This window comes from Prionailurus viverrinus, chromosome F2 (assembly GCF_022837055.1).
Source record: "Prionailurus viverrinus isolate Anna chromosome F2, UM_Priviv_1.0, whole genome shotgun sequence".
NCBI lineage: Eukaryota > Metazoa > Chordata > Mammalia > Carnivora > Felidae > Prionailurus > Prionailurus viverrinus.
This window is the reverse complement of record NC_062578.1, coordinates 68,963,196-69,251,553: the sequence shown is the minus strand read 5'-3', so window position 1 is coordinate 69,251,553 and position 288,358 is coordinate 68,963,196. Positions and strand designations below refer to the sequence as shown.

General features: G+C 40.3%; 5 long non-coding RNA genes and 1 pseudogene across 8 annotated transcripts; 3 read left to right on the top strand and 3 right to left on the bottom strand.

Annotated features, from left to right (window-relative positions):
* The first annotated feature begins 60,516 nt into the window (after nt 1–60,516).
* LOC125156573 (uncharacterized) lies at nt 60,517–196,816 on the top strand. Its single transcript, XR_007148675.1, has 3 exons — nt 60,517–60,626; nt 106,137–106,248; nt 196,683–196,816. It is a non-coding gene; the product is annotated as an uncharacterized LOC125156573 (long non-coding RNA).
* A 9,657-nt stretch (nt 196,817–206,473) lies between these two features.
* On the top strand, nt 206,474–208,946 carry LOC125156461 (uncharacterized). The gene is made up of 3 exons (XR_007148618.1): nt 206,474–206,568; nt 208,416–208,612; nt 208,770–208,946. It is a non-coding gene; the product is annotated as an uncharacterized LOC125156461 (long non-coding RNA).
* A 4,999-nt stretch (nt 208,947–213,945) lies between these two features.
* LOC125156540 (uncharacterized) lies at nt 213,946–226,403 on the bottom strand. Of its 4 annotated transcripts, XR_007148658.1 has the most exons (6): nt 223,620–226,403; nt 223,059–223,183; nt 217,654–217,726; nt 216,006–216,140; nt 214,558–214,726; nt 213,946–214,430 (listed from the first exon to the last, which is right to left on the bottom strand). It is a non-coding gene; the product is annotated as an uncharacterized LOC125156540 (long non-coding RNA). The 4 variants fall into 4 exon arrangements; XR_007148655.1 differs by having other exon boundaries at nt 213,946–214,726; XR_007148656.1 differs by having other exon boundaries at nt 213,946–214,726; nt 223,627–226,403.
* A 116-nt stretch (nt 226,404–226,519) lies between these two features.
* LOC125156539 (uncharacterized) lies at nt 226,520–234,834 on the top strand. Its single transcript, XR_007148654.1, has 3 exons — nt 226,520–226,771; nt 228,497–228,629; nt 230,310–234,834. It is a non-coding gene; the product is annotated as an uncharacterized LOC125156539 (long non-coding RNA).
* A 3,026-nt stretch (nt 234,835–237,860) lies between these two features.
* On the bottom strand, nt 237,861–241,604 carry LOC125156541 (uncharacterized). The gene is made up of 3 exons (XR_007148659.1): nt 241,525–241,604; nt 240,679–240,837; nt 237,861–238,097 (listed from the first exon to the last, which is right to left on the bottom strand). It is a non-coding gene; the product is annotated as an uncharacterized LOC125156541 (long non-coding RNA).
* A 41,852-nt stretch (nt 241,605–283,456) lies between these two features.
* Nucleotides 283,457–283,557, bottom strand: LOC125156821 (uncharacterized; annotated as a pseudogene).
* Between the last annotated feature and the right edge of the window lie 4,801 nt (nt 283,558–288,358).

Genomic DNA, 288,358 nt, shown 5'->3' with positions numbered 1-288,358 from the left:
GTCTACATAAAATGTCAGTTTCTAGCCACAAATTGCAACACACAAAGAAACAAAAGAGAAATAAACACACACACATACACACACATATAAATGTTTATTTTGAGAGAGAGAGAATGTACACGCAAGTGTGCACACAGACTCGCATGCATGCACAAGCAGGAGAAAGAGAATTCCAAGCAGTCTCTACACTGTCAGCACAGAACCTGTGGGGCTTGCTCTCATAAACTATGAGATCACGACCTGAGCTGAAATCAGGAGTCAAATGCTTGACCTACTCAGCCATGCAGGTGCCCCTATAAACATATATTTTTTTAAGAAACAAGTCAATCAACAGATCTATATAGAATTAGATATATACATGGATGTTGAAAATGTTAGAGGAAAATCTGTGTCACCTTTGGCTTATTAATGAGTTTTTAGATGAAATACCAAGTGTGCAACTCATAAATGAAAAAAAAAAGGATAAATTAAGCTGTAAAAATTGAAAACTTTTGCTCTGTGAAAGACAATGTTAAGAGAATGAAAAGACAAGTCATGGATTGGGAGAAAATATTTTCAAATTGCATAGCTGATAAAGACATGGAACCAGAAGAAAGGACTCTTAAAATTCAACAATAAGAAGACAGTCAACCCAGCAAAAAATGAGTAAAGATACATTTCTCAAAGAAGATACTGAATAGCAAATGAGCAAATGAAGAGACAGTATGGTTAGTCATTAGAAAATGGAAATCAAAACCACAATGAGATACCACCACCAAAACATACCTGTTAGAATGTCTGGAAGGAAAGAATTGATGATGCCAGATCCTGGCAAGAAGGAAGAACAAAATGAAAAATGGCACAGCCACTTGAGAAAACAATCTGTCATACATTTATCATGTGCTTATCCTGTGATCCAATAATCTTACTTTTAGGTATTTACACAAGTGAATTGAAAAGTTATGAGGATGCAGTATCTCGTAGGCAAATGTTCGTAGCAGCTTTATTATCACCAGGAACTAGATACAATCAAAATGTTCTTCAACAGGTGGATGGATAAAATGTGGATAAAAAGTTTTATATTTAAATAAACTAAATATATTTTGGATATAATTTTGAAAACATTTCTTTCAATGTGGCACATCTGTAGATAGTGTTTCAGTGTAATTCCGGTATTTTTTTTTTTTTTCCATTTTCAATTGTTGGTGCTGTCCATATACAGCCAGAATGACAATGTCTAAGATCTCCTTGGGTCTCAAGTATGTCATGGCTATCAGATTAGTGGGGCATATATGCATAGTGATAAGACCCCTATTAACTATAACATAGTTATTAAGAGAACAGATTTTGAAGTCAGATAGCACTGGGGTTAACTTGTGGCTTTGTCATTTGCTTGCTATGTAACTTTAGGCAAATTATTTAACATTTTATAGTGTGTTTCTTTTGTAACATGTCTTTAACAAAATCACCCTCATAGTAGTTGGTTCTCAAATTGGCTCCCTTAGGTGGGGAGCAAGGACAGACAGAAGAAAATGGCAGGCTACTTCCGATTGGTAGATGGCAGGTTTAATAAGTGGGGGAATGTTTACATCTAAGGCTTGTCTTGGGCGGCTGCAAGATAAATAGATGTCTGCATCTGCCTGGATAGAATCTGAACAGTTATATAGGGACCTGAACTCGTTCAGCCGTGTATGCTTCCAGGGTGGTCTCAAGGACACATTGCTCTCTCAAGCTTGCATCCTTGAAAATGTCTCCCACTATGGAAATGGTGGACAGAACATACATCCCAAGGACAAAGGAGGGAATGGAAGCCTCCAGTTGCCCAGGTCCAGCTTGGGGGGTCAATTGGCAGTCATGTCCTCTAGATGACCTCCTTCAACAATAATATATTGTAAGGGTTAAATGAGATAACATGCGAAAAGTGAGTAGGTCCCAAATCCACCTGTGGTGAGTGAGCAGTGAATGGAAGTTATAGTAGCCATTCAGACTGGCTGGTGCTTGGGCTCCAAATCCCTAAGGAGACCCCTCACTCTGGTGAACCTCAGAAGATCCCCCATGACTACAATGATACACTTTGCCTAGGTGAGAGACAAGACTAACTTGCTTCCACTATACCTCACTCTCCCTGGGATGCACTTTCATTCGTATTTGCTTTTATAATATGTGGCATGGGAAGGTCTTGTCTAGAGGGCACAGAACAAGCAAAAATAAAAACAAAAATGGAGTAAGCACCCACGTCAAACCACAGCAGACATAATGTTCAAAATGAATAATCAAATCACAGAATCAGATGTTACCACTGTCACAACTATGGTAAGATGATGATTTCCTTATTCAATGTAATTTCCAAGTAAAATATATAGTGTCCCAAAGCACAGTAATTTACACTCTGGGGTCACATTAGAGTTACTAGTCATAAACTATGGCAAGCAAATAATGTTTTCTGAGGATTGTTGTAGTGCAGAGGTCAATAAACATTTCGGTGAAGGGTTGGATAGTAAACAGCTTTGGCAGTACGTGCCATGTAGTTTCCAATGCAATTACTCCGCTCAGATTGTAACATGAAAACAGTCATAGGTAATGTGTAAGCAAAGGAATGTGCCTATGTTCCAATAAATCTTTATTTATAAAAACAGGAGGAGGACTGGATTTTGGCTTGTGGGCTATAGTTTACTGCCTCCTGGTGCAAAGATCGAAGGTAAACAAGAAAATCCGTGTGGATTTAGGTTCTCTACAACTATTGTCAATCCTCGCCAATTGTCTAGCAAATTTAAAGCTCAATCAGGAGAATTTTCCCATTGAGACATTCATCATGACACTCTGTGTTTCATAGGTTAGGTACGGAATCCTATGTCTCTTGGCAAGTGGCATTTGAAACACTAATTCACTATCTAAAGTGGGAAAATCCATGGGTTTGCAGAGCGACACGTATCTTCTCTGGTTCTTTTCCAAAAACTCTTTTCTCCTCCCCAATTTTTATTCCTAATTCAAAGTGCAATATGCTAATTTCTCTTTTCATTTTCCCTTGACCTCTCCATTTCAGGCACCTCAATGTTAAGTTGAGGACAGTTTCTGCCTTGGGACACAGCCTCACTCTCTTGTTCTGTCAGATAGTCAAGAGATCTGGATGACAGGACGTGCGTGTATCACACTTTATGCAGTGGGGGGGGGGCGGGTGAAGCACTGAGCTGCTATCTACTTTTATATCAGGCAACTTAGTTCATATCATCACCTCAATGGGGACTGAAAGAAAGAATCTGAAGCCTGCACCATTCTTCTATTTTAATATGGTATTCCCATGAAACACAGGGCAAAGGAAGTTGAGTGGGGAGGAACTTAGTTGAAACAAAATACCTGGATCACACAAGTAAAAGCAAAACAGAGAAGAAGAAAAACAAGATGGTGAATGGCAGTGTGGGAAACAGTCTCTGAAAATGACCCCAAGCAATTCCTCCTCTTACTTGTTCAAGTGTATCAAACGGTGGAGTCTAATTGTCCTCCCCTTAAATCTGAACTGGTCTTCGTGAATTGTTGAACAATAGAACTCAGCAGAAGTGATGTATTCGTCCTCTTGAGACTAGATTATAAGGACCTTTGCAGCCTTTTCCTGGATTTCTCAGAACATTGGCTCTTGGGATGCTCTCTCCTGGGTACCTGAGACCGTACATAGTGGTCCTGACCACTCTATGGGAGAGAGGCCACATGGGAGACACCGAGTGACCAGATCTGTGAGTGAGCCATCTTTCACATCCAGACCACTCAAGTGTGCACAGGTAATGTAAATGCCTGATAATTAGCTTTCTTTGATTGCAATGTAAGCACCTGACATTAAGCTTTTGCCTACTGAGGCATCCATTTCAAAGACATGCATCTCTAACAAACACATCACCAGTTACACAACTAGATGAAGAACAATGCTGTTCCACCCATGAAGTTCCTCCTTTAGAAAGCCCTGGGTGACCTAGACAACCGATCACTTGAATGACCCTGTTTCCCCTCCCATGCTTTAACTCCTGCTCTTAGGTTTTAAATTCACCAATAAAGAGTGAATCTGTGATACCCTAGTCACCCTACCTGCAACCCCAGTAAAGGCAGAACCCAGGTCTGTGCTCTCTCTGGGTCTACCTTCAACCACGCTGTATGGCCGGGGTGAGCTGTGTATCCTTCAGGACTCATGAGTAATAAACCTTATTTTTTTCAAAATTCCCTGACGGTTGTTGCTGAGATGTGTCCTGAAATCATAAAAAGAACCACATGAGCTGGTCCATTCACAACACTGGCTCTTCCACTTGTCAGGGAAATGTCTGTGGGGCTCATCACAAGTCGTAGGGCCCAGTTGAGTCCCATGCATTCCTAGCTGAAAGCATCACTGTCTAGACTGAGAGGCACATGTACACACAGGGTACCACTCTCAGCCACTATCTGTTGCAGTTACACCAGACATCCAAGTAAGAACCACCTGGCTAAACCCCAGTCAACCCACAGAACTATGAAAGATAATAGGAAATGTTGTAAGCCACTAAATTTGGAGATGGCTTATTATGCAGCATACAGCTTAGTATGATAACTGAGGTAGCCAGAAAAAGTAATTAAATCCCCTGTTCTGAGAAACATAGGCAATTGATTGACATGTGTGCCTCACATGGAGAGGACACTAGGAGCATCTAAACTTACCAGGGGGGGTTGGCTTTTTAGAAGATGAACAGTGAACATTTGACAAGACAAATAACCAGAAATGTGAAACCACGCTAGTCAAATACTGCCAGCGGGGAGCAGAGATGACAGTTTGAGATGAAAGTTTTATCTGGCTTCTTTCTTGAATCAGTTCCTGCAGTGATGCCCTGGGAATCTGGGAGGCTGTGCTTGGAAACACGTTTACCCCAGGGTCACTATGTCTATGGAAGTTCCCTTCTTTTGCGTGTGCCCTAAACTAAATGTCTCAAGTTGAACAATAGACTTTCAGGCATAAGAGGAAGTCCTCTCAGAGAACAAAACCTACTATAAAACAGCTAATAATGACTCCTGTGGGTCCTATAAGTCTAGGTTGCAGATCACACAGGACTGTTATGCAGCGGGGGTATGGAAGGTGGAAACAGACTCTGAAAAGTTGTTTAGTAGATTCAATGCTGATAGAGAAAGTGTAGCCTCTAGCAAGCTGGGTGTGGGAAGTCAAGTACCTTCTTTATTCATTCTCTTTCTCCTTCCTGTGTTCAGATCCTTGGTCCTTCTTTCTATTGTTCTCTTAATGAGTTTTGTTGTTGTTTGTAGGCTTTATAAGATTTACTTAAGCCATTTATGTACTTAAGATAGGCATTATTCGCTCTCATATTTAATGGTAAATCCTTTTTACTATCTCTTCAATCGGCTGTATTATAGGGACATATTGAAGCATATCATTTTAAGAGTTAATCTTTTTTGTTCTTATACATTTTTCTTTTGCTTTTAAAAAGTTCTCCCCGATGCTATAGGTTAGAATAGATATTCTTTTTTCTTTTTTTGAGATTACAAAATATTTAAGTGAAAATCATTTTATCATATTAATATTGCTGCTTTTGACAAAGCTAAAGCAAAATTTTCCATAATAAATAAATGATCAATTGGGTATATCCATTTGTCTTAAGCTTAATTGAACATGTTATTTAAAAACAACTAAAAGAATGCATTTGGCAGAAGACATGTTGATTTTATGACTTCATGTAAATCCACATGAAATGAGAAAATGTCCTAATGATCTATTTATTTCTTGTTCTTACTGGTTTGGGAGTTCTTCAGAAGTTGCTAAATTTGTGCAGTATTGTCTTTTGCAAAGCTTGTAGCATCCAGATGCTAATTCTGCAGAATGTTAATTTATATTGTATGATAAAAGGGTTTTGTGGTAAAACACACTTGGGAAATACTGCTTTGAACAAAACTGAATTGTTTTTTTACTCAAGGACTTCTCAGAGTATTTAATGTATATTGTGAATTTCTAAGAGTGTGCTGTAACATAATGAGCAGCATGACTGAGCTTACTCTTGCTGCTAAGTCTGACAGAACTCAAGTTCAATGGAACATACTTTGGGTAATGCTGATGTGTTGAAAACAAATCCTGAACTGAGTGTTAGGAAATCCTGAATAAGGCTCCTAGCCAATGCAAAGCAGGTTCCTCATCTGTATAATAAGCTCTGAACTTACATAATAATTAGAAATCTATAAAGTTGTCTCCAAAAGTTCTGTCTAGGTGTAGATCCATTGTCTCAGTGTGGCCCAACGAATTCTCAGCAGTCTATCAGCACCTGCTGTCAGTGAGGTCCCTTCTAAAATGGAAAATGTTGAAGGAATATTATGTGACCTCTAAGATCTTGTCTACCTTTGACATCCTTGGTCCAAAGCGCAACACTTTGGATTTTATTACAGAAATTACTTACAGTATCTGGCCTATATAATGCTATTTGACTCTGGAATTTTGTCTATGACACATCTGGGAAGTTTGAATAAACGAGGAAACATGTGTAGGGTCTTTTATATGGAGGATCATCATACTTTGTGGTTTGTCCCAAACATTTCTCCCTTTTATACTTAGTGCCCTGACAATCATTCATGGCATCCCCTTTCATTTCAAAGGCTAAATGATTTAAATGGTAACTTATTTGCTCACTCTGTCTGTACTCCAAGTTTAACCATTCCCTGGCTCCTGACGATTTTTAAAAAAGGTAACAGTTATTGTTCTTGTTGTTGTTTTAATGCCAACCAAGTGTAGGTACCATTCTAGTGGGATGTTTTATGTACTGTTTTATTTAATTCTCACAAAACTCTATGAAATTGGCACTAATATTGTCTCCGTTTATAGATGGAGAAGCTGTCATGTAACTTATTTAGTGAGTGATGGAGATGTGAACTCCAAAAAATCTGATTTTAGAGTTTCTATCTTAAATATGTACTACAGTATTCATTCCAGCCTCTAATACCAACTATTATAGCTCTAAAACATATGGCCTACTCCATCCCTTTGCTCAAACTTTTTCTCTGTAAAACATCCCACCCCTCCTTTCCTCCTTTGTAAATCCTTGTTATTCTGTAAATGTTTGCTTATAATGGCCTTCACCACATAGCCTTCTGTTTATCCTCTAGCTCATAATGACATGTAATTCATTGGGATTTTTCTGGCAGTTTTTGACTCTGCCCTCATTTCGACATATATTCAGATATCTCCTTTGAGGGTCATAAATGATTCAGTGATGGTGCGTCTATTTCCAATCCAAATGAAAGTCTTTGCAGAACTGGGGCCACAACAGGATCCGTGCTTGCCCAAGTGCCCGCTAAGGTATAATGTCACCACACTGAACACCACCTTGACCCTCTTTTCCCACAGGGAAGGAAAATTGCAAAAGAAAGAAAGAAAGAAAGAAAGAGAAAGAGAAAGAGAGAGAGAGAGAGAGAGAGAAAGAAAGAAAGAAAGAAAGAAAGAAAGAAAGAAAGAAAGAAAGAAACCCACAGCTCCAAAATGCCTATGTGTTATTGGCTATTATTGGTTCAACATGAGTGGTATTTTAAGAGTCAGAATTATTTAGGTTTGACTTTGTTCTTCGGTGACATTGGACAGTCATTTTCTTTAAGTCCTGTTTCTTCATCTGTAGATGATTATCTTTCTGATAGCCTATGCCCCACCCGGCTTAAAGGATTTCATGTGGATCTAAAGAGATAACTTGTGAAGAAGCGCCTTATAAGTTGTAATATGCTATTCAAATATACGGGGTTGATTATTTACAATGATAAAGTATCTTGAATCTACAGGCATTTCTTTCTGATTTGGGAGAAGACAAATTTGTAAGCAACAATTTTTTGAAATCGTAATCCAGTTGGAAATCTGATATTGTGTAGTTAGTTCTAATGAACATCTAGGAAAGGCAGGATCTAGGAAAGCCATAAATAATAAGCAGTTTTCAGGGCAGCCCCAAGCAAGTTATAGGAAGTACTTAGTGCTAGGAGCAGATGCCTGCCTCTCCCATTAAAATGCAAGTAAGCTTTCTAGAGAAGTTGATTTGTTTTAGGCTGTTTGTCAGCAGGCAACAAAATCTTCTGCATTGTAGAAACAGGTGAACAAGGTTTCCAGGGGTTACTAAGATCTTTGCCTGTTCAGATGTCTTTCTATTACACACCATTTGATGTTTTCATCCACTCGGCTCACCTATTTCCCATGACGAGCTCCTAACCTGTCCCAGGCGGGTTGCTGAGCTACAATCCAATAACACTTGGAGCCAGGAAATTAATCTTCTGATGTTCCTACTTCAACCTTCTTTTATTGCACCTTACGTTTGCCTTATATTTTCCCTCACCTCCCCCGATTCCATATATATATTTCCTTCAATATCCTCCCATCCTAGGGAAGGCTGTAGGGCAAAAGAGGTGAGTGTATCAGGGCTTGAAACGTTGTGTCAGGGCTAGTTGGCAAAAGAACCCAGAAGAACTGGCTGCAGAGTGGATGGTCTTTCTTCTCTCCTGCCTCCTTAGTGGCTTGTGATAAGGACAACAGATAAACTTGATGTACTAAGCAAATTATAGGTCAAATTGGCCATTACCCTCTAAGGGCACTACTGTTGCCTCTGTTTCATGTTTCCCTGCCTAGTGGAAGCTTTCCCCAAAGAGACCATTTCTGAGTCTCTTTGAACTCTGTTGGGAAGATTATTTTTCATCCTGGTAACTCATCTTAATTTTTTTTTCCCGCAAGGCAATTTGTACTGCAGACCTAGCCTGACATTTCTCTCCTTCTTGTATCTGGTTTTATATACAAAATAAAATAAGAGTTCCCATTACTCAGAGTGGGAAAGAGATAGAAACTCACATTTGTTGAACCCTCATAATTTACTAGGCAATGTTCTCTGTGCTTGCATTTAAAAAAAAAAAAGAAAGAAAGTCATTTATTCTGACAATCACCACTACCGAAATATCCATTTCTATACCTATATGACAGTAATATTAAATTATTAAAGACACAGACACAGATACACAGTTATACAAAATATGCACATAGCTTCATGAGCTACAGTAGGATTCTTTGTGTGTGTGTGTGTGTGTGCACTTTGAAATTAGTAGGCTTATCACAAGTGTGTTCTTGCATAGTTATCTCTTGCAATTCTTACATCAACTCAGTGAAACAGATATTATTATCCCTGCTTTTAGAACAAGATAACCAATTCTCAGAGGTCCAAAAGAGATGTAGGGTTTGAACCTAGGTGTGTCCTGGCACAAATACCCTCTTTTTTGTGATGTCAGCTGAAACTGACTTCTGGCTTCTTAAGCTTTCTGATTCAAAGAGAACCAGAAACGTATTTTTATTATAAACCATTCTTGATAATGGTGTTTCTAAAAAGAAACAGTTGTTTGGTAGGTAATGAATTCTCTTTGATTTAAAAAAGATTAAATTCTACTTTGAGATAATTACAGATTCATATGCAATTGTAAGAAATAACACAGAGATATGGTGTACTCCTTACCCATTTTTCCTTAATGGTAACAGCTTTCAAAACTACAGTTGACCCTTGAAGAACGTGGGGGTTAGGGGTACTGACGCCTAGCACAGTCAAAAATCCACCTGTAAATTTTGACTTCCCCAAAACTTAACTACTAATAGCCTACTGTTAACCAGAGCCTTATCATAACATAAACAGTCAATTAACACATAATTGGATAGTACATGTATTATATGCTGTATTCTTACAATAAAGTCAGCTGGAGAGAATTATTAAGAACATCATAAAAAAGAGAAAATACAGTTGCATTATCACACTATTATTCAAAATAAAGTCGCCTGTAAGTGGACCTGTGTGGTTCAAACCCGGGTGCTATTCAAGGGTCAACTGTGTGATAAAACATCAAGCCAGGAGATCGACACTGATGCAGTCAAGATAGAGAATATTTCATCATCATAAGCATCCTTAATGTTTCCCTTTTACAGTCACATTCATTTCTCTCCAGCCACCCCCACCCCCGACTTAACAACTAGCAACCACTAATCTGTTCTCCATTTCTATAATTTTGTCATTTCAAGAGTGTTGTATAAATGGAATCAGACGGTATGTAAACTTAGTGGATTGGTTTTTTTACACTCAGCATAATTCTCTGGAGATTCATCCAGGTTTTTGCATATATCAATAGTTTGTTGCTTTTTATTGCTCAATGGTATTCCATGGTATGGATATCCTACAGATGGTCCAACCATGCATATATTGATGGACATCTGGGTTGTTTCTAATTTTTAGCTGTTTTGAATAAAACTGCTGTGAACATTTACATACAGGTTCCTTTCTTTCTTTCTTTCTTTCTTTCTTTTTTTCTTTCTTTCTTTTTTTCTTTCTTTCTTTCTTTCTTTCTTTCTTTCTTTCTTTCTTCTTCTTCTTCTTTTTTTTTTTTTGTACGTGTGTGCTTTTCTCTTTGGGATAAATGTAACTGCAGGATCACATGGTAGTTGCATATTTAGTTTTTAAGAAACTGTCAAATTGTTTTCCAGAGTAGCTGTACCATGCCACATTCCCATAGCAATGTATGAGTGATTCAGTTTTTCTGCATCCTCCCCAGCATTTAGGGCTGTCAGTACTTTTTTTTTTTTTTTTATTTAGTCATTTTGATTGATATGTAGTCATACTCATTGTGATTTTAATGTTAATTTTCCTAATGACTAATGATATTGAACATGTTTTCATGTACTTATTTTCCATCTGTACTGTCTATCTTATCCATTAAAATGTCTCTTTATGTCTTTTGCTGATATTTTAATTGGATGATTTTTTTTTCTGTTGAGTTTCGGTATATTCTTGACATTATTCCTTTGTCTGTTATGTGGTTTGCAAATATTTTCTCCTGTTCCAGAGCTTACCTTTTTATCCTCTTAATAATATCTTTTGCAGAGTAAAAGTTTTTAATTTTCATGAAGTTTTTATTTCTTAATTTTTCATTTAGTAATTTTTCGTTATGTTTTTGTTGCCAAGTCTAAGAACTCTTTGCCTACCCTTAGGCAAAGATTCTGTAGCTTTGCCTGCATTGAATTTCTTTTGCCCCTTTGTCAAAAGTCAGTTAGATTTGTCTGTGTGGGTCTGTGTCCATTTCTGTCTGGGTTTATTCTGCTCCACTGATTTAAAAAAAATTTTTTTTAACGTTTATTTATTTTTGAGACAGAGAGAGACAGAGCATGAATGGGGGAGGGGCAGAGAGAGAGGGAGACACAGAATCGGAAACAGCCTCCAGGCTCTGAGCCGTCAGCCCAGAGCCCGACGCGGGGCTCGAACTCACGGACCGCGAGATCGTGACCTGAGCTGAAGTCGGAGGCTTAACTGACTGAGCCACCCAGGCGCCCCTCTGCTCCACTGATTTATACGTCCGTCCCTCCACCGATACCATAGTCTTGATGGTAAACAGGTAGACAGTCTCTCCTGGCTTTTTTTTCCAAAAATGTTTTAGTTATTCTGGCTTCTTTGCTTTTTCATATATGTTTTTCTCTCATAATATTTCTGTTATCATACTTTTCTGATTTTCTTCTTTTCTCCTCCAAAAAACAATTACATTTTTTTTCTTTTCTATGAATATTCACTAATAACCTATTAATCAAGACATATTTTCTTTTCCTTATTCTTGGCCAATTTTGTTTTCTCAACTCTGTATTATAGATGCTTCCATCAATCTTTATTTTTGGCAATAAAGTGTCTAAAACTGAACTCATTGTTCTCCATTCAGGACATTGTATATTTGGGATCTGGGGAGGATATTGTATTTCACTAACTTGAACTATGTCATTAAATACATTTTAATCACCATGCTATGAACTGTGGGCTCTAAAAGATGTTTACTATACTATATAACATATAGTCTATATAGTATAGATATATTTATATATGATTCTTCTTGAAGATACTTCATTTACAAAGCTATTATTTTTTTAAGTTTATTTTTGGAGAGATAGAGAGCAATTGGGGGAGGGTCAGAGAGAGGAGATAGAATCCCAAGCAGGCTGTCAGTGCAGAGCCTGAGGCAGGCTCAAACCCACGAACTGCGAGATCATGACCTGAGCTGAAGTCAAGAGTTGGATGCTTAACCAACTGAGCCACCCAGGCATCCCTACAAAGGTATTATTTTCAGTTCAAATGTGATCAGTATGATTTCATCCTGTTTTTGTCTTTGAATTGGTTGTTGAGTCATTTATATGGACAGAGACTACGCAGAAGAACATAAAACTTAGGAAACAGACATCAACAAACTGTAAGGCAAGAAAGTTTAACTAAACATTTATGAGAAGGAACTAAAAGACACTCTGGAACCATAATTTATAGGCTTTATGATAAAAATAATTCTCAGGGCGCCTGGGTGGCGCAGTCGGTTAAGCGTCCGACTTCAGCCAGGTCACGATCTCGCGGTCCGTGAGTTCGAGCCCCGCGTCGGGCTCTGGGCTGATGGCTCAGAGCCTGGAGCCTGTTTCCGATTCTGTGTCTCCCTCTCTCTCTGCCCCTCCCCCGTTCATGCTCTGTCTCTTTCTGTCCCAAAAATAAATTAACGTTGAAAAAAAAAATTTAAAAAAAAATAATTCTCTTCAACTTCTAGATTCTACCTTTGGTAGTCCTAAATTAGAAGAGTATAAACTGAAGCTAGTGAATAGGTAAATATGACCGAAAGTGTAGTGAACAAAAAGTACATGGAATGTGACAATCAGTGATTTCAGCTCACTGGGATAGTCTTTCCTTCTGACAGTTTAGTTAGATGCTGTCTATGTCATTAGTTTGCTCCAATGAACTTGGCTTTGGCTATTGGACTTCATGGACCAATTGTTTCTGGTGGATCTCCAGAGAAATTTAGTTTAAAGTCTCTGCTTGTTGCAAATATTACAATTCTGAAATCCTATCCATGTGTTCAGAGTTTTTGGCTGATAATGAGAGTGATGTTTCAGAGTAAGGAGCAAAGCCATGTACAATTCACAAGCACCTGTCACTGAAGGTTTGCTCCATCCCTGTTTGGATAGGTTCTTAAGCCACATGTAAGAACACAGAGTTTAGCAGCTTGTTGTGGTGGTGGTTTGTTTTTTATCCACAGTGAGTGATATGACTTTTGATAATAGAATGCTTTATCCCATTCAGCAAATAAACATTGGTATGAAACATATATTCATAATGGCATGAAGCTGCAACAGGAGGCAGTGTATAAAATCTTTTAAAGAATTTTTTTAATGTTTATTTTTGAGAGAGGGTGAGAGACAGATCATGGGGGGGGGAGGGGCAGAGAGAGGGAGACACAGAATCCAAAGCAAGCTCCAGGCTCTGAGCTGTCAGCAAGAGGCCGGATGTGGGGCTAGAACTCACAAACCACGAGATCATGACCTGAGCCGAAGTCGATCACTTAACCGACTGAGCCACCCAGGTGCCCCGGTGTATAAAATCTTTCAGATCATGGTTCCATTCCATATCTACCTTTACAGTTCTTATATATACAGGTATATCATGGATGGCCCACATCTTCTAGAAAATTCTCCCTGTCAGTGTTTTATATTGTGGACCCTTTTCCTCTACTGTGATGCATCTCCTGGGAGATTTTGGCAAGGGTCCATTTGAGCTTTTGATTAGTGTTAGAAAGCAGCCATCTTGGCTCTGCTAGAATAATTCTTATGAATCTTAAAACCCATTTGCTTCTAGTATTTATTTTAGAACTTGGTTCAAACTTTGTGTCTCTACTGGAATCCTTTAACTTTTCCATGGAATTGCCTTTGTATTTAAGAGATTTACATGTAAGGACTGTGTTTAGGGAATCATATTAGCATGCTGATATGCTAAAACATTTTATGTAACTTTGATGGTATCTCTTTTACTGTAATCCTCCACCTTTAGGATAGCAATTTTTCATTTTATGTAACTTTAATGTTTTCTATTTTACTATGAGTCTCCACCTTGAGAATAGCAATTCTGTGGGGAGGAAAGAAACTTCTTAGTTTGAACATTATCCTAACCCAGAAAAAACTATTTCAAAATTATATTGGCTATCAGAGAATATATTTACCCTTTTACTTTTAACAATTTGATGTGTTTTACAAAGGACCATTGTTCAGTTATTTGAATCAATTTGATTTCCAGTAAGGGATTAGATTTTACAAGAGACTGAAGTAATTACTACATATCCAACTTGCTATTATCCTTTTTCATGTTTTAAGTTTATTTATCCATTTTGAGAGAGAGAGCATGTGCACATGACTGGGGGAGGGGCAGAGAGAGAGGGAGAGAGAGAGAGAGAGAGAGAATGAGAGAGAATCCCAAGAAAGCTGTGAACTGTCAGCACGGAGCCCTATGTGGGGCTCAAACTCATGAGCTGTGAGATCATGACCTGAGCTGAAACCAAGACTCGCATGCTCAACCAACTGAGCCACCCAGGTGCCCTTATTCTTCCTTATTTTTAAGACAAGACTTGATAACAAAAATATATTAAGTTAAGACTTAAGGGAATGTCCAAAACACCTGTTCTGGACATAGATACTTCTTGAATCATGGAAACACAATCAAGAAATTTTTTTTTGTTAAGTAAATGTAGAAGAATTTTTAGATTGAGAGACAATTAACAATATTTCATAATTAGGTAGTTGTCTAGCAAAAAAATGTTGGTTGTTATTAGTTAGGAATAGAGATTATGTTGCATGTGGTATCATCAGATTTAAAGATGATACTGGTATGAAATCTGAAGATACTTTGAATAGTTTAGCTTAGTCTGAAATTGTTGAGGCAAAGAAGAACCTTGACTCTTGGGTCAAGGCATAACTGTGGATCTTTGAAGTATAACATGTGATTGAGTTAAAAGCTCTAGAATATGGCCTACCATATTAATAAATACAAAAAAGAATTTTATGGTGATCTGACAAAAGTTGATCTGAATTCTTATGTACTCTGGACTAATTATTCTATCTCAGTACACGAGGTTTTTGCCCATAAGAATTCTGGAATTATAGCTAATTATTTATTTCTTTAATCAAATGTAAAATAGAGATATTAATCATACCCAAGATATTTTTCTGAGACTTCTAATGATAAATATTCTATAATACATTTCATCTGGAAGTGCTATCTATAAGGTAAATTCTACCTATTAAACTGAGGTGTGTTTTGATTCCTAGCTTTTTTACCTTCTCACAAGTTTTTGGAAATGTTTGGTTACATGGTGAAGACACTGTAAATTGAGACTTGCCCCCCAACATTTTTTTTCTGATAAAGTCCCCTAATTCAGGTCTGAGCTTATATATGAAAAAAGAAGATGAGCTTCTCTTTTCTTAAATTGTTGTGTCTACCCAAAATTCTATTTGGGAATTTTAAAGACTATTTTTTTAAACACTGCTATTGATTTGCCTTTATTTGGCTTACAATTTTTATTCCTTATGCAATCTAATTCTAAGAGAAAGCCCTCTGGAATTGCTTTCGTGTAGCATTTATTTATTTATTTATTTATTTATTTATTTATTTATTCGTTCATTCATTCATTCATTCATTCATTTAATGCCTTGTCAGGGCCTTTTTATTTTATTTTGTTTTTTATTTTTTTTATTTTAACTTGTCTTATTTTTTATTTTTTTTAAATTTACATCCAAATTAGTTACCATATAATGCAACAATGATTTCAGGAGTAGATTCCTTAGGGCCCCTTACCCATTTAGCCCATCTGCCCTCCCACAACCCCTCCAGTAACCCTCAGTTTGTTCTCCATATTTGTGAGTCTCTTCTGTTTTGTCCCCCCTCCCTGTTTTTATATTATTTTTGTTTCCCTTCCCTTATGTTCATCTGTTTTGTCTCTTAAAGTCCTCATATGAGTGAAGTCATATGATTTTTGTCTTTCTCTGACTAATTTCACTTAGCATAATACCTTCCAGTTCCAGTTCCATCCATGTAGTTGCAAATGTCAAGATTTCATTCTTTTTGATTGCTGAGTAATACTTCATTATATATATATATTGTATATACATTATATATATGTATATACATTATATATACATTATATATATATATAATATATAATATATATATATATACCACATCCTTTTTATCCACTCATTGGTCGATGGACATTTGGGCTCTTTCCATAGTTTGGCTATTGTTGATAGTGCTGCTATAAACATGGGGGTGCATGTGTCCCTTCAAAACAGCACACCTGTCCCTTGGATAAATGCCTAGTAGTGCAATTTCTGGGTCGTAGGGTAGCTCTATTTTCAATTTTTTGAGGAACCTGCATACTGTTTTCCAGAGTGACTGCACCAGCTTGCATTCCCAAGGGCCTTTTTAAAAATAAGCATAACAGGGCTATTTAAATTCTCTCCTGGTTTTTCCGTCTTTGGTACTTTACCAATTTTTCCTGTCTAAAGAGCTAACAATTTAGTGAACAAACCAGGATAGCTATGAGCATCCAGGAAAAAAGCTATCTAGTAAAATCCTGAATTCTATTGCAAATTCTGGTCAAACTTCTAGGTGTAGGAGAAATTTTAATTGTAGCCCCCAACTTTTCCCTAGACCGGGACTTACATTCAGCTTTTATATATTGCTTTCTGAGGTAGGAATAAGAAGACATTGTGGGCAATGTGATTGTTTCTTTCCTGAGAACACGTCTGCTCCCAAAGGGGAGCAGAGATAGAAGGTCAGAAGAAAGAGCAGGAGGCAATGGAAGGTAAGGTATGATAGATAAGGAGAGATGCAAAAAGCGTACATTTCAAAAGATTAACAGGAGTGAGCAAGGGGGCCTCTGTCAGAGATTTTCTTGAAGTCAGCATTTTGTTTATTTGAAGTCAGCATGCAAGCCGAAAAAACTGACTATTGAATGATTGATTTTCTTGCTTCCTATTTTTTTCCTGAAGCTCTTCTAAATTTTGACATGTAAAAAGTTCCACATAATAGCTATTATTATTCAAAATAAAAATAATTTTTCCATTCACCAAGATAAGCACAAAAATTAATGTGGCGAGAGCAGCTGTTCTCCCAAGAGCGGGTTATAGCTTTGTGACAGATAGACTCACGACAAACAAGGAAAGGCCACCACGATTGGCCAAGAATGTGTATTTATGAATAATTTTGGGTTCCCTAACCATACAGAGGCTAGGAATGGGCTGTGTGATCAAAATACAAGTGTGTAACTTGGAATATGAAATAAACAAAATGATCTATTTTCATGAACTGGCAAGATGGATTGGAGACTGATCAAGCCTATGTCTTTGTTACTTAGGGAGCACACTCTTATATGTGCAACGGAAAGATGAGTCAGGACAAAAGAAGCCCAGCCATCTGCTCACAAAACACACACACACTATGCATATATAACAACATTATATTAAGGGACAAACCAAATAAAATGCAAAGTAACCAGTGAAGAATAAGCACATTAATAGAAAAAAAAATTTACCAAATGGTGTAGTTTCAAATCAAAAGGTCTCCAAATTAAACTCAAAATGTATTATGTGAGGGATGCCTGGGTGGCTCTGTTGGTTAAGCGTCTGGCTTCAGGTCAGGACATGATCTCATAGTTCATGAGTTTGAGCCCCACATCAGGGTCTGAGCTGCTTTGTACCCTCAATTCCCTCTCTTTCTGCCCCTCTCCAGCTTGCGCTTGCTCTCTCTCTCTCTCAAAAATAAATAAACATTAAAAAAAAATTATAGGAACAAAGATATCCAGCCACCAACCAGTTAAAATTCACATTGTCACTCCATCCAAGGTTTTGAGGTATGCAGAGAGGCAGGGAAATGGCTCCTAATGAGGAGACAGATCAATTGTCTGAAAATGACCGAGAACTGAGCCAGATGTTAGAATTACCAGAGGACATTAAAGCATGTATTATAACTATATTCCGTCAGATGAAAACATTAAGTAGATAAATTAAAAATATTTTAAAAATGTATTATTTAAAACATACCTTGGATAGGGGCGCTTGTGTGGCTCAGTCGTTTAAGCGTTTGACTTTGGCTCAGGTCATGATCTTGCGGATCATGAGTTCCAGCCCCATGTCAGGCTCTGTCTGTGCTGACATCTCAGAGCCTGGAGCCTGCTTCAACTCTGTGTCTCCCTCTCTCTCTGCCCCTCCTGCGCTCACACTCTGCCTCTGTCTCTGTCTCTCTCTCTCTCTCTCAAAAATAATTAAACATTAAAAAAAAATTTTTTTAATAAAACATATCTTGGGTAAATTCCTAGTAGCACTATTGCTGAATCATATTTTTAATTTTTTGAGGAACCAGTTTGCATTCCCACCAACAGTGCAAGAGAGTTCCCATTTTTCCACATCCTTGCCAGCATCTGTAGTTTCCTGAGTTGTTAATTTTAGCCACTCTGACAGGTGTGAGGTGGTATCTCAGTGTGGTTTTGATTTGTGTTCCCATGATGATGAACAATGTTGAGCATCTTTTCATGTGTCTGTTGACCTTCTGTATGTCTTCTTTGGAAAAGTGTCTATCCATATCTTCTGCCCATTTCTTCACTGGATTATTTGTTTTTCAGGTGTTGAGTTGGTAAATTCTTTATAGATTTTGGATACTAACCCTTTATACAATATGTCATTTGCAAATATCTTCTCCCATTCTGTCTGTTGCCTTTTAGTTTTGTTGATTGCTTCCTTTTCTGTGCAGAAGTTTTTTATCTTGATGAGGTCCCAATAGTTCATTTTTGCTTTTATTTTCCTTGCCTTCAGAGACGTGTCAAGTAAGAAGTTGCCATAGCTGAGGTCAAAGAGGTTGTTGTCCGTTTTCTCCTCTAGGGTTTTAATGGTTTCCTGTCTCACATTTAGGTCTTTCATCCATTTTGAGTTTATTTTTGTGTATGGTGTAAGAAAGTGGTCCAGGTTCATTCTTCTGCATGTTGCTGTCCAGTTCTCCCAGCACCATTTGCTAAAGACACTGTCTTTTTTCCATTGGATATTCTTTCCTGCTTTGTCAAAGGTTAGTTGGCCATATGTTTGTAGGTCCAATTCTGGGTTCTCTATTCTATACCATTGGTCTATGTGTCTGTTCTTGTGCCAATACCATACTGTCTTGATTACAGCTTTGTAGTAGAGGCTAATGTCCGAGATTGTGATGCCTCCTGTTTTGGTTTTCTTTTTCAACATTACTTTGGCTATTCAGGGTCTTTTGTGGTTTCATACAAATTTTAGGATTGTTTGTTCTAGCTCTGAGAAGAATGCCAGTGCAATTTTGATTGGGACTGCACTGGATGTGTACATTGTTTTGGATACCAGAGTGCTGATTCATAGGGGCACATGTACCTCAATGTTTATAACAATGCTATCAAAGATAGCCAAATTATGGAAAGAGCCCAAATGTCTATTAACTGATGAATGGATAAAGAAGATGTGGTTTATATATACAATGGAATATTAGTTGACAATGAGAAAGAATGAAATCTTGCCATGTGCAACAACGTGGCTAGAACTGGAGGGTATTATGCTGAGTGAAATAAGTCAGTCAGAGAAAGACAGATGCCATTCATTTTCACTTATATGTGGAATTTGAGAAACTTAACAGAAGACTGTGGGGGAAGGGAAGGGGAAAACATAGTTTCAGAGAGGGATGCAAACCATAAGAGACTCTTAAATACAGAGAAAAAAACTGAGGGTTGATGGGGGTGTGGGGGGGGGGAGGGGAAATTGGGTGATGGGCATTGAGGAGGGCACTTGTTGGTAAGAACACTTGGTATTGTATGTAAGTGATGAATCATGGGAATCTACTCCCGAAACCAAGAGCACACTGTATACACTGCATGTTAGCTAACTTGACAATAAATTATATTTAGAAAAAAATTAATAAATAAAACCTACCTTGTTTTCTGCAAACCCTAAGATAACCAAATGAGGTCATTTATGAGAGCCCAATGTAACAATTTACAGTTCAATTACTGTTGAGGTGCCAATGGAATTTTGGCACAACAAAACCAAAGAATGTTTCTGTTGATCCACTCGTCTGTGAAATGCTTACAGTAATCTTGATGGTACCTCCAGAATTGCCTACAGACAATCTTACCACTCAATATCTGAAACAAAAATTCAAAGCTCAATTTATTGCTTATTTAAGTAAGGAGAGCTACGCTCATCAAGTATGATCTCTTCAAGGAAAGCAGACTTATGACCTTAATGGTGTTTTGGGAAGAATATGGGCATTCAGCAGAATTGAGTAAATTAGAATCAGTTGTAAAACCATGACTATTTAGATGAGATTGGTGTTGAATGCATGTACATAGGAAGTTTGTGTGCCCACTTGATTGACTTTTTGAAGTAAAGAGCTATTCCTGGCTAGTTGGTTTTAGGAAGCTTGTTCGTTGAAGTGAATCACTGACTGATTAAGTGGGTATAAAACGAGTTGTAGTGATTGCTTTTACCATGACTGTAGAACTGTAATTGATTAATTAAGCAAGTATAAAATCTGTTTGATGACTACTTTTTACCATGGCTACTGAATATTCAGGCTTTTCCCAAAATTACTCAAATTACTATTTTTAAAATTTTTAAGGTTAGAGAATAGTTATAAATAACAGGCAGTTAGGATAAGAAGCAGTCAGTCAAGGAGCACTCACGATGACCAAAACCTGGAGTCTAAGACCACACTACTGAGTGGTCCATTCCCACTATTGAGGCCTCACCTGTACAGGTTATGATTCAGTCAGACCAGTGTGGAGCCTGGATATTTCTGTTATTTTAAGGTTTCCCATGTGATTATGGTGGAAATCCTAATTCTCTGGGTGTAAAAGAGATACTGTTAAGGTAATCTAGTCCCACACTGCTGTTTCATAGGTGAGATCAGAGGGATCACGAAAATTGTCTAATCTAGCTAGTTATTGACTCAAACGAGACTAAAAACCTAACTCCTCACTTCATGTCTTGTGACCTTAATGTTGGTTTCTGAATGCAACTGTGGATGGTCAAACCTAGAGTTTGGTCAGAATAGCTCTAAGACTTTTAGGGTTTGATTTCTGATTATGCTTCTGGATTGTTTTAATCAAAGTGTTCCTTGAGGATAAGAACTTTTGTTTATTTATTTATTTTTGTATAGCTCATTTCTTAATGCCTGGAATAGTGATTAGCACATAGTGAATATATATTCTGAATGAATAAAAGAATAAATGAATTAATGAATTACTAGTCTTCCAATTGTATGACTAAGGCTTCCAGGCCCCGGTCCTCTCCTTTTTGCCCCTCACTGTCCTCGTCTCTCACATGAAAATGTAATAGTGCTTGACCTTGAGGATCTTTCCAAATCTGATATTCTAATTAAGATGGAATCTGTGAAGTGTTTTGTGTGGTGTGTTTTGGGAACAATCAGAATGGGAAGCTTCTGGAACAGAGGAAAAAGTTGTATCAAACTTAGGAAGTCAAAATAAAATGCATTAAAGTAGATAGTTAAAGTTATAAAATTATAATCCACCGTTGGGCAAGGTAGGCAGTCTGAGGAATAATAAATATGAGGGCTTGTAAAACTTTTAACTTTATATTGAGATATTGAAAATAAAAAGATACACTGCTGAAAGTTATGGTGAATGTGGCCTGACTGGTAATACAGCCCTTGTCCATCAGATAGAGAGGAAGGACACTTCACTGTTGCCAAGTCGTGTACCCTTAGGAGTGCAGTGAATCAAGAGCACGTCAAGAGTCCCCTCCAAGCATAGACAGGTCCCAACAAAGATGAGCCAGGGCAGACATTATGCCTGGTTACCTAGGTAACAGAGTCCCTTGCTGTTATATTATAACAAGAAAAGCCATGGCCAAATGAAGAAAACAATAATCAAGGGGACAAGAGATGTGATTTGGATAAAATCTCCCTGTGAAGAAGGTTCGAGGAATTATTCGGAAGAGGTTTGTGCTGCAAAAGATCACAACTGGAGCAAAACTGAGTTTGGATTACAGGATAACACTGAATTGCACGTTCAAGAACATCTAATATGAACTATCCCAAGCCTTTTTCCTGCTGGTGTGGTCATTGACATTGCCAGTAAATTGAGTTCATTAAGCCGGGTTGTCTCACCTGGTCTATCTGCCAACAGCATTCCGTATAATTCTCGAAATCTCTCTCAACTCTGTTCTCCAAGGGATTGCAGTGAATGTGTGCAATGATACTCATTTGCCATTCTTGTCCTCCCCGCCCAAAGGTTGGGGACTGCTTGTTATGGACAGTCTCTTAATTTGTGGCGAAATAGATTGAAGGGAAGAAGGGGAAGAATCTCAGCCATTCTCAAAGTGATAGCCTTGTGAACAAGGCTTCAGCCTCTAGAAATAATCTCCCTTTCATCTCTGCATTTTGGCCTTTCTTGGATCAGGAATAGATGGTCAGTTTAAGGAGATGGGCTGTATACATGACCTCTGAAGAAATGAGAGTCAAAGCGGATGCTGTCCAAACAGTGGTTATCTGGCTTGCCAAGAAACAAAGCAGGTCTCACACCAACATCCTAGATTTTTGATAGAGTGGCTGGGAGCCTACAATAAAGGTAGAGCTGGGTTCCAGTCTCACCATTGCTGCTTGCTAACTAGGTCACATTAAGCAAATTTCTTAAACATTTCAAACCGTGATTTCTTCATCGGTAAAGCAAGAGTACTAGTATTCACGCTAAAGATTCTTACAAACAATTAAAATCGTTATAAACAAATAAGTGAATTGATATACAAAAAAAAAAAGAAAGGTTAGCACAACGTTTAACACATATTAAGTAGTTATTTTTTTTTTTAATTTTTTTTTCAACGTTTATTTATTTTTGGGACAGAGAGAGACAGAGCATGAACAGGGGAGGGGCAGAGAGAGAGGGAGACACAGAATCGGAAACAGGCTCCAGGCTCTGAGCCATCAGCCCAGAGCCTGACGCGGGGCTCGAACTCATGGACCGTGAGATCGTGACCTGGCTGAAGTCGGACGCTTAACCGACTGCGCCACCCAGGCGCCCCTTAAGTAGTTATTAAATGTCAGTTGTCACTGTTATTCTTGGTTGGTCCATTTCCATAATAACTTAGGTTTTGTGACAATTTCCTTTTCTGTTATCCTGCAGTTTATTGAATACCATACCGAATAAATACTGAATACCATACTGAAAAAAAATCCATTAACAAAAGGAATATTTCTTTAATTGTTTTTATTCTCCACTCCTCATCAACCTCTGGCCATCCTCTACACAACTGAGCTTCAGAAACTACCACTTTGCCACCTCACAATCCGTGTCCCTGTGGGTGACATCCCCTAATACATATTACTCTCCAGGCATTCGGGTGATTGTATTTTACTCATGTACTCTCTGTCCATGTTCAGCCAAATACCTGATTAAATGTTGCCCTAACAAAGAGAGGCCTGCCAGACTGACCCATACGTCTGAAATATGTTCCTCTCCAACCAAGGTGCCTTCTAGGTCCTGACTCTTTTTGATTTGCTTCATAGCACTTGTCCTTACTAAAATTATATGTTTGTTTCCTGGTTTATTGCTTGTTTCCACCAAAATATAAATGAGGACAAGGTCTTTATTTAAGTCTTGCTCACTGCTGTGTATCCAGAACCTAGAATCTCGTCTAGCACATAGTAGACATGTATATACACACACACATATATGTGCACACACATGATGGATGGATAAAGTGACAAGTGAATTGTCATAGGTTTATTCCAATGTGTCTCTATTTTTATTTTTTAAGTGACTATTTTTTATTTTAAAAAAGAGAGAGAGAGAGAGAGAGAGAGAGAGAGAGAGAGAGAGAGAGAGAAAGTGCACACACGACTGGGGGAGAAGGGCAGAGCAAGAGAGAGAGAATCTTAAGCATGCTCCACACTCAGCTCAGAGCCTGATGCAGGGCTCGATCCCATGACCCTGGGATCATGACCTGAGTCAGACACTCAACTGACTGAGCCTCCCAAGCACCCCTCATCCCAATTTTTTTTTTCAACATTTATTTATTTTTGGGACAGAGAGAGACAGAGCATGAACGGGGGAGGGGCAGAGGGAGAGGGAGACACAGAATCGGAAACAGGCTCCAGGCTCTGAGCCATCAGCCCAGAGCCTGACGCGGGGCTCGAACTCACGGACCGCGAGATCGTGACCTGGCTGAAGTCAGACGCTTAACCGACTGCGCCACCTAGGCGCCCCTCCATCATCCCAATTTTAAAATTCAATTTCAACTACTATAAACAGTGCTATAATGAACAGTCCTATAAAAGCTGCCTCATGTACTAGGCAGACATTTTTTTCAGAGAAAACACTTAGGAATGAAACTGCTAGGTCATAGGTTATGTACATCTTCAACTCTGTTAGATATTGTCAAATTGTTCTCCAACATAGTTGTATCTGTTTATACCCCCACTTGTGTGTAACAGTTTTTATTTATTCTTATTTTGTCAACATCTTGTATTATGGAATTTAAAAATTTGCCAGCCTAATGGTGTTTGTGTGTGTGTGTGTGTGTGTGTATGAAATGATGTATCATTATTACTTTAAATGTGTGCTTTCACAATTATTACTGAAGCTAAGAGATCACCCTAAATTCTCAAGTGTGCTGTGCAATGATTTATAGCATTACCACAGTGGTATCCAAGGGGCTGAAAATTTTTTTTTTTCTTTCTCTACCCAGAGCCAGGATTTTTAATGAAATGCTTAATCCTCACTTTCAGCTGAATTTTTATTTGCAATCTCTGTCCTCTGCCTGTTATACTGGGAAAAATTGAACAAGCACTGGGCCCTTTTGAATTATCCGTCTAGCAGTCCTTGGCTTGGGCAAGGCACTTAGCTTCTCTGGAAGTGAGATGAACCCACACTTCAGTCCTCCCTCCCCTGCAGGATTGGTCTGAGAATTAACGGAGATAACTGATGTAACGTCTAACGAGCTATGTGAATCTTCTTATTATTACACTTCTTCTGCTAGCCATGATGAGGCTCCTCTGGGAGAGCCCTCCTCCCTGCGGAGAAGCACATGCAGCCTCTTTTAAGGGTTCAGTGTGGGATTCAAGCTGATCTTGCCCTATGACTTTTTTTTTTCTTAGCCGGTGAATGGTTCAACTATACACAGCCTATAAAGCCAGTGGGAGTAGGGGCGCCTGGGTGGCGCAGTCGGTTAAGCGTCCGACTTCAGCCAGGTCACGATCTCGTGGTCTGTGAGTTCGAGCCCCGCGTCGGGCTCTGGGCTGATGGCTCGGAGCCTGGAGCCTGTTTCCGATTCTGTGTCTCCCTCTCTCTCTGCCCCTCCCCCGTTCATGCTCTGTCTCTCTCTGTCCCCAAAATAAATAAACGTTGAAAAAAAAAATTTAAAAAAATAAAAAAATAAAAAAATAAAGCCAGTGGGAGTTCTATTCAATAAGGAATTTCCTCCTCCAATAATGAACACTCCGCTGGTACCTTTGGGTCTGCCCTTCCCATATTAAAAGAAAGCTTATGATTTTGGGTTCCCATGTGATAGTGCCTACCTCCCAGGATTTCCCAAGGTGCTGGGACAAAGAACCCTCAGTTAGGTCCCCTGGCTCAGTGAAGGGCCAGTTTTAAGTAAGATTTGCACATGATGGAAGTTTGTCTTTATGTTTTAGAGCCTCTCTTCCCTTTTCCAAACGCAAGGGTACTACGCTGTCTACTGCATTCATACACACACCCATGCACACAGACATTTGCACGCATACATACATGTCCCAATTGTGTTAAATTAAACTTCTCTGGACTCCTTCATTCTGCTGGAGCTCCTGGGGATTTTCATTTCTGCAGGGATCAAAGCTTTAATCTTTATAGATTAAGTCCTAGGAATTACAAGTCCCAGTTTAAAAAAAAATATTTATTTATTTTGAGATAGAGCATGAGCAGGGGAAGGGCAGAGAGAGAGGGAGGGAGAGAGAGAATCCCAAGCAGGCTCCACAGTGTCAGTGCAAAGCCCGATGCGGGGCTCGATCTCATGAGCCATGAGATCTCGACCTAAGCCAAAATCAAGAGTGGGCCACTTAGCCAACTGAGCCACCCAGGCACCCCATGAGTCTCAGTTTGTACATGGAGGACATCACTGGGCCACAAGAGGGCCTAGACCAGGAGGGACCTTGCTCAGATATAGCAGGTGAGGGTCTGACTGAGGGGAAGGCATAGTCAAAGTACACTCTCAGGGGGGAGGCAGTTCGAATGAAATGCTAATTTCTGGGGCGCCTGGGTGGCTTATCCGGTTAAGCGTCCGACCTTGGCTCAGGTTATGAGCCCGCGGACCCTGAGTTCCAGCCCCGCATCGGGCTCCGTGCAGACAGCTCAGCACCTGGAGCCTGCTTGGGATTCTCTCTCTCTCTCTCTCTCTCTCTCTCTCTCTCTCTCTCTCCCTCTCCCCCCCCCCCCCCCCCGCCACTCAACTCTGTCTCTCTCTGTCTCAAAAATAAACACTAAAAAAAAATTAACAAAAATGAAGTTTTAGTTTCATCAGCATGAAACAGGGTGTTTGGGGAGGTTGGAGTTGAATTTGTAGTCATGCATACTCTGAAGTGGAAAGCAATTTGAATGAATGAAGTATTTTTTTCTTCTTCTTCTTTAAAGAGATGTTTGGAGGAAAAAAAAAAACTGTGCTACTGAGCCAACTTTATGAAAAGGGACCATTGCAACCTATGTAGTTAGTGGGCCAGGAGGGGGTTCCTGATGTGTTCCCACTGCCTTTCTCTGACAGAAGGGCCCTGTGATACAAAGCAAGAAAATGCCTCACAGTGGTATTTCCTTTCTCGAAAAATTTCTTAAAAGCCTCTAGTGCACGAGCCCTGTGTTCCCATGTCCTGCAATGTCCACCACCATGTAAACTAACCAGTGTTGTACTGAGAGCCTCATATATTCTGTTCCATTTAGTCATCTGCATTACTCTGTGAGGAAGATATGAATATGCCTGCCATGTTAAGGACCGAACTGATGTTCGGAAAAATTAAGTGACTGTATCCAGGCTTCACAGCTAGAGAATGACTGGTGTAATGATTGATTTTATGTGTCAACCTGGCCGAGCCATGGTACCTAGATATTTGGTCAAACATTACTCTGGCTGTTTTATGAGGGTGTTTTTGGATGAGATTGGCATTTCAGTTGGTGGACTTTAGGTAAAATAGATTATTCTCTGTCACTTGGGTGGGCCTTATCTAATCAGTTGAAGATTTGAATGGAAAAAGCAGTGGTCTCTACTGAGCAAGAGGGAATTCTGCCAGCAGAAGGCCTTTGGCCTCGAACTTTAACATCAACTCTTTCCTGGGTCTTTCGCCTGCAGGCCTGCTGTACACATTTTGGACTCACCAGACTTCATAATTGGATGAGCCAATTTCTTGAAATTAAACCCTCTCTTCATATATATACGTATTTTATTAGTTTGATTTCTCTGGAGAATCCTAATATGAGTAGTCTAGGATTACCGTGTAGCTCTCTTGGTATCTCTCTCTTTCCACTACACCTCGTTGCCTTCCAAGTCCACTGTTAGGCAACAACTGTACGTAGTCCTCGACTGGTCACAATGGAGAAGGATAGCTTTAAAATGAGGTTTATTGTGCAATCAGTTGTGCAAGGTTGTGCAAGGTTTTAGGTTTCCCTGCAATCACGCTCACTAGTGAATGAAGAAATGTGGAGTGCACAGGGCTAGAGTATGGACACTGGGATTTTAGCCTAAATCCAATACTTACTTGCTCTGTGAGCTTGAGGAAGCTGCCTCACCATTTCTGAGCCCTCAGTTTCTTCATTTGAAAAAATGGAGATGATGCTTCTATCTTGAAAGTTGATGAGTCTTTTCATTCTCTATCACTGGACAACAAATCACTCCAAAACTTAGTGCCTTAAAGAGACCAAAATAATTTTCATTCCCAATTCTGCAATTTGGGGAGGGATTAGTTGGATATGGCTTTTTTTCTGCTCCACATGGAACATCTTAGGCTGAAAGCCCCAGGATGGCTTATTCACTCCCATGCCTGCTGGTTGCTGGGATAGTTGGTGAGGCATCTCTATTTTTCTTCACTTAATCTTTCCACAGGACTAGCTGCGTTCCCTTCACAGTATGGCAGTATGTTATATTTTGCCTGACTTAAAGTGAAATAAGCTTCCGGGCTCTTAAAACCTAGGACAGGACTTGGTACAGCATCCCTTCTATCTCATTCTATTGGTCAAGGTCTGTCACACAGTTTAGCACAGAGCCAATGGGAGGAGAAGACACAGGGGCTTAAATAGCTTGATGTGTGTCCCATCGGGAACTGCAAAAGTAACAGTCTGTCACAATGAAAACCAAATAAAAGGACAGACTTACAGGGTGCAACTCAGGACCAGGCATAAAGAAGGCAGAATTGATTCACATAAAAATAATGCTTATTTTCCTGGTTCTTTGCTCTTTACAAAAAATAAGCACAGACATTTGTTTGAGCCTCAAGTTGCCTCTGTGGACCAGGAAGAAAAGAGAGGGAATTATCTTTATTCTATTAAAGCAAGGTTCAGGGTGAATAAGTAACTTACACAATGTTACACAATTGTGGTAATGGAGGTAGGGGGTCAATGTCAGACAGCTATGTGCTCGCAAACCAACTCACCAAAAAAGAAAAAAAAAGGAAGTGGAGGAGGAGGAAGCGGAGAGGAAGGAGAAGGAGAAGGTGAAGAAAAAAGGAAGAAGAAGAAGGAAGAGGAGGAGGAGAGGAAGAAGGGGAAGGAGGAGGAGGAGGAGGAGGAGGAGAAGGAGGAGGAGGAGGAGGAGGAGGAAGAAGAAGACAAAAAGAAGAAGAAGAAAAGAAAAGAGAAGGAGGAGGAGGAGGAAGTGAAGGAGGAGGAGGAGGAGAAAGAGGTGGAGAAACAGGAGGCAAGTTGTAGCATTTCATGATTTCTGTTGTGTAAATACTCCCAACATAGCTGATTCTAACCCAACTTGGGAAGAGAGGCACATAATCAGGCCTGTGAGCCAGTGATTCCAGCTCTAACACATCACTGAGATGGGGGAAACAAACTGGTTGCTCAGAAAGTCAAGGTTCTGAAGTCAAAGCCTACGAGAAAAGACGTATTTATGAAATTTCAGTGACCCTAAAGCAACCAGCCCTGAGACTCCAAATGGTAAACATTGAGACTCATCTTGTATTCTATATGAAGCATGATATGTCCCCATATAAAATAAGAAAAAAACACAAACAAATAGATAAAATGAAATATGCAATTTGTCTTTGATACCCTCTCACCTTCTTTTGGCGTCCCCACCAAAAAGTACACTCCTGAAATGTCTCTGTGTGCTGATGTGACACCATGCCTAAACCTGTAGAGTTCAGGTCTTACCACTCCTCCTCCAGATGAAATGCTCATAAAGGAATTTAATCATTGGTAATGGCTTAATCTATTAAGATTCCAGAGTATTAGGCAGACCCAAGTTTATTGATGACTCTCTCTAAAACGCATTTGTAAGTCATTTGTAAGTCAGTTGTTTGGAACTTAGTGCACATTATCCCATATAAATTACAATATAAACAGTCCTTCCACAAAAGTGTATTTTACTAAGATCAATGAACCCTTACAGATTTGCCCTAAAAGGTAGAAAATGATAACTGCTGTAAAAATCAATACGTTGAATAGACAACCAAATTGAATGAGATATTTTGAAATGATTTCTTTTTTGTTGTTGTTTCTACAGGTATATTAGGTTTAATGAGAGGAGATTAGGAGTGTCACTGGATGTTGTTGTGAAGATGGAAGATTTCTTGACATCAGTAGTTTTATGGACGGATGGTCTTAGTATTGCTTTTCACCAGTTTCAATTCAGTGTATTTTTAATGCTATGGTTCATGCATCCTAATCATACCTAGTGTTGTGTTTGGGGAAATCACAAGTGAAACAAAGAATTTTGAGATGGAAACAGAAGGAGATATTATCCCGATGAACTGGTTCTTGAGTGTGGTCTGTATGTCACTAGTCCCGCAGGTTGCTCCATGATCAATTAAGTTTGGGAAACTGAACACTAGGTCCCTTTGGGTAGTCACATTGCATATTAACCTAGCAGTCATTTAAGAATAAAGGGGGACGTCTCAATAAACTTTCAACCTGTAATTTCTTAAACTTTTTAGACAACAGATTCCTTTGCTTAAAAAAATATTCATTGACAGCCAACAAAACTGGTAAATTCTAGGGCAGTGTTTTTCCAGCTGTAGGTCATGATCCAATAGTGGATCATGAAATCATCCGAGTGGGCTGTGTCAGCATCAAAGAAGAGACTAGAATAAAAATTTTTGGAATGCATTGCCAAGTATGTATTGTTCCATATGAAAATGTGAAGTACACTTTGTTGTAGGAAGTTGTGCATATCTGCATGTGTATTAGGTCACAGTGAAAAATGTATTTCTTGTTGGAGTTGAAAACTGTTTTTTAGCACATACTTTGGGGAAACCTTTCTTACAAAATCGAAAAATTAGAACAAAGGATGTCACTTTATTCATTGTTATTTTTACTGGGATATTAGATCGATAGAACACAACATATTTAAGATATATGTGAGTCATAAAGCATAACAATAAAATGAACACCCACTATTTCAAGATACAATTTAAAACATTACTGACACTATTTTATCTATCTAAGGCCACCCACCTCCTCTTTTATTCCATTTGCGGCCTCTCTATGAGAGGTAACCATCATCCTGAAGTTTGCATTGAATCCTCTAGCCTTTTTCCCCCATAAAATTTTTATCAAATATTTAACTATTCCTATATTTAGTTTTGTTTATTTTGTGCATTAAAAAAGTATTGTACTAAATATAGCCTTCTGAGGGGGTTTCTGGGGTTTTGTTGTTGTTGTTGTTGTTTGTTTTTTTGTTTTTTTTTACTTAATATTCTGTTTCTCAGGGTGCCTGGGTAGCTCAGTTGGTTAAGCCTCTGACTCTTGATTTCAGCTTGGGTCATAATCTCACGGTTCATGATATGGAGCCCTGTATGAGGCTCTGTGCTGACAGCAGAGAGTCTGCTTGGGATTCTCTCTTTCCCTCTCTGTCTTCCTCTCTCCAGGGCTCTCTCCCTCTCTCTCTCAAAGTAAATGAACTTAAAAAATATTCTGTTTCTCAAATTCATCTATGTTTGTTCATGTAGCTGTGACATGTTTACCCACTGTGGTATTTTCTTTATTGCAAACATTTCAGAAATTGTCTCCTGGGGAAGATATAAGCATTTCTCTGAGCTATATAACAGGAATTTCTCTGTGCTTTATCTCTAGAATTGGAATTTTTGGATCATAAAATATTATAATTTTCAACTTTACAATAAATATGAACTTGTTTTTATGAAAGATTTTTATTAATATACATTCTCATTAGTATCTCAATTGTTCCACATCATCAACATTTCCTGTTATCAGACTTGTTAATTTTTGCCAATCTATTGGACAAAGAATATTATTGTTAATTATCATTAACAATTAATACTAATGAATTTCCATTTCTATTATTACTATAAAACAATAGAATATAAGTATTGTTTCATGTATTTATTTTCTGTGAACTTGTATTTTCTGAATTGCATTGTTATGCCTGCCTTTTTCTACTCGGTTGTTTCTCAGTGTTTTGAGACCTTTTTTATACATAATGGTTACCAACCATTTGTTGAACATATGAGATTTAATACTTCATCCCGTCTCTTCCCTTTCTTTGTAGTTCATTTGTTGAGCGGAAATTCTTAATTTTAATATGGACACACTTACCAATTCTTTTTGGATTGTCCCTCTCATGTCTTTTGTAAAAAAAACTTATTCCTATCCTGAAGAACATAAAGTATCCTCTTACATTTTTTCCTAAAAATTTTGAAAGTTTTGTTTCTAAATTTAATCAATCTGGGGTTAAGTTTTGTTTGTAGTGTGAGGTAGTGCTCCAATTTGGTTTTATTTGCCTAAGAAAAATCTTTTTCTTGGCACTATTATTAAATTGTCCCTCCTGTGCCCCAGGATTTACAGTTACACTTCTATCATATATAAGTTTGCATATATATATGGACCTGTGTATCAGTCAGGATTAGGGTGACCGTAGAAGTCATGCTATATTTTGGACACAATCATACTGAAAAGTAATTGTTGTTTACTTTCAATTAAAATTCAACCGGATGTTCTCTATTTTTCTTTAATATGCTATTTTTATTAACTATGGCAACCCTCATCAGAATTTACTCAGAAAAAAAAAAAAGGGAGAAATCACTTGAAACTGAAACCATATTAGTATTTCCCAACAGTGTTAAAGTGGTCGCTTTTTATCAAGGGGTGGACATATTTACTTTGTGAGGAGAATTTTTTAAGATACAGATTCCAGAGGAGCTCTACCTCAGATCCATTGAAATAAAATCTCTGAAGAGAGGCCATAGGCACCTTAGGTCTTTAAAGGCAGTTCTTTAACTGGAATCTCATGTGTCCTTCTTGTTAAGAACCACTATCTCAGGGGCATATCAAGAAATCCTTCAAAATGAGTTTTACTTTAGTTAACTCAAGCTAACAAGTTTTGTGTGTGAAATAAATTGATCCCTGAGTGACATGTTTGAGATAGGATTTAAGTGCATGGAACAATCAGTGAAAAATGATGACTTGGTCCATATTCTGGTGTTAGATTCTATAGTGCCTGGTCTAAAAAGAGAAGACCATCATGCGCTTAAATTCGTCAAGAATTATATATTTCTGGAAAATGTATGGTTTGAGCTGACCCTTGAAGGACATCAAAGATTAAAGCTTTCATTTTCTAATTAAATCAGATAGGAAAAGGATTGAACCTAAGCCAAGGAGAGCCCCAATCACAGTAATTTTCAACTTTTAGCCTAACAAAGGGTCACAGAAGTACTGGGAAATCTAGAAAGTTTAGGATTGGCCTCCCAATCCTAGAGTTTTCACGATCTAGAACTAGAGATTCAAATTTAGGAATGTGTATGGGAACGAGGACAGGCATGGCAGGTGGGGATTAAATAGTATGAAGAATAAAGAGATAACAAAATCAATAATTTCTGTGATCATCATTTTCTCATCTACCAATAATGAATGTGAAATTATTACTGTTCTACCAGGTAGAAAGCAAGCAGGACAGGGGTGCCTGGGTGGCTCAGTCAGTTGAGTGTCCGACTTCCACTCAGGTCACGATCTCGTGGTTTGTGAGTTCGAGCCCCACGTTGGGCTCTGTGCTGACAGCTCAGAGCCTGGAGCCTGTTTCAGATTCTGTGTCTCCCTCTCTCTCTGCCCCTCCCCCGCTCATGCTCTGTCTCTCAAAAATAAACATTAAAAACAATTAATAAAAAAAGAAAGCAAACAGGACTCAAGCAGATATCCTATTCCCAAAGTACTATGAGAAAAGAAGTCTTTAGTCTGGACCACATGTGACTTCTCATATCTTACATTTCCAGCCTGAACATGGGCAGAAGAACAAATACCTTGTTCATTAGAGTCCTTCCTTTCTGAAGCCCATGAGGTTCACTTTATGTTTGTTCTGCCCATTTTGATGGCTCTGTTCCCAATGCCATGCTTAATAAAAATCGCTAGGACCTGACTGAACAAATAATCCTAAGCTCTTAGGTATAATTACATGATGCTGTAAGCAGAATCCCTTATCCTAAACCAACAAAAGTTTAGATTCTCTGCCTTTCCTAGACTTTAGCCATTGTTGCTTCTACCCATCTTTTCTCTACCTCATGTGTGATATATGGTTGTTAGAAGAAAGTTTAAAGCATGACTGGTAAGTTCTGGTTAATTTGCATTTTTGAAAAGAAAAGCAAATGTAATTATATTTAAAAACATACAAGTAGAGGTTAGTTTGTTTTTTAATGTGTACTTATTTCTGTAAAAGAGAGAGAGAGCCAGAGCGTGATGGGGGGGAGGGGGCAGAGAGAAAGGGAGATATAGAATCTGAAGCAGGCTCCACGCTCTGACTTGTCTGCACAGAGCATGATGCTGGGCTCAAACTCAGGAACCATGAGCTGAAGTTGAAAGCTTAATCAACTGAGCCACCCAGGTGCCCCCCACAAATAGAGTTTTTAAGAGAAGGACTTGGTGAAGGCAGAAGGGAAGAGGGAGCTTAAAAATGAAGGTCCAGCTGATTCCATCTTTGCTATAATTATGACCGATAGAAAGCTTCATGAATGGAAACTATGAGAGAAAAATAATGCATAGATGGTTTAAGATTGTTTTAAGGATAAAGCATTAAATTGCAGTGTAGTTATCAAAAAGACCAGAGCCTATCTCTGGATATGGGGTCATAAAACTCAAAACAAAAATAAATTGCACAAAAAAATATCTATTTGCACATAAAATTGAAATAAATATTCCTCAGGGTTTGTTCCAAATTGCACTTGTTTAAACTGTAATTAGAGAGAAGACTAGCCAATGTGCAGATAATACTAACAATACTGGTGAGATGATTAGCCATTGGGGTATCCAGCCAAAGATTGCTCTTCTGATAATTAGCTTCAGGATAAAAAGTCTAATATTTGCCAAGACAAATATATGTTGATGAAGATCCCCATATGGGCTGGCAGATATGTGCTTAGGATATAAAAGAAATTAGGAACTAAAGAACTAGGCTGTGAATTGGGAGATTTGGGTGACATTTTCAAGCATATTACTCATTCTGATGGTCAGTTCTTGACACTTTCAACATACTTGGGGCAGCCACAAAGGTGCATGCTTGGATCTTCATCCCAGAAGACTTTGCCATTTTATTACAAGACGTGCAGTTATTTGACATCCTCTAGCTGTTAGTGCCTTTAAGATCTGCCTCAGCTTTCAAGTAAAGGACTGGATATTCTCGGGCAGTTTCCATCAAGGACTGAGCATGGCAGGGGTATTTGGTCCAGGCCATTTCTGCCCAACATACGGTGCCTCCAATAGGCAGATTCTGCTCCAAAGCTCTCCATTGAGATGGCAAAGTCTGCTTCTGGTATGTACTTCAGGCTGAAGTTCTCACTCACTAACTATGGTCTTTAACGTATTAAAAACTCATCATTAAACACAAGGCAGTCCAGATTTTTTCCCTGTGCTCTATATTGTATACATTTTATATATTTTTTGAAGCGTTGTATTTTTGAATTTTACATGTTGGCCTATGATTCATTTTGAGTTAGTTTTTTTGTGAAAAATGTAAGATCAGTGTCCAGATTTTTTATATATGGATTTACAATTGTTCAGCACTATTTGCTAAAAAGACTATTGTTTCCCCATTGAAATGCCTTTGCTCCTTTGTCAGAGACCGGTTGACTATAATTGTGTGGGTGTATTTATGGGTTCTCTATTCTCTTCCATTGAGCTATTTGTCTGTTCTTTCATCAATACCACTGTTCTGATTCCTGTAGCTCTGTGGTAAGTCCTGAGGTTGAGTAGTGTCAGTCCTCCCACCTTATTCTTCTCCAATAGTGTGTTGGTTATTGAGATTTATACTTTCCATATAAGCTTTAGAATTATTTTATCAATATCCAGAAAGTAACTTGATGCAATTTTTATTGGAATTTCATTGAATCAAGTTGGGAAGAATTAAATCTTAATCATAATGAGTCTTCCTATCCACAACCATGGAATATTTCTCAATTTATTTAGGTCTTTTTGATGTTTTTTATTAGTGTTCTTTACATATGTCTTGTACATGTTTTGTCAATTTCATACCAAAACATTTAATTTGGGGGGGGGGGTGCTGGTATAAATGATGTTGTGTTTTTAATTTCAAATTCCAGTTGTTCATTGCTAGTATGTAGAAAGCCAATTGGTTTTGTGAATTAGTCTTGTATTCTGCAGCTTTGCTATCATCACTTAATAGTTCCATCAGATTTTTTGGTCAGTTCTTTCAGATTTTCAATATAGATGATTATAGTATACCATCTACAAACAAAGACAGTTTTATTTCTTCCTTTCCAATCCATTTACCTTTTGTTTCCTTTTCTTTCCTAACTGCATTAGTAGGACTTCCAATGCAATGTTGAATAGGAGTGGTAAGAGGGGACATTCTTGCTTTGTTCCTGATCTTACTTGGAAAGTATCTAGTTTCTCACCATTAATTATTATGTTAGCTATAGGCTTTTAGTACATTAAGTGTTCTTTGTCAAGTTGAGGAAGTTCCCCTCTATCCCTAATTGCTGAAAGGTTTTTTTTTTAATGATTATAGGTGTTATATTTGGTCATATACTTTTTCTCCATCTGTTCATATGATCATATGACTTTTCTTCTATAGCCTGTTGATGTGATAAGTTTCAGTAACTGATTTTCAAATACTGAACCAGCCTTGCATACCTGGAATAAATCTCATTTGGTCAGGGTGTATGATTATTTTTACACACTGTAGAATTTGACTTGCTAGTATTTTGCATCGATACTCATGAAATATATTATCTGTAGTTTTTCTTGTTTTTAATATCTTTATCTGAGTTTGGTATTAGAATAATGGTGGCCTCATAGATGAGTTAGAAAATGTTCGCTTTGATTCTATTATCTGGAAAAGTCATATTGAATTAGCATAATTTCTACCTTAAATATTTGGTATAACTCACCAGTGAAACTGCAAACATGATTCTGTTTGGGAAAGTTATTAATTATTATTAATTCAATTTTTAAAAAGTTATTAAGGTTTGGTTTGTGGTCCAAAATGTGATCTGTCTTGATGAATGTTACATTTGAACTTGAGAAGAATGTATATTCTGCTCTTGAACTATCCCTAAAGTAAAAGCTAGTTGAGACCCAGCCTAGCAAAACAGGTGTTAAGAGCATCAAATTTATCTCTAAGTTACTTAATAGCCAGTCAGAAGAATGCCCAAAAATCTTTAGAGCAAGACAACAAAATCAAAACTTCAAAAATGTAAATTCACTCGTTTATAATGTTTCCTATCATGGATCTTCATAATGTATTGTTTGTCCTATTTTATTTTTTTAATTTTTTTTTATTTTTTTTACTGTTTATTTATTTTTGGGACAGAGAGAGACAGAGCATGAACGAGGGAGGGGCAGAGAGAGAGGGAGACACAGAATCAGAAGCAGGCTCCAGGCTCTGCGCCATCAGCCCAGAGCCCGACGTGGGCCTTGAACTCCCGCTCCGCGCGATCGTGACCTGAGCGGAAGTCGGAGGCTTAACCGACTGAGCCACCCAGGCGCCCCAAGTTTGTCCTATTTTAATGGAAATTTTTTTGTTTTCTGTTTTTTTTAATTATTTAATTTTTTTTTTTTCCTGAACATGGCTAATGTGAACATCCTTGTACCTGTCTGGAGTATACATGTAAAATGATCTCTAGCATAAATGCCTAAACGTGAAATTACTGGTTCTAGGGGTATGTATTTTTTTTTTTTTTTTTACTTTTTGAGATAAGGTCAAATTATTTTCCAAAGTGGTTTTGCCAGTGTACATTTCCACCAACAGTGTGTATAGTGTATTTGTTCTTCCCCATCCTTATCAAAACTTGTTAGAATCAGAATTTTTACTTTCCAATTTAACAGGTCTCTCTTCTTTTGAAATTTCTTCTTTCACTAACGTCTTCTACCTTCTACTGTTATTATCTTCTTTTGCAATAATTTCTCTATCTTTATATTTCCTCTAGATTATTACATTTTAAGAATAGGTCCCATGTTAGGCCTAGAAAAAAATGTGGATATATTTTTGTCTCCCTTTTATTGAAATTTTACTCTGTACCAAACATTGTTCTAAGCATAATGCATGCATTTATTATTTTATTTAATTATTAATATAACACAGCCTTTTGAAATAGATGCTATTAGATTTACTATTATTGTCCTTACTTCATAGATTTAAAAAACAGTAACTTAAAGATATAAGATATTTTCCTAAGGCCACACAAGGTCATTGGCACATAACATATAGTTTGTAACTACAGTGCCAGTGACAAAACTGGATGGGAAGCCAGTTTTGATTTGTTTCAAAACCTTTGCCCTTTAGTATAGACTTCACTACTTGTCGAAAAATGCTTTAAAAAAAACTAGATGCCATTTTTAAATTCTTTACTAATACAATCCTTCTAATGTTTGGATTTCATGGTTCTGAAAGTTGGTTTTATTAAGAATTCTGACCACTAACCACCCACATTCACTGAGATCCGAATGCTCACATCACTTTTTTTTTTTTTTTTTTTTAAACGGGACATTCATAGTTTTCTACATTTGGGCAAGGCTATTTGGCCATTTACAAAAGAGCCATACTCTAGAGATGGTCCTGTAACTATAGATGCATATATTTTTATTGCCCTGATTTTAAATTCAGACTTCTTTATATCCTCCCAAGCCCTAGTAGAAGTTGCTGTGAAGTTACACCTCCACACAGAAGTTCCTAAAAAGAGGCACTGGCAGAGAAGACGATTAAAATTCTAGGTTCCAATAACCTATCACACAAAATCAGGGTGGATATGGTACACATTCATCATTTTTAATTTATAAAAAGTACAAGCTCCCCCAATATGTTTTTGTGAAGTGTGCCGGTTAGGAATTCCCAATGGGTGAAGTATGCTGTCTAAATGAAAGCCATTACTAGAATCCTCTTTGTTGTTTTGGGAAAGCTTATTTATGTGCCAAAATTCAATATTCTATCTTCTCTTATCAACTGTTGGCATGGGATTTTAAATGTAAATTACCTTGTAATATAAATGTTTATATTTGTCAAGCTGAGAAGAATAAGTTGTTAAGACAGTATGCTAAGGTGTTTGTGCATAAATGACACCAGCTTTGTATTCACATGCAGCTATCAGCTTGGATTAATGTAGTTACATTTAGGCTCAGTGAAGGCAGATGGATTTTTCAACACACTTATGGTTTTGATGGAGAACAAAACAATCTTAACAGAAGACTAAAATAAAAGTTCAGAATTTCACCTGGGGTTTTTAATAGGCATAGTAAACAACACAATGTAGAAACACAACTGCATTCCCTTTGAATTTGCTTTAAAACTAGAGCAGCAAGTGGTTGCTATAATGATCTTTTTCTCTGGTATACAAATAAGTAAAAGATGCTACATTTTGTTTCCAAGCATGACAATTTTCCCTGATAACGACAATCTGCTCTATTGGATATCTCCATAAGGTCAGTACGTAGTACAGTAACAGATTCATTTGCGAGAACTGTGGGAATTGAATGCAACTTCAAACTTTCATCATTACAGTAATTTGGCAAGTATATTTTCTAGCATTCAACTTCACAGAGATTATCTCTCTATGTCTTCTAGCAATTTCCCAGAGATTGGATTTGAGATTACCAACAGGGGCAAGGATAGTTTTAGGTCACAACTCCTGCATTGGTTGTATTATTCCCAAGTTTACATATAGAAATGGAAAGAAAGGCTGATTTGTTGCTTCGATGGTTGTCAGTTTATTTAGAAATAGATTATTGTGAGGTCATTGCTGGGCAACATGTACTAAAATGTATCATTGCCAAAAAACAAAACAAAACAAAATAATAAAATAAAATAAAATTTATCATTGTCCATGAACCTCCTTTGATGAGTTTACAGTTCTTGGGGGAAAAAAATGCTACACTGTCTTCTGTATTATCTGCGGCAGTGATTTTCGGATGTTACTATGCATTCTAATTGTGTGAGGAGCTTAAAACACAGCCTATTTCGCATCCCAACTTCAGAAATCCTAATTCAACTGCTCTGAGATAGAGTCCAGGTACCTGCACTTTAAAGAGCACATCCCCTTTTGGACCATACCGTGGGACCCAGTCTGTGCTCTTTGTTAACAAGGCTATAACAGGCTCTTCCTGTTTCCCAGTCTCTGTTAAAGTCTTTTCCCTAGCTGGAGAAAGGAACTATCACTCTCTTTCTCTTACAACCTAAAGGCATTTCTCTAAAGGTGGTTAAGGGACCACCTGCACTAATCTCTTATGTATAGAAGGTTTCTTATATGTAAGGTCCTTACTAAATTGTATATTCTGGAGCCCCATTACAGACCTACTAAATGAGATACATTTGGATGGTGAGCCTCAGAATCTTCCTTTGAACTCACCTGTTTTCCCCCCCCACTCAGCTTTACTTCCAGGAATATTTTTTTTTTCCTTTTTAAAAGGAGCATTTTGAAGATAGCTCTGTTTTGATTTTGTGTTTTAGGCATTGTTGCTACAAACCACACTGATCCATTTAATACTTTAAGGCGGCCATCCCAATAAAATTAATCTTGAGAACTTGGATAAATTTGCTAAAATAATACCAAATCCTCAATTTTCTTCCCTTACCTTTGCTTTTTATTTCTTGATTATTTTCTGGATATATTTGATGTTTAGCCTCCTTTCTCTTTCCTCTCTGACTCTGTGAACAACACTCCATGTTTAGAATCTGGAGTAAATAAGAATTTCCAAGGCAGGAAAAACAAAACAAATGTAGGGGGAAAAAATCTTATTTTAGACATGTTGACTAGAGTATAATCCTATTAGATTGGGATCCTGATAGCTGTAGAGACCTAGCAAGAAAGGAAAAAACATCAGCCCAAAATAAAAGTCATGTAGAGTGGCCACTATACAGGAAAAGTTAAACAGAACATCACTGCAGAAGATGTTTTTATTTTTTATTTTTAATTTTTAAAAATTACTAATTTGAGAGAAGGAGAGAATCTTAAGCAAGTTCCACACTTAATGTGAAGCCCAATGTGGGACTCAATCCCACAACGCTGGGATCAAGACCTGAACCAAAATCAAGAGTTGAATGCTCAACTGAGCCAATTAGGCACCCCAGAAATTGTTTTAAGGTTGATAAATCAAAAATCTCATACCTGAAACAGATCTCAGCTCTCAGAACAATCTCAGAATTGAACAGATCTCTAAGGCATGATAAGCTGCTTTAGGAAACGAAATCATTTCCCCTTTGCCTCACTACCTGTTGTCTCTTTGGCCCTGAGTTTTGAGAAAAGTCCTTATGGTGGGTTTGGTAGTGTGATGCTCCCCACCCATTCCTCAGTCTTTCTGGGGTGTCCAGAAATGGATACTGAAAAACCCAAACCTGTATTTTCTAGATTCTTTTGTAACAAAGGTATGGATGTGATCTAGGCTCAGTCACCTGGTGGATTTGTGAAAGATTCAGAAAGCAGAAGTGAAGTGGAATGCTATGGCTTCCTTCTGAAGTATCCACCAGCAGTGTGAACATGGAGATTTTGGGGTCACCGGTAGATTATCAGTGAGTATCCCACGTCCAAATACTAGCTTTGTGAGGGTGTTCACAAAGTGCAGATCCTTTAGACAAGGTGTGGCTTTGGAGCCACCAGTTCTGATGGCATTGGCAGCTCTTGGGAAAGTAAAGTGTGGGATCTGGAGGAGCATCTGAAGTGACTGCTTCTCGATGGTAGATCACGGAGGGGCCAGTGATTAACACAGATATGCCCCAAATCCCTGTCGGTTTCCTTACCAGGTCTATTCTCTGGTATTTTCCCCAAAGTCGTTACAGTTCTACCCTAGAACCTACTCCACCAGACTTTCCAATGATTCTGTACAAACTTGCCCCTGTTGAAATGTTTAAGATAACTGAATTATGCTTGTTATTGGCCTCCAGTGAATAATTCTGGACTTTTTCTTATAGACAATAAGGGACAAATAAAGACATGACATAAGTAAATGTGTATATTATAAATACCCATGAAACAATTTCTTAAATCAGGGAATACTGGCTGAGCACTTACCTCACTGTGGTCAACAGTGAGATCTATTGAGGAGCTAGAAAAATAATCTGATTAGTCAAAAGCCTGAACACAATTTTGAGATGATATCTAGTCTGTAAAAATTTTCCAGGCAGAAAATCATAAAATTCATTACATTTCTCCCCAAAATGTGTGCCACAAGTTGTTATTGTTGCTCTTAATACACACAACATGAATATGTGTTTAAACAAAGTCAAGTTTACATTGCAAGATTTCTTAAATCTTTGAATAGCTACTATGTGTGGGCTCTCCAAGAAGGAAAGTTAATAGGCAGCTTTTCCAAAGGAGTCTTGTCTTTGGTTTTCCTTTTTTTTCTTTGTAGTCCTGTTGGTATCTGGAGGCACTGGGGACACAAGGTCTAGTAAGTGATTGGAACATTTCTTCTCTGAACATTGTATGTTTTAGATTCATTACTATTTTTGTATGTTCCTATAGTTCCTTCATTTTCACTGGCATTTAATATTTTATTTGATGAGTATCTTCAGTTTATTCACATGTTCTCCTGTAGGTAGACATTTAGATTGGCTTTTTTTTTTCCTGCTAAGACTGTTTTCAGGCTTGTGTTCTGGTACCATGGGCATACTCCCTAGATTATACAATTGACAGTGGGTTGCTGGGTTGTAGAGAGAGAACATCATGACCAGCTCTACTAGGGAATATGAAGTGATTTTCCAAGTAGTTCTACCAAATTATATTTTCAAAAGCAATGGGTGAGAGTGTCCATTTCTCCATATCCTCAATACTTGTTATTACTAGATATTTTTAGTTTTCCTTTCAGGTAGGAGTAGCTTTAATGTTTTAATGTAACTTTAATGTTCATTTACCAATTATGAATGCTACAGTGAGAAAAATAGCACTTTCTTTTTTTCATTTAAAATTTTAAATGTGTATTTATTTATTTTGAGAGAGATAGAGAGCGGGGGGGGGGGGCGGGCAGAGAGAGAGGGAGAGAGAAAATCCCAAGCAGGCTCCACGCTGTCAACATGGAGCCCAATGTGGGGCTTGAACCCACAAACTGTGAGATCATGACCTGAGCTGAAATCAACAGTCAGACGCTTAACTGACTGAGTCATCCAGGCACCCCCAAAATGGCACATTCTTGTACGCACCCAGTAAATATTTCCTGAGCTAAAAACTGGGAGGACAGCCTTGAACAAGAAAGAAAAGACCCCTGTTTTGATGGAATAAACAAACAAACAAAACAAGCAAACAAAGAAGTGATGATGTGTGCTGTGATACCTGTAAGGTGGGGGTGGGGGTGGGGGTGATGGGATAGAGAGAAAAGGGGAGTCTACTTTTGGTTAGGTGGACAGGAAGGTCTCTCTCACAAAATGACTTTTAGTAAAATAGGTAGGAAATTGGGGTTGATGGTATTCAGGGTAACTATAGATTATCATCCAGGGCACGTTTGAGAGGACAAAATGCCAAGACAATGGGTGTAGACTGGGACTTCCCAGGACAAATAATTCTGCATGGTCACCTAACAATCCTAATTTTACTTGTATCCACTTTTCCTCTCCTGGGCTCAGGGAACCCCATGAAAGCTGAGCCTTGGCCTTTTTTCATTCCCCACTTCAGCCAGCAAAGTGGCAAAAAACCATTCCAGATGGGGTGGCGACAAGCTACAAGATGATGGAGACCCCATAATTCTTGGACCTCGAGTAAGTAGATCAGCAGAGCCCCCTTAAAGTCCTACTGGAAACAGAATAAGTGAGAGATAAACTTTTGGTTGCTGTGTGTTAAGACGTTAGTAACTGGGATTTATGGGGCACTGGGTGGCTTAGTCAGTTGAGCATCCAACTCTTGATTCTTGGCTCAGGTCATGATCCCAGGGTCCTGGGATCAAGCCCCGTGTTGGGCTCCGCACTAAGTGTGGAGCCTGCTTAAGATTCGGTCTCTCTTCTCTTTCTTTCTCTGTCCCTCTTCCCCACTTGTATGCTCTCTCTCCCTAGAAAAAATATAATAATAATAATAATAATAATAATTCATTTATTAATGACTATCAAGTATCATGTGGAGCATAGTAATGGCAATAATAGTGAAAGTTCACATACTTAAACTCATGCTAGTCATATGGTATTTAACCTACATTACCTCATTTTATCTTCATGACAACTCTATGAGGTAGGTAAAATCATTACTCTATAGATTAAGATTTGCCATAAGATACAAGTTGAAATTGCAGAGGCACAAAGAGGTAAAGAAATGTTGCTTTCCCTATTTTTTTTGTACAGAGGAAAGAGAACAAAAGAGTGCTCACGAACACGGGCATACACATGAAGATACACATAGCTGGGGACAAACATTGTCTGCTGACGTTTACAAGTCATTTGCTACTGTTTAGATCACATGACCTCTCTGAATCTCAATTTCCACTTCAGCAAAAATGGAGAGAGTAAGCGTATGCAGCCTGTAAAATTAGTGTGAATATCAAATGAGATAACTGAGTTCTTTCCATGTCGGGCACATAGAAAGCTAATAACAAGTAGTAGTGTTTATGATTTTTGTCATCATCAACATTGTAATCACAAGTGGTCATACCACATCTGGAGCTTTGTGTTCAGTGACCACATTTTACCTTGGACGTTTGCAAATGAGAGTGCCATGGGGACTATATCATTGTGTGACATGAGTGAGAAAAGTTAGTGTGGAGAACTTAAGTTTCAGAAAATTATCTTCTAGTATTTGAGAGGCAATCACAAGAGGAAATATTGGGTGTGTTATGTAATTCCAGAACAATGGCCATGGAGAGGAGTTTCAGGGAGAACTTACTAATAGGCCAAGTTATTAAAAATTCAGTGGGTTGCCTTGTGAGTCTGTGAGATTGCCCAGTGCTTGATGACTCAAAAGCAGGTCATGTCCTTGTAAAAGTGAATCTTACGTGGAGGTAGAGGTTAGACTAAATGGACTGTACAAGTAATATGAGTCTTCAAGGAAGAGCCTCTTCGGTGCACAAATGGTGAAGACTCCAAACAATTTATATAGACAAGCAGTCATCTGTTCGAAAAGAATTCCAGAGTACTGGCGTCTATGTTCTTTTTTGTGCAAATAGAAATTCAGGGCCATTTGGGGGGATTTTTCTGAGAACAAAAATGCAGGAGAGACTGAGTTCTAGTCCATGCACTATGAGGTGTGGATTGCAGATTCCTTTTTTTAATATGTATTTATTTTTGAGACAGAGAGAGAGAGAGCGAGAGCGAGCATGAGTGGGGGGAGGGCAGAGAGAGAAGGAGATAGAGGATCTGAAGTGGCCTCTGCATGGAGAACCGAAAGCTCGATGTGGGGCTTGAACTCATGAACCATGAGATCGTGACCTGAGCTGAAGTTGGATGCTCAACCAACTGAGCCACCCAGATGTCCCTGCAAATTACGTTTATCGATGTGTTTTTTATTTCATTTTAACTGTATCTCTCAGTAATGTATTCTAAGCTTCACTGAGGCAATGCCTGTGCCTGTCTTATTTACTTCTCCACTCACAGCATCCAGCAGAATACATGATGCACACAATAAATATTTGCTGAATGAGTAAACAAGTGAATGGCAGTAGAATGGACAGGATTTGGTGAGCTTTTAGATGGGAGATGAATCCAAAGGAGGAAAAGCCAAAGATGGTCCCCAGGTCCTGAGCTTAGGTAACTGGTTACATGATAGAACCACCTGAATTGGAAATGTAGGAAGAATAGATATTTGGGGTTGTTTGAGGATGACAATGAGTTAAACTGTTGATATGTTGTATGTGAGGTACTTGTGGGACATCCAGATGGAGACCTCTAAGTAGGCAGTTTTATGTGTGCATGAGGAACTGTGCCTAGGGACATGTCCAGCAGTCACCAGTGTCTGTGGTGCAGGTGGAACCTTGGTGATAGATGCCATCTCACAAAGACCATACCATGGACAGATATAGGGTAAAGGCTGAACAAAGCAATTGGAAAAGGAAGACAACCTCTTGAAAGAAATCCAGAAAAAATGCAGCAGAAAGGCAGTAATAAACAAACAAACAAACCAGAAGTGAAATCAGAAACATCACAGTATGAGAGATTTTTATATCTAGACAAAGTCTAAGAAATTGAGGCAAGGCTCCATATATTCTATCACCACAACAGCAAACCCATTTAATTGCCAAGAACTTAGAGTCAAAATTGATATCTTCAGAATACATACCTGAAACTTGACCTCACACCTTTGCTTAACTAATTCCAGAGGTAAGGAACTCAGTATCTCAGAAGGCAAATCATGGGTAACCCTGATAAAATGTTCTGATAAACAGAAAGTTTAATAAAAGTTGAGTAATTAACTCCAGTTTTTATTTAGACTTCTATATATAAAGTCTAAACAGTAATTTATTAAATGATGCCGCATCCAAGCAGAAGAAATATAGGGAACACATCCCCTATTCAAAGCAAATGTTCCACCAGGGAAAACTTCCAAATTGTAGGATTCTGACTTAATAAAGGGCTGAGATCAGACCATCCATAGTGAGTTAAACCTATCCCAAGAGAGTTAAAGGAATATAAATGCATTTATAAGAAAAAGAAAGAAGCAGCAGTAGGGGCTGAGGAGATAGGCTACTAAATGAAATTAATGATGACTTTAAACTGGATTCTCTCCTGAATTTATTTTAGCATCTGTCTTGAACAAAGGAAAATAAAAGAGCGATCTGGATAATTGGAAAATAATAAAGATATATTTTAAAAAGTCAGTGGCAATAATAACCTTATGTATACTTAAACATACACAACTTTGGAGTTTTGTAGTCCTATAGAACGAATGAACTGAGGAGTAGACAGAGTATACAACTTCTAATAGTTGAGGGTTGCTGGAAAGTTGGCTGTTCACATAATATTTCTCCCATAACCTCTCTTAATGTCTGAAATTTTATAATTTCAGACTGTGCTATTTAGTACTGTAGCCCAATCCATATGTGGCTATTTAGATTTGAATTTAAAATAATTCATATTAAAATAAAAGTAAAAATTCAGTTTCTCAATTGTACCAGCCACACGCTGTAAGTGCTCATTAGTGACATGTAGCCAGTGGCTACTGTACAGGATGTGCAGATAGAAAGCATTTCCGTCATCTTAGAAAGGTCTGTTGGATACTTCTGGCTAAAATGGAGTCCTTTGTGTTGGAGATTTCTAGAGATTTTCAACTCAAAGGCAAATTGTGTTAAGTCATGGAAATAAATTAACACCTAGTAGAGATCAGCATGTGAGATTGCTTTGAAGTCACAGGGATGGAGTGGTACTGAACCAGGCATCTATTACATGATGAACATGAACATCGACTTAGGTTTATTCCTCGAAAGTAAGCACTCAGGAATGTTGGAAATCAAACTGTGGGCTACCAAAATCCGCACTCCAAAATCCAACTGTGTGCTGCCTTCCCACTCCTGTGTAAGAAGAATGTAGAACTTTTGAGTGGAAGAGTCAAGTCTCTTGGCAGGTGGCATAGTTTGGAACAGAATAAAAGAGGCTATGCTCTGCGAAGGGCTGGAAGTGTTAACTTAAATGTCAAGAGAGTAAGGTAGAAAATAATAAGATGCTGAGTTTCTCAAGATCCACATATAAGTGAAAACATATGGTATCTGTCTTTTTCTGCCTGACTTATTTCTCTTAGCATAATACCCTCCAGTTCTATCCATGTTGCTGCAAATGGCCAGATTTCATTCTTTCTCATTGCCAAGTAGTATTCCACTATATATATAAACCACATCTTCTTTATCCATTCATCAGTTGATGGACATTTAGGCTTTTTCCATAGTTTGGCTATTGTTGACCGAAGACCATGGGGGTGGGGAAGGGGAAAAAAAGTTACAGAGAGGGAGGCAGGCAAACCATAAGAGACTCTTAAGGACTTAGAACAAACTGAGGGTGGATGGGGGGTGGGAGAGAGGGAAACTGGGTGATGGGCATGGAGGAGGGCACTTGTTGGGATGAGCACTGGGTGTTGTATGGAAGTCAATTTGACAATAAATTATATTTAAAAAAGAAAATAATAAGTTGCATAAGTATATGATGAAAAGGAAGGAAAAAACAAAAACAAAACACCAAAGATCAAATTGACTCCGGCCGCAATTCTGTTTTGTCTAAGAACTCACGAAATAACCTTCCAGGATATTGTGACAAGTGCTTGGGGCCATGTATAAGCTGCAGTTTTGCATTCTAGTAGCTTTGAATCTTGGACATACAGCGCTGCCCATTCTTGGTCATGGACTGGAGCATCCATGATGAGCTGATATTACTTCCCCAGTAGCAGCAAAGATAAAAACCAGTTAGGGCTTGGGTCCATTAAAAGAGATCATTTGTGTACAAAATGGGGGACAACATATAGAAGCAGAGCTTGGGTCTTGAGCAAGTTCAAGGTCAAAAGCAAGTAAAAGAAAAGGACACGGTGAGTAGAGGTAATTCCCCTTTTACAGAGCTGTGAGAAGGTAACAAAATTGTCATTAACATTGTAGGAAAACAGTGTCAAATTTATACACCTTTTCCGAGCATGAGTTTCTGCACTCTACATGGGGACGATTTTCTGTAAACACTTAGCATTCACCAAGAAAATACTCACTTTTCTGCAGGTCATAATTCATGAGAAACAGAACAGAATTATTATGAAAATGCCCCAGCTTATCCCTGTCTGTGTCCATTAAAGGAGAATTCTGGATGAGCTCGTAAAATAGTTATCCCTCCTTGCTTTCCAAGTTGCCAAGTGCTTGACAACTTCACAATCTCATACTCTGGACACTGAATGCAGAACCCCGACAAAATGGGAAGGGAGAGAAGGACCGTGGCAAAGGCACCTGGCTGGGAAGATGTACAATTAGAGGGGGCTCTGACATATGAGGTGTGGGAGTAGCTGTGACGTGTGATAGAACTGAATGGAAGAAAAAAGAGAAATAAACAGTTTCTATCCCGTTCACAAAATTTGGGGGAAATATTGACTGACCTAATTTGTTGCTGTTGAATATGTTCTTGTGACCCTGGCACTTCCCTGGGATGAAGAGGTAGGCAGCCCAGATTTTTGCAGCATTACATCAGGCACTGTCACTACAGTCAGTCATTCGCCCCCAGCCAAAATCTCTTTCTTAGATACTTCTATTTTCTCTTCAGCAGCATTTTGCTTCAGCTTTCTTTTTTATGAAGAAAAACAAAGCCATGATATCATGAGTATGTTAAATGGTTAATTAGGCTTACTAACTTGTTAAATGGCTATAACACAAGTTTTAAGATCTTGTCTCAGCAAAATTATGAATGATTTTGAGTTTTGTGTCGTCGAAGTCACTGGTGCGTTGATAAAACACTTGGTTAAGCCAATGACAGTCAGGGCTATGTTGTGTTAACAACCACATCACAGGGCCTTTACAAGGTTTCAGTGAGCTAGAGTAAGTACAGTGCAAGCTGTAAATTGCCTATACAGGTGTAGGTTTTATGGTTAAATACAACATAATTGCAACTTCCCCTTGATGAACAAATCAGCAAATATGTGTTGAGTATCTAAATTAGCATATTTGTCATAAAAATAAATGATGTATTAACTGGCTAACTGTGCATAGCTCTGTTCTTGCTGCTTAGCAAAGGTTCCTTCTGGCTTACCTTTCTGTATGAATCATACGTTTGTATAAATTACTTGCATGTGAGAATAGTGGGTATTATGAAAATAACGTGGCCTTTACATCCAGACTTTTACTCATTTGTATATGCATTCATCTAGCAACTATTTATTGAGACTACAGAGTCTTTTTCATTGAACAAATGCTTTTGAGATCCCAGGAGTGCAAGGAAGGGGTGATATGAAGAAATGATTGAGCTGAGATATGAAAAGCAGCAATAATTAGGGGCACAAGAGGGAATTTTTTTCCACGCAGAGAGAACACCATGTGCAATGGACCTGCAACAAACCCAAGGATAAAAGGCAGTGAATATACTATAGTTCACTGGGCTGTGCCAAGGTGGAGAGAGAGAGATACAACCCATCTATTCAGTGTCATGCAGACCACACTAATAACTGGGAACTCACTGAAATAAGGAAACTACTTGGTCAGATTGACTGTTGCTGCAGAAAAGAGAGCGGATGAAAGTCCATCACTTCAATGGCAGATAAGGTAATCCCAGGAAGATAAGAGTGTAACTGGTTAGAGGAAGGTAACCTATAACCTAGGGCAGTAGGGTAGTAGGTTACCTACTAGTAGACTAGTAGACATTCTAATAGACGTTCCTGGATATGAAGTACACCTTGATCTTCCATATCTTAGCAGAGACATCAAGACTGTTACATCTTTAAGGCTTCGTTTCTTCATTTTAAAACTGGAATAATAGGAACTTGAAGATTTGTGGAGTTAAATGAATGAATATATGTAAAAACACATTGTCAATTCCAAAGTGGTATGTAACCTCAATCACATTGCTCACTAGCCCTGTTCACTCTAGAACTGCATTTTTCAGGCTAGTATTGAAAGACAGAAAATTGAAAGAAAACTAACATAAGCTCTGAACACAGCTCCGTGGCCTCACAGTATCTGGTTCCTGTTTCCCGTCTCTCCTATCCTCTACGTCTCGTCTTTGAGCTCTCTCCACTCCAGCCACATTGGCCTCCTTGAACACACAGGCACCTCTCCTCAAACATTCTTCTCTCTGTAAAGTCTAAGGTGCTCCATAGCACCAGTAATCCCAGCCAATTCCTCATACGTGGCTCAACATTGTCTTTTTTTTTCTTTCACAGCACTCATCATTTTTTATGCATACAATATAATTTACATATGTCCTATGTTTATTTTCTGTCTCTTCCTATAAGAATATAAGCTCCATGAGAGGAGGGAAACCTGAGGGGTTTTTTTCACTGATGCATCAGGCAGAACAATGGTTGGCCCACAGAAGACATTCAACAAATATTTCTTAAGTAGATTTGATGGGAATGCACTTCAAATGCTATGTGTCCTGGAATCAATAAGGAAATATCTCTGCTCTTTTGCCTTTCAATGATATCCATCAAACTTGTCATTGCCAATAAATGTTGAAATGAGACTTTATAAAGAAGGGATAATGGATATGATTAAGGAAAGAAATTCTAATTTTCAACGTGTCTGTGGACAAAATAACCTGGAAGTTAACATAAACCAAATATCATTTCAGAAATTAGTGAGCAATTGAATAAGTAATAAAAGAAAATGTTCAGAAACTAATGAAATAATTGGTAATGGATGCTGAGGGACTATGAAAAAAAAATTATGCTCCATGAATCTGATTTCCCTTTGAAGGACTTGTTAAATGAGCCTATGGGAAGTTTCAATAATTGGTTGAGAAAGTCTTGGCACATTCTAACTGCACTATCTCTGTGTGACTTCATTCCTCACAATATATGCATCTCAGATCATAGGGCACACGCACAGAGATGCCTTTCCCGACCATCTGGCGAAAATTAACTTCTCATATTGCTACCCTATCACTCTAAGACCCTTACCCAACTTTACCTGTCTTCACAGCACCTACCACCACTTGAAATATGTTACTTTGTATTTGTTTATTCATTGTTTGTCTCCTTTAGTGAAGGATAAGCTCTATCAAGTTGAGAACTTTGTCTGTCTTGTTCTCTGTTATATCTCCACCCCCTCAGTAGGAACTGACACATAGCAAGTGCTTGATAAAATATAAGGTAAATGAATAAATAAGCATTTTTCTCTTTTTTGTGTGCAGAGAGGGGGAGAAAGAGGGGGCAGATGGTGGTGCCCCTCTGTTGTCCCTTCCAACAAAGTCAAACTTAGTTCTTTCATCATTCTACTTAACAACAATTCACTGATGTGTGTGCACAGGTTGAGGATAATGAGATACAGTTTCAGCTTTCAGGAAGCTTGTAACTTAGTGAGGAAGAAATGCACAGTTAATAACAGCAGGTCTAGATGGGCCAAAGAAACGCTAAAGATTGTGGGAGCAACAGAACAGGACCATTTCCTATTGAAGTGGGAAGGCTGCATGGGGAAACCAAAGCATCGAGGATTAGTTGTTGTCATGTTCTTTAACTTCCACTGCCTCTCCCTAAATTGTATCCTACTTATTTGTTCATCCACCAAAGCACTGTTGCTCCGTCTCATTCTCAAAGCAGTGGCCTCGGCATTTCCTTTATTAAAGCACCCATATTCCTCACCTTACCAAGTTAACATTCATTTCACATGAACCTTCCTTTGAAAGCCCACTGTAATGAATTCCTCCTTACTCCTTACTCTAACTATAATTGTTTAATTAAGTGGTATTTACTATAGGTAGTACATACAGGCTCTGCACTTTGAATCTAAGCTGAATTGCCTAGGGAGGTAGAGATACAAGGAATCGTAATGCAAGGCAGAATTAAGACTTATAATAAAGCACTGTGGGAACAGAAGAAAAAGAATGACCTATTTTCCAAGGAAGCAACACTGAAGAAGCCAAGATTTGAAGAATGAATAAGTTTTCACCTGGACAAGAAGGGAGATATGGGCAGAGGGAACAATAAGGAACAGAGATATGAAAATGTATCGCCAAGTGTGAGTAGTTTAGTGAGCTGATCTGTAGTGTAGAGTGCTAGAAGATTGGATTAGAGCTATATTTTGGAGTTTGATTAGGAAAACCTTTGGATGTCTTGCTAAGAAGTTTAAACTTTGTGCTACAGGCACATGGGAAATATATTTAAGAGGCGAACGTGATATAATCAATTCTGGTTTGGGACAAATAACTCTGCAGGAGAGGAGCAGAGTAGGGAGAGATTAGAAGCACATTCATCACCCCAGGGATGGCAACTTTTACAACATTTTTAAACGATTGTCCAAAATGCTCTGATGTAAAAATCAAAAAGCTATTTTAAGGAGTGGAATTTTAGATGACTGTAATCTTTAGGTTGGTTTCCTTAACCTCTTTTAAGGCTAGCATTATTTCTCTTCTGCTATCATTTTGAAAGATTGTTTTTAACACTTTTAAGTTTGTTAAAATATTTGCCAGTTATGTCCAACATTGAATTTTATGCTTGCTGGGCTCTAAATTCCTGGAATTATTACAGTAATAAGGATGCAATGGTATAAGAAAAAGAAGGAAAGAACATAATACTGTTTGAAAGTTTCCTACGTGCCAAGTGTTTTTTTTTAATACTCTTTCTTTTATTTTCCATGAAGTCCCTGTGAAGAAAACATTATTTTTAACTTATAGTTATGGAAATTGGAGCAGAGATTAAGGAAATTGCCTAATATCCCACAGCCTCTGAAGAGACAGACTTGGAGTTCTGGTCCATATTGAGCTAACTCCAAAGCCCACTTCTTTCCATTTGCCATTTCTGTTAAATAAGCATGAATTGAAGACCTACTATGTATCCTTCGTAGACACTAGACCTTGAGAATATACCACAAGTAAGCTGGTTATTCTTAATTTTCAAAATCCCCACCCAAAATAATCAGTTTGCCACCCTTTAACTATACCCTGTGCCTCAGGACGCTGACTTCACAAGGTTACAGGTTTTGTGGATCTCTGGTTACTGAGAGTCCATGGTAGGACTTTAGAGAGAGCAAGACAGTCTATCTCCCGCAACTACTCGCTCTCTGCTTTGCTGTGGTTTTCCTGCCTCTGGCTATGTTTCTCTGCAGTCAGAGGTCCTGTTAGGAAGCCTTCTTCTGAGGTTTTGTTTTCTTGCCAAGTTCTGATCACACCATTCCTTCCTCTTGCCTCTTCAGTCCCAGAGGTGGCATCAGCTCCTCACTGCTGTAAGTCCTAAGGTGCTTCCCTGTTCCTTCCAGTTCCTCTCACTTTGCTCAGAACTCAGTAGACCCTTCATTAAATGCTCTCCAGTAAACCCTTGCACAATGCTGTTGCTTTCATTCTGGGGCCCTAATGGATTTAATAACCTCCCACTAGACTATAAACTGCATGAGAGCAGGGACCATGGCTGCCTTGTTTATGGATTCATTCTCAGATAACTAGTTCTTTTTAAAAATATTTATTTATTTGAGAGAGAGAGAGAGAGAGTGAGCATGCATGCACGAGACAGAAAGGGAGGGGCAGAGAGAGAGGGAGACAGAGGATCTGAAGCAGGCTGTGTGCTCACAGCAGAGAACCTGATGTGGGGCTTGAACTCATGAACTGCGAGATCATGACCTGAGCTGAAGTTGGCTGCTTAACCTACTGAGCCACCCAGGCGCCCCAAGGATAATTAGTTCTTGAAAGACTGCAGGTGCACAGAGCCTGACAAGCTGATAAAAATGTGTCTTATTGTTGGGGTGTCTGGGGGGCTCAGTTGGTTAAGCATCTGAATTGGTTTCAGCTCAGGTCATGATCTCATGGGTCATGAGTTCAATCCCCGCATTGGGCTCTGGGCTGACAGTGCAGAGCCTGCTTGAGATTCTTTCTCTTAGTCTCTCTGCCCCTCCCCTGCTCGTGCTATCTCTCTCAAAATAAATAAACAAACTTAAAAAAATATGTCTTATTGTGGAAATTTTCATGTTCAGATATATACTATTTGCCTACCTTGCACCCATCTCTAGGGTTTTTCCAATGTGTTTTGTCCAGCTGTATTTATCCCCGGATTTATGCTTGCAACATCTATTCACGGGCCATTTGACATTCCAATGTAGAGTAAAATTCTACTTATTTGGGGTGGTTGGGAAAGGGATATTCTGATTAAATAAATGTCAAGAACCCCGTTGTGACAGAATACTTGCAAACTAGTTCACTGTTTGCCAGTTTATCCCAGTTTCAACTGGGACGTGTCCTTCAAACTTTCTGACACTCTCTTTTTGTGTTTGTATAGACAGAATAATATAATACTAATATATAATCATTTCCATTTATTCTTGTGGAAATGGGAAGGTTCTTCTTTCCCTTCAGGGAACTCAGGTAATCTCCCCCTGCGAGCCCCAGGCTTACAAATATACCAAGTTTCTTTGAGCCAGCATGCCTCCCACACCAAATGCATGTTCTTAAGTATTTGTCAGCTTCCACTCTCCAAGATGAGAAGTCCCAGCCATATGTTCTGAGCTGTTAGGCCTTGACTGAGCAGTATAAACAGATGGGCCCCCAGGAAAGATGCCGAGACACTGGCAGAACCAGCTCCTGGAGCTTGGGGGCTCTCTTTGAGAAATGAGAATTTTCTGGATGATAGTAACAGTGGTGGCAGAAAGGATGGTGCTGAGAAGAACCAGCCTTGTTAAAAATTGGCTCTCGCCCATGTACAAGCTGTGCAGCAGCCTGCATCCTACAAGGCAGCCTTGAAACCTAAATCTTCATGGAAAGGAGTTGTGAACATTTGGGATGATAAGCATTCGTGGCAGTAGAAGGAAGCTTTGTCAAGTCTAGTCTATTAGTTTTAACACATATATGTATTTTAAAGTAGGACTTATTTATAAAAATACATATTATAGGGAAGTCCAATATAAAGAAAGTAATGTCTTTATCATGTCTTTGACTTTGGAAAATTACTAGAGGACATTATTGTAGAAGATTTTACTACTGGCTAATTGTCAAACAGAAAGAATCTGGAAGGACGTGGCCCTCAATCGATAATAATAACAATAACAGTTGATATTTATGAATACTTTACCGTATGTCCAGTAATGTTCTAACCTATGGGTGCATAAACTACAACTGCAGGCCAAATCTGGCCCACCATCTGGTTTTGGACACAAAGTTTTATTGGAGCACAGCCACACGCGTTTATTGACATATTGTCTAGGGCTGCTTCCCTTGCCGCAAGAGCAGGGTTGAGTAGCTGGGACAGAGACCGTATGGCCTGCAAATCTGAGAATATTTACTATCTGGCCCTTTGCAGAGAGTTTGCTAACCCCAAGGACCTAAGCTCCTCACATAATTTTTTTTTAATTTTTTTATTCTTTCTTTCTTTTTTTTTTTTTTTTGAGAGACAGAGAGAGAGAGAGAGAGAGAGAAGGGGAGGGGCAAAGACACACACACACGCACACACACACACAGAATCTGAAGCAGGCTCCAGGCTCTGAGCTGTCAGCACAGAGCCCGACGTGGGGCTTGAACTCACCAACTGTGAGATCGTGACATGAGCTGCTTAACCAACTGAGCCACCCGGGTGCCTTGCCCCTCACACATTTTACCTTCTTTGTTTCTTTCTTTCTTTCTTTCTTTCTTTCTTTCTTTCTTTCTTTCTTTCTTTCTTCCATGGACTTAAGAAGCATGTAATATTTTCATCTTCATCTTGTAGATGAGAAAACTGAGACACAAAAGAGCTCATTAGCCTAAAATCTTACAGCTGGTAAGGGATTCTGTCTCCTGAGAGTGTGTAGGTAGCACCTATGTAGTCCACTCTTTCTTCGGGTTTATTTTGCCTATTATAATAATCCACACTGAGTCAAGGAATTTGGAGAATTGGACATGTTCTTCTATTCTATTCTATTCTATTCTATTCTATTCTATTCTATTCTATTCCATTCCATTCCATTCCATCCCATTCCATTCCATCCTATCCTATCCTATCCTATCCTATCCAGATTGCCAGCTCCTAGGGGAGCATGGAGAGACTTTAGCTTTAACTGGCATGGCCCAGATGTTCCCCTCACTGAGTCCCTCCTCCTTACAACTCCTCCTTTGCCATGCCCCTGACTCCTAAACGCCTCTTCTCCTATCCTACCCTTCTCCCGGATGTTCCGCCATACCTGTCCTCTTAGACTCACGAATCTTTTCTTGAGACGGTTTGGGTTGCAAATAGGTGGAGAAGAAAGGTGAAGAGAATATTCCTTTGCGAGAGTCAAACCAACTGTAAGACAATCTGGACCCTAACAGGCTCCCCTCCCCCATGCTCTTTGGTGTTATTAAGCTAAATGGGTTTCCATTTCTTTTCTGTGCTTTGAATTGTAGTATAAAAGGCTTCCTTCCTATTTCCTAATTTACTATATGCCTGGCCGACAAAGGAAGTGGGAAAGTTTTAGGACCCAGGTAGGAGGTCAGGGTAGAGAAACTCCTTATCCTGTAACTATGTAAAATCAATAAATGTACAACCGTTCCTTTAAAATTTTGGGTGAAGGCAGAGCAGGAACTGAGCCTGACATGCTCAGCCACCTGGTCGTGACTGAAGTAACGATCCGAAGTGCTGGCACCCAAGAATAAAGCTTTAACAGAAGCTGCTTGAAATTCTTGTGATATGACATGCATGAAGCTCCTAGTTCTGGTTACGGGAATGTGCAAGTTGTTCAAGATACTACAGTTACTGATAGGAAGATGATAATAATGATGTTGGTGGTGATTATCCTTGGGATTCCCATGTCAAGGAAGTTTCCATTAGAGCACACCAGTAGTTCCTTAGGGCTGTGTTCTCAGGAAGAGAGGCTTCCAGAGGAGGTAGAACCCGTTGCTTCAAAGGACTCTGAACTGATGGCCTGCCTTTGTGCAGAGGTAACATGATCAAGACACCACGTTGCTTCAGCACCCATCCCAGGATTCTCCATTAGCACTTGGGCAGAACAGAGTGGCTCTTCTGTTGCATGAACTGTAAAGCTCTTTAGAGTCTTGTTCTCTTTCCAGAATTATCTGCTTCTATTAAATAGCTATCTCGCAAACTTTATGATCTGTTAAGCCCTCATTTATTTGTAATTTCAAGTATGCACTCTGTTTTCACTCCTCTGTGCTTTCTGCATGCTTTTTTCTGAATCTTGAACACTCATTTCTATCACTGCTACCTGCCATTGTTCCCATGGAAAATTACAATTAAACTTAAAATATTTTTTTAATGTTTATTTTTGAGAGAGGGAGAGAGACAGAGTGCGAGTGGAGGAAGGGCAGAGAGAGAGGGAGACAGAATCTGAAGCAGGTTCCAGGCTCTGAGCTGTCAGCGCAGAGCCTGACGTGGGGCTTGAACTCACAGACTGTGAGATCATGACCTGAGCCGACCTAAGTCGGATACTTAGCCAACTGAGCCACACAGGCACCCCACAACTAGACTTTAAAACTTATTCTGGAATCACCTTTCCTGAGAAGTTTCTCTTGAACTCCTTTCCCCACCCTCCATGGCCAAAAGAACTAATTCTGCCCTATATTATTTAATACTTTGTGTATGATCATGTTATTAAATATAGTGTAGTGTATATCTATTTGTTTTAATTCTTGTCCTCCATGAAAGTCAATGAACTTATCGGGGTAGATAGAGTTTTATGAAGCACAACACTAGAAACAATTGCCTGGACTGAGTTTGTGAGCCTGTTTCTCAGGTGTACATTTAGATTCTTGGGACTCGTGAGCATGTCTATTACAATAGCCCCTAATTCCTGCTTCCATAAAGAGTTGTCTGAGTGACTGTAGAATAAAGACTAGATGTAGATATGACATTGATGGAAGATGGGCTGGCTATCTCTGTCTGCTAAAGTGGTAAGATATTTTATTTTCTATGATTTTCTGAGCTTTTCTAGTTCTCTGCAATAAACATGTGTTTCTTTTATATCAGGGAAACAATAAAATTCTAAAGTATCCCTTCTAGGGATTTTTCCTATAGGGAGAAAATTCTTATTTTATATTATAGATTATGTCAGACATTGTTGGTTGACCAACCCAATACGTATTGCCAACTCCTCTCTCTCTTGACCTCATTTTATATGGAGGTTAGAGGAGCTAAATATTCACTTTCCCAGAGTCCTTTGCAGCTAGAGTAGATACATGGATATCACACTGTTGGAGTGTGGCCAGGTCATTCCTTCCTTGAGTACATATGTGATGTCTGGAGCTAAGAGCTCCAAAAACATAAAAATAAAAAGCAAATACTCAGCTTAGGGGTGAGAAAAGATAGAAAGAGCTTGAGTCTTTCTTCGGTGTCAGTCATTTAGCCACTGCCCCAGCCGTGTTTTTCTACCTCCAGATGTCTTGTTATGTTGGGAAAATATCTATATCATTTAAGATACTAGTAGTTAGTTTTTTTGTATTTTCAGCCAAAGATAATCCTCACAGATACAGCTGTGTATAAAACTTTGTATACAGTGATATCTTTGAGTGTTATTTGAAAAGGTACGAAGTGAATAAGAAAAATCTAATGGGAAATTAGTTTTTATTTTTTTATTTTTTTTAATGTTTATTTATTTTTGACACAGAGAGAGAGAGACAGAGCATCAGTGGGGAGGGGCAGAGAGAGAGGGAGACGCAAAATCCGAAGCAGGCTCCAGGGGCTCGAACCCACAGACCACGAGATCATGACCTGAGCTGAAATCAGACGCTCAACCAACTGAGCCACCCAGGCATCCCTGGGAAATTAGTTTTTAAAATTATGAAGCCAAATAATCAGCTTTTAAAAATAAATTCTTAGAAGATACAAATGACTTAAATAAGTCTTTATGATATATTACTAAGTTTGAAAAAGCAGGTTATAAATTTATATAGAAAATATCTCTGATTTGTTTAAAATATGTGCCTATGCATAGTAAAAAACTTCATACACTGTTAATTGTCTTTGTTTCTGGGTATTTGGACCACAGTGATCTTTATGTTATTAATTTATAAATTTCCATATTTTCCAAACGTACTTCAGTTTACATACATTATTTTTCAATTAAGTAAATTATATTAAATGTTATTGCTAAGATAAAAAATACCACAGAACTGACACCTGGAATGTGGACAAGTTTGCCATGTGGCCAGTATCGGGTGAATTGAATGGTAATTGGGAAAAAAATGGAAATTGGGTTAAAATATTCTGCATTTTACTAGAGTTGCATCCATGCCAACATTGATAAAAACAGCCAATGATACTTTAGAGATATAATGGGATGTTAGATCTGCAAAAACAATAGATGCTTCCATTCACTGTTGAATTAAAAGTGAGTTAAAATCCATTAACAGTGAAATGGAGTCTTACTCTGCCTTTATTCTTCTTCGTGACCCCCTCTGAATGATTCAGACAATGGGCAAGAAGCCCATATAAATGCATTGTTTTTGTTTTCTCTTTGAGTTTTGTCCACCTTAGGTGTTTCGTTTCCTAAAAGGCTTTCTCAGTGGCTGCCAAGAGGCATTGGGATCCACAACCTGGAAACCCAATCTTGGGACCCAAGGCATCTTTTAGAAAGAGGCAAATGGCAACCTCAGTCTCAAAACGATGCAACGGGAACCGTAGAGAGTAAAGAGAAGATCTTAATGTCAAAATGTAGGAATTTGTTCTACTGTGCCACTTGGAGGCTGTGTGAACTGAGGCAAATCTTTTCCTCTCTCTGGGCTCCAGTTTCTTCATCTGCAAAATGGGTTGCTACCTCCTCACAGTATTTCTGAGAGTACTGACAGGAAGAGTGTCCACATGTAATGCACATTGTTATGTCAGTAGTTTTGGGAAATGAATATGTTAGTAACTCCTACAAAACCGAAGCATTTTGAGATTTTATTAAAGCCCCAATTAAACAAGGGTCGCTAATGGGGGGGGGACACAGGACCGACACCCCCGTAGGACAGCGTTCTGTGAATCAAATCATTGGAAACGCCTTCGGTTTTACTAGGTGAAGGGTTGTTGTGGCTCACTTCAACCACAAAGGTTCCAAGAGGTTGAGTTCCTGCTAAATTGTTTTGGGGCCTGAAAGGGGATTTATATCCTAAGTGGTTTTCCACTTAATGGGGTATCCAGAGCCAGCCCACTCAAAATTATAACTTGTACCCACTTCATTTTCAAAAGCATCTCGGTTCTATATCACTCAAATCTATTCTATCCAGACTGTGTACATAGAAAGTGCTAGTGGAAATGCCAAACAGCAATTGGCTAATGTGGTGGTTAGCTAGCACAATCTACTAATGTTTTCTCTGTTTCGATAGATTATGGAGAGTATTTTTGTAATAATATGAAGAAAATGTCTTTTAAAAAGCTATGCCCTCAAAGGAAAGAGAAAATAAAGGCATTTGTCGTTACTATTTGTTTTTCATTTGTTTTGTTCTGTTTTCCTTTAAGTGTGATTATCCTTGAAAGTCTAAGAGTTTCTGTTTCACCCAGCGTAGTAGAGCCATTTCCAAGGTGTTTTGAGCATAAAGAATGACAGGCTTTGAGCTCTCTCCCTCCATTTCTCTCAATAAGTATTTTGCTTATATCTTAGGTACTTTTCTTCTCTTCCTGAAGAGAAATATCTAGAAGAAGTGATTGGCCACCTTTGCAAATGTGCCTTGGACCAGCCATGGGTGTCTGAGATGTATCCTACTCAATAAGGTAACAGCAGTGACATTATTGGTAGTTTTAATATTAATAGTAATAAAAATGTCATCTACTCTGAGGGCTATATAGGTGCCAGTCTAATGACATGTGTTATTTAATTTAACCCATACATATAAGAAGCCTATGAGGTAGGTACAATGAAATAAACTGAAACATGTATATAGGTTCAGTAATTTGCATAAGGTGACCCTCAGTATGTGGCTGAGACAAGATTCAGTCAAGCTGTCTGGCTCCAGAGCCCATACTCAAGAGACAACACGGATAATCCTGTTTCCCAAGCCCATGGCTTTCTTCTATCCAGAGTGACTACCTGCATGTTGAGAAGAGAAGATGCACATATCCACTTGTGCATTCAGACTTCCTTGACCTCATCAGAAAGGGTTGCAAGGCAATTGTCTGTCTGTGGACAAAATGCTCGTGGAGTCAGGAGGTCATGAACCCTGTCCACTGAAAGTTCATGATGTCATATTACCAGGGCTCCACAGAATCACAGAGCTGGAAGAGGCTTAGAGGATACGATGGGCTTTCGTTGTTTTTTGCTTACCCAGTATCCATTACACTTTCTTTTGGAAATTATACTTTCCTTTCCTCTTGAGGAATAACCTCTTGAGTAGTTACAGTCTGGTTTTCCAGTTAATGCATAGTCTAATCAAAAGGCTGTGTACATGGCCCAAGAGATGAGGTCCATCAGATGTTCCCTTTCTGGAATTTGAGTATGAGTTAGCATGATGAAAATACTGAACGAACATAGCTGGAGCTTGCATTCATTCCAGAGATGGTAACTGGAGCCTGAATCCCATACCAACTCATTGGCCTCTCTTTACTCCTGTGCATCCACTTCTGTGAATTAGCCTTTCAATAAAATTTTCTTGAGGTCCCCAAATTCTAGAGCCTGTTTGTGACTTTCATCTAAAATACCCCAACCATCATATAAGCCATGAGTTAAAACTTTTAGAAAACACACGAGTCATCTACCCAGTATTTCAGGTATTCCGGCTTTCATTTCATTGAAGAAATGTTTATATAATAGTCTTATATGTCAAAGCTCTACTCTGGGTACTTTGTACATAGAAATGCACTGAATATCTCCAGAGTTGGAGGAAATAACTATTTTATGAAGCTACTCTTTCATTCTCGTGTGGAGGCTCATGTTGCAGGACAAGCATTTCTTATCTGGCTAAAATCTGTTTCCTTGTTCTTTCTACCTTGTGACCCATGTCCTGCCATTTTCCATGCAGAATAATGCCAGATATGCTCTCCTTTTGACCCCTTGTTTTTATGTAGCCAGTTGTAGATTTAGACATGTAGATAAACTACTCACAAAGACTCTAACTCTAGTGTAAGTCCTGAACCTCTAACTTGTATGTCTTCTGAGTTAAAGGATTGTCCCTCTTCTGCTACCTTTGTCTAGCATACAACAATCAAGAATATTGCATTAGGGAATTCATAAAATCCTAATGAAAAAAACAGAAGTTCCATTTGATTTAAATTCTATCACTGTCAATAAAAAAGAAAGTCTCAAGGCTTTATATCTTCAAGTCCTTTTCATGTAATATCATCAGTTACCCACATCCATGCATTATATTCATTCATGAATTTATTCATTCAATAAATATTTATTGGGTATATATGCCAGGTGCAAGACAGAGTGCTAGGGTGTAAAATGATAAATCAGACATCGGCATCTAACATCCAGATTAAAAAAATAAAAAATAAAACATCTATTTACTTAGTGTATATGGAACCAGTACCCAGACAATTGTTTTTTGTTGTTGTTGTTTATTTTACTTGTTGTTTGTTCATTTTTTCCCCTCCATCTAACTCTTTGATGCTATGGAGACACAGCTAGTGAAGGTGTAATTCTTGGAAAAAGAAGAATGGATGAACATACTATTTCAAAGCACAAGAAGGGGTACCTGGGTGGCTCAGTCGGTTAAGTGTTCAACTCTTGGTTTCGACTGAGGTCGTGATCTCATTGTTTGTGAGTTCAAGCCCCACGTCAGGCTCTGTACTGACAGCCCAGAGCCTGCTTTGGATTCTCTCTCTCTCTCTCTCTCTCTCTCTCTCTCTCTCCCTCTCTCTGCTCCTCCCCTGCTCACTTGCACACACTCTCTCACTCCTTCAAAAGAAATAAATCAACTTTTTTAAAAAAATTAAAAAATAAAAGCACAAGAAGCTTTTTCTTATTCCTGAAGGATCTCCCATGATTACTCCATAAGAATTAGAGATTCTTCTCCAGAACTGGTTTTAATCTTTATTTGTTCCTGCTCTGAAATTAGCTTTGAGAATACAGGTGTAGCACTTTTATAGAAACCTCCAAGCACAGCAAAAACAATCAAAGCACAGCAAGATGAAGAGGAGAGGAAAGAAGAAGGCAGGAGGAGTAGGAGAAAGACTTTTAACTGTTTGTGTTAGTATTGCCAGCGATATCCCATGGTCTGTGCCTATTTACTGCTCACATACCACCAAGAGATGATGATAGCAGATACTTTAAAACACACTGGTGGTAAGATTGGTATAAGAATACTGTTTATAAGAGATGCCCATGTGAATATCTCATCTCTCTTTTGATTTAAGTTTTTGATGTTTATTTATTTTTGAGAGACAGAGAGAGACAGAGGATGAGTGGGGGAGGGGCAGAGAGAGAGGGAAACACAGAATCCGAAGCAGGCTCCAGGCTCTGAGCTGTCAGCACAGAGCCTGACATAAGGCTTGAACCCACAAACCGCGAGATCATGACCTGAGCCGAAGTCGGATGTTTAGCTGACTCAGCCACCCAGGTGCCCCACCTCTCTTTAGATTTTAGAGGACAGCCTATATAATATCTTGTGTCAGACAATTTGACAGGCCAATGTACATGAAAGCATGTGCCCACTTCCCTACCCTCCAGTCTATTCTAAAGACAGAAGGTAGATCAGCTCTGGTTCAGATTTGATGTGTTGGGGAAGGCTCTCACCATTGCACTTTAAACATCATTTATTTTTCTTTCCTCTGCAGAGTTGTAGGTCAGTTATTTGCTCTTTTTCTCAATTAAGGATCGTATTCCCCAGAACTTTCTATATCCATCCTTCCTCCATGCCCAAGTATCGGTTAAATAATACCAGTCCCCAAAGGTTAGCGGTATGGTAGAATGGAAGAGGCAGTGCAGAAAACATTGTATCCACTGCCAGACAGCCCACAATATTCACAAAGTTCAGGTGAACTTGTTTTTATGCATGAAGAACAGTCATTCTTGTCAAGTATTTGATGACATTAGCACACGCTCGGTCCAAAGATCAGGGCTGGACAACAGAGTAGAGGAGAAGGGTCAAGTGCAGTGGAGGGTTTTAACTGGTTTGGTTTCTGGCTTCTCTTTCCCTCATGGACCTACCTATGTCAGGCCTCGAGGGAAGAGGAGACTAGAACAAGGAGGAATGAGCATCTCCATTAGACGTGAAGGACCCCAAAGCAAGACTTCTTTGTCTCGTACGTGTGTTGTCACCAGAAATAGATCTGATAGAAACCCAGTACTACTTGAACTTATAGGTAGGTGATGCACGTAACAGTAGAAAATTGCCCTCTAAATTCAGCCAGACCTGGGTCTGAATTAAAGCTCTTGGTTCTCACTCTGTGGCTGTGTCCCCTGCAGCATGTTATTCTTTGTTGTCCTCAACTAAGAAATGGGATCAGAGTCACAAGTCATAGGTGGTTGTGAGGACGTGTGTGAGGTGTGTGAGGATTACATGTGCAGAGGGAAGGGGTTTTCTTCCTTCTTTAGCCTATTCTCTTCTTTCAATCTGTAAGAACAGTAATGATTTCAACTCATCTTGTCTTTAAAAAAAAAACATTTAGTTATCCTGTGACTTTTGGTTTAGAACCAACATGCAGACCGATCGATATGAGGGAAATTGGGTGATTTATAGTATACTCGATACCCACATTATGAATGGTAATATCCCAAAGGTTCATTTGTATGGAAGTCATTTACCATGTTCCAAGCACTGAGCAGATGCTAATTGCTGGGTGCCTTCCAGATAAGAATGGCATCTGGCATTTGAGCAGTTCCTAATGCAGCTTTGTCCATTCTCCTGCTGCCCATCACAACAGTGAACAAGGCTAAAGTTCGCCCTTTCTAAAATTAAGACTTAAATTTTGAAAGGATTCATAATAATTTTAAATTCAATGGAAGATATTGTCATACAATTTCAAAAAAAAAAAAAAACCTCTACCTGGTCTCCAGAAAATAGTTTTAATTCATGTTCAAAGTGTGCTTCAAAGAAGATTGGAAGGAAATTCTCTCATCTTAGACTATTCTCCTGATAAAGACACTCGGGTTTCTAGAAAATTAAAACTAGACAAGTACACTTCTAATGCCTGAGCACTGACTCCACTCCCCCACCCAGGTAATCAGTTATCATTCTCTTCTCTTCCATCTATGCCTTCTATCCCCAAAGAATACAGTCAAGCAGAAAGTGTCAGGACTTTGGGAAGAAGGTTTTGGAAGTATGATAGTCAATAATAATCAGTGAAAATGAATACAAAAAATATGTAGAAGCAGTGAATTTTGGAGATTAGACAGAACATGTTATGTATGCAGTAGAGATGGAAAGGTTCCCGGTTTGATAAAATAGAAGCATGTTACCTAAACACGTTACCTAAATATCTTACAGAAACCAGAAAATGGGTTGGGGGCCTTGCCTATCACTCCAGTTGTGGATTGGGAGATGGAAATCTGGTTGTAGACAATCAGGTAGCAGAATTAAGGAAATTTACCCATTACTGGCAAACACCTGGTCTGCAGATACCTTGCTTCATCCAAGTCTGAGTGAAGAGTATTAAGAAAATATTAGGCGTATAAAATTGTAAAAAAGAGGGAAAAATATAAGAACATGTTTCCAAAAGTGAAATCTTGTAACCCAAAAGAAAATTTTTAAAATGAATATGGAATCAAATACACCAAGAAAAAGAACAGTGTCTTATTAAATAGGAGAAAATTTTACAGAAGAAAAATAGCCTGAAAGAAAAGAAAAGCAGCCTGGAATGAAAACAAAGTTGGGTGAGCTAAAAACAAAGAAATAAAAAAAGGTAAAGGTACCAAAACTCTGGTAGCGGAATTCCAGACCCTAATGAAGGCAGATGGAGGCAGAAAAACCTGAGGAAACAGAGACGGGAGAGTAAAGAGAAAGGACAAGAGAGGTGATCGCACAAGAACAGGAAGGAGAATGATTTGCCCATATTTGCAGAATTGCCGTGTCAGCAAAGGAATTTTGTTGATAAACGCAACAACTTTTGTTGATAAATGGAACAAACGGACTGCTGGAGTATTTAAGAGATCTCTGAGCCGACGACAAAAGATGCAGACGGAAAGAGGTCGTGTATGGTCCTCAAAATCAATCGAGTCATACTTGCAGACACGTCCAGGCAGACACATGAATTTCAAGTTTGAAAAAAGCATCCTACAAAAGCGTCTAGAGAGAAAACTAGTTTTCCTCACATAGGAACAAAAAGTAGACTAGCTCTGTTTCTAATGCAACCCTTTTCTTATAACAGGACACTGATCTATAAAATAGAAGCCAAATGCTGCTAAGGCAACTCAACCATGATTAAAAGCTCAGGTTCTGAGGACTTGGTGAAATTAAATGCTACCCAAAATGGAGCTCATGAGTCAAATACTTTTCTCGCCCTAAAGGAAAAAGTATCTATTTCTCCCCTTTCAATATTATGACATGCAAATTATTTTAAAACAGCCCCTATGGTCTCTCCTGCTGCTAAGCTGTACCATATGTGGTTTTAATTAAAATTTCCTTTTTTTTCCTCCCTTATCTGTATTTCAAAGATGTCTTAGTTATTTTTTTTTTTTATTGAGCTCATATAATCTTGACCATCTCCATGCACAAACAGAAAGCAAATGCCTTCCGTAAGAGTTCCCTAGTGACTCTTGCACCAAGGGGTTTCAATCAATTCAGAGGCCACGAATGTCTCCAATAGGTCTATTAAATCTTCCCTTATGTTCATAGTCTTTATGGTGAACATATTGAATCCTGTCTACTCCTTGTCCTCCACAGCTCCCAATCTTCCCCAGATTGGATGAATCTACACTATGTCATCTCAATTTATTCTTTGTTTTCTCCATCTTCCAGTTTATCAGTGGGGCAACCTTAACTCCATCAAATACCTTCCCTCCATGTGCTCAACAAATAGACTGCACTCTCCCGGGGCTGATGAGAGAGGCCATAGTCTCTTCGGAGTCCTGGCTTCCAACGTCTTTTCACTCAACTACAGAGACTCTGTTTTCTTTGGGAGAGAATGCGGTGTGCAGATTAGTTCCCGCACTAAGTCTTGAGCGGAAGATGGCCTTCCCTTGGATTAAGGCAGCGCGGTAGCAGAGAAAAAATAATTAGCTGCACAGCATATGTCCTTAATGGTTTGATAAAGGACCGCAAGGGGCATTGTGAAGAAGATGAGAATGGAAAGGATTTCCTTTTATTAAGCTTAGCAGGGGAGGGGGTTTTAAGATATTCATTTCCATAGATAAACAAGCCAAGGAAAGGAACATCTGCCGGGAAGGGCTCCTCCAACGTGTAGCAGATGTGTTTCAACAACAAAGCATATCCAAGAAGCATTTTAGCATTTAATTATTTAGCTATTTCACTGAGCTGAGGAGCAAGGAGGTGGGATGGATTGAGGAAGCATATTGTAAATTTACTGAGCCTGGAAATTCAATTCCGAATGCCGTTTAAGCCTCCACATGCTGAGGTTTCTCTCAGAACATATGCTAACTGCTTTTTGATGCACAGACCCCAAACGCACCCACCCCTTCCCACACGTGTGGCGGCTATCACTGTGAAGCATCCTCCCCTCCACCCTCCCCACGACTCCCTCTTCGCTCCCTTGCGTTTCTGTAACTCCTTCTCGCCTCTCGTTGCTTTCAGTTTTTCCCTGCTTGAAACCCTTGCCCGGGTAACAGTCTTTCTAAAATGCAAATCTGATCACTGGATCTGTAAGAGCGAAAGAGAGGGACGTGGCATGAGGGCTTAAGGAAGGATTAGTCCAAAGCAAAAGAAAATTGATCAGGGGCAGGAGGAAGGAGTACAATAAAGCAGAAGCTGTCTGTCAATTAGCCAAAGGGTTCAGGGAGGAGAGAAGAGTTTGGAATCATGTGCAACACGCCTCGTCCTGGGAGGGGTGCAGGTTCCACAGGGGTGCGTCAGTAAAGAAAGCTATGCGAGTCTGTGTGCACTTTCCGGAACGGCTGGTCAGGTAGAGGACCAAGCGGTCCGGTTCCGGCGGCCTAAGAGAAGCCACACGACCCGGTCCAGATTCCGTCACGCTCTTCCGTTGCTCACAGTATAGAAGCCCAAGGACTTTAGTGTGGTGTGCTGGAACCGCCAGTTCCCTCTCTCCAGACTCTTCCTCCAAACTTGCGGCAAATATTTGCATTTCCTCAAATATCTATCATCTGTATGATTGCGTTTGCTTCTCTTATCACCGGATTTCCTGTAATTTCTTAACTACGTGGTAGATTCCTGCCAGTCCTCTCAGGAATAATTCCATCTCTTCCCCTCTGAGGCCTTCTCTGCTCACCTCCGTACCTAGTCTGTCAGTTACAGTGCCTGCAGGGGCCTTTCGTAAGGCCTGCTACTTCAGTGTACCTTTAGCGGTTGCCATTTCGTTGTTCAATCCTTCCCGTAAGTAGAATATAAACTTTTGGGGGTCAAAAAGTGTTCAGCGTATGTGTATTGATGAATGAATGGCTTAGTCAGTGTTGCAAAGTCCGGTGTAACTGAGTCACACAGTGTGAGGGTGGGATGGGGAGGCTGGGGTATGCAGGGACATCTCTCTCCTGCTAACTTAGCAGAGAACAACTCTGGCCCAGAGCACTTGGGGACGGTGCAAGTGCCCCATCCCTTTTATTACATTTATGTTTTTCAGTCAGTACTTTAGTTAGGATTCTTTGAATTGCAGCTGCTGGAAAACTCATCTCGTCGCCTTTGAGCCAAAACATCCAGAGTTTGTGTAGCTTCAGAGATGGCTTGATCAAGGACCTGTGATGTCAACGAGTAGGATTCAGTTTCTCCCATCTCCTGGTTGTGTTTTGTCTCATGGTGGCTTCATGTTCAGGCCCCCTGGCGAAGTGTGTACCAGCTCTGGATGCCCAGCCCCTTCATTGTTGGTGCATCTGGGAGAAGAGAGAGGCTCTTCTCATTTGGCATAAGGCTTACTGCTCTGATCACAGCATGAACCCATCCCCAACGTGGTCCCTGTTCCCAAGTGAATGTGATGTTCTGGTTGACTATGCCCAATATACATGCCTGTCTCTGTAGGCTACTTCATTCCAAATGCTTATACAGCAAGTGGAGAGCAAAGGGGTCTCTTGTAGGTGCAGAAACTATATAATCTATATAACTCATTGAACAAACCCAGTCACTTTTGAGAGTGAAGGGGGTACTGTTAATAATTAAACCACGGCATAAGCATAAACAGTACTGTCCCAGGCGACTCAGATGTATCATCACCCTACCCGTATATGTATATGTATATGTATGTGTATATGTATATACACATATACATATACACATATATATACATGTATACACATATATACATATATATGCACATATGTGTATGAGTAGTTATAAAGTGTTTTAAAATTTTTATTTTACATAAGACCACAGAAAGGACTCTGGCTTGCTTCACTGAAACGTGTTCTTAGTTTTACCTCTTTTCTAACTAGTGGACAACTTTGAGGAAATCTCTTCACTTCTCAGATCCCTGGTTCCTCATCGTTTGAACATGGGTGCCGTACTAGGAATCTCTAGCATCCTCTCTGGTCTTGTGGTTCTCTGGGAGGACACTATGATTCAAAGGCAGGACTAAACCCAGATGGGTTGGGAGATCACTGACTCTTGAGACAGATTTTATCACATGTGTATTATATTGTTGGCTCCATGTGATAGATTTGATTATTTCCGAAGCCATAAAAACAAAATGAATAACAACAACATCCCTGTGTCCATGCTAATTATCTGCCAGGAACAGTATTGAGCTCTTTGTATGATATTTCATTTGTCCTCACCCAGCTCAACTTAGGAAGCATCATCACCCCCATTTGTGAATGAGGAGGCTATCACTTCCATCAGTCACTCAGCTAATATAGAATGCCTCCTGAGTGCCAGGCCTGTTCCAGGTACTGAGGAAACAGCAATGAGCAGATAGTCTAGGTCTCAGACTTCATGGGATTTACGTTCTTCGGAAGTAAAGACATTAGGAGTTTGCCGAGCTCCAATTCTTTCATAGTTGAAAGGCGAGACCAGCTCCCAGAGGGATGCAGAGGTCTGTGGAAGGCCATTTGCAACTCAGGACTCCACCTCTGTGAGATCTCAGAGCTTAGAGCAATGTCTGGGGCTGGGCCTGCGGTGATGGTTGGTTAGCAGGGCTGGATGTCAGGGAGCAGACTTGAATGTGGAGTGAGGAAAAGTGAGGACAAATTAGACCCTGCTGCCCTCTGCTTCTGTCCCTCACCACCTCTAACCAATACGGTGACCTTCAGAGAACCGTGACTCCTCACTCCCACCTCTCAGATCTCCAGCAAAATGCTCTGAGGGCCAGCCCTAACCTGGTTCTTTAAGGGAAGGGAAGTCCGAGAGGTCCAGCTCCAGTTTTGCTAAGTGGACACGGCACAATACCACCGTAGAGACGACGTGGAGGTTTGGGTTTGTGGTGAGTTAAGAAAGACAGAAAACAAACAAGACGATTTTAAAAACTAAAAATATCAGATACCAGCATGCAGACGATCACAGTGTGGGGTTGTGCCAGAGTCACTGGTGGCTACTTCAGACGGGAGGAGCAAAACTTCAGTCGATGTGGGAAGAGGCGAGAGTCAGACCCAGGCAGTGTGGCTCTGGGGCCAATTATTTTGTCTTCCACACAAATTCTGTGCAAACCTGCATGATGATAATAATTTCCTGGGGGCAGAGGATATGTCTTTAAAAAGCAAATTCTCAGGCACCTCGCGAGAACAACGGGATAAGAATCTCAAGGTCCTGGAACTTGTGGTTTTAATAAGTACCTGGGGTGGGATTTAGCAGACCAGTTGCGAGAACACCGAACCGGTGCTTTGCAAAAGAGTAATAAATTCCTGAAATGGACTGCTCACGTATTTCTGAAAAGAAGACCAAATTATCCCTGGGTGAGTTTGAACCACCAACCTTTCCGCTAGCAACCAAATGTGCTAACCAGGTGCACCACAGAGACAACTGTACAGCTTAGCTAAGGCTTTAGCTCCAACAGAGAAGCCACCTCTATGTGCCATTTTGTCTGGAATACCATGCAAGCACCCAGTATTATGCACACACACACCATCAACTTTTCTAGTTTATCATAAAAACTGTGTGTGTGTGCGTGTGTGTGTGTGTGTGTGTGTGTTCATGTTCAGGAAGCAGAACCAGCAAAGCTTTTTAACTCCTCAAAGGTACTTAAAAAGCACTGTGTTTAGACATCTCAGCAACTCCCTCATACACCTGGGAGAGATATGGGAATGAAAATGTGCTTCATTTATATGGAAAGGCTTTCAGGCTTTAGAAGCACAGGCTGAAAGGCGAAACTTCACCAATAGCAATAGACATTCATCAACATTAATGGAAATGTTCACTTCCCCCAGTGCTGAGGGCTTCCAGGGGGATTAATTGTTTAATATTCACAAAGGACTTTGAAGATGAAAAGACCCACATAAAGGCTGAAAATGAACACTCACTTTGTTTGCTTTTCTTATCCTTTAGTTGAATCTGCAGAGCCACCATGTCTTTGAAGCAGCTCCAAGATTATAATAATGATGACCACCCTTGGATTTGGGAGAACAGAGAGAGCAGGGAGGAATAATTTACCCTTAGCATAATTCTAGTGACTGCAAAAGCAAGGACTTTGGTATCAAACAGAGTCCTGACTCTACCACCTGCCAGCTGTGTGACCTTGGGCAAGTTACTTGCCTTCTCCGATATTCTATTTCCTTAGCTGAAAAATGGTATAATTATATCTGCCTGGTTATTGTCAAGTGAGAGGTGTTTAAGGACTTAGGTAGCACCTGGCGTATTGCTAGTAGCTGTGCAATTAAAATTACTGTTTCTGTTGCCAATGTCTGAGGGATATTAATAAGTAAAGTTTCCAAGGCTTGATACGACAAAATTCAACACTGATCCTAATTAAATAACAAATGACAAAACAGTAAAATGAGCCAGGCTGACGGGCTAGAAATCTTTTGAATCATTTGTGGGTATGTGGACCTAAGAGACAACCGAGCTATTATTTACTCAAGATTAAATCATTTTAAATTGTCCTTTATTTCATAATCGCTTTATTTTTTCCCTTCTAATATCCCAGCTGATCTCTAACATAACTCTTCTATCGACCCCCACTTCCACCCTCACGGTACTCGGTACTCGTTAATGTTATTGCAGTGTTGGTCAAAGTTGAGAACGTAAGGTGTTAGTTCTGTGAATTATCTGGGCAACTCTGCATTGAATGGAGACTCTTGAATACGGTGACCCTAACCTGTAAGATCCTGTGCGAGGAGACACTTCTGTTTTAGGCCCAAACCTGCCTGTATTTCGTTTGACATTGGGGATTATCTTCCCACTTTTTCCAAATCGGGAGCCTTCCAGGGAATGAGGTGGGAGTTGGCAAGAAGGGATTGGAGAACTACAATATTTACTCTGCCTGAGGTCCACTGCCCAATTCACTGCCCCCTTGGGTTGGAGGCTGCTTCTTCAATAATCTCAAGGAAGTGATGACATAGGGATTTTCTCCCATGTGCCAATCACACTGATTCTCTGGACACAATTGTTATGGGGACATGGATTAGTCCATACAGCCTTGGGGAGAAATAAAAAGAAAATCAAGGACCCTAACTGGCATATCTTCTCAGATTTGGAAAACATTTTTCTATAGCCCACTGATTTACAGGATAAGATACCCCACTTCTCTGATATGTACAGGTTAGGTAACTTGGGAACCTAAAAATTGCAGTGCCAAAACATGATGCTGTGCATCTGTGGCGGGACTATGGCTCTTCAGAAATCAAGAAGGAATTAGGAAAAAGAACAGAAGCCAAGAATTTCTCACTGGTCTCCCATGTACATTGTCGTGTTATAGGAGGGAGTGGAATTAGAGGGGGGCTTGGAAAAGTAACTTATAAAGTCTTTAAGAAAATGTTCTCCATCCGAGTCAGGTCTAAGGGGGAAATTACAGGGCCACAAGAGTTGGGTTGTTGGGTTTGTGTGGTGATGCAGGGGTGGGGGGGGGAGGGAGGTCCTTATAACAATATTAATAATATTGGAACAATATTAATAATAAAGAGCTCACCAAAAAACTCTCTAATTGTTTGTGAGTCAGGAGAAAAGAAATTTTAATTAGGATGCAGAAGACCTGAGTTTGAGTACTACCATTAACATTAATTAGCTCTGTGATGTTGGGAAAATCAATTAAACTTTGCTGGCCTTGTTTTTTGTGTGTTTGTTTGCTTTTTTTTTTTAACTTGTAAATTGAGACACCAAAAGAAGGTTTAACTAGACTGCTCACAAAACTTCAACAGGAATTCCTCTGCATGTGAATATTTTTCTCCAAGGACAAAACGCATAGTTATCACTATTTAGCTTCTCAGTGTCCTTAGTTGGGAGTTTAGAGTATGCTGGATCCCTATGATTGCATGTTGGTGCAGAATGGATCCAGGCAGAGCACTGAGGGTAGAAATTTGGCTCAAGCATCCAGGGCATTATAATACACCCTGTCTTGGTTTGGTAAGGATAGATATCCATGGAAGTCCAAATGAGGAGTACGTAAGTAGTAATTAGGAATACTTAATCCAGAAATAAATATACTATATAGGGAATGCCAAAGGCAGTAGTAGATCAACAACTGAACACCCAGTAACAACCCAGAATAAATACTGAATACAGGCGACATGTGCAAGGTATGGGGCCTGGCCAGAAATTTTAGGGACTGGTCTCAATGGCTTCAGAGGAGAGTTGTACTGGGAATGTAGAGCTGGAAAGGAGGAAACTAAGGCAGAAATCCAGGCAAAGAGGACAGAATGGTGGCAAAGATGGCACAATGGTAAAGAAAAGTACCATCGAATGGGAACTTGGGTTATATATTTGACAGAGCATTGAGTAGATCTTGACCCTTCTCTCCAGTGAACCAAAGTTAACAAATGTCTAAGCTGAGGGCACCATGAGAAGCAAGCTGATAGAGATCTGCCTTCAGCCAAGATGGAGTAACAGATGACATTTACCCCTGCACCTAAAACAAATGCAAAACTGCGTAAAATAGATGAAGTGATGATTGTAACACAATGGGGGTGGGTAACGGCAGTGATTTCTAGGATTCAGGAGACAATTTGGTGAACCCTACAACTGCTCTAGTGAGAAAATTTTCAGTCTGTGGTACGTACAAGGAGGTGAAACATAGTCGAAGCCTGGTAGAGTCTTTGAGATGGAGAAAGAGTCTGGAAGACCCAGGTGACCATATTTTCAAATGCCAGAGAGAGGAAGGCTACACAGAGAGAACTTTGCACACATAGAGAGAATCTCCATTGAACATCCAGCAGAATACTGAGTGCTTGTGAGGCCAAATACCTGAGGCTAGGGAGAGACCCACCCAAAGGTATTGGTACTTGGTACCCACACAGAACTGTTAATACTGCCTGCCATGATGATTATCCTGAGTGTAACAGGAAACCAGTAAGAAGCCTGAAATAGAGCAGTGATGTGGTCAGATTGGCCCTTTAGAAACAGAGCTTTGGGTACAATGTGGTGAACTGCTCAAAGAGAAGGAAACCCGAATCTAAATAAATGTACAAAATAACAAGAGATCATTAACTTTTTAAAAGTTATTGTATTGTATTGTATTAATTTTACAAATACAGGTACTTGCTATGTTCCAGGCATTGTGCTAAGTCAAAAACATGCACAATCTTAACCCAATCACTAACTGAGGTCAGAGAAGCAAATAAGTTCCTCAAGTTCACTTGGTTAAAAGTAGATGAACCATGACTCAAATGTAAACATGTGGTTCCAAAATCTCTACCTGGTCCCTAAATCATGCTGCTTTCCTGGCGTTGGCTAACTCAGTCCTGAAACTACAAACCAAAGTCCGATATTTGTCCTAGAAGTAGAACTTTGAGAGCAAAGCTCTTGACTTGACACTTGACAACACAGAAAAATAATATTAATGTGACAATAGTAACAAATAGCATTTGTTTAATATTTAATATGCATCCAGTCTAAGTGCTGTACCTGCATCCAAGCATTTAATACTCCCATCAAGCAAGAAAGGAGTCTATTTATTTGTGCCTCAGAAGAGTCTAGCTGTCAGAGCCCATATATTATCCATGCAGACATTTCACAGTTGACTGCCTTTGTATCAACTGGCCTCCTGACTTCAATGCAGAAAAGACATTAGCCTCACACCCAAGATTAATGTAGTAAGAAAAGGCAGCGCTAAAAGGAGAATAACATCACAGGTAATAAACAAGCTTCTCTTTAACTGCTTTAAGATCTTTATTCAATGTACAAAATTCAGAGACCCAGAGTGGTTCCTCCATACTAGGGGATAGTTGGAGCCTTAACAGGATAATGTGAACTTTGATTCTTTTTTTCCTAAGAACTGCGTGAACTTCTGAGAACTTCTTTTCCTAAGAACTGCTGAGACTTCTTTTCCTGTTTTGTGATCAAGTCCAAGGTTTAACAAAACCTACTAATCCTCAACATGAATATTTCCACGACAGAGGATCTCTGTTTTTAAGTCCAGCATTCCATGTTTTCACATTGTTCTAATTGCTTGAAGTTCTTTCCTGTATTAAATGAAGTTCTATTTTCAGTTCATATCTACCCATTGGTCTTAATTCTGTTTTCTGGTCCAAGTGGAAAAATAAGTGTATACTGCTCTACACCCTGGAGATGGCTTTCATAATCCTATCTGCAAATATCCTTATTCCATTCAGATTCCTGCATCTTTTATTCAAGAATGGAGTGTTTCAAGACACAATTATTCATTGAGTATCGTATTTGCTAGTGGAGGTAGAATAGTGAGAAAGCAAACTTTGTTCTTGTTCTCATATAATTTTCTATCTGATAGAAGAGACAAGAAAATGGCAATTACAGAAAAGTGTGACATGTGCTAAGATAGGAGAAGTGCGGAGGGTGATGGAAACATAAAGGAGGGGCCAAGAAACCCTGAAATCTGGAGTGAGCGCTGGCAAGAACTTTCAAGATAAAGTGATGTCTGAGTTAAGCCATAGAAGAATGAACAGGAATTAGCAGGCAAAAGGTGGATAGAGGGAAAGTGTGTAAGTGGAAGTTGGGGGTAGGAAAGCAATCCAGTAAAAGGAATAGAATGCCCAAAGAGGAGGAAGTGAGAATCAGCAAGATCGGCTATGGTGTGTGTGTGTGTGTGTGTGTGTGTGTGTGTGTGTGTGTATAGAAGGAAATGTGTACAAGAACCTGAGGACTTTTTGTTTTTAAGTTTATGTATTTATTTTGAGAGAGAGAGAGAGAGACAGGGAGAGAACAAGTGGGGGAGGGGCAGAGAGAGAGAGACAGAATCCAAGCAGGGGCTCTGCTGTGCAGAGCCCAACGTGGGGCTGGAACTCGCAAATCGTGGTATCACGACCTGAGCCAAAACCAAGAGGCAGACGCTTCACCCAAGACTGACTTTTAAACCGGAAGACTTTTAAAGCCTAATTAGGTGATTTTAACATAATTCCCAAGGCTTTGGGATGAAATGCAGCAGGTACAACATGAGCAGTTAGACCACCCTCCCGCAGGATCGATAATGCATGGCGAGACCAGGAGCTCATAAAGGCTATTACTTTATGAAGCAAGAAGAGGTGGGCCAACCATAAAAAGAGACTCTTAAATACAGAGAAAATCCTAGGAGTTGCTGGAGGGGAGGTGGGCAGGGGGATGGGCTAGTGGGTGTCGGGCATTAAGGAGGGCACTTGTTGGGATGAGCACTGGGTGTGTTATATGTACCTGATGAATCACCGGGTTCTACTCCTGAAATCAATAGTACACTGTATGGTAACTAACCTGAATTTAAATAAATAAATACATAAATTACAAAAAGAAGATAAGGTGGGCAAGAATCAGGACAGTGGCATCATCTTGTCATCATGAGGGTCACTCACATCTCATTAAGTTCAGTTTTCCAAAGTTCCTCTGATGATCTAATACTCCACATTGAATAAAATATTCCAGGTGTAACCTGACTATTGCTGAATAAAGATGGGTTAACCCCTTACTTGTTTTGGACACTGCAGAAAAAGGTCAATTTATTTTTTTTTTTTGATATCTGGACCACATTGTTTATTAATATGATTGCAATAGGCTAGAACACATTAATCCTGTTGGGGCTATATAGACACGTATATTCTTTCCCTGACAGTTGTACAATTTTTGTTTTTAGTTCAGGTACAAAATGTTGCATTTATGTTTGGTATAATACATGCTTTTTAAATTTGGCCCGATATTCCAGATTGCTGAGAACATTTCAGATTTTAGTTCTGCTGTCCAGATGGTAACTCAGATTAAAAAGACTATGGTCTTTAAAGTCAGAAAGTATATTGGTGAATATACTGGCCTGGCCACTTAAATCAGCATTAGATCCTGAAGGACTTAGCATTCCTAACTGTAGTTTACTGTTGATTTAATGTAATCAAATATTGAGTATAGTATCACATGACATATCATGCAGGGATGTTATGACCTCAAATCGTCACAAGAAGGGTGAATAATTTCAATAAGCTATATTGATTAAGACTACATTCACATAACTTTTATTACAATATATTGTAATAATTGTTATATACATATCTGTATATATACAGTAGTGCCCCCTTATTCAGGGAATACATTCCAAGACCCCCAGTGGATTCCTGAAATCACAGGAAGTACCTAAACACACTATGTTTTTTTCCTATACATACATACCTATCATGAAGTTTAATTTATAAATTAGGCATGGTAAGAGATTAACAGTAACTAGTAATAACATAGAACAATCATAACAATATGCTGCCATAAAAGTTATGTGAATGTGGTCCCTCTCAAAATAACTTATTGAGCTGTATTCACCCTTCTTGTGATGATGTGCGGTCATAAGATGCCTGTGTGATGAGACAAACTGAAGGGAAATGATCCTCTGTCCCCTTATCTGGGAGTGGGAGCTGTTTCCTGCAGTTACTGTCTCTGTGTTACTGCTGTGCTTCCTTCTTGGCTTTTCAGTCCTCCCTGATTAACCAGTTCCCTATATTAAATTCCCTAAGTTAAGGGGCACCTGGGGGCGGAGAGGGCTCAGTTAAGCATCTGACTTCAGCGCAGGTCACGACCTCGCCGTTTGTGGGTTTGAACTCCGCATCGGGGCCCTGTGTTGACAGCTCAGAGCTTGGAGCCTGCTTCAGATTCTGTCTCCCTCTCTTTCTGTCCCTTCCCCCCCTCAAAAATAAATAAACATTAAAAAATTAAAAAAAAATAAATTCCCTATGTTAAAACCTGGTGTGAATCTGATTTCCTTACTAGACCCCCTTTTCATCCCAATGTCCTATCACTGGAAATTTTTATATTCTTTGGGCTAAATAAAAGGCAACCTTGGGGCACCTGGGTGGCTCAGTTGGTTAAGCATTCAACTCTTGATTTCAGCTCAGGTCCATGATCTCACAGTTTGTGGGATTGAGCCCCAAATCAGGCTCTGTGCTGACAGCATGAAGCCTGTTTGGGATTCTCTCCCTTTCTCTCTGCCCCTCCTGCTTGCTTTCTCTGTCTCTCTCTCAAAATAAATAAATAAACTTAAAAAAACAACAAAAGACAACGCTGACAGACTGTTGACATTTCCACAATGGAAACCTTCTCTTAGTACTAAGGCCAAATAGCTACAGAAATGTGGGCAGAGTGCTCTCCAGAGTGCATATTCGCCCTGCCATCGTCATAAACAGGAATTTATTAGCTCTTGTGTTTTCTTGTCTTGGGTTTTGTTAAGAGAGCTTTGAATTAACCCAAGAGCAGAAATTAACAGCTCTTCAGAAGTTAACGCCCCATTATAGCAAATATCGTTTAGCAAAGAATACTTGTTATTTACCAGCAACTCTTTAAGTGCTTTATATGTATAAACTCATCTATCCCCAATAAACTTATGGGGGAATTTACCATCATCATCATCATCATCATCCCCATTATACAATAGGTCACAATGGACACTGTACAGTTAAAAAAATTGCTTTTAGTTTGTTGTAGTGCGTTGAGGGGTGATCCTCCAAAAGATATGTCCATCCAAAACCTGTGAAGCCAACCTATTTGGAAGAATGCTTCCTGTAGATGTAATTAAGTTAAAAACCTCAAGATGATATCATCCTGCATTAAACTGAATGATAAAATTGAATGAGACGTGTCCTCATAAAAGAAGAAAAGGTGCCATGGAGATGGCGGCAGAGATTGGAGTGATACCTCTTAAGACAAGGAAAGCTAACGATTGCTGGCCACCACCAGAAACTAGGAAAGAGGTGTGTATTTCTTTTTATTTTTTACTTATTTTGAGAAGAAGAGCAAAGCACAAGCCGGGGAGGGGGGAGGGGCAGAGAGAGAGGGAGAGAGAGAGAGAGAGAGAGAATCCCAAGCAGGCACTGCACAGTCACAGCTAGAGCCCAACACGGGATTCAAACTTACAAACCATGAGATTGTGACTTGAGCCAAAATCAAGAGTCAGAGGCTTAACCAACTGAGCCACCCAGGCACCCCTAGGAGAAAGGTATGGAACAAATTTTTCCTCAGAGCCTCCAGAAGAAACCAACTCTGGTGACACTTTGATTTTTGGATTTCTGACCTTTAAACCGTGAGATGATAAATTTCTGTGTTTTTTTTAAAGTCATGTTTGTGGTAATTTGTTTTGGCAGCACTGGGAAACTAATGCATTCATAGAGTTAGTAAGCGTGAAAGCGGGGCTTGAACCCAGCTAGGCTGCTCTGGGTGCTCAACAATTAAGGTATACTTCCCTATTTGCAAAAAGCAGGTGACATGATTTATGCTGAACTCTCCCAGCAGGTGGAGCAGAGGAGATGAAAGCTATAGGATTTGAGAAAACCTTTAGAGTTTCTCCCCTAGAACTGGGATTGGAATTGGAATTTGGGAGGGGTGGGGAGAACTCAAGGATTAGCCAATAGCAGTCCCCCATCCTCCTGCATGGTCACCATCATCTGTTTCCCCTGGAGGTGATAATACCTCTGATGGAGTGGCTTGGTGATGCTAATGTGACAGAACATGAGGAGTGAGAGCTTCTAGAGCCACAAGGAGAAACTGCCTGCCCAGGGTTGGCAACAGGAGCTTGTGGCCCTGGACCACGAACACATTAGCCATAACTAGTATAAACACTCCTGATGGTCTGCACTATGAAAGACCCAGGACATAATCCTGGGGGAATGGATGTGGTAGCCTTCTTAATGAAGATTGAGATGGACTTTTCTACAAGCCTAGTGAGTAGGAGCTAGAAGTAGATGCAATTTAATTTGGAAAAATTGATAAACTTATGAATGTGGCATTTATTGCACTTTACCGTTATAGGGAGTAAACTTCATAGCTGATATCCACACTTCTTTGTTAGTGCATACAAGATTTCATTAATGCGCTTCCATGGGTGGATGAGAGATCATGGATGTCCTCCAGGGAATACTGTCATTGAAACTGTATGTAAAGTGTGTGTGTGTGTGCGTGTGTACCCACAACTTTGAAAATGTACTTCAAAAGTTCACATTATTCAGCATGGTAGGGACCACTAGTATACATGAATTGAAAGGCACCTTCCAGTTCTGATATTTTTTTTGATTCAGTTATTTTCCAATGGCAAAGATTAGGAATCTGTACAATTCCTTTTTTTTTTTCAAGCTTCATTTATTTTGAGAGAGACAGAGACAGCACAAGTGAGGGGAGAGAGACAGGGAGACAGAGAGAATCCCAAGCAGGCTCCATGCTGTCAGTGCAGAGCTAGACGTGGGGCTCGAACTCACAAACTGTGAGATCATGACCTGAGCCAAAACCAAGAGTTGGACACTTAACCGACTTAGCCCCCCAGGTGCCCCAGGAATCTGTATAATTCTTAATATCAAAGTACCCATGAGGTAAATAGATATTAAAAAGGTACCTTCTAGTCTTGCTCTAGTTGAATAAAGAATATAAAGACATATTCTGCTATTCTATTGTTCCTGTTCTTCTACAGCTAAAATATCCTCCCCAAACTGTATTTCAATGAATTAACCTTTGTTCTGATCATGGGACTCATGGGTTTTCAGGGTTGTTAGGCTGTTTAATCCTGGATTATAACTAACAATGGTTAAATTTAGAAATCAGAGGTTTTCAGGTTGGTAATATTCTTTCAATTAAATAAACACAGCTCAGAGTATTAATTCAGGGAGATCTTATCATGTGCTCATAAAAAACATCATACTTATTTTTTACCCCCCCCAGGATATTGCAATACTTCAATGAGACTACAGTCTGTGGTCCATAACGAAGCTGGAAAAGGCTCAGAGACGTGATGGTTCTGTAGAGAAGTGGGGATCAGAGGAATGGTTGACATATAGAAGTCTCAAAACTTCAAGTAGATGGGTAGATGGATGGGGCGATATGTTTGGCAGCGAATAATGGACACTGGTTTAAAAAGGTCAGGGTAACAGGGATAAGATTTTCATCCTAGGAAGGATGGGAGAAGGAAAGAGACTAGGGAAGACTCCAATTCCAGTCCATTCAATTCAACATACAATTCTTGAGACGTTGTGTGCTCCATACCTAATGCTTGGCACTGGGGATACAAGGTAAATGAGGCCTTCTCCCTGTCCTTGTAAAACTCATGTTCTGCAGAAAGAGAAGCAGAAAGAGAGAGAGAGAGAACATTATGAGCAGTTAATCTAATCCAATTTGATAAGGGCTGCCAGAGAGGTATAAACTAAGACAGGAAACTACTACTTCTGCAGAAGTTAAGGAAAGACTTTGGGAGGGAGTATATTGGTTAGAAACATGCTATGTGCTATAAGTAATAGACCCCAGATGTATAAGTTTATTTTGGCTCATGTAACAGTATCAGTGATTGAATGGGTCTGTAGATTGACTCCTCACCACGGAGTATTTCAGAGACCCAGACTGACAGGGGCTGGGCCATCTTCAATGCAGAGCTCCCCAAATCATCCTGTGCTTCTCTGTGTCAGCAGGCAGAAGTGGAAAAGACACATGGATAAGCCAACTCAAGAGATTTTTATAAACTACGCCCAGAAATGGTAGTATCACTAGGAAGTGATATTACATTCCATGCCTAGAACTAAGGCACATGGCGATACCTACCAACACGGGAGGCTAAAAAATGTAAAGTAGTTGCGTGATCATGAAGAAGAGAAGAGAATGCAGTTTTGTGAACAGCTAGCAGTATCTGAGCAGAATTTTGTAGGACAAGAAAGAGTTCACTAGTTCACCAGTTCACCAGTTAGAAGGATTGAAGGTGCACTGTGATTATATACAGAAACATTGCAAACTCCCAAGCAAAACTGAACATTCTGTACATCCCTTCTCAATTACCTGCCACCCAGCCCTGCCACCTCTGAAAAGTTTGTTTTCATAATTGTCTCCAAACACTCTCTAGAGAAAGGAGAAAAATAAAGACTTATGTGTTCCTAGTGCTACATACCTTTATATCAGGGTAAATAATCACGTGGCTGTATTTTTTCCATGCTGTAGTGTATAGTAAGGGCAATCAATCTTTTCTAAGACTAGAGAATCAGAAAAACTTGGAAACATTTATGTCTTCTTCCATGCAGAGACAAACAAATTTAACTTACTGATTCAATAAGGGCCCATCCAGAAAACAAAAACACGCCAAGTAAATTAAATAGAGGGACATTAATATAGGGAATTAGTTACAAGGATGCTGGAAGAGATGAAAGAAGAAAAGGGAAGGTGAAAAATGAAATTAGAAACTCTAGGAGGACACTTCCATCCTGAGGGCTGGTGGGAAAATGGAGGTGGGGGTGGGGAGTGCTACCAGAGTGGGAGCCAGGACTAGAGGTATCAGAAGAGGGGAGGGAAGGTGCTGCAGCCACAAAGAGACACCAACCAGGGCACAGAAAGGGAGATGTACCCCAACCCTGTATCTGCCCTTGCTTCAGTCAGCCCCTGGGGATTTCAAGTGGCTCCTCTAACACCTCTGTAGGTTTATTTTAATATTTATTTATTTTGGGGAGAGAGACAAGAGTGTCAGCGGGGGAGGGGCAGTGAGAGAGGAACACACAGAATCCTAAGCAGGCTGCAGGCTCTGAGCTGTCAGCACAGTCTGATGCCGGGCTGGAACTCAGGAGCTGTGAGATCATGACAGGAGCTGAAGTCCACGGCTCCATCTGCTGAGCCACCCAGGCACGCCACACCCCTGTAGTTTTCAAGGACCTGCTTTCCCATGATACAGATAAGGAAAGAGCAGGAAATGGATCTGAAAGCAAACAAGCAAGTGGCTGGCCGCCTGTCTTGATTGTATTCACAACAGCTAATTTTCCATTTAAGTCAACAATGAAGAGTAAGTTTCATTCCCTGCTTTAAGGGTTACAATGGCTCTGCACTGCTTTATGGCTGTTGTTTTCTGAAGGGTGGAAGCTTTAACAAGCTAGGTTAATAGAAAAGCAGAACATGGAATTTTGTTTGTTTTTGTTTTGTTTTGTCATAGTCTCTGCAATTAGGTTAGGAAAAGGATAGAAAGTTAAACTTTGGAAACAAATAGCCATTTGATTTCTTCACTCCATATTTGAAGATTCTAGCTGATGTAACTGAAAACTAAAATAATCAGGCTGGCTTATATTTCCACAGTCCTTTGTGACAATGAATTGAACAGTGCTAGACGGCTCAAAACATTTTCACAATCATTTTATTCTCAGATACTCACTCTCCCTCTAAAAATTAGCAGATCCGGGAAAGATTCCCTTTTTTTAGGAGAGAGAAAAGACCTAGGGAAAGTCAGTACCTTTCACAGAGTCTCAGTTTTGGATGGTTACAAATCAAGAATGAGAGCCGTTAACCTTAAAAAATAAAGCTGTCAGTTATTTTACCAGCAAAATGGGTTATTTGAGAATAGCAGAGAATTAACAATTTGAGAAAGCAAGCTCTAGGCAATTCAGGAAAGCAAAGGAGAGAAAAGGGAGAGGTAAGAGGAACGTTGTAAACATAAAGGTCCATTGGAGGACAGTGGGACTCTGAAGTATGGTGGCTTCTCATTGGCTGAGTCGTGGCTGTCTCTCATTGGCTGGGCTATTGCTGGGGGAGGAGGAAAACCTTTCCTATTCCTGCCGGGAAAGTAAAGTAGTGGTTAAAGTAGTATTTGCTTACAGGGTAAGTCTTCCGGTTAAATCTGCAATTGACAAGGAGTGGTAGGGGGTAGTGCTCCCCCTGCTGGCTTCCTGATTCTATTTTAGTGATGAGGTTTCCTTTTATTAGTTTTCACAGATCCTAGCTCTCTAATTTTGAATACTTGCACTCTTTGCACTAAACTGGTGGATGGGGTCCTGTGGAGAACTTCCCTGTTTTCAAACCTCATCGTTATCCACATTTAGTAAGCGCTCCTTGAAACGCTGGGGAAAACTTACTAATGTGTCTCTCATTTTGAAGTCATTTCACTCCAGGGACCATTGAATTGGTAATGAAACTAGATATTCTCCCAAACAAATCCTGTATTAGTTTCCTAATTAGGGCATCTGCACAACTGGACGGCTAAAAATAACAGAAATGTATTGTTTCACAGGCTTAGAGGCTAGAAGTCTAAAATCAAGATGTCAGCAGTCCCAGTGGCTTCCCCACCTCCCCCCAAGCTGGCAGATGAGAATTCTTCCTTGCTTCTTCTACCTTCTTGTGGTTGCAGGAAATCTTTGGAATCCTGCATCATCTAGTCTCTGCCTCTGTCTTCTCTTGTCCTTCTCCCCTGTGCATCTATGTCTGTATGTCCAAATCTCTCTCTTCTTGTAAGGATACCAGCTTTATTGAATTTACAACCCATCCTAATTCAGTATAACTTCATCTTGATTATATCTACAAAATCTTTATTTCTAACTAAGTTTCCATTCACAAGTTTTGGGTAGGCAAATTTTGGAGAGGAACTATTTTTTCCTCTATCAGTGCAAAAACCAATGTAGTAGCAAATTATATTCCAAAAATCCATAAGGACAAAGCAGGGTTTAACTAGTTTTAAATATTAGTGTTCCATTCTTTATGCCCTGTTCCAAAGCCCCAGGATCTTCCATTTTAAGTATTTTAGAATAAAATATACTATGCTCTAGAGATGCAGATACCAAAAGCATTGAATTTCGAGTGAAATAAACTTGAGTTTGGTTTTTTGCTTGGCTACCACCTGGTTCTCTATCTCAGTTTTGTATTTGGAAAAGCAGGAACCTTATTAATTGCACTATCAATATTACAGGTATATGTACATCATAAAAAGTATTAGAGTTATCCAAGATATGGAAACAACCCAACTGTATATGTATGTGTGTGTGTGTGTGTGTGTGTAATCTATGTCTGTCTGTCTATCTATCTATCTATCTATCTATATCATCTTCTTTATATATGTGTGTATGTGTGTATATATGATGGAATATTATAGGTATGTGTACATCATAAAAAGTATTAGGGTTATCCAAGATATGGAAGCAACCCAACTGTGTGTGTGTGTGTGTGTGTGTGTGTGTGTGTGTGTATACACACATCTTGCCATTTGCAACAACATCAGTGGACCTAGAGGTTATAATGCTGAGTGAAAGAAGTTAGTCACAGAAAGATGAATAGTATATGATTTCACTCATGGAATTTAAGAAACAAAACAAATGAAGAAAGAAGAAAAGAAACAAACAAAAACACAAATTCTTAAATACAAAGAACAAACTGGTGGTTGCTAGAAGGGAGGTGGATGGGGGGAAGGGTGAAATAGATAAAGGAGATGAAGAGTGTGCTTATTGTTATAAGCACTGAGAAATTATAGAATTGTTGAATCGTACTGTATACCTGAAACTAATATAACACTGTGTATAAATTCTACTTTAAAGAAAAATGAAATGAAACAGTTAAGTGTGTTGCAAATTCTATAGGGTACAAAATTATAGGTCCTAATAGTATTAGGGAAGGCAACCATCACTCAGTACTTTACAAGGTAACATAATTGGGATTAAAGGCAAATAGGAGAGAGCTTTCTACTCAGGCCCCTTTAAACTTAGTGTAAATTTTGACATGTCCACCAAAACCTTGTTGGGAGACACAGTAAACAAACTAGATGGGGACACCTGAGTGGCTTAGTTGGTTAGGCGTCCGACTCTTGATTTTGGCTCAGGTCACAATCTCACAGTTTGTGAGATCAAGCCCTGTATCAGGCTCTGCGCTGCCAGCAGGGAGCCTGCTTAGGATTGTCTCTCTCTCCCTCTCTTTCTGCCCCTCTCCTGCTCTCTTCTCCCAAAATAAATAAATAAACACTTAAAAACTAAACAAACAAAATGGATGAAAATGGAACTATTCTGTTTGAAGTGGTTGTGGTGAGACGGAGCCACCGTGACTTATCTCCCCCTACCCCCATCTGTCTAGACAGCTTTCAAGCAACTCTTCACAAGTGCCAGGGCTCAACTTAGCACATCTTAAATATCACTGGATAAAAAGACATTATAGATATTAGAGTTTCATCCATTGCTAACATTTTGATGAAATATTTTGATACTTTAGTCTTGGGAATGCAGAAGTTCTCAGGTTCACATATATGCTCAGCTGTCTTTGGCCCCTAGTAATAAAGAATTTATGTCCAGACTCTAGCTTGCTCCATCCATCAGTATGTCTACCTTGACGCCAACATCACACTTGGTAATTACACATGGAATTGTTTTCTTGATTTCATTTTGGATTGCTCTTTATAAGAATATAGAAACAAAACAGGTTTTTGTCAATCCTCTATTCTGCAACTTTGCTGAAACAATTTATTAGCTTTAATGTGTTTTTTGTGGGTTCTTTAGGATTTTCTGTATTTAAGACCATATCAAATGGGAAAAATATAATTTTACTATTTTCTTTCCATTTTGGTTGATTCCTTTTTTTTTTTTTTGTCTTATGTAATTTCTCTGGCTAGAACCTCCATACAATATTGAATACATATCACAAAAGCAGCCACCTTTGTCTTGCTCCTGATCTTAAATTTTTTTAATGTTTATTTATTTTGAGAGAGAGAGAGAGAGAGAGCATGAGTAGGGGAAGGGCAGAGAGAGAGGGAGACACAAAATTCGAAGCAGGCTCCAGGCTCTGAGCTGTTAGCACAGAGTCTGACGTGGGGCTCAAACTCACAAACTGTGAGATCATGACCTGAGCCAAAGGTGGACACTCAACCAACTGAGCCACCCAGGCGCCCTTGTCTTGTTCCTGATCTTAAGGGGAAGGAAAATGTCCAGTATTTTAGCTGAATGTGGTCTTACTTGTGGGTTTCCATCAATACATCATGTGGAATAAGTTGTATTCTCTTTTTAGTTTGTTCGGTGTTTTTATCATGAAAAAGTGTTATATTTTGTCACATGCTTTTTTCTTCATGAATTGAGGTGTGTGTGTGTGTGTGTGTGTGTGTGTCTTCATTCTATTAATGTGGTTTATTACATAGAATGATTTCTCACTATATTCCTGGAATAAATCCCACTTAGTCAGGATGTATAATCCTCTTAATCTGCTGCTGGATTTCATTTTATAGTATTTTGTTGAGGATTTTAAAATCTTTTTCTTTTTAAGTGGAATGAAGTTATAATTAAATTGTGATGCAACTAATATTTGTTAAGTGACTTTGTGTCAGCCACCAAATCCTAATCACAGCTCATTTAGATAAATTCCAGTTTCTATCTGAATTTTAAAGTAATGCCTCTATACATTGCTTTATAATGTACTATAATTTAGATTGTTTACTCATCCACATGGCAATTTCCCCCAAATTAGCCTGAGATCAACAGCCTACCTTGTCCAGATCAAAGTGATCTCATAGAAAATGAACTGTTTCATTTTGATATTAAAATTCCAGTTTTGCCCGTTTTAAAATGTCAGGAATGGTCAGTTAAGAACTCTGAGATTATTTGAAGGTCATCTTCTTGAATTACACTGTTGTAGACTTAGGTTCTGGAATCAGGCCTGGATTTGAATCAAGGTACTTGTGAGTTTTTAGACAAGTTATTTAACATCTCTGTGCACCTATTCCTTCATTGTTATTCACATTGTAACAATGGTATCTACTTAACAGCATTCTGGAAGCATTAAATGAGAAAATGCAGGTGAGCCATTTAGAATCGTGACGGGCACACATTGAGCATTCAATTAACGATGGCTTTTATGGTAATTATCCTATTGGATTCCAGACAATCCACTTCTCTATTCTCACTTAAGTTTAATTCCATTTAGGGAGAATCGGTTACTTACTGAATTACACACGTTTGTAAATTTTCTGTAAATATCTCTGAGAAAATATTAAATAATAGAAGGAAAGGGATAAAATGATGGGCAAAACAATGATACAGGAAAGAATAGTGCCACTTTCCCCAGAAATATGTAATATGACACTAGGCTATGAAGTCAAAGTAGCCAGCCCGAAGGCTTCTTAAATGGAATTAAGAGGAGTCAAGTTGGGGAGAAAAGGAGGCATTGCCACACATGGCAAAACAAGTGGGGTACCTTAATTCTTCCCGTGAAAAATGTATTCCACATTAAATCAATCCTGTCCATTCACAGATTGACACACAATTCTGAAAGTGGCCAATTAAAAGAGCTAATTTGTATCTGGATAGATTTTATTATGTTAAAAATAATTATATCCCTTTTCCTATTGTGCCCTCTTTCTGAGAATTTTTCTTTTCGTTCCATTGACGTCAGGTTTGCCCATGTGTCTGGCTTTCTCCAGTGAAAGGTGAATGGATGTGACATGTGACTTCTCAGCAAAAATTTAAGGACCATTGAGTGGTAGCACTATCTCTCTTCCCTCCTCTGTTATACGACTTGCACTGTCCAAACAGAGGTTTGCTCCTTCAGCCCATGTCTGAAATGAAAACAATATGGAGTAGAACTTGTCTATCAACTTGCAATAGAAATGAGGCTTGGTTATTGTAAGCCACGTGGCTATTGCGGTTAATCATTGCTGCAGTATGACTTTGCCTAAGGAAAAAAAATGTCCTTCCAAAACAGTGCTAAAAAGACATCCACCACAAAAGGATATTTTTAGTGATACAACTACATGACTTACATGATTAGAAAAAAACTGTATTTACCATGTGCTATGAGACATCCTCTTATTTTTTAATTGCAGAAATCTGATTCTAAAATCCATATGGAAATGCAAAGGACATAGAGTACCTAAAATAACTGTGATAAAGAACAAGTCTGAGGACCTAATCTTCCAGTTTTTAATACATGTCATAAAGCTAGAGTAATCAAGATAGTCTGGGGTGTTTGTTTGTTTGTTTGTTTGTTTTGCTGAAGATAGACATATCAATGGAACAGAGTAGAACATCCCTAATTAGACCCACACATATGTAGTCATTTGAATTTTGAAAAAAAAAAAGTGCAAAGACAGTGGAGGAAACAAGTCTTGCTGGAATAACTGAGAGTTCACTGATAAAGACGTGAACTTCCATCCATGCCTTGAATCCTTTACATCTGTATGGAAATAAGTCAATATGGATTACAGACTAAAACCCAAAACTATAACATTTCTAGAAAAATAATTGGAAAAAATTTTTGTGACTCTAGATCAACTAAAGATTTCTTTTTTTTTTTTAAGTTTACATATTTACTTTTAGACAGGGTAGAGGGTCAGAGAGAGAGGAAGAGAAAGAATCCTAAGCAAGCTCTGTGCTGTCAATGCAGAGCCCGACCTGGGACTCAATCGTACAAATTGTGAGATGATAACCTGAGCCGAAATCAAGAGTTGGACACTCAACCAACTGAGCCACCAAGGCACCCCAAAGATTTCTTATGTATGACTCCAAAAGCATAATCTATATTTTAAAAATTTATAAATTTGGATGTCATCAAAAGTTAGGAACTTCTCTTCAAAAGATACTGTTAAAAGAATAATAAGACAAGTCACAGCCTGGTGGGAAATAGTTTCATCATAAATATCAGATAAAAGATTTCTATCCAGAATATACAAATGACTCCAAAATTTAATAAGAAGGCAAACAATGCCCTGAAAAATAATGAGTCAAGTACCTGAACAGACACTTCACCACAGAAAACATATTAAAAAGATTCTCAACGTCACTAATCATGAAGGTCATGAAAATTGAAACCACAAGGTTCCGTTGGAATGTCTAAAATGAAAAGAGTGACCCTATCAAGTGTTTGTAAGGATGTAGAACAAGTACAGTTTTCTGACACGATCAGCGGAAGCGGAAATGGTTCGACCACTTGGAAAACAGTTGGGAAGTTTCTTAAGAAGTTGAACGTACACACTATAGTGGAAATGTAAATGACTCAACCACTTTCGAAAATAGTTGGGAAGTTTCTTAAGAAGTTAAACATACACGTTATAGCCATAAAATGCAATACTACTCATCAGTAAGAAGCAGTGGGCTATTGATGCACATAAAGACATTGATGGTTATCAATTTAATTATTCTAAGTGAAGGAAGCCAACCAACAAAAGAGTATATAGTATACGATTTTATTTACACAAAATACCAGGAAATGCAAACTACTCTGTAGTAAAAAATCAGATCAGTGGTTGCCTGGGGCCTGGAGTGGGAACAGACATGTGGGGAAGATTTCAAAGAGGAACGAGGAAACTTTTGAGAAGATTGGATGTATTCATTATCTTAACTGTGGTGATAGTTTCACAGGCATATACATATTTCAAAATGTGTCAAATTGTATAATTATAATAGTGCAGTTTTTTAGATGTCACTATTACCTCAGTGAAACCCTCAACTGCTACTTAATTTCCAACCAAGGAGATAAAATTTAAAATCCTCGTGTGAGGTCTTCCCAGATTAACTCTGATACATGATCAATATTTGACCATTTCTAGACTTTCTTATTATATCCTGTGTCATGTTAAGCCTTCTTTTTCTCAGGAATAGGTGGCCTGTTCATAACAGATTCTTGGAGGAGAAAGAGTTCCCTATAGCTCTCTTTTCTCACCCCCTTTTTCCTCCCACCTTCCCTCTGCCCCACATTTACCTATAGAAATTTAATGTATACCAACCATAAACTATTTATTCCACTCATTCCTGTAGCTGTGGACTTGAAAACAAAGCAAAACAAAATAGACAAACAAAAAGTTTTTGCTAGAGGTTGGCTCAGTCAGTTGAGCATGTGATTCTTGATTTTGGCTCACGTCATGATCCCAGGGTCATGGGCTGGAGCCCTGCTTTGGGCTCTGTGCTGAGCATGGAGACGACTTAAGATTCTCTTTGTCTCTCTCTGCCCCTCTCCTCTGCACGTGTGCTCTCTCTCTCTTGTGTGCACGCACTCTCTTTCTCTCTCAAAAAAAAAAAAGGCTTTGCTCTCAAAAGGAGCTTGCAGTATAGTAGAAAAATGAAAAATTATACTCTTATTTTAAGTATTCTCCCAAAAAGTTCACTCTTCAGGAGGCAACGTTTAATTTTTTTCTGGAAAATCATTTTTTATATACTTGAAAATAATCGTTTGAGCTTGACCAATAACTAAAATATAAACAAGCAAACAAATAAGTAGACAAATAAATAAAATAAAAACATCCATTATTCCAAAGTCTTTTAAAATTTAACCTCGGTTTGGGAGAAGTATCTTTATACCCTAACTAATGAAAAGACTGAAAAGAAAAACATCTAGTTGCTCAGTTTCAGATCACTGTCCCTGCCTTTTACTGAGTCCTGTGTTGCCAAATATGGTTTCTACCACTCTGCAGTTTAGAAAGCGGAAAACAGGAAAAGTCCACTCAGAGGAACTACCTTCTCATGGGAACCAAGAATCCCAGTGCAGCCTGCTACCCGTCATGCCCACTAGAGGGTCAGAGGGGACGTTGGTAAATGCCCTTCGAAATGACCAAGATCCCCCTTATGGTCTACAATAGCACCTCCACATTAGAGGGAAACATTAATTGCACAAGTATGTGTTGACATCCTGCTGTATGCTAGACATTGTGCAAAATTTTCCAGGTGAAGAACAATGAGAGAGGGTGTTCGAGACGAGGGCAGGATTTATGCATCTCTTAGAAAAAGTAGAAAAAGTAGAAAAATTCCTCGAGGATCAAGTCATTATGCCCTTCTGAGAACAAAGGAGTGCCATTCATCTTTGGGGAAAAAAGGCCAGAAGAATGCACGCAGTCTATACCAGTCAAGCAGCTGGAGAGAAATGGGATTCTTATGCTCACCTATGGTCTAGCTGAGGGAGTGATTTTCTCTGCTTTAACTCCCTCTAGCTGAGGGAGTGATTTTCTCCCCTGAAACTGCTTTAACAGAGAGCTTTAACTCTTCTTTGTTGAGACCACGCCAGCCTTTGTCTCTGAGTTCTGGAGAGCCCACTTCCCTCTGCATTTATTTGCTCTCTCCTCCTCTGCCACCCACCCAGCATTTTCCTTTACTTACAGGAGTCCTAAAGACCTGAAATAGCAGTGAGCTGATTAAAAATTAATAAGAGCCTCAGAGGGAAAGTACCAAGAGGCAGTTGGCTCTGTGATCAGCAATTTTTTGAGATTCTTTAAATACCCAATTATTTTCGGGACACCTACAGAACAGAAACCATAGGACATGGGAAATAGCTTTTTGGACCAGAGGGAATATATTTTTAAACAAAATTTTTTAACTTGGAGAAGAGAAGAATTATGTTTACAGTACTGCTCTTCATTAGCACGCCCGTGCCCTCCTCAAATCTCCGCGTATTTTTTTCCTTTTTATGGTTTCAGGTGACTGGCCCAGTGGCAGCAAGAAGAATTTATTTTCAGTATAAACTTCATTATTCTACAGCGGCTCTTAATTTGCCCAGGAGGTAACACTGCTATGTAGAAAAACAAATGGCAGTGAGTGAATTAAAATCAGGCCTGGGAATACTTGATGGTATATATTACATCCAAACTCAACCAGGAAGCAAATGTAAACCTGATATGTCAAGGAATTGAGAAGCACAGGTTTATATTACTCTGTTTCTTCAGATGAGAAACAGTTTCTTAATGAGCCTAATGAACGCACCAAACCATAACATGGCATCTAAATCCTGTAAAAATGAATCCATAGGAAATCTTTACCACTTTCATTCTGCCTTATCCTACAAACCTATATTGTGGTTAGTAAAATATTTATGTGCTGCACTTCAGAAACGTATTATTTATGGCTCTCAAACAGGAAGGATTGCATCTGATGACCGCGTTTTCATTTAACCATGGGAAGGAACAAATTGCAGTTGAATTACAAACACGGAAACAAATCAGGCAGGGCCCAAATGATTTGTTTAGCCAGAGACAAAGTTGTCAGGGAACTGTGCTGTAATATGGCTCAAAGGAAAATCTGTGCTATCATTACCTTCCAACAGGTTGTCAAAAATCAGCAGGCAAAGAGGGAGTTTTCCACAAAGACAGGAAAGATAAAACAAAGGATTTTTTTAATGTAGTGTTAATTGATGCTAAATTATTACCATTGCAGAAAAAAAATAAATGTAAATTTTGGTACCTAACAGCCCGTTGGACTGTAAATCTTTTAATCATATGTATGTTACTTTTCAATCAAATTGAATGTTCTTTTCCACCACTAACTGTTAACTTTAAAAAAAAGTAGAAAGCTCAGGAGATCTGAATTGTATTTTCAGAATTGTCTCATAGGTCTTCCAGTAAATCACTTAGCTCTCTGAAGCAAGATCTTTGCACTATACTCCTGCTGTAGGAAAAAAAAAAAAGAAGATTATGGATATGTTCCTACATGCCACAATTATAAAGTAGTTGGTGAAATCACTTAGAAGAACAAAACTCGAAAATGAAGGAAATTAACTACAAAATAATACCACACTTAACATTTATTGACCATTTATCAAGAGCTTTTGTAGGGGAAAATTGTTTGGAACTCTGGTTGGCTATGATTTATATGACTCATGCTTCTTGTTTCTCTGGATTTATTATTTATTTATTTATTTATTTATTTATTTACTGGAAACACACTTTATGTATTTGTTTATTTTTTGTTGTTTATACTTCTATACATTCATTGTCTCCCTCTTTCTAAAAAAAAGGATTTGAAAAGATTAACCACAGTATCCTTCTCCTCCTGGGACAAAAACAAACCAAATTCATTAGTGAAAAGACATTACCAAAAGGTGATAATACATCAGTCTATTGCTCAAAAAATGTCAGTGGCTCCCTGTTGCCTACTGAATAAAGTTGAAACGCTTTCAGCATAGCATTCAAGTTACTTCATAGGCTTTCTTCAACCAGCATGATAGAAAACACAGAAGTCTTAGAAGTCTGAAATCCACCGTTGGTCAATTGGGTCCGAGTTAGCAATATACTTAGTCTTTCTGTATCCAGGAAAGAAAGCACAAAGTTTCCATGATGTATAGTTCTGTGATGTCAGCTCCAAAGCAATAACCTGGTCTTCTAATTTTTGTTGCTCTTGTGATTGGTCTTTGTTTGTCTTAGTTGTGTCTCTCCAGGTTGTCAGAAAGGCCTGATTTAATTTCCTGGGGGTTCTAAGCTTCCATCTGGCATACTTCCTAGTGTGCAATCCAAATTGGTGGACTTTGCTGCTAAACCCTGCCTCATTTTGGGGTTGTCTCACTGTTCTCCGTGCCTACTCTTCTGTCAGCATCTGTCTTCCCCAATATGTTAGAGTCAGACTAGGAATTCAAATCAAGGAGAAAGGCAATAATCACCGGGGACGCAGACTCATCTTCAGCACAACGTTGCTCCCAAGTTGAAATCTAGTTCCACATTCAGGACCCTGGTGATGGCATTTTGAAATCAGTAGGTGTCAAAGGGATGTCATTGCCTCATTAGAGGTTTGAGTATCCGTGTTTATTCCATTACCGAAATAAAATGTATTTTACAACACACTTGCTGAAAGAAAAGTGACCTGATTTAGGTTGGCACTTAGCATCATGATGTGGAAGAGTGTACATTTCTTCATGTAAAGAAACGTGTGTGTGTGTGTGTGTGTGTGTGTGTGTGTATGTATGTATAAGAGCATGTGCTCACATGTGCGGGTGCATGTATGTGAATACACAGGGAAACTTGGCAAAGGGAAGTTTCTTTAGTAGTCTTCTGGGTTTAGGGTGTGTGTGTGTGTGTGTGTGTGTGTGTGTGTGTGTGTTTCTGTGACTTTGGAGTTTGGTTATTACTAATTCCCAACATCAGAACTTCTCATTTTCAAACTTAAGTGTGATAACACATTACAGACAAATGAAAATGCTTGGAGCATTATCTGTTATTTCTATTTATTGCACACCTGTCACCACCCACTGTAAGTTCTGCCACAGTAGTTTTAAACAAGAACAGGCTAGGAATGTATTGAAATAAAAGTTGGCTCATCAAGTTTTTCTTAAGAAAAACTTCTAATTATAATCTAAACTAGCTCAGATAGCATCAATCAAGTTATTTGTGGGAATAGTGAGTACTTTTGGGTCTGAGCTGAGATCACCATTGTTATGTGATTCTGGCTCACCTGGGATCTAGAATATTAGATTCTAAGGACAATTCTGAATTTGAGTGGATCAGAATTGCTCCAGACATTGATTTTATGTGTAAAGTTTTCACCAATCTCAGACAGAAGAAATACAGAAAACAGTCATTTTTCTGAGAGTGGATGGGTATGACCTTGGTGGTCTTAGATGGACAGGTATAAAAGTAGAGTCTAAGAAAGGGTAGTTTGGCCCAAGACAAGAAAAGACAGAGAGCAAACCCAAGTTGAGGCAAGTGATCAATGGTAAAATTCCAGGACTCCCCAAAAGAGCTGGAGGAGGAGGTCTGAAAGCCAGGAATGACTATGGCGGGGATGGGGGGGGGCAGGGAGACACCTGCAGACATCAAGGGAGTCAAAAGGGGGTCACAAATCAGCTTTAAACTCTCTATCTTGATACCCATCAATTGGCACCTGGCATGGGAAGACCATAATAAAAGATTTAGCAGTTGGCTAGAAAATCCCACTGTCTCTCATCCAATTAGGGAGACTGCACTCAAGAGAGTGGTCAGAGGGACATTTGTGTGCTAGTAAACCCACCAACAATGGTGTCACAAGAGATAGGACCAAGAATATGGTCTTTTATGTTGCATGTGAGAAACCAAGTGGGCACAGAGCATTAAAGGTGGAAGGGATCTCAGATACAATGCATGAGACGTAAAAAGGGAAAATGATTTGCCCAAGGTCAAACAGCTAGTTAATGGCAAGAATATTGATTTACTGGCCCCAACTTCCTTGTTCTTGCCAGGATTTTAGCACAGCTGCTCTTATTCCCTTACATTTATTTCCAAGGAGAAGACGGCGTAAGAAATGAAGGTGGCACATTTCTGATCACAAAAGAAGGAGATTTCTCAAAAATAGACAAGTTTCTTTCTTTGTTTTGGATTTTTCATGAGAGAGACAGACAGAGAGAGAGAGAGAGAGAGAGAGAGAGAGCACATGCACCCATAAGCAGGGGAAAGACAGAGGGAAAGGGACAGAGAATTTTAAGCAGGCTCATGCCCAGTGCAGAGCCCAGTGCAGGGCTCTACATGGGGCTTGATCTCATGAACCATGAGGTCATGACCTGAGCCGAAATCAAGAATCTGACACTTAAACAACTGAGCCATTCAGGTGCCCCTGGTTTGGTTTTTTGGTCTGCTCTTTTGTTTGGTGGTAGTGGCTTCAGCGATTTCTTCAATGCTTCTTTTTAAAAGCTTGGCTCTTGTGATTGTGTGTGTGTGTGTGTATGTGTGTGTGCATATGTGTGTGCCTATGTGTGTGCATAGGTGTGTTAGAGTTAAAGGGGGACTTATAATTTTCACTACTGACATGATAACAAAAGCACAGGCAACAAAGATAAAACAGATAAGCTGGGCTACATAGAAATTAAAAGTGTCTTTGCATCAAAGGACACAATCAACAGAGCAAAAAGGCAACCTATGGAATGGAAGAAAATATTTGTAAACCATCTATATGATAAGGGGTTAATACACAGAATATGTAAAGGATACCCGCAACTCACCAACAAGAGAACAAATAACCCAATTTTAAAAATGGGCAAAGGATGGGGCGCCTGGAGGTCTCAGGAAGTTAAGCCTCTGACTTCAGCTCAGGTCATGATCTTACAGTTTGTGGGTCTCTTTCCTGACAGCTCAGAGCCTGGAGCCCACTTCAGATTCTGTGTCTCCCTCTCCCCTCTCCCTCTGCCCCCCTCCCACACTCACATTGTCTCTCTCTCTCTCAAAAATAAATAAACATTAAAAAATTTTCAAAAAAATGGGCAAAAGACTTGAAGAAAAGTTTCTCCAAAGATATGCAAATGACCAATAAGCATATGAAAAGATGCCTAAACACTAATCATTAAGGAAATACAAATCAGAATCACAGTGAGCTATTACTTTATGCCCATAAGGCTGGCTACTATCAAAACCCCCCAGAAACTAACAAGTGTTGGCGAGTTGTGGAAAAAATAGAACCACTGTGCACTGTTGGTGGAAATGGAAAATGGTGCAGCCACTACAGAAAACAGTATCAAAGTCCCTCAGATAATTAAAGAGAGGATTACCATATGATGTAGCAATTTCACCTCTGGGTATATATCTGAAAAAATTGGAAGTAGAGTCTCCAAAGAGATATTTATGTGTTCATGATCATAGCAGCAGTTCACAATGGCCAAAAGTTGGAAGCAACCCAGTGTTCATGGATGAATGAATGGATAAACAATTTGTAGTATAGGCAGTGAAACAATATTCAACCTTAGACTGTATACTTAATATGATATTAAGGAACAGGGCTTGATTGGAATTAGAGGGTGGAGGAAGAAGAAAGCTGGAAGGGAAATAAATATTGAGCACTTGCCATGTATGTTTCTGTGCCAGCTACATCTGATACACTCTCCTCTTTGGTATTCACGACAACCTTGTGTAGTTGAAGTGTTATCACCATTTCCCAAACAATGAAACTGAGGCTCATGTATGCTAAGACTTTCTAAAGATTATCACATTAAAAATGGCAGAAGTAGGATTCAAACCCAGGTCAACTTGACTCCTTTATCCGTATATCCCATAAAATATATGTCCCCGGCATGTCATACTTTTATGGCAGCAATTATGTCTGAAACTCATAGGAAAGATCAGGAAGGTGCAGGTAGGTTGGAATTTAAATAGGGTGGTCATGATAGACCTAATTTAGAAGGTAACTGTGTTAGACAGAATAATAGCCCTCCAAAGATATCCACATCTTAATCCCCAGGACCTGTGAATATGTTATATGACAGAGCAAAGGGGAATTAAGAATGCCAATCAACTGACCTTAAAATACGAAGAATATCCTGGGTTTTCCAGGTGGGCCCAATGTAATCACAAGAATCCTGAAGTGCAAGTAGAGTGGGAGGCAGAAGAAAAGTCAATGTCAGAGTGGGAAAGACCAGACTGGCAATTGTTGGCTTTGGATATGGCAGGGACTACGGGCTAAGGAATGCAGGCAAGTGTCTAAGAACTGGGAAAGATAAGGGAACAGACTCTCCCCTTGAGCCTTCAGAAAAGAATGCAACCCTGGTGACACTTTCATTTTATCCCAGTGAGACCCACATCAGACTTCTGACTTTCAGAAATATATGATAACAAATTTGTGTGATTTTAAGCCGCTAAATTTGAAGTAAGTTGTTGATAGCAGCCATAGAAGAGCAATACAGTCACATTTCAATTTCTTTTGCTTAACCTGCCTTTTCCTTGAAATTCAGAATGTTTTCAATTTTTTTTAGAAAGGCAGTATCAATTGTACCCCAAATATGGCAAGGTTTAGGCTGTTGTTCTGTTGTTATCTTTCCTAATTGGTCCTCTGCCAAGAGAAATGTGTAAAAGACTCACCTGGGCCTGGAGAAAAACTTGAATATCATCCGTGTAAAGGTGAGAATTGGAACAGAGACCAGAATTGTGCCCTTGACCTACACTCACAATTACTGCTCTGGGCTGGAAATATTTAGGAAAGATCACTGGGACCCTGAGAAAGAAAGCAGATGAAGACATCTCTACTGATCTTGATCGATGGGGAGCATCCCCTTTACCTAGAGGCTTCTAGAGGGATCAGGAAGGGACCTGTACTTATTTGATATATATGCAAGACAGTCTTCTAGATGCTGGGTATGCATTCCATCATTTCGTTCTTACAATACCCTATGTCATTGGCATTGTTATTCCTTGCACAACATACCAGGAAAATTAAAGCTGGTAATAGCTTAATAAAGTGGGTGACAACCATAAGTTGTTAGATCTCAAACACTAGACTATTTTTCACTGTATTGTTCTTGAACCATTTCTTATGGAACCTTACACCATTCTGAGAATTGAATGAAATCAGTAGAGTCTCTTCTCAGAAAAGTGCACACATAACCACAAACATGTATGCACATCAGTGTATAGACATTTTTATATGCAATTCTCAGGGGCCTTGAAGGTTACACACGGGTTAAAAAATCTTGCCTATATGCCATTTCCTGCCATTGGAGGCAGTACGTTCTAGTGCGAGGGAGCTATCTATAAGGAAATGCCACATTGCAATCCCTTGCTCTACCATTTGCTATATTTGAAAAAAAATTTTTTTTCAACGTTTTATTTTATTTTTGGGACAGAGAGAGACAGAGCATGAACGGGGGAGGAGCAGAGAGAGAGGGAGACACAGAATCGGAAACAGGCTCCAGGCTCTGAGCCATCAGCCCAGAGCCCGACGTGGGGCTCGAACTCACAGACCGCGAGATCGTGACCTGGCTGAAGTCGGATGCTTAACCGACTGTGCCACCCAGGCGCCCCCCATTTGCTATATTTGAAATAAGAAATTACTTAACCACTTTGTGCCTCATTTTCCTCATTTATAAAGCAGGATAATAGTAGATCTGATCTCCTGGGGTTGTGGTGGGGATTGAAAAAGTTTTTACACAAAAATCACTTTTAGAAGAGTAAGTGCTTAATGGTCTTTAATAAATGCTTTCTATTATCATTGATGTTGACTTATGAGCTCCAGACTCAGGCAATATGTTTTCAAGGATAGCCTTAGTATGACGGATAAAGCAGGAAGAGTCCAAAACATCAATAATTACAATACTTGGAGAAGAAAAATCCATGTTTCAGGTAATGCACCTGCCATCTCTATAGATACTGACTCTTTGAATAACAGGGTCAGTGGAGACCAAGGAACAAATGCATTTTTATCTATCCAAAAGCATTTTCATGACACTTGTCTCCAGAGAATCAGTATGCTGAGAGAGAGATTAGACAAAACATCAGAAACTTGTGACTTATAACTTCAGGGGAGAAAACATTTCAGAACACCCAGCAATTTATGATGAAAGAACATTACTGAGAAGTTCCTTAGGGATGGAACAGAGAACCTTCAGAAGGTACTTGATGTGTTTCCCTCTGTAGGAAAAAGGTAGAAGGGGGAAAACTGGCAATGCTTTGATCTGCTGGAAAAAAATAGTTTAGCAATCTTCATCCTCTATAAACATATCTAGTCTCTTCAATATGAGCACATTACTAAGTGTCCAACATTGCTGATAAATTTAAATAAGAGTAACCATGGTGATAAGAGGAGAAAAGTGGAAGTCTGTGTATTACCTGTTTCCTGTATTTAAGTAGTCTGCCTAAAACATCTAGAGATGTTCCAACATAGGAAAAAAATAATATTTTCAGGTTTCTTGGACATGTTGATTGGTTACTTCAACCAAGGATTTGTTGGAATAGATTTTTTCCCTAAAGAATTGCCTTGAATTCTCATTATTTCCTTTCTCTATTCCTTCCTGTATACTTTTCCCTTTTCCCTCTTTCGTTTCTTCATGTATTCAAGCAAACTCAAAATATTTATTCTTATTTAAGGTAGCGTTCAGGGTGTGTGGGGAGTGCAGATCTTCACCTGATATGACCACTTAAGGAAGAGTCATACCTGCCCAACTTGTAGGGAATTAAATTCTTCAAGAACCAATTCAAAATGATAATAGGAGGAATCTTTAACCCAGGACTTTATAAAGACAACCAAAGGACTTCTTGGAGATGGCCGAAGCCTTACACACTTATCTGCTTATATTGAGTGTTTACTATGTGCCCCAGGTGGCCACTTGCTAAAATTCTGGCAACATTAAAAGATGATAAAGCATCTTTCCTGTCTTCAGGAAGTTCACAGTTTGGTCGCACAGTTAACAAGTAAAACTAAAACATGAACCTAGGATTTTTGAGGATAAGGTCAAGGCTATTAAGAATGAAAACTTCAATGCAATATTTGTTGTACAGAACTTTTGGGGAAACCACCAGAGCATTCATTCAGAGATCATTGTTTTACTATCTCTGCATCAGGGCATCGTAAGCATTTGGAATGATTCTTCCTGACCAGAATACGCAGATGGCATGTTTGGTAAGTGAAAGAATTCATGTAGCCTATATAACCCAACTGCTTTGCAACCAGTGCTTTGTAAAGTCACATAAAAACCAATAGTCCAGTAACTAGAAATAATTAAAAACAACGGAAATATTTAGGATAGTACCTCTCAAAAAAAACCCCGAAAGTCATGGTAGCAGAAGCTGCGTTCTTGGAGGCTGGCAAAACTGCTTTAAAAATCCCCTTCCCTGTATCACTCCTTGTCAATTTCTCTTTCCCTCTCTACAGTTGTCTCAAATCTCTTCCGTCTCCCACTCCATGCACCTCAAAAACCCCTATTCTCTTCAGCTGAAACAGCCCCATCTTTCCTCTAACATTGGCCTTTCTGCCTCAGGCCTTTTGGTTTGTTTTATGTTATCCTTTGCCTTATTCTTGTATTCTATATAAATAAAGGAGGATCCCAAATTGACCTGGCAAGTAATATGTCTCTATCCTTTGGGAGAAGTAGGAGAGAGAAGATGGTACATGTTGATAATTTAATATCATTCCTTTGATGCTCTTCACACTTGGGTTTTTAAAAATGGAGTTAATGTTGCATGCTGTATCTTCAGAAAGGTACTAAAAGGCCCAGTCTCTGCTTTTATTTTTACTCGCATAAAAAATTGTCGTTCTGAGTCACTGAGAACCTAACTGTTAGGCCTGGATGTACAATAGATTCATTGGGAGTTCACTAACTTCTTTAGTAGCAGATGAAATTTCCACAGAAAATACAGGCTTATGGCTCTCACAGAATGGGTTTCACTGGTGTGCTGGCAGGGGAAGGACAATTTAGAGAAGACTTCACACGTTTCTCCACCTCTCAGAGGCCCCAGAGCCACAAGCTGAGTCTATACTGGAGGCAAGGTGGAAGGCGAAGTTTGAGATTAGAGCTTTAGAATGGGCTGGACTGAAAATAGATTGTTTTAATAATCGTAATGCTTCAAATGGCTGCTAACCAGTGGGAAAGGAAGATTCAACAGTAACAGTTAACAGTAACAGGGAGGAACACATCTCATGTTTTTATACCTTGCAGCATTCAAGCTCTTCCTTCACCGGGCCAACTATCCTTCTCGCCCTGCACCACAGTGATTTCCGCGTGTGTACGTAGGTGTGCAGGTGCATGTAGCAGAATAAAACCTCTCCTACTTCTCCTCTTTAAAACGAAAGGGCTCTTTTATTCTTTTCTTCTAGCTGAAATTTCGAATAATTTTTCAAGTTCTAAAACAAAAATGTCAATTTGTTTTGCGAGTGGAAATGTGGTTAAATTCATAGATTATTAGAGAATTTGGCATCTTTCCAATGCTGACTTCTTCCAGCTAGAAATATGTTAGTAGCCTCCTCTGAGGCAAGTTTTCTTTGTGTCTCAACACAGTTTCATTTTTCCGCTACACATTCTGCACATTGGAAGGGTCGTTTATTCATTCATTAAATATTAATTGGACATTTACCATGTGCTAAGCATTGTTTTAGATACTGGGGTTACAGAAGTGAAGAAACGGGACATGATGATCCTTGCTCTGATGACGCTGAAATCCTACTGAAAAAGAGTAAAAAGGAAACTAGAGTTTTTCTAATGGTCATGCTTAGGAATTTTATGACTTTATATGGAAAGATTGGTATGTCCCTTTTGGATTATTTGCTTCCAATAGACTTTCAGAAGTTAAATTCCTCTATCTACAATTATGAACAGGTGAAGTTCAATTGCTTTCTGAAGAAGTTTATATTTAGTAATATTCCTTAGAGGAGTAATCAGTTGTGACGAGATGGCATGCAGGCCACATTTCATCTAAGCCTTAAAGAACCTGCAGGATTCTTAGGGCAGAGAACAGGGGGTGGCTTTCAGGAGTGAAGAGTAAGACACGTGGCTGTAATCACCAGAGGTGCGGAGACTTGGTCAGAGATGTGGACGTAATGTGACACATCACCCAAGTTCTAAAACCCTAAGATGGTTGTTCTCTGCCCTTCATACATGACACCCCTAGGAAGTACAGTGATGTGCTGTGTGATCTTTATACCCAGAAAACTTTCAGGAATGTTCTCTTATTGACATGGAACCTGGAGAGCGACCTAGGACCAGAGGGACCCAACTCTAACAGGAACGCTCTGGGAGCCTTGTATAGTCATAAATAAATTGGGAGGAAGAAACTCCCTAAATGCCATTTGGTGAATGGTAATTAAGACTTTTCCACACTGTCCTGAGCCTTCAAGACCCTGGAGATAAAGTAATGCTAACGGATGTGCTCATTGAGACCTGGATCTCTGCCAAGACCACAGACTCAGCCTCTGACGACAGCTCAATTACTCCTTGGAAATCAACAAAATAGTTGCATCCTGATGTTCGTGAAAGTGCTCCTGATATTTGTTAAGCCCTGATATATTCATTGATACTACAGCAAATATTTGATAAGTCATTAGAGCCCTCTCGGAAATAGGGAGATTAGCTGGAATTGTCTGCCACAACAAAGATGCACGCTCTACCCCACATTGCAGTTTGGGTATCCTAGGAAATAGACTCCGAGGCATTGATGTGTGTGCAGTAAATGCACTGGGTAATGCTGTTGGGGTGAATAACTGTGGTGTCGTGAAAGCAGAGGAGCAAGTTGAAAGAGAAGGAGACCCTAGCAGCCTGGGATCTCACAACAAAGGCGGCAGTTCTGGGGCTGGATGCTCTCCTGGAGTTGTCCCCCTCCCCACTGATGCAAGGGGAATGCAGGTATCCCCCACTTTCCAGAAGTTCCTCTTGCAACACATCACATTTAGGAAGACCTACTTTCGTATCTATCTTGCTAACTGGAAGAAATCCAAAGAGGAATTTTGCTTTTTCAAAAAGAGCCTTTACCATACTAATGTAGGTCTTTCCTAAAAGCAGAGTGGCACATTGTGAACTTTCAGAAAGCAGGGAGATACTCTTTGCTTTACCCCATTTCTGCTTACAAAAGTTTGCATAAGAAAGAGCTACCTCAGAGAGCAGGGGAAATCTGCAGTCCTTTGTACTTGGGTATTGACCAGTCATTGGATGTGAGCTGTGTCCAGGAAGGAGATTGACCTTGGAGGAGTGGGTTCTCTTCATCTCATAGCAGTGTTCCAAGGGGATTCAGCTGAGAGCTGGCGGCAATGAACACTCCCAGCAGTTGGGGGAATAGATACCTTGGTCCTCCAGGGAAGGATCTAGGTGACACAACACAGCATACACTGCATTTCTTAAAAAAGAAAGGCTACAGATTTTAATTGCTTTCTTCTTTCTTGTACTTCATGCATATCAATGAAGGTGTGAGTACATGTTCTCTCCTCTGCAGCCTTTGCTCCCAAGACTAGGCTTGAACTTATAGGATTTAAGGTCCTGTTCTATAATTAAAACAAAGAACTATGAGAGCACATTTGAGGTGTTGGTGGGATGGGATTTATGCTCAGTGTTCTTTAATTCCTTTTCCGTCTCTCATAATTGTTACAATTATGGACATTCTGACCCTAACCCTATTTTACTCTGGGTGTTATAAATGCTCTCTCTGGTCCAAAGTAATGTGGTGTAGTAAAAAGTTTTAAGAATAGACCAGGATTAAATCTCACTTTGCCACTTGTTAGCTTTGTAATATTCAACCACTCTGAGTCTTGGTTTTCTAACCTATACAATGGAATAATAATCACAATTCTAATAGTTAGCATAGGATTTTATGAGAGAGCATATCTGTGACCCAGATGAAAGCTCTCTGAAAAGTAATAATAAAAATGAAAATAATTCTAACAGCAGCCTGTATTTCTGAGTATTTTCTATGTACTCGGTACAGTACTAAGGGCTTTACTTCGGTTAAGTAAAGTAATCTTTACTGAATCTTCACACAAAAATCATAAGTTATGGTTATTTTGACAGAGATGAAACTGATGCCGGCCAGAGGGGAGGAGGGTGGGGATGGACGAAGTGGGTGAAGGGAGGTGAGAGACACAGGGTTCCAGTTATGGACCAAATGAGTCCTAGGAATAAGAAAGTACAGCATAGGGAATATGGCAATGGTAGTGTGACAACATTGCATGGTGACAGATGGTAGCTACACCTGTGAGCACCACATAACATAGAGAATTGTGGAATGACTGGATTATGTTGTACACATGAAACTAATGTAAACATCATGTGTCAACCATACTCAAATTACAAATAAATAAGTAATGATAAAAATTAAAGTTAAAAAATACGAATAGAATTGGAATAAAAGAAATAAAATTGAAACCGTTCAAAAACTTTTAAAGATATGGCTATTTTATGGTTATATGGCTAGGGCAGTATCTAAAATATTTAACACGTGATATGGCTTGGTTACAGATCAGTCAGCATGGAAGCAATTGAAACAGCTGTGGTAAGCATCTGATTATACCCATTTTACAGATGGGGATATTGAAATATGGAAACTTCAGCTAGCTTGCCTAAGGACATAAGGCCTACAGGTGGCAGAGATGGGTTTAAATAGTCCGATTTCACAGACTATAAACTTAAAGGGTTTTCCTAAACTGCCTCCCAATCTCAAGATCTAGCTGGGGTTGCTTGAAACCTTCCATTTTATTATCTTGAGAATCCCTAATCTTACTGAGTTTTCAGTATAGCTCTGACCCACCAGACCCAGCCATCATAGCTATTTTCTTACTAATACTCTAGACCTTCTGCCAAATGCAATTGCCAGGGTTTATTGGACTAAAGGCTAATGTTATGAGTCACTCAGAGCCAAAGTGATTACTGTAATTATAAGGGACAACTGCAGTTATTAAGAGTGATTGTGGTAAAAGCAACCTTAAAATTAAGCTTATTTAAGTAGTTCAATCAGGAGAAATATTAAAATGCAGACTTGGGTGGAGAGTGACTTGGGTGCAAAAGAGTGAGGGTGACATTAATGACAAGGAAACTCTCAGTAATAAAATGACATAAAATACCATAACCATGTTAATTCCACTTCCTACAGGCTCTTTGACAATGGCAGGATCTGGGGACTGACACAGAAGGCTATTCCCTGAAGCAAAATGGATTGATCCAGATGCAGAAAGCAAAACAGATCATCATGATGGAGACATGGGGTAAGCATAGAAACAGATGCAAGTTTCTTTTACTTTGTCTGAAAGAAACACAAAATGGAATTCTTAGAGGAGCATCCCCTGGAAACCACAACTGAAATCTCTACATCCACTTCAAAAGACTCATGCTAACTATGAACTGTTGAAGTAGAATTGTGTCTGATGTGTGTGTGTGTGTGTGCGCGTGCACATATATCTATATCTGCATGTAGTTTGTTGAGTGACTAGTGATCAAACATGTGTAAGTACCTGTTAAACTTGTGCAAGTAAACATACATACATGTACATCTCATAAAGTTACACATATGCAGAGACAAGAGGCCAAGGTCTATGAAGCCTTCTCTGGAAAACCCCATTCTATATCTAAACATTAGACCCATCTCTTCCTTCCCTGTGTCTAAATCCAAGCACTTCCTGTACTTTCTTTGGATACTTTGACTTTGGTTATTTGTGCTTCTGACCCCCCTCGATCAACACTTTATCTCCTGCTCATGCCTTATCTCACCCCAACTGTTATCTCAGTAAATTGGATCTAACCTACAGCACCTGACCTCTGGCTGACTTCAGGACCCCAATGAGTTCCAAACTGATGCCCCCCCCACCCATCTTGCATTGTCTGGTTCAACCCAGCCAGGCAAAACACACTCACACACCACAGTAAAGGCAAATCTGGAACACTCCAATACTATTGATGGCAGTCACTCATACCTTCAATCTCTATTTTTATCATTCATCCAATAGCTGATTCTTTAAAACATATATTGATTACCAACCTACAGTAGTCAGTGTCTAATAGGGAAGAATTAACAATTTAGGGAGAGTTTAATAAAGGTGGGGCCAGGGTTAATGGAACCAACAAAGAATTGTGCAGTGCCCCAGGGCAAGAAAGAGAACCCCTTAATCACTCATAGTTTTGAAGACTCAAGGGGAGGGACCAGTAGCTCGAATCCTGAGATAGTCTGTGGCCTTAAGCAGAGAAACAGAGGCAACCCATGGAGGGTTGGCTACGGGAAAAAACCAAGGGAAAAATATCCCAACCTCACCATCTCGTCTTTTATGTCCTACCTGTGCTTCCCACTAGCCAAACCCAAGTGGCGTCATAAAGCAGAAGTCCCCACTGATGCCATTCTTACAGTTTCCACGATGTAGAGTAAGGAGTGCAAACAGTGGCTTGAGGGTGGGTATGAACAAAAGATATCCAGCACATCCGTCATGTGCCTCATCCGTGATATGTGTTAAAAATACAAATACTTGTGGGTCATCTTTATCTTCAAGGAGCTTACAATCTAGTGGGAGAGAATCATAGGACCACATGGCATATGTAATGAGAGAGGTAAGAGGTGGTTGTCATGGACACACGGGGGAGCCCACCAGGTGGAATTGGGGTGAGGGATTGGCACTGATAGATGGTCAAATGCCAAAGCTGACCATTAGAGCCTGAGTATGAGTTGGTCAAACAAAGGGAGCTCGTGCAGCAGGGAAGAAGGCACAGCTTTCCCCGCTGAGAGAATGGTATAAGCAAAGTCCTCAAAAGACACAAGAGAATTAGCTCATGTAACCAATATATTTGGGGGTGGGGGGTGTGATGGATCCAGGGGTTTGAATTATATTTTCTGAACCTTTATTTCGTGTTGGTTCTATTCTTGGATGGCCTCTCACCTTAGAGTGGTAGGATGGAGCAGTGGATCCAAGCTTCTGCCTCCGGGATTTGGATTTAAAAGAGAGAGATCATTCTCCTCTAGCCCTTCAAAGATGGCGGGATTTCTCATTCCATCTGACTTATACATGTGCTTATCTCTGAATCCCTGTAGGCAGGCAGATGCCCTCCACCTCCCAAGTGGACACATAAAATGGGAACCGGGGATGATATACCTGCAAAAGATCCTTTGGGTGTATTTTTCTGAAAAAAAAAAAAAAAAGAGAGAGAGAGAGAGAGAGGCAATACAACCAATTGTTCCATGACAGCCAGTTTCTACTGTCTGTTATTTTTTCTTTTCTCCTCACTTTATTCCCACTTAACTATCGTTAAACCCAACATTTGGCTTGGGAAACCAGGACATTTCTGACGGGAGGGATGCAGATGTGGATATGCTCACATGATAGCTTTGATCTTATTACATAACGTTATTTCATGTCATTATTATGGACACATTCTGATGGAGCAGCCCAAGGTTTGCCTAATGTCTGTGAGGTTGCAAAAAGGAACCTCCAAGATCAGATTCTGAGTTCTAAAACAGATTGTCCTACCTCTCCACACTGATGGAAGGTTTCCTTTCTTTATCTCTCTGCCTTCCTATTTCTCTATCCACACCTGCCTTGGCTTATGGTAAGCTAAGATCTATTTTTTTCCTACTGCTCTTTAAATATAGCAATAATGGATTGACGTCACTATACATTTATACCCACTTGTTTTCAAAATGAGGAGATACCACCACCACCACCAACAAAAACTAACGAAACCATCAAAAAACCACTGCCTAAGAATACTATTAACGTGAAGTAATATTCAAGATGTCTGTCTATATAGATATAACTATGAGAATAAAAACCGGATTACTATCTTACACCCTGCATGCTTTTAAATGTTTCTATTTTGGATTATTTTACATGCTATTTTAAATAAAGTATTACTTTAAATTGTATTTAGCAAAAGTGAAGGAAACTGCACTGATATCAAAATTATTTCTAAACTTCAGACAGCATTTATTTACTACCTTACTAGTCCTCTTACCATGCCCTTTGGTTGGCAGGATTTCATCAACTCTTTTTGATAAAACGGGCTCAGGTTTGAGCATATCTGCCTAGTGCTCCGTATTTGAGATACTATTTGATGGTGTTTAAGTTTCTTTAGAATTGTGTAGACTTATGTAAGTTGTCTTTGGCACTAATTGGTGCCACAGAGAACTTCTAGATAAATCTGATTTTCCTCCTTATAAGCAAATTTCTCCTATGCCTGGATGCACAGTAAGTCTGTCTTACAAAAGTCATTATTTTCTGGGAACATACAGTATTATTTTATTCTGAATATTCAGTTCTCCCCTGATTCCAAGTCCTCTATTTCACATACACAAATTCCACTTTATCTATTGTTGAGTCTATAAGAATGTCTCCCTTTCCATAGACCATCACGGTGTTACCACAAACTCTCTTTCTGTCACTCATTAAAATTCTCTAATATAACTTATTTGTTTCTTTTTGGTTTAAGTTTATGATTTTATGGTGGTGTTTTACTGTCTATCGCCTTTTTCATATAATTCTCTTATTTTCCTGCAATTATCTTATTTAGTGATCTTTGAACTCTTGGTTATTGAAAAAAATATATGTATGAACACTTAGAGAAAATGTTATTCTTTCCTTTGGGTTATGTTTGTTTTTCCAGACCGGATTAAGCTTTTTCGAACCATATTCATTTCTTGAGTGCACATTTGAGTGTTTAGCTGTAGCTAATTTTGCATCGAAGGTCATGCTACTTTGTTGAATATTTTTCTCAAGTCTGTCTTGCTCAGCTAGGGCTTTCTCTTGAACTCCTAAAGTATCTGGAATCTGTCTGAGCTCTCCTAGATCTATTCTGAGGCGAGATTGTTTCAGTGGGAGGGAGAGGGCAATCTCCATGAGGCTCTTCAGTTTCACTTGTTAGAGTATTGCTTTCTTTTTCTGAAATATTTTTAATTCCCTATATCATCATTTATATCCCATAGTTGGAAGTGTATATCTTATTTCCATGAGTTGATATGCTTAAGTTTTGATCATTCTTCCAGTTCACCAGTGATCTCTAGGAAAATACTATGACTCCTAGCAGCAGTGTGTGTGTGTGTGTGTGTGTGTGTGTGTGTGTGTGCGCGCGCGCGCGTGCAGACATACAGAGAGAGAGAGAGAGAGAGAGAGAGACCAAGAGAAAGAGAAAGCAAGTACCTCTGATGAGATCTTGAAATCTTCAAGGATAGAGTTTGGGGTGCTAGGGATTTGAAAAAAAATATTTCCTTAGTCTGTCTATTAATAATAATTTCAGATTAGGGGGTATTGATGAACCTTTCCAGAATTTTATTTACTTTCCCTATTTTTCTGTCACTAGGATGGGAAGTAGGAGTTGTCAAGTGACCACTTCTATTCCGTGTGAGCCTAACATTATATCTAGTTTCTTGCTTACTTGCTGCTGATGGGTTTTTTGCTGACACTGTTTTGGGGGTGGTGGTTGTGTTAGGTAATAGGAAGGAAGACTGTGTGACCCAGCTTTACCCTCCCATAGTACCTGCATGTTTTCAGAGCTAAATTTCATGCTCACTTGCAACAATACTTTTCCTTCTGGTTTTTGGCAAAAGAATTTCCCTGCTTCGTCTACGTGGTGTTGAGGAGGATAGTCATCATCCTCACCCTTATTGTATTCATCAAATTGCATCCATGCTTTAGGTCAAACTTGCCTCAAATACCTTTTGGTACAGGAATGGGGAGCGCTAAAAAGTCAGAGGAAAAATAGATATCATCTAGTTAGTATCCTCCAGTTTGCCGTTGAAGAAAATGGACCTAGAACAATTAAGTGGAAGTCCCCTTCACACAACTGATTGTTTTCCAAGAGAGTTCTAGATTATGAATGAAGCCAACTTTGTATTAAGGCTTAAACTTACCCTCAAATTATTTCTGTGACCTGGGTCAAAATATTTCATTCTTTTACAATCATTTTCCTAATCTGGAAAATGCAGTTAATCATCTGCCATGCAATATCGTGAGGCTCAGAAATAATTTAGCATATTGTCTGACACATCGTACTTAACAGTTAGTAGCTCCAGTTGGTGTTACCTCTTACTTTCGGTACGTAGTCCTTTCCTTTAGACAATATCAGGATAGAAAATTAAAAAAAAAATTCCCCCTCTATGTTGAACAAATTTTATTTTCATCTTCAGAAAGAGAAAAATAGTGGCTAATGTTTATCATCCCTGTTTTCCTCTACTAAATGCAAACAAGTAAATACTGTCACAAATGAAAGCATGTGTAATGAAAAACTCAGCTTGATTTATTTGCTTATTAGTACCGGTTACACTTTGAAGGGACAGGCGAATGACGTGTTCATAGAAATATCTGAATGTGACAAAGCCAGTCAGGTTTGCAGACAAGGGTTAGTGCTGGCCAAGCCAGGTGCTGGGGAGATATGCCCAATTTATGAGAATTCACTGAGAGCATGAGATGGCATGCACTTTGCATAATGAGAGGGTCAAGACAACACAGCACAGCAGGGGGTGAATAGAAAGAGGGGATGAATGGTTGGAAAACACCATTAATCAGGGGAGAAAGCTGGCATTGTGAGTTATGGATGTATAAGCAGTTCACTTAAGGTGTTTCCATGATCTTGTAATTTTGTGGGGTTCACCCAGCACTTCACTTTCAGAAGGAATTCAGTGCAATTCAACAAATGTTTCCTGAGTGCCTTCAACACATCTTCCATGAAAGATATAAAATATAAAATTCCAGACAGAATCTGTTCTTATGTAACATATAATCTAGTGGAAGTATCAATACATATACAAAGACATCAACTAATAGGCTTGTTGTGATGAATGTTATAATGGGAAGAGTAATAAAGAGCGATGGAAATGCAGACAAGAACTAAGTGAATTCTGAGTATATTTAAACTCAGTACTGATTAATGAAGAACACTTTTAAATATTTGGGAAAGGTGGTAAAGTTACGAATAATCAAATTGAATCACTCATCATTGGGGAAATACAAATCAAAACCACAATGAGATACCACCTCACACCTGTCAGAATGGCAAAAATTAACAGTTCAGGCAACAGCAGATGTTGGCAAGGATGCAGAGAAAGAGGACATATTTTGCATTGTTAGTGGGAATGCCAGCTGGTGCAGCCAGTCTGGAAAACAGTATGGAAATTCCTCAAAAAATTAAAAATAGAACTACCTTACAACCCAGCAATTGCACTACTAGGTATTTATCCAAAGGATACAGGAGTGCTGATTCGAAGGGACACATGAACCCCAAAGTTTATAGCAGCACTATCAACAATAGCCAAAGTATCCAAAGAGCCCAAGTGTCCACTGATGGGTGAATGGATAAAGAAAATGCGGTGTATGTATATATACAATGGAGTATTACTCGGCAATCAAAAAGAATGAAATCTTGCCATTTGCCACAATGTGGATGGAACTAGCGTGTATTATGCTAAGCAAAATAAGTCAATCAGAGAAAGTTAAATATCATATGGTTTCATTTATATGTGGAATTTAAGAAACAAAACAGATGAACATAAGGGAAGGGAAGCAAAAATAAGATAAAAACAAAGAAGGGGACAAACCATAAGAGACTCTTAAATATAGAGAACAAATTGAAGTTTGCTGGCAATGTGTTGGGTGGAGGGGATGGGCTAAATGTGCGAGGAGCATTAAGGAGGACACTTGTTGGGATGAGCACTGTGTGTTATATGTAAGTGATGAATCACTAAATTCTATTTCTGAAATCATTAAAAAAAGATACGGTGTTTCCCAGTCTCTCTCCCTGCTAGAAATGGTCAAGGAGACATAAGTGAAAATCACTGGCTGAGAGCTTCCATGAATTTCCTTTAAAGAGAGCTATTTGGCAGGAAGGAGTGCCCTTTCCCTCTTCCTTCTTTGTATTGCCTGGATTGCAGATGTGGTGGCTAGAACATCAGCAACAATGCTGGAACCATGAGGCAAACTTGAATAGAAGCCACATGTTTATGACAGTGAAGCAGAAAGAAGGAACCTTTATGTCAATCCTGTACACTTTACCTGAGGACTTCTTTTACATGAAAGAAAATAAGCACTTATGTTTTATCCGACAACAACAACAAAACCCCAAATAATCAAATTGATACGGTATTTCTGGCTATTCCAATGGATGAGGAGAGGGGTTGAATAACATCAGTAGTAGAAAGTTGCAGAGCTAAGGGTTTATCAGGGTATTTTGCCTGAAATGTGCTGAAACTATTTAAGCATTGCACTGAGCAGATATTGTTCTTATGTCTTTTGTGCTTCTGTTAAGGTTGGTACAATGGCTGCAGGCTACTGGGGACCAAAGAAACTAATGTTCTCTGATAGTTTGAAGCGGTGAACTCAGCTCATGATGAACTATGTTCCAAGAGGATAACTGATAACTAAATCAGGACAGAGAAATAGCCGATTGACAATATGGTACCTGGTTTCACTGAGCTTATGTCCCAATGGGTATGACAGGTCGTAATCAAACAAATAGAAAAGATAAGAGCAGATGACAATACATGCATTGGAAGAAATAACAGGGACAGCAGAGAAAACCCGCAAACCACTAAAGAGTGGTTGAGATCGAGTGTTGAGATAGAAGGATTGTGAAAACCAAGGAGAAAACCATTCTGGACAGAGGGAAGAGTAAATATAAGAGTTCTGAGGTGAGAAAATGTTTGGCATATTGAATGAAATGAAATGAAATGAAAACCAATGTGGCTGGAATATAGTGATTAAAGGGAAGACTGGAATGAGACAAAATGGAACAGGTAGCAAGAAAAAGACCAAGTAAGCTTTGCAGGTCATGGGGACAAGTTTGGGTTTTATCCTAAGAGAAATGGGAAGCCACTGAATCATTTTAAGCATGGCTGTAAAATCATCTGACTGCTGGGTGGCAGATGGTGGGGTGGGCTGTCTGCTGTCACCTGAGTGCCACCCTCATGTCCTTGTAAGGTTGGCAACTTTATTCATCCTAATCACCTTCCATGGTTTTGTCAAGGAGTGCAATACCTGCCTGTGGTGTCTTGAAAATAGAAGTGAATTGAAAGCTTTATTCTCTAGCAGTGGTGGCAGATAGACAAATGTGCAGATGTGAGCATCAGAGAAGCCTGTCGGCAAACGCTTGAAACCCACTTGCTCTGTGACTGCAGACCATGACGGTCTAGGAGACATTCTGAGAATTGTAGCAACTTCTAGGCAAGCTTTGGAGAACCACCACATTTGGTGCTGTAGGCTGAGACCTTCGGTGTTGACTTTGATGACCTTAAGCTTCAGTTCCTCTGACATCTGCCCCCACCTCTCAGCTTTTCTAACAATCACATAAACCCCTATTGTGTGTTAACCCCCTCATTTCTGGAATGCATAGGATAGGTTGTTTCTCAACCGACATAAAAAATGTTGGAGAAGATTAGAAGCCACGAGAGAACATAGGACATTATAGAATACTGGGGAAAAATGATAGATTCGAGACATGCTTGATAGAAGCACAGAAAATATTAACACATGGATTGGATGAGACAAAGAAGTAAAAGAAGATATGGAGGATGTCCTCTAAGCTTTTGGCTTGATGATGGTGCCACTTGATGAGATGGTGAAGTTTAAGATTGCACAGGTTATAAGGATGCACAGGTTATAATGAGGTTTCCCCTCATTCTGAGGGGAAACCTTCAAGAGAGAGATAACTAGCAAGAACCATGGATTTCCTGGAATGAATTTGGGCTCCTGGGATCCCTGGAGGTGCAGGGGACTTTTGAGTCAAAGAGTCAGTGGGTTAGGATATATTTTGCTATCTCTGGAGAGCTTGAAGGACCAAAGGGCACTAAAGGAAAGGAATAAGGAAGCTGACTTGAGGAATCTTGGGAACAGTTCATTTGTGGTGGGAAGAGTAGATTTTCTGGAGCTGAAGAGAACTGAGTCCAAATCCCAAGTTTATAACTTATTAGCTATGTGACTTTAAAGAAGTCACTCAATCTCTTTGAGTAATAGTTTCTCTATCTGTGTACAGGAGATAATCTTAGTGTCTATGAGAAAACATCAAATTAAATTATGGATATCAAATAGCTGGTCATTGATAATGTCCTTCATCTATGCAACACATATTTGTTGAGCAACCACTAAATACTTGACAGTGGTTTTTTTATATCCAGGCAGTATGGATATAAATGTTCCTAAAAAGTACAGGGTGTTCCTAGTCAGTTTATGAGGAACCCTGATCTACTCTGGGGAGTCAGAGAAAGCTTCCTGTGAAGTGATGTTGGAGCTGAACTGTGGGAGTTGAATAGGAATCAACTAGGTATATACATAATGGGAGTTTTTTGTCAGCTGGAGGCGGGTAGAGATGAAGATCATTCCAGGTCACAGATACAGCATTGTTAAAAACACTGAAACAAGATGCAGGAAAGTACATTTGGTGCTTGGAACTCAGACCAGTGTGGCTGGTGCAGAAAGCCTGAAGGCAGAGAGAATGGGAAGATTGGATTCCTTCTCCCCAGTCCAGTTCAGCTCCCAAGAGGATGATAAAGACAGTGCCCTGAAGTAGGTATTGTAATGAGTCAAAATCATAGTCATTGTTCGGTAAATACTTACTATTTACCAAGCTCTGCATTAAGTGCCAAACTCTGTTGTGAGTATGTCCAGGCACTAGGGTATGATGATTAAGATAAACAGCCCTTTCATTTTCATTCACATTTTACTTATTTAATTCTTTTTTTAAATGTTTATTTACTTTGAGAGAGAGCAGGCATGTGAGCGGGGGAGGGACAGAGAAAGAGGGAGAGAGAGAATCCCAAGCAAGCTCAGTGCTGTCAGGGAAGAGCCTAACGCGGGGCTTGATCCCACGAACCTGTGAAATCATGACCTGAGCTGAAATCAAGAGTCAGACATGTAACCAACTGAGCCACCCAGACACCCAACTTATTTAATTCTTACAACAAGCCTCTGGTGTTATAGATGATGCTTAGGTAAGCCAACAACTTGCCCGAGCTCATAGAGTTAGAAAATATTATAGTGACAGTCAATTTATTCATTCACTTTACACATATTTATGGAGCACTTACTATGTGCTTGGCATTGTTCCAGATTCTTGTGACATAGCTGGGAGCAAAACAGAGGTCTCTCAAGGAAAGCATTCTATCAGGATTGTCACACAATAAATTATAGATGTGATAAGTGAATTATATCAGGGGTTAGAAGAATGATACATCTTTGAACAAGGAATAAGGGCAGAATGTGGAGAACCTGGAATCCTGGCATTGCAATTTTAATAGAATATTGTAGGGGGACTTGCTGAGAAGATGACACTCGAGAAAATGCTGAGGGAGGTTGGCAGTTAGCCTCATGGAGATCTAGTGTCATTGTCTGCCTGGCTACCATAACTGAATACCATCAGTTGGGTGACTTAAACAACATAAATGTATTTCTCACAGTTCTGGAGGCCAATAGTCCAAAATCAAGGTGCTTGCCAATTCAGTTGCTAGTGATGATTTTCTCCTGGTTTGCAGTTGGCTGCCTTCTCACTGTCTTCACATGATGGAGGGAGAAAGAGAGAGAGAGAAGAAAAGAGGAGAGAGGGAGGGAGAGGGAGACAGAGATCTTCCTGTGTATATAAGGCCCTAGTCTTGGGTTTAGGGTCCTATCCTTATGACTTCATTTAACTTTAATTACCTCCTAAAGACCCCATCTCTAGATACAGTTCCACTGGGGGTTATTATGTGGGGTAACACAATCCAGCCCATAGCTCCTGAGGAAATGCCTTTAAGCAGAGAGAGGAACCATCATGGCAAAGGCACTAAGGCAGGAGTGAGCCTGGTGAGTTAAAAATAAGCAGGGAGCCTGGTGTTGCTGCAACTTCTGGAGGTGTGGGAAAGTATGAAGTCAGAGAGGCAAAGGGTATTAGCTCATTAGAAACTAGACAGCTGGGTTAGGGAATCCGAATTGTGATCTGAGTGAAACAGAGCCGATACAGAGCTTTGAGCAGAGGAATGACCTTATGTGATTTTGTTTTAGTGAGATCAGTGTGACCAGTTGGGGCATTCTCCCTGGAGGCAGAGACCGATCTGGTGCTACTGCGGTTACCCGGGCAATAGATGGTTCCAGGTCAGTCTAGGCAGGAACAGTAGAGATGGTGCAAAGTCATCATTTTATGGATATATTTTTTTAAGTAAACAGAGTTTCATGAAAAATTGTATCTGGAATGTGAGAAAGAGGATCAAAGATAACATCAAGCTGGGGGCACCTGGGTGGCTCAGTCGGTTAGGTGGCCAACTCTTGATCTCAACTCACAGTTGGTGAGATCAAGCCCCACGTGGGGCTCTGCACTGACAGCATGGAGCCTGCTTGGGATTCTCTCTCTCTTTCTCTCTCTGCCCCTCCTCCACTGGTGCATACACATGCATGTGTGCTCCTTCCTTCTCTCAAAAAAAAAAAATAAATAAATAAACTTTAAAATGTTAACAAAAGTAACACCAAGCTCTCTGAGCTGGGCACCAGGAAGTTTGGTTTGTCATCACATAAGATGAAGGAGGAAGTGGAACAAGTTTGAGGGCAGATGATACGGCGTTCGATTCAGGTCATGACAATTTTGCGATGTCTCTTACACTTCCAAATGATGATGTCAGGTAGGCAGTGGGAATGCATCCTGAAGCATGGAGAAAATGCTTGCTCTGAAAAGCGGAGTGTGGGAGCTCTCAGCTGACAGACGGCCTTGGGCCCCAGATCATTCCAACTTAAAAAAATCCTTGGTCTTGACTGCTATATCACTTTCTGATAACAGAAGACTAAAGGATTCTCTTTACTGAAACTTCCTGCGTGTTATAATCCAGAAGGAGGGCGATGACCGACAACGTCAGAAAGAATCTACTGAGTTTCAATCCCACGGAAATTGTAATTTGTCATGGACAAATTTAAACAGGTGTGTGGGGAGAACAAAATGACACTCACCGGGAAGGGTCTTTAATGATGGGATCTTAGACAATGTGACATCTGATTGGGAGAGGAAGCTGTGAGTTTTGGAAACTTCTAGGTTCCCCTCAAGCTATACCACGTAAGGCCTAGCTCTCTGTTTGCAGGATAACCGTCTTTGATGCTAACTCACCTGTCAGGCTACTCTTTGCTGCCTCAGAAGGAAGCCTATACAACATTTCAAACATGGACTTGACAGTTGGCACTTCTGGCTGAGAGCTGCTAAGTGGCCCTCTTAGAAAATCAGCTCTCTCTTTCAACCTGCCAGTGCCAGACAAGCCAGCAAAACAGCTTCTGAGCTGAAATGAACCTTAGATATTAATGACTTAATGCATATATCAGAGTCTGTTCAGGCTTCTATAACAATATACCAAAAAAAAAAAAAAAACCTGGCTGGATATAGACAACAGACATTTATTTCTTGCAGTTCAGGAGGCTGGAGGCCTGAGGTCAGGGTGCCGGCACGGTTGAGTCCTGTGATCCTCACATGACGGGGAACTCCCTGGCGACTCTTATAAGGGTCATAAAGTCTCCTTCATTAAAATCTGAATTCCCTCCCAAAGGCCCCACCTCCTAATGCCATCACATTGGGATAGAACCTCAATGTAATAATTGTGTGGGGGACACAAACATTCAGCCCATAACAATCATGTAAAATAATTAGAATGGTGCCTGGAACACAATAAGCAGTTACTATTCATTATTACTTTTATTGCTGCTGCTGTCACTCTTATTATCGTTATCCTGCCTCTTTTGTCTTATGGATGTGGAACCTGAGGCCAAGAGATTTAAAATAAATCTCCCAATGTCACATCGCTAGTAGACAGCAGAGCTCGGACTGTCTTTTCACATTCTGGAACGTACGGAACATAAAAGAAGAATCTTAAGGGGCTCCTGGGTGGCTCAGTCGGTTAAGCGTCTGACATCAACTCAGGTCATGATCTCACCATTCACGAGTTCCAGCCCCACGTCGGGCTCTGTGATGATGGCTCAGAGCCTGGATCCTGCTTTGGATTCTGTGTCTCCCTCTCTCTCTCTGCTCACACATCCTCTCTTTCTCTCTCTCAAAAGTAAATAAACATTTTTAAAAGTTTAAAAAAAGAAGAAGAATCTTAGAAAACGCCTAGTTGTGTGATTGTCGATCTCAGTCCAGTGGAGCCCTGGGGTTCCTCAGAAACAGGCAGGTGGTAGTGTGTGAGCAGAGGGTTAGGGTACCACTGAGGACGTTGCTTCTGTCTCCTCAAACCTTCACTTAGATTCTAATTGAGCAGAGGGCTCCCTGGGTAAAAACTTCTTTGAAACCCACTTACATATTTCAGTCACCCTGTTTTACCAGAGAGAAGCCTGGAGCCTATACAGATTCAACAGTTTATCCAGTTATGTTACAGGTTTGGGTAAGGAGAACACAGAATTCCTGATTGGGCAGCATTCTTTCTACAGCAGAACCAACAGAGAATTAGTGACCCGACTCTGAAGATGGGACACAGACTCGGATCTGAGCTGGTATTTTTTTAAGTTTATTTATTGATTTTTAAGAGAGAGAGCATGAGCAGGGGAGGGGCAGAGAGTGAGGGGAAGAGAGAATCCCAAGCAGGCTCCATGCTGTCAGCACAGAGCCCAATGCAGGGCTTGAGCTCATGAAATCATGAGATCATGACCGGAGCCGAAATCAAGAGTCAGACGCCTAACTGACTGATCCATCCAAGCACGCCTTTGAGCTGGTATTTTAATGGCCTTTTACTTACCCAGTTAGTGAGGGAGGGATCCCCATCCCATGGTTATGAGGATAGTTGAGCACATGACATCCAACACTGCATAGATGAGACAGACAACCTGTTAGTCGCAGAAGCACAGCCCAGGAGAGAAGGACACCGCACGCCACATAAGGACATTGCGTGCCATGCAAGGTCACGTGTGGGTTTCACTCAGGAACCCGATAAACGGTAAGGTCCGTGGGAGGCGGGCTTTGCAGTATTGAGAAAGGGGTGCCTCCTGGCTCCTGTGCGAGGATGTGACTGGCTTGTTTGAGTCATTCCACAGACTGGCATGAACTGAAACCTGCTGTTGAGAGGTGAGCAGGGACTGTGCCTGGTCCTTTGATGAAGGAGGTTGTTTAGCGAGGGGACCCTGTATCCAAAAGAGCAGAGTGAGAAGGGAAACTTGCAGTTACACCTTGGGAAGCCCTCCTGGTTTACAGCATATAAGATTTTGTACCACAACCAGGAATATGTGCTCATCTGATTATTGCCCCTCCCCACCCCCGAGAGCTACAGGTAGGCCAGGCAAGGGTGGGCTTCCTGTTGGACCGTCTCCCTGTGATTCCGTTGTATTATAGGATTCTCTCCTTTTCCATTCCCCTGTGACCCGAAGGCCAGGGAAAATGATACAGACTCAGTGGGCTTGTCACAGAAATATGGACGCATGATGCAAGAGGTTATCTGGTAGATGACAGCAAATCATGGACGCGTATTCTGAGCACTGTGCTGACCCCGGCGGTCTAGTTGGGAGAGAAAGTTTACGCACGTGAAAGGATTGGCCAAAATGTGTTTAGAATAGAAAGAGAGCTAGAAGCAGGCAATGGGTCTGATCCTCGCTTGGCCAAATAACAGCTAATGAATCTGGCTAAGTCATTTAAAACCTCTGGGGCACTTGGGTGGCTCAGTCGGCTAAGTGTCTGATTCGATTTTGGCTCAGATCATGACCTCACAGTTGAGGGATCAAGCCCTGTGTCAGGCTCTGCGCTCGGCATGGAGCCTGCTTCAGAATCTCTCTCTCCCCCTCTGCCCCTCCCCGGCCCGTGCTCTCTCTGTCTGTCTCTCACACATGAATGAAAATAAAATCTTAAAACTTCTGAGCTTGGTCCCCTCATCTGTAGAAGGTGAAGGGAGAGATGTAATATAAGCTGCACAGAAGCCCCTAGATATGTTGCCTGGCCTGACCTGAAACAGCATCTTGATCCCTAAGAGTCCTTATCAAAAAGTCAAAGTGCCCCTGTGTCTCTTGGGAGGGCTAATTTTATTTATATGGTTTAAAGTTTAGAAATAACAGAAGTAAAACCAAGGAATCACTAAAGTAGTAATTAGTAAGAGTTCATTGTGTACACACCAAAAAGACAGTTTGCAAACTGGGAGCGCTCAAACCAGAACATGGAATGAGGCTCAGGGGTTTACTGCTATAAAGCGGCTTAGCTAGTGAACTGAAGCAGTAACTGTTTATTCTGCCTAGTGATTGGTTATGGTATTAGAATTGTTTTAAATGGCAAGGAATTGATCAGTGGGTAACCCAGATCAACCTTGAGAAACAGCTTAAGTTTTACTTATGGTTTTGGGACTCCTGGGTGGTTCAGTCTGTTAAGCATCTGACTTCTGCTCAGGTCAGGATCTTGCAGCCTGTGAGTTCGAGCCCCGTGTCAGGCTCTGTGCTGACAGCTCAGAGCCTGGAGCCTACTTCAGATTCTGTATCTCCCTCTCTCTCTCTGCCCCTCTCCTATTCACACTCTGTTTCTCTTTCTCTCAAAAATAAATCAACATTAAAAAAAATTTTTTTAAGTTTTACTTACGGTTTTCAGAGGCATAAGCAAGAAGTGACCCAGGTCAAGCTAGTCTCGCAAAATAAGCTAAATTAAAGTTTATTTGTATGACTCAACTGGTTTTGTCTGCTCAGGGAATTTTCTTTCTTTTTTTAATCGGCTCTATTGAGATATCCTTCACGTACAATTCAGTCGCGTAAATTGTACAATTCAGTAGTTTTTAGTATATTCACAGGGTTGTGCAACCATTACCACAATTCCAAGACAGTTTCATTGCCCCAAAAAGCAACTCTGAACCCATTAGCAGTTATCTCCCATTTCTCTCCAACAGCAGCCGCCTCCCCATCCAGCCCTAGGCAACCACTAACACACTTTCTGTCTGTAGGATTTGCCCGTTCTGCTCAGCGAATTTTAAAGATTGGTCTCAGTTTGCTTTTTATTTTAGCAGTATGTTTGTTTTGTCCTATTTTTTTTCTCAAATTTTCCTAATCATGAAAGTTATCCTGTAGGTCACTCAATAAAAATACAGATGCCTGGGGACCTGCCCCTGAAGATTCTGAAAAGTAGGTCTGGAATGGGAACTTGTAAATGGCTCTGAACATGAACTTACAAGGCCTGAGTTGAGTCAAATCTCTGCCTCAGATTAGACCCATGACATTGGTCAGGCCAAATGGCTTCTTAACATAGATGTAAGCAGGGCTGATATGAGGAGAAAATGAGAGCATATACCTAATGCACCCAGCATCCAGCACCCGGCACCCAGCCCAGTACATTGTGGGTGCTTATCGAGCCAAACCTGAGCTCTTGATATCTGGAGCTAAGGTCAACACACTGACCTTTTCCATTGGTCAGATGGAGGCACATCTTCCATTTCCTTTAGGAGTCATCAAAGAACTATGGACTGGAGTCCCCTTCCCCTAAAAGTCTTACAGCTGGAAAGGTTTTCAGTCAGAAGCACCGACTTTGCTGCTTCTCTCCTGAGACCAACACCACTCCCATCATGCCATGTAGCAAGAACATTCACAGACAAAATATCCAGAAATAGATGAAGGAAATCTCTGTTCAGTCTTAATATTGGGCATTGTAAAGAAGCAATCTCTTCAATACTGTAAGTCGGACATGCATACTGACGAGGGAAGGAATACCATCGACTGAGTTCCAGGCACCCATACTGTATCATTTAATTGTGCAACAACCCAATATCACAGATAAGAAAAATTGAGGCTTTGCAAGATTAAAAATAAGTAGAACTTCAAAAGTGATTTAATGGACACAGCAGGGAAGTACAGAGTGGAGGCTACAACTCTTGTCTCTCTTATCCTCAATCTCACATTCTTTTTACTATGCCAGGAGGAATATAGTACCATTCTTTTATTTTAAGTACTGAAATATAACCCATGCCCCTTGTTAGAATACTGATCTGGAAAATATAGACCGAAGTCCTACGATGTGGGTATATTATTCACTGATAGGTGACGTGGAGAACAAAGAATTGAGTTAGAATTCATGATATAAACCATAAGTGACATCCCTGGCCGCAGAGCCCTTGTCAAACAACATTTTATCCGCTGGACAGCTTGACGTCTACTAGCTGGTGTCAGTGGCATGGGGACTTTAAGAAGGAGGAGAAAGGTGTGTGGTATAAATAACATGCATGAATTATTGGGTGCTCAATAGCTCATGAAGAACAAGCCTTTGTGATATATGGGGCCCCTCCTCTGGGACCATAGGGCAGTCATAAATGCCATGGAGTGACAAATGACTATAAAAAATCTCCAAGCCAAGGCTTCTGACTCCCCAGCTTCAGCAGGTGGGGGGTCAAGCTGTGGGATGACAGAGGGCAGCCCGCTGCCTGCTCCGTGAACTCATCGCCTCCTTCATCACTCCCGCATCCCCCATGTAACTGCTCTTTCTCGTACGCCCAGCATTTATTTCCCCTTTTGTTTATGCTGTCCCCTTGCCTGGAATCCTCTCTCCTCTCGTCACTGTGGCCAGCGACTTCTCTTGCTTTAAGATTCAGTCCAAGCCCCACCTTGCCACAATAAGCTTTTCCTGCCCCTTCCGGTTAGTTGTCCGCATTTTTACTTTCCTCATTTCTCACGCGTTATCTCCTCGCTGCATTTACAATGCACCAATAATATATGATTATGATTGTGTTTGCAGGCTTGTCTCCTCTGCCAGACTCTGAACTCCCTGAGGTCAGGGAATCTTTTTTTTTTTTTTTCCTTCGTAAATCTGAGTGCTTAGCATACAACCCACGTGCCAGTGGCTCGCCAACTTTAGCGTCCATCCGAGGGCTTCTTGGGTCCAGCTCCCACAGTGTCTGATTCCACTGGTCTGTGGCAGGGCATGAAAATGAGCATTTCGAACAAGTTCCCAGATTATGCTAACGATGCTGGTCTGAGGACAAATGGCAAGAACCACGGCTATGGTTGGTCTTCATGAAGTACACCTATGTTAGTGCCTAAGTGGACATGCACGTAGGCTATGGAGTCACCCAGAGCCCGGATTTAAATCACAGTCCTCCAAGCTCAAGACCTTGGGCAAGTGGCCTAAGCTTTCTGAATCTCCACATCTCCCTTATCTAAAAAGTGGGCACAGTAAGAAAATACTAAAGCACTTACCACAGTGCTCCTACTGAGTAGAAGCACTAAGAGGAGGGAGGGGAGAGGGAAGGCAGGATACAGCAGTCCAATAATTCCCGGGTGAGGACCAGCCCCAACACAGAGCCCGGCAGTGAGTTTAATTAAATAGTACACACATTTACTTACTGAAGGATCCTATTTTCTTAACAGGAACAGATAAGAGAGCAGTAGTACATGACAGCCTCCAGGGTGCTGGAAAGAATCTGTTTTTGAATTTTTTTACATCAATCAAGTGATTCACAAACACAACTTCTTCAGCGGATGACTTGCAGAATTGAGTCTAGTGGGTTTCCCACCAGGGCTCACCACTAAAACCCTCTCATTAATAAGTAATCAGTTTCTACTGATCTGCTCCTAAGCTGCCTTCCAGAGCAGCTGTTTCCCCCTGTGCTGTGATTTAAGCTCTGTTTAACAGTGATGAAAACAGATTTGTGTTGCTTCTCTTCTCATTAACCTTATTATAGAGTTTTGTTCCCAAGGTACACACTTCTACAATGTATATCATATTTATAAAAGGGTGAAAATTTTTAAACCAAGTTTGGCTTGGTATTTCTCAATGGCTGGCTGAAGAGTAAATGATTTGGTCAATCGTCAAATTACGGGCTAGATAGCAGGTGATGGGTTGTCCATAGTCCAGACTCTGATTTTTCATGAGTGAGGAGAAAGGAATTTCAGAGAATAACAACATATAATAACAACTTAATTCTTACTGTATAAAGTTAGGCACTGTGATTTGTGTCCCATTTTCCTTCTTCTTTTTTTTTTTTTTTTAATTTGAGCATCAGAATCCTAGCATGTAATATGTATCAAAATTCCCACTTTGCAGATAAAAACAGTGAGGCTTGAATGGGTAAATGTTTTGCCTAAGACTGCATAGCTGATAAGTCAAAGACTTGGACCTCGATTCCACAGATACGAATCCTGTGCTTAAAGCTTAATGTGCACAGGAATGACCTGGAGATCTCTTAAAATGAAGATTCTGATGCAGAGGATCTGAGGTTCTGCATTTCTCACAACTTTCAGGCCAAGCCTATAATTCTGTCCAAAGAGTAGCTTTGGATACTGAGTATCACACTTCACAGAAAAGTGGCTTTTCTCTTGCCTTGGGTCAAGTGAGTTCGCTCCGTCTTGTTTCCTGGTCATCAAAGCTTACAAATACTCTTTTGGCTTTTAACTTTGACTTGATAAATATTTTGAATTGTCTATCCTGTGCAAAGCTCCATTCTAGACCTTGGATGGGAGAAATGGAAAATTATTCAATTAAAAAACACTGGCTGCTACCCTAGGCCGTTTAGAATCTAGAAGAGACCCACACATACACTTAGCCATAGGCGGAGTATAGAGTTTCCAATATCTAGCTTCTCCATTAGATTTATATTATAGTAAAAAGAGGGGAGGATCCATTGTTTTTAATGTTTTATTTTTAAGTTTATTTACTTTTGAGAGAGAAAGCACAAGCAGGGGAGGGGCAGAGAGAGAGAGAGAGAGAGAGAGAGAGAGAGAGAGAGAGAGAGGAAGACACAGAATCCAAAGTAAGCTCCAATGTAGGACTAGAACTTACCAACCATGAGATCATGACCTGAGCCAAAGTTGGATATTTAACCAACTGAGCCACCCAGGTGCCCCATGGATCCATTTTTTTAAGTAGCAAAATAGCACTGTGAGGATGGATCAAGACAGATCACAGGTCATCAAGTAAAGTCACATAGGGCAGGCAGTGTGATAATCACCTGAAGTTCTCTACTGGTCTTCACTGAGCCCATACACCACATATGTTAACTGCTCATGGGTACAGGACACTAGAATTCTGCCCAGTAAGAGTCTTGCCAATGTTGTATAGGGTGTTCCTTTACACCAGAGCAATAGTTCTCAACCTGGGATAAATTTTGTCCTCTGGGGAATATTCTACAATGTCTGGAGACATTTTTGGTTTTCACACTTGGGAGATCCTACTGGCATCTAGCCGATAGAGACTAGAGATGCTGCTACACCTCCTATAATGCACAGAACAGGCTCCCCTTCTCTCACTTCCCCCACCCTTGCACCCCTACCAAAATGTTAATAGTGCTGAGCAAAAAAAGCCCTTCAACCAGAGCCTTAACTTTCGCTTGATAAATCTAAGGGATCTGGAGCTGCAATAGTGCAATTAGCAGTTACTCACACTCGTTTGCGACTATTTCTACAGACCCCAGTGAGTCCCATGGGGACTCAGCAGGTGAGTCTGACCTTCTGGGGCATTGTCTTAGCTGTCTGGAACTTCTCCGCCTGGAATATAGTCCACCTGAATTCTACCCAGAGGAGAGGTTATAACCTAGAATAAGAATTCAGGGAATGATTGGGGTAGGATGGGAGGGGAGAGGACATTTGAGCTGAACCTCAAAGGGCAGGAGAAATCAGTGTGAATAGAACAACACTCCAGGAAAACAAACCCCCATACACAAAGGCCGGGGGAGAAAGAGAACCTGGTGCCTTTGAGGAACCACCAATAATTTAATATTACCAGAGTGGGAGAATGATAAGATAAGAAAAGAGTTGAGAACAGGTCAGAGAACTCTCCATTTCCAAATAAGGATCTTGGGTTTTATCCTCAGGACAATGGGAAGCCAACAAACACTTCTATGGTATCCAAACTTCTGCTCTTTCCCTGCACACCAACCTAAAAACTCAATACCCTCACCCTACAAATGTGTCTCTTCCTGGTATCACTAGTCCCTTGTTCAAGGATTAAAGTCTTTCCCTAGAACTTCAGCCTGATATACACCCCACTCCCACTCCACCCAAGACTGTGGGTTACCTGCTTGAGCTGATAAGTATTATTTGTCCTGGATTCTTGAGGCTTGAGGCTCATTAGTTCATTCCTATAATCCCTCTGACTGCTTGTTTAGGTGCTTCCTAGGGCACTGTGCCTCTCCTTTAGGCTGACTTTCACATCTCTGCACCATTTCTGGGGTGGTCATCCTCCGCAAACCACTGGCCTGCCTCACTGGCTTATTGAATGATCACTGGCTAGATCTCCAAACCTCCCCAGAGTGACCAACTCTCTGTTTGCTGGGGGCAGAGAGCTCTCTGAAAGTGAGGCTTCCAGTTTTAAAACCAGAAAGGTCTGGACCAACCAGATGAGATGGTCCCTCCCTCACCCATCCTGCACTTTGCAAGTACCCATGCCCTCCTCGTCCAGACGCCAAGACTGTTTCCGGGTCATCTTTACACTTCCTGCATCATGTAGCTTAGGCAATTGTGAATTTTCACGCAGCTTTTAATCATCATCTCTTTCTCCTGTTTCTCCTTCCCATACTGGTGACAGTACTAGGCAAAGGTATAATTAATTAACCGTAAAAGCAGGGTGAAGATTATCATAAACAGCTTTAAACCCAGCCTGAGGAAATCAGTTGTCAGCAGTTCAGAAAGATATGCAGCGGTGTGGGGGATGGTGGTAATGTTTCCCCTAACACATTTCTAAAAGGCTGGGTTTTTTCCCCTCTGTCTTGTCCTTTATATGTTCGTTAAAAATAATGCATATGCCCTGCATCCCTTTCAGCCTCGTTATTGTTCCAATGCCTACAGCTATTTGTACTCCAACTGCTCCACTGCAGCTAAACTTTGTTTGCATATTTCAATTTTGAGATGAGTCAGCCTCGGGCTGATTTCTTCTCTTCCCTGACTTCCCAGCCCGATTTTCTGCTTCCAATTTCTGGGGCTTCGCGGAGCCTGACCCAGCAGTGGGTAAGGATACACGCAGGTGCAGAAAGGCAGAGGATGAAAAGCTCGCTGTACTTTGTAACAGCTTGAAGATATTTTACCCAAATCTGAAATGTGCTCAGGTAACAAATTTGAAAACATCCATTCTGATGCCTACCCACTTCACCTCCCCAGTATCATCTCTCTGGACTGTACCTTTCGAAGCAAACTGATTCCAGGCACCCGCACCCGTGAAAAGGAAGTCCTGTAGTGAAGTGTGTGTGAAACTGGTTGTAGCTTTGGCCAGCACACGGGAAGCAGATGTTTTCTGAAAGAACTGATGGCATCCTAGGCTCATCACAATCTGGCCACAATCTGTCTTTCCAGACGTATTACCCCCCACCCCCATACATGTTATGCTCAGCCACATAAAATGATTCTCCAAAACCCATGATGCCTTTTCATGCCTCCATTTCTCCTTCACTTGCTATTTTCATAACCTAGAATATCCGCTACACTGCACTTTCCCTTTCCTTGACTGCTAAATGCCTACTTATTTTTCAGGATCCAACTCAAATGACATTGCCAAAGCCTTTCTGGACTCCAGCAAGCCACTATTCATTCATGCTTCTTGGATTCCTTAGCATGTTGAACATGCCCCTGTGTATCTCTGGCTCCAACAGGACGTTAGCCTCTGGAACCTATGTCAGTCGGGGCATGTCAGGGAGCCCCTAAAGACAGAGTATGACAATTAATGGCGAGTAGCATGAGGAACTGGAAGCCCTGTGTGAAAGGGGAATTATGGTTACTTGAAACTGATAGCTTATCCAATAGCTAAGACTCCTTGGAAGTTGAACATTATTTTCCCCCTTTAACCTTACAGTTAACTGTGGTAACTTATATTTTTGCCTTTCTAATAGGCTTTCCCATGGCTCTTCTTCCAGTACCATGTAGACCCCACACTTGGCCACAGTGGTAGGCTGTCCAGAAGCCCTGCCGACCATAGAACCTCTTCTTTCTGCAAAGAGCGACTGGCCCAGAGGATGGGCACATGACCCAAATAGTCAATCAGAATCCTTCCCTGGGATTAATGTGTAAACAGTGGGGAGAGCCACTCAAGAGGTCAGTTCAGGGCGTGAAAAAAGAAGTTGGATGTTGAAGCCAACCAAAGGGCCGTTGCCATGGTAATAGTGAGAGACTGGGCAAGCCGACCAGGAGCAAGTTCCTTGTCCCTAAACTTCTGCCTTACCTTCCCCCCTCCTGTGCCCCCTGCTGACAGAACCTAAAAGGAAGCCGGCTGGCAAAGGGGACATTTCCTTTACAGTTTCAGCTCAGATCACAGAACAGAGCTCGGCAGGTTGGTTTGCAGCTGAGATACAAGAAGTTATACAGAGAACAGACAAATTTATACGTGCATTTTGCCATTGGCTTATATGGTTTCTCGGATATCTGTGGAAATATGTAGGTGTTCTGGGGCCTCTGGGCACACAGGTAGAAAAGAAATGGTTGATAGAGTGATCTGGGAACCAGAGGGTCATGAAAGACCATGTTAAAAGACTAGAAATGTGAAACCACCCCCATATTCTATTTTCAATTCCTTTCCACCTTTCCTATTTTAAGTAGCAGATCAATGATCTCATTACTGAGAGCAAATCATGGAATATCCATATAGCAGGATAATTTTGGCAATATTTTCTGCTACCTTATTAAATCCCCAAACTTGACAAACAACATTTCCATCTCCAATAATAGCCCTTTCTCCTACTGCATTGAGTGTTTTAATGTCCATCTCCCCCACCAGCCTATTAATACTTGTATAGAGATCCTCTGTCTTACTCATTTGTGTGCTGGTTTAATGCCCAGGATTTGTTGAACATTCACTCATCCATATTCATTCAATAAACATTTACTGAGCACACTTTATGTGCCATATCCCAAACTATGGGTCAGGAATATGACAAATCTTAATTGCTGCCTTTAATATGCTCATAGTCTAAAAGAGGAAACACTGATTAAGAGGCAATATTGATGCAATCTATGTAAGTGCCCTGACAGGAGATGTTCAGGGCATAACAACAACACAGCACTGGGGGCTCTAACCCAGGCTGAACCAGGGAGACCAGAGAGGGTATTAGTGAAACAATCCACATTAGAGATTAGAGGGGTTTTCACCAAAGGTTGGAAAGAGATTAGTAGACAGAACCGAGACCTCTTGGATCTCAAACTTGACTGCCCATAAGAATCACCTGGAAGCTTATACAAATCCCACTGGCCAGACCTCTTTCAAGACCAATTACATAATACTCTCTCGAGGTGGGACCCAGACACCAGTATTTTTTAAAGTATCCCATATGATCCCAGTGTGCAGTCAATTGTCTTAAAAATATGATATCAACAGAGCTTGATGACAGATTTCATGTATGGTGAGGAAGGGGGAGGAGTTCAGGATGAATCTCTCTACCATCTACATAGATGGTAGATGCTAAAATAAAGTTTTCTAGTATGATTATGTATTGTTTTGTCATTTCCAAGGTGACTGTAAATATTATGTAAACAGCAACTTCTCAATAAATCTTTTTAGGATAAACAAGTAACTGGAATGTGATGTCTGTTCAGAGAGGAAGATAAGAGGCAGAGTTTTGGGTAGGTCTGGTGTCTACCAGTAAGCACAGCTGTGTAGTGAAGGTTTGGAAGATAATCAATCGGTGGGGATGGTTGTGAGCAAGGCATCTCGTGTGCAAAGGTAGCTGACTTAAGTAATAGACACGCATACATGCAAAAATTCACACAGGTTTTTATTAGTAGTGGGATCTTCAACTGGAAGTAATATTTAGAAAATACAGTATTTTAAAAATATTAAATCACTAAAAATAAGTTATGGTAGACTGTTGTAAGAATCATATGGTGTTAGGGGCGCCTGGGTGGCGCAGTCGGTTAAGCGTCCGACTTCAGCCAGGTCACGATCTCACGGTCCGTGAGTTCGAGCCCCGCGTCAGGCTCTGGGCTGATGGCTCAGAGCCTGGAGCCTGTTTCTGATTCTGTGTCTCCCTCTCTCTCTGCCCCTCCCCCGTTCATGCTCTGTCTCTCTCTGTCCCAAAAATAAATAAACGTTGAAAAAAAATTAAAAAAAAAAAAAAGAATCATATGGTGTTAATGACTACCGTCATTCACCAAACATTTCCAGATTGCCCTCTTCCCAGGCACATGGTAGAGTTGTGCTTCCCGCCCACGTTGTGTTTGCAAAGGTTTCTGTTCAATAAACGACTTGAAAATGGAAGGGACCCTGAGCCACAATATTTCAATCCCTGAACATTTGATTAATTTTATTAACCAAAAGGCTCTCCAGAGCTTGTATCTCTTGGCATGGAAACCAACAACATTGAAGATGATGGCTTCTCCATCAACGTGGTATTCTAAGCTACGATGTGTCCAACCTGTGAGGGCGGTGAGTTAAAAAAAATAAAATCTGGGTGGCTGAGTCAGTTAAGTGTCTAATGTTGGCTCAGGTCATGATTTCGTGGTTCATGGATTCGAGCCCTGCATTGGGCTCTGTGCTGACAACTCAGAGTCTGGATCCTTCTTTGCATTCTCTGTCTCACTTTCTCTGTGTCTCTTCCCTGCTCATGCTCTGTCTCTGACTCTCAAAAATAAATTAAAAACTGTTAAACATTTTTTTAAAAAAATCTATGTTTTAACCACTAAAATATGCAACCTGCAGCATATGGCAACCTATCCTGATATACACTTTAAGCCAGGAAGATTGCTCTTCTAAATTCCTGGTTCTTATCATCTGTATTGACTTGATTAGAGATCCCATACCTGCCCTTATGGTACTTTTTAAAATAATTAACATACAATGTTATGTTAGTTTCAGGTATACAAGATATCAGTGCAACAATTCTATACATTATTCAGTGTTTGTCACAACAAACGGAGTCAGCACCTGTCACCACGCAATGTTATTACAATATTATTGGCTCTATTTCCTATTCTGTACTTTTCATCTCTGTGACTTATTTATTTTATAACTGGAAGTTTGTACCTCTCAATCTCCTTTATCTATTCCACCCATCTCTCCACCTATCTCTCCTCTGGCAACCACCAGTTTGTTCTCTACATTTAAGAGTCTGTTTTTTGTTTCTTTCTTGGTTGGTTGGTTGGTTGGTTTTGGTTTTTAGATTCCACATATAATTGAAATCACTTATGATACTTTTTAAAATACTGTACAGCTTTTTGGATCTTCAGATAGATATTACTTATGTCTCCAATTAGAATATGAGTTCTTTCAGGGCAAGACCTGACTCTGGATAAGGTATTTAATTTCTCTGAGCCACAATTCTAAATGTGTTAAATGGGAATATTAAAAACTTCCTCAGGTTTTTAGGAAAATTAAGATGAGCCCACATAGAATAACAGCCACAAAGCCTAATACAAAATAAACAATAAAAAAAATTATGCTTTTTGGGGCAGTCAGTTAAGGGTCCAACTTCGGCTCAGGTCACGATCTCATGGTTCATGAGTTTGAGCCCCACGTTGGGCTCTGGGCTGACAGCTCAGAGCCTGGAGCCTGCTGCAGATTCTGTTTCTCCCTCTCCCTCTGCTCCTCCCCGCTCTCACTCTGTCTCTCAAAAATAAACAATAAACATTTAAACATTTTTTTAAATTATGCTTTTATTTCCTTCCACTTATCTTTGTAGTCCTCACAAAATTTGGCACATTGCTAGCTCAGAAAGTACAGTTATATTTTGAATACCTACTAGGTGCCAAGCCTTAACTAGATGTTATTTTAATCCTTATTAAATATGTATTATTGTCTCTATCTTACAGGTGAGAATATTGAGGCTCAAAGATGTTAAAAATGGTAAATAATGTATTCAAATGATAAGAGCCAGTATTCAAATCTACCCTAAATCTAAGGCCTGCCTTTGCTCTTCCTAAAGTACACTGCTTTCTTTGTTGACTTTATCGGTTTATGATTTAATTATTAATTATATCAGAAAAAAACGTAGTTTGGGACAATAAGAAATGTGATTTTTTTTTTAAGTTTATTTATTTTGAGGAGGGGAGGGGCTGAGAGAGAGGGAGAAAGAGAATCCCAAACAGGTTCCACACCGTCAGCACAGAGCCAGACTCGGGCTCGACCCCACGAACGGTGAGATTGTGTGACCTGAGCCGAAATTAAGAGTTGATCGCTTAACCTCCTGAGCCACTCAGGCACCCCAGAAAAGTGATATATTTAATCTAGCCACCTATTTTTTTATCTGTCTCTATAATATTCCTCATTCCAAAGAAGTTGTTGAATGTAAGATGCACTATCAATTAAATATGTTTAGCAAAAGTACATACGGATTTTTAAGTTTCACCCAGATTTCAGAAATTCAAACTGGAAGGAGAAAAAGAGATAGGCTAAAATTAATTACTCTAGGTCTAATTATTTAGACCTAACGCCACTGGCAGATTGAAAGTGAGGGGGTGGAGAGACATTTATCACAGAAATGGATGTCTAGGGGCGCCTGGGTGGCTTGGTCGGTTAAGCGTCCGACTTCGGCTCAGGTCATGATCTCACGGTCTGTGAGTTCAAGCCCCACGTCGGGCTCTGTGCTGACAGCTCAGAGCCTGGAGCCTGTTTCAGATTCTGTGTCTCCCTCTCTCTCTGACCCTCCCCCGTTCATGCTCTGTCTCTCTCTGTCTCAAAAATAAATAAACGTTAAAAAAAATTAAAAAAAAAAAAAGAAATGGATGTCAAAAGAAAGTCAGGATAGCAATACTTATATCAGACAAACTAGACTTTTTTGTCCTTGTATTGTTTTTATCCTGCTTTGCTATCAAGGTACTACTGGCCTCATGGAATAGTTTGGAATGTGTTTCCTCTGTTCCATTATTTGTAAGATTTTGGTACAGATCGTCATTAATTATTTTTTAAAATGTTTGGTAGAATTCACCAGTGAAACCATGTGGTCTTGGGCTTTTCTGTGCTGAGAGATTTTTGATTCCTAATTCAACCTTCATTCTTGTTATTCGTCTAAGAAAATTTCCTCTTTCTTGGATTTAAGATTCATGATTCAATCTTGGTAACTTGTGCACTTTTAGGAATTATCTGTGGGGTTTTTTTCCTAAGTTATCTGATTTGTTCTTATATAATTGTCTATAGTAGTCTATTATCATACTATGTCTTTCTGTCGTTATCTGTTGTATTGTTTTTTCTCCATTTCTCATTTTGGTTTTTTGAGTTTTCTCTTTTTTTTCTTAGTTAATGTAGTTAAGGCATTGCCATTTTTGTCATTTATATTGGAAAAACTGGACATTACTTTCAATGTTTTGTTACTGTTTATTCTGGTCTCTATTTTATTTATTTCTGATTTTTCTTTACTATTTCCTTCTGCCACTAAATTTCAGCTAAGTTTCTTCTTTTTCTAGTTCCTTGTGGTGTAATGTTCATTGTTTCCTTGAGCTTTTTTCTTCATACAAGCATTTATAGCATAAATTTGACTCTGACATTGGCTTTTGCTGAATCCCATAGGTTTCAGAATATTGTATTTTCTTTTTCTTTTCTTTTGAGATATATTTTGATTTACCACTTGATTTCTTATTGGGCCCATTGCTTGTGCATTAGCGTATTGTTTAATATTTAGATATTAAATCTTTAACATTTACATTATAAAAAAGAAAGAAAATTAAAATAGCTGTGGTATAGTGATCACAAAGCAAGAATTATGTTCTTAAAAATGAAAAGCTACAGGGGCACCTCGGTAGCTCAGTTGGTTAAGCGTCTGACTCTTGATTTCGGCTCACGTCCTGATCTCATGGTTCATGAGATCGAGCCCCACCTTGGGCTTCCAGTGCTGACAGTGTGGAGTCTGCTTGGAATTCTCTCTTCCTCTCTCTGCCCCTTCCCAGCTCATGCTGCTCTCTCTCTCAAAATAAATAAATAAATAAATAACAAAAAAGCTACAGTATAAAAACCCTCAAGTTTAAAAGATAATTTTATAATAATAGATTGGGAGACTCCTCTTGCCCTTCTAAAATTCAAACCAAAAATTAAAGATGAGGCAGGTAATGTAAGCAGATTAATTATCTTACCTTTTGTAGGTGGTAGGGGCATAAATATTGTTTCATTTCTAAAGTTGGAAAATTTAGAACTATAAATTACAACATTTAATTTACAGATAATTTTACTTAGTTTGATCTAAGAACAAATCTGATATATATTGATCACCAATAGAGGGGAAGTAAAAAAAGAAAAGAGAAAACAGACAATGAGGCAAAAAAAGTTAAATAAAAGAAACAGTACAGAAAAGTAAAGGATAATCTATAAAATAGAGATGATGCAAATCCAAGCACGTATTTTATAATATAATATAAAAAGTTTAAATCCCCCTCTTAAAGAAAAGTTATACAGAAAGTTGTATCCAGCCAAATGCTCTCTACCAGAGATACACCTAAAATTAAAAAAAAGTTTTGACAATTGACATTAACAACATGCTACCCAAGAGAAAATAGGGATTATGATGTCATATAATGTTGAGATCAATATTTATTAAATGAGGGGAAAATATTAAATATCTTGATATAAATATAGATAGTGGGTGACAGGTACCTTACTAAGATGGCACTTTTCGTATATGTTAATGTCTTAAATCTTTAAAACAACCCTGAGAAAAAGTATCACCATCCCCACTTGGTGTAGAGAAAATAGAGTAATAAAGTTAACCTCCCTAAGTCACATAACCAGTGAGAAATGGCCTCAGCAGCATATCAATCCCTTCTTACATATTAGGCAGAATTGGTGTCTGTTTGTGCAGAGTGATTTGAGATTTCAAAGTCACAGGTCAGTCTCTTAAAAACATTTTCTCACCTATCCGTAGGTGAAATCAACTATAAGACAATTCCCGAGACCCTGTGATTTAGTGTGCCGACTACACCAGGGTATAAGCTCCCCAGGGAAGAGGGAAGTGTCCACACAGAGCGACCGAAGGAGCATCCTGTGCCTAAGCCCTCCTCCCCCAGGCTTCCCACCAATCTACCCAGACAAAGGGTTATCCCTGTGGTGTGTGTCTAAAATCTTATGAGATAAGGTCAGCTTGGGAAGGCCAGAAATATCAGTTTCTTCAGCCTCACAAGATAAGAAACTTTGAGCTATAAAAGAAAGAAATTAAAGTCACAGACTATTTGGCACCAGGGAACCAAAAAGATCAAAGTCCTTGGATACCGAGAAATTGTTAATATCAGGAGGCTTGTGCTAATAAAATGGTTCAACCCAGAACAAGGACCTTTGAGAACCAGGGTGTATCACTTGCCCCATTACTCCCAAGACCTTCTAATGATATCATCTGTACTATAAATATCTAAGCCCCCCACCCCCCTGAGCAGGGAGAAGCACTGTGACTGACAAAGGACAGACTTGTCTGGAAATAAGGCTTTTAAGGGAGGGTATTCAATTCCACTTTGCTCAATACTCCTAGAAATTAACTAGTAAGTCTCATGTCAGCCAGCCCCAACTCGATTGCCTACCAGGCATGTGGGTCTGTTTTTAACTAGCCACATGGAATAAAACTGTTCCCCAGGTGCTTGTCAGGCACTGAAACTCTTTGCTGCCTAATATTTATCAAAGCTCCACCAAAGGATACAACCAAGAATGGCCTGATGGATGTGCCAACCCCACATTCTACCAAAGAGGTTGAAACGGACTTCCAGATTAAGGTCAGTCTTTGTAAGCCTGTACCAGACTACAGCCAATCGGTTCCTTAGAGTATCGTTTTTATTGCCTTGCACTTTTATTGACTTGTGTCTTGGTGGGAGACCATTAAACTGGTTTGAGGGTTGCTGTAAGAAACATGTCATGATACTCGTCACAGAGTCCACTGAGAGGATGTGGGGTATTGTTTAGCACCACAATCATTACTTAGCATATTGCGTTCTTCTCAAGGATCCTGGGGAGAACGTCCTGTCTGTTCCCAGAAATGAGAATAGAACTAATCTATGTATAGCTTATAAGCACTGTGAACTATGGAACAGGCAGGGTTTTTAAAATCTTCTTTTGGTTGCCAACTCTCACAAAATAATTTTTGGAAACATAAGTATTTATAATATGCACATTTAGTTTCATCCTAGCTATTCTTAGTTCTCTTGCCTGTTTCTCTTTATTCTTTTACTCCTAATTTTAACCTATTCCATCTTGCTCTGTATGAGGCAAGTTACCTTAAATCCCTTTTGCAACAAAATTGAAGTTCCTGAACAGACTTATATTGTGTGGATGGTAGTATTTTAACAGGGTCCGTCCCTTCATCTTTAGAGTGTTTTTCTTTTACAAAATTCTACTATTTAAGTGAAAGTGCTTCATTGGACAGGACTAAGTGAGTAACACGGGAAATTGTCAGAGACATTACATTCTTATTCAGCATCACACAGCCTGCAGGTGCTGAGTTAGACAACCGTGGACAACCCAGGTATCTAGAGTGGAGGGTCTTGTTTGTTCCACGGTGAAGCAGGTATGCTGTCTCGGAGAGGAAGGGGAACAGGTGCAGAAAACAATGTCAACTCTTGCCCTCAGATTCCACCTGATCTCACTTTAAAAGTTTTGCATATGCACACACCAGTTTCTTCATGCTTTGCTTCTCCTGATCAGCATCTGCGATCTTCTTCTGAATGTTGCCTATGAACTACCAGGAGCCACTTGAGTTGGATGCACAGAAAGCTGGAAATGCCTTCAAGTTTCTTCTTCACCCACCCCACCCACTGCACAACCCCTAGCCAATGACTGACTTGTGTGGGATATAAAAGTTTAGCTCCCTTGCCTTGAGGCTGGGGAGATTTTGATGTGTAATTTACACTACAGAGCAGCCTGCAGGATTAGGCTGAGTGTGGTACTTTGGATACAAAGCTGAGACTCATTCCCATACATCAATCAGCCTTCTAACTACAACCCGTGGCTGATAGAGAAGCAGTCAACTTTTTAAATTCTAAGACTCTTGTATAATATTTCATTGAGAAGGCAAATAGTGTACAAACCAACTAACGGTGACTTAAATAATATTGACAAGTATGATAACATAAGGAGACTGGAGGTCAGCAGATTCAAGACTGGTTCAACAATCTGACAATCTCATTAGGATCCAGAATCTTTCCATCTTTCTACTTTAGCATCATGAACCTGTTGGTAAAGTGTCTCATCCTGATTGCAAGATGGCATTACAATGTCCAAGGTCAAGAGAAGAGATGAAATGGAGAAAAAACAAACAAAGAGGAGCATTTCTTTGTGAGTGTCACTGTTTTGTGTTTCACAAAAGAAAATTATTCTTACAAATTCTCTCCTAAGTCATTGTCTTATGTTACCTGTTCACCTTTCATTGCAAAAACATTTAGAAAAGTAACTACCTGACAAAAGGAAGTGAGACAACTATGATTTGGTTAGCAGGATTGATTTATCTCATAAGGCTGGGAACATGGCTTATAAATCAGGGTTTTATAAACTTAGAAAGAGGCACATGGTAGTTGGTAGGAAAAAAGTGTTTACTATATGGTGAGAAATGAATCAGAAAATGTAATTTTCTGTCCACTTTCTCCAAATCCAAGTAAGGTCCCAAAGTCCATTTTGATGCAGGGAATGGCTCCCTCCCAAAGCTGTGTGCTGAGAGTATTTCAGAGAGCAGGAGTTTGGGGAAGGCCCTGAAACAGTGACATCTGACATTTTGTCACTCATTTCTTGACAATACTGGGGATGAGAGTGAAGATGAGCAATAAGAGAAGAAAGAGAATTTCCTGTTTTCATTCCATTGCAACTACCAGCCCCAATAACACACGCCCTGAATGGACAAAGTTCAGCCCCAGTGAAGCCAGCACATTAAATGAGCACAATATTTTTAGTAAGAGCAGTGACCAAGTACAATGGTCAATTGATTTCTTTTTTTTCAAATGACAGCCCTAGTCCCTAGAAACTCATCTCTCCTTGCTGCCATCTGGTATCACCCACCATGAACTTGACCTTGGCACAGATGAAGAGAAGCCCATCTTTCATTCGAGGAAAGCTTTAGAAAGGGAGAGAGATTGAGAGTTTATCAAATCCAGTTCTGGAAAAAGGGCAAATGTGGAGAATTGGCATCCTTGAAACAAAACTTGACACACTGAGGTTTTGAACAATGATAAAGGTCCAGGGCTTTAAATGTTAAGTGGTCAGGCCTTGCTGCCCTGCCCAAAATCGGACTTTCATGTGGTAACATTCTCATCAAATGGAAGAGGCACCTCCCCAACTACAAAAACGGCTCACTTTTCACCTTAAGGCCTTTAGGAATTAAAAAAAAAAATTTCTTAATGTTTATTTATTTTTGAGAGAGAGAGAGAGAATGCACGCGCGAGTTGGGGAGGGGCAGAGAAGAGGGAGACACAGAATCCGAAGCAAATTCCAGGCTTCGAGCTGTCAGCCCAGAGCCTGATGCGGGGCTCAAACCCATGAACCATGAGATCATGACCTGAGCCGAATTCGGATGCTCAACCGGCTGAGCCACCCAGGTGCCCCTAGGCCCTTAGGATTTATATAGATTAACATAGATTACAGTAATAATAGAAGACATGCGTTAAATATCATCTGTATGCTCAGTTTTGTCTTAAGCCCTTTAGCTATATTAATTCATTTAATATGCTACAGAAATATACACTTTTATCTCTGTAGTACAGAGGAAGAAACTGAGGCACAGAAAGTTCACAGAACTAGTAACTGACAGAGGCAGGATTTGAACTCAGTCAGAGCCTGTGTCAGTAGTCTTTTATTTTCCAGAGACTGTTGGGAGATCCATACTCCACACAATCTACTTTAGGAAGCACAGGTTTAAAAGGCAACCCCGTGAAACTACTCAGGAATAACCCTCCTCGAAGGAGCAGTCATAGATGCTTTGTATTTATCAGCCCATTCTCATCTTGATACTATGACAATAAATAAAACAATAAATAATGATAGCATTAATATCTGTGTTTACAGTGTTTTCAGTGTGCCAGGAATGACTATAAATGGTATCTGTATGATATCTCATTTGTATACCTTATTCATAACTTGATGACATCAGGACTATATTATTCCCATTTTACAAACGAAGAAACCAAGAACCAAAGAGGTTACATAACTTGGCCAAGGTCTCAAATAATAAGTGGCACCAATATTTTAATTTGGTCACATTGACTTAGTTTAAATTCAAATCAGATTTTCAAAGGCAACATAATTACCTGGAGGCTTTAATTCTAGCCTCTAGAGAACGATAGGATTAACTAAGAATGACTAAACCTTCATAGTGGGATTATAATATTCTGTATTTTAGGAATGCTCTAATTTTAAATAAAAACACATATAAGATAAAATATTAATACTGTGGAATGTTGGCCTAGCGTTAGTTTTTAATCCCACCATGTTCATCACAGATGAATTCTTTAGCAAAGTATAACTATAGGCAACCCTCCTCTGCTTGTCTTTTCCAAGTGATCATTTTGTTTTATAACCATTATGGTAGTCCATGTTTTATATGTTTGGACCCGAGTACACAGAATTAAGTTCATTGTACTCTTTTTTAAAAAATTTTTTAATGTTCATTTATTTTTGAGAAAGAGAGAGAGGGTGACCAGGGGAGGGGCAGAGAGAGAGAGGGAAACATAGAATCTGAAGCAGGGTCTGGGCTCCGAGCTGTCAGCAGAGTCCGACGCGGGGCTCGAAGTCACAGACCGTGAAATCATGACCTGAGCTGAGGTCGGATGCTTAACCAACTGAGCCACCCAGGCGCCCCAAGTTCATTGTACTCTTAAGCTCATGGCATGTTAGTATCATCATTGTCCATGCCAGGACTCACCTTTACCTTATTTTATTTAACTATGATTGTTGGTTACCTGCCACCTCCAATTCTACTCTCTGTCCCTCATAAAATTCACTTTAGTATATCATGTATTTTTTTGTTTGTTCATTTGTTTGGTTTTAGAACAAAGTGTACTTTGGCCACTGTTGCTGTTTGCCTGGCAAATGGGCCATTTCTCTTTCGTGAGCACTGTGGCTCTTGGGTCAGTGCCTCTCCCTCTCTTTACAGACCCATAGTATCCGACTTCTGAGAACTTTCTGATCAGAGCCACTCTGACTTTTGCTGAAAAGGATGAGTTGTTTTATTTATTTTCTTTGTTCTGTTTTGTTTGTGTTGGGGCATATGTTGAGTTAGGCATGAAAATCTCTCTCCCATTTTGCTGGGTAACAGGTTCTATGATATGTACAGAAAACACTACTAAATATTCCTCTTGTCTACATCTGCTCACAGCTTACATTTTTAACAGTTTTATGCCACTTTGGGTGGGTTACATACTTGCTGCCATTTTTTTTTTCTGAAATAAATGTTACCTACAGTTTCCTAAGTTGACTATGTTCTCTTCCACTGTAAGTCTCCGAATTACCGCCCCAGCTACCTGGAGCACATCTCTTCCAGCACTCCCCACTCCCCATTCACACATATTAATTCATTCTGATCTGTAGAATGAATGAACTCATAGATGAATGAACAAACAAAGGAATTAATGGGTGAACAAATGAATGACAAGGAGCATCATCAAAGGAGAGTATGTGTCACCCAATCTGATGACCCCTGTAGAGATCACTGGCAAACAGCTCTGTCTGCCTTATATTTTGTTGTCCAACCTAACAGAGGGACAGGCAGAAGGGATGTAGTGACACCCATGAACTGTTACCCAAATGTCTGCCTTCAAGGGCGTGCCTGCAAAATATACCAGGTTACTAAGAAACAGTTTCAAGTCCAGGATGGATTTTTCAAGCAAGTGCAGAACTGCAATTGTGAACAAGAGTGTAATCGAGGTTAATGATACATATCAGAATTAGAAAGATACTGCAGCTACTTGAGATTTGGTGTCTGATATCTGGAAACAACACGCTGTTCATAGGAGAACACCTAATTGGATGACAATTTGATATTTAATGGTGCAGCTCATCCTGCTGTTAATTCTCTCTTCTGCAGTCCCTGTTCTAATGAGGTTAGCACTAAATCAGTATGCTGGCTCCCGAATCTCCTGAGAATCAACCAGTGGTCTTCATCATTAAGATTTTCCACAAGGTAATGAGGAAATCTTCTCTGAATATTTGGTTGGGATACCAATGAAACAACTGGAAGAAATCAACACTCGCTGGAAATGGGACCTCAGAGGGTTTGGACAGTTCACGGTCCTCACACACCCCTCCTGCACATGGCAATGGCTTTGCGGAGAACCAGGCCCTATGCCCATCTGTAAAGCTGGAGCAGCCCAAACCTGGACCAAAGACCTCGCACAAACTCTATACCCTACAGGGAGTTCCTGCTGGCATGAATTAATTTGGAACAGGGCTTGGGGAACTCCATGCTTAAAGACATTGTCAAGAACAATGGATACCTGGTGGGGGGCAATGAAGGAATCTGGTAGCTCCATGATACGGGCAAAATGGCAGAGCAGTTTGAAGTTTAGCAGGGACAATGGGGGAAAGAGACAAGGAGACCCTTGCTGAGATCACAGTCAACTCTTGGGGTCCAAAATTCTGTGCACATACACTGGGCTGCACTCAATGCAGAAGCAGTCAGAGCAGGATGTGAGGCAGATTTCAAAGGATTCCACAAGCCACACACAGACTCATGAACACAGCGTAGAAATCTCATTGGCATAAACCCTGACCAAAAAAAAAAACAAAAAAAACCTCACTGAACAACAGGCTACTCTGACCCAGGGGAGACTCCTAAGAAGTGAGGTAAAACTAAAATCACATTCTTCCCTGGAAGTCTTGAAGATTATGTGCATGCCCATGGCTTCACCCTCTCAGGAGCAGTCAGAAGGCAGATCTCCAAGTTCTTGCTCTGTGGCAAAATATATAAATGCCCTGAGCTGTGAGAGCAGCCCTCAAGATCCATGTGAATCCTATAGTAAAGAGCAAAAATGTAACTGGCTAACAGAGGTTAAGCACAATCTTTGACCAATAAGTGGCTTATGGTGACCAGAGGCAAACTCCAAGTAGCCAGGCTAAAAGATAAAATCAAGGGGAAGAAATCTGAACATAGATATCAGAGGCAGCAAACTGCAGGAGAAATAACCTTGGCAAGATTAGTTCAGCCAAGTCATTAAGCAGATAAACAAATGGCCAGATAAAACAACAATCCAAGGGATGGCAGTTAGTATCCAGAGTTGTTACATTATCTACCATGTAGAGTTTTCAACCAAAAACTACAAAATGTGCAAATGAAAAAAAAAATACAAGAAATGTGACATATATATATATATGGAAAAAAAAACATATCAAACAATAGAAACTGCCCTTGAAGGGACCAAAATGGGATTTTCTTTATACTCATTGGGATGGCTATAATCAGAGAAGCAGAGAGAAAAAAAGAACTGGCAAGAGTATAGAGAAATTGGAACCCTTATACTTTGCAGATAAGAATATAAAATGGTTCAGTTGCTGTGACAGACAGTTTAGAGCTTCCTCAACAAGTTAAACATAGAATTATCATATAACCCTACGATTCCACTCCAAAGTACATACCTCAAGTAATTGAAAACAGGTATTCAAGCAGATACTTGTGCACAGATACTCCTAAGAGCACTAGTCACAAAATCCAAAAGGTGTAAATAGCTTAAATGTCCATCAGTAGGTGAATGGATAAACAAAATGTGGTATATCATGCCATATTCCATACAATGGAATATGGTATGATTGGAAAAAACAAATGAAGTATTGTTACACACTACAGCGTGAATAAATCTCAAAAACATTCTGCTCACTGAAAGAAGCCAGACACAGAAGATCACATATGTTATGATTTTATTTAAATGAAGTATCCAGAATAAGTAAATTCTTAGAGATAGAAAGCATACTAGTAATGGTTGGGGTAGGATGGAATGGGGAGTGATTGCATAATGGGTTCTGGAAATCCTGTGAGATGACAAAATGTTATGGAAATAGACAAAGGTGATGGTTGCACAGACTTAATGCATTAAATGCCACTAAATCATACATTTAAAAAATGGTTAATTTTATGTGATGTAAATTTTACCACAATAAAAATAGGAATCAAGTAATGATGCATGCTATAGCATGGATGAACCTTGAAAAGAATCAATGATATATTTGGGCTGTGCTTGTAAAAAGCCAAAAAAGTTAACATAAATTGAGAAAGGAGATGTATGAGGTTGAATGGGAAAGGAAGGTGTGAAATACATGAAATAGAACTTTCACTCTTCTCTCCTCTACTCTGAATATTTTTTGTTATACCACTTATTACCATGTAATGTTTTGCATATTCATTGTATATTGTTGACAAACTTTGTTTTTTAGAGCTGTTTTAGGTTGACAGCAAAATTCAGCAGTAAATAGAGTTTTCATATATTTCCTTTCCCCATACAAGTAGAGCCTGTCATACTATGGACATCCCACACCAGAGTGGGACATTCATTATGATAGATGAGCCTACATTGACACATCATTATTACCCAAAGCCCATAGCTTACATTAAGGGTTACCATTGGTGTTTTATATTTTATAAGATTTGCCAATGTGCAATGGCGTGTATCCACCATTATAATATCATACAGAGAAGTTTTATCGCCCTAAAAATCCTCTGTGATTCACCAATTCACCCCTCCTCCCCCAAATCCCCTAGCAACCCACTAATGTTTTTACCATCCTCATAGTTTTTCCTTTTCCAGAATGCCACATCATTGGAATCATACAGTATGTAGCCTTTTCAGGTTGGTTTCTTTCACCTAGTAAAATGTATTTCAAGTTCCTGTATGTCTTTTAATAGCGTGATATCTCAATTCTTTCTAGGCTGAATAATATATCATTGTCTGGATGCACCACAGTTTATTTATCCATTTACCCACTGGAGGGTATCTTTGTTGCTTCCAAGTTTTGGCAATTATAAACAAAACTGCTATAAACATTCATGTGCAGGTTTTGTGTGGACATAAGTTTTCAGCTCCTTTGGGTAAGTTCCAGGGAGCATAATTTCTGGACTATATGGTGAAAGTATGTTTAGCTTTGTAAGAAAGTGCCAAACTGTCTTCCAAAGTGGCTGTATCATTCTGCATTCCCACTAGCAATGAAAAAGATTCCCTGTTGCTCTGCATTCTCATCAGCATTGGGAATTGTCAGTGTTTTGGATTTTAGCCATTCCAATAGGTGTGTAATGCCTCATTGTCTTAATCTGTAATTCTCTAATGATATATGATTCCATGTGCCTATCTGTTCTCTATATATCTTCTTTGGTAAGGTACCTGTTCACATCTTTTGCCCATTTTTTAAATTGTTTTTTGTTTTGTTTTGTTTTGTTTTCTTATTGTGGAATTTTAGATTTGGAAAAATTCCAGTCACTATTACTATTATTTCTTCAAATATTTTTTCTGTGCCCCAACTCCTACTTTATGGACCCTATTTACATGTATATCAACCTGCTTAAAGTCATTCTATAGCTCACTGATGCTTCGCTCATTTCTTCAGACTTTTTTCTGTGTTCATTTTGAATGAAGACATTACATGTCTTCAAGTTCACTAATGTTATCTTCTGCAGTGTTTAATCTTCCAATAACCCTATCTGGCATGATTTTTCATCTCAAATATTATATTTTTCATCTCTAGAGTTTTAATTTGATCTTCATTTATATCTACCAAGGGTAAGGTATTTCAGAAGGAAGTCAATGGAAAGCTTGAGGAGCAGGCTCTAGGTTGAGTTTCCAAAAAATATTCCTAGTCTTCAGAGTCACAATACCTCTACAGTGGTTGTGAGAATTCCCATTAACAATGTGGGAAATTGCCAAGTTGAGAAGCTGCTCACCACGGAACAAAGCTGCATATGCCATATTTAGGAAAGCTGCCACCTCCACTACAGAAAATCTCTGACTCAGGGAGGGACTGTGGGGAATAAGCTTAGGAATCTCCCGGGCTTATACCAATGGGTTAACAAGGCATAAAGAATTACAAAGCCATAGGGTGCTCTCACCCAAGCTTGGGTGAACAAGATAAGACCCCTAGAATGAAGTAGGGAGGGGCAAAGGCCCCAGAATAGAGAGGGGGGCAAAGGCCCCTAATACAAAGGTATATGAGGTAAGCAAGATTAGGTATCAGGGCAAAAGTGCCCCCCCCAATTTAGTACTATAGCAGAAAGTTGCTTTCGCAGGAGGAAAGGACCAAGTTAGGTAAACAGGTAAGTTGGGCTATAGACCTCTGTGCTGCAGGTGAAGCAACCCAGAGTGGAGATGATTAACAAAAGAAAAGGTGCCTTGTTAACCCTGAGGTCACATGTCATACCTGTCTCATCCCCTAGGCTAGCTAAGATAAACAGAGGTGGTGCCTCATGTCCTCTGTAAACAACCTTCTGCCCGACTGCCTGGCGCCAACATTTTGTTTTGTATTAACCCAAACCCCTAACCCTGAATATCTTCAAGAGTCCCTTTCCCTCACATCCTTAAGTTAATGTTCACAGTTTCATTGTCTCTTTGTGCATGTTACATCACTATGTTTGTAAGCCTTCTGATCTTAATAAAAAATGGGCCAAGAACCCTTATTCGGGGCTCTTGTCTTTTCCTAGACATCTCTTGCTTTTCATCCTATGTTCCGCTCTTTTGCTGGCCAAAAGAGAACTTTAGACTTAGAGTCTACGACAAGTGACTACTGATGACCTACATTGCCTTGGCCATGATCCATGCCAGGAAAATGGATATCTAACCCTATCCACTTCTTATCCAGTTCTAAATCTGTACCTCATGCAAATGCTATGGGTTGGGATAACTTAAATCACCTCTCCACAGCCACAAAGGAGGCAAAAATGCAGTTTTGCAGTTTTGGGTGTCACAGTTTCTGAAATATAAGACATTCTAGAAGAAAGCATGACTGAGTATTGAGCAAGTCAGTCTCTGCATCTTCCACAGTTTCACAGTATGAATTAAAAAAATGGAATAAGTCAACTTCTGAAACTCTGATCAGGCTACATATAACTACAGAGGACCTACATTGGTTTTGTTTTTGTTTTTGTTTTATTTTGTTTATGATTTGAGTCAGTCCACACATCACTTTATTGGGCTTACGCCAATTTCAGTTGTGCTTTTGTCACTTGCCAGAGTCCTAATTGATACACACTTTAAGGTTCCTTAAAACTCTAGGGTTCCATGGTTCATTTTACTTTACTCAGGAAATTTGCCAGCGATGGTTTTGGTGGGAAAGAAATACAATATTAAACAGGGAGACCTAGATCAAAACTGAATAACCTGGAGCCTCTCTCTCTCTCTTTCTCTCTCATCCTATAGTCCCTCCTCCTTCTTTTGGTCTACCATTCTTAGAGAGAGCAGCATACCCTAAAAAAGCCATAGGAGGATAAGTTTGGCAATTTAGAAATTATTTAAGCATGTTTACTGCCTGGATACAAGGATTCTAGGCTTGTCTAATAAATAGGAGTTCAACAGAATGAGTCTGAGGGTGTAGACAAAGGGATAGTTGGGTTGAACTTCTCTTCTTTGGGTGAGAGGATAGAGATAAGATTTTTTGGGTAGAGGATAGTACCCAATAGGAAAGTTGTACTAGGTATAAATAAAACAATGCAATATAAATGCACTTGTACTAAATTTGGGGAATACAAAGACAAGTAATTTAGAATCACCAAAAGACTAACAGGAACTAGTTTCCCCAAATAAGGAAAGAATAGCAAGATTTTTGGAAAGTACAATGAAGACAAACTCTTCAAACTTCACATTTCCACTGGAGATGAATATTTATTCAGGGAGTAGAAAGCCATGATTTTAGTTAAATTTCCTGTTATATTTTGGCCAAGCATGCTGCATTTTCCCTTGATGACATTTTATTATAATTGTGCATAATTATTTCTACAATTACCTGGTTAATGTCTGTGTTTTGTGATAAATATCAAGTTTTTAAAAAATTTTTTTAATGTTTATTTTTGAGATAGAGAGACAGAGAATGAGCTGGGGAGGGACAGAGAGAAAGGGAGACACAGAATTTGAAGCAGGCTCCAGGCTCTGAGCTATCAGCATACAGCCAGACGCAGGGCTTGAACTCATGAACTGTGAGATCATGACCTGAGCTGAAGTCAAAGGCCCAACTGACTGAGCCACCCAGGTGCTCCATAATAAATATCAAGTTCTAAGGGCCAAAGATGGTAGTTCTCTATCCCCAGAACTAGCACATAGCCTGGAAAATAGGAAATCAGATAATAATTTTTTTAAATATAGTTGAGTGAAACTAGTGTCCCAGTTTTAAAAATCGGGCCAATAGTTGGAAGCAATTACCTTCCAAACTTCCTTTCCTCTCTTTATGTTCTAAGCAAAATTTTCTCCAAATACCGAACTCAAGATTAAGCAAAATCACATCTTTCCCCTTAAATAATCAAAAGTTTAAAGATAAATATTTGGAAATCACTAAACTTTCTGTCACATCCATGTTCCCTAACAACGATTTATGTGCTTTCATTGTGTATCTGATACCCAGACATCATCTTTAAGTGTATAATTCAATTATCCTTTATCACTACATTCTAAGACTTCCTAGGTGCCTGAATAGGTACCTCCATTTTGCAGATGAAAAAAATAAGACCTAGAAAGTTTGAATAACCTGTTAGGAATTGACAGAGCTAAGATATGGACCCATGTCCTTTTAACTCCAAAGTTAGAGTCAGTCCCACGTTGACTGGGCATATCATTTCCTAAAACGAATTAGGCTCAGGATTCTTTTCCCATTGATTTCACTACAGAAAAGCTAGTATAAAAACTATTTCATCTCTGGCCCTAAGAGTTTTCAGATGTGACTTCTAGAAGTGCAATAATTATGCCCTAATCCCATTACAACCAAATAGTTTGGACAACGAAGAAGTTTATTCTACTGGGATTTTATGTGGCTCAGGAAAACCCAACAACTCTCCCAAGAGGACAAGACAAATGGTATGCACTCTGGTTATAGACTGCATACCTCCATTTCTGGAAGAAGGGGTTTATTTTAACTCTAAATCTCTAAAAGCTCTTTGGTAAAGTCATAGCAAATACTCTTGGTTTTGTTTTGTTTTCAGAGTGGACTGGTCGCCTGCACTTTTGAAATTACGATCTCTTAGAGGATCCCCATCCCTTTGTTACACAGCACAGTGAGAACTGAACACTTTTATTTTTAATTTTCCAATGACACTGGCAGTACAGACAACTCAGATGAAATATGCCTTTGAATTACTAGGTAGTTCCACAGGAGGTAGAGACATATTATTTTTTGATGCAGGCATGCGCTTTAAAAGCAAGATGCAGCAATCCCATTTTCTAAATGCCTGGTGAGAAAGCAGAATAGAATTGTAACTTTTAGGGTGTTATAATTAAAAGTGAAGGCCATAGTCAAAGAACTTCATTTTTCCAGCATAAGCTTTGCTCTGCTTTCTAACTTCTGAGGCTCATGGGGCTGAATTCCCTGAGCTCTGTCAATAATGTGGCTCACTGGCAAATTTGATGTGTTTTCTCAGCTGTAGCAGAGCATATTAGCATAACATTTGCACATAGCTCCCAAGAGATCAGAAGGAGTCTAGAGGTTTATATTAGCATTTTGAAGATTGAGATTATTTTAAAGTTTTGTAAGAAGGTAGAGAACACTGAGTGAGAACCATTCGGAACGTGAATAAGATTCTGTCCAACTATTTAATCCAGTGTACAGCTGCAAAAAGTTCCTCTATTGTGGAGCCACAGGGACTTGGAAGGAAGAACAGCTTTAGTCTCATCTAGAATGGTATGAGTTTTATAGTCCATGTGAACCAATCTACACATGGATAAAGACCATCTATTTCATCCATTAACAAGGGTTCTATTTAAAAATCTGCTGTAGTTAAAGACTCCTGACTTTTGGGAGCTCTTTGTTCTGTGCCAAAGCCAGTGGTGCATATTAGAAAATGGTATATATGACACCTGCATGTGTAGCTTATCTCTTCAATCTTTGAACAGGCATCCAGATTCCTAGAGCCAGGATACCTAAGTATGTGATCACCTTTGGGAGACATCAAACTCTATGTGAATATCTGAACACCAATGAGGGCTCTTTTGGATTCAAGTGAACCAAAACCCCAACCCAAACTGATATAAACAACCAAAAGCATTTATTGGCTCATATAACTGAAAGGTGCAGGGATAAAGTATATGTTAGAAAAGCCAGTATCAGGGGCTCCTGAGTGGCTCAGTCGGTTAAGAATCTGACTCTTAATTTTGGCTCCGGTCATGATTTCACAGTTCATGGCATTCTCTCTCTCTCTCTGTCTCAAAGTAAATAAAATAAACATAAAAAAGATAAGCCAGTATCCTTTTTCTGTTAGGCACATTTAGATTTTCTATGGTATTTGAATTGTGACCATTACTTCCCTTGAGAGATCTCTCTCTTTGCTTGACTTCTATGAAAATGAGTTCATTGTTCTTGTTCTTTCTAATACCTCATTCGTTTTCCTTCATGGACCCCTCCTCTTCCACTAGCCACCCAAATGTTAGTGGTCTCCAGGCCTTGGGGCCATGTTTTTGCTTAATGATCTCATCTGAAAACATATGCCCAATTACCATCTATATACTAATGACTCTTAAATCTGTATTTTCAACTCTAACCTCTCTCTAGATTCATGTCTCCATCTTTCTCCTCAGTATCTTTACCTGACTGCTCTTCAGGTACTACAAATTCAATGTAATCTATCTGACCCATTCTACCAGCTTAACATACAGATGAAACCATGTATCTCTTATGCTTTCAACTAATTGTTCAAAATCTCACATGCATGCATTAATAGATACACATAATTGCAAAAAAACCTCAAAAGTTCACTCATCCCAAATACATCTAGTTCTCTTTTCCAAACTCCAGATTGAAAAGAAGAGTTACAAAGCCCTCCAACCCCACTAGTAGCATCTTTGTTTCATGCTGGCCACATGGATCACTTTTGAAGCTGGTCTTGCTCTTTCTTCTGGACATTTGTTCACTTGCACTATTATGCCTTTATTAGTTTAAATTCTTGCCAATAGCCAAAAGTTTACAGCTGTTTGACCCAGTCGCATACTTAAAAATTACTTCCCAGGTAGGCCAGTTAAGCCAGAACCAGCCCTCTTCCATGAACTCAGGCCATTTTGTTACCCCTGGAAAACGAGTCAGTCAGTGGACCAACCCCCCTTCCCTTTGGAGTCCAGGTACTTTCCTCCCCATGGTTTTTGGTCAGTGTCTTATCAGTCCAATGAGTTTCTTGAAATTGCAATCTCAAAGAGGAGAAGTTGAGTATGTCTGATGCTTGCCTCGTTAGTGCTGTGCTTAGAGTCTCAAAGGGCACAGATACACCCACCTCCAATCATAGTGGATGACTACTCTCCTTGCATGTGCATAAACTAAGAAGGTATACTCTGATGACCATTAGGAGAAATAGAAAGAAGAAAGATGATTTTTTCTCTACCCATATGAACATGTTGACAGAGTGTCTCAACAAATAAGTAAACCAAATCCACGCTCTACTTCAGTACGTGCCCATTACATCAATATGCCCACTTGAACTCATAGTCTGTCCCCCCAAACCTGCTCCTTTCATGAACTCCTCATCTTGGAAAATGTCTGTATCTGTAGCCCCAGCCTCAGATGTAGGGAACCTTATAGACTTTTCTAACACATGCACCATCCACATCTTCTCTTCTATTGCCAATACCTTCATCATTAATGCCTGAAGGCATTATAAAATAACTGGTCCTTCCACCTTCCTCCTTCATCATCCATACTGCTTCTGAAATGAATATTTTCAATACAAAAATGGTCATGATATTTCTGGGATTAATCTTATCAGTAGTTTCCCACAATGCTCAAAATGAAGAGTGCACTCATGGCTTCTAAGGCTTCCATGTTCCATGACCTGGGCCATATGCAACTGTTTATCCTCATCTCCAGCTATTCATCCATATAATTTATATAAGTTTTCCAACCTCCACCTCTATGACACTTTTTCATATCCCTGCAACTACACACATGCTATACTTGATGTCAGCAATATTCAGTTTTCCCTTTTCTTTTTTTTTCTTTCTTTTTTTCTTTTTTTTTTTTTAATTTTTTTTTTTCTCAACGTTTATTTATTTTTCAGACAGAGAGACACAGAGCATGAACGGGGGAGGGGCAGAGAGAGAGGGAGACACAGAATCGGAAACAGGCTCCAGGCTCTGAGCCATCAGCCCAGAGCCCGACGCGGGGCTCGAACTCACGGACCGCGAGATCGTGACCTGGCTGAAGTCGGACGCTTAACCGACTGCGCCACCCAGGCGCCCCCAGTTTTCCCTTTTCAACTAATTGACCTTATTGTCCTCTTTCAAAACTTAGTTCAAGTGCTCCTTAATTTGGGAACCATCCGTGGACTTTCTATTTGATTTTGATGTCCTTCTCTGAGCAATAGAACTATTTATCACATCACAACATGAATGCCGACCTCGTTGTTCATCTCTGCCTCTAAGCTATAACTTCTTTAAGGAAAACACCATGTCTTATTTCCATTGACAGTCACATCTGAGAGTGCACTGCCTGTCACCCAATAGGTTTTGCATAATGTCTACTCGAAAGAATGAATAACATGCACAGTGTCTAGTACACTGTCCAGCACATTATCAGTGCTCAACAAATGTTAGTTCCATTTCACATTTCTCCATTTTCCCTAACACCTGTTGCTTTGCTAAGCTCTAGAATTAATTTTCATTTACACTGCAGGAGCCACTTACCCAAAGAAAAAAAAATTGGAGACTTTGTAGTTACTAAGATTTGCTCATCTGAATTTTCCAGTTCAACTCTCTAACATTTGCCAGATGTTTGCTAAATACTCACTTCCTTTATGCTGTCCAGGTATAGTTTCTGTCAGTAACTTGTCACTAAGACAGAGACTACAAATAGGAAAGGCGGTGCTTAGACTTCCTATAGACATCACTTCAACCATTTATAGTTGCTATTAGAAGCAAGATCTAACACAATTTAAGAAACTATCCATTCGAGAAACAGAACTGGGAATTTGGAAAGCAAGACACCTTGGCACCCTCCATCATGATAAATCAAGCCAAGTTTTTGTTGAATCTTATTTTTTAAGTTTATTTATTTTTAGGTAATCTCTACACCCAATGTGGGGATTGAGCTCATGACCCCGAGATCTAGAATCATACACTCTCCCAACTGAGCCAACCAGGTGCCCCAATTTTTAAAAATTTTTTAAAAGTAAGCTATCCACCCAACATGGGGCTTAAACTCATGAACCTGAGAATAAGAGTTGCATGCTCTACTGACGGAGCCAGCCAGGCTCCTTGAATCCTACTAAGTTTCCATCTTCCCCATCCTAGGAGCAATTCTGCTGTGCATTATATTTGTGGTTTTTTTTAACGTTTATTTATTTTTGAGACAGAGAGAGACAGAGCCTGAATGGGGGAGGGTCAGAGAGAGAGGGAGACACAGAATCGGAAACAGGCTCCAGGCTCTGAGCTGTCAGCACAGAGCCCGACGCGGGGCTCGAATTCACGGACCGTGAGATCATGACCTGAGCCGAAGTCGGACGCTTAACCGACCGAGCCACCCAGGCGCCCCTTTATTTGAATAAGATGATTATTGGAGCCATTTTGATGCCATAAAGAAACTAATCCTGAAGTCAAAACCAACACAGAAGAGGATAATACCCTGACTTAACCATGCTTTCTCTAGCTCTGAATTTTTTCAGTTACAATTAGAAACTATTTTATTATTATTATTATTATTAATGCCAATCTGATCAAAAAATTAGGCTTATCTGTAAAATGGGGGTACTGTTGATAGTAAGTTATTTCAAATATCTCTAGGGACTAGCATAGGGATTTGGTGCAGAGACAGAGTTAATGCTTTACCTGCCACCTTAGATCCCTCTCTGCTGAGATCAATTTGTGTGCATGTACAGGAGATTTGAAAATGTAAAGGTCAATCTCTGACCTTAAAGACATCTATTTCTGGAAATAAAATTTAGTGTATAAAATATTGGAAAAAGTTCAGAGTTTTGGTGACTTTTTAGTGGTAGTAAAATGATATTATGGCCAAGTACCCAGAAATACTGGGGTGTTGACCAACCATTTCCACCTCCAGCTCCCAAGGTTACTTAGGGGGTACACATAAGGAACATTAACAAATGAGAATCTACACTACCCTTTGATAACAGCTAGACCCTAGCCAGGTAGTCCAAAATCAGAACTCAATTATTCATATGGCTTAAGCTCAAACAATAAATAAGCCTTCTGCCTACCCCACGCTCCAGGTCAAATCCAAATGCTATAGCCTTATCATACTTGGTCTGGACACCTATAGCAGAGGCATTCTCAGCATATTCAGATGCAAGGAAGTAACATAGAAGGCCAAGTATGGATGTTCTACCCCACAAAGATCTTGCTGTCTAACAAATATGACCTAATCAGTGTCTGGCAAGCTGACCTATGGGATTGGTGACTTCTTTTGGAGGGAGGAGGTGAAGAAAGGCAGAGAGGCATGCAGTGAAGAGGAAACATCCCTCTATCCATACCAACAGCAACAAAAATGAGTATAAAGTATCAGTCTCCAATTCTCTCCAAATCACATTCCAGTGATTTGGATTCTTTTGAATGGGACATGCCCAAAGATAAAGACATCCTGAGAGTGCTTCTGACCCATGCAGTGCCTCCTGCATGGAAAATGCCTTTCTCTTCCATTTACACTCCTCTGAACACCCCAGCTTACTATGAAGGTACAAAAACAATATACTATGAAGACCGAGGATAGCAACTTGGTTTTCCATTTCTGAGTTGTGTGGTTTTTTTTAAGATTTTTTTTTTTAATGTTTGTTTATTTTTGAGACAAAGACAGAGCGTGAACAGGGGTGGGGCAGAGAGAGAGGGAGACACAAAATCCGAAACAGGGTCCAGGCTCTGAGTTGTCAGCACAGAGCCTGATGCAGGGCTCAAACCCACGAACCGTGAGATTGTGACCTGAGCCGAAGTCGGACGCTTAACTGACTGAGCCACCCAGGCGCCCCTCCATTTCTTGTTGAAAACAAGAGAAAGAAAAACAGAACAGCATAAAAATTATGAGTTTTAGAGTCTTATAGACCTGGGTTCAAATTCTGCCTCTACTATTCATTAGCTCTTACAGCAAATTTTTGGAACACTACTAAATTCTGTACGCTTCAGTTTCTTAATCCGTAAAATTGAGATAGTAATATCCATGTTTAGGGTACTGTGAGGATTGAACGAAATTATGCATGGCACTTCATAGGCACTCAATATATGTTAGTTCTCCTTCCTCCCTTAGCTTTCCATTTCTCCAGTTTATTATAATTCTAGTACTCAACAAAAGCCCCTGTTCTTAGCATTATCTTACTTCTATAGAAGGCTCTCCTTTTACAAATGAAAACTTTGGTCTTTGAGGGAGAATTCTAGGATTGTTTCACCTAAGCCTTAATTTCTATTTTATAACAGTCTGTGCATAGCAAGCAGGGAGAGAAAAAGAGAGAGAGAGAAAGAGAGAGAGAGAGAGAGGGGGAGTATAGAATATAGAACTCTTGGAACACCAGATTGGTCAGTTTCATCTGCCTGAAATTTCTTCCATTACTGAGACACCTCAGGCATTTGGTAAAACTACCCCTTTCCTCCTGAGTACACATGGATGATGTCAGGTCTTAGAACAAATATGCAAGACAACTTCCCCATAATTCCCATTCTCACAGAACTGCTTGAATAATAAATATTGTTGTGAGGGCTTTTTTTTTTGACAGGGAGATATACATTAAATTTCATTTACTGCATCTGAGAGTCCATTGTGGGCTCTGAAGAATAGATAGGCATATGGAATATATAAGAAATGGAGTTCCCTATGAAGAAAGAATAAAGTGAGCAAAAATACTTAGAAAATTCAAAAGTTCTGGGAATATGAAGGAAACAGCTAACATCTAATTATCTGAGGATCAGAAAGATCAGCAGTAGAGCCATTATATGTTGAGTGCTTACTACATACTAGGCACTGTACTATTCCCCTTACGTTTAGATAACTTAATCCTAACAAATGCCCAAGTTAAGTGTTATCATTTCTAATTCTCAGATCTAGAGTCTTGGAGAGATTAAATACCTTGCCCAAGGTCACCCTAACTTTCCAGGTCTTAAATAGGCTCTGAGTGAGGCTAATAAGAGCAGCTTAAGAAAAATGCAAAAAGAGCCTCGGATGTCAGCACTGAAAGCCCTATTAGAAGCTAGATAATGAGTTCCCAGAAGATAAGATCCGGACATGAGGTGTCTGGGAATACCAAATATTTATGCATAGTAGGGATCTCATAGTTATGTAAAGATATTTTAGGTAGGCCATGGAATATAATTTTGGGAAGTGATATATTATGATTGTCTACATATTAAGGTTGTTTATTTCCTTCCTAGGGCAAAAACCATGTCATGTTCAGTTTCATATCCCTCCCTCCACCCCCGCTTAACATCTGATACAGACTTCTACTCCCATAGTACTCCCTTCAAACCCTTGTTCCAGAACTTTAATTAATCTGCTGTATGTCCAAGTCATGGGTGCTTCTTAAATACAATGTTATTGTTCATTTGTGTGGGTCCATAAACCACCAGGCGCATAGTACTTTAGGTGCTCACTGAGCATGTGTTATACAAATCAGTGAATAATCTTAGGGGTGAATTTATCACGTAAATGTATTTATAAATAAGAAGAATTGAACTGAGTCAAGTTAAACTGGAGAATGACATTATTAGTGAAAGTAAACTTATACTATTCACCAGTACCTGGCACAGTGTAGAATACTGAGTACATCTTTAGATATCTGCATTTTAAGATGGGATCCAAATGAGTGAAACCTTCACAGAAGACTAGGAAATAATGGAATAGTAGAAGCAAAGGTTCTATAGTTTATGGTGGACTTCTAAGCGAGGAGGGAAGCAGAGAGAGAGAATTGGTGTATTCTGCATAAAAGTGTGAACCAGTGGGCTCAAGGAGGGAATGAGTAGATGGCCATCTCAGGTTATACCTAGAATAGGTCACTTCCAGTGTCTGATCTTCATTTCCCACCCGACCAAGATGGAGATAAATATCCACTAAGCAATTCAAAACTACTTAAACAATGAAAGGATTCAGAGAAATCTCAGGTAAAGAAACCCCAGAATTAGTTAATTAAGCAAGTCAACGGACTAGAGTCTCTCTACATTTTTAGCTTGAGGGCTAGCTCTCCTTGTGGTCCTAAAATGGCTTTAGAAATTCCAGGTACCACAACTTTACTCAAAAACATCCAGCAGAGATTATGTATTTGATATATCTTTCCTTTAAGAATGTTTCCCAGGATCTCCCCACAGCCAACATACTCCTACATTTCATTGCCTGCAGTGAAGGGGGTCACAGAGCTCTTCTATGCCAATAGTATGTGAATAGAATTTCCATTGTTGGTCTTAGGAGGATGGCGGCATAGGAAGACTCTGGGCTCACCTTGTCCTGTTGATCACTTAGATTCCACCCACACCTGTCTAAATAACCCAGAAAACTGCCAGGAGACTAGCAGAACAGACTCTCCAGAGCCAAGCGTAGACAAGAGGCCCAGGGAAGAGAGTAGAAAGGGCAGAGAGGCGGTGTGCACTACCCGGACTGTCGGGAGGGAGCCAGGGCGGTGGAGGGGCAGCCCACCAGGCAAGGCAGAGCCCCCGAGTCTGGTTTGCAAAAGTGGAGGGGCTGGACAGAGTGAGTTCTGACAGCCAGTGGGACTTAACATCTGGAATGTTGTAAGTCAGTAGCTCTGCTCTTGGAGAGCGGGGAGGGCGAGGGAACACCAGGAGGGAGAGGTGTTGAGCCCTGGAAGACAGAGCTCAGCTCAGCGGGGAGCAAAGGTGCTGGCCAATGGCATCTCCCTCTCCCATCCCCCAGCCGAAACCCCAAAGGGAACCAGTTCACTGAACTTGCTTGCACCTGCAAACACCCAATGCTGTGCTTCTGTGGATCCATCCCTCTGAGGGGTCTGCCTCCCTCCTGGTGCTGCAGGGGACCACAGATGGCAAAGTGAGCTGAGCCAGCCCCTCCCGCCCCTGTGCACCTTGCGGATCCACCCCAGCTAATACACCAGATCCCATCAAAGCAGCACCACAAACATGGCAGTGTGCAAGCAGCCCAGACAGGGGCCACACCACTCCATAGTGAGTCCTGCCCCTGGGAGAGGGGAAGATAAGGTACACACCAGTCTGACTGTGGCCCCCAGTGGTGGGTTGGGGACAGACATCGGGTCTGACTGCGCCCCACCCACCAACACAACTTACTCCAAACAGCACAGGGGAAGTGCCCTGCAGTTCCGTGCCTGTCCAGGGACTATCCAAAATGACAAAACGGAAGAATTCTCCTCAAAAGAAACTCCAGGAAGTAGCGACAGCTAACCAATTGATCAAAAACGATTTAAGCAATATAACGGAACAAGAATTTAGAATAATAGTCATAAAAGTAATCGCTGGGCTTGGAAAAAGTATAGAGGACAGCAGAGAATCTATTGATACAGAGATCAAGGGACTAAGAAGTAGTCAAGAGGAGCTAAAAAATGCTATAAATGAGGTGCAAAATAAAATGGAGGTGACCACAGCTCAGATTGAAGAGGCAGAGGAGAGAATAGGTGAACTAGAAGACAAAATTATGGAAAAAGAAGCTGAGAAAAAGAGAGATAAAAAAAATCCAGGAGTATGAGGGGAGAATTAGAGAACTAAGTGATGCAATCAAACGCAACAATATCCGTATAATAGGAATTCCAGAAGAGGAAGAGAGAGAGAAAGGTGTTGAAGGTGTACTTGAACAAATCATAGCTGAGAACTTCCCTGATCTGGGGAAGGAAACAGGCATTGAAATCCAAGAGGCACAGAGAACTCCCTTCAGACGTAACTTGAATTGATCTTCTGCATGACATATCATAGTGAAACTGGCAAAATACAAGGATAAAGAGAAAATTCTGAAAGCAGCTAAGGATAAACATGCTCCAACATATAAAGGGAGACCAATAAGACTAGTGACAGACCTATCTACTGAAATTTGGCAGGCCAGAAAGGAATGGCAGGAAATCTTCAATGTGATGAACAGAAAAAATATGCAGCCGAAAATCCTTTATCCAGCAAGTCTGTCATTCAGAATCGAAGAGATAAAGGTCTTCCCAAACAAACAAAAACTGAAGGGATTCATCACCACTAAACCAGCCCTACAAGAGATCCTAAGGGGGATTCTGTGAGTGAAATGTTACAAGGACAACAAAGTACCAGAGACATCACTACAAGCATGAAACCTACAGACATCACAATGACTCTAAACCCATATCTTTCTATAATAACACTTAATGTAAATGGATTAAATGCTCCAACCAAAAGACATAGGGTATCAGAATGGATAAAAAACAAGACCCATCTAGTTGCTGTCTACAAGAGACTCCTTTGGGACCTGAGAACACCTTCAGATTGAAAGTGAGGGGATAGAGAACCATCTATCATGCTACTGGAAGTCAAAAGAAAGCTGGAGTACCCATACTTATATCAGGCAAACTGGACTTTAAATTAAAGGCTGTAATAAGAAATGAAGAAGGGCACTGTATAATAATTACAGGGTCTATCCATCAGGAAGAGCTAACAATTATAAAGGTCTATGAGCCAAATACAGCAGCCCCAAATATATAAAACAATTAATTACAAACATAAGCAACCTTATTTATAAGAATGTGGTAATTGCAGGGGACTTTAATACTCCACTTACAGTAATGGATAGATCATCTAGACACAGGATCAATAAAGAAACAAGGGCCCTGAATGATACATTGGATCAGATGGACTTGACCGATATATTTAGAACACTGCATCCCAAAGAAACAGAATATACTTTCTTCTCGAGTGCACATGGAACATTCTCCAAGATAGATCATATACTGGGTCACAAAACAGCCCTTCATAAGTATACAAGAATTGAAATCATACCATGCACAGTTTCAGACCACAATGCAATTAAGCTTGAAATCAACCACAGGAAAAAGTCTGGAAAACCTCCAAAAGCATGGAGGTTAAAGAACACCCTACTAAAGAATGAGTGGGTCAACCAGGCAATTAGACAAGAAATTAAAAAATATATGGAAACAAACGAAAATGAAAATACAACAATCCAAATGCTTTGGGATGCAGCGAAGGCAGTCCTGAGAAGAAAATACATTGCAATCCAGGCCTATCTCAAGAAACAAGGAAAATACCCAATAAAAAATCTATCAGCACACCTAAAGGAAATAGAAGCCTAACAGCAAAGACACCCCAAACCCAGCAGAAGAAGAGAAATAATAAAGGTCAGAGCAGAAATAAACAATATAGAATCTAAAAAAACTGTAGAGCAGATCAATGAAACCAAGAGTTGGTTTTTTGAAAAAATAAATAAAATTGATAAACCTCTAGCCAGGCTTCTCAAAAAGGAAAGGGAGATGACCCAAATAGATAAAATCATGAATGAAAATGGATTTATTACAACCAATCCCTCAGAAATACAAGCAATTATTAGGGAATACTATGAAAAATTATATGCCAACAAACTGGACAACCTGGAAGAAATGGACAAATTCCTAAACACCCACACACTTCCAAAACTCAAACAGGAAGAAATAGAAAGCTTGAACAGACTCATAACCAGCGAAGAAATTGAATCAGTTATCAAAAATCTCCCAACAAATAAGAGTCCAGGACTAGATGGCTTCCCAGGGGAATTCTACCAGACATTTAAAGCAGAGATAATATCTATCCTTCTCAAGCTGTTCCAAAAAATAGAAAGGGAAAGAAAACTTCCAGACTCATTCTATGAAGCCAACATTACTTTATTCCTAAACAAGACAGAGACCTAGCAAAAAAAAGAGAACTACAGGCCAATATCCCTGATGGATATGGATGCACAAATTCTCAATAAGATACTAGCAAATCGAATTCAACAGCATATAAAAAGAATTATTCACCATGATCAAGTGGGATTCATTCCTGGGATGCAGGGCTGGTTCAACATTCACAAATCAATCAACGTGATACATCACATTAATAAAAGAAAAGATAAGAATCATATGATCCTGTCAATCGATGCAGAAAAAGCATTTGACAAAATTCAGCATCATTTCTTAATAAAAACCCTTGAGAAAGTCTGGATAGAAGGAACATACTTAAACATCATAAAAGCCATTTATGAAAAGCCCATAGCTAATATCATCCTGAATGGGGAAAAACTGAGAGCTTTCCCCCTGAGAACAGGAACACGACAGGTATGTCCACTCTTACCAATGTTGTTTAACATAGTGTTGGAAGTCCTAGCATCAGCAATCAGACAACCAAAGGATATCAAAGGCATCAAAATTGGCAAAGATGAAGTCAAGCTTTCACTTTTTACAAATGACATGATATGATACATGGAAAACCTGATAGGCTCCACCAGAAGGCTGCTAGAACTGATACATGAATTCAGCAAAGTCACAGGATAAAAAATCAATGTACAGAAATCAGTTGCATTCCTCTACACTAATAATGAAGCAACAGAAAGACAAATAAAGAAACTGATCCCATTCACAATTGCACCAAGAAGCATAAAATACCTAGGAATAAACCTAACCAAAGATGTCAAAGATCTGTATGCTGAAAACTATAGAAGGCTTATGAAGGAAATTGAAGAAGATATAAAGAAATGGAAAAACATACTGTGCTTGTGGATTGGAAGAATAAATGTTGTTAAAATGTCAATATTACCCAAAGCTATCTACACATTCAATGCAATCCCAATCAAAATTGCACCACCATTCTTCTTGAAGCTAGAACAAGCAATCCTAAAATTTGTATGGAACCACAAAAGACCCTGAATAGCCAAAGTAATTTTGAAGAAGACCAAAGTGGGAGGCATCACAATCCCAGACTTTAGCCTCTACTACAAAGCTGTAATCATCAAGACAGCTTGGTATTGGCACAAAAACAGACACATAGACCAATGGAATAGAATAGAAACCCCAGAACTACACCCACAAAACTATGGCCAACTACTCTTTGACAAAGCAGGAAAGAACACCCAATGGAAAAGACAGTCTCTTTAACAAATGGTGCTGGGAGAACTGGACAGCAACATGTAGAAGATTGAAACTAGACCACTTTCTTACACCATTCACAAAAATAAACTCAAAATGGATAAAGGACCTAAATGTGAGACAGGAAACCATCAAAACCCTAGAGGAGAAAGCAGGAAAAAACCCCTCTGACCTCAGCTGCAGCAATTTCTTACTTGACACATCCCCAAAAGCAAGGGAATTAAAAGCAAAAATGAACTATTGGGACTTCATGAAGATAAAAAGCTTCTTCACTGCAAAGGAAATAATCAACAAAACTAAAAGGCAACCAACAGAATGGGGAAAGATATTTGCAAATGACATATCAGACAAAGGGCTAGTATCCAAAATCTATAAAGAGCTCACCAAACTCCACACCCAAAAAACAAATAATCCAGTAAAGAAATGGTCAGAAGACATGAATAGACGCTTTTCTAAAGAAGACATCCAGATGGCCAACAGGCACATGAAAAGATGATCAATGTCACTCATCAGGGAAATACAAATCAAAACCACACTTAGATACCACCTCACACCAGTCAGAGTGGCTAAAATGAACAAATCAGGAGACTATAGATGCTGGCGAGGATGTGGAGAAATGGGAACCCTCTTGCACTGTTGGTTGGAATGCAAACTGGCACAGCCACTCTGGAAAACAGTGTGGAGGTTCAAAAAATTAAAAATACATCTACCCTATGACCCAGCAATATCACTGCTAGGAATTATACCCAAGGGATACAGGAGTGCTGATGCATAGGGGCACTTGTACCCCAATGTTTATAGCAGCAATTCCAAGTTATGGAAAAAGCCTAAATGTCCATCAACTGATGAATGGATAAAGAAATTGTGGTTTATGGACACAATGGAATACTACATGGCAATGAGAAAGAATGAAATATGGCCTTTTGTAGCAACGTGGATGGAACTGGAGAGTGTTATGCTAAGTGAAATAATCCATACAAAGACAGATACCATATGTTTTTACTCTTATGTGGATCCTGAGAAACTTACCAGAAGACCATGGGGGAGGGGAAGGGAAAAAAAAAAAAAAGTAAGGTTAGAGAGGGAGGGAGCCAAAACATAAGAAACTCTTAAAAACTGAGAACAAACTGAGGGTTGATGGGGGGTGGGAGGGCGGGGTGGGTGGGTGATGGGCATTGAGGAGGGCACCTGTTGGCATGAGCACTGGGTGTTTTCTGGAAACCAATTTGACAATAAATTTCATATTTCAAAAAAAGACAAATGCATTAAAAATAAAAATAAAAAATAAAAAAAATTTTCCATTGTTGGCCTTCTCTCTCCCTCCCTCCCTTCTTTCCTTTCTTCTTTCCTCCCTTCCTTTCCTTCTTCTCTCCTTCCTTCCTTCCTTCCTTCCTTCCTTCCTTCTGTGGAAGAATTACACAGATGTAAAAAGCAGAGCTCTGGGGTCAGAAGGACCTGACTTAACTGTGCCCCAGCACTTACCAACAGCATAGCCTTAGGCAAGTGAATTAACCAGTCTGAGCCCATAGGATATAAGAAATAATGCAATCTATCTCACGTGGTTATGGAAATTAAAGGAAAAAAATAATGTATAAAGCACTTAGCACAAGGACTGACCCATAATTATCACTCGATATTGAGTAACTCTTGCTATTGTCTTGCCATTTGGCTCTAGATTTCCACTGACATGAGGATATTTCTGATAGGCTACAACTGCCACCACTTTGGAGTGAATGTGAATGAAACAGCATTTCCTGTGTTTATCCTAGAACTTCCTAGTTGAGGAACTTGTACATTTGCTTCATATCCTTTGATAATTATATATACCACTTTTCTCTCTCCTCCCATATTAATATGCATGTCCAATTTATTTTTGGCAATAGCACATAGACTCTCTCTGTCCTAGACTATGGCTAAATTCTTATGCTGAGTTCTTCCTGCTCTAAAACATTACCTTTTATGACTTGCTGGTTTGCTGTTCTGCTTCTTACTGCTGGCTGTCAGCCAATCACCATATTCTTAATCATACCAAAAGTCATTCCTTGAACTGTTACATTGTCCACTGTCTTCTTTTCAATCTTCCAGTGACTACATATCTTTGTTTTGACATACAGTCCTAACATCTATCTTCAAAACGCTATTCTAGCTAGCTAACTCTATTTTACATTAAAAAAAAAATACATATCTTCAGTGACCCTTCTCTCAATTAAAAAGCCACATCCTAAAATTTCGGAGTCCTTACTAAGTGTGCTTATGATCTAAACGTGACCTGTTCCAAGCCACATACTTCCTACACTGCCAATTTTCTCGAACAAAGCATGGCCTACGCCTTTAGAAAAGTGACATTTGATCTTTGGGCAATAATGCTATACATTATGTAATAGTACCAGTTTTCTGTGGCCCCATATGCCAGTATATTAGAAAACAGTATATTCAGCTATATTTAAGGACCGGGAAAGAGGCCGTGTTGAGTCAGGGTTAAAACCACAGACCTTGAAATAGGCAGACCCTGTATTCAAATAATCCTAGCTTTCCTGCTTTTTGATGATTCAAAAAATCCTAGCTTTTACTAAGTGGCCCGGACTTGGTTGTTAGCCTTGCCAAAGCTTCAGTGCCCACATTTACAATGGGGGGATTTTAAGACTATCTGTCTCATGGGACTATTGTCAGAATCGATTGAGATGACGCATGTGAAGTATTTAAATGATTACTGTCTTTTAGACCTTGAATACCTGGTAACTACCATTGTTCTCACTTAAAGGATCAAAATCTGTGTGGCCAGTTGAAATGGGGCTTTGCCTACCTACAGAATGACTATGACTATTTTCTGAGACCATCATTAATTTTTCTATGTCGAAGTAACTCCAGGTATGACTGTTTCCAAGAGGCAAAGAAATTTACATGCATCTATTATCATTCACTTAAAGAATTACCCAAATTAAAAATACCGTCAGATGTAAATGGCTGAGGAACATTCACACTCGTTCCCATAAATACAGATTGGAAAGAGCCAATTAAGATTACTTTCTCCTATGCCCTAGCAAGCATTCTGCTCAAGAGGATTTTAAATTTCTCGGGGGATCAGGAAGAGAGAAAGAAAGTAGAAGAAAAAAATTCTTTCTGCTCTCAGGCAGAAATTCAAAGAGGAAAAACCGCTTCTTATGTTGATCTCCTTCTCTGGATTTTTCTTGGTTTTATAAAATGGACTTAAAAGTCCCCTCTAGTTTTGATTTTACTTTTATTCAAGCACGGGGAAGCCATGGAAAATTGCATAACCAAGATCTGATACAAATTTCAAGCTATGTATAAGGAAAAATTAAAATAAAGACTGCAAATAATAGGCCTTCTCAGCTTCATTACTTAACATCCTTTGCCTTATCCAGTCCCTGTACACCCTTCTGCCTGCGACCCAAACAGATCCACACCTCTGCCCATCTTTTCCCCTCCAGCTTACAATGTCTTTCCCTTCTTTACTCACTCAGCTTTCTTGGTTCAGGTCAAATTTCACATCCCCTGCTAAGCTGTTCCTATGCAGACCTCCCTGCCCCCCCACCCCCCCACCCCAGGGCACAATCAATCATTCCTGGTGCCGTGTTTCTATTGTGGGTTGTTAGCGATGTTTTAACAACTTTCACATGTTTTCTAATTTCTTACTAGTGTTTCTGTTTCTTTAATATTCCAAATATTTCATTTTTTCCCCCCCTCAGTCAAAATAGCCATTGCCGCCCACTGCTCTGGCCTGGGAACCTCCTGAAGGCTATGGTTATTTGGCCTGGGTTCTCTTTAGAGAAAGAACAGTATCTAGAGCAATGGTTATCAACTAGGATGATTTTCTGCCCCCACCCCACCCCACCCCCAGGGAAATTTAATAATGTTGGGAGACATTTTTGATTGTCACGACTGGGATGCTGCTGTCGATGTCTAGGGAGTAGAGGCCACAGATGTTGCTAAATACCCTACAATTCACAGGACACCCCCCACCACAAAGAATCATGTAGCCCCAAATGCCAGCAGCACATTGTCTTGATTACTGTAGCTTTGCAGTAAGTTTTGAAATGGGAAGTATGAATCCTCCCAATATGTTCTTTTTCAAGAATGTTTTAGCTATTCTAGCTATTTGGCTACTATTGATTTCTGGGGGGCAGGGGGCATGTCAATTTTGATGGTGGTAGGGATTGCATTGAATCTGTAGATCAATTTGAAGAGTATTGTCGTCTTCACAATATTAAGTAGTTCAGGGGCATGGCTGTGATATGGGTCTCCGTTTATCTAAATTTCCTTTAATTCTTTTCTCAGTGATGTTTTGTAGTTTTCTTGGACCTTCAAGTCTTGTGCTTATTTTGTTAATTTTAATCCTAAATATTTTTTGTTAATTTTCATTGTAAATATCTTATTATTTTTAATGCAATGGGATTATTTTCAATTTTAATTTTTTTGGTGTTCATTAATACTGTTTAGAAATACATTTGATTTTCATATATTGATCTTATACCTGCAATCTTGATGAATTTATTTATTGGTGCTAATAAATTAAGTTATTTTTTTAAGTTCATTTATTTTGAGAGAGCAAGGGCAAACACACATGCATGGGCATAGACGGGTGGAGGGCAGAGAGAGAATCCCAAGCAGGCTCCACACTATCAGCACAGAGCCCAATGCAGGGCTTGATCCCACAAACCATGAGATCATGACCTAAGCCAAAATCAAGAGTCAGACCAACTGAGCTACCCAGGTGCCCTAATAAATTAGATTTTTAGTGCATTTTTAAAGGATTTTCTTTAGATAGGATCATGTCATCTTTAAAGATGTTTTACTTATTAATTTCTGGTATGGATGCTTTTTCTTTCTTTTTTTTTAATTTAAATTCAAATTAGTTAACATATAGTGTAGTCTTGGCTTCAGGAATAGAACCGAATGATTTGTCTCTTACCTATGACACCCAGTGCTCATCCCAAAAAGTGCCCTCCATAATGCCCATCCCCCATTTAACCCATCCCCCTACCCACCCCCGCTACTGCAACCCTCAGTTTGTTCTCTGTATTTAAGAGTTTCTTATGGTTTGCCATGTTCTCTGTTTTTATCTTATTTTTCCTTCCCTTCTCCTATGTTCATCTGTTGAATTTCTCAAATTGCACATATAAGTGAAATCATATGATATTTGTCTTTCTCTGACTGACTTATTTCGTTTGGCTTAATATGCTCTAGTTCCATCCATGTTGCTGCAAACAGCAAGATTTCATTCTTTTTCACCACCAAGTAGTATTCCATTGTATCTACCTATCTATCTATCTATCTATCTCTCTCTATATATATACCACATCTTCTTTATCCATTCATCAGTTGATGGACATTTGGGCTCTTTCCATAATTTGGCTATTGTTGATAGCGCTGCTATAAACATTAGGGTGCATGTGTCTCTTCGTATCAGCATTTTTGTATACTTTGGATAAATACCTAGTAGTACAATTACTGGGTCATAGGGTAGCTCTATTTTTAGTTTTTTGAGGAACCTCCATATTGTTTTCCAGAGTGACTGCACCAGTTTGGATTCCCACCAACAGTGCAAAAGTGTTCCCCTTTGCCCATGTCCTTGTCAACATCTGTTGTTGCCTGAGTTGTGAATTGTAGCCATTCTGACAGGTGTGAGGTGGTATCTCATTGTGGTTTTGATTTGTTTTTCCCTAATGATGAGTGAGTTGAATAACTTTTCATATGTCTGTTAGCCGTCTGGATGCCTTCTTTGGAAAAGTGTCTATTCATGTCTTCTGCCCATTTCTTCATTGGATTATTTGTTTTTTGGGTATTGAGTTTTTTTCATGCTTAATTGCTCTAACTGGAATCTCTAGTACAAAGTAGATATACTTATTCTATTATGAACCTTAGGGGAAAGCACCCAGTCCTTCACTATGATGTTAGCTATAGGTTTTTCATAATTACTCTTTATTAGCATGAAGAAGTTCATTCTGTTCCTACTTTGTTAAGTGTATTTATCATGAAAAGGTGTTGAATTTTGTGAAAAGATTTCCATCAACTGAGATGATCATACGGTTTTTGTCCTTAATTCTGCTGATGCAATGTATTACACTGATTTTCATATGTTAAACTAATGTGGCATTCTGGGATAAGTCTTACTTCGTTGTGTGTATGATAATTTTTATATGTTGCTGGATTCAATTTGCTAGTTTTGTTGACAATTTTTACATCTATGTTAGTAATGAATTTGGGCATATAGTTTTCTTTTTTTTTCAATATATGAAATTTATTGTCAAATTGGTTTCCATACAACACCCAGTGCTCATCCCAAAAGGTGCCCTCCTCAATACCCATCACCCACCCTCCCCTCCCTCCCACCCATTTTCTTTTCTCATAATATCTTGCCTAGTTTTGATACTTAGGTAATACTGGTCTCACAGAATATGTTAGGAAGTATTCCCTCTTCTATTTATTGGCAAGAATTTGTGAAGGATTGATGTTAATTCTATTTTCAACGTTTAGTGGAATTCACCCGTGAAGACATTTTACCCTGGGTTTTTCTTTGTAAAAGTTTTTAAATTACTAATTCAATATTTGTAGTTGGGATAGGTGTATTCAGATTGTCTTATTTTTATGAGTCAGTTTTGTGTAATTTGTGTTTTTCTAGGAATTTCTCCATTTCATTTCACTTATCTAATTTGTTGTCATACTTGTTTATAATATCCCCTTATAATTTTTTAAAATACATGTCTGCAAGATCAGTAGTAATATTCTTTCTCATTCCTGATTTTAACAATTTGACTTTGGGGCGCCTGGGTGGCTCAGTCAGTTGAGCGTCCGACTTCGGCTCAGGTCATGATCTCGTGGTCTGTGAGTTTGAGCGCCACGTGGGGCTCTGTGCTGACAGCTCGGAGCCTGGAGCCTGCTTTGGATTCTGGGTCTCCCTCTCTCTCTTCCCCTTCCCCGCTCATGCTCTGTCTCTCTGTCAAAAATAAATAAACATTAAAAACATTAAAAAAAATAATTTGACTTTTTTTCCTCTGTTTTTCTTGGTCAAGCTAGCCAAAGTTTTTCGAATCTATTGATCTTTGCAACTAACCAACTTCTGGTTTCACTGTTTTCCCCTTTGTTTTTCTATTCTCTGTTTCATTAATTTCCATTTATTCTTTAGTTTTCCTTCCATTTCCTGGCCACAGATTTATTTTGCTCTTCTTCTTCTAGTTTCTTAAGGTACAAGTTTAGCCAATTGATTTGAGATGTTGCTGTTTTTTTAATACAACTGTTTTAGATATAAAATTTCCCCTATGCACTTCTTTTTGTCACATTTTCTAAGCTTTGGCATATTTTTATTCTCATCCATCTCAAAACATTTTCTAGTTTCTTTTTTGAATTTCTCCTTGACAAATTGGTAAGTTAGTAGTATATTGTTTTATTTCAACATATTTGTACAAAATAATTCTACCATTGATTTCTAATTTCATCCTATTGTAGTCAGAGAGCACACTTTATTTTATTTCAGTTCTTTTACATTTCTCAAGGCCTATTTTATGATCTACCATGTAGAATATCTTGGAGAATGTTCTGTGTGTGCTTGGGGAGAATGTATGTTCTACTGTTATTGAGTAGAGTGGTCTAGAAATGTCTGTTAGGTCTATAGTGTTGTTTAAATCTTCTATACCCATGGTAATTTATCTAGTTTTATTCATTACTGAAGTTGAGTAGTGAAATTTCTAACTATTACTGTTGAGCTGCTTATTTCTCCTGTCAATTCTGTTAGTTTTCACTTTATGTTTTAAAGACTCTATTTTTAGTTAAGTGTATCTTCATAATTGTTATCTATTCCTAATGGACATACTCCTGTATCATTTGAGATGTTTGTCTTGTCTCCTGTCATATTTTTTTTCTCTTGCAATCTATTTTGTCTGATCTAAGGTAACCATTCCAGCTTTTCTGTGGTTTCCATTTGCATGTTATAACTTTTTCAGCCTTCTACTTTCAATCTATTGCATGTTTGAACCTAAAACTTACCACCTATAAGTAGCATATAGTTGAATCATATTTTCAGTTTGACATATTTGCTTTTTGATGAAAGTATTTAATCCATTCATATTAATGCTATTGTTCATTCAGCTGGATTCACATCTGACCTTTAGCTTTTTTATATGTATCAAGGATATGATTTTAAATTTGACTTGATTTAAAGTCCTCTTTAAGTATGATCCCCTTTTAGGTAATGTGGAAAGCATATGTTTTTGTCCAGCACTTCAGGATTTGGGTCATAGTTTCACATTTTGTTACATTCGTGAAGCATTTAAAATTCCTAGATGTTGCTTTTTTCATCTGTCAAATGAGGGCTGCCATTCCTGCTTTGCTTAAGCCATGGCACTTTTGGGTGGAGGTAAAATTTTAACATGTACCTTAAAGGGTTTCTGTGTGAAGGATGGCTATAACTAGGAAGACCAGGGATTATGGAAAAGTCAGGAGGTAACGCATTCACTATAACTACTCTCTGATTCTGGCACTTTGTGTGGCCCACCTCACCTCTGCCTCAGCAGGGCTCATAAGCACAGAACAAATGTTCTTGCATTTGTATAAATTTGAATCTTAAATGCTCCTATAGACTTGAGCACTGAGCAAACATATAGTAATTGTCTCCGTCTGGACAGTATTGTTCTACCTCCTCTCTCTTACAAGATTGTTGCTTTATTTGAAACCAGAGGCTTCAGCAACATGAACAAAGGTGAGCTAGTGACAAAGGAGAAAAAACACCTTTGGACTCATTGCTTGAATGAGTTTTTCATTCAAAAACTCGCTCTTGCAATGGGAACTAAGTTTAATACCCCATCCCTGACACTGGAAGCAATTTACCTTCTTTTGACCAAAAAAAATCTTCTCCTCATGCCTGGGCATTAGACTTCTTTGGACATAGTCCACTTACTTGAGTTTCAATTTTATCAACTGTAAGTTGTGAAAAGGTGATAGAGTTTACTTCATGGTGTCATTTTTGAGATCAATTTTAGGTGACCATATAGAAAACCACTTACACATATTTGGTACCCAATGTGGATTATCTCTCCTACCTTCTTGTACTTTCTTACAAGAAAACCCATCTGTGTGGACTCTATATGATGCCTTGTCAATAATTCATGCCTCAGAATAAGTAAACACAACACTCATGTCAGTGACTGCTTCCTTCATTGTCAAGGGTACCATTGGGATCAAAGATGAGGAGAAAATCTCTCACTTAGCTTTGGTTGAAATCTCACTGATGAATGGGGGTTAGTAAGACAAAGAAGGGAAGGACAACCTACTTTACATAGAGGAAGAGGTGGACACTTGGGTCCGGAGAGGAGGAAATGTGAAAAAAAAAAAAAGAAGCATGCCTAGGAACCAAGTAGAAGAATAGAAAATACAGATGAGGAAAATTAGAATAAATTACTGTCATACATAATGACTTCTATTCATGACCTCTTACTCTAGGATTTTCTTTCCCTAGCATGCATTCCCTAACTGACTTTCCATTACCTAGATCAACCAGAAAGGGGGATGGAGGGGTGGGGAAGGAGCAAACTATTTTAAGCCAAAACTCTATTCTATTAAATTTTCTAAAGCAAGGCCTATTTTGAGAAGCATGATTAAGTATTTGCTAGGAATCCTTTGGAGGCCTCTACAGGGCAGCCAAGTTGTCAAAATTCTAAAGACACTGCATCATTCTTAGACTGTGACCTTGAAGGAAATTAATTGTCACTCCTGCTCGTCCTTCCTTGAAGACATTCCAAGCCTTCAGGTTTTGTGGTGTTTGGGGCAGCATCTACCTGAATTTTTAGACTGTTAAATCTTCGTTGAAAAATGTCAATGTGAAATTAGATTTATGCCAGCTTGTCTAACAGGCCTGACAAGTAATTCAAATATTATTCCAACCTGGATACTCTCACATCCACCGAGATGAAAATTAAGTACTACATGGGCTCAAGATGAGTGTTTCCAAGGCAAAGGCTTCCCCAACTCCTATTCTCCCTTCCTATGTTCTTCATGATTAAGTAATAAGCATTCTGCTGAGAGGAAACATTTAAAATTCTAGGTAATGGTGTGCATAATGTAAAAGCAAAGGGAGAATCATCAAATGTGTCCTATCTGTCATTTTAATATTCCTGCAATGCTCTTTTTTATACCGTTGTTCCCTTCAAAGCTGCGATGGCAACCCCTTAAAAAATAAATTCATGAAGCACCTTCTGTGTCCCAGTTACTTTGTTCAGTGTTGATGGGAACACAGGATAAAGGCAGATATGATTCTTACCTTCAAAATAGTGTAAAAAGACAGTTTAAGATAACAATGGAAGACATTTGTCAGGGAAATATTGGAGTTAAAAAAAAAAAGTCTAAGAATTGAGGGGCTACAACATTCCTGGTTGTTTGGGAGAGTTATTTGAAAAGAAGATGACTATTTCTTAGAAAGCAAAAGGCAAGACTACTTCTACTTGACTGTTATGCTTTTTATTTACTAGGTTTAGATTTATAAGAATGGTATTACACAAATTATTGTTACTTTTTGTTTTTCTCTGCTTTTAAAAAATCTTGCCCCATTGCTAAGCTAGTTGTGTAACCCTGGACAAATCACTGCACCTCGGTTTGTTGATTTATAAAGTAGCAACAATAATACCAACTCTTTAGGATTATTGAGAGACTATTTTAAATAAAATAACACCTGAAAAGCTCTTTGCACAGTGATAGGCACAGAGCAAATATTCAGCCGCATCTAGGTTGACTATGTGGCCTTTGATTTTCCATTTATGATCTTAATCACCAAGTTTTTGTTAAGAGGGCCAAAATGTGAACAATCTTAATTAATTATTCCTTTTAAAAAATTTCTCTGTTCAGCTAAACAGAGGTAACTATAGTAGATGTAGCTGGTGTCCCCCTCAACTTTTGGATATGGCTGTATAAACAAAAAGGATATGTGACATTTCCATGTGGAAAAATTCAGTGGTTGATACTTGAACCTTCAGTCTATGCCTCTCAGCTGGAGTGATTGTGGCTTCATGTGGAGATTCTGGGCTAAGCTCTAACATAAAAGCAGCTACTGTAGAGAGAGGCCCAAACCTATAACAGACTTAGAACAAGTAAGAAATAAGGCTTTGTTGTTTTAATTAAGACATTGAGATTATCATAATAAACCTCAAAAAAAATATTGCTGGTAGCCTCACATTTATAATCAGTCTTCAGACAAGATTAATAAGATTAATATAATATTATTAATAAGGGACCTCATGCTCAAGCTAAATAAAGGGAAAATATCTGGGTGCTATCTGAAGAAATACATTACTCTCCCAAGTATGAAAATATCTGACTAAAATCTCAAATAGTGAACATAAATCATCTGAATTCTATAATGAAATGCAAGCTCCTTTTTTGATTTCAAAATGTGGCTTATGATCATTGTGTAGATATGAAGCCTAAAGAAAAAACAAATTGGATTGCGACACCCCTTCTTGCCAACAATACCATCTGGCTTGGTAAAATTAATTCTTGGGTGAGAAACTCATGGAATTTCCAAGATAAACTTCTTGGAAAATTTTGGCAACCAGGAAGTATCCTTGGCCAGAACTCAAAGATCTGAGAAACTGCTCTCACCAACAGTATAACTTTCAATGTCAATGCCATGGGTTAGCTTCCTGGCTTGGTCAAACCACTCTTCATTTCTCCAGGCTTTAGTTTCCCAGCCACAAGATGAAAGTGTGGATTAATTATATCCAAGTTCATTTCCAACATCTTATCAATCTATAACCTGTAGTTTAAAATGAGGAAATAAAATATAAATCTCTATCCCCATAAGTTAGAACTTGTTACTCTAGAGAAGTTAAATCACCTGATGAAATCTAAAACTATTTCTCAATGTAGACACTAACAAATCACAAAGAAGTAATCTGAATTACCATTATTGCATATCAAGTAAAAATATGAAAAAATAGCCCTTAGTTAAGACCATCTTCCTCTTTGTATATCCATGGAAAATGGTGCCTGGCATACACAGTAGGTGCTCAAAAATTATTTACTAAATTGATAAATGGGTTGATAAATCTGTGGATGCTAAATGGGATGGATAAATAACGAAGAAAGTTCCTCGGCATTTTTGGTCTTTTATGTTTAACTTACTGTCTAAAATGCTGTTTGTGAGGAAACACATTGTGAGTATAAACTTTAAGGGGTGCCTGGGTGGCTCGGTTGAGCATCTGACTCTTGATTTAGGCTCAGGTCATTATCCCATGACCACAGCTTGTGGGATCGAGCCCCACATAGGGCTCTGTCCTGAGCATAGAGCCTGCTTAGCATTTTCTCTTTCCCTCTGTCCCTCTCCCCCACTCGTGTGCTCTCTCTCTAAAATGAATGAATGAATGAATGAATGAAATGCTTGAGTAAGTGGGATGCAAAGTCAAGAGACCTTATTGCAGAGCTGACATCATCGCTAATTAGTGATGTAACTTTGGAGAAACCACTTGACTGTTGAATCTCAACGTTCTCATCTATAAAATGACTAGTAAAAATTTATCATGTCTCCTCAGTAAAAGTTGCTGTGAAAATAAAGTGAGATGAGATATGAAGGGACCTTGGAAAATGAAAATATGTGTCACTATAATTGGTAACCAGCCAATGAAGAGCAGTTCATATTTGTGAGGTCAGGAGGCCATCCTCAGAAGTGACCCCAAGTACCTTTAGTGAGGGCTGGGAATCTTCATTTGCTTCTTCTAGTTCCTTGAACTTGCTTTTTATTAGGACTTCTAGGCTTTCGGTTCTTCCTTTAGCAAAACTGCCTTTTGGAATATCCCTGTCCTTAAAATAGACATTGGCATTAGTTTTTCTACTAACATCTTTTTTTTCTATCTTGACATTCTCTGGTCAGATTGCCTTCCCTTCCCAAACTCTAGATGTCAGTGTGTCCCCAGGTCCACTCCACGGGCTTTTTCTCTAGTATACTCACTTTGCTACGTGATGTCATCCAGACCTGTGAATTCAGTCACTCCCAAATTTAGGTCCACCTTTACCTTGCCCTGAAATCTGGATTCTCACTTCCACCTGCTCGTTCAACATTTCCAGGTGTTTCTCTCATAGGCATCTCAAATTGAACCAACTCTCAACCCCATCTGCAGCCCCCATGTCTTTTTTTTTTTTAATTTTTTTTTCAACATTTATTTATTTTGGGGACAGAGAGAGACAGAGCATGAACGTGGGAGGGGCAGAGAGAGAGGGAGACACAGAATTGGAAACAGGCTCCAGGCTCTGAGCCATCAGCCCAGAGCCCAACGCGGGGCTCGAACTCACGGGCTGCGAGATCGTGACCTGGCTGAAGTCGGACGCTCAACCGACTGCGCCACCCAGGCGCCCCCATGGCTTTTCTCATCTCTGCAAAAGGCACCAGGTTCCCAATATTTAAGGCCCCAAACTTTGACACTATCTTTGGCATTTATTTTTTCTCTCTCATTCTGTACCCAATCTAGCCATCAAATGTTGTCTACTTGCTTACCCCCTCTGTCACCTCTCCTTAACTTAACTGGCCTTCCTACTTATACTCTCACTTCACTGCCAGGAGACTTTTTACACAATGGACATATGAATCTTTTAAATATCTAATCCAGGTGAAAACATGACCCTGCTCAGTATCCTCCAAATAACGTCCCACCAGACTTAGCACTAAAATCTAAAGTCCTCAAGGAAAGCTAAGGACCCTTCATCATTGCCACCGGGCCACTGCCCTCCAGTCTCAGTGGTCTCCTGGTCAGTATCGTAACAGCCCAAGTCTCCTCTCATCTGGGGATTTTGCACACACTATGCCTCTATGACAGTATTTCTCCAACTTAGTAGTGCATTCTCTTCCTCCTTTTAGGAGCTTCTCAAAAGTCACTACTTTGGAGAATCATTTTCTGTTTTTTTTTAATGTTTATTTTCAAGAAAGAGAAAGAGTGAGCAAGTGGGGGGAGGGACAGAGAGACAGACAGAATCCTAAGTATGCTCCGTGTTGTCAACGCAGAGCCCAACATGGGGCTCAATCCCACGAACCATGAGATCAGGACCTGAGCCAACACCGAGAGTCAGGTGCTTAACTGACTGAGCCTCCCAGGTGTCCCTGGAGAATCCTTTTCCGACCATTATCTTAGAAATTCCTCTCCCGGTTATCTTTATCTCCTTACCTTGATTTACTTTTCTTCACTGCACTGTCACTCCTGGTTTTTCTTTTCATCTCTTTTTTCAGATTGTTTGCTTTTTTTCCTCATATATGTGTAACATACAGATTTTCTTTTGTGTAAAGAAATAAAGATAAGCTTTAAGAAGTCAAAATAATTGAGCTCTGGTCTACCTGCTCTGAGGCTCATTTGCAAAGAGATGAAGTTTGGAGAATGAGCAAGAAGCATAAGACATGCAAGCTCATAATTCCCTCTTCTTGAATTAGAAAACCTGAGACATAGTGTAAAGGAGCTTAGAATTTCGAACTGGAAGAGGCTCTAGTTAATATGTATGTATGCAGAGAGAGAGAGGAGCCCAATCCTAACATTTTACAGAGGAAACATCTCAGAGGTGAAGGCAAGGAGGAGGGTCTTATCCAGTGTCATTCAGTAAGCGAAAAACAGTATGGTGTTGAGGTGGGGGTGTCTCTGGATGTTCCATCACATTTTGGGGGAGGGGCTAATGTTTTGAGAAACAGTGGAAGGTCATTGCATCTCTGGAAGGAGGAGAGAAGATGTGACTATAAGAATACTTTTCGGCAAGGATTGAGCTGTGCTGTATGGCTAATTAAAAAAACAAAAACCAAAATAACAAAAATGTTTCGCCTACCTCCAAATACCATCCAGATTCTGATAATGCTACTTCACAGTTTGAATGCTGTAGAATGAATGATATCATTCTAGGCATGTCAAAAAGTTAAAACAAAGCTGGATTGGATTTTATTCAGTTTCATTTCTGTCTGAAATCCTCACTCAGTTTAATCTGAAATCGCAACAACAAAAAAAGGTCGTGGATCATGTCAGAGTTTCTAAGCAATTTTCTGAGTTTGAATTATAACACAATGTGTCTCTAATCTTCTGAGAAACCGCCATTGCATCTGCCACATACTACATAAAGCACCGTTATTAAAAATTAACAAGGTTTGTAATTTAACTGGTATTGCCATGCATACTCATATTTCTTATAATCATACTATTATTCTAATTCCATTAGGCCTTTTGTGCAGAGCCATGTTTAGCCTACTCTTCTGTCATTTGTATTTTTAACTCATGATTGCGTTACTTTGTACATTTCAACTGCTTATAATACAAAGTGATAACATAAAATTCTATTCCATCATACTCCCTCAGTCAGTAAGATTTGTTCCTTTTATTAGCACTTGTAGCAAAGATTCTGATTCCATTTAGATGTTCAATTGCTGACTGCTATTAAGCCACACTTCTTCTTTCCTTCTGCCCCACATCTGGCCAAACTGATAAGAAAGCCCCATTCTCTCTCCTTTGGCATGAACGGCAAATTCAAGCCACACAAGCTCTGGCCTGGACATGGGGGCCCACCCAAATATCATAAAAACCCCAAGCCAGGGGCGCCTGGGTGGCGCAGTCGGTTAAGCGTCCGACTTCAGCCAGGTCACGATCTCGGGGTCCGTGAGTTTGAGCCCCGCGTCAGGCTCTGGGCTGATGGCTCAGAGCCTGGAGCCTGCTTCCGATTCTGTGTCTCCCTCTCTCTGCCCCTCCCCCGTTCATGCTCTGTCTCTCTCTGTCCCAAAAATAAATAAATGTTGAAAAAAAAAATTAAAAAAAAAAAACAAAAAAAAACCCAAGCCAGACTTCTTTCCATACTCTCAAGCCAGTTTTGGACCAGCTTGGGCTTCCTGGCCTGCTCCCCAGAGAGCCGCATTACGCGAGTAATAAATAAACCTTTGTCTACCCGCTAGGGGCATATGCGGTATCCTCATTCTCAACATCTGAACCAAATTATGGGATGAGGTCCTTCCTCATCATGCAGAGTGACTACAATAACACTTCATTTTGGCATGCTGGAGGTTCCTTAACAATTATGTAGAGATACTACCTAAACGGTAGAGGAAAAGATCTCCACTGGTCTACATTATTTTACTGAAGAAACAAAACTTGGCATCATGTTAGATTGAAATTGGGTACAGCAACCCTTCCATTTTGTTGGCAATTATTCGTAAAGAAATAAAGCAGATCAGGTGATCTAAATTTCCTTTTTCCTGAATAGAAGGAAGGTTTAAGTAACTGACAGCAATAAGCATTACTAGGACAGTTGTTTAAAGCTTAAATAATTGAGGGGCACCTGGGTGGCTCAGTCGGTTGAGCCTCCGACTTTGGCTCAGGTCATGATGTCGGGGTCCATGAGCTCAAGCCCCACATCAGGCCCTGTGCTGACAACTTAGAGCCTGGAGCCTGCTTCAGATTCTGTGTTTCCCTCTCTCCCTGCCCCTCCCCTGCTTATATTCTCTCTCTCTCTCTCAAAAAGAAAGAAGAAAGAAAGAAAGAAAGAAAGAAAAGAAATAAGCATTAAAAACATTTTTTAAAGCTTAAATAATTGAACGCTATTCTTTTTGTTTTATTTTATATTTGAGCGAGAGTGAGAGAAAGAGTGTGAGCAGGGGAGAAGCAGAGAGACAGAGACAGAATCTGAGGTAGGCTCCAGGCTCCAAACTGTCAGCACAGAGCTTGACGTGGGGCTTGAACTCACAAGCTTTGAGATCATGACCTGAGCCGAAGTCAGATGCTCAACGAACTGAGCCACCCAGGTGCCCCATAAATAATTGAATTCTAAATTTTTTTCAAGTTTATTTATTTTGAGAGAGAGAGAGAACATGACAGAGAGTGAGGGAGGGGCAGAGAGAAAGGAGAGAGACAATCCCAACCAGGCTCTATGCCATCAGGACAGAGCCTTCACACAGGGCTTGATCCCACAGACCCGTGAGATCATGACTTGAGCCAAGATCATGACCTGAGCTGAAACCAAGAGTCAGACGTTCATCCAATTGAGCCACCCAGGTGCCCCTTAAATAATCAAATTCTTATAAACACACACAATCTGTAGAATAACAAATGGTGCTTATTTAATAAGGTTATATTCCTGGTAGGCTAAAATAACCTTTGTGTTTAATATTTAATAGAGGTGCTCAAGAAGAACGTTGTGGTGAGTAGCTTAGAGTGGAATATGACTATCTCAGCAGGCAATTTGTTTCTTCCAAGCAAATAAAACCAAGGACAGATCATTTTTCTCCACATGTTAAACTACTTGTCATAATAGAAGCATTTTCTGCCAAGATTTTGTAAGATACTTTCAACCTACAATTTGTACACTAAAATAATATAACTAAAATTATATAATTTGATTATTTATTTGCTGATTTATTTTTTTTAATTCCCATGTCAGAACTGAGTTGGCAGTAATTATTATTATTAATTATTATTATTATTATTATTATTATTATTATTTTGGCAATAGTTCTCAGGCATAGCACACAGCCATTGTTTGTTGGTGTAAGACCTTTCTTTCTTATTTTCTTTTTTTTAATGCTTTTATTTATTTTTGAGAGAGAGAGGGAGAGAGAGCAGGAGAGGGGCAGAGAGAGAGGGAGGCAGAGGATCCGAAGCAGGCTCTGTGTTGACCACAGAGAGCCTGATGCAGGGCTCGAACTCATGAACCAGGAGATAATGACCTGAGCTGAAGTCAGATGGAGCCGAAGTCAGACACTTAACCGACTGAGCCACCCAGCGCCCCCTTTCTTATTTTCTTACTATGTTACTGTTTGTCTCCATGTTAGGGCTGCCAGATAAAATGCAGGATGCCCACTTACATTCAAATTTAAGATAAGTAACAATTGTTTCCGAGATACACATTTAGTCTAAGTATGCCCCATGCAATATCTAATATGTATCTTTCCTATGTATGTATATATTTTAAAAAGTATCCATAACATATGCAAGTTCTTGCTTGAATTTTCAGCAAATATTATCAGGCTTTCAATCACATTCTCCTCTCCCTTTAAGTATCGTTACTTTATTGCTTTTCCTGTGTGGATATAGCTCATTTCATCTGGCCAATACATAGTATGCTACCAAGCCAGGGACTACAATACATGCACATTTTCCTTTAAGGATAATACGTAGGTCATCTCAGCTCTTTGCAAACAGCAATGCTTAAATTATATCCTTGTGCATGTGCCCTTCTGTTCCTATGTCATACCTTCTCCAAGGTGCATATATGTTTAGGAGTGAGATCCTGCAGGGGGCACATAGTTGTTCCTCATTTTAATATGAACTTCTATTGTCAGATGGTTCTCCTAACAGCCACTTCAGTTTATACTCTTAAGAGTGTGAGTAAATTCTTTTTTTTTTTTTATTTTTTAGACTCCACGTATAAGTGAAATCCTACAGTATTTGTCTTCCTTTGTCTGACTTACTTCACTTAGGATAATATTTTCCGGGTCCATCCATGTTGTCTCAAATGGCAGAATGTTGTCCTTTCTGTGGCTGAGTAATATTTCATTGTTTATACACCACATCTTCTTTATCCACGCATTTCAGATACACTCTTAGGTTGTTTATGCATCTTAGCTGTTATAAATAATGTAAATAATGCTGCAGTAAACATAGCAGGTACATGTATCTTTTCAAGTTAGTGTTCCCATCATCTTTGGGTAAATACCCAGTAGTAGGATTATTGGATAATATGGTATTTCCATTTTTAATTTTTTCAGGAACCTCTGTACTGTTTTCCCCAGTGGCTGCACCAGTTTACATTCCCAGCGCTGCAAGAGGGTTCCTTTTTCTCCACATCCTTGCTGACACTTGCTATTTCTTGCCTTTTTAACTCTAGCCATTCAAACAAAAAGCAGAATTGTAGCTATAAATACAGGGCAATAACTGATGTTTGCCAGCGGGGAGGGGGTGAGGGATGGGTTAAATGGGGAAACTATTAGAAACTGACAATGAAGGGGCGCCTGGGTGGCGCAGTCGGTTAAGCGTCCGACTTCAGCCAGGTCACGATCTCGCGGTCTGTGGGTTCGAGCCCCGCGTCGGGCTCTGGGCTGATGGCTCAGAGCCTGGAGCCTGTTTCCGATTCTGTGTCTCCCTCTCTCTCTGCCCCTCCCCCGTTCGTGCTCTGTCTCTCTCTGTCCCAAAAATAAATAAATGTTGAAAAAAAAATTAAAAAAAAAAAAAAAAGAAACTGACAATGAAAAGATGCCCAATCTCATTAGTAGCCAGAGATGTGTAAGTTAAGAGAATACTTAAATCTTTTATATCCACTATACTGACAAAAAACTAAAGTTTATTAATATCAAGTGCTGGAGAAGACAAAGAGAAAGGAAATGTCATTTTATTTTATTTCATTTTCTTTTTCTTTGAGTAGGGCTGACAATGTCACATTAGTTTCAGGTGTACAACATAGTGATTCAGCAACTCTATATTGTTATTTTGTATTATTTTATTTTAGTTCCAATATCATTAACATATGGTGTTATGTTAGCTTCAGGTATGCAATATAGTGATTCAACTGTTGCATGCATACCTCACCCGGTGCTCATCGCAAGTGCATTCCTGAATCCCCATCACCTGTTTCTGCCATCTTCCCAACCATCGGCCCTCTGGTAACCATCAGTTGGTTCTCTGTAGTTAAAGGTCTCTTTCTTGGTTTGACAACTCTATGTGTTATGCTGTACTCACAAGTATAGCTACCATCTGTCACCATACAACACTATTACACTACCGTTAACTATATTCCCTGGTCTATACAGTTCATCCCCATGACTCCCTCATTCCATAACGGGAAGCCTATACCTCCCTCTCCCCCTCACCCATTTTGTCCATCCCCCTAAGCCCCTCCTTCTGTCAATTATCAGTACAATTCTTAATTTTTACGCAAAGAATCTCACATTTTCATTTTGCATGGGGCCCCACCACAGCTGCCCCTGGGGAGAGCACACGTGAGTTACATGTGAGGACATGCCTAGAGCCACAAGTTGTAAAAAATACTACTGGAAAAATACCTCTGGTTTTTGTTGAAAGCACCTACATGGTGCAGGGGCAGAAGCAAATAGACTCTCTCATTGCTTTCATTTTTAGGGAGATAGATTCCCCCCATCCCTGCCCACAGACTACAGAGAACATACTGATGTTTACCAGAGGGGAGGTGGGTAGGGAGGTGGGTGAAATAGGTGATAGGGATTAAGGGGGGCACTTGTGATGAGCATCAGGTGTTACATGTACACCTGAAAATGATACTACGTTGCATGTTAACTAACTGGAATTTAAATAAATTTCAACAAAGAAAATACACTATGCATAAAAACAATAAAGATATATTCGTGGTCTGGTATGATAGATTTTTGTGACTGTTCCAATTGTTGCAGAAAGTTCTCTGTGTATCTCTGAATTATTCTCATTAATCGACTCACACAAATCTATGATCCTGCTTGTTTTTGTCTGTTCTGTCAATTTCTGAGAGTGATCTGTTAAAATCTCCAGTACAAAATTAATCGCTACGTTAATCTCTCACTTGTCGCTCTAATGTATTTTGGGTTTATATATGTAGCTGCATGCATATATTTGCTGATCTGTCTTCTGGATCTATTACTGTTTTTCCTAGTAAGCAGTGTTGCTCTTGGTCACTGATTATACCCTGCCATTAAAGTCTGTCCTGTGCTCTACTAAAATTGCTACTCTAGATTTCTCTTGATCTACATTCCCACCACGTTTTTTTTTTTTTTAATTTTTTTTTTCAACGTTTATTTATTTTTGGGACAGAGAGAGACAGAGCATGAACGGGGGAGGGGCAGAGAGAGAGGGAGACACAGAATCGGAAACAGGCTCCAGGCTCTGAGCCATCAGCCCAGAGCCCGACGCGGGGCTCGAACTCACGGACCGCGAGATCGTGACCTGGCTGAAGTCGGACGCTTAACCGACTGCGCCACCCAGGCGCCCCCACCACGTTTTTAACTTTGTTAAAATCAACTCTGTCTTTCACTCTTGTACGTCCATTAAGAATGTCTCTTACAGAAATCAATGCTGAAATAGAAGTTTGCTACATACTTGTCATTGTTGTTGTTATGAACACAATCTGAGTGCAGACAGTCCCCAACTCAATGTCAGTTCGACTTATGATTTTTCCACGTTATGGTGGTGTGAAAGCGAAACACATTCAGTAGAAACCATACTTCAGATTGTGTGTTTTGATCTCGACCTGGGCTGGGGATGGGTAGTACTATCCTCTTCCTTGATGCTGGGCGTAGGCAGCGACCACAGCTCCCAGTCAGCCAGCTGACCCTGTCTACGAGGGTAAACAACTGATACGCTGACAACCATTCTGTTTGTCATAAGATATTGAAAATATCCCAAGTTTCACAAAATAAATATCATGTGTCACTGAACTACAGATACTCAGGCAGTACACCCTGGAAGAGAAATTTGATCAACAAAGTTACAGCTAGGGCAAGGATTTCACACTAAGCGGGATTTTTTTTTTCTATTAAGAATTTGTTGCACCCTCGTGGAACTTCTAAAAATGTTAAAATAAATTTAGCTAATAACAGCATTAATTGAGTGGTCATTCTGGGTGAGGTACTGTTCTAAGAGCTTTACCTGAACTGACTTGTGTAATCCTCACAAAGATCCAATAAGGTCCTAGAAGCTTCAATACTGTCACATGATGCTGCCATAAGAGTCAGAGAAACACTGCAATCTATTCATATTGAGTGGTAAAGAGCAGCTCTTTAATTATTGAGACCACAGGTCACCAAATGATGTCCCTCAGCAGTAGGGGGAGAGATGGGTAATGGGACCTGGAAGTGACGCTGGGAGGCAGGAGACAAGATGGCTGTTGAGCCCAACTAGGGCTACAGGGATGGGTGTGATGGCAGGGGTATCTTCAGGACCTGCTTGCTGCCCCTGGGAAGCACACCACTGGCAGGGACATCTGACCAGGTGGAAAAACCAGCTGTCGTTGTCAGCATGGACCAAGGTTCAAGCAATATAGGATGCATCAACATCTAAGTGAATACCTGGTTATGCCTTACGCGTCCGGCCACCTTCTGGCTGCAGCAAAGCGCTAGGTTCCAAGGACCTAATGACAATGTAATCGATCGGACTGTTGGGAAATTTTGATTCAGTTCCTATGTCAAATTATGGCTCGACAGGAGTTTCCCTTAAATAGTGACAGCTCAGTTAAACAAAAGGTCGCAATAATAATGTTTAAACATTAACAACTGTTTTGGGAATTAATACAATGATCTGATAAAGAATTTACTCTGTAACGTTTTACTTAGTAACACTTTACACTCTATGTGCATATTTAGAAAATAGAAGAGAATATATTTGAATCTCTGTACTTCTTCAAATAGCAATTTCAGTTACTTTACTAGCAAGTGAGTATTTTGAATACTGCATCTGGCCTCTTATTTTACAGATGAGCAAACTAGGCACAGAATAGTTATTAAGTAGTTTGCCGAGGTTATAAACTGGCCAGTAACAGAGCTGAGATTCAAACACAGACAGACCAGCTTTGGTATTTCCGATCTTAACCACTAGGTTTTACTGCCTGTCAAGCTGTCATTCTGCTAAGTTATTTTTCCACTGCTTCTTATTTAATGTGTCATTTTAATATTATTGCATGATACTAAGTTTCCTTTTTAGGAGAATTAGTGCACATTTGAGGTTCTATTCTTTTATCGCAAATATTGATCAGAGACTGCATTTATGTTCTTTTTTTTTTTCTTCAAAAAAGTTTCACATACATGTAGATCAACCCAGAAGCAAAGCTGTAACAGATATTTTCATTCTTTAATGGATGGGCAAGACATATTTAGGTAAAATACAAGTTTTTCTACGCCAAATATCCTTCTTAAATCTATTTTCATTTTTAAATCCTAAATGTATACTAAGGCAGAATCACTGAAACACATAATACATATTTTGAGGTTCAGATTTCTAAACCCCAGAAAAAATTCTTAATCCAAACAGGGCAAGTATTGGATGTCCCAGTTGAACGATTTTCTGTTCAGTTGCTGTGGTTGATGTTTTTTCTATTATTCTCTTTTGTGCTTCTTTTTGCCCTTCTATGTGTGTTTTTCTAGAAGAACAAAGTTTCGTTTGCTTTTATTTTCCCAGTGTTTGGAGCATTGATATGTCTTCTTTTTGTAATTCTACACATACAAATTGCCAAATTTTTTTAAAAAATGCCTCTTAAGCTCTATTTCTCTATCAGTGCTATACTTTATTTCTAAAATATAAGATATATTGGGGCGCCTGGGTGGCGCAGTCGGTTAAGCGTCCGACTTCGGCTCAGGTCATGATCTCGCGGTTCGTGAGTTCAAGCCCCGCGTCGGGCTCTGTGCTGACAGCTCAGAGCCTGGAGCCTGCTTCAGATTCTGTGTCTCCCTCTCTCTCTGCTCCTCCCCTGCTCACAGTCTGTCTCTCTCTCAAAAATAAATAAAGATTTTAAAAAATTTTTAAAAAATAAAAGTAAGATATAGAAAGTCAGTACATTTTATTCACTTCCACCTTTATCCCACCCCTACAGTATATACTTCACAATGTTTGCAAAAGTAATCTGGAAATGTAAATTGGTATTATTGTTGTAGTCATATATTATTGTTTTAAATATCTCATGCTTGCAAATGGTATGAACAACCATAAAGACACCAATGTGCCTCCCCTTGTTTATGAAATAAAAGTTTATGAAGACAAATGAAGGTTTCTCTATAACCACCAGAGTAAATTACCATCTGCAATTGAGTATTTATCTTTCCCCACATTTAAAACTTACTACACATACACTTTATTATACATATATCTGTGTGTATGTACGTATGTGTATATCTATACATATATACACGCAATACATATCCATAAACTATGTATTTGTGCTTTGCATGTTTTTAAGCCTTATGAAAATGATATACTCTACAGACCACTTGCTTGTTTCGCTCAACATTATTCTTTTTGAGATTATTTATACTCATATATGTATCTTCATTTGAATAACTTAAAAGTAGTATTGAATAGAACACAACTAATATAATCATTCTCCTATAAATGGTCATTCAGTTCCCTTCTTACCATTGCAGACAATGTGGCTGTAAAGATTCTTGTACATGTTTACTTGTCTAAGGGCATCCAGAGTCCAAAACTCAGAATGGAATTATTGAGCCATAGGTTTGACTTTACGTAGACTTCGATTTTTTTTTTCTTTTTTTTTGTAGACGGTACTGACTTCTTCCCAAAATAACAGCAGCAATTTACATCCCCAGAGCAGGTGTATTTTCCAACTTCATTTATGTCCCTGTGAACACTTGGTTTTGTCAGAATGTTTCATTTTTGCTTGTCTGCTGCATGTAAAATGTATCTCATGATGGGTTTTAAGGTTTTAGTTTACTTCCCTCGTTATTAGCAAGTGGGGCATCTTTTCCAATTAGTTTCTCGTCCATTAAGGTTTTGTTTTACCTGTGCATTACCTATTCATTTTTTTTTCTTTTTGGTTGTTTTTTTCTTATGAATTTTTATGACTTTTTATTCAGGATACAAAATACTTGTCAGTTATGTGTTACTGACACCTCCACGTCTCCTGCTTGTCATTTTTATAATGTTTTCTGGAAAAAAAAAGGTATAAAATTTGAAAATAGTCACTGTATCCTTTTTTATTTAGTGACTTGGGTTTTGTGGCGTCTTCTTCCCTTCCTCCTTAAGGTCACAATACTGTCTTCAAACATTTTTAAAATTTACTTTACACATCAAGTAATTAATTCACCTAGAATATCTTTTTGGGTATCGTGTAAAGTAGAATTATAGCATTTCTATATGTTCCTAACAAATTATTAAAACAACATTATTGAATTAGTCTACTCTTTCCTCATTGGTTTTAATGTCCCCTCTGTCATATACCATATTTTTGCATATTTGTGGGTCTTTTCCTGAGTTCTTTATCCTATTCTTTTTTTAAAATGTTTATTTACTTTTGAGAGAGAGAGAGAGAGAGAGAGAGAGAACACAGGCAGAGGAAGGGCAGAGAGTGAGGGGGAGACACAGGATCCGAAGCAGGCTCCAGGCTCCGAGCTGTCAGCACAGAGCCTGACATGGGGCTTGAACTCAGGAACAATGAGACCATGACGTGCGCCAAAGTCAGACACTTAACCGACTGAGCCACCCAGGTGCCCCTCTTTATCCTATTCTATTGATCGAGATCTATGTATCCATTTCTGGGACAGTTTTAGACTTGCTTCATTATTATGTATTATAATACACTTTGATATCTGATAATAAAGCTTATATCTAACATGACAATTCAAAAATTTAGAAGCATCCCCTCACATCTATTTTGATTAGACTCTTTTCAGTCTGAATACAGGGGTCGGCGGGGGGTGGGTGCGGGGAGGAATTCAGTTCAGGATGCTTTTCTTAAGCCTTTGATGATCAATGTTTCAGAACATTTGCCAAGCTACATTTCCAATCTTGTCCTCAATGTCGACAGCCTTTGTTTTCCATCCGTTTGTCCTTTTCTTCAATATTTCTGGGAAGCTTGTCATTGTTTTTGGAAAGCTTATTTCCACATATCCGAGCTCACATTTTATACTTTCAGCTTGGCTTTCACTTTCTCCATGATAGCGTTTGACCCCATATCATTTGCATTTCCTGTGGTCCTTCTTTATATCCTCTGCCTCCCCTTGGCGATTTATTTTCTTAGAGTTCCCAGTCAGCTTATTCTATCCTAATGGCATTCTGTGCCTGCCTCCTAGAGCCTTCTCTCTACATTCTAGGATTCCAAACAGAGTCCGCACATTTCATTCCGAGTCGAGCAGTAGATAATTCTCAGATCTATCTTTCTCATAGTCTCCAGGATTTTCTCCTCATTCTTATGCTCTATTATTTTGTCATGTACATCGGCTGTCCTCTGTACTCAAATGAGATAGGGTTTTGAGAGCCATCAAGTGTCGCTGTCTGCCAACAGGCAGGGTAGATGAATTTTCGGGGCTCTGGCTGTTCACTCTTCTCACATCCATACCAACTGGACAGGTTAGTGTTTTTTAGCTTCCAGTGTTTCCCAGGTAGAGCAGCCATTCATTCAGTGGAATCCGTCTACATTTAGACAGGAAGAGGACATAGTGGTATCCTCTCCGCTCTATTACGTGTTTCTTCTTTTGTTTTGTTTTTTACTTTAAATGAATGCAATTTATGAACATCTGTCATCCCCGGCATGTCCTGTCTCACTAGGCCTTTAATCTCAGAATGGCTATGCAACCCGTCCAATGGACTTTGGCCCCTCTGTGTCATACTGCAACAGAGTAGTCTCTACTCTTTGTCTTTAATCTCCCGTTCCATGCCATTTATCCACTCCCTTCAGACTGCATCCCAACACTGCACTAAACCATTCATGATAACGTACCAGCGACCTTCCTCCACCATGGCAAATCCAGAGATCAACCGTTAGTCCTCATTTACCTGACATCTGTAGAATTTGACACAGTTGATAAGGTCTCCCTGTTGAAACACTTCTTTAATTGCCTTCTAGAGAGCTCTGCCTTCTAGTTCTCTTCTCAGGTTGGTGTCCCTCACTGTCCTTTTGCATTGGTCCTCATGTTACTGACTTCTTAGTGTTGAAGTGATGCAGTGCTCAGTGCACAGAATTTTTCTCTTCTCCATAGACATTCACACCCTAGTATCACTAGTCTCATGAATTTAAATACAATTTATACACATATAAGTTTTTATATCTACCCTGAGTCCTCCCCTGACTGGCAGAGTCATTTATCCAACTGCCTGTACAGTGTCTTTACTTTAATAGTCAATATCAAACCATATACATCTCAACTATTTTCTCCCTCATATCTGACCCCAAAAATACCCTTCTACTTCTTGGTTAATGACTAAATTCATCTGCTCAGGTTACCGTACAAAATATCATAGACTAGGTACCTTGAATGACAGAAATTTATCTCTCACAGTTCCAGAGGCTGGGAAGTCCAAGATCAAAGTGTCAACTGATTTGATTTCTGCTGAGGGCCTTCTTTCTGGCTTATAGATGGCTGCATTCTCACTGTGTCCACACATGGCAGAAACAAAGCCTTTTCCTCTTTTCAAAGGACACCAGCCCTTTGGGATGAAGACTCCACTCTTATGACCTCATTAGCTAGCCTTAATCATCTTCTTTAAGGCCCTGATTCCAATACAGCCACACAGTGAGGGTTAGGTTAGGGCTTCAACATATGACTTTTGGGAGGACACAATTCAGTTCATAACAATGACATTTTCATTCATCTAAGTGCTTGATCAAAATACCTTAGAATACCCTTGACTTCTTTTTCGTCTGTTTCTTTTATATTCTATATGCAATTTGTCAGCGAGTTCTTCTGGCTTAACCCTTAAAGATGTTTCTAAAGTCTGCAGCCCTCTCACTACCATGCCTGCTATGCCAGCTGCCATAATTCTCCGTGTAGGAAGAGCCTCTTTGCTTCTGTTCTTGCCCATCTCTCTGCTGTTCCTTCATCACGCAGCAGCTGGGGTCACCACTGGAAAAGGTAAGCAGGATTATAGCATTCTTCTCAACACTCTCCAGTGGCTTCCGATCTCACTTAAAGTAAAAGTCAAGCCCTTACAATGAACTCTCACTCTCTACAATCCAGCTGTCTGTGCCTGGATGATCTCAATCCTACCAACCTTGCCTTTTCTTTATTGCTATTTCCTGAGCATCTGAACCAAGCCCCCACATTAAGGATCTACGGTTTGCTGCACCATCCATCAGATACATCCCCATACTCACACCCTCAGAAATCCCCTGATAGCTTTAAATAAAAAGACTAACGCTCAACATTTCCTTTCCCCCTTATCATGTTTATGTTTCCCCGCATCGCTGACACTTATTTGTTATTTGTTGTGTTATCCCATAATTAGAATGTAACCACCGTGAAGGCGGAGTTTATTTCTTTTGTCTTACTACCTGCTTTACCCGCGCCACCTAGATTACGTGGCACACGACTGATGCTTCATAAATAACAAGGAATTAATAAATGTATTATAGGAGTAGCTATTCACAATCCTGCTTGGTACGTATGGTGGAATGAGTTGACCCCGACATTTTTAAGCATGCGCTCCTCTAAGAGGAGATCAGCAGAAGGTCCACGAGACAGAGTGAACTATGACAGTTAATGTTCATCCATCTAGCTCACCTAGTATTGGGTTTCTCATCTTTTTCTTTTTCTTTCTTGATTCTTTTTAATGGAAGCTTGGGACCTGCTTCATGAGGGGCTGCTAGCTATTTGCAATTTTAAAATAGAAATGGAAAAAGAGGAAACTTGTCTGAAAGGATATATTGCTCATGCCGGGTCTAAGCTATGAGAGGGATAGTAAAGCTGGGGAGGAGTCAAGGTCATACTTTGAGTCAATTCTGCTGAAGAAAGAGTCAGAAAGGCAGTGACAGCCAATAACGAGGCAAAATAACCCCCAAAAGTGACTGGCCAGATGTCAGTATGTGAAAGCCACTGCTCCACTGTCCAAGAAAGGCAGGCTTCTCTGAATCCAACACAGAAAATAGATTATTTTGGTGCTATCCTGAAAAATGGGAGAGAAATGACTCACTCGTCTTTTGGAATGGTGTTAAATGAATGTAGAGATTTGCACCACCTGTTTAGAAAGGGAAAACAATGAATACTGCCAACTGACCAGGAAGACCATTAGTGTTGTCTTCCTTTAACATAGAGAGCACCTAGTTGCTGCAGGCCAGTGCCAGTAGGTCACAAATTACTGTAGGTAGATGTCTGTGAATCTTCCCTCGATGCTGGATTTGTGGAAACACGTTCCATAGATTTAGAAGATGGATTACAATTCTCTCCATCTTCCCTTGAGAAATGTATACAGCTAAGGAGTAAGGCAGTCAAAGCAAGTGTCTACCACAGCTCCAGAACAGACATTGGGGGACATGAAGAAGACAAGTCTAATATGTAACTGACATGTCTTGGTGAACAAACAAACATATCCTTTCTTATCTTTAAATGCATGTGACTTCTGGATCAGTTAATCTCCCCTCTGGCTATCCTGGACATATCTCCAAGCAGAGTGACAAGAGGTAGTGAATTTTGACAGTCCAAGAATATTCCTGCATGGAAAGGTGGTGTGCATCTTTCTCCTACTGGTTTTTGAAACGTACCCTGGATTGTTGTTCCTTCAAATAGGTCCTTCCACACCATCCAGGGAGCCCTTGAAGGCGGACATTTTATCTTATTCCTGTTTGCAAATTACATCCCTGGCACAGACTAAGTATTCCAGGGTACTCACAATGTCTGTTGAATATAGATTTAATGAATGTGGATGTCCAAAAACTGTGGATCTCCAAACATTTATTGGATAAATAAAGGAAAAAATGAGTTTAGCATTTATTGCACATAAAGTATTTGCACCCCTACTCTTCCCCACCTGCAAGCCATGATTCGCCTCCATTTCCAGAATCAATCACCATGTGACATACACTTTACTTGTTTATTTGTCTTCTAGCACACTCCTAAATGACAAACTCCATTAGAAATTGATGAATGCAGCCTATCATATTAATAGAACTATGTAGAAAAATGTTGCAACATCCCCCTTGATGAGAAATATATTTGACAAAATTCAACACCCATTCGTGTTAAAACATCAAATAAAATATAAATTGGTAGATACACCTTTAACATAATAATAAGTACCTTGCCCCCCCAAACTGACATCGTATTTAAGGGGAAACACTATAGGCTGTATCATCTTGTCCACTAAAGTTAGGAGAAATGCACGGTTACCCACTATCACCCCTATTATTTAGCAGAACATTTAAGGCATTATTAGCCAATACAATGAGATAAAAGGAAACAATTAGGGGCATTTGGTTTGGAAAATAAGATGTAAGTCAATCATTATTTACTAACGATACGGTGAAAAATCAGGGAAGTTCTCCTTTTCTCTTTTGTACCCTCTGCTGTCAGCACACCCACGCGAGGCCTGGATCTTCAGAGCAAACCACTCCTTTTCGGCTTGCCAGTGACAGTGGAAAAGGGCCAGGGTGTCACTTTGCTTTGAAGCCCTAACTGCCTGCCCAAAGTTAATTTGCTTCCCCTAAATTGAAGGCTATCACACATCCCCCTGATTGCACAATTTGCCAGTTAGCCTTCGTGAGGGCAGATCTGCCAGTCAGTGTAAGGAAATGAATGGGGAAAGCTAAGATTCCCGGATGCTCACCCAGAAAACTTCATATCAGCTGCATAACAAGTGGCTCTCAAAGGGCTCTAAATTTCTACTGTAACAAATTACTACAAACTTAATAGCTTAAAACAACACACATGTATTATCTTATAGTTCTGGAGGGCAGAAGCGTGAAAGGAGACGGCAGGGCTAAGATCAGGTGTCCACAGGGCTGCATTCCCTCTGGAAGCTCTAGGGGAGGATCCCTGTCCTTGCGTTTTCCAGCTACTGCAAAAGCTACACGGGTCCTGACTAGTGACGCTTTCCTCCAATTTTGAAGCCAGCAAGGTCCTTCTCACACTGACTTTTCTCCGGTTCTCTATCTTCTGCTTCCTTCCTCCACATATAAGGGCTCTTACGATGACATTGGGCCCACCCCAATAATCCAGGCTACTCCCCTCGTCTCGAGGTTTGCTGATTAGCAACCTTAATTTCACCTGCAACCTTAATTCCCCTTTCCACGGAGCCTAACATATGCAGATGCTAGAAATTAGGACACAGACATCTTTGGAGGCCCATTATTCGGCTTACCACAGGCTCTTAGATGAGAGGCCCCTAATTTTATAAATCAGGAATCTGAGATAAATAAAAATGAGCTGACCTGCCTCAAATCACATACCTAACTCTAATCTTGGCTGGGTATGGATGAGAATTTAAAATGCCCATCTCTCAGACCAGATCAGTCTTCACAGAGCAGACACACACACATCATATACTTTAGTCCTCCCTCCATTAAAAAGAATAACTTAGGGGCCTCTGCGTGGGTCAGCCGGTTAAGCGTCCAACTCTTGGTTTCGGTTCAGGTCGTGATCTCACAGTCCGTGAGTTTGAGGCCCACATCAGGCACTGTGCTGGCAGAGATTCTCTCTCTCTCTCTCTCTCTCTCTCTCTCCCCCCCCTCCTGTGTACTCTTTCTCTCTCTCTCAAAATAAATACATAAACTTTAAAAATTTTAAAAATAAAAAGAATACCTTACTCCATTTGTAGTATATAGACCATTTTCAAAGTGCAATACACCATATGGAAATGCTGCACACTTTTTTATTTCGAAATTCAAAACACAACGCCTAATAATATTTTTAGTTTACCAGGTGGCAGTGAAGATGACAGCAAGCACAAATTATGGAATTGAAATCTTCATGACTATTACTACCAGTGTAACAAATCTGAGCCCTGAGACCAGAAGGAAGTTGTTCTTCTATGAAACACACGTTGAACCTGCACATGTCTGAGGGAACTCCTGTCACAGCCTTGAAACTGGGTGTTTGATCTCCAGGTTCAAATTCGAGCTGACACTGCAGTTACTCTCTGTCTCTCTCTCTCTCTCTCTTTTTAATTAATAACTGTCTGGGCTTCTTTTTCTTGAAAAGGTCAGCATTCAGTAATATCATTAAGAGACATCTCTTTTTCGGTGAGGCAGCGGGGAATGTTCGCTCTCGGAGCTATAGAAATTAGGGAACTGAAGAGGTCAACGTATTTGCCAATGTCACACTCAGGACTGCCTTACATGGAAGCTCTTTCGTGATTTGTTCTGTTCTATTTTGACTCCAGAAGAAAAGACGCTGTCAACCCCATATAGAAGGCGATTCCACTTTTCTAGTTACATGGTGCTCTTTTCATCTAATTTCTTCTCATTTTATTATAACCCAGTGCTCTTGGTTATTATCTTTCACTTCCATTCATACATTGCCCCGTGAACTTATCCAGATAATTTGATCTGCTGAAAGAACCAATTAGCTTCTGTATTCTCTAAAGAGATCTCCCGCCTCTTTGGAGAAAGAGGAGGCAGGAGGAGGAGGGAATTAGAAGACGGATTCCATGGTGGAGTTTGGAGCCTGAGGTTAGAAGAAACAGGATTGTTCTCTCAGGGGTGCCTAAGTGGCTCAGTTGGTTAGGCATCTGACTTCAGCTTGGGTCATGATCTCATGGTTCATGAGTTCAATCCCTGCATCAAACTTTGTGCTGAGAGCTCAGAGTCTGGAGCCAGCTTCAGATTCTGTATCTCCCTCTCTGTCTGCCCCTTCCCCCTCATTCTCTCTCTCTCTCTCTCAAAAATAAACATTGGGGCGCCTAGGTGGCTCAGTAAGTTAAACACCTGACTTCGGCTCAGGTCATGATCTCCAGGTTCATGAGTTCGAGCCCCACATCGGGTTCTGTGCTGACGTCTCAGAGCCTGGAGTCTGCTTTAGATTCTGTGTCTCCCTCTCTCTCTGCCCCTCCCCAGATCGTGCTGTGTGTGTGTGTGTGTGTGTGTCTCAAAATAAATAAAAACATTAAAAATTTTTTAACTAAATAAACATTAAAAAAAAGAATAATCTGTTCATTCCTGCCTCAGTGCTGACTGGGATTCCATACCTATGACTCCTTGAAAATCTCAGGCTCTCAGACAAGGAGGATTGAAAGGATGCTACTGGGCTACTGGAGAAAAGTCAATCAACATAATTCTGCTGCAAATCCTGAGGTCCTTTTCTATGCACCAAATATTTTATGATGATAATATATAAAGTACACAAAAAAATTGTAACCATGTGTGTTGATGGATGTGAACCAAATATATCGCAGTGATCATCTTGCAATATACACATATATTGAATCATCGTGTTGTGCACCTGAAACTAAAATAATGTTATATGTCAATTATGTAACAATTAGAGATATATTTTATATACAATATATAATACTAAAATATAAAAATAAATTTGTATACACACAAAATATTAGAAACAAAGGAAAATAGACATCAATTCCAACATCAGCAAGGGGAAGGAAGGGATAAGGAACAGAGACAGCTTTATTGGAAAAAAAAAAGCCCTTTGAAGGTCATGATTGGTTTTTCATTGTCATCCCAGTACTGCATAGTGTGGGGAGCCTTGAGTGTAATACTAAGAAGTGTGACTTTTTTTTTTTTCTATCTGGAAAGGAGGTATGACTTAACAGATGGAAAAGAGACTTTGTAGTCATATAAACTTTGGTTTGAAAATCACGGTAATACTCGGTAGCTGGGGGAGGTTTCAAAATGTATTTAACTATTGTTAGCCTCAATTCCCTCACTAGGAAGGATAGTGGACAGCAGTGTCCAGATTATAGACTTGTTTTGTCAGTAAGATAAGAAACTATCCAGATACTTGGAAACACCCAGCATGAATCATGCAAATCTCCACTTAGCTCCCAATTCCACATGATCATATCAAATCTTATGAAAACATTTGTCAGATCGAAATAAGGGCTCTTCAGTGTGGGATTCAAACCATCCACAGCCTGGTGCCTATCTACCGCTCCAACTCAGAGACGTAAGACTATTTACTCATTCATTTAACAAATAGTGATAGAACATCTAGCATGAGTAACGTACTACATCAAATGTTAGGTGAGTAAATTTTATTCTGATGGGAAAAGATGGTGGAGATGGAATTTTATAGATTTAGATTTTCATTATTCAGTTTATTTTCCAAAATAAATATGTATTAGTTTATAATTAGTTTTCAAAACCATACCAGGTCCATATTATCCCTCTTTTATTGATGAAGACAGAAAGGCTCGGGGAATTAAGTAAATTTCTCAAAATAGAACAGGATAAGGAAAATGCAAGCAGAATTTGAATTACAAAATTTTAAAGTGTGTAATTTTTGTTTTGGTTTCTCCTTGGCCTTTAAGTTAAAGACAATGTTTTTTTTTTTTTTTATCTGTGTCTTCCCTAATTAATTTTGATAAAGAAATTTGTGTTTTCAAAAATATTTTTATTAAGGTGACATTTAACCAAACATTGAGGAACACTTGTTTTTTTTCTCCTCTGTGCCCCCATAAAGGAATTTCCTGCCTTAGCCAGAAAACATTGAATGATACAGTTGAGCAATGTAGTTCCTGAATCTTTGTAATTATTTTCTGGCCTGGAGTTTTTCTCCTTGGGAGGTTCAGAAGCATTATTTATACATGACATTTTGAGGTTGGTAACCCTCTTCACAAATTTTCTTTCCTTCCAATGTCAAGGAAAAGAAAATCTCTTTGCATACTTTTTTTTCCCCTTAATCTCAAGAACTCTTCAGACATGTAATCAATTTTGATCCATTTGGAGAGCACTACATCCATTGAGAAAACATGGTTTCTCTGACCTCTATAACAATTGCCCCAATTTTCCCACCAGAACCAAGGAAGATCTTAATGACATCAAACTCTTATCAAAATGTTCTCACTCATTATGTTAGCCAGGCTGAGCAGTGGCCTAATTGTTCTGGAGTTTGTTTTGTTTTGTTTTGTCGTCTTTTCTCCTTGGGATCTAGTGTAGACTGAGATAGTCTTGCTTCTGAGAACCAAGGGCATGGATGACAAACCAAAGGATCAGAATATGCCCCACATTATTCTAAGGAGACTGTTTCTCCTCTAGGAGTCTCCTAAGTTGGAATCTTTTCTCCTAATTGTAGCTCTGAGGCAGCACATTTGACCAACACACGAAGCTATTGGATCTCCTAAGCTCCGGCTCCTTCTCAGTTTTCCTCAAGTGTTGTCTTTCCCCAGATGTTTAGGGATTCCAAGTTGTATGTTAATTTTTGTATGTGAAGTTTCCCATCAGACCGCCTGATGCATCTCTCTGCAGTGTCGGCTGGAGGTAACCACAGAATGTGGCTCTGAGGCTGTCTTCACTGAGAACACTATGTGTCCGAGAGTGACCGCCAACCATTCTTTCCTGGAGTGACCAGTCATCCAGGGTACTGTCTCTTATATGTGACACAAGCTCCCACACCCTTTGCTTGCACCTGCAGGCAAACATCCAGGTGAGGTTATATGGCTGTATGGTCAAGGGCCAAGCTATTCCTATGGGCCAAACGAGTGAGTGCATTGCTTTGCTGGTTGCCACGGAGTTGGTTCTTACTCTGAGTCTAGGTCACTCCCAGGTGTGCAAACTTTTGCTGCCAACCTCAAACTTGTTATCAGACCTCCTTCGGTGTTTTTCGCTGTGGTTTCCATTTTCAATTCTGTGTTGTCTATTTCATGTCTTTCAGGGTTTTTTCATGGTTCCCAGTACCTGAATGACTCTTTTGCCAGCATGATGGTTATGGATTTATTTATTTATGTGCCATTTTTGTCATTTTGCACTTGGAGCAAGAGAAGAAGCTATGATATATTTCAGGCTGCCATCTTAAACAAATGAATCGCATATGCCCTCTATATGCTCAAGAATCCACAAACATCACCAACAAACATTGACAATTATTTCACTATTTGCTTTTGCCCTCAGCAAATTGGGTAGTTGAAACCACGTCTGTCTTTAGGTCTATTCCAGGTTGATCTCCAATCTGTTATCAGAAGAAAAACAAAAATGAAGCTGGCCATAGTCTCTCATTTTCATAAGAATCCCCCCTTAGAAATATTCAGTAAAAAAAAATTAAATGTAAAGGAGAGTTTAAATTGTAGGAAGCTGAGACAACCCAAAAGATCAAACTGTGTAATGAGACTCAAGAATCAGAGATTTCTATCTACTACCAGACCTTACTAATGTCTTCAAGAATATAAGTCGTCACAAAAACACAGGCAGAGCAGGGAAAGGCCCAGGCCTTCAGTGCTACTTCCCAGGCCCTTTCTGCCTACATCAGATGAGTTATGGCCCAGGTTGACTGATGTGGTTTCTAAGTAAAATGTCACTAACTCTCAAAGCTCTTGCACTTTATGCTCAGACACTTACCTAGTTTATCCAACCTCTTCCAGGGAGGCACCTCTCATGAATCCATGCATCCCAGATTTGTTTGCTGTAAACAAACCTAGACAACCAGGCACATTCTACTAAAAACATTCCTTAGATAAGTATTCTGCTAGCAGAAGCCATTGTTTGACAGCAGGTCTAGTATTAGTAGGTTAAAAGGCAATTAGACTGGGGCACAAGGCTTCTTTCTCAGGAATGTCTCTTCCCAGTTGCGCCTCCACCACTCCCTCCATAAAAGGAGTAAATGGGTTGACTTGCTGCTCATCTCTTCCCTTCCCAGCAAACAGTCAACATGAAATCAGTTTTATCTCATGTGGGCCACTGTCGCATTCAATTCTAATTCAGCAGGTGTAGAAAGAACCTAAATTGTTGCTGTTTTTTTTTTAATTCTTTCCTCAAATCCCCTTGAAAATTCAAATAAAAAGTACAGAAATAGAGCAGCTGTGAGAATCATTCTTTATCTACATAGAACATATTTTTCTTTAGTTTATCTTTTTTAAAAATGTTTTGAGGGGCGCCTGGGTGGCGCAGTCGGTTGAGCGTCCGACTTCAGCCAGGTCACGATCTCGCGGTCCGGGAGTTCGAGCCCCGCGTCGGGCTCTGGGCTGATGGCTCGGAGCCTGGAGCCTGTTTCCGATTCTGTGTCTCCCTCTCTCTCTGCCCCTCGCCCGTTCATGCTCTGTCTCTCTCTGTCCCAAAAATAAATAAACGTTGAAAAAAAATTAAAAAAAAAAAAATAAAACTGTTTTGAAAAGCATCTCATTGGCTATTCCCTCCTAACATATTATGCCACTAAATGTGTGGAATCTTAGTTTTTAGAATTTCACCCTTAAAAATTACGGTTTTAATGTTTAGTAAGTAGCACACTTGCATAGAGAAAAACTGGTAATTCTCACAGTAAGATGTAGAAAATAGTTTCCATGTTGTTTGCTAAGTCCTATCCTTTGCTAGTGCCTACCTGGAACATTGTATTGAGAAGGATTCGCAAGTTAGTTATAGATTTAACAACAACCAAAAAAACTCTATGGTTAATTGATAATTTGGGTCATGGGCATGGATCTTACCATTCATGATCTAAGCTATCATTAGACATACTAACTTACAATTAAGTTGCAGTGACAAATCTGGGAACAGTTTTGATAGATAAATGACATGACCCTGTTTGCCTGAGATAGTTCCGATCTTGACCTACTGTCCCCGTGTAATTTTTCATAGTAATTGTTAGTATCATTTACTCTCAAAGGTATCCTATGAAGAGGTTATGTTGTATGGCTACCCTAGTAACAGAATGCAAGAAACTGAATGAGGAGGCATTAGATTGAGGCTCTTGTTAGGAATCTACATAAGAGGTTACAGAAAATAAGATTTAATAAGAGACCTTAGGGACAGTCAAATGTGGAGAGATGTGAGGATTACTGTGGTAAAGGATTGCCTGCATGAGTCTTTAGAGCCTCTCAAACTTGAGATCCCGGTTTAAATATCCTATTTCGCTGGGGGATCTGGGTAGCTCCTTTGGTCAGCACAGAGCCTGGAGCCTGCTTCAGATTCTTTGAGTCCCTCTCTTCGCCCCTCCCCTGCTCACACTCTCTCTGTCTCTCAAAAATAAAATAAATGTAAAAAAATAAATAAGAAATAAATAAGTAATAAGTAATAAATAAGTAAATAGGCAAGTAAGTAAGTAAATAAATAAATATCCTATTTCACTGACTGGGTAACCAAAACTCAGAGAATGAGAGTTTAATTTAATTATTCAGTTGCTCAGCTTGTTTTTGGCACATCTACTGATTCCCAGATCAATGTCTCTTTCACATACAGCATGCTTATAACACCATTTTCTATCATTTGTCTTAAGAAGCTGTGGTGGGTTGATGAGTGTCCCCTAGAAATTTCTGCTCACCCAGAACCTCACAGTGTGACCTTATTTGAAATAGGGTCTTTACATACAGATAGCTAACAGACATATGAAAAGATGCTCAATATCACTCATCATCAGGGAAATGCAAATCAAAACCACAATGAGATACGGCCTCATACCTGTCGGAATGGCTAAAATTAACAACATAGGAAACAACAGATGTTAATGAAGATGCAGAGAAAGGGGAATCCTCTTATACTGTTGATGGGAATACAAACTGGTGCAGCCTCTCTGGAAAACAGTATGGAAATTACTCAAAAATTTAAAAATAGAATTATCCTACAAAGCCAGAAATTGCACTAGTAGGTATTTACCAAAAGGATACAAAAATACTGATTTGAAGAGACACATGCAGCCCAATGTTCATAGTAGCATTATCAACAATAACCAAACTATAGGAAGAGCTCAAATGATGTCCATCCACTGATGAATGGATAAAGGAGTTGGTATATATTCGTTACACACATACATACACACACAATGGCATATTACTCAGCCATAAGAACAGAGAATGGAATCTTGCCATTTGCAATGATGTGAATGGAGCTAGAGTGGATCATGCCAAGCAAAATAAGTCAGTCAGAGAAAGACAAGTACCATATGATTTCACTCATTACGTGGAATTTAAGAAACAAAACAGACGAACGCAAAGGGGAAAGAAACAGGTAAACCATAAAACAGACTTTTAACTATGGAGAACAAACTGAGGGTTTATGGAGGGAAGGTGCAGGGTGGGGGTGGGGGGCTAGATGGGTGATGGGTACTAAGGAGGGTATTTGTTGTGATGAGCATTGGGTATTGTATGTAAGTGATGAATCACCAAATTCTACTCCTGAAACTAATATTACACTGTATGTTATTTGACAGGAATTTAAACAAAAACTTGAAACTAAAAAAGAAAAAGAAATAGGGTCTTTGCAGATGTAATTAATCTCAAAATTAAATCATCCTGAGTTTGGAGTGGGTCCTCAATCTAATGACTGGTGTTCTTAGAGGGGGAGAGAACACAGAAAGACACAGACACCACACAAGGGAGAATGCCATGTGACACCCACGTGAAGATCAGGATAGTGCATCTACAACCAAAGAATGCCAAGAATGGAAGACAGCCAGAAATGAGGAGACAGGTATGGGACAGATTCTCCCTCACCATCCCCTGAAGGAACCAATCCTTTTAACACCTTGGTTTTAGACTTCTGGCCTCCTATCCTGTGAGACAATACATTTCTGTTGTTTTAAGCTATCCAGGCTGTGGTCCTTATTACAGCAGCCCTAGGAAACTAATGTACCAGCTCTTCTCATTCACGTAGATTTCATAAGGTCATTAAATTGCAATCTTTAGAGGGCAAGGATGAGATGATGTTGGTTAATGTGTCTTTTCTTTCATGGAGGAATGAATTTCAGTAGTTTTTTGATGGTACAGCTAGAAACACAGAAAAGCCTGAATCCTGCTGCATAATTTATCTCTACTTTCTCCATCCTCTCTCCAGCCCCCAAAACCCCCACCCCAACCAAAGACAGTTTCTTGGAGAGCTGTATATAAAAGAGCCATTGTCACATGGAAAACAAAGTATTACTTTATTTAGTGGCATAGCACCATGCAATTCCTAGAGCAAAGCTCCAATAAAACTTCAGTAAAGTGTATATATCAAGTTTGAGGCTTAGGTGGGACCTTCTGATTCCCTCCTTCCTTTGAGTCATGGGACAGAAAGGCAAATTATAGACTCTGACTGAAGGAGCAATTCCTTCTTTCTTGGAGAGGAGTGAGGAACTCAGTGCTAAGGAGTAGAATCTTCCTACCATGGAAAAGAATACAACAAGGTCTTTTCCCTTCTGCTCTTCAAATTGAACCAGTGCCTTGCATGTAGTTGGGCACTCAATAATTGCCTATGGAAATACAAAAATCACTTCAAATGATGCACATAAAATATGTCACTGCTATCCATTTATTGGACCCAGTGTGGTCTCACTTTTGCTTAGATAAAAGGGAAATCTCAATGTGCTTTTATGTCTGTTTATTCATGTAAGCATATATAAAGAGACTATTAAATTGCAGTTTTTTTGATGGGCACTGGATATCCAAAGATGAGTGTAAAATAGTTTATGGAGGTCAGAATCCAATGGGAGGAACACCTGGGTGGCTCAGTTAAGTGTCTGACTTTGGCTCAGGTCATGATCTCACAGTTCACGAGTTCTAGCCCCATGTCGGGCTCTATGCTGACAGCTCAGAGACAGGAGCCTGCTTCAGACTCTGCGTCTCCCTCTTTCTCTGCCCCTCCCCTGCTTGTGCTGTCTGTCTCTCTCAAAAATAAATAAAAAACATTAAAAAAAAAAAGAATCCAACGGGGATATGTATAGAAAAAAAAGCAAAGAACTATGATACTTGTGATAGATATCATTCTATGTGTATGTTCAGCCTTCCATAGGTGCACAGGGGAGATATATCTAACTCTGAAAGCCAGGGGAAGGAAGACTGGGAAAGGTGATATCTGAGATGGGTCTTGAATGACACATACAAAGTTTGATCAGAAGAATAAAGGACAGAAAGTAAAATATTTGAGGCAGAGGAGCGTTTCCATGAAATCTCATAGAGAGGAGACAGGGTTGGGTAAATAGAGGAGCCACACTCTCTGAAACACTGGGTGTGTGTAGAGGAAATAGATGAGGTTAGAATGGCAGGCAGGGGTCCTGGAGGGTCAGGAGTGGCAGAACTGCATATCTCAAACTGAAGATTCATGACATTCATGATGATGACATCATCAAGCAAAGGCTAAGTGAAGTTATGTTTGGCATATTCTGATGGAAGAGATTCACTTAAAAAGTACAGTGTTACCCAAAAAGTTAATTTTAATACATATTTATGATCAATAAACTATACAGAAATAATTCACCTATTTTATTACTAAAATTTATATCAGAATGAATTGACTAATGTTCTAAACACATTTAATGAAATATTATCACTCATGGTACAGTAATCCTCAAAGGCAAGAACCATTATAATCTCCATTTTACAGATGGGGAATCTGAGGTACGGGGAGAGGTTACATATCTTGCCCAAAATGACACACCTGGTCAGGGCAGGATTCAAACTCAGGCTAAGTCAGGATCGCGTTCACTTATACCAGTGCGTTGCCATGTCATTAATGATGGACTGCCAAGACGCGCGTGATGTAGGTGCCCCACCGATTTGGGGTTTAGTTGGGACTGAAACCCAGGATATAAAATCAGGGGTGGCTCTACCAGACTGAGAGAAGTCCTAAGCGAAAGCCACACATGAGATAACTTGTTTTCCTCTACCTCTACTTGTTCATTTTCTGCAGAGCCTGATCCAAATACCCTGCTCTTGTCATATTCTTTGTCGTTTGCAGACAGTTTTGCGATAGGTATAACCTCATCTTAGTAGTCACTAAACGAATGGGTCCTTGCTTTTTCAACCAGTTTATGAATTGCTATATCATCTTGGACTGGAGTCTGAGTTCTCATACCTTTCATAAACAAACCACTCTACGTGTGTGACTCACGCATGAGGCGAGTATGGCTGAGTTCTGATGGGGTGAAATCACTTGTGGCATGATAGGTCTAAGCACATGGATATCCCACGCCCCGTAGAGCACATACCAGCTTTTATGTGCTCTATGTGACTATCCGGCAATGGGTCTTGCAACAGATTCTGCAGATGCCATACCCCCATATGCAATGCCTTTCCTTATAAATGGCCAAGGCAGTCACAGAGTCCTTGAGGCTGAGGTCCTTGTTAAAGGCTGCTCAGCTTCAAATTTCAGCTCCACTTTGTTAGCTGTTAGCTTCGACAAACCACTGATGTTCCCGAGCCTCAGCTGCCTCCTCTGAAGATAATAGTGCCTAGGGATTTTTTTGAGGAACCAAGCTGATAATGCATGCAAAATCCTTGCTGTAGTCCCTGGCTTATCTAAGCACTTCACAAACATTGGTTACTATCATCATCATTATTATAAGTGGCTGAAATCCAAATACATTTATATCGTGTTGATTACTAGTCTGCACTTAGGGCTGAAATAGGAACATAAAATTTTGCAATAATGAAGTGTCCCAAATTTCCAAGTAAGTCAGGGAGGTGTTCATTGTAGTCTGGTTTGAAAATCTGGATGTGTGATGGTTGGCTCTCTCATGGTAGCAACTCTTGTAGGTCGGTTTACTTCACATGCATCCCTAACTATACCTTCTTCCACTATTGAAGGTCAGGGGACTCATACTTTATTTCCTAGCCCAGTGTTGAGATTGAAATAGGAGTCTTCTATAAAGAACCTCCTTTCCTAAATTAAAAGACAAAGCCCACTTAGTGTCCAGATCTTGGTTTCCAATGCCATTCCAGTAAAAGAGAAAAGGGCTCCCAGGAGAAATGGATTATTCTAGGATTGGAGTACAAAGAATACAAGATGGGCATGAAGAACCTTGTGCCAAAAAGTAGGGAAGTGCTCAAAACAACAATGGGGGTCTATCAAAGAGACACAGGAGTGAACTGAAGAAGCTCCCAGCAGCCAAAGCTAAAACAATTTGAGAAAAAAAAATGCACAAGGTAACATTGGATTATAACCCAAGGCATAAAAGAAATGTCAATAAGTGTATATGAACATAAAAGGTTGGTTAAATAAATGAATGGGAGAGGAGAGGCAAATCTCTGGTGCAGAAACTAAATAATGCCATTGTGCCTTCAGCGGTAGGCTTTCATTCCGTAAGTATTTATGTGTTATTATTCATGACAATAATTGTGCAATGTTAAGATTGATTGGTCCCTGTCTCAGCCCAGTTCTTACGTTGAATCTGCTTGTGCCCACCAAGCACAGTTGCAGACATTATTTCTTTCTATACATCCACCATCCATCAATGACCAGGGCTCACCCTTTCTCATGCATAAAGGAGAACTCAAGGACAGTGAGGGTAATTGTTCAGTCAAGAACCAAGCAAAGGGTAAGGCAGACATGGGTATCTGTCCATAGGCAGTTCTGGACGTGCTTTGGACACTAATGACAGCATCATGAGTGTAGCCCCTCAGATGGACAGAACAGTGCTCACTCAAGAGAAACCGAGCCTTCCCTAAATTCTTTTCTTTTCTTTTTTTATGTTTATTTGTTTTTGAGAGAGAGAGACAGAGTGTGAGCAGGTGAGGGGCAGAGAGAGAGGGAGACACAGAATCGAAGCAGGCTCCAGGCTCCGAGCTGTCAGCGCAGAGCCCGATGTGGGGCTCGAACCCACGAACTGTGAGATCATGACCTGAGCTGAAGTCGGACACCTAACCGACTGAGCCACCCAGGCACCTGAGCCTTCCCCAAATTCTGAGTCTACTCCTCCTATACAGTCCTTCCAGTTCTGAGGCCCTCATCTGGGGCCACACATTCCGTCCCCCTTTGCACATTGTCTGTGCACCCTTCCCTTTGACAAAGCCTGGAGAAATTATTTTCTCATGTCACAGATGGAAGCCTTGCTCCTCTCTTCATATATTCCAGAGTTACTGTGCCCACCTTGAGTAATTTCTACCGATCACATTTTAGGATTTTGAATCTCAAAACCATCTTTCTGCTGCCACATCCTTTATTCAAGGCACTCAATGAACAGCCTAGTTTAAAGAGAACCAAATGATGACAGAGCTGGAAACAAAATTAGCTATTTCAAAAGCATTCCACTTCAATCTGTCTTTCCTCCTTCTCTCCCTCCAGTTCTTGAAACAACCACATATTCCCATGATCATAGTGCAAAGCAGAAAGTCTCCAGAGCCTTACGGCAGGCACAGATGAAATGCGGATGCAGACGAAGGAGAGAACACTGTCAGTTTCCGAAGAAACCTTGAAGGATTGGGAGTTGGACACGACCCAGGAAAGGGCACTCCTGGTGGAAAGAGCAGCCTGGAGCCAGGCAGGGAGCAGGGAAGCACACATCCACAGCAACTATAGCTATATGTGGTCAGTGTGTTTGGGCACAGGTCAGAAATTTAGATTTTTCTGACAGTGTGACGAGTGAGGACCTGCTGAAGGTGTCAGACAGGGGTGTGGGGGGGCAGTGATAGAATGGTACTTGCAGAAATGAACTACTGTATATCTGAAGGACAGACAGATAGATGAGAAATGAACATGGAAACAGCAAGACTGGTCCAAAAACTGTGCCACCACATGAGAGGTGACAAAGGGCCTAAACCAGGGCTGTCGCCACAGAAATGGAGAATAGTGTGGTCAACCTGAGGCTTCGTAACAGCTGGAACCCCTTACCTGCTCACTCTGTGCCAGATATGGTCTTCCAGTTTTACCTGGATTATTTTGTTTAATCCTCATTACAAGCCAATGGGAGTTATATTGTTATTACTGTATTTTACAGATAAGGAGATTGAGGTTGGATGACAATCACTGGAAAAACCCTGGGCTCTCTCTCTTTTCCTAGCGTAGTCATTGAGATAGCTTCTCTCCAAGAGGGCCACCCACTGTCATTCATTTCCCCCGACTCTAATTGTCATTTCCCATCGAGGTAGAGTCTCTTCATCCAGCCCTTTCACTCCAGGCTGTGCTATGACTCCTTCGGTCACAGAATGTTGTGTGTACCATACTGCCTTTGCAGTCATCGTCAGCCAAAAAACATAGGAAAGACTACCAGTGAGAACCACCTTGCCAAGCTCGCTCAACACGAGAATCATGAGAGATGGTGACTATGCCTGCTGTAAGCCACTGGGTTTTAAGGTTGTCTCTGTAGTAACCGATAACAAAAACATTAATGAGACTTCTTTTGTCTCTCAGAAGTGTTCTGCTGTGGACAAGGCATTGCATGGTTAACCTGCGTTTAGGAAGTATAAACAACCGGGACAACCCGAACTCAAACCCAGGTGTATCTGTGCTTTGAACCGTAAGTTCACTATGTAAGAGAGTAAATGGTGTGTGCATTTAAATTCTCTGGGGAAAATGAGATGTTTTATTAACCGCTTCACACATCAGATTACCAGGCACTCTGTAAGTACTGAATTAAAAAGTGTTTGTTAAGTGAATAATTAAATACATGGATGGGTTAAAGAACGGATGAGAATCTGTGGCCCTTAGTGGGTAAAACAGTTGGGGAGACCATGCACTTTTTTTTTTTTTTTGCAGAAAAATAAGCCAGCGGATACATTTATCAGCTCACCACATGCTCCCACCGCCCATTCTTCAGCCTAAGCTTTAACCATGGTGGAGATGAAAGGGTGCAAAAAAAATCTAGAATAAAACCTAATATGAGGTTTCAGTAAACTCTAGGGTAGACCTTTTTTAAAAGAATGATCTGATTTTTTTTTCTAAAACAGAAATTATGCCTAGCTTTTATAATGGCTCAGGCCTTCCTCAAGCACTTTTCTCATAAATTTTAACATTAGCATCCTTGGTGCTGCTTAACTGCAGGTAATATGTTTTTTCAGCCATATTCTTCTCCTAGAGCTCATTAAAAGCTCTCACTCCTGTAATGATTTCTGGGCCTCCAGTCAGACTTATTAGTGCAAAAGGAGCGATAGATGCCTAAATGTCAGGTCTATTTACCGGCTGAAAGGGCTGTTATTGGAGAGGCATTTGTCTTCTGTGGGGACATGCTGACTGTAGCTAGTTAATTCCAGTCTTCCTGATGGGAAACGGTCCTCCTGAATCCAAAACTATTTAGTCCAACCAGGCTCCAGCTTGGCGCACGGCAGTCCGGGTCATGCAACTTCCCAGTGTGTTTTCAACAGAAGGAGTGATTACTGAAGTGGCCTCAGAAACTGCCCGGCAGGCCAGAAATGCCTCCTGGGCAGGCACTAAACGTGCATTTAGCATTTATCCCCCAAACATAAATAAGTGTGGAAAAAGACAAAATAAGGCACAAGAGGTCTGAACGTAGCACCAAGAAGCAACGTGGTTCTTTGTGAGACTGAGGTCACGCAGCAGATGCCGCTGCAAAACAAAAGCCTAATGAACCATTTCAGATGTAGGGAAAGGTGCAGAAAAATAGAACAAAAATCTGTGCACCCAGCACCCACTTTTAGAAGTAAATAATTACATACACCTAAAATAGATGTTTTTAAGGTTCAAAAGAGTCTATGCATTCGAAACGTTGCCTGGCTGTTAAAAATCTAATTAAAAAGCACAGCACAAGGCTTAGCACGATGAATGTCTACTCCTTCTCTTCCCCTCCTTGCAAAATGTGTAAATAAGCTCTCTGGCAGTGAGACTTCCAGACCAAAAGATACGTGTTTGCGGGTAAGTTTGGGACGGTGAAATTGTTATAAGCGAATAAAGCAATTATTACTGTTGTACTTTCCAAATGAAGTAATGTATTCTTACGGGAGATTTATTTTCTCTTTTTTAAGTAAAGATTTTGTGCTGAAATGCTTTGGAAAGCTCCCAGGGATAATTCCACTATTCAAGTACAGTCTCACAGATTCTGAGGGTGGAGAATGAATGATAATTAACTCCACTCATTGTGGAGGTTTTTGTAATCTCCTGTTTTAGTTCGAGCATGGGGGGAAATATGTCCTTGCGAATCTGTAGAGAAATTAGCCAAGTATGTAAAATCAACTGAATCAGACAAGGTAAATAACAAGAACGTAAAAGGGCATAACAATAATGAGCCACGTTCACTGACCAGCTTTGAGGTGAGAGTCATTGTGCTAAGTACTTCATGGGTATCGATTTGGTTAGCCTTTGTAAGGACTTGGGGTGTTAGGTACTGTGATCCTTTTTTTTTTTTTTCAGCCAAGGAAATCCATCATAAGACAGGTTGATATGTCTGGTGTCAGAGACGTGGGAAGTGGTAGTGCTGGGTTCAAATCCATGTTTTTAACCACTGTGCCATACCTTGTACCACTCGGAGGATATTGGCAAAGATGGGGATCGCTAGTCACCTAGGAGCAGCTAAGAGATTGCACTAGTCCAACCTCTTCATTTCACAGGTGAGCAAACAGGCTAAATGGGGTAGCACCTCTGCAAGATTACAGGGCTGAGGCTTCGGTTCGGATCCCTGAATCGGACTCATTTCTTCTTTTTCATATGTCCGAAGTAGAGTGGATCGTTTTTCTTCTGAAACCTATTTATCCCACCATATTCCAGACCCATGAGATCCCAGTGTTCTCAACCCTGGCTGCCCTGTGGAGTCATCTGGAGAAGATTTAAAACAAAACACAACGAAAGCTCAACCAGATCAAGAGATTTTTACCGAATTTACAGGTCCACAGCGGCTCTCATTTCTATCTCCTCGACCTTGGATCCAAACCTTCGGCGTCTCAGTAAATGGCACAACCAAGTTGCTCAGGCCAGAAACTGGCCAGTTTGAATACTCAGGCCAGTATTTATCCTCGATTCCTCTTTCCCTTCCATCTACAACCAAACCACCGACTTGTGTCAGGCACTGGGTAAATGTTCAATGAAATCAGACATTTATGGTGTGGGTCTTCATTTGGAAGGGCACAATTTTTTAGGTTATATATGTTTGTGTTGTGTACACACACACCCTGTCTGGACTCCTTCTTCTATCCCTACGTGTCTCCTCTCTGAGAGGATCAAATTCAGACTCCAAAGAGAGACCCAGTACTCCGAGTGACATCCTGACTCCATGACGAGAGGGCTTGGGTCACTTTTGAGCTCTTACATTTCTGTTTTATTCTTCCCACCCATCACTCCTGCCTTTTACATCATTGGCATATCCACAGGTAATTTGTGTGGCCCTGAGAATTCTCTGCTCTGCAAAGAACTGATAGAGAAATGTCCTTTAAAGCAATAATCCCGGCTGTGTTTTAGTCAAGCAAGCAATAAAGGGCTGCCAAGATTGATTAAACAGAGAAGCCAAGCCGCGGCCTCTCCTCAGTCATGAGAGCTGTCTGTCTAGATGACACTGCCCCAAACAGACCCCTCTGACCTTCTACTCCATAGCTTCTGTTTGGTGCTGGGAATAGACCTTGCCGACCCCGGGCTGTGACCACCCACATTAGGGAGAGTCAATGACGGCTAACAACTTAAAAAGTCAGAGAGCCGGAGAAGGACATTTTTCTCTTTTGATGTTCATGAGGTCACATGGCAGGTACGGTTTTTCAAAGTTCATGCTTTGTATTTTTGCCTAAGGAATAAAAAGATCCCAGGGCAGTGCTGTCAACTACAAGCAAATAAGAGCAATATATGGAATTTTAATTTTTCTGGCAGCCGTATTAAAAATAGTAAGGAAGATGAGATTAGTTTTAATCATAAATTTTATTTGGCCTAATATGTTAAAAAGTATCGTTTTCTCAGGGGATAAATATAAAGATTATTAATGCAATATTTTACATTCTTTCCTTATACTAAATCCTCTTTCCACATGTCCAAAACATAATGGATCTTTTCTGCTTCTAAAATCTGTTTGTCTAACCATATTCCAGGTTCACTGTGTATCTTATGCTTATCACGCATATCAACTTGGATGCTAAATTTTCTTTTTTTTTTTCTTTAACGTTTATTTATTTTTGAGACAGAGAGAGACAGAGCATGAATGGGGGAGGGACAGAGAGAGAGGGAGACACAGAATCGGAAGCAGGCTCCAGGCTCTGAGCCATCAGCCCAGAGCCTGACGCAGGGCTCGAACCCACAGACCGAGAGATCGTGACCTGAGCCAAAGTCAGACGCTTAACCGACTGAGCCACCCAGGCGCCCCATAAATTTTCAAGATGTTAAGTGAAATGCAGTCACACTGAAACAATGGTTATATTTAACGGAAAAATATTTTAATTGTTAAAAAATTGTTAAAATTATATAAAATTGGAAATTTAGTTCCTTGGTTATACCATCCACAGTTCAAGTGCTTAAAGCCACAGGTAACTTATAGCCATTGTCCTAGACATCACATCTCTGGAGACTAGAATGTGGTTTGTACTCTTTTATGGTATTCTCAGGACCTTTTAAAGTACTCAGACTTATTGAATGGCATTGACTAGCTATTACCTAAAAAAGATAAGACAAATCACTGAAAGAAAGAAGGAAAGAAAGAAAGAAGGAAAGAAAGAAAGAAGGAAAGAAAGAAAAAAAGAAGAAAGAAGAGATGGAGGGTGGGAGGGAGGAGAGGAAGGAAGGAAGGAAGGGAAGGAAGGAGGGGAAGGAAGGGAGGGAGGGAGGGAGGAGGGGAAGGAAGGAAGGAAGGAAGGAGGAAGGAAGGGAAGGAAGGAGGGGAAGGAAGGGAGGGAGGGAGGGAAGGAAGGAAGGGAAGGAAGGAGGGGAAGGAAGGGAGGGAGGGAGGGAGGGAGAAAGAAAACAGAATAAGAAAGAAGAGCAAGTTTGTTTTACATCTCATAAACTCATTTTCCTCATCTGTGAAATAAGTGCCTTGACAGCTTCCACGCTTCATCTGTGGAGAAATGATTCTGGAGCAAACAAGGTGGGGAAATGCTGCATAGTACATACTAACCCATCTCACTGGAGATCCACAAAGCAGATCAGCATTATCATTTTCCTTCATGGATCAGATATATACAGAACAATCCCTGTTTCACACTATGCTTACACCTTTGGTCTACAACTATCTATTTCTCTTTGCTTTCTCTTTTTGTAGCAATATAACAAGCACATATGAGTCTACTACCCAATCACAAGTCCAAAACTTTTATAATAGTTTACATCCCTCATCTAAGACCGTCATCATCCCAAACTCTGTGCTCATCATTCTCTTCCTTTCACTTGATATAGTTTTACAACACATATGTGTATTACTAGAGATGTTATATATAATTTATTACATATACATATAGTCATGGTATAGTGAGTTGTCATGCTATATAAAATCTTGACACTTGCCTAACACTGAGTCAGATTTAAAAGTCCATAAGCCATCTCCTCATTCAATCTCTCTTCGAGCCCTTGTCATCTCCAGGTGGACAACTGCATTATTTTTCTAAATACACTGTGCCTAACTTCTGTCTTTCCTCTTTCATCTTCCACACTGCTCTCAGAGCCATCTCTCTAAAGCACAAACTGATCATGTAATTCTCTGTTACTAGTATATTTTAGAGATGCTCCAAGCAATAAAGTCCAAAATACTTGTAAGGACTGCAGAAGTTGTTTAACGTCCCTAACCCTTCCTATCTCAGTAAGACAAAGATATGTTGCAGAGAGGCTTTCCCTTTGCCCACCGTCTGGTTGTGGAATCTGTTTCTCCATTCTCTTGAATCTAGACCAGTATAACTTGCTTTGGCCAATGGAATATGGCGGAAATGACATAATGCAACTTCCGGGGTTGAGCTTTAAAAGGCTTTACATCTTCTGCTTCGGTTCTCTCGGAAAACTTCCCTTAGCCAGGGAAGGCAGCTGAACTAGTTGAACTAGCCTACTGGCAGATGAGAGGTCATATGCAGAAAAAACTGAAGAATCTCAGCCAAAGGCCAGAACCAAGGGTCAAACGTGTGAGTGAGGTCATTTCGCACCTTCCAGTCCAGCCAAATCTCTAGCTGAAACAACACATATGTGAGTGCAGGCAGAATCAGCTTGGGAATCTCCAGGCTGACCCACAAAACGATCAGACATATTAAAAATCATGATTACGTTAATTCACTAGGTTTTGGTATGGTTTGCTGTATAGCAGTAACTGTAACACCTTTGTTAAGATCTTTAAATACTGAAAGTGGTGCTCTCAGGAAGACAAAAGCCCTGGCCCTCTGCATTCACTTAGGCAGTCAGAATTAGAAGATCTGACTCAAAAATAATTATGGACGCAGTTTCGTGGCATAGAGTGAACTTCTCAACTTCGTAAAAACCCACAGAATTAAGAGAATCGTATTAGTGAAAATGCTGGCACTGTGAATCACAAGGGACAACGGTAGTTCAAACTGGGCTCCCAACTTCCTGTATTCAGGAAACAGGCTACTAAACATCTGCAAACATGGGCCATTTTTCTTCTTGTGTCTTAACAGCTCTCTTGAGACATATCTCACATACCATAAAATTCACTCATTTAAAAGGTACAGTTATTTTTATTTACAGATTTGAAACCATCCTTACAATCAATTTTAGAATATTTTTGTCATCTCAATTTAAGAAAAGAACATCGGGGGGCGCCTGGGTGGCGCAGTCGGTTAGGTGTCCGACTTCAGCCAGGTCACGATCTTGCGGTCCGTGAGTTCGAGCCCCGCATCGGGCTCTGGGCTGATGGCTCAGAGCCTGGAGCCTGTTTCCGATTCTGTGTCTCCCTCTCTCTCTGCCCCTCCCCTGTTCATGCTCTGTCTCTGTCCCAAAAATAAATAAACGTTGAAAAAAAAAATTTAAGAAAAGAACATCGGATTTAGCTATCAACTCCCATCCCTTCCCCACCCACCATCCTTTCCAGCCCTAAGCAACCATTATCTTATTTTCTATCTTTTTACATTTTCTTATTCTGGACATTTCATATAAACGGATAATACAATATGTGATCTTTTGTCACTGGCATCTTTTACTTAGTTTAATGTGCTCAAGATTTGTCCGTGTTATAGCGTATGTCAGTCATTCTTTCCTTTTCATGGCCAAATAATATTTCATTGTATGGATGTATCATATTTTGTTTATCCAAATATCCAGTTGGACACTGGGTTGATTCTACCTTTTGGCTATTATGAATATTGTTGCTGTAAACATTTGTGTACAACTTTTTGTGTAGACATAGGTTTTTTTTTTCCCTGTGGCCGTATCTCTAGGAATGTAATGTCTGGATCATAGGGTAAATCATTTGAAGAAACTGTCATATTGTTTTCTGTAGTAGTGACTTTGCCTTCCCACTAGCAATCTAGAGGGGTTTCAGTTTCTCCACAACCTTGCCAACACTTGTTATTGACCTACCTTTTGATTCTAGGCTAGTGGGCTTGAAGTAATATCTCATTGTGGTTTGTGATCTGCACTTACTTGATGACTAATGATCTATGGCATATTTTCATATGCTTATCAGCCATTTGTATGTCATCTTTGGAGAAATGTCCATTCAAATCCTTTGCCTTTTTAAACTAGGTTATTTATTTTTATTACTGAATTGTAAGAATTCTTTATATATTCTAGATACAAGTTCCTTATCAGATACACAATTTTCAAATATAGCTATAGTCTTTAGGTTGTCCTTTCACTTTCTTGATAGTATCTTTTGAAGCACAAAAGTTTTAATATATTTTTTATTTTTTAATGTTTTTTATTCTTTTTTGAGAGACAGAGTGTGAGCAGGGGAGGGGCAGAGAGAGGTGGAGAAGAATCTGAAGCAGGCTCCAGGCTCTAAGCTATCAGCACAGAGCCCGCCATGGCGCTCGAACCCACGAAATGTGAGATCGTGACCTCAGCTGAAATCTGATCCTTAACCAACCGAGCCATCAGGCATCCCACAATTTTTTTAATTTTAACAAAGCTCAATTTATCTTGTTGCTTGTGTTTGGAGTCATATCTCAAATTCCACTGCCACACCTGATGTCATGAACATTTACCTCTATGTTTTCTTCTAAGAATCCCACAGTTTTAACTCTTAGACTTGGATTTTTGATTCACTTTGAGTTATTTTTTATATAGTGGTGAGGTAAAGATCCAACTTCATTCTCCTGTGTGTGACTGTATCCAGTTGTCCCAGAATCATTTGTTGAAAGCACTATGCTTTTGCCTTTGAATGGTGCTGGCATCTTTGCCAAAAATCAATTTTCCATAGACACCTTGACACACAACTCTTACTGGAGTCATGAGAAAAAATGGATGAGGAGTCTTCCATAAATGGTATGCAGAAGGATGGTGGCTCTTTTCAGTAAGAAACTGAACACAAAAGATGGGGGATTTATTAACCATCAATGTTTTCCAGGAATACAGAGCTCAGATAAATACAGAGCTGACACTGTCAAACCCTCCTTTTGTTCAACAAGAATGAATATAATAAACTAACCTAAACAAGTAAAAGACCAGCAGAAACCTCCTGAGTGAGACAAAGCAGGATCTCTCTAGACTTTTGTTGGTGTTGTTCCTGTAAAATAAGCTGGATCATCTGTTGAGAGGTTATAGCAAAGGTCAATTGTTTTAGAATCTTGAAGTCCAGACATCTTAAACAGGGTTACCTGAAATGAAAAATAAAAAATATCAATATAAAAGATGGAATTGGAGCACCTGGATAATTCAGTTGGTTAAGCGTCTGACTCTTGATTTTGGCTCAGGTCATGATCTCTTGGTTTGTGAGTTTGAGCCCCAACTCAGGCTCTATGTTGCCAGTGCAGAGCCTGCTTAGGGTTCTCTCTCTCCCTCTCTCTCTTCCCCTCCTCCCCTCCCCCTATCTCTCAAAATAAATAAACATTTTTTTTTTAATTTTTTTTTTAACATTTATTTATTTTTGGGACAGAGAGAGACAGAGCATGAACGGGGGAGGGGCAGAGAGAGAGGGAGACACAGAATCGGAAGCAGGCTCCAGGCTCTGAGCCATCAGCCCAGAGCCCGACGCAGGGCTCGAACTCACGGACCGCGAGATCGTGACCTGAGCTGAAGTCGGATGCTTAACCAACTGAGCCACCCAGGCGCCCCTAAAAAAATAAACATTTTTAAAAAATGTGGTGGCTCAGTCAGTCTGACTCTCAATTTTGGCCCAGGTCATGATCTCACAGTTCATGAGTTCAAGCCCTGCATCAGGCTCCACACTTATGCTGTGGAAACTGCTAGTGATTCTCTCTCTCTCTCTCTCTCTCTCTCTCTCTCTTTCCCTCTCTCTTTGCCCCTTCAGAACATGCTCTTTCTCTCTCAAAATAAATAAATCAACTTTTTTTTGTAAAGATGGAATTAAAGCAAAGAACTAGGAGTCAACCTTGTGAGTCACAGGTTTAGTGGATTCCAAAAGGCTGGTGGAAGAAAATCTTTTGATTAAGCAGTACTTCTGTGGAAATAAGGCCACACAAATGAGAACAAGCAAAGACTATTCAGAACTTGTGACCATATGGAAGTCAGCCACCATGACTTATACTTGGCAGAGACTCAAGGCACAACTTAGTGGACCAGCTGTATAGTGAAATAAAAGGGAAGAAAGACTAGGTACGCCCTGATAGGATACTGTTGGCATGAAGAAATTAGAATGAGACTAACTCGAGTTAGGGCATGCTATTAGTTCCCCTAACTAATTAGGGGAACATTTTTTACTTTTTTTGGAAATGAGGGACAAAACTTAGGGAATCAGGCGGTTATTAACCAAGACCTGACCATTTGGGGCAGTTGCTGCAGAAACGGTGAGTTGGCCTGCCAGGCTGATTGCACCTGAGGCTGTGGATCAGAACTCTGTTTTTATAGTCTGAGAGTCTGGCCATTGCCTGTATGTATGGTCAGTCTCCCAGTTCCTCATTTCAATCATTAACTCACTTGCAAGAAGTTGGCCAATTCAGAGAAAGCTAGTGATCCAGATCTGCGCTGCTCAGAGATTGTTAGTCACCTCCATAGTCAACTGTATGCGAGATCTTCCTGACCTTTCAGTTGTGTTGTCATCATTGGGATCATCTGATGAGAGAACAGCTGTGTGAGAACATTTAAGACTCTGGATAGAATACAACAGTTCAGCATAATGATCGCATGACCAAAACCAAAAACAATTAATAGTCCCTATAAAATGCTTCAAAACAAATCCCAGTTGCCCAACCCAAGCCAAGAGAACAAATATCATAGGCCATGAGGACTAACTTTAGATAGCCAAATAGCATTCTCCTTAAGCAATGTATAGCCTGTTCCACCTTATTTTGTTAATCCAAGTACAGTAAGAACTATTAGCAATAGCACAAGTGCCACTATGACTAGCTTAAAAGAAATTTACAGCAATGCAATTGGCCACCAATGAGTAGACATGTCACTCATGCCAATGAGTTGAAAGTGATCTGTATTCCGTCTAAGCGAGAGATGGTATCATTAGTAAGTTATGCAAATTAGTGAGGTTTCTTACACTTTTTTCTACTTGTATGATTCCCACTGATGGGAATAGTATCATGAACAATGAATCAGTAATTCCTACAGGTAGTGTCCTGAATAATCAAGAGTGGCTTCATTTTTGAACCTATGTCTGAGTTGGAATTTCTAGCCATGGTGATTTATAGAATTAAGGTTTCGGTACACAGACAAGCATTGGATTACTATTCTTAAAGGTGTTAGTCTGAAACAAACAGAATCAGGAATCCTGGTTACAAAGAAAGTAGTACTTGGTAGGGACACGTGAGATCTAGGAAATAATGAGTTATATGTATCATGAGGTCAAAACTAACGCCTTCTATCAGTTGGGGTACATATTTGGGTTCCTGTTAATTTCTTCCAGATGGCAAGCATTTGGTCCATTGCCCTTAGAAAGTTGTGGGAAATAAAGTTTAAAATTATATAGGGTCTGATTGATTGTAATAATTGGTTCTTTTGCATACATGGACACTGATAAAGTCACAGGCTTATTTGTTTAAGGTCATTTTTCCATGTAAGTGCAAATGGAAACATCATTCCTTATAGTCTCATTAGACCATTCCTTATAGTCTCATTTGGTGAGAGGTTTTATAATGGGATACAGTGATAGATGGCATATCCAGCTGTCAGTAAGACCAAAGGCAGTAGCTACTGTTTGAGATAGTCTAATGATGGCATTAGAATGAGTATGTTCTGGCCTAACAATTATATAAGGATGGAAAGAGGAGAGAAAGAGCCTTTGTGTGTGAATAGCAACCAAGGATCTATAGAAAATAAGGATAATTATTAGTAGTAGATAGATAAAACAGGAACCAGACAGAGGTCTTGGTCCAACACCCTGGGCAGAAACTATTCATTGTCTGAAGCCATCTGCTTGTTCCAAAGAGATTAGGTGAGCTGTTTCCTTCCAAAGATCATTTGTGTCTACAAGATCTCAGAGTATCCTCAATTTAAATTCCCCTATTAAAGTAGCCTTGTAATTGTGCAGAATTCTGAATTGCTTCCTTAATTGTTAAGCATGAAACCAAGCATTGGCTCCCTGGCATTTCACTGTTGTATTTGTTGCTAACAGTACCTGATAAAGTTCCTTCCATTGAGATCAAAAGCAGCAGATTTCCTCTGATGTTTCTTCCAACAGACAAAATATCCTAGCAGAAGATCATGAAGAGGTGATTCAGAAAAATGTTTTGGGGAGGTACCCTTAACCACTGGTGATAGAACTGGGTGTAATACAAGAGCCCCTTGTAAATTTTTTGCCATGTCACAATGCAGTAGGGTGGAGTCTAATATCAGAGATGAAATTCCCAAATGCATGGATCTTGCAGTTACCAATTCACAGGGCGACAACTGATGTGTCCCAGAGGGAGTGACCTGTAGAGCTATAAGACCTAGTGAGAGTGTCTTTGACGAAGAGAACTCAAGGATTTCTGAAAGTTTTGTTAATTTAAATTCAAGGATTTCCATCAGTCTTTTCAACCTTTTCAGAAGATTGTGGGTGATAAGCACAGTATAGTTTATAAGTAAGGGTAACATCTTACAGAATTTTCTCACAAGAGTGTCTGGTAAGTGCACATCCTGATCACTTGATATAAAAGTCGAGATGCCTCAGGCTGAAAACACAAAATCAAGCAGCTTTTTAGTGACCATAAGACCTGTAGCTTTTCAGCAAAGAAATGCTGCAGCCCATCCTGAATATAGATGTACAATAACTAAAAATATTCAAATATCATAGAAGTTGATGCCAGTTAAAATCCATCTCAAGGTGTTTGAAGTCCCACTGAGGTCCTGGCTGTGTCTCCCCTTTACAGATTTTCCAGGATTAGGTTGTTGACAGGTGACACATGACCTGAAAATAACCTCAGCTATCGTTTTAAAATTTTCTCACCTATGTTAAGATGATCGATTTGTCTGTAATGAGTAGCTTCATGAAGAAATGTAGTTAATATCCACTTGAATTTATCTGATTTAACCGCGCTGCCATCTTGAGCACTCCAGAGATTATCTGAGTGAAAGATACAACCAGAGCCTTCCTTTTCAAAATCGGACGCCATATGTTGATATTTTTAATGACATCTTTGAATCCTTCCAGAGATATATCCTTTGAGGGTTTCGGTAGGCTTATAACTTTGGTTAAGGAGAGTTTTTAGCATAATGATCTCCTACAGCATTTTCTTTAGCTTCTGTATTATCTCTTTTTACATGGGCTTCAATCTTTATAGTAGCCATCCCTCTAGGAAGTAGGAGTACATCTAAAAATTCCATAACTTGTTGTCCATTTTTAGGAGGATACCAGCAGAGCTGAGAACCCCCTTTGTTATGAAGAAGGCATCCCAGAGTCTTGTACTACTCCAAAAGCAGATCTGCTATGCGTATATATACACATTATGTATTCTCTGATCATTAGCTAGTTGAAAAGCTCTAGGAAGGGCAGTTAAGTCTTGCCATCTGGGCTGATTTTACTTCAGGTAGAGGACTATATTCTAAAGAAGCATCTTCTTAAATTACTGATAGCATTTCCTGCTTGATAATCTCCAGTTTCAGTTGAGGTACGCTCCCTCAGCAAATAATATTAGGTCAGATTTCTCAGTGGGATCTTTAATACACTGTGCATCTGTGAGGTACAGATAGCTCCCTAACTGAAGTAAGACAATCAAGCTGTTGCAATTCTTTTAGGAGCAGGAGAGTGGCAGGATTCAGGTTGTTTCAAGGGTGAAGAGTAAAGAGGAGAGAGTTAACAGAATCTCTTCAGAGGTTAATCAGTTGGCTGAAAAGTGTTGTGTGTTCTCAGTCAATAGTAATGTCTGTGTCGCATGAGGAACCATGAGAGTAAGTGGAGAGCCTAGAACTAGTTCAGCAGAAGCACTGGTGACTTTTGTGATGGCACTGATTACCTTAAGTCAAGAGGGAAAAAGCCTTTACAATAGGGTCAAGGGTGAGACAATAGTAAGCAGCTGGCTTTTGATGATTCCCATGAAATTGAATTGAAACCCTAAGGGCTTCTTCAAATTGTTCATGCACAATTTAATGAAATGGCTTTCTAGTTAGGAATACCTGAAGAAGGAGGCTATTGAAGGGCCTTCTTTAGGTACACAAGGCCTATTTATACCTGGGCTCCCAGATCTGAGTCTCTTACCAAAGACTTAGACAATTCATAAAGAAGTGTTGCAATCACAGAAAAATTTGGTACCCATTGCCTGCAATTTCCAATTAAACCTAGAAATCCTCCCAGTTGTCAGCTTGAAAGAGGTCTAAGATAAATTTGGATAGTCTTTAATCTCTCAGGAGAATACTTCCCTTTCTTACATAGGTCATTTCCTAAATAATGGACTGTATTGCGGAACATTTGTAATTTATCTTTTGAAGCATCATGTTCCTTTTCTGCTAAGGCTGAGAGTAAGTAAATGATTCTTTTCACAAGCTTCCTTGTCCTCTGAACAAAGTAAGAGATTATTATGTTATATTATATTATATCAGAACTAAATCACAAGGGAAATTTGGATCTTATAAATCTTGATTAAAGACCTGGGGAAAAGTGGTAGATGGCTTCAGTGCACCCCTGAGGCATGACTGCCCAGGGATATTGTGGTCCTCCTCAGTGGAAGGCATGGTCTAGAGGCATGCTGAAAAAGGCAAAGCAAAGATCCTTTCAAATGAACAATGAAGCCAGAGGCGGTAGGCAGATCAGATGGTATTTGAATTGCATACTACACGGAAACAAAAGATAACAATTTTGTTGATGGTCTTGAAGTCTTGAACAATTTATATCTTCATCCATTTGGTTTCTTTTTCGGCAGGATGAGAGTGTAGCAAGGGCTACTGCAGACTATGAAAAGATCTTTGAGAATAAGGTTTTTAAAGCTAGGTTTGAGCTCTTCCTTTGTGTGTCTGGCCTCAAAGGATATTGGGAAAGTTAGGGTAATGGTTTGGTATGATCTATCTGAATTTTAATAGATTCACCTCCAATTCCATTCCAATTCTGATGTTGGCATTTTTAGTCCATAAGGTGTCAGTTATGATGTCAAGATTTTTATCAGAGGTATGTATTAAATATTACGGAGAAGGCAAAGGTATATCCAGAGCAGATGCAATTTGATTATGAATAGAGGAGTCCTCTGGAATTTCAATACATAGCTCCTCTCGTGCGCATTTGCAAAGTAAATATCCCCTTATTAACTTTGCAAGGGTGGCATCACAGAACAAAAAAGAATGTTTTTCAGTTAAGGACACAGGGTTACAGCTAATGGCTGCAGATTATTTGAGATACCTGCTCCTGTGTGTGCTATGTTTTCTCTGAGGAATGTGTTGAGAAAGAGGTAGGATTTAACATAAAGCAGTACCCATATCTACCAAGAATTAATGAGGTTGACCATCTATATTTATAATTCACTTTGTTTAAAAGTAGTCGAGACTATTGAACGCATTTTCCTTCCTTATTAATCTGAGTTGAGGGATTTTTTTCATTTTGGTTTTTCTTTTAAGATGAGACATTTTTTTTTCCAGTGCCCCTCCTTTTTTTCTACAATATCTACAAATGTCCTTATCAATAGGTAGTGGTCTACTTAGCTGTTGGATCTTCAGGGCCCAAGGTTATTTTAAGTCTTGTCTTATTTTTCTTCTAAAGCCATTTCAAAATGTTAGGTCAGGTGTTTTAGTTCAGATAAAGGGGCTATTTCCCATTCTAATTTCTTTCTTTGAATTAGGTGCCCAATCTCAGGTTCAGCAACATTGACAAAATGAGATGAAAGGGCTGCTGTTCAATCAGCATCTCTCACTCCCACACATTTTTGGAAGATATTTTCTAGTCTATCCTTAAAAATATCCCATTGTTTCATCTTTACTTTTATCACATGGAATTATGGTCCAGTGACCGTTTATTAAAAATGTTTTATGTATGGTGTTCAGGAGACTTTACCTAGCTTGCTTTTTGAGCTTCTTTTTGAGCCTCAAGCTTAATGTGAAAAGGGGGTTCTTATAGGTCCCTTATTGGGTAGGTCCAATCAGCATTTGCCATACGGAAGTAAGCATCTGAGTTTCCAACCAACATGTGTACAAGTTGAATTCTAAAAAATTTTTATGGGTATTTGCTGGTCTTATCTAAGTTTAGAGAAATCTTTAGAATTCTAAGAATTACAGCTTGAGTGCAAGGTTTAGATTCTATAGTTCCCTGCATACCTAGCGCATGAGAGGGATGGGTTTTTAGAAGCAACTGGTTTTGGTAGTTTTAAGAGTTGGGGAAAGGGTCTGGACAAGCAGATGGAGGTGTCGACAGAGGAAAGAGATTGAAATGATAAGAGGGAAAAAGGAGAGTAGGATATAGGGAAGCAGCTGAAGGACAAGAAAGAGGATTTACTAGAGAAAGTACTTTGTTGTTACTTAAGTTTGTCAAATTCCTCATAGCCTTGGCCAAAGAAACTTTTGGTGAAGTAATTTTTTACTTAAACTTTGTTTGGAGGTCTCTGTGTACCAATCAAAAAATGCTGCCCATATGTACTGAGAAATCGTATTCCTTTCTTTTCTAAGGAACCTTTCAAATGAACAGTGTTTTGAAGTCAAATGCCCCCAAGTGCCCACTAAAGGCTTAATTCATACTTGGGAAAATTACAACATTTGGAAAGATAAGTACAAGAGTAAGGACTGTCATGAGAGTGGATATGTGAAACAAGAGTTTTCCCAGAAGAGGTGATTTAGATTTAAATGATCCCATGAGAGCTGCCAATGCTGCTAGAAATGAAATGTGTGTGCAACGCATATCTCAAAACCCAAACTCATGATTGGTCACCTTCAAACACAGACTCGACAATGTGTGCCCTCTGGCATATGGAATATCAGAGAGAATGCTCTCTCTGAATCAAAAAGGGGGGAAAAAGCCCGAAGGACAAAATCTTGAGATGGAAAGAACCTCATCCAGTTTTATTGGGTGACTTACAACAAAGTTTGTCCAAATGGGCAGTTCTTGTAAGAATGGCAAACTCACTGGGGGCGCCTGGGTGGCACAGTCGGTTAAGCGTCCGACTTCAGCCAGGTCACGATCTCGTGGTCCGGGAGTTCGAGCCCCGTGTCAGGCTCTGGGCTGATGGCTCAGAGCCTGGAGCCTGTTTCCGATTCTGTGTCTCCCTCTCTCTCTGCCCCTCCCCCGTTCATGCTCTGTCTCTCTCTGTCCCAAAAATAAATAAACGTTGAAAAAAAAAATTTTTTAAAGAATGGCAAACTCATTGGTGTGTGAGGCTGCCATGAAAAATATGCTCAGAAGGCATATGCCTGTGTTCTACCATATGATTCTCTCCTTGTGACCTACAGCACTTTTAGACAGCAACCCATGGAGCAGTAACACAAATGCAAACAAAAAGGGATGAAAAGAATGGCTTGATTCCACCAATGATACAAACAAATGACACCAATAACAAAACCTGGCTACAAAACTCAGAAGAAAGACCAAGGAACTCAACACGAAGTGTAGAGTTCAGGCCTGTGCTGACTTACCACATCGTTGTGGACTTGATGAGCAGTGAGCAGTGAGGCATAACAGGTTCTGGGTGCCCGGTCTAAGACTGGAGGCCACGGTGATGGTCAGTGCCAACTGTATTTTGGTGGAACTTCCAAGAAAACTGTGGTAAGAAATGAAGATCACTCCAATGAAAACAAACAAATGCGGTTCATTCAGAACTTGCTATAGCAAGAGAATTACCACCATCACCTGAGATGGGCAGAAAGTCAAATGCAGGTAGAGTTGTGGAAAGCTCTGGAGTGGAAAACAGGACGACTTTAGGTGAATGCTAATTAGAGGCAGTCGGCTTTCAGAAGCTAGAGAACTAACTAGAAGTGGACCATCTTATATGATTGATTAGAATATATTTTTTAGATATATAAGTTAGAAGTGAGGGCAAAAATTAGGGAAGCTGGCAATTATTGACCAGGTCCTGATTTGGGACTGATATTGAATAGGTTATATTTGGCTTCTTAGACTAATTGCTCTAGAGGCTGTGGGTCAGAGCTCTATTTTTGTACCTGGTCTGGTGATTGTTTGTATATTCAGTCTCTTACCACTCACTGAGTTTTTTGAAGCTGAGATGTCAATTGTATTGGTGGTGATGTCCACAGCATTGGTTCTTCTCCAGTAAGGATGGATGGCTCGAGTATTTCGCCACACTTGCTTGGTAGTGCAAGCAGTGGCCTATGCATGGAAAGAGCTGGACCATGAACAATCAGGTGGGATGATGAGTCCCTCCAATCTTATAAAAAGTCCTTAGGCTTCAGCTTGCAGTGATTCTTCAGATTTTGGAGGCAAAGACCAGCAAAGGCAATTTCAGAGTCCCAATAAAAACCTGGCAATCGGTTTGTAGTTCTCATGACTTCAAGTCAAGAAGGAGGCAGAAAAATTGGAAAGTTTATTTTGAGGCTAAGATTAGTTTATAGCCAAATATTGAAGGAAACTGTAAGAACTGAAAATCTGGTTAAGGGTTGACAAGTTGTGCAAGGTGAGAAAACACAGTGCAATTTAGAAGTAAACATCAAACCAGTTTTTGCACAGGGAAACAGAAAGCTTAGCTACCAGACAAAACAAAGTTTCCAGATAGATCTGCAATTTACAGAGGTGCAAAATAGCTCAAAGGCAATGAATAGGGTCAGAATCCGGTAATCCAAAAGAGCATGCTATAGTTTCCCATTGAAACACCAAAGGCTCTCTACAGTCCCTTTCCCCTCTTGATCAAAGACAATCTCAAAGAAAGATTACTCTTGGTCACAAAATGAGGCTGGTCTCACTGGAGGTGGCCTGGTTATTTACATAGATGCAGCAAGAACGATGTGGTACCACGTAGGTCTTACACTGGCTTCTCTGGACGCTTTCAGAAAGAATCTCAGATTGGACTTTTCAGAGCCTCTCGAGGCTAGGAAGCCAAGCCAAAACTTCACCATCAGTTTCCACCTGCAGTACCTAGTGATTTGGTGGGCATTCCTCTCTTCCTGAGGTCCTCAAAATAGCCTAGGATTCCTGAGCCTGCCAGGAAGTGACCTTCCTTGCTCACCTATAAGGCTGGGAACCCTATCAAGCCGGTGGCCAGGCCAGTTTTCCCAAGAGGGACTTTGTAAGCATTGGCCCATCATGTCAACCTTAATTGCCGAAAAGGGTCTGGTCACATCTGATGAAACGAGCATCATTCTCAACTGTGACATTATAGGCAGAGCCAGCCTTGATTAACCAATGCTTCCAATTATGTCCTATTAACAAGGTGGACGGGCTCTTACTGAATCTATGCAAATAACTACAGTGCCACGAAAACAGGAATACTCCACGAGACTTCCCAGAATTTGGAAGGGTGAGGCAGGGCAGAGAAGAGGAATGTTTCCTTTCTGTTTCACAAGGGCACAGTCTACTAAATTGTTGTGAGTGCTAGATAGCTTGAGAGAAGAGAGAAAGTGCATCCTTACATCCAGAAAAGAGAACATGAGAGCATCAGCACTGTTCCAAACAAAGCCCATAATCATGAATGATCAGTTCATTCAGTCCTATGTAATAATTCTTGTTCCACTTGATCCAGGGTTAGTAGTCTCAGGAACACATCTACTTCTTGATTGGATGTCTGGAACTCCTGACTCAGTCCACTGGTATGATCTCATAGTTAAACAATGCCATCAGAAGCCTGCACCCAAGAGTATCTGGCAGAGTCTCCAGGCTCTTAAGACAATCCTTTGTTAAAAATGGAACACTCTGCCTTCCAGCTGATTCCAGGTATTTTCATGGAAGCATCAGGAGTAAAACAAAGCATACAAACTGTCTGTAGATGACAAAAGACTAGAAGGTCTATTATTTACTTCCTACTGATATTTTCAAAAGAGAATGATCTGAAGAGAGTTCATTACAATAATCATGCAATTGACAAGCATATCTGGTTGTGTCTATGGCACAGAGAACAAAATAAAGTCAATCCAAAAAAGGTTTTGACAAAACATGTTTAAACACAAAGATTCATGCCTATTTTCAAAGAAGAGATTGCATTTAATTTATGAAAACACATAAACATAATCTTCACAGAGAAAACATTTTCAGGTATAACATAAAAATCCTGAAATGTTAGATGTAAACCTAGTACAAAGTTAGAATATATCAAGAATATGTCAAGACTATCAAGTAAATAGATTTAATACATCTAAAGTAGGCTTTTAAACATCAGTAGTAGATTAATAAAACTTTATAGATAAATGATGTGAATCCCCAGTAGAAAACTAGCCAGTAAATACACTGAATTCACATTAAAGATGTAAAGTTGCAACCAACTTAATGTTTTTAAAAATAACTAAAATTATGACTGCTAATATAATACTGCTTTTGTTTTACAGGCAAAGCAACACTAAAACTCTGATACACAGAAACGTATCATGGTCAGCAAAAACACTGATCATTGTCTAGAACCTTCCCATACAGGATACAATTGTTTAAATATTTACACTAATAATGTTTTACCCAAACAAATTTAACCTAGGGAGGTCTAAGCATTTCTTCTGATTTGAGAGTATTTCCCACGTAACACATCATTAGTAACCTATCAATAACCCTAATTATTCCCAACATTTCTTTTTTTACAAGGTGAAAAAACAAATCTTAGTGGGAACCCTTGCAAAATCTCAAAAACAATTTTAAGTGCTGACAAGGTTAATCAAACTTTGAGCTTGACACAACTTCGGGACCACAAAGCCCTCAATCCCATGTAAATTTTCTGCACTTGAATTTGTTTGCTCCTCTTAAGAGCAACCCCTGCCCCATGTGCTTAACCACAAACCAACACTTCCTGCCTTAACTTCCCTGTTAGTACAATATTTGATGAAGGTTAAGTTTCAAGAACCCCCTCCCCTACCAGTTTTCAGCTCCCCACCTCCTACTCTCCACAGCCACCTATCCCAGGCGTCTCTGCATTTAAAAGCTCTGCCCACCCATCCCTCCCCAGATACATTTCTGACTTAGAGCGTCTTCCTATTATGATACTCCTCTCCTCCTATTGCAATAACCCCCTTCATATGAACATAGTAAAATCCTTCATAGTAACATCCATTGCATTTTTTTTCTTTCACAGGGATGACGCTGTAACTCTGACAGAATGTCAGATGCCCCCAGGACCTTGCTTTCTTCACCCAGGCGTCAATGCCATCTGATCAGATGCTGGCTCCTTTCCTGGCTGGGGAAGTTGGGATCCACAGTGGTGAGTCTAAATCCTGGTCCAGTGCTTCACACATGTGTCTACTGTAGCATGGTAAAGACTTGGCTTTATTCTTCATTTTTGTCTTTTTTCCTTCTATTTCTCTGCCTTCTTCCAGCTTTTCTGAGTATAGTTAAAGCCCCTGACTCTTGGATTCCATTGACTTATTCTGAGCAGGGCTCTTGAATCCCATGACTCCAAGATTTCATCCGAACAGTGCACTGCTTTTATTGTTTGGTACAAAGAAACAGAACAAAGTCTCTTCCACAAACATTTTCAGAGACCACTGCTTCCTTCCAAGGCCATTTCTCTTCCTCGGTGTTTTCTAAGACCTATCCCTTCCCATCCTCCTCCTCTAACTCTGCCTCCCTTTTTCCACCTTCAACTTTCCCTTCAGCTCCCTAGAATCCTTCGTTCTCCCCCCTTCAGCACCTCTACCTCCTCTGTCATCCACCCTGCCGGGCCTTTCCTTTCTCACTCAGGCCCCTCGTCCTGTAGATACCTGATATTTAAGTCCCTTACCACTGTCGGGGCTGTGAGGAGCCCAGCGACCCCAGGGCAAAAGCCTGCAGCTGAAAAAGCTAATTAGAAATAAGCTTCAAGTTTTCTTTACTCAGATGGGCTTTGGAGACACCAATGGCCACTTGGTCTCTCCTCTGTCACTCTCCCAAAATGTAGTCCACAGCCTCCATTGGATACATATCGCGGCCAAGTACATCTTGAGGGTCTCCTCCACAAATAATGGGGAGACTGCTTCAGCTCTTACATTGAGCAGGTTACTTCAATTTGCCCCATCTGCCAGAAACACAATCCTTCTAAAAAGGTAAAGTGAGGCAGGGATTAGAGTCAGCTCTTTTACATGAACCAGTGAGTTTTGAGTCTTTGCGTTTATATCTGAACCAGCTCTAAATTTTTTTAATTAAAATTTAAAGCTATAAGCTCTTTATTTGTGTCCATCTGTATGTGCATATATGTATGTTGTATTATACACGTGTACTATTTTCCTACCTCCAAATGGTATGACCACATTAAATTCTGAAGTCCCTTAAAGGAGCTCCTTCTGGATTGGATAAGAGATAAATAGGAGTTTATAGAATTTTAAATATTTCCAAAATTCCCAGAAACCGAGACAATTAAATCTCTAATATGTTTAGTGTGGGGGAAAAAGTATTCTTATAAAAGTTTACCAATATGTTTTTAAAATTCAGGCTCATGAGGTAAATCTTTGGCAAATGAAGCTAGTTTAAATGTTGTTGGTTTAATAAATACAGTTATGCCTTTTGAGTTATCAGCCTTGTAAGAACACATTTTTATTTTACTCAAGTATGTTCTTCCTAAACTCATTCAGGTTAAGTTTACTTATTGCTTGATTATCTGGATATACCATTGCTATATTTTAACAATATGCTTGATATATGTTCATGGTATACCATGTCTCAGAACCATGATATTGTACCTGTCATGTTTTCCTCTAAAGATTATACTCATCCATTTTCATAAACTACATATAATATCCAGTCTTCTTTGAAAACAGGATTAATGATGCTAATTAAACATTAGCATGTTTTGCCTAAAACTGATTGAACTGACTTTTTCAGTGTCCCATAAAAATCAAATTTCTTTATCAATTGTATTATTTTTATAGTGAACTCTGCTCAGATCTTTCACCTTTGAAAATTATCAAAAATGAACTAACCATGGCTATTTTAAGTTTTCTGTCCTTCACAGGTGGTTTTATGTTCCTCTGATGCTTCCCGAAGAGTGCTTGCAAATCAGCTACCGACTGAGTGCTCTGTCTTCAACAAAAAAGGATTATCTTAGAGACCCGTGGAAGCGGACTATGCCAGCCAGGTACTCTTGGGTAAGGCTTCTGATGGCACTGCTTAAATAACTTTGGGACCACCCTGGTAGACTAAGTCAGGATTTCTAGAACTCTAGGGGAGAATATAGATTTATGGACTATTAATCCAAGATCAAATGGAACAAGAATTATTACATAGGACTGAATGAACTGATCATTCATGATTATAAGCTTTGTTTGGAACAGTGCTGATGCTCTCATGTTCTATTTTCTGGATGTAAGGATGCACTTTCTCTCTTCTCTCAAGCTATCTAGCACTCACAACAATTTAGTAGACTGTGCCCTTGTGAAACAGAAAGGAAACATTCCTCTTCTCTGCCCTGCCTCACCCTTCCAAATTCTGGGAAGTCTCGTGGAGTATTCCTGTTTTCGTGGCACTGTAGTTATTTGCATAGATTCAGTAAGAGCCCGTCCACCTTGTTAATAGGACATAATTGGAAGCATTGGTTAATCAAGGCTGGTTCTGCCTATAATGTCACAGTTGAGAATGATGCTCGTTTCATCAGATGTGACCAGACCCTTTTCGGCAATTAAGGTTGACATGATGGGCCAATGCTTACAAAGTCCCTCTTGGGAAAACTGGCCTGGCCACTGGCTTTATAGGGTTCCCAGCCTTATAGGTGAGCAAGGAAGGTCGCTTCCTGGCAGGCTCAGGAATCCTAGGCTATTTTGAGGACCTCAGGAAGAGAGGAATGCCCACCAAATCACTAGGTACTGCAGGTGGAAACTGATGGTGAAGTTTTGGCTTGGCTTCCTAGCCTCGAGTGGCTCTGAAAAGTCCAATCTGAGATTCTTTCTGAAAGCGTCCAGAGAAGCCAGTATAAGACCTACGTGGTACCATGTCGTTCTTGCTGCATCTATGTAAATAACCAGGCCACCTCCAGTGAGACCAGCCTTATTTTGTGACCAAGAGTAATCTTTCTTTGAGATTGTCTTTGATCAAGAGGGGAAAGAGACTGTAGAGAGCCTTTGGTGTTTCAATGGGAAACTATAGCATGCTCTTTTGGATTACCGGATTCTGACCCTATTCATTGCCTTTGAGCTATTTTGCACCTCTGTAAACTGCAGGTAGCTGATTGATAGGCAAACTCTATCTCCTCTTATAGACACTTAATTAGCTTCTTTTCCCACTGTAGATAAACTAGTGGTGATACCTACTTATAAATCAGATTTGAATCTTTTACTTTAGAGAGATTGTCAGCCCTTACCAAATTTTCAATTCTTGCAGATTCCTTCAATACCTGGCTATAACTTTTCAAACTAACCTGTACAACTTTTCTCCCTTTTTCCTGACTTCAAGTCACTGAGAACCAAAACATGATTTCCCAGATCCTTATTCGGACTCTAAGTTGCTTTGTCACTGGCCTTTTCCCCCAGGATCTGAATAAACACTGCAGCAGTCCATGCGTGAACCTGGTTGCCCTCTGGACAAGCTGCTGTCTGGGTCACTAAGAAAGTCTGGTGAAATGCTCAGGTCACGTATCCCCTGATAAGGGAGATAACCTGAGCTCTGAGTAACATAATTAAGATCATGATACGACTCAGGGAGCAGTGCTGCACAATGAAACGATTTCATCCACTGACCTCCTGAATTTCACTAGATTGGATACTCTTAGGGTTTGACTTCTGGCTCTTTAATACATTCCTTTATGCTAACATTTATCTTTTTTTTAATTTTAGGCATCCCATTTAAGAACACTGAAACAACTGACCTCTGCCTGCACTCCAAACAGATGATTCAATTGGTCTTCTAGGGACATCACTGAGAATATGGTGGCCCTGAGGTCTATCTCACTCAGCCATCCGCTGTTTGAGTTATTCCTTATCCTTGAATTGTCCATGAAGAGTCTCTCTGAGCCCACCTTGAACAAAGAGAGGGACTGACAAGGCAACTTTATGCTTCATATAAGTTTAGGCTGCTTTGCTGAGAACCACTAGGTCCCAACTCTGCAAACTTTCTGCACTTTTGCTTGTTTACTTCAACTGAGACCAGAATCCCAAGTCCTTGTGCCCGAGGACACAACTTTCCTGCCTCAACTTTTCTACTAGTACAACACTGGATGCAGTTCATTATGTTTCAAGGCACCTTCCGCATACCCAGCTGTTAGCATGGCATCCTTCTGCTTTGCACAGGCACCTATCCCAGGGTCTCTGCTTACAGAAACTTTGCTTGTCCCCCCGCTCCACCCCCCCCCCCCCCACCTGCCTGACACTGCTCTGGCTCAGGCTTTGAGCACCTCTCTGCAATAGTCTCATTCAATAATACCTCTCCTTACTCGGGTCCAGACTTAACTTTTTTTTTTTTTCTTGACAATTTCTTCGGCAAAAGATATCATTTAGGATTTGATTTTTGGAAAGTAGAATACAAAAAGTAGTCAGGAAATTTGAACACTTGATTAAATAGGATCATGGATTACTGAGAAATAATAGTTGGTTACCTAATTAGCCAAAATGAAGATATAAATTTAAAAGTAGGCATAGAAGGGACGTGACTATAAAGAACTCCAGTTCTTTTTAAGTGAAAAGACTTTGTTCTCTCGAGTAATTAAAGATATGATAAAGTCAACCCAAAGTATAGGAAATGAGTCTAATAAGACCCTGAATAGTTGTTTTCTAGGCAGATTATAAAGGTAAAGAAAAATATTTTTTACAAACACTTATTAAGAAAACACCAGTAATCCAAGAAAAAAAATGTCATTTTAATAGAAAGAAAACCAAATGCTAGTTTTGAAACAGCATATTTGGTACTAACACTATTATTAAAAATCTTCTATTTAAATTAAAAAAAAAGAAATGGAAAAAAAGATTCACAAAAACAATCTTACAAATAAGCCCATCAGCCTTAGCCAGCTGTGACTCTAAGAAATACAATTCCTTTTCCACGAACCATCTACAACCTTCTCTATCCAGACAAGTTTGTCATACACTTGTCTCTCATTTTAGACAAGTTATTTAGTTATTTTACTTTGGAACAAAGCTACTCTTGTTTTTCTTAACAAAATACCCCCTGCACACTTCATGTGCAAAGTTGCTCCTCTCTGCTACTATCACTCCTGTTAGAGTCTCATTCACATATACTGATTCTAAGTTTTCACTACAGCCACTTCTACTGCATATAGAAAACCAGGAGACGGTGTAAGAGAAGAGTTATTCCCAGGGAATGTGTTAAAGCCGCGAGGCAGATCTTATTAGAACTACTGCAGTAGAGGAGAGAGACTTTGGTATCCCATTCCCATGCAGCACAGACAGCTGGAGATCTCAGCCAAGGAGCCAGTGAGGGGGTGAGTGGATAGGAAATTACTGAGAGGAACTTGGTTAGATACCAAAGTAGGGGGATTCTTGCTAAACTGGCTTCACAGGATTCTTACTAAAAGCAGGTGCCAAGGACTTAGATATCTAGGGCAGGGTATGAGGAGCTTGATCAGATATCAAGGATGGTCCCATATGAAGGGGGGCAAGTGTCAATTAACTAGCTTAGGATTCATTGCTAGAGTGGGGGCTCAGCAGGCCAAGGTCGAGCCTAGTCTAGAAGAAGGCTCACAGGAGCCTAACTAAAGTTTGGTCAAGGAAGGAGTATCTGATAGTAAATAACTGTAAACTGTCTTTCATACACCAGTATTTTCTAGCAGACTAGCAAAGTTTATAAATATACATCTCAACATCTCATAATTTTTATAATCATAAGTGTTCCTTATAGGTACAGCTTCTCAATGTGGCAAAAATGAACATGTGCATTAGCAGACCCAAATAGATAGCCTCTCTGTATTATAGAAAAGTAAAAGTCCAAAAGTATATAAAATGAAATCGTATTCAGCAATTAATACTTCAATTTTTTCTCTTAGATAGGATTTAGGTGTCTAATGAATATTCATAAATTAAGTCAATTTAGCATCAGTCCAAGGTTTTAAGCTACCAATTCATTTTGGACACTGTCTTTAAGCTGACATACTGCAAAATATAATTACTTTGAAATAAAGTTTGTCCAAATAATGACTTAATTTGACAAATACAAATGTACATTTTTATAATCTTAAAACATAGGAACTGAAATGATAGTATATTAAATCAGCCAAACTTCATAAATTGAGGAAAAACATGCTTGCATAAAATTAAAATATATGTTTCTATTACATTTAATGCTGACAACTCAGAAGACATAGCTGTTTTTATTAAACCAATAATATTAAATTAGTCTCATTTGCTAGAGTTACCTAAATTATGTAAACTTGAATTCTTAGAACATTTGAATTACTGCCTATAAGAATATATTTTGAGCACATTGAAAGTATTAGAAATCTAATTTTTTCAATATCTGGGAATTTTTAGGAATAGTCCTTTATTTGTATATGCCTTTAGCTAACTCTAAGTCAATTAGAATAAAACTCTTTAAAAATTTTCTTATAATCTAATTTAGTAATACCATCTGGAAGTAGGAAAATATTACATATCTATAGACACATAAACATACATAAAAACCTAGAAAAGTTATAGCTTCTATTCCAAAATTTTAGCCCATACATCAGGGGTAAACCCAAAAATACAAAACTCATTTTTCATATAAAAAGAGCTCTTCTCTAATGGGTACAAATTCTTAGTTGATTTGAGTTCAAAATTGGGGAAAAAATGAACAAACAGAAAAGAGTAACAAACATGATTTTCTGTCATCTTTCATTCAAAAGAGAAAAATATCTATAAACCATTTAATTCACTTACAGAGAGAGCCAAATTATCTAACTACAAAACCAAAAAAAAAAAAAAATCCATCACCAGAAATCAACTAAAGACTCAAAAAAAAAAAAAAATCAAAATCAAATTCTTACCATGCTTCCAACAGACAAGAGTCTGGACATAGGACCAGGATCAGCACTCACCTTTAGACCCCTGGGTTGCCAGCCAGGAATGGAGCACAAAAGGCTCCAGATGGCCTTATTACCTGGCTGGAGCAGATGGGAATCTGGAGGCAAGGTGCCATCCTGAGGCAAACTGTCAAAGACAAAAACCAGACAAGTTAGGAGACCAAAATGAGGGAGACTATCACAATAGGAGTATCAACCCCAGTCTAAATATCTTCGGAGCACCTCTACTCTTATAGACGTTTGCAAATGAGGTGGTTTTACACCCTGGCTTTGCAAGCTGCAGAAATGAGCCTTATTTATCAAAACAGGAAATGGTTTTTCCCAAATATGGCTAGCTTGCTACCTTCGGAGAGCAGAGAGTTTTAATCTCCGTTAATCAACCATGAGCTAAAGAACAGGATGTGAAAGTGTCTTGTTTTGCCTTGTCAGCACATTCAGACCAAAGGGGAAAGTGCGTGGGGTTTTGTCACACGTGATCAAAGATCTTGGAGCCAAGAGCTTCGAGCGGAAGTAACAGCACGTGATCAAAGGTCTTGGAGCCAAGAGCTTCAAGCGGAAATAACAACACAGGAAATGAGACTTCTAGCCCCCCCTGAAGAGAGGCTAAATCCTTCCTCAGCCCAGTGGGCTCTTCTACATGGAATACACTTACTTTCCATGCCCCCCACCCCGCCACGCACACGCACCCCCTTACATGTAGCCTCTCTTCCCCTCTTAACACTTCTATCCACATCTCTCCATTTCCAATGCCAGCCCGCTCTATCACTCGATCCCTTCAAGGCTACTGCGATACCACCTAAATGGTTTCCTGCCTTCCTGACTTTTCTCCCACAATTCAGTTTCCAAGAAGCAGTCAAAGCGAAACGAGGTGAAAACTGATTTTTTACTACCCTGTTCAAAAGTTTTCAGTCTCTCCCTGTCACCTTTCCAAAATGGTCTACACTGCATAGCAGAATGTGCAAGCCTTTCACATTCTGGCTCACCTCTTCTTTTGCCAGCCCTGAGCAGACTCTACTCTCCAGCTCTGTTGAACGCTTGCAGTTCCCAAACAGCCCATGCTCTTCTCCACGTCTAGACCCTTGTTTGTGTTTTCCTCTCTGCCTCCAATGCCCTCTCTCCACCTGGCTACGTCCTTAAGGACATGCGGGCTAAGTCCTGCATGTATACATGAGGTTTAGAAGACACATACTCCGGGCTCGCCCCTGGCCCCACCTGTTCTCTCAGCCTTCCCAAATCTGAATGGGCTGCAACTTCTCCATTCCATACTCTCTTCTTTCATAGTACTTACTGTACCATTTGGAAAAGTGCTCTTTGCCTGTCTCTGCAAATAAATGAGAAACTCCCTGAAAGTCAAGACTATGTGTTCTTTATTGATTTTTCATGGCAAGAATGATGGGGGGGGGGAGGGGTTGCGGTAGTGAGTGGGCATCATTCCCAGAAGTCAGTGCCTGATGTATCACAAACATGCAGCGAACCCTTGTGAGATTATTAAGTGGGTGAACTTACCGTGCGCCGTGACAATTGGACAAGATGGTGGGATGATACAACATATCGCACAACCGTGTTGGGGAAACAAAACAAGCTTCTGTGAAGCAATTAGAAAAAGCTGAGGACTGCATGGGGTAGAATATGAAATTGATTTATTTTTTTAAAAAATGTGTCACACTTTCACAAGACCTAATGAACGTGTGCACGCACCAACCAGCCGCCTTAGGGGTCTGGATGTGCGCTTATTTGGGAGTCGCCTCTCTTCACTCAAAAACGGGAAGGAATTCCTCTCTAGATCCTGGTTCCAGAAACAGTATCTGAGCAAGCTGCATTCTGAAATCCATTTCGCTCCTTTTTAGTTAAGCACCACGAATATCCTCCCCGCTTTCATGACTAGGGAATGCACTCCCCAGAATCAAATTTACAATTACAACGATCCTGGCACCACACAGTGCCCTGTGCATACACAAGACTTGATAACTTCTTGCTGAATCAGTGACCTGCAGAAGAGTTTCCCGACCACCTCGGGAATGATTGTGATTTTCTTAATGTCCCTGATTTTCTTCTGCTGAAACATTCCGCTTGCAATACCGCTCATGATTATTCAGACCATAGTCAAAAGGAAAAAAAAAATCTTTACCCTGAGTAACCATATTCATAAACATGAGTTACGGAGTCTGAAACATTTTCCAAAGGAGCGTGCTCTGAACCTGCAGAGCGGCACCACAGGTAAACTGCCTTTTAAAGAAACTGCATCTCAGCAGAAGATATTCATGAGAATACGGAAGTCCTGAGGTTGAACCTGTCTGTCTTAATTTGGGCTCCCCCAGAAGCAGATCCTGACACAGGGTTTATTGAGAATAGACGTGGAATAAGGTCCCAGGAAATATCAGTAAGGGGATGGAGAATGGGGACAGGCAAGAAGCAGCCGCCGAGAGAATATCCTTGTGGGAGACCGGGTCTCAGCCTCCAGGAAGCACGGTGGCACACTTCTCAGAGATCGTGGGAGGACTGAGAAATCTGGGATATGTCACGCACTAATTCCCATTGGACGAGAACGGCTCTGGGGATATTAATGCCGCAGCATCTCCAGCCCATCTGACATCAGGCCCAGCATGCTAGCTTGCCAGAGGAAGCCCTTAGAACACCACCGGTCCTTGTAGCCTGAGGCAGTTTCCCCAACCACCGAGTCCTCAGGAGACATGGGCGAGGAACACGGGCAGTGTCCGTAACCTACACTTTGTATAGTCAGGTTCTGAACCGCAAGATGCATTTGTAGAACTCAGACTCAGTCGCACATCAGTTGAACGCAGCCAACCGCACCTGTAACAGGCTGTCTCAGCTCATACCCAGCAAAAAAGAATTAGGAATTTCTTTAGCTTCGTTACATTTCTGCAAGGTGCCATGCAGTAACTGGAATTCTAAACTCTTCTCCAAATTTTTCTGCCCTCCTTTTGTACCTAAGGGAGTCTAGTTCCCTCAAGCAAATTAAGCATGCTTATCCTCTCCCTGGAACCTTGATCCAACCCACCCTTTCAGAAGCGGATCCTATAGTGAGCAGTCCAGTGTGCGGGGGAATGTGTTAAGGAAGTACTCCCACAAGAAACCAGGAGGGGAGAAAAGGAAGCAGAGGAGGGAAGAGGAGGAATCCAAATCAGGCTGTGATTTCCATAAAGCCCCAGTCTGCAGCCTGATCTCGCAGAGAGCTCTGGAGTATAAGCTGCACTCCGGTGGTGGTCTTGTCTTAAGACGACAGAGGAGGGCCCTTGCATTCCTACAGTCACCCAGGATTAGCAACAGCCTGCCCTGAAGGAGTGTGAGGCCCCAGTGCCCAGGCACAGTCCTCTCCAGCAAACAGGAAGAGGCTAAGAGCCAGTAAAAGGGATCTGAGGGCACATTAAGTTCACTCCTCTGTCAGAGTCTTGCATTTTCTGGACAGTCACAATTTCTGGGGGAAAGAGAGTTAGTGGAATAAGCTAATCTCCTGTGGCTGCTTTGGTCCTAAGACCACAGGTGGTACTGACCCTCTCCTTTCTCAATCCCTCTTGTAGATTGCCCTTAAGCTTTGGTGGATACTTCTCACATTCATCTCTGAGGAGCCTGGGCCCCCAGTTGCCATGTTTTACGAGACCACAGCACAGGAGTACCAAGAGATGCCCCAGTGGGCTTCCTGAGTGCCAAACGCTCACTGCCTGATCCCATTATACAGCAGCAACCCCTGCTTATGCCCCAGTAACTTCCCTCTTTCACCCTCTCCTGATGCTACAGTCCTGCTGAGTTTCAGCCCAAGATCCCACCTCTTCCATGAAGCCTTCCAGATGCTTGCAGACCTCAGAGCTTTCTTCTTCCCATGACTTGCAGAACTTACCTTAGGGCTCTCGTTTGGCCTGAATCACATTTCACACCGTGATTCCTCATTACAGGGTCTTTATTGACTTGGGACAGTATCATTTGGTCGACTTCTGAGGGTAGGTCTTGTTTTTCCAGTGGGAACCTGAGCAGTATTTACCGGCTGCCTCCAGGGCCCAGCACGGACTGTGTGCATCCCGGGGCTTAGTGAGCACATGCTGAGTTCGCAGCTGAACAGCTCACAGTATAGCACCTCAGCACCCTCGGACTGGACCCTGATTCTCTCATCAGCAGTCTTGCTTCCCAGAGTCCCCTGATTTATTTGGCTTTCAATGACACTCTCAGTCCACACTCATCTTTCAAACAAGAACAAAGAAAGACAGTTTTGATAAATGTAACTCTTTCACATTTTGAGGCATATATTTTTAGATATTTTATTACAAATGACTCACAGATTGAGCCATAAATTCCCCCCTCGTGCCCCTCCCCCCCCCCCCCCCCCCCCCGCAGAGAAATCTTCTCTTTTGTGGTACTGTTTCGACCTTGGTGTTGACAAACGTAGTTTGTTTGGGGATAGTGAGTATTTGTGAAGAAGGCGTAGAAGACATTTTCAATAATCACATAAAAAAATCCATTTAACTTACACTCAACACCTCTTTGGTGCCAGGAATTGCCCTAGGTATTTCATACAGACTGGATTGTCTAGAAATCTTTTTTTTTTCCCCTCTTCTTTCTGTTGCAGTGTTTTGAAGCATGGCATAGCCTCTTGTGGAAGCTTAAAGAGAGAGGGAAAAACACAAGTCACATCATTTTGCAATTAATTGCTTCTTCTGGGAAGGCTCTTCCTTGTAAATTGTGGTATTTATCTCTCTGTATTTATTATTCCTGATTGTTTCTGTCTTGTATACTGTACGCAGAAACAGAAAATGTATACAAAAATAGAACTAATCTTGACTATGTGACTCCAAGTATGTCATCTACTCCCCACAAACAGTACTGGAATGAAATCAAGTATTTATATGGCTAGTAATAAAAGGTAAGGTACATCTGAATGCTTGCCGTGGGCCAGGCACTCTGTACAGTACTTTATACACATCATCTCAGTCAATACTCATAGCAAGTTCCAGAGACAGGCACTATTAGCTCTGTTTTATAGATACAGATATTAAGGCTCAGAGAGGCTGAGTCACTTCCCAAAGCTCACACAGCTAGTAAGTATAGAGGCTGAAATAACACTGCAGAGGGCAAAGAGCCCTGGTTCTCTACTTGGAGAGGACTTACTGAGGCGTATTCTCAGCCCTGGTCTTGCCAGCCAAGGGACCAAAAGTAAATCACAAACACTTTAGGCTTCCATTTCTTCACTTACCGACTATAACCCCGGACTGTTATTCACACCTGTCCACCCATCCATTTGTCTGTCTTCGAATGTTTAACTTTCACTGCTTTTTATTTTGTTTATGAGTCACTGGAAGCTCTCAAAGAGCAGGAAGTAGGTCATGCTCATATTCATGCGTATAGCTCCTAGGCCACTGTTTCATATACTTAAATTGACTCGTTTCATCCTTAAAATACCATAATGAAGGTTTTATTTTTATCTGCACTTATTTCACACTTAAGAAGGTTACTAGACCCCAAAGACGATTATATTAAAGATGTCAGATGAGGGGCGCCTGGGTGGCTCGGTCGGCTCAGGTCATGATCTCACGGTCTGTGAGTTCGAGCCCCGCGTCAGGCTCTGTGCTGACAGCTCAGAGCCTGGAGCCTGTTTCCGATTCTGTGTCTCCCTCTCTCTCTGCCCCTCCCCTGTTCATGCTCTGTCTCTCTCTGTCCCAAAAATAAATAAACGTTAAAAAAAATTAAAAAAAAAAGATGTCAGATGAAATGATGTCAGATGAATCATCTGGCTTAGAATCCATGTTCTTAAAATTACTATGGTATACAAGAAAGTAGTTTACTTCTCTTTAAATCCACGCCTAGTTCAGAGTAGGTTTTTAAATGGCTTTCGTCTCCCCTTTCATTGGACTCTTTCACTCTTGTTTCTACTCTGTGATCTGTTTTTAGTTTTGTGTAATCCGAGATGTGATTTTCATTGCACTCGATTTGAAAAATCCCAGATGTTGGGGCACCTGGGTGGCTCATTGGCTAAACGCCCAACTCCCGGTTTCGGCTCAGGTCCTAATCTCACGTTTCGTGGGTTCAAGCCCCACGCCGGGCTCCACGCTGATGGTGTGGATGGAACCTGTCTGGGATTCTCTCTCTCTGCCCCTCTCCTGCCCACGCTCTCTGTCTCTGTCTCTCTTTCTCTCTCTCTCAAAATAGATAAACTTAAAAATTTTTTTAATTAAAAAAATAAAAATCACAGATATTAAATCTCATATATATATTAATACTAATTTCTCGTTGATCTTTTTCTAAGGAGCAACATTGAAAGAAAAATGGCTTCCTCTAATTTCCAAGCTTTAAAGCCTTAACTGTGAAGGGTAGCAACATTTGGCCACCGCAAAATATGCCACTTCAGCATATGGATTATTTCAGACTGAAGGCAATTAAGAAGGACCAGACCTCCCTCCCCCCAAAAGAAGAAGAAAAAAAGCTCTCTGCTTTTCTCCTATTTGCCTAAAAGCAAGACATAAAATTCTAAAAGTGTCTCCTTTACCCTCTGTACCAGAAAGGACAAAAGTTAATCACCATAGACCATTTTAGTCCCTTCTCAGCCTGGAGGTGGCTTGAGAGAAAACCACATGCCAGACTGTGGTGACTAGCCTTTTTCTGCCATTAGTTTCCCTTAGAGTTGTTCTCACACAATTTGCTGGCCTGGAGACCCACGGTCCTTTTCCTTTATCTCGTCTCTTCCCTAAAAATACCTTTCCTTGCTAAGACCAGGTTCTAACCAAAACTATGAGTCACTCATCTCCAGTTTCTCCTACGTATACATAACATAAACACGTTAATAAAACTTCTCTTTGTTTCTCTCCTGTTGATCTGCCTTTTGTTACAGAGCCCTGGTGTGCGGTGGAGAGCCACCAGACAAGAAAGAATTCTTGAGCCATTTTTGTTGCAAAGAGGCCCCGTGAGCAGAAAGAGCGCACTGGGAGTGTGAGGAATAACTGATTAGGTACTTTTTAGTTAGTGGGGGGTAGGAATAGCGTTAAGTCTCTAAGGAATTTGGAAGCAAGGTTTCCAGGACCCTGAGGGGCTAGCTGCTGTTAAGATAAGGTTATTTACTCCTATCTAGTAAAACATTAGTCATGAGACCCTTCCGATGTGTATCAGTGGGCTGTATGTTTGAAGGACGATTGCTAACATATATGGGGTGGAGGGGATATATATGGTTATCAGAGGGAAGGAACACTGACCAGAGCGAAGCTCTGGTGGTGAAACATTAAAGGAAGTCCTCGAGGTAGCTGTAGGAGTGTTACAACCTGTGTGCTTCAAGAATCCTGCCTGGAGACTATGAGCCGCAGCGAAGTCCAGCCTTTTTTCCCTTTTTCTCCCATCAAGCCCTCGCTGAAAACCTAGAAGGGTGAAAACATAAATATTTGTTTCCTCCCCTACAAATGCAAGGTCATAATCTCACACAGGTCCAGGATGAATGTAAGTAACAGATACAAGAATCTGAATGACTATAGATCTTGCCTCTTAGACTATGAGAAATCCAGGGTTTAGATGAAAATTAACGCACATCTGAGAGAAACAAAACAAACACCATGAGCATTAGGTCCCAGATATGCTAATTTGGCCCTAGCAGGACACAGAAAACATAAAATACATAGGGACTGAAAAAGATTGCTAATTCCCTAAAAAGAAAAGCAAGAAATGGTTCAAGAGTAAACCTAAGTGAAGTACCATTTTAAAAAATAAGCTCTCTTAATTTTTTTTTTAAGGAAGCAGTAAAGTATCTGAAGAAAACTAGCCAAGTAGGCATCTCATTGTGAAAATCTGAAGGTATAATCAAAGAATCTCCAAAACAATTTCTGACAATCAAAACACCCCCCCCAAAGATTTAGATCAAGAAACAAATGAGTCCAAACCTAACATAGAAACAGATTCACTTTTTAAGGTGACTTTTATCATTTACTTAAAAATCTGCATCAGGAAATAGAAAATGGATATTCACCAGCCGCCAAATGACTACTTCCCCACAAGTTCTGAACCCACTGCAGCTCATTGTTATAGTCATTACCAAAACCATATACACATACCTTCTTCCCAGCCTTCCAGCCATTGTTTTGGGATTCACTAGGAAGATATGCCCTTGTGGCCACAAGTTAAACAAATTCAGAAGGGAATGGAATGGAGTGAATGCAGTGCATAATAGAATAGAATAGAATAGGACACAACAGAACCGAATGGAATGGAATGGAATGGAATGGAATGGAATGGAATAGAAATGAAACAAAATTCAAGCATACAATTTGAAACTATGGGAATAATATGCAAGTTAAAGACAGATGGTAGATAGACAATTGATAGATGATAAATAGGTAGATAGATGATAGATAGATAGATAGATAAAGAAATACAGAGGGGCACCTGGGTGGCTCAGTCGGTTAAGCTTCTGACTTCAGCTCAGGTCATGATCTCACGGTTCGTGGGTTCGAGCCCTGCGTCGGGCTCTGTGCTGACAGTTCTGAGCCTGGAGCCTGTTTTGGATTCTGTGTCTCCCTCTGTCTGCCCCTTCCTTCTCCACTTACACTCTGCCTCTCTCTCTCAAAAATAAACATTAAAAATTTTAAAACAATAAATAGATGTGGAGAGATTTCAATAAATTTATGTTTAAAAAGGTTGGTCACAGTATTCTCTCAGAATGCTTAACTTTGGAAATTGATACTCCTAGGCTGTCCACAAACCAGAGCAAGTCTGCAAACTGTCCATCACCCCCCTCTGAGGAGTACTGATATTGAGAGTAAGTCTTCAGAAACTTACAACAGTCTAGCAAAGAAAGCTCATGCCTGTTGAATCTAATTATGCCTTTTAATTTTTGCAGTGATTCATTTTTACAGTATTTTATAAAAGAACCAGACTGTGATGGATTAGAAATGTAAACAATAAGACTGCCCCTTTTCCACAGGTAGCCTGAGACGTGTGTAATAAAGTTAGATTTGGTCAGGGGATGCCATGGATGCCTCGCCTCTCTGTGGCTGTACAAATCCCTGCTTTCACCTTTCCAGGAACTGTAATTGTTCCTTCGTACTGTAAGAGAGGTGAGAGGAGCTGAGTAGGCTGTGGGAAAAGGGAAAGTGGCCTTCCTGCCTAGCAGCTACCAGCTAGAACCGTAAACGAGCTGAACCCTCAGAATTCTGCAGGGGGCACGAGGCCCCCAGCTTGCCCATTTACACCAATTGTCCTAAAGTTGCTGTTCTTGCCTCTGCACACAGTTCTTCAAAATTTTGTCCTAGACTTCATTCAGTCACCCACAGACACCACAAGATAACCGCTCCTTTGAACTCCTAGGCTAATGGGCAGTGGATATACGGGCCCCTTTCTGGCTTTGGGGAGTTAAGACAGAACCCACGATTCGCTTCCTTGTTTTGGTGGCATTTATTATATGGATGTGGTTTGCGGTCTGTGTAGGGCTGAGCGGATTCCCAGTGGCCTGTGCGTGCACTGGAAGAGCTCAAAAGTGTACAGAGCTAAGATCTTTCTGCAAAAACAGAAGCTGTAAGCCTCAAGGTTACACCCACCCTCCCATACATGCTGCTTAGCTCCAAACCACAAAAAAGTGCAAAAGGTACTTTCTCAGATTTGTTTACTTTTATGTCAGATTTTTTGAGAAGAGCTGAAGGTTAACTCCCAGATTCACTTCTCGGAAAATTAATAACAATTCATTGGCCTTCGAGAGCATCTGCCTGGCACCCCCCGTCCCATATTCCTACTGCTTGGTCCACTTGTCTCAGGGCCCATAAGACCTATAACACATCAAATCTCTGCTAATTGCCAGATGGCACAGCCATTTCTCTTCTAGACTGACTCTCCTCCTGGCAGCAAAGAAAGCGTCTTCTTTTCTCACCTCTACATCCTTCAACAAGAGATTTGTGTCAGAATACAGTCCCTCGTGTTGCCAGCCAGTGTTTTCTGCAGAATTCCTTTGTGTCCATGCTGTGTGTGAGCTGGGATGTACGCCCTAATATTGAGTTCAGTGCTGCAGATGATGCTGATGTTGAAAAGGACCTCGGGATAGAAGTGAGAGTGTGTCCCCCAGGTGTTCGAACAACTAGAAGAGTTTAAAAGCTCACCGGCTGAGCCCCACCTTCCAGCGATCTGTAGCCCCCGCGTCCATCCCATCGCGACAGTTGGAAGTCCCCAAGGACACCTGTAGCTAGTTGTGTTAAAATTGACACTGTTGCCTGACAGAGGTTTAGGCCAGAAGGCTGCCTCAGAGAGGAGAGGAGTCGTCTGATTGAAAGATGGAAAAAAATATGAGGGAAAACAGAGTTCTAAAAACTCGCGTTAATATTTTAAAATAGAAGGAAAATTAGGTGAGCGCCAGTTACCTTCCAAATGAATTTAAAAGAGAAAGCGCTTCTTTTTTTTGAATGTTTATTTATTTTTGAGAGAGAGAGAGAGAGAGAGCGAGTGTGAGCGCACGGGGGAGGGGCAGAGAGAGGGAGACACAGAATCCGAAGCAGGCTTCCAGGCTCTGGGCTGTCAGCACAGAGCCGGAGGCGGGGCTCGAACTCATGAACCGTGAGATCATGACCTGAGCCAAACTCGGATGCTCAACCAACGGAGCCATCCAGGAGCCCTGAGAAAGAAAGAATTTAAATGCATAAGTTGCACATAATATAAATACATGAAAAGAAAACTCTGGGAACAGGAACAGTAAACCTGTAGGGTAAAAGAGGAAATCCAAAATGTGTCCAATGTACCTTTTATTGTGAACAACCTGGCGGTTTCTATTAAAAAGAGCCTCTTCTAAATTTCAAAATAAAATACACTTAATTATAGCCTTTGTAGAGAAGAAAAATTCCTTCCTCTGTCCTTCAAGGTCTTCCAGCCGGACTAAAAATTAAATTGACATGAGACAGATTAACGGGAGAAAAAAACCCCAACATTTTATTATGTGCCCGTGGAGACCCATTACTGAAATTGAGACCTAAAGAAATAACCAGAGAGGGCAGTTTTCATACTTTTTAGGAAAACAGACAAGAAATCTGTAAGGAATTGACGGGACAAAGAAAACAACTTTGTGAGCTTCAGTTAGTGAGGAACTGTAAACAGCAGGTGGGCTGGGGTAGTAACTTAAAAAGTAACAAAAGTTGTTTATACAGCCTTCTCTGCTCTAAATGCCCCATCTCTGGTGACAAGGATGTCTCTTTACCTCCTGGTACAGGAGGACAGCTTTCACAAGGGAGATATATCTCCTGCTTTTGGGGGAAACAGCGTGGGGGGCAGAGTATCCTTCCTGCACAGGCTGTCTCTCAAGTAACTTTTATGTAAAATAATCAATATTCCAAAATGGCACATTTTGGGGGGGACTGCCCTTGGCTCCTACACCTACAAAGATGTGTTTAATATAACAAAATGAAAACATGCATTCAAAGTATAGGAAATAGTGCCAAAGAGTAATTAACCGGCAAGAATCTGGTAAGTCATGTTATTACTATCACTAACTAGCACAAAACCTACCCTCAAATATGTATTAAACAAATAAATATTTAAAAGCCATAAAAAGGGAGAAGGAATACGACAACACAAAATCATGAATAAAACAATGAAAAGATAAAATAAGATTTGTATGAGAATATGATAGCAATATTAATAATGCTTTGGGAAAAAATCAGAGTGTATATGTTGGAATTTAACCACTGTTTAAAAAACTGGAAAGTATAACAATTAATAAAATTTGGAATAAGAAGTGAGAAATCTAGTCATTTACCTGTACCTATATAATATCTATTATTTTATTGTGTCTACAGTGATTCAGTTCAATGTCTGACTCCCTAATAGATTGAGACTTTCATGGGGATACTTGGTGGGTTATGCTCAGACTCTGGTTTCCCACATGACAAATGCCTGGTAAATGCTTCTAAATGAATAAAAATGGGAGAAAAAAGAGATTTTGAAGACACAGGACAAGATCAAGAGATTTAAATCAACATAAAAGGTTAATAGTAACTTAAAAATAAAAGCGCTTGAGTCTGACAAATTTACTGGACAATGTTTCCACACATCTGAAAAAAAGAAAAAGAAAAAAGAAGGATAAGAATGAACAAACGATTATTCTGGAGGAGATAATATATGCCAGGCACCAGGCTCAGACTTTACATTTTTAAAAAGGGAGGTGTGAGAATCAAAACAGAAGACATTGAAATATCAATGTTTGTGGGTGATACGATTGCGTAACTAGAAAACAAGAGAAAAGTAAACCAAAAGACAAATTAACCTCTTTTTGCTGTAGGATGGAAGGAAACACCAAGCACTGCAATTAAATTCTTAGGCACTAGTGGTAGCTAGAATATGAAATAAATGAAACCCATTCCTGGCAGCAAAAAACTGAGTACTTAGGAAGAAATGCATTAAGAAACAGATGTTCATCCAACACACACACACACACACACACACACACACACCACCCTAAATGCACAAGAACACACACATCGATGAAGAGTCTCCAAAGTCTCCAAAACATTGAAAAGACTTTAAAATATCTGTATTATTCTAAGTGCCGGTCCATTTCAGTGATATCATTTCTGAGTCCTATCATCCCCCCAACTACACTCCATCCTAACTTTCACCACCAGATCAATGATCCTAAAATAGAAATTTATGATGAACCCACTGGGCCAAAACTTCCTCATGCACCAGACCCCAATCCTGCCATAGCACAGAAAAAGGTCAAAATCCAAAGTCGTGAACAGGTATCTCCACTTGCTTCTTTCAATTTATAATTGGTTTTTGAGATTTTTTAAATTGTAGAACGCTCAGAATGAGATTTACTCTTTTAACAAATTTTTAAGTGTATGATTCAGTAGGGTTAACGGCAGGCGCAATGTTGTAACAGCAAATGTCTAGAACTCAACTCATCTCGTGTAATGGAAACTCGATGCCGGTTAAATAGCAAATCCGCATTCTGCCCCTTCCCCAGCCTCTGGCAGCCACCATTTTTCTAGGAGTTTGACTATTTTAGATTCCTCCTGTAAGTGGAATCACACGCGATTTGTCCTTTTGTGACTGGCTTATTCCACTTAGAATAATGTCCTCCAGGTTCACCCAAGCTGTCACACTTAGTTTCTACATTCATTTTCTGACTTCTCCATAGTTGCCTATTAACTGACCTCCAATGACCACACCACATGCTCCCCACCCACACATTTTTCTATTTGTTTCTTCTCACGAAGTTTTCCCAGATTTTTCCAACTTGCGCGACCTATCCTTTCATCATACAATATGCACTGCCACTTACTGAAATCTTACACTTCCTTGTGACATTTCTTGTGGGCTTTACCGGCACTGCAGTATATCAGTCTGTGTGTTTCTGTCTGTATTTCCAATTAGGCTAAACGCGTATCCCATACATTTATATCCTTCATAGTATTTAGTACAGTGTCTTTACACATAGTAATTATGCACTAAATATTGTTTAATCGATTGGATGGTTGGAAACTCCTCAAGGGAACATTTAACTTACCTTAATATCCCCAAGGCCTAGGAAGTACTTGACACATAGTAAATGCTCAATAACTATTGTATTGTGTATGGGGAGAAACAGAGAGACTGAGATCATTTGCTGAGACCGCACACAGAGGTCAATTCTCAGTTCTCTCCTTATTTGACTTAGCAGAGGCATTGACCCAGCTTCTGGCTCCTTCCTACTGAAAACATCTCCTTCACCAGACTTTAGGACATCCACTTTCTCAGCTTTCTTCCTTTGTCGCGAGCTGCTCCTTCTCAGTCTTGCTTTCTGTCCCTTTGTCTTCTCCCAGCCTCTTCCACCTTGCAATGGCTCAGGACTCAGTTCCTGGTCCCTTCTTTCTTCCCCGCTCCTCTCCTCTCCTCCCCTCCTCTTTTCTCCTCTCTTCTCTTCCTTTTTCTAACACTCACTCCATAGGTGACCTCATTCATTCATGCCTTCAAAACACCCATATTCTGAGAACTGCCGCATTTAAAACTCCAGCCCTGACACCTTCACTAACTCCAAACCTATAACGTCCTGATCCCTACCTGATATTCCCACCTGGACGTCTAACCATGTTCCAGATGGAACACATCCTGAGCTGAGCCCTCAGTCTCCCTCCTTGCACCTGGTCCTCCAGCAGTGTTCCTCGTCTCAGTTCAGAATGGGAACATCGTTCTCCCAGGACCACAGGCATTCTTGACTACCTCATTCTCTCACATCTCAATCCATCAGGAAACACTTCGGGGCTCTACCACCAAAACGCATACAGATGCCAACAACTTCTCACCTCCCGTCTGTCCATCAGTGCGATCTGAGCTGCTATCATCGCTCACCGGGGTGGTTACAACAGTGGCTGCATTTGATTCCCCACACAGCAGCCAGGGAGACCCTTTCAGAATGTAACTCAGATCGTGTCACTGTGCTTTCATGACCCTGTACCGGCCCTCCACTTCACTCAGGGCAAAACTCGAAAGTTTTTAGGAGGCAATACGCAACTGGACCTCCCATGTACTTTTCCGACTTCATGTCCCTGGAGACTAATTTCCCCGTGGCCCGCTCCCCTCACCCCACAGTTTCCTCCTTGCTATTTATCCCAGTCACCTCTTCCTTCATAACAAACTTCCCCCAAATTAAGTGGCCTAATACACTTTGCTATCCCTTGGTGGCTCTGTAGGTTGGTTGACTTTGGCTGGGCATTCTTGCTTAAGGTTTCTTGTGGGGTTGCAGACCACTATCAGCCAGATCTGCAATCACCTGCTGGCTCAGAAAGGCGGGCGTCCAAGATGACTCATTCACATGACTCACGGTCGATGGTCGGGTCTGAGCTGAGGCTGCAGGCCAGAGCGCCTCCATGTGGCCTCTCTACGCGCCCTGGGCTTCTCACAGTGTGGCCCGGCGGGGAGTCGGTGTTCGCAGACACTGTCCCAAGAACAACTGTTCCAGGAACCGGGAAGCTGAAGTTTTCTGCCAGGTAAGTAAGGGCCACACGTACAACCGGCCCGGCAACACTTCTGCCATGTGCTATGGGTGCCGGCAGTCCCAGAGCCTGGCGGGACTTAAGGACTTGGAGAAACAAAGTCCCCCTGTCCATGGGAAGGTGGCAAGATGGCATTGCAAGAAATGCATGTGGGATGGGAGATATTACCGAGGCAATCTTCGGAAAACAGAATTTGCCGTGCTATTTTTCACACACAACAGCGACACTCCCACTGCAACGCCTCATGCTGGCCTTCCCTCTGGCCGTGATGCTTCTCTCTCAGTATCAGCTTTTTGTTCTCCTGTTGCTCTGAAGTCTTTGCTTATTCACTTACTTCAGCTCTGACAATATGCCAGTGAGCCCCCCCCCCCCCCCCGGCCCTTGACCACTGCATTTAACGTTGTACGTAAATGCTCCTCCCTAGGACCAAGTGCGCACAATCTCTCTCGACATACGCATTAAACGCTGCTTGACCAAACTTTAGGCAGGCTCCTCTCCTCCACATGGGCCCCTAAATATTGGCTTGTCCTCAAGTTTAGACAAGCACTAAACCACTAGGGTGCAAAACATCCGCCCCTAACACACCTCATTCTGAGAATCTGCTAACCATAAAGAAAAACATTTCACTGCAAAAACACCCCAAAGATGCCACCTGCCCACCCCACCCACTTGCCCTCCTCCCCCACAGACTTCCTGCTAGCTCTTCCCACCCCACCCTGTAAAAGAAAAGCCCTTTATTTCTTTTTTGATGGATTTTTTAAAGTTTTTATTTATTTGAAGTGAGAGAAAGAGAAAGAGAGGATGAGTGGGGGAGGGGCAGAGAGGGGGATGGGGAGAGAGGATCCAAAGCAGGCACCACACTGACAGCAGAGGGCTTGAGACAGGGCTCGAATTCAGGAACCATGACCTGAGCCGAAGTCGGACACCTAACCAATTGAGCCACCCAGGCCCCCCAAAAGCCTTTTATTTCTGTTTAATTTTGAGATGTTTGCAGATTTCTAGGATCAGAGGATTCTGCCTATCGAAACAGTCTCTTAAATGAAGTCTCTCTTTATCTAAGTCCGTATTTAATTTGACTTGACACTTAGCACTCCCAATCCTTTTTACCCTGAACCACTTTTTCTTACCACTTATTCCCTTCGCACACACTATGTATTTATCTATTTATTATGTTTATGTCCTCTCCTCCTCCATTAGAACACAAACCGGATGACAGCGGGATGTTTTTCTATTTTGGCTACTCAATTTCCATCAGCCAGGACAAACGTTGCAGGTGCTCAAAAAGTATTTGTCAATTTAGGGGATAAAGTCTCACATGTGATGTGATGAACGCATATCCATCTAACGCACAAAGATACAGGATAAGGAAATATTCGCTACTGATCTTCTAGGATCTTATTTTCTACCCCAGATAATTGCGTCTCTGACATGTTGCTTGAGCTAGCTTCTCGTCTCCATCATGTGGTTTCTGTAAAACTCTTGTTAGCGCAGTCCTATTTTTCTTAGTCTTTCCTGACTTCTTTCCCTCTCTGTTCTTGAACTTAGCTCAGAAACTGGAGCCTGGTTACTGGTGAACAGTTTTCTCTGGTGCTGTTAGCCACTGGACTTCCAATCCTTTTCTCGTAGCATACCCCTGTCCTGCTACCTTACGTTACCATGTTCTATGACACGTTCGCAGATACTGTATTGTTATTTGATCTTGGTGTCTCCTCTTGTCCAGCTGATCTGGCCACCCGAGCTTGTCTGGCCTCCCCGGGCAGGCACGTGGCTGTTCCTGACACCTCCTAGTCTTCCACATCCTACCCGGGTGACTTAAGTCCCTCACAGACACATCCCGAGGCAAAAGAAAAAGAAACATCTCTCCCTCGTGATCATGCATAGGTAACATTAATGGAGTGAGCTTTTGTCAAAAAGATCTCTGGACACAACGATTTCACGTTCCCAGTTATTCCTCCACTCCTAGGTTCTAGACAGAGAGAGAAAGAGGGAGAAAAAAAATGATCCTCCGATCATAAGGAGTTTCAGCTCGCGAGCACATCAGTCATCTTGTTATTACACACCACTCCTCCTTTCAATAAAGTACCAGAGCCCGATTACAATGAATGAGATATCAATACCTCAGAATTTCATCCAAGCATTGCTAAGGAGTTGGTTTGCCTTATCTAATATATAAAACACATTATTGGGCCAAAACAGTAATTCCCAACCGTGGGCAATTTTGGCTCCCAGAGGATATTTGTTAATGTCTTTGAGCCAGTTTTCTTTGCTGCAGTTGAGTTGGGGTGGGGGCACGGAGAGCCACTGGCGTCAGGTAGGGCAAAGCCTAGGGTGCTGCTGAACATCCCACAGTGCACAGGACCTCACTCCACGACAGAGTCATCTGGCCCAATAGGCCAATAGTGCTGAGGTTAAGAAACTGAACTTAAAGTATCCAAACCGTTGTGCAGGTATGAGGAATAATGGACAGATAATGGGAGAGACTGGAAAGTCCATGTACAGCCTTGACTCTACATAAAAGCACTACATATAATAAAAACGTCTCTCTCATCTGGTCAAGTATTCAATAAATGTGAGTGGACCATCTGACTAATGGATTGCAAGGGATCCATTTGTATTTTATACAAAAAAAGATTCAATTTTTTATAAACAGAAGTAAAAGAAAAAACATAAGGTGAATAGTTATTTAACGTTAAGATAGACAAGATATTTCTTTTGTTTAATGTTTATTTTTGAGAGAGAGAGAGAGACAGACAGAGCACGAGCAGGGGAAAGACAGAGAGAGAGAGAGAGGGAGACACAGAATCCGAAGCAGGCTCCAGGCTCTGAGATGTCAGCACAGAGCCCGACACGGGACTCGAACTCGCGAACCATGAGATCATGACCCCGTGAGATCATGACCTGAGCCAAAATTGGACGCTTAACCGACTGAGCCACCCAGGTGCCCCGCCAAGCTATTTCTGAAAGTAACATTAATTCTATCCACCGTTCAGGGTCCAGTTCAAGTTCTTGAACCACGTTCCTGGGAAGTGGCAAGAAGAATGGAATAAATTTCTATCGCCCAACAAACAGAGTAAGTTGCAGCTCTAGGGAGGCTGGCTTATGCCTGCAGATAAGCAAAAGGCCTGATTAAATAGGATTTTGTCAAAGGAGCTTAAGTTTCACTTCTAAGTCCATGCTTGCAAACAAGGATAAAGAGTGTTCCCAAAGAGATATGGATGCTGGAGAATCAAGTCCCAGCTCCAGTGTTCAGCTTCTGTCTAGAGAACACGGCCAGCCACCGATGCACATGCATCTTTCCCTCCTTGTGGTTACATCATTACATTTTAGTCCTTGTGCCTGGTTTATTTACCCCCTTGCAAACCACATGGGTTGGCTCACCTTGATTGATGAAAACAAAATCAATTGCTACAGTGTCGTTTTCGAAGAGAAAGGGGGATATATTATATATAAGACACCAAAATGATGCAATTTAGAACACGATACCTACAGCCACAGACAAGAACATCTTTTCTTCAATATGGCTACAAGTCTTCGTCCGATGTTTTTTTCTTTAAATTCTCCAGATAACTGTCCCTGCAGGCTTGGGGGTGGGGGGAAAGATGCTCTGGTCTCGTCTCAAGCCAGCAACATGCACAACTGTATCTGTAGCTGTTCTCTTCCAAGAGTCCATGTATAACCCAACGGCAGTTCTGGGTGTGTTTGGAGATGCTCTTCCCAGTCCCTTGCTCCTCGTTCACTTCCAGTCTGGGCAGAGAAGTCCATACTAGCCTGTAACCTTGTTCAGAATCAGAACAGGGAGCCAGTCCCGTTACCGCTGGCATCCCAAGTGAGGAGGCAAGAACGCAAGTGGAGGACCAGGGTTCCAGAAAGCAGATGAGGCTCTTTACAGAGAAAAAGAGAGCAGAGCACAAGGAAGGTGAGTTACCTTTTAAGTAAGGAGGCTGAGCATCAAATTAGACAGCACAGCCTATTGTACTTCAAAGAACAAAATACTTTCTAAACCTCTGCATATAGGGGCACCTCGGTGGCTCAGTCGGTTAAGCATCCAACTTTGGCTCAGGTCACGATCTCACAGTCTGTGAGTTCAAGCCCCGCATGAGGCTCTGTGCCGACAGCCTAGAGCCTGCTTTGGATTCTCTGTCTCCCTCTTTCTCTGCCCCACTCTTGCTTGCACTCTGCCTCTCTATCTCTCGAAAATGAACAAGCGTTAAAAAATATTAATAAATAAATAAGCCTCTGCAGACAAACATGTGGCTTAAGCGTAGAGATTTTCTTAGGCTACAGTAACTGGACATTGGACAAACTTTCCTTAACTATACCACACTCCTGGAAAAGATTTCTCAGTCCATTCCGGTCCTCGGTTTGTCCATATTACCTGCCCAATCATTTGTTTTTCATACAGCTTCCTGTATTTTTTTGCATTTCCAAAATCTTGACTTGTCACTTAATTTTGCATGTAACTGTACCTGGGCTTTCCATCTATGCTTGGAGTAACTTGAGGACGGGGAGTTTGCTTATTTTGTGTTCTCCAGAGTAGAAAGCATAATTCTTTTCCCCAAACTAGTGGTATTTTGTGATTTTAAACTGTAACTGCTTAATGAATCCACACAAATGAGTGGAGGACAGAATAATATCTCATCTACCCAGAACTCACTGCCCCAGTAGTCTTATCTTTTTGAAGCATGTGAAAGAGTCATAAGAAAAAGAAAAGCTTTCAAACATCCAAAATGGGTGTTATTAAGTTCATTTGTACCATCCTAAATGAGCGTGAAATAACTAAAGGGAAAATCCTGAGATTGTTAAAGCTAGGGATTATTTTAACAATGTGACACAGGAATTAGAATAGGTAAATAAGTTTTGAAGCAGATATTTCTTCAGATGGCATGACATTGGAGTTTTTTTTTCTTTTCATCAAAAGCCAACCAGCCTAAATCTCTCTCCTTGCCACACAGAGGAGACACTGTTCCTGGATGACAAGGAGTTTTAGCACCGTAATTTTGCCAAATGTACTTGGGACGAAAAAAAAAAAAAACCCAACAAAACAAAGCCCAAAACCTTATTTTTCATCATTTTCGTGGATATGTGCAATAGGCAACAGGAACAAGAATGGCTAAAAGAAATGCAGTAAATGATGATTCTGTTCATAATGGGTTACTACAGGGAATTACAGATAAAGCATTTAAATTCTCTGGAGCTAGACTTTCTTTATTTTTAACTTTGTTAATTTTTTTTAACATTTATTTACTATCGAGAGACAGAGAGAGACAGAGCATGAGCATCAGAGGGAGAGGGAGACACAGAATCCGAAGGAGGCTCCGGGCTCTGAGCTGTCAGCACAGAGCCCGGCGAGGGGCTCGAACTCACAAACCGCGAGATCATGACCTGAGCCAAAAAGTCAGACGTTTAACCATCTGAGCCACGCAGGCGCCCCTGGAGCTAGACTTTCAATCCAGGTACAAAGTAATGATTTTTATGAAACAGAATAATTTGGCAAATCTGGGATAGACAAGTATGAAACACAGAAGAGAACCAGCAAAACAGACAGAATCCAACATGAATCAGTATGAGCACCCAGGCCAGAGCATGAGAGCAGTGCGGCTTAACGTGTAACTAAAGGACTCGCCATCACCTGAGGCAGGGGACTGTGGTGTCAGCCAGTTATGTTATCACTGGATCAGGATTGTCTCTGTGCTGTGTGACCGTAACACTGTGCTTAAGTGAACCGCCGCTGATCTTACGTATTAAAGTAGTCACTCCTGACTTGCTCTTTGTGTTACCTTTAAAAAGCATCAAGTCAAAAGCACTGTTTAGGTATTGTTAGAAACCGGTTTCATGCAACAGTTACAGGTTCCATTTAGTTACTCAAAGTGACAGAACCTTGGAGATCAAGAAGAAAACGACTCAATAATTTTTCTCTTCGAAGCTCATAAACAGAAATTGCTATTAGAAATAAAACAAAGATTAAGTCAAAACTGCTGATAAAAATAAGTACGTTGTTGGGGCGCCTGGGTGGCTCAGTCAGTTGGGCGTCCGACTTCGGCTCAGGTCACGATCTCGCGGTCCGTGAGTTCGAACCCCGTGTCGGGCTCTGGGCTGACAGCTCAGAGCCTGGAGCCTGTTTCGGATTCTGTGTCTCCCTCTCTCTCTGACCCTCCCCTGCTCATGCTCTGTCTCTCTCTGTCTCAAAAATAAATAAATGTTAAAAAAAATTTAAAAAAATAAGTACATTGTGGGGGCGCCTGTGAGGCTCAGTCGGTTAAGCATCCGACTCTCGTTCTTGGCTCAGGTGATGATCTCACGGTTCATGAGATTGAGCCCTGTGTCGGGCTGTGCACTGACAGCGTGGAGCCTGCTTGGGATTTTCTCTCTCTCTCTCTCTCTCTCAAAATAAATTTTAAAAAATTAAAAATAATAAGTACATTGTGTTAAATTTTAAAAGCATGCATTTTAGAACCTAAATTTCCAAAACCACTTTCTTCTGTTTACTGTGAGTAACTTAGATAAGATTCAATTAAAAAGGAGTACTGTGGGTGTGGCCATGACAGAGTACGGGTTCTAGACCGCTCCCATCCCCACTACTGTAAACAACTATAAAAGTGGACAAAATAAGCAAAGCATTTCTGATGGAGAAATGGGAGAGGAAAGGGGTGATGTCAGCACACAGCTTCGTGCTAGCAAAAAACCAGACACATGTGGCAAGCTCAGTATTTTCTCAACTTTCTGCTTTGGGGACCTTCAAGGTTCCCATATGTCACCAGGAAAAGAGCCCAAGGAGAGAACAGCACTCTTGCTAAGCTGATGAGGCAGCAATCAGAGTCAAGGACTTCTAGAGCCACTGGAATTTGCAGAACCATGACCTAAAGAGAAGAGCACTGCGCAGACAGGAGGTTCCAGAATGCTGCGTGGGGAAATGGATCACTGGCCAGGGCTGGATAGTACATATGTAGGGAGAGCTTCTTCTAGAGCAGAGAGGAAATACCGCAATGCTTCTAGACTCTGCTTCTGAGTACAAAGGAAATAAATCAGCGATTCAATAAACTGAAACACAAAAGAAAAATATGCAAACATTTGGAAGTTGCACAACACCCTTCTCAATGCTACACAGTCAAAAAAGAAGTCACAAAGGACATGGAACTATTTCAAGCAATCATAATGGAAAGGCACCATGTCAATAATTTTAGGAAGCATCGAAGGCTGTGCTAGAGGAAAACTTCCAACTCTGAATATTTATATGCAGACCAAGAAAAAAAAAGAGCTAAAAACGAGTGATTCATGTTTCCACTATAAAAGGATAGAAGAACAGGAAAATAAACCCAAAGCAAATAGAGGGAAGGAGTTAGTAAATATGAAATCTAAATCAATGAAATAGTAAACAAACATCACAGAGAATAAGAAAGCTGAAAGGTGGATCTTTAGAAAGAGAACCAAAAATTGCCAGAGTGAATGTTACGTGCCACCCCAGATGCTCTATGTTAATTAAAACAATGCGGTCCATCGCACTCCGGCCCCTGAGTTCACCATTTTTGAGGTTTCCTAGATGGACCTGATGGACGGTTCAGCCATAAAACATCTAAAACTTCATCTAGTCCAGCAAGGTCTGAAATGCCAGAAGAGCTCAATAAATATTTATTGAATAGATGATTGAAGTGTTTCCTTTATCAGAGGAGGAGGCTGAGAGGCAGGAAGGGACTTGCCTAAGGTCACCAAAGCCGTAAGTGGTAGAACCTGGGTTCAAGTCATATCTCTGGACTCTGGGGTTTGTCCTCCCCACAGACCATGTTTTCTGCCTTAGCCAGATCAGATTTTAGAGTTTCAACTCTCTAGAACTCTAGTGAACCTTAATAACTAGTTCTGTATAGAGGAAAATTTTAAAAACATTGTCATAATCAACCAGGCTCAGGCAATGGCCAGAATTTAGCAACTCTAGTCAGAAGGGAGGAAGAGGTAGGAAAGAAGTGATTAGAGGGGCTGGCATCTGAGGAGGCATAACATGATCTACCTCCTCCTAAACACATAAAACAACAGCAAACAGATACATAGCATGTAATTTAAGTCAGGTGCTTCCCTAAAAACTCCACAAAACTAATATGAAAGTACTCAGTCCTCACGACAACCCCACAACATAAGAACTATTATCATCCCCATTTTACAGGTGGCAAAACTGAGTCAAAGGCAGGTTAAGTACCTCACTTAAATTCATGGAGCTAATATGTGGTGGAGTCAGGCTTTAGATGCAGGCAGTCTGGGTTCCAAAGTCTATGTCGCCCACATTATACAAAGAATCGCTTTTACTATGGACCCTAGCTCCTAGTTAGATAGGCAGACCAGACCTCAAATTCTCCTCCAGAGGTTGAAACCCCATAAAATAATGACAGGTCCCCACTGATGTTGCAAGCCTTGCACACAGCTAAGTCGATGGCGAGTACCATGATACCCGTTCCTTCCTTCCCCCACTCATTCGTTATTAATTACGTGACACATTAAGAAACGTATAGATGTGAACTGAGTTAGTGTTCTGAAGGAATGGAAGACAGTGTTTTCAGAGCGAACCACAAATATTATTTCACACCTACCATACACTAGCTTCACAGATCGGAGACTGGCCGGGACTAGAGAATATTTACGGTAGTGGTCCGTGATTAGAAACGTCTGCGCCAGCCATGTTAGACTGCCCCTGCTCTTATGGGGCTTGCAGGATAGAAGGAAAGACAAATATCAGTAAGTCAATCCATTAGAGAATGTATAGCTGCAGAGTGAGTGAGGTGCTCTAAAGGAAAGGAAGACAGGGCTGTATTAGTGATTCACAGAGGACGCCGAGCTGGCCCCAGGGCAGCACAATAGCCAGCCTTGAGAAAAAGATGCCTGGCTGAGAGCTGAAGGATGAAAAGGTGACACAGATCCACAGGGAGAGAGTTCCAGGCAGGAGAAGCAGCACTTGAAAAGGCCAGAGGGAGCTGCTGGTGTGAAAGCCCAAGGGACCAGGGTCTGGGTGAGCCGAGGCTACCGCAGGAGGCAGAGACAGGCCAGGCGGCGTCTGAGAGCATCATGATCTTTGTGCAAAGGGCATTAACAAAGCAGTGGCATGAAACCAGGAGCACCCGATACAGCCGAAAACAGACTACACAAATAATGACACTCAGATCTTTTGTCCTCTTCCTCCCAACCTCCAGCCTCACTTGAGTTCATGCCCGCCCGCAAAATTCAGCCAGCCGGGGTCCTCACCAAGCCACCAGATCACAGAACCTTGGTGTCAGCAGGGAGTTAGACAGCATCTATCTAGTCCCACCACCTGCTGGGTAAGCCCTATCTTGTCTCCTCTGAGGCCCAGGAGGTCTCTAATCTCCGCAAAACTAGCCATCTGAAACCAGCATAGGCTTAATAGCTAGGCAGCCTCCAGCAAGTTAAATCATCTCTACGAGCTCCATTTCTTCGAATGCACAGAAGGCGACTGTGATGTCAACTGATTATTAAGATGACGTAGGTAGAAATGTTTCCAGCACCATGCTCAGCCTTTGTCTCACAAGTGACAATTTAATCTGAATTCAGCCTTTCGTTTGGAGCTACATCTTTCTCCCGTTTGATCCTCACAATACGGGATGGCTATCGTCCTCCCCCCAACCCCCGCCAAGCAATTTTGCAGATGACGGAAAAACCAACGCTCAGACTACGGAAGTAGCCTGCCGATTGCCGGCCGGCAGTAGCTCCCTTCATTCTGCTCGTAAACCGAGTGACCGGCCAGACTCTCGTCTCACATTTAGTCAGAAGAGGCTCCAAGAATCCTTTGTGCCTACTGGAGACTCACAGACCCCGAGGAAGCCTAGGCAGGTACGGGTAAATGTTTTAAAAAGGAGATGGTGAGAGGAAACCTTGTGTCTCCCAGCAGCAGGGACGGTAAGGGGCAAGGATGCACGCCTGAGCTGGTCCTGCTCTGGAAAGAAGCCTCATGGTGCCTATTGTGTCTCCATGAGCTCACATCACCTTGAAGCTGGCGTCTGTGGGTGCACAGGCTGGTGATTGTGCCAGTCAACCCTCGCAGGGGCTTACTCTTCCAGAGACGGCCACTTACACATTCACAGCTTCTGGGGTTGAGGACATTTCAAGGCTGGAGTAAACGCTCCGTTGTTTCCCTAATGCCTCTTCCTCCTTCCCTCCCACTTGCAGCCTACACCTCGGAGTGGGGGATGATGCAACAGACTGAGGCTTTGGAGACTATTCTCTGTCTGTTTGTAGTCCCTAGGCCGCCATGTCTGCAGAATCCTTTCACGGCATTGGAGTCCAGGACCAACACAACCTGACACCAACCCATCAGCTCCATTGACCTCCATGTCCCTAGGGAGTACATCATTGATGTGCCATAAATAATTCCTAAAATAATAGGGAAGTAATGAATGAAACTCAAAAAGTGTATATTAGGTTTGACTTCATGGAGTTTCATTTATAAGCAGTAAGACCTGACTCAGAATCTTCTCGATACGGAATGTGTTGTAATGGCCTTCTACTTCTCCTCTACAGTCCTGAATGACGCCAAACATGCGGAGGAACCAGCTAGGTTTCTGCTTGTTCGGAAACATCTCTCTGTCTCTCTCTTTCACACACACACACACACACACACACACACAGTACCTTTCGATCTCCTTAGGAGTTTTAACAAGCAACAGAGTGTTGAATAGGTTAGTAAGCTATTGAGTGACTTCTCATTTGCTGTCAAAGAGGCAGACACACGGTCCTAGGGAATGTGCATGGGTGTTGGTGGCACATTATGGACCCTACCATCTCCTAGTATGTCATTTGGGCAGTTACTTAGCTCTGAAACTCTATCTCCAGCAGAGAAGTGGAAATGATCATAGTCATCGAGTGGCAGGAGAAAGAATCATGATGCAGTCATATGGGGAAAGACATCCTGAGCTCAAACCCATTTCACTGCGGTGGATCCTGGAGTGCTCCACGCAGAGTCCTCCTTCCCATGACTCAGAAACCCATCCTTGCAGCTGCTGGGATTGTGGGGTGCTGACAGCTCACAGCTGAGTTCCTCCCCAGGAGCTGCTCTTCCCTGGCCTTGCCCAAAGTCACATCCCTCTTCCAGGGACAACATGCAAGCATTTGGAAGTGTGGGCCTCTTTTTCAATTCAGGGAAGCTCTGAGGCCAGCAGGCCCCCAATCCCCCAGCTCCAGAAATGCCCAGAAGATCAGCTTCAGGTTTGCTGCAGTCACCTTTACCCAGTCCTGCTTCTCTCCCTCCCTGACAGGTGTTTTTACAGAGAAGTCTCACTAGGTAAGTTTCCACAAGAAAGCCTCCCTTTCAGAGTCCATATTTTGGATAGTGCCTGTGAATTTTGCTCTTATAGCAATTCTCCAGAGTCTCAAGTGTCACACAGATAACTACACACGGTAGGGTTGGAATTCTTATGAGAATCCTGAGATTTCAAGTCCAGCCCTCCTCTTGACCTCTGTCCTTCTGTCCCTACACATGAAATGCGGGTGGAAGAAACCACACACAAACAGACCCATATAGTTCAGCCCATTGGTGGTCACCAGATTCTGGTCTTAGTGATAATTTTTGTCAAGAAGTTGGATGCTTCCTCATAACCAGGGTTTGGTCCAGTTTTGTGACCGCAGAGGGATGGACAGTCTAGGCTCCAGTCAGACACACTAAACTTTCTAAAAAAGTCTTCCTGAGATTCATTTTTATTTAAAAAATAATCTTATTGAACTAATACTAAGTCCAAGCTTGAGTGATCAGAATTTGGGGGAGTTAATCCTACAGATGAGTAATGAATAGTCTCTGCCATTCATCCACTTATTTATATATTTTTAGCCACCTATCCACCCATCCATCTGCCCATCCATCCATCCATCCATCCGCTATATATTGTGTGCATTCCATGTGCCATGAAATATTCTAAGGTTTCCACACATGCTCTCCACTCATCTTCCATCAATAACATGAAGCTTAGGAGGTGTTAGAACTTGTTCAAGATGACTTCGGTAGGAAGAGGCAGAGTGAGAAATATAATGCCCCAAGGCCCATGCTCTCCTAACCATTGTATCGCATTGCTCTCCCCATCAGAACACAGCTAAAATGAAAGTCAGATTATGAGAAATGATAGGAATTACTATCAGACACAGGAAAGAAGATACATTTAGGTGAGCAATCTAAGCATTCCTGGAGAAGGAACAAGTTGGCCTTCGGAGTGACCAAGGCTCCCTTCCAAACAGCAAGCTCAGCAATTTTGCTTCAGAGAAAGAGCAGAAGGGGTCCAGGCTTCAGAGTCCTTCAGAGTCCTGTCCTCATCTGTTATTAGCCGTGTGACCCTGGACACCTTTCTTAACTTCCCTGAGCTTTCATTTTGTCAACATGAGAGACCTCATTGACTTTTTGTAAAGCTTAATGAAAGTATGAAACACATCTAGTCCAATACCTGAAACCACAGTGGACATTAACAAATGATGCTTGATTTGTGCCAACACAAATCTCTAGGTTATAGTAAAAAAATGGAGAAAAGTTCATTAGTCCGTTTCTCTAGTTTGTGCCTTAAAGAAGACTAAGCCAAAGGGGGACTTTGCTCCTGTCCGCAGATCTCACATTACTGATCATGAAAACCATACATTGGCACATACACACTTGCAAACACACACACGAGCACACACACATATGGCACACGTGCACACACATGCATGGACACTCAGGCATGAGCCACGGGCCCACAGGGAAGAACCACATAGTGTGTTCTGGCACCATAATAAACCTTCACATGAAGTTCAATGTGCAGTGTTCTTAATTAAAATCTCTCGAGAACTCTTGTTGTTGGCAACATCAGCACCCAAAGCCATATTTACGTTGTTAATTATTCAAGTTACAGTGAATAAGAAACAACGCCCAGGCTTCCCATAAAATTGCCAAAAATTAAACCCGGGAAATGGGCAATAAATGTCATTTGAAATGGTACTGATGCCAGTTAATTGCAAGACAACTGTAAAATAATGGGGCAAGAGGTGCTTCAACAATGCCTAATTAGTAACTACATGGACATTTTCTTGGAAAAAATGGCAATTACACGGTGTGAACACTTAGCAGTCATCATCAAAGGCCCTTTACCAATATTAGCTAATTAATCTTCCCCACAACGCCCGGCAGGAGGCAGAACATGTCTTTGTGGAGGGAGAAGAAAAAGGCTAATCCTCTTTCCTGCTTTGCTTGTCCAAAGTACAGTTCGACACTCTTGCTTTCAAAGCACACAGGAGGGATCCCCAGGCAAGGGGAGAAGGATTTCCTGCTCAAGGAGTGACTTGCCCAGGTGCTGTGTAAGGTGAATGTGATGAAGTCTTGGCTTCCTCCTGGTGAATTCATGCCTCTCAGCCTGGCTGTCCCTGGGAGCCCCCCACACGGAGCTGCTGTCCCAGGTACACGCATGCTCTTGAACGTATCTTCAGCCTCTGCCCTTTTTCTCAGCAAGAAGGCTTTTGATCACAAACATACTGACCCAAAGAAGGGGGGCGAGACACTTGTTTTCTTAGAACACGGTTCGCAACGTTGGGTTCAACCCAGCTGTAAGGTTTAGCATTATTTCTGGAGTGTAGTTGATTTTGATTAGGTGAAAATATGAAAAAGCAATGGATGATATATTGTATGTAGTAATTTAATCCACATTAAAAGTTTATGAGCAATGAGAAAATGGAGAAGAAGACAGGAGAGAATGGAGAGGTACAGAAAGAGGAAGAAGGGGGGGAAAGAAGGAAGATAAGAAGGCAAGAAAAGGGAAGGAAATTCGGTGCCTTCAGTTTTTATAGCAGCTCTATGAAGGGGGTATAGTTACCATTCCCATTTTATAGATGCTGAAACTCAGGTATGGAGACGTTACATGGCCTACAAGGTCCCGTAGTCAGGAAATTGGCGAACCAGACCCTAAGCCCATCTCTATTTGATCTTAAATTCTTAGTTTTTCCCACAACACTGCTTTTACGATGAGTTTCCTGGCCACCTTCCATCCTGCCTCTAAATGCTTAGTTAAGAGATGGCCAGTGGGCAAACGTAAAGCACTCTGGAATTTGACTACCCTAACAAAGTACTTGATAAGCTGAGTTCCAGGCCCAGGTCAAATCCAAACACAATTTTCTTAGAGCAGCACAAGACTCATCATGTGCCTCTTCAGGATCACAAAAGAGGGAAGGCCACATAATACTGGAAGGATTAGCCTCAGGATCCGGAAAACTTGAAAATCCTGGATCATGTTGCTTACCTATAAAACGAGCAGAGCGACGCCTGGCTGGCTCAGGTCGAGCGTCCAACTTTGACTCAGATCATGCTCTCGCGGTTCATGGGTTCAAGCCCCACATCGGGGTTTGTGCTGACAGCATGGAGCCTGCTCTAGAGTCTCTGTCTCCTTCTCTCTCTGCTCCTCCCCCACTTGCACTCTCTCTTCTCTCTCTCTCAAAAATAAGTAAACATTTAAAAAAATTTAATGAGCAACGTAATAGCACCTACATTATGAAGTTTCCCTGAGGATTAAGTGAGCAAAACCTTAGGGCCTGGCACGTAGAAAGCATCCAATAACCGTTAGCTATGTTTTAAGCATATACTGCCCTACTCATGATTGCTAATGATCACTCCTTCACTCAAGATATGGTGCACAGATGAATTTTGCTGGCTGTGGAGTCAGCCACAAATTTAATTAGCTAAATTTCAACCCTGCATCATCTAATTACTCTCTATGTGACCATGGGAGAGCTATTCAGCCTCTGTGTGCCTCAGTTTCCTCATCATTAAAAAGAGTGTGATTATAACATCTGCGTGTCTTTTTAACACGGTTGTTTGTGGGGTTTGAATGAGACAATGTATGTAAGGCATTAAGCCTGGCACCTGGCCAATATCAAGGGGTTGATAAATGTTAGCCATTGGTATCCATTCCAAGGAGGCGTATCTGACACACAAAAAGGACTCAGTCCACGTTTGAATCCTAGATACAAAAAAATTAACTCGATACCTCATCAACAAACTTTTATTGCACACCCACTCAATAATAGGCAGTGTCTTATGGGCTGTCCTATTTATTCAGACCTAAATAATCACATAGTTCATGCCCTTAGCTGAGAGAATTGTCTTCCGGTATAGACAATGGGGTAAGGACCTCTAGACACGAGGGCAGACTGAGAAGACTCTTCGGTCCCAGGGCATCCAGGAGTGTTGAAGAAATAAAGTATGTTGCAGTTCACGAAGTCTCAGGAAAAGACATTTTATCCACCTTCCTCCCCAAGGTAAGAGTTCGTTTAATCTGAAGGGTCACTTCAGGAATGAACAAACGAGGTCTCTCTTTCCACCAAGTGACACCCTGTCTTTTAACCTCCCTACAGACAGGACGCTTTGTAAAACAGTAGTTTCCACTGCCTGACAGACAGCTCCGAAGTTCATCTACCTACTGCTTACACTGAAACCCGGTCCCCTTGAAATGTCCACCCCTGGTCACCGTCCCTCCTCTGGAGCTGGGCAGAATCAGTGTGACCCCTCCCGGCCCCACAGACCTTCTCACACGTCCACTCCACGTCCAACTCTCTGGTCGTCTTTGTTTCTTTAAGCTGCATTTGCAGATGTGTTGTGATGAAAGCCCAATAGACACGAGCATCTTCTCCCAGTGGTGAGCTGCCAGGTGCGGGGGGCCCCCCGCGAGACTGCGCCCTGGGGGCTTGGCACCACGGCTCTGGCCTCAGGGTCCGGGTCAACCCCACCTACACCTGTGAACTGGGTTGATCTGCCACAGTCCCCTCTCCTTAGTCTTTACTGGTGGTCTAACCTGTGCTCCAGTGTCAAGCCTCTGCATAAAGGAGCTGCCACCAAATCTGCCTTTGGGGACTTCAAAGATTTACTAGCCAAAAAAGTGACCAAGGCAGAGATTTCTGGGCCCAAAACGGGGCCAGTGGGGCTCCTCAACGCATTCCCTGCCAGCTAAGGCCAAAGCAGTCTGGTCCAAAATCATGGGTCCTCTTCCAAAGGAGAATTGCCCAGTTCACCTGTACCTCCTCCCCAGTGACTGCTCACCACTGCTGTAGACGGGGTTCGTGGGGTGGCATTGACCAATGACTGTCCTTGGTATCAGTTCTCTCCTGCCCGGAGAGAAAAGCATGGTGATGTCCTAACCCCACAGCGTTCCCTTCAAGGCTCCCTGAGCTTGGTTCCTCCTTATCTGCCCAGCCTTATTTCCCACCACATCCCCCCTCCCGCTCCCCAAGCCCCAGCTGATCAGTAGCCTTGTGAATGCCATTTCTCTTTGCAACACTCTTCCGGGCCACTTGTGGCACAAAGGCCTGCTCAGAGCCTAGCACCCCCAGGAGGCTCTCCAACATCCCCCCTGCCTCAAATGAATTCACCTCACTATCATCTTTATGGTTAGTTGTTTGGGGATCTCTTCTGGCATTCGGTTATTCACTCCAAAAATTCTGTAAGCTCTTATTAGAAGGCAGGGTCTGCGAAGGGTACAGCAAGTATTTAATCTTCCCTAAAATCATATGAGGCAGGTATACTAGTTTACAATCTTTGAAATTACATCTAGAGAGATAGATGATAGAGATAGATAGATAGATAGATAGATAGACAGATAGATGAGGAAGCTAAGTCTGGGCGCCATGGCATCCTGGCATGATCACGTGGGCTGTGAATGGTAGAATCTTTTCTATCTGCCACCAGGGTCTGTGTAATCAGGCCCCAGGCTCTGCTCTTCACTGACGCTCCTGAAGCGCAGGAGGCCCAGAAGCAAAAGACACTGAGGACGAGTTCCTGGAAGCCAAGCTCCTTGCACAGAGCAGGAGGAGCCACGCAGACAGGCGCTGTATGGAGGCCATGGAGAGAGGACAGGAGGCTACAGGCAGGACAAGCACAAGGTGGACCAGCGCTGAGCTGACGCCCCCTGGTGGCACACAGGGGAGTGACGCGAGTCAGGTCCAAAGGGCTCTCAGGAAGGAGGGGGCACTTTGTTTTTTTTTTGTTGTTTGTTTTTTGTTTTTTTTTTAATTTTTTTTTCAACGTTTATTTATTTTTGGGACAGAGAGAGACAGAGCATGAACGGGGGAGGGGCAGAGAGAGAGGGAGACACAGAATCGGAAACAGGTTCCAGGCTCTGAGCCATCAGCCCAGAGCCTGACGCGGGGCTCGAACTCACGGACCGCAAGATCGTGACCTGGCTGAAGTCGGACACTTAACCGACTGCGCCACCCAGGCGCCCCATGGAGGGGGCACTTTGAAATGGAAAGGTGAGGCTCATTTGCAACCACTGGGATGGAGCTGGAGAGTATTATCCTAAGCAAGATAAGTCAGTCCGAGAAAGACAAATACCATAGGATTTCACTTATATGTGGAATTTAAGAAACAAAACAAATGATCGTAGGAGAACGAGAGAGAGGCAAACCATGATACAGCCTTTTTCCAAAATTTATTTATTTTTGGTAGAGACAGCGTGAGCAGGGAAGGGGCAGAAAGAGAGGGGAACAGAGGATCTGAACTGGGCTCTGCACTGACAGCAGCCAGTGCTATGCGGGGCTCAAACTCACAAACCGTGAGGGTATGACCTGAGCCGAAGTCAAACACTCAGCCGACTGAGCCACCCAGATGCCCCAAGAAACAGACTCTTAAATACAGAGAATGAACTGGTAACTGACGGTTACCCGAGGGGATGTGGGTGGGGGATTAAACAGGCGATGGGGATGAAGGAGGGCACTTTTCAGCACAAGCACTGGGTGTTGCATGGAAGGGTTGAATCCCTAAATTGTATACCTGAAACTAACATTACACTGTATGTGAACTAACTGGAAGTTAAACAAAAACTTAAGAAAGAAAAAGAAAAGAGAGGTAGGCCCCTGTGTGGAGGCAGTGAGAGCAGGGAGCATGGGAATCCACCCACACAAAGGCCTGAATATCGAGGCGCTGTTTAAAAAGAAACAAGGTCTTCAAAGACAAGCGATGCCCTTCCTGCCTGATGACTCCTCAGACTGCGAAGGACAGGGTTTTAGAGGCACCTACAGGGGCGCTGAGTAGCGTGTTTCCAGCCTATCCTCCAGGCGGGCTGAGGTCACGGTGCCCACCCCACCCCCCATTCAAAGACAGTGATGCCCTGGGTCGCTGTCAGACAGGTCCACTGAGACTGGACCGTGAAGGAGTTTGGGAGCTCCCCTCTGCCTTTCCGACCTTCTCCCAGCCAACCCCCCGCCCCCAGTTCATCTATAGCAAGGAGCTTTTTGTGAAGACCAATATCAAGCACTGCATGGTAGTGAGAATTTTTAAAAAATCTAAAAGTGACAGCAATTCCCTCGATGGTGACCGCTGCCTCGTACAAAAAGCAATTTCATGAACTATTTCAATACAACACAGCAAGTGTCATGAGTGAGGCATGCCCCAAATTGGGACTGGCAGGCAGGTTTCATCTGGATCATCCGCTCTGGTTCATTAGTAGCTTCCTGGAATGACTTAAAAAGGATTCTGAAGTGGAATCCAGGCTCAGCCAAGAAAGTGTGCCATCACTAATTAGTAATGTGTGCCAGGAATGTAAGGGGGAGGAGTACAATGTAGGAGGTACTACGGGAGGAGAGTAGGAGCTATGAACACAGCCCTCGGAGTTAGGGAAGACTTCCTATGGAAAGTGACGTCTGAGATGCCCCTGAAGAAGCAAGAGCAGATGGTCAGGTAAGGCAGGTAAAGGTGCCAGTGGAGGAAGAGAAGAGAATACTTCCCAGACATAGAATAGCTTGAGCAGAGGCAAAAGAAGCACGTGTTCAGAAGTTGAGTCTGACTCCAATGAAAAGAGTGAGAGGTCAGGGGCAAGGTGAGGTTGACGGACAGACTAGAATCAGGTTGTATGGGACAACTTGCCCCCTCTAGTACACAGGTGATGTGACATTAGAAAAATCGTTATATTGGGGCACCTGGGTGGCTCAGTCGGTTAAGCGTCTGACTCTTGGTTTCAGCTCAGGTGATGATCTCATGGCTCATGAGTTTGAGCCCCATGTTGGGCTCTGCGCTGGCAGCATGGAGCCTGCTTGAGATTCTCTCTCTCTCTCCGTCTCTCTCCCTCTGTTTCTACCCCTCCCCTGCTCATGCTCTTTCTCTCTCTCAAAATAAATAAGCATCAAAAAATTAGAAAAATCATTATACATATGCTCATTTAACAAGGACTCCTGAAGTTTTCTATACACCTAGAAGTGTGGGTAATGGATTGCCTGTCCACTTCACATTCATGGTCAATTTTTAGCATCCATCAAGCGTCTTCCCCCACCTGAAAGAGTAAAGTTCAGTGCACAATGTGATAAGCATAGAGACATGAGAATTTAATCTTGTTGAGGATATAACCAGCCCTGTTGAATACTTCCAGGAAAAAGTTCATTAAAACCATCTACTTACCCAGTTGAGGAGTCCCTACTTCCACACTCCCACTGCAGTGTTCTTGAACATCTCTGCATAAAAGGAAGTTATGAAGCAACCCCTTTTATTGCTGAATAATTCTAGTGTTCTTCCACATCAGGGTAAGTTGTCACTACCACCCCTGGTCATTGTCTTTCTCTCTGAATCCAGATAGAATGAACCCAACCTCACTTCCACAAACAGTTATTTGCATATTTGAACATTTCTCATGTTTCCATTCACATTTCTGGATCTTTGCTCCCTCAGCCTAACATCTTATACTTCCTCAGTTGCAGCTCTTTAGAAGGATGTTCAGGTTCCTCATCATATGAATGTCTCCTCCTGGATATACTCCAATTTTTTAGTGTTTCCATTAGGCTATGGCACCTAAATCTGGACAATCTTAAATGACTGCCAAGCCATTAAGGAAGGGATAGATAATTCCACGGTCCCCAGTGAGGTTTTCAGCAGCAAAGTCTTCTGTGCAATAGAAATTTCAGGGCCCTCTGGGAATCAATCACTTAGTGGATTCTCTGCTATTACGGGGAAATAAAATAGTGACCCAGGAATCTCTACCTACATTGACCGACCCTGAGGGATATTAACATCATGTTGATTCTGCACATGAGGAAGGTTTTCACCCACACCTCACTCTCTTAAGAGCTAACTTTCCAAATCAGCCATGAGGTTAATTCTGAAAACATGTTCATCATCGACTATCTTATGTGCCAGTCCCAATCCAGATGGCATTTGACTTAACACTTCATTAGCTAACAGAATGGCGACCTCTAAAAATGAGACTTGTCTGGCTTCTTCTTTGTATACATTTGGACTAATTTTCAATCCCCTAATTAAACCTTTCTCTGATTGACAGAAGCTCATGACAAGCAGATATGCTGATGGAACTAAATATTTTCAGTTTTCTCTTTAAGACAGTAGACATCCAGAACATTGGAGAGAAGAGAAATTTGGTGAAAGTGAGAAATCATACACAAAGGATAGGAGTAAAAGGATAGCATCAGAAGAGGCCTTTGACTGGACGGAGGAAGGATCTCAGGAAATGTGTGGACAGGAACGGTCCTCTATTCACTCTCCAGGAAGTCAAGCTCCTAAGACGAATACACGAATACCCTCGGATGGTTACCTTCGCTCAGGCAGTCAAAAGCAACCCCTCTTTCCTGAGCCCCACAGCATAGCACGTAATGAGACAGGGAGCACTGACCACAGAGTCCGTAGACATGGGTGTGAGGACCGACTCACTCTTTCTTGGCAAAGCATGTTGGTCTCCTCTCTGAACCTCAGATAATGACAGCCAGCTGCTTACATCTCAAGAATTACTGAGCTTCAAGTTATATAGGTTGGGGAACAATCTTTGTGTTACTGTGAAGGGTTATAGAACGGTAAGACATTAATAATACCAAATCCTGCCTCATAGAATTATTTATACATACCACCCACTAGAAAATAAATGCTAGACAGCAGGACTTGCTGTCATCTCAGCCCCCTCTGTATCTAGCACAGTCCCTGTCACGCATAAGAACTTGATAAATGTTTGCCGAATTGACATCCATTGAACTGAATCACTGAGACGGTGCCCTGCACCGTCTTTGGGGGCAATTGTAGAATCTCATTTTACATCATCACCATCACCTTGCTCTGAGCTGACATGAGGAAGTGTGCAATAAATGATGAGTGAATGAATGAATAAATTGCGAGGAGCCGAAAAGATGGTTCTCAACTCAGAATGCACTTTAGAGTCGCCTGGGGTGCTTTTAAAAATCAATCTCTGGGACCCTACCCCAGAGATTGATTTTTAAAAGTTCCCCGGGATAGTCTAATATACCATCAAGGTTGAGAACCAATCACTTCAAACAATGGGAAGATGTAAGGAAGAGCCCTCCCCCACACTTCTTTTTCTAACCGCTCTAGGTTTTAGATTCTTGAGGGAAATAAAGCATTCTGAAAGCTATCACACTCTAAAATGGAAGAGTGATGTGGGTACTGCTTTTTAGAAAACACTGTCAAGAAGGGCTTTCCATCCGTGCTGGCTGATGGACCTCTTGGCAGCTATCACCCTGGCAGACACTTGACCTGGATATGGCCGAGCTGGGAAGGCGAGATCAGCCACCAGGGCCATCGCTCGGGACTTCTGTGAGCCCAGATGTTCTGAGAGGTTGCCACCTTGTGGTCACTCTTCAGCGAAAGCTGTACGCTTTTTAGCACCTTCCTTAAAACAAGTTTATCTCAGGCGGCTGTTGGCTTTTCTCTTTCTCAAATCATATGCAAAGCCTGCTGGCATGTATTCTGATATTTCTGGAAAGAGGAAACAAGGAAGAGAGGGTTCTCGGCTCTCCGTGGTGAAAAGAAGGCTTCAAATATTAACACCAGGCAGGACATAGCGGTTATATGAGTGGGTGATTTATTTATCACTGTTGAATAGTGAGTGATAGAGGTCGAGAGAGGATATGTACTCAAAATAATCCAGGCTTCATTTCTAGGGGGAAGCTATGGGTTACGTCAAACCCATTTATAAATCTTTACTTTCATGAGAAAAAAGTAGAAGAGTAACAGAGCCATCATTCTCATTTGACAGAGAGAACAAGGCCCAGGTGTTAATCGTGTTTGTCAGAGTTGCATGAACTCAGGCTGGGAACCAACCTTTTGTTTTATTTTTAATTTTTTTGAACATTTATTTATTTTTGAGAGGCAGAGAGAGACAGAGCATGAGTGGGGGAGGGGCAGAGAGCGGGAGACACAGAATCCGAAGCAGGCTCCAGGCTCTGAGCCGTCAGCACAGAGCCCGACGCGGGGCTCGAACTCACAAACCACGAGATCATGACCTGAGCCGCAGTCAGATACTTAACCGACTGAGCCTCCCGGGCGCCCCAACAACCAACCTTTTAAACCAATGTCTTCAGAAAATGAGATTCCTTTTTATACTAAAAGGAAAAATTTGCACTAAAAGGAAAAATCCAGTCTTGACATTTGAGTTTCTACACAAATTCAAATGTGAAGACTGGATGTAAATGTGTGTATGTAGGAAACAATATACACACATACGCATATACACAGACCCACGTGTATATTTTTGTTAAGCTTATCTATTTATTTTGAGAGAGAGAGAGAGAGGGAGAGCATGAGTGGGGGAGGACACAGAGGAAGGGGGAGAGAGAATCCCAAGCTGACAGCACAGAGCCCAAGGCGGGGCTCCATTTCACTAACCACGAGATCATGATCTGAGCCGAAATCAAGAGTCGGACACTTACCTGGCTGAGCCACCCAGGTGCCCCAACCCACATATTTTTTAAAAAACATTCATAATGAGGACTAATTGAATGATAGAAAATTTCACTTCATGAAAAATTTTACTTTACAATATTGTTTAAGAAATATTTTTTTCAAAGACACAAACTAGTATCTGTATTTTCAAGTTTTGTCAGACCTGCTGTAATGGATACGCGAGATTCACCAAAAGGGTACCTGGAAACTAATATGAGGTATGAATTTTATTCTTCACACCAGATTACTTTTCAAGTAGATTAAATATATGAAGGTGCGGAGAGCTGTCCCTGGGTCCACACTGACCTGGGTTTGTGTGTCAACCCAACAATGAGCTACAAAACCCTGCAGAATTTGCTTGAACTTCTGGGGCATCAGTTTCCTCACCGACAAGTAATAATAGTAAGGACAACTTGTCAATAATTCTTATGGTTGTTAAATAAAAGAAATAACTCCAACCAGAGATCCTAAGACAGAAAGTACCCAAACAGTAAATGAATCGTGAATAGTTTTATCTTCACTACGATTTTCTTAGAATGTTTGTCTAGTTGATCTCATTGCTAATCAATGGGGTACTACACCACTCTAGATGTCAAGGACTTTAGCAGGGTGCAGGAAACAAACCATTCACATCATCAGAAAAAAATATGAAAAGGAGGTTTCAGACAGCTAAGAGAAGTTAGGGAAATTGCTGAATAGATTCGCATGGGTTAAATTGAAATTTGAGTGCAGTTTTAGGAAGTAATTGTATTGGAACAATAGCTTTATCAGTCAATGGACATTTGACTGTATTCAGCCTACCCACCTTTTGATTCCCACCTGACTGTGTCATGAGCCAGCTGGTGTCCAGAAAGCAAATCTTGAAGAAACAGGCTGTAAGCTTCAGAAACCATAGGCCACGTGCTCAGAAATTACTGCTAAATGATGTGACTTCAGAAGCTTAGAGACAAAGACTTCCCAAAGCAAAATCTCTAGGCCACACACTAGACTCTAGAGGTGGAAGAGGGGAATTTCTACTGAAACTAGGAAACCTTCCTCAGGGCTACCTGTGAAATACTTGGTCCTCTACTTTAGAATACAAAGGCCTGTATTCATCCTGTTTCTTTTTTGTTTCCCTCCAGCACTCGTAGAATGAGGGAAGCATGGTGGTTGTGCAATGAATGAACACACAAAATTAAAAAAAAAAAAAGATTGTGACATGGGTAGTATCTATCCTTACACAACACATGGGGATGGAGGGCCTAGAGATAGATGAGCAAAGCCTTTAAAAATGAAATCATTGGGTGGCTCAGTCAGTTAAATGTCCGACTTCACCTCAGGTCATTATCTCACGGCTCATGAGTTCAAGCCCCACATCGGGCTCTGTGCTGACAGCTCAGAGCCTGGAGCCTGCTTCGGATTCTGTGTCTCCCTCTCTCTCTGCCCCTCCCCTGCTCATGCTCTGTCTCTCTAACATGAATAAATGTTTTAAAAAATATCTTTAAATGAAATCATTGCTCAACATCACTCACCATCAGGGCAATACAAATCAAAAACAGGATGAGATACCATACCACCTCACACCTGTCAGAATAACTAAAATTAACAACACAGGAAACCACAGATGTCGGTGTGGATGTGGGCAAAGGGGAACCCTCTTAACACCGTTGATGGGAATGCAAACTGGTGCAGCCACTCTGGAAGACAGCATGGAGCTTCCTCAAAAAGGTAAAGATAGGGGGCGCCTGGGTGGCGCAGTCGGTTAAGCGTCCGACTTCAGCCAGGTCACGATCTCGCGGTCCGTGAGTTCGAGCCCCGCGTCGGGCTCTGGGCTGATGGCTTGGAGCCTGGAGCCTGTTTCCGATTCTGTGTCTCCCTCTCTCTGCCCCTCCCCCGTTCATGCGCTGTCTCTCTCTGTCCCAAAAATAAATAAACGTTGAAAAAAAAATTAAAAAAAAAAAAGGTAAAGATAGAACTACCTTATGACACAGCAATTGAACTACTAGGTATTTACCCAAAGGATACAAAAATACTGATTCAAAGGTGTGTGTGTGTGTGTGTGTGTGTGTGTGTGTGTGTATGAATTTTAGTCTTCACACTGGATTACTTTTCAAGTAGATTAAGTGAATGTGTATATATATATATATATACACACATATATATATCAAAATAAATCAGTCAGAAAAAGACAAATACCATATGATTTCATTCATATGTGGAATTTAAGAAACAAAACAGATGCACATATAGGAAGGAAAAAAAAAGAGAGAGGGAAGCAAACCACACGACAGTCTTAACTACAGAGAACAAATTGAGGGTTGATGAAGGGTGGTGGGTGGGGGATGGGCAAAATAGGTGATGGGTATTCAAAAGGGCACTTGTCATGGTGAGGGTGTTGTATATAAGTGACAAATCACTAAATTCTACTCCTGAAGCCAGTATCACACTATGTTAACTAAGTGGAATTTAAATAAAAATGTGAAACAAAAATAAAACAAAATTTAAAAAATAAAATCACTGAATGGATAAAGATGTGGTATACACACACGCACACACACACACACACACACACACACACACACACAATGGAGTATTACTCGGCATTCAAAAAGAACGAAATCTTGCCATTTGCAACTACGTGCATGGAACTAGAAGGTATTATGCTAAGTGAAATTAGTCAGTCAGAGACAGACAAATATCACATGACTTCACTCATATGAAGACTTTAGGATACAAAACAGATGAACATAAGGAAAGGGAAGCAAAAATAATATAAAAACAGGGAGGGGGACAAAACATAAGAGACTCTTAAATATGGAGAACAAACAGAGGGTTACTGGAGGGGTTGTGGGAGGGGGAATGGGGCAAATGGGTAAGGGGCTTTAAGGAATCTACTCCTGAAATCATTGTTGCACCATGTGCTAACTAACTTGGATGTAAATTTTAAAAAAATTAAATAATAAGAAAAAATAATAATGATAAAAAATAAAATCATGAAATCACTACCTGTTTTAAGAATGAAGTCTAGACTTAATGACTTAAATCACTAAAAGCTATTGGCAATAAGATCTACATCAGGTTATTTAACGGGGATAAGACATTACTACAACATATCAAGAAATGTCAATGTCAGTAACATAGGAGATGCTCAACGCGGTTGGTGTTCTAAACTGACAGAGCGGATACTTACCTATAAAGTGTGGGTTGAAGGGCACAGGATGATCACAGACCTCCTTCACCTCAAAGGACTTACATGGGGCGCCTGGGTGGCGCAGTCGGTTAAGCGTCCGACTTCAGCCAGGTCACGATCTCGCGGTCTGTGAGTTCGAGCCCCGCGTCAGGCTCTGGGCTGATGGCTCAGAGCCTGGAGCCTGTTTCCGATTCTGTGTCTCCCTCTCTCTCTGCCCCTCCCCTGTTCATGCTCTGTCTCTCTCTGTCCCAAAAATAAATAAACATTGAAAAAAATTTAAAAAAAAAAAGGACTTACTTATCAGGATTCTACAGAGCCTGATATTCTGATTTTCTCCCAGTTTAAGGACTGTCTCAAAAAAGATTCCAGTAAAAAGAAAAATATGTTTCCTTGGAAGAAGCCCCATTTGGCCCGGGTTACTTTATCATGTATAGAGGGAAAAACCTGATGTAGAGAGAGTTCGGGAAAGCAGGAAGAAAGGGAAGAAAGAAAAGGAAGAGAGGCTGAGATGGTAATATCCCTCCATCCAATCTCTAGACCTGCACTGTCCTATATGGTAGCCTCTATTCACACATGGATATTTAAGTTTAAATTAACCAAAATTAAGTAAAATAAAAAATTGAGCTCACCCATCGTATTAGTCCTTTTTCAAGCGCTCAATAGCCCCGTGAGGCTAGTGGCTACCATATTTGTCAAACAGAACATTTCTATCACTGCAGAAATTTCTATCAGACAGTACTGCCCTAGTGATATATTCCCCCTACAGGGGAATCATATCATATTCTTGAGAAGCAATGGGTTTTAAAAACAGCTGAACAAGTGGATTCTACTAGAGAAAAACTATCTTGTAGCCCTTCTTAGCTTTTCTGTATTAAGATAAAAAAAACAAGAAGCAGATGTTTTGTTGCAGACTAACTTACACAGGAAAAGGACAGGATGGGTCACAGGGAAAAAGATGTAGCCATAGCAAGCTAGGGGTCTCTTCCTAAGCAGCCCCAAATGAGGACAGTTCACCTGCGGACACTAAATGGAGACTGATACTGAAACACGTTTTCCTGTAGAGCTAAAGACTAACTATGTGTTGTGTGCAATATGAAGTTCTCATGGCTTGGTGGGATCCTTTGTCATCCTTATGATTTCAAGGTTATAGAACCTCCCCCCCCCCCAGCCTGGCCACGTATTTTATAGATAGGGTAGCTGCTACCTGACCATAAGGATTATACAAGAATCAGCATTAAAGAGGCTAGATTCTTTTTTTTAAGTAAGTTATTTGAATTTGAACCCAGGTGTACCCAGGTGTATGTGACTCATAACTCTAAACTATTAAATCATATCATGCTGTTCCTATGAGGAGGAAAAAAATATCATGAAAGGGTATCTTAATTTGGACAGAAATAAGTAAAGGGAAGGCCACGATGGAAGAATCCTCTATATTGCTTTGGCAACGTTGGGGAACCTATGGCCTGATCATAGTTACGAGAGACACAATACTTATGGCTTCTCTGGGTCTCAGTACCCTCTTCTGTAAAGTAAAGAGGTTGGACCAAAAGATCTTAAGCTCCTTTCAATCCTACATAATTGTTTAATACCCTATATTTCTATAAAGCATTCAATGTGAAGCCTTTTAAGTGAGGATTACTTTATTATCTAGTAAAAATGGTTTTATTGGCACATATATTTTTAGTGCTAAGAACGGACATCAGTGCACATTAGCTAGCCACAAAATTGATAGTTAACAAATTAACTCAGTAGCCGATTTCTCCAGTGCATGTGAACCCTAAAAGGATATTTTAATTAAAAATAAATTATTTTTTAAAAATAGGACTACTGTCCATTTTTGCCAGATTCATTACCTGGAAAATGTTTGCATATATATGGGATCTTCATATGCATGTGTGTTAGTTTCTGCCCCTCCTGTTCCCCCAAGCGAAACATGTTTATGCTTGAAGCTGTTTTGTGAATCCCAAGAAAGCATTTGAAGAAAATTAAAAATCTCTGCCAAAAACTATAACCATCACCAAGCTTTGTCATAAACTTTAATTGGAAAACTGATATTATGTATCTTTATTACACTTTGAAAACATGAATAATATATGTAATCGTCCGAGGGCTGAGCTATGAACATTGCTTTATTGTTGAAACATAAATAAAAGTGTACTATATTATCAATTAGTGTCCAGCTTCTTTGGGAAAGTGAGAATAAAATCTGTTAAACCTCAGCTGGTGATTTACATTCTCAAACATCTTTACTCACAAGCCTAAAAAGCAGGCTGGTAACAGTCGCCAAAACAGTTGCCAAGACAACTTATCTCTGGATTTAGTACCTACTGCATCAGGAAAGACGCCTACGAGGAATTTAATTAACTAACGCCTCAGCCTCTTTGGCCAAAAAAGGATGGATTTTCCTTTAACTCAAAGTCCCTAGAGTATGAGATTCAATGGAACGAGGGTAGATGCAGACACACGAGATAGACATACACATGCGCACTCACAGATGCTGGGATTTAATTATAATACAAGGCTAGTTTTCAGGTGGGTTGACATAGAATCTGCCTCAGTAGTTCATACATGTTTACTGAATAAATGTAAATAAACATGTAGCTATAACGCTCTATGTATTTATATTATATTATAGATGTTATATATAATATAAATGTATATATTACATACAAATATATATTTACATTATGTATGCATATATGTTTATATTTATATATTTGTTTATATATAATTCATTCATTCATTCACTTTCCTTCTTCTTCCCTCTTCCCAGAAAGAAATAGGCAACTCATGGAAGTTAATTGAAACAAAATTAGCATCACAGATGAATCAGATATAAAATTGATAGGAAGTTTAGAATGTTAGAACGAAGTTTCATCATTGGTTCTGAGCTTCCAGGTAACCATGGCAATAATGGAAGTAGAACAAATTGTATGGTTTACATTACTGCTCACAAAAGGGAATGCTTTTACTCTCCTAAATTCTAACATTATTTTGGGGTGGTTGTTTGAAAACCATACTTAGCATTATAAAATTCCTAGTACCATACGGTTATGTCATGCTCTGTACATGCTTTTTTTCCCATTTAATCCTCACAACTTGCCACTAAAGCCCAAAGTCCGCTGAGCTAGTAGAAAGTACTATATGAACCTTGCTTAATAGTGTAATTAGTGTTTACCTGGGTTATACATCCTTCTTTCCCACATGCTCCTCCTTTAAATGTCCAACTCAAAGATCAGGATGTGGGGCCGAGCACCAAGCTTTCATACGCTATGCGTTTCAAACACAACTCTAATCTCCCACCTTTGGGTACTTTTTCCCCACAATGGGCAATAGGTGGGTAGTTTTCCCCATCCTTTATGAGCTCCAAATACACATGACAAAAGATCTGCATTCACATGCTGGCAATTTCAGACATGCACAGTGTTGTGTCCTTTTTAAACATATTTGCATGTTTTAATCCTCACAATGAATAAAAGCAAGCAGATGAATACTGATTCTCTGTTTAAAGTTTTTTTTTAATGTTTTTAATGTTTATTTATTTTGAGAGAGAGAGAGAGAGAGAGAGAGAGAGAGAGAGAGTGTGTGTGTGTGTGTGTGTGTGTGAGCAGGGGAAGGACAGAGAGAGACAGGGAGACACAGAATCCAAAGCAGGCTCCAGGCTCTGAGCCATCAGCACAGATCCCAACACAAGGCTCGAACCCACGAACTGTGAGATTATGACCTGAGCTGAAGTCGGAAGCTTAACCAACTGAGCGACCCAGGTGCCCCAACTGCTTCTCTGTTTATATGCATTAAGAAATGCGGGTTCTTTCCATAATTTGGCTATTGTTGAGAGTGCTGCTATAAACATTGGGGTACAAGCCTAAATGTCCATCAACTGATGAATGGATAAAGAAATTGTGGTGTATATACACAATGGAGTACTACGTGGCAATGAGAAAGAATGAAATCTGGCCCTTTGTAGCAACCTGGATGGAACTGGAGAGTGTGATGCTAAGTGAAATAAGCCATACAGAGAAAGACAGATACCATATGTTTTCACTCTTATGTGGATCCTGAGAAACTTAACAGAAACCCATGGGGGAGGGGAAGGAAAAAAAAAGAGGTTAGAGTGGGAGAGAGCCAAAGCATAAGAGACTCTTGAAAACTGAGAAAAAACTGAGGGTTGATGGGGGGTGGGAGAGAGGGGAGGGTGAGTGATCGGTATTGAGGAGGGCACCTTTTGGGATGAGCACAGGGTGTTGTATGGAAACCAATTTGACAATAAACTTCATATATTGGAAAAAAAAAAGAAATACGGGTTCTGTTAAAACACAAGTCTTTGATCCCTCCTTAGTGCCCATACTTCATATTTCCTTTCTTCCTGTAGATAATCTGGCAACTAAATCATAACTCATATACCTCCAGGATACTGTTTAGCTCATCAAGCTAGTCATTCGCTAAATAGGAAAGCAATGACTTAATACAGTTTCAGGATATTCCTAATCGTCTGCCTCAGGGTAGAATTCTGAGCTAGCCAAGTCTGTCAGGTAGTGTTAGCCCTCTGACTTTGTCCTTCATTGTCAAAGGGTTTTGTTTTTGTTTTTGTTTTGCGATTCTAGAACCTTTTCATTTCCATATGAACTTTCAAAACAGCTTGCCAATTTCTGCACACCCCCCCCAAAAAAAAGCCTCCTGGAATTTTGATTGGGATTGTGTTGAGTCTTCCGATAAATTTGGAGATAACTGACATCTAACATATTGAATCTTTCAACCCACAGACAAAGTACATCTTTCCACTTATGTAGGTCTTCTTTAATTTCTCTCATCAATATTTTACGGTTTTCAATATACAGGTTTACCCATCTTTGTTAGATTTATCCCTAGGTATTTCCTATTTCCAAATATTTGTTGCTACTATATTTAAATACTACTGAGTTTTGTATATTCTTGTAACCTGCAACTTTGCTAAACTCATTAGTTCTAATGTATGTTTTGTATCCATCAAATTTTCTACATAGACAAAGCCACCTACAAGTAAAAATAAGTTTATTTCATCATCTTCAATCTGGATGCAATTATTTTTATTTTTCTTGCCTATTTTCACTTGCTAGAACCTTCAGTAAAATGTTGAATAGAAGGGATGAGAGCTGATGTCCCTGACTTGGTTCTGACCTTCAAAGGGAAATAATTCTGTCTTTCATCACTACGTTAACTGTAAGGTTTTTTCATAGATGCTCTTTATCAGGTTAAGGTATCTTCTTTTCCTAGTTTGCTGACAGCTTTTCTTTTAATGTTTATTTATTTTTGAGAGAGAGTGAGCAAGTAGGGGAGGGGCAGAGAGAGAGGGAGACATAGAATCCGAAGCAGTCTCCAGGCTCAAGCTGTCAGGACAGAGCCCAACGTGGGGCTCGAATTCACAAACTGTGAGATCATGACCTGAGCTGAAGTCAGACGCTTAACCCACTGAGCCACCCACGCGCCCCTGCTGACAGCTTTTTATAAGGAGTTGCTGTTTGCATTTTTCTCTGCCCGCATGCAGTTTTCTTACCTACATATACTGATCCGTCCTCAACTGAAGCCTGGAGAGGGAAACCTCTGAAGCTTTCCAGGGGTCCCTGAGTATGCTGCTCTCTCTCTCTTCAGTACCCCACTCATGCCAACTCTAGCCACTTTTTCTTGGACTCCCATGTCCATTTCGCCAACATGGGGAGACCAGCAGGCTCAGCCTCAGTCCCTCCTGCCAGCGACATAAGCTGGAAACTCTCTCAAAGCAGTAATCTGGGATAGCGTAGAGCTCACTTTATTGGTTTTCTGTCTTTCGAGGATTATTGCCCTTTGTTGTGTGATGTCCCATGTCTTAAAAATTATTGTTTCATATGTTTTGTCCAGTGTTTTAGTTGTTTCTGAGGGACAGTTAGCATCAGAGTCCCTATTATTCAGGTGGAAGCAGCAATCTTTCCTGGGGAGTTTCTATACATGTACAATCCTAGGCCTTAATCTATACAGAAATCACGGGCTAGGTCTTGAGAATCTGTACATTTTCAAATTTGTTTTTTTTTTTTAATTTACTAACTTTTGAGAGAGAGAGAGAGACAGAGTGTGAGCAGGGGAGGGGCAGAGAGAGAGGGAGACACAGAATCAGAAACAGGCTCCAGGGTCCAAGCTGTCAACACAGAGAACAACGCAGGGCTCGAACCCACCAACTACAAGATCATGACCTGAGCCGAAGTCAGACGCTCAATCCACTGAGCCACCCAGGCGCCCTGAGAATCTGTACATTTTCAAAACTCCACACTGAATTTATTGACAATACTGGCTTGTAAAGTTCAGACTTACCCTTACTTTATATCTCCTGAAACCTGTTCTATAGGTTAAGTTTCAGAGCATGACAAGGACGCTGGAACCAAGTTCTCTGCCTCTTTAACCTCGGTTTCTTCTCATCCCCGTGTGTACAACCACTGTAATGTCTGCTACATTAGTGCTAATGCTGGGAAGGCTAATTTAATTTCATACACTTCAGTAAGGCTTAACATCTACATGTGCAAAAAACCAACTATAATATAAATCAGGTTGCTCACCAGAAATTGGGTATTTCTTGCCTGTGGTAAATATTACATGCTTGTATCAGATGAGGAAGGACAAAAAGTGTTCTATTATATATATGTAATCATCTTCCTAAAGAGGAAGCCATCAAAGTTTGTATGCAGCGAATATTCTATTCTATTTCTATTCAGGATTTCTATTCTCTTTTGTCCTTTATGTGTTACTGGATTCCTTCCCAAGATAATACCACTCCAATAATCATATTGCCCAATGGTATTGGTTACTCTTAGACGTGTTTTAAAATACAGGTGGGTAGTCATCTCTTCGTGATGTCTTCTCACAAAATTCTAGGTGGCTTTACTTATTTCCACCCCTGAATGCTTAACGTGTAGGGCACATAGTATTTTAGCTTTCTTCACGGTGCACTAACAATGTGTATTTGGATGATGACACCTGTACATTCTCAAATGAATTTTCCCAGGTAACTGATTTCATGGAAATTGTTGACTTCCTATTTCTCCTATTCAGTTATTCTAGAAATATTCAGAAATGGAGAATATATGATAATACATTACATAATATGAATATATAATTATGAACACATTTATGATTACATAATTTAAAGATACATATAATATGAATATAGATTTATTTCTTATTTTCTGGTATTCTGCCTGGGAACATCTGAAAAACAGATAACTGAGCTATATTAAGTTTAATTAATATTAAACAGCATTAAGTTGGCAAGTCCCCTGATTCCTGTGCTGCCTGGTTTCTGATCTCGTGGGTATCTAAAGTGGCTTACAATGGCTGAATATGTGAGGAGTTTTTTTTTTCTATTTGGGGTTCTTTGGTAATGAGCACACCCTGATAGTAACGCCTTAGGATTGCCTGTGCCCCCACTGATATACCGCTGATTTTTAGGGAGTCAAGAAAAATCCCTTTGGCGGGGCCTAATCCCTTCATGCAAATGTTAACTCTATGAAATTTTATCTTTCTGTTCTTCAGATCATCTTTAAATTATTCATAGCCTGACAAACAATGTGTGAACAAAAGAAGAGAATTTTGTTATACTTCAACAAGTTGATTTAAGTTTATTTATTTATTTTGAGAAAGAGAGAGAATGGGGGAGGGGCAGAGAGAGAGGGAGAGAGAGAATCCCAAGCAGGCTTCGTGCTGGCAGCACAGAGCCCAACACAGGGCTTGAACCCACAAACTTTGAGATATGACCTGAGCGCAAGAGTCAGGCGATTAACCAACTGAACACGAGCTGCCCCCAACAAATTGATCTTAAGCCCAAATGCTGTTTAGACTGTGTGGTTTGAGTGAGGGTTTAAAAGGATAACTGGGTCATATGTACACATGCAGCTGAAACTAAGACCATCCCACCAACCTCAGTAGGAACCTTGGTCATGTGCAAACCTAGTTGATGAGGAACTCAACTCTCTGTAACTGCAGTTCAAATATAGGAACTAGCCCAATCCACCGATCAGGAGAGTCCTAACAAAGAAAACAATAACATGGACATATTTTTATCTCAAAGAGGTATTAGAAATCATCTGATGTTACATTTCTCAAATTTGTTGGGAAGGGGGACAATAATGAGAATTACCTGGTTCAGTGAGGAACAGAATGGAGGAGTATTGAGGATATACAGCTTGTCAGAGCTCCAAAGAGATCCTTTTTAACTCTTAACATAATTTATGAATCACGGGTCCAAATAATGATTTATATAGCCTTGGCTGTAACCATTCAAACCATCCAGCAAGGGAGCTTTCAAAAATCTTACCATCCAGGTCATATCACAGCCAAATTAGAATCTCTGGGTTGGACTTAGGTACCAATACTCTGAAGAGTCACGTAGGAGAGCTTGGGAATCCATAGGCCTATAATAGCGGGGAGCTTGCTAACACCAGACCCAGGATAAGGACCCAGCTCATATTTGAGTAGCCACAAAGAGCCTCTCCACTTCCCTCTAGACACCTCTCCAGCTAAGAATTACTGTGCCCTCCAGGGAAAGTGTTATCTTTAAATGAACAATTTTTTTCTTTAATTGTGGTAAAATACACACGTAAAATTTACCATCTCAACCATTTGTAAACGGACAGTTCAGCAGCGTTAGATATATTTACATACTTTGCAACAGATCTCAAGAACATTTTTATCCTGCAACCCTGGAACTCTATACCCACTGAACGCCGACTCCCTATTTCCTCCCCCTTCCATTCCCTGCAAAACATTTTATTTTCTGTTTTTATGAGTTTAACTACTTTAGATACCTCATATAAATGGGATCATATAGCGTATGTCTTTTTGTGACTGCTTATTTCATTTAGCATAATATCCTTAAGATTCATCCATGTTGTAGCAAGCAGCAGGATTTCCTTTTTTTTTTTTTTTAGCTGAATAATATCCCACTGCATGTGTATACCACATTTTCTTTACCCATTCATCTGTCCACGGATATTTGGATTACTTCTACCTCTTGGCTATCGTGAGTAAAGCTGCAATGAACTTGGATATGCAAATGTCTCTTTGAGATCCTACTTTGAGTCATCTTGGATATATACCCAGAAGGGGGATCATATGGTACTTCTATGTTTAATTTTTGAGGAATCTCCATAGCTGTTTTCCATAATGGCTGCATGATTTTTACTTCCCACCAACAGTGCATGAGGGTTCCAAAAAATATGGAATGCTTCGAGAATTTGCATGTAATCCTTGTATAGGGGCCATGCTGATCTTCGGTATTGTTCCAATTTTAGTATACGTGCTGCTGAAGCAACCACTAATCAAAAACTTTTGAGATAATTTTCAGAACTTATTAATAAATCCCATGGGAGTGACAGCTTGAGTCTCCCAAATTTATAAAAACCGCATGTTTGAATAATTCATTTTAAGAGGAATCTGATAAATGGTCAAGGCAAAGTTACTAAAGGGAGCCCTCAAAGCATAGTCCCCAGACCGGATCATCAGCCTCATTTGGGAATGTGCTAGAAATGCAGATTCTTAGGCCCCGCCCCGGACTTACTGACTCAGAAATTCTGTGGGTAGGATCCAGCAACTTGTTTTTTAAAAGCTTCCTAGTTTTTGAAGCATACTAAGGTTTGAAATGTTCTTTCGGTTATGATTTTATGGATCTTAAAAAGAATCCTCTAAGCTCTGAGACTTTTTCTATTGATGCTGGTAATGTCAACGAATATATTCCTTTCTGTTTTATTTTGCTTTTTGTTGTCTGTCTATTGCTTATTTGTTTGGTAAAACAGCCTTGCTGTAAGTATCAGTGACTTCAGGATTAAAAGCTAGCTTAGGCAGTAGTTTATAGTATAAACTGTAACAATATTAACTTCTTGGTCATTATGTATTCTGTAAAATGAGGAGACTAGACCAAAGATGGTGAATATCTGCCTTACACCACTTTTGCAGAGCCCAAGTCAGACATTGCTAATTGATCAAGACACTCTACCCCACCCAGCCCATGTAGAATCCTATAATCCTTCTTAACACAGCCTTACCAATGAATTAGACTTATGAGATGAAATCCACTTGCCACCACATAATCTTTATTGTCCCTTCTAGCTATGTCCTCAAATAATATGCACTCCAAACACTATCCATTCTAGGGTGTTCTCTACAACTGTAAATACTCAGTGAGCTTAGTTTCCTCAACTATAAGATAATACTAATGTTATCTACTTCATGGGGTATCTTCTTTAGGAGTCTTTAGGGAGATTAAATGAAATATTGTATTTGAACCAGCTAGATCAGTGCTAGGCATAAAGTTTTAAAAGTATCATTAAACTTTAGTTCCTGCATTCTTTACAATTTTTTCTTAGCACTCACCTTGGCCGACAACTACAGCTGATCAAGCGCAGTGCTGCTCTGAGAAGCATGAGTGCTCCTGGTACTGACCTGGCAATAATGAGGATTGACTGATTTCTTAGCCTTTGCTTCCATTACAGTGGTTCCCTCATCATTCTGCTTACCAAGTCTGCACTTTGGCTGAACTAGTGCCTTTGGGTGAAAAAGGAGCCCTTTTACTTCTTAGTTAATCTAATCTCACAACAGAAAAAATCAAAATGATTATATTATCCAGCACAAAACTAAACTCAGAATACATATAACCAACCTTTTGATGCTGACTTAGTAAGATATTAACGAGCAGGTTTCCCTCCTGGAGTAGATGTACAGAAGTTAAGATTTATTGAGGACTATGCATGCACAAAAGCTCTGTTAGCCAATTTGCTGTTATATCTGATTTATTCCCCACAAGAAGACTTTAAGACACGCACAACTACATTGTTTCTGATTTACAGATGAGAACACTGAGGTCCAGAGAAGTTAAGAAACATAACCAAAGTCATAAGCTTGAAAAAGGGATCGACTACCTAATTTGCAGAGCCCAGGGCAAAGTAAAGATGCAGGGCCTCTTATGTGAAAGATTATTCAGAATTTCAAGGCAGAGACTGAAGATCATTAAGCCAAGCTCAGGGATCTCTGCACGGGATCCAACCTACTGCACAGGTTGTAGGTTCGTGAAGTTGGCCTTACCGGCGTCAGAAAAGATTCTAAAACTTGTGTCATTTCTCTATTCCAACAATGGGAAAGGCAAGTCACCCAGCAGGAAGTACATCTTGGATCCCTGGCCCCAGAAAGACGGTGAAGAGCTACAGGGAGTAAGAGTGAAACCCAAAGAACCCAGTCAGCTTCATGGGTTTGACAAGAGATCCCAAGGAGCAGCCCCAATAGATGAAGCAGCACTGGATTTGAGTCAGAAAACCTGGGCTCAGATATTGCCTTGGAAACATTATTTGAACGATCTCAAGCAAGTCATTGAGCCCTACTAAGCCTCTGTCTCCTCCACTGAAGAAGTGAGGGTCCACCACCTTTTCTTAATTCACAGATTGAACCACTACAGGGGTTGAAGCACATAACTGCACACAGTATGCAGACAAGTACGTGAGGATAGCACCTTTGGAGCCATTAACTGCAGCCCCAACGCTCTACCCCAACTACCTCTTGTATCCAATGATTTAAGTGGGTGCTAAAGGGTCTCTAGGGCAGGATGAAAATCTAAACTGTGTTCAATAATGGGATACTGACATAGAATGGCAGATGGTTGAACTACAGGGAGGTTAACTAAAGGCTGCAGGGACCATCGAGGAGAATTCATTGAACACTTAATAGGTTCTCAATCATCATCTTGGGTACAGATTGTTTTTAATATTAACAGTGAATGACTCTGAGATTATAAAGCATCTATCTAGATTGCAAAAAAAAAATGCATTTCTTTACTTTCTTTTCTTCCTGGTCCTCCTCTCCCATAATCACTCCAAGAATTTCAGCATTGTTTTTTTGGCTTTGGTCCAAAGAATTATGATCACGTTGGGGAAAGAATATGTACAAGCTGTCCATTGTGCTGAACACCCTTTTCTCCTTAGCTGTTGTTATTGTCAGTGGTCTACAGCATCCCTCACAGAGTTCAACTGTCTATAGCAGTGACTGAGACATGCCCACCATTATTGGTTTGAGAGGAAAGTATACTGTTTCAGGGAGCGAGCCATTCTCTCTTTGTGTGGTAATCTGCCATGGTTACATGAGATGAGTGGCCTTGAGTCCAATGTCACAGCTCAAGGTCTCATAGCCTGCATCCACATACACTAATGGATATTTTTGTGAGACTCATCCATAGGACAGGTGGATATGATTAGAGAAGAGTCTACCATCAGCCACACAATGTACCTAGTGGTAGATCTCTACTAAGGTGGGGAGGCAGGTGTAACACTACTTTATCCCACTCCAAAAGGTCAGCCTCATATCTTCTTACCATTTCCTAGCAAGGTGAGAGTAAATAAAGATTTTTCCTTAAGAATCTGGGGCTTCACCACATTGGGGCTGCCATCGTTAGTTGCTCTGCCACTGCGTTCAGCTGCAAGTGGTTGAGCTCATCCTTGCCTGTCTCCATGAGATCAAGAGCAATTTATCTGCTTCTCTCCTACCTTCTTAATGACCCCCAGGATTGATGTCTATCTTCCCATATTTCCATCCTTGACCTCTAAGACAATAATTACTTTGATCTCCCTCTCTCCTTTGATGATTCACCATTTACTCAACAGATATTTATTGAGCACTTGGTAATAACCAGGCACCATTCAGGACACTCAAAATTCAAGAGTGAACAGAAAATCATCCCTGCCTTCACAAAGCTTACATTCGAGCCCCAAGGTCTATTTTATTTCCTTTCTCAATTAGTGGAAGTTCAAAGGATACTCACTTCATATCACCCAAAGGCCCCAAATGTAACCTCCTAAATAAAACAGCACGAGTTGGTATATTTTCAAGGTCTAAACTGTTTAGTGTTATTTAGTCAGCATGTAAAATTTTAAGAGAAAGGAAGAAGTAGGTTTGACACAATAGGAACAAAAGTCCACATTGGACCTTAAGAGTTAAAGTAAGAAATCATGGGGCACCTGGTTGGCTCAGTTGGTTAAGCATCCAACTTTGGCTCAGGTCATGATCTCACTGTTCATGGGCTCGAGCCCTGCGTTGGGCTCTGTGCTAACAGCTCAGAGCCTGGAGCCTGCTAAGGATTCTGTGTCTCCCTCTCTCTCTGCCCTTCCCCCACTCATGTTCTTTCTCTCTCTCTCTCTCTCTCTCTCTCTCAAAATAAACAAACATTAGAAAAGATTTTAATAGGAGAAAAAGTAAGAAACCAAACTTCTGGATGTATTATGGAGAACATTTCTTGAAGCAAACTTAAACCAGCCCTTGTGGCTGTTTTATAAAAAGGGTGACAAATCCCAAGCAACAATGCCATGGAACCTTTTTCAGAAGGTGTAATCCATGGGACAAAATTGAATGATTGAATCATTGCTTTATTTTACTTACTTCTATCCTGTGATCATTCCAAGAACCCCAGCATGGCTGGCTCTCTTAGATATCACAGTCAATGAGGTGTTGGATGAATGGATTCACCCAGCAATCCATTAAGTGCTGATGAAAAGGAATCATAGCCTTGGAAGCAGGAACCATGTATACCCCACATAGAGAAGCTACAACACTCTTAAAATCAAAAGCCCAGAAGGTGCTGAAGCTAAGAGCTTACTTAGTAGAAGAGAAACAGGGTGATAGGAGGGATGGTCCAAGGGAAGTAGTGAGAGTGGAATTTGAAGGCAGATTCCAACTGTGAGTCATGACCTAGATTGGCATAAACTCCTGTGAGAACCTCCTCCCCTCTCATCCCACCACGAGACATGAAGGAGATCAGAGAAAGAATAGAATAGTAAGAGTGGCCTGGGTTCCGCAGTTAAGCAGGTAATGGCTGGGGACTAAGTTGTCATTCTGAATTCACAGTGTACAACCACAAGTGTCCTGTAATATTTGCCTTAAATACCTAGCTGCTTCTCCCCCTGCCATTCTGAGAGTGATAGAAACTGATGGAATCATTAGCAGATGCCCCAGTATCATAGTCGTCTCTGTCACCCTCTTCACCAAATCACTCCACATTTTGTTCTACTTGGTGACTGGTGGGTAGGCTGTAACTGACAGAAGAATCTAAAATACCATCTTGTCAAGCACAAGTCTAA